A 288,358-nucleotide genomic window follows, 5' to 3' on the forward strand; every position below is an offset into this window, starting at 1 on the left:
TGCAACGCCGACAAAAGTGCAAAGCCCTCAATAAATCTTCCCCATTATGTCTTTTCCACAAGGAATAGACTCCCAGCTGTAGACCGACCTGTTTCAATGTTATATCTCATCAGTACGGTGTTGGGAACTGAATTTGATAAGTGAGCACCCATAGACTTGGGTCAGGAAATAAAATCCTTCTTATTATGAACATTGCCTTTGCAGGCAGCCACTTGTACAGGTGTATGAGCATTAAAGGAATCAGGGTAAGGAATATGCAAATAAATATCCCAGACTTACTACTTTGGTTGTTTTCCCAAGGTTTGTTGAAAGTCAGGCATTAATATAGAGGGAGCTGACTTATTCAGAGTAGCGCTGAAGTGCTGGTGGTAGTTCCTTTTCCCACCCTGCAAACGTATTTACATATTCCTCACTGCAGCTAATGACATATCCAAGACCAAAACCATTGTGTTTGGGGAGATTTCATCAAACATCTCTAGCCATAAGGTTATTTGGAGGAAACCATAGGAGCCTTTCACAGAAAACATTGGCTATGTCAGTGGTTAACCTTCAATCCGGTGATTACTTTTTAATGCCAAGGTAACCCTGATAACATGGCAGGTTGAAGTTCATCTTTTCTTATAGGTCCTCAATATAAGAATTCAGAAAAATCCCTTTTCCATCCTATCTACATTGGTCATCGTCATTAGATCTTTGGGGGTCGTACACTCCAACTCCTACCAATCTGCTGTTTTAAAACAGAATACTTCTTTATGGATTGCCTGATGGTGGACTAGTCCTACTTACATGATCCTTACGATTTCTTCTTCTAGGAACTTAATTTATTAGAATCCAGAACAGCATGAGTTTGCCATAAAGAAGTTTTAAAAATTATTCAAATTAGTTTGCTTATAGTTATTTCACCCCCCCCCCCCTCCCCTCGTCCAGTCCCGTCTGGTCCCTGACATCACTGGTTCTCTGTAATCTCAAAGGGCAGTTTGCATCATTTTTTAAGACTCTCTTGACAAAACTGCACCATTCTTAAAAGTCCCTAGAAGAAAAAGAAATCCTAAGGAACACGTAAGTAGTAATAGTCTACCATTGCTGTCAGATATATATGGCCTATTCTAACGATAGAGGTCATCAGAATAACTGGAAGCAAACAATATTCACAAAATAGCAATGGTCTGTCATATAAAACTTCCAGCATACCCCATCTACCACATGGCATACTGGGAGTTGTAGTCTTACACCAGGTGGAGACTGGAGAGGTAGTGTAGAATATTGATGTCAGTCTGCAGCCGCTATTCGCCATTCATGGTGGACATAATAGCAGCACCTGTCTTCTCAATAGTGAACTTCAGCAGTTGACGTGAGGGCTCTTGGCCGAGTGTCAGGCGGGCACAATGCAGATAAGCCCGAGTGTGAGGCGCTGCCAACTATTCTGGTTTTTTCTTCATATAAAAGAATTGTTACAATGGACCTACGATTCCCGGAAGCCCATCCTGTCCCGCTAATCACCAGCACAAATCACAATGCGCTGCCTCCTTTATCACACGTCTATGTCCAGCTTAGCCCCAAGTCACTGGCTGTCACTCAAGGGTTGACCTCAAATCTGTAAGTGACGTTGCCCTAGTAATCATCCTCCTGGGCTGGAACGTGGCGGACTCTTCATAGGAAATGGCTGGGGGTTCCCTTCATTGTCCTGTGGTTGTGGATAGATGGAGAACATTCCAGGTCATGCCTCTTGGACTTCCGATAGTAGAAGTTCTCTCTCCTTCTACTGTGTACAGTTCTGAAGCTGGCAGGCAGGATGTCATCATATCACCACTCCTGCCACCTTCCACCACCCACAGTGGCACCAGTGACACGGTGATAATGCAGAGGCATCATCACTTTATTCAACAGGGGACAAAATCCCAGAGTGACCTGACGGATATGGGACAGCACTATGCAGAAGGTTACCTTCGTTACTCTTCCATTACTTGTAGGGGAAACAATATGTTATTTCATAACCAAAAAGGGAGCAGAACCTTCTGGAACAATGGTGAAGTAAACCAGGCATCTACGTTATTAATATTGAAGTGAAAAGAGGATTAGTAACTTTAATAGTAATTCTTTATATAGCGCACACAGATTACGCAGCGATACACAGAGTTTGCCAAATCCGTCCCTGTCCCCATGGGGCTCACAATCTAATCAACCTACCAGTATGTTTTGGAGTGTGGGAGGAAACCAGAGGACCCAGAGGAAACCCATGCAAACATGGAGAGAACATTACGGATGTGACTTGAACCCAGGACCCCGGCGCTGCAAGGCTATAGTGCTAACCACTGAACCATCGTGCTGTCCCACATTGATCATTCCAAATCCTGCTCAATTTATAGGTTACTTGTTAGAAGGGAGGGGCTGAGTAACTTATTCTAAATTCAGGAGTCCAGTGGGCGGTCCTGCTCTATTTTCCCGTTGGCTATGTTCACTTTAATTTGCCAAAATACAAACAACGCAGGAGGCAGATTTCAGGGGATTGTGAATGAAGTTTGCTGTACTGATTGATTTGCCACCCAGCTTTCCAAGTAGCAGATATACTGCTTGACAGATGAGGACGACTCAAGGACTTTGATTTTAGAGGACTATTCTCTTTAAATTCTGATGATGTGGGGAATAAAGTGCGCTCGTCTTGACTGGCTTTATGATCACCCCAGTAGTTATCATCTTGGCAGACAAAATCCATGTTGTCAGCCTGTCTGTCTCCATGCTGAGGGTAAGGATTGAGCGCTCTGCCAGTGGGATGGGGTCCCGTATTCTCCTTGTGAAGTGCTGTACACATTGGATGCAAGGCAACTGGTTGACTAATCCGCTTGCTCCTGGCAGGTCAGGCCGCTCCGCTGCTTTTGTCAGCAGGCAAAGGGTTATCAGGAAGTTCTGGGAAAACAAGCCTGGTGGCGGCTTCACATTCAAAGGGGAGACCAAAAAATAAAACCTTTGATGTCACTACAAAGCACGACTTCACAGCAGAGGAGAGTAACCTGCACAGCGGCGCTCGCCACGCTTATTGAGCATGCAAAATGCCTCCAGGGCTTCATCCTGTAGGGATTGAGAGGCTTTGCGGATATACGCTTAACCATTTCTCTGCTTTGGTACCTTGTCTGCCAAAATAAGCCACTTCTTATAGCTCTCTGGTCTGGGGTTATGGAACCCTCCCGCCTTCCATTTCCATTTCATTTCAACTAAAATCGACATTTTTTAAAGACTTTTTGGCAACTTTTCGTAACAGGGCGTTCCCTTCACCAAAGACGTGTCAATGCAAGGAATTTCTGGTTCATGGAGAGATACGGTATATCAGACAGATTCACATCTGTTCCGTCTCTCTCTGAATACTCCGGGTTTTGGCTAAAAAACGGAAAAATTTATGGAATTAAGTGTGAACCTTATCCTTGTACTGAGCCAGATTCTGCATATTCCCACTTCATCAAATTAATGTTATTGTTTGTATGATGAAAAACAATACAATTTCTCACGGTTTTCTAGATCTCTGCTTGCTGTCATTCTTTAGAAATCTTCTAAGTTTACTTTCAGTGGACAGAAATCTGTCCATGGTGCCCGGCTCGTTAGTATCATAGAGAGTAATCAGAGATCTGTGATACTAATGAGCCGTGCACCTATGTGGTCATGGTCAGATTTCTGTCCACTGGAACTAAATAATGAAGCTTTCTATAGAATGACAGCAAGCAGAGATCCAGGAATTTGCAAGGAAATTTGTATAACTTTTCATTATCATTATTTCAATATCAGTTACTTGCTGAAATGGGAACATCCCTTTAATAAATATGGCTCATTTTTAGGCGATTCCCACCTGCGTTTGGACCTCCATTATTATTTTTTGTCGTTAGAAGTATAATAACCAAAGTCTAATGGATCTGTTAAAATGTTCTATCTGGGCTTCAGTTCCAGCTAGAACCATAATTCTGGCATCAGATTAAAGAAGAGAATCTTCTCTTTCAACCCCATTAGTCTTCTGGTTCTATCCGCTACAGAACAAGAGATACCGTATCTTACATAAGCACAAGCCTGATAAAGTGTGAAAGAAGAGATTTAACACGGGTTGATTTGAGTGCTGATAATCTCTGTACAGGACCGCAGAATATGTTAGAGCTATACACTCACCGGCCACTTTATTAGGTGCACCATGCTAGTAACGGATTGGACCCCCTTTTGCCTTCAGAACTGCCTCAATTCTTCGTGGCATAGATTCAAAAAGGTGCTGGAAGCTCCTCAGAGATTTTGGTCCATGTTGACATGATGGCATCACACAGTTGCCGCAGATTTGTCGGCTGCACATCCATGATGCGAATCTCCCGTTCCACCACATCCCAAAGATGCTCTATTGGATTGAGATCTGGTGACTGTGGAGGCCATTTGAGTACAGTGAACTCATTGTCATGTTCAAGAAACCAGTCAGAGATGATTCCAGCTTTATGACATGGCGCATTATCCTGCTGAAAGTAGCCATCAGATGTTGGGTACATTGTGGTCATAAAGGGATGGACATGGTCAGCAACAATACTCAGGTAGGCTGTGGCGTTGCAACGATGCTCAATTGGTACCAAGGGGCCCAAAGAGTGCCAAGAAAATATTCCCCACACCATGACACCACCACCACCAGCCTGAACCGTTGATTGATACAAGGCAGGATGGATCCATGCTTTCATGTTGTTGACGCCAAATTCTGACCCTACCATCCGAATGTCGCAGCAGAAATCGAGACTCATCAGACCAGGCAACATTTTTCCAATCTTCTACTGTCCAATTTCGATGAGCTTGTGCAAATTGTAGCCTCAGTTTCCTGTTCTTAGCTGAAAGGAGTGGCACTCAGTGTGGTCTTCTGCTGCTGTAGCCCATCTGCCTCAAAGTTGGACGTACTGTGCGTTCAGAGATGCTCTTCTGCCTACCTTGGTTGTAACGGGTGGCGATTTGAGTCACTGTCTGCCCATTCTCGAACCAGTCTGCCCATTCTCCTCTGACCTCTGGCATCAACAAGGCATTTCCGCCCACAGAACTGCCGCTCACTGGATGCTTTTTCTTTTTCGGACCATTCTCTGTAAACCCTAGAGATGGTTGTGCGTGAAAATCCTAGTAGATCAGCAGTTTCTGAAATACTCAGACCAGCCCTTCTGGCACCAACAACCATGCCACGTTCAAAGGCACTCAAATCACCTTTCTTCCCCATACTGATGCTCGGTTTGAACTGCAGGAGATTGTCTTGACCATGTCTACATGCCTAAATGCACTGAGTTGCCGCCATGTGATTGGCTGATTAGAAATTAAGTGTTAACGAGCAGTTGGACAGGTGTACCTAATAAAGTGGCTGGTGAGTGTATAATATAGCACTCCCTTAAGCTTGGGCATGCTGGGACTTGTAGTACTGCAACGATTTGGGCAAATGGCGTATCGTTGAGACCACTCGCATCCGGGCTACTTATTAATTTTGGCACGGGTTGGTGCCGGAACGTGCCATATTTTTCAGTGGGATGTAAGTTTGTGGCGCAAGGGATTAATAAATTGGCGCACGGACTGAAAGGTTTATAACGCTGTAGACCAGCTTTTAGCACCAAAAATTGTTGCGCCCAAAAATAGAAGAGTGTCGAGAGTGTCGGAAAACACAGTTATTGTGGACCCTTCATAAATGGTGATGGGAACTGGGCCTAAAGTTATGTGGAAAGTCAGGCTGCTCCCTTAAAAATCTATTACAATTTATGTGCCTAAAAGAAATTTACGAAGAGGCAACGGAATTTGATTGTGAGCTCTTGAAGCATGAACGTTTCATTGTTTCGAGCTGCGCAGGGTCCTTGGAATGTATAATATAGCTGGAAAGGTTGGTCGCCATGCCTGGAGCATTAGTGAATTATAAATTACCTGGTAATAGAAAGCAGCGTAGAGCATGTTAAAGTGCCCGGCCGTGTGGCGCGGTGTGCGGAATTCCTAATATGCAGTCAGATTAAAATCTGATTCATCCATTATCTCTGCTGCCGGAATTATTAACCCCCAGGTCACATGTCCATCTCCAGAGATGATTTAGAATTTTATTCCATCTGCAATTCATCTGTCATTCACCTGAGAAATTATAGGGAGATCTCTAGCCACAGATTTCCTCTGACCTGTTCACCTCAGGTAGTAGATCCGCGTTATCTCCGGTGCCTGCGACTTCTGGAAAGGGGGAAATGTCAATCCTAAATGTAATATTAATATATGGCACGAATGGATGAACTCTTCCAAAGGCGGACAAACCTGAGTTCCAAAGTTTTGAATGTTAGTTCTCTGTAGTTAGTAAAATGATGGTTCTTACAAGAACCTTGGATATTGCTGCATCTTTTATACATTATTATGACCTATTTTAGGGTATGGCCCTGTTGGGTTACGCTCTAATGTGTTTTAAAGGGAATCTGTCAACAGATCCCTTTAAAATTCTAGATCTGCATTTTTAATTAACATTACTGCTTCCACTCACTTTTAAAAAGTACAGTCTATAAAAGTATATCTGCTTCCCTACCAGAAAACTGCATCTGGTCATGGGGACATCTAAGTCCCTGTGTCGTCATCATTATCTCCTCACAACTCTCCCTCCTCCCCCATTCATCATGCTGACATGAGATGACCCAATGCAGCAAGGAAATCTGTCATCTCACCTCAGCAGTAGGAGGGAGATCTGTGAGCAGATAATGATGATGACACAGGGACGCAGACACCCCCATCACTCAATAAAGTTTTCTAGCAGGGAGGCAGATATACTTATTCATACTTTTAAAAGAAATTGGAAGCAGTAATGTTAATTATAATAGCAGATTGGGAATTAGTATTAAAAAGGCTATGGGAACCTTTAATTAGGTGAAAATGTGAATCCCTGATGACAGGTTCCCTTTTATCCAAACTGGGCCAAAACAGACAATTCATGGATACACAAGACAACTAATGTACCCCTATGACTTATGCTACAACTGGTTCCCCCATATGTCATCATTGGTACGGATTCGCAAAAAAAAAATGGTCCCAAAAATGAGCTTTTCCCAAGCTCTTGATGGGTCACATGACTGTGTTACCTGGCAACTGATATTCAAATATGAATGGCACATGGATGACACCCATGTGGTGTCTGTACTTTAAAGGAAACCTGCCATCTGTTTTCATGCATTGTGAATCAAACATACCTTGAGAATACTGTAGCTACTGTGCAGAAACATATCTTGTTTAATACCTGAACTGAGTGGTTTTGCTCAAAAAACAATTATACAATTCAGGGCTTTGGGAAAGCTGGGTTGCATGCTGGCTGTCGTACATAAACGCATTACACAGAGCTTCCTCAACTGTCTAATTAACTTGAACCGGATGACTCATACACAGCAACTGGGGAATGTTGCAGTGATTGATTACTTCTGCCTGCCAGGGACAACACAGTGAATACAGTGCAGTGTTCTCTGGAGCAGTGCAAGAGGAGAAGCGCTGGTGCCAGGAATAGGAGCGACAGAGCCTCATTATCATCATTTTATCATTACATCAAGATATATTTCTGCATCAGTGTAGCTTCAGCATTCTCAAGGTATGTTTGTTATTCATAATGCATAAAAACAAATGGTAGATTTCCTTTAAACATTCTCATAGACTTCTATGGGAAAGTCAGAGCCGCAAACATAAATATGACTGGCTCTGAGTTCTCTACAGCCTCCATGCGGATTTGTGGAAACTGGTACAAATGTACATGGGGCCATAAAAGTGTATCAATATCATGTAAATGTAGCCTTATCATGGGGTCCCATCATTTGAAAACTACACAAGTGAAATGGTTGTCTAGGATAAAGATTATAAAGTTTGTTTGTTCATCACAAATGGCGCCACTGTTTTCTACTGGTCGTGTACGGTACTGCAGCCTGGCTCGTTAAGATAAATGACTAAATGCTGGGACCATGATAATGATATCTCCGGATGAAAACAAGAAGAAGCTCTTGCAGTGTATTTGCTATATGGTCATCGTTACGTTTGGAGAGGTCATAGAGTTGATGATCATCTTCATTTTCTTTGCCTCTTCCCTTTATCTGTGCACTATTACGCTGGCATGATGACTAAACCTTGTCGCCAAAGCAACTAATAAGAATTCATCCCTGGTGAGCGGGTGTTTCCGCCAGCGCTAAAAGCATTCGTCAGCCGGTGGTTATACTGATTGCATCCGGCTCCACGTCTCCCAGCAGAGTCTGCCGGAGAAAAAGCAAAATCTGCAATCAAATAACAACAGCCATTGTGTTCCCAGCCCGCATCGATCTCCGTTAGCCGGACGGGAAGCTACAGGCGGCAGATCCTGATAGACTCCTGCGTGTGTCTATTTGACCGGCAGCAGCCAGAGCGCTGTCAAATCACTGTAATAGTAAATTATCAATCAATACTGCGTCACCACTATTACATGGACACTGCAGAGGCTGCTGCACAACAGGGGTCCGGTGCCCTATAGGCCCCAAATGGTCAACTGAATGTGCCTAGAGGAAGGTATACAGCAAACCGTTATAGATATATACAGTATTGGATATTCTTTTGTGAAAACACATAAAATAGTTTTTCTCGAATATATTTCTGTATGATACCGCATACATTTATAGGTTATATATAAAAACTTCCCAGAATATGGAACTTATACATAGCTGTAATGTGGCCCATTTATACGTTCTTTATGGAACCTTACAGGGCACAGAACCTTTGCACAAAAAACATGTGGCATTTAGTAAGCACAATGGTGGGGTGTATTTACTAAGGGTCCGCGGTCGCACATTTGTTGGATTTTCCGACGTTTTCGGAGATTGCACGGCTGTGACAGGTATTTAACAGGGGCATGTGGCACGGGATCGGATTTTGGCGCAGCAGCGTTGGCTTTCACGTGACAGAAATCGGGGCGGACCGTCGGATGATCTGACTGATTTGGACTGAACGTGGGTTTTAACTTTCCATTTGTGTTGCAAGATCAAGCACTTACATGCACCGGGAAGAAGGTGAACTCCAGCGGACCTGAGCGGGGAAGCGACATGTGCACGATATCGGACGCACGATCTTAGTGAATTGTGGCACAGTGCATTATCGTTGGACAATGCTCTTTTGGTGAACTCCGCAGACAAGGGTAAGTAAAACTGCCCCAATGTTTTCTCAAGATGCCTTTGAGTTGCATTTCAAAATGCAAACGCCACGTTTGAACTTGTCCTGAAACTGCAGATGTAGATGTAGGGTCGGTCTTCTGACGACTGCTGGATCTTAGTTGCGACAACTTGCAGACTGCAACGTGACCTCATTCACTAGGTGCAATCCTGTAGGGCAGTGATGGCGAACCTTTTAGCGACCGAGTGCCCAAACTGCAACCCAAAACCCCCCTTATTTATCGCGAGGTGCCATCCAAAGGTTAAAGCAGTAACTTGTTGCTCTCTGTTCAATAACTTTCAATCATATTGGCCTCCTGTGGACAGCAACATAGTAGAAAGATGGAAAATTTTCATCATTTTAGCTTCTTTCTAGTGTCCCTCTGTACAGAGAGAATTGTGGGACCAGCAGAAGGTCCTCCAAAGATAATTCAGCCCTGTCTACACATTCTCCCTTTTTCTATAGTCCCAAGTAGTGAAGCAAGTATCAAAATATGACGGAAAGCCGCATCTTTTAAGTTGCTTGGAACTGCAGCAAGATTCTTTGAGTACTTTTTGGTGTGCTGGGGGGATGGCCAGGGTGCCCACATAAAGGGCTCCGGGGCCGCCTCTGGCACCCGTGCCATAGGTTCGCCACCACTGCTGTAGGGGGAACGTTGTAATCACAGAGGTCACACTGTATCCCCAGTCTCATGAGTCGAGATTAAAGGAGTATTCTCATCTGGGCATTTACATTTAATTTGAAGGGGTGGCCACTTCAATCTAATCTTCTTGTGGGGTTTTGGGGCAGGCGAACAATGATTTTTGTCACTTACTTTCCCATGGAATCTTCCAGTGTTCTCCCAATCCTCCTGGGCGATCAGACGGCCTCTTTATCTTCTTTCCCTCGCTGGTGACGGTCCCCAGACAGGAGAAACATGCGTCGTTCCTTCTGTTATGGGCGCGCTCCAGCAATGCAGCCCTTCTTCTGCTGCAGGCATTCACAGCTGTACAGCTCTGAAACCCACAGCACGGGCGTGAAGAAGATGGCACCCGATAATCCCACCCAGTCAGAGGGGCCAGTTTATCACTCGCAACTGATATTGGGGCTTATAATTACTTTAATTAAATCCCATTTATAAACATTTAATGTAAAAGTGGCAACCCCTTTATTTCATCTGCCATATACAAACATTTCTGCAATTGGATGTTGTTAAAAAAATGTGCACCTGTAAGAAGATAATGTTCCATAAATATAGGCAAGTTGTTCTTAAAACAAGATAGCTGTCCTTGGATACTACCACCGCTGCTGGAGTGATTGTGCATGTACAACAGTTGGAAATGTCTTGTGGTAATGAATACTAAATCCATGTGGTCTAGCTCCTCAATAACACATGTGTGACCACCACTACCAGAGTGGCATGATGGTTGTATCCAAGGACAGCTGTCTTTCTAAGGGACAAGATAGTGACATTTATGGGAAAGCATTTACACACCGGTAATTTTTTTTACTAACATCTAATTGAAGAAACATGGCAGACTATTAATTTAAATCTAATTAAATTAATTATGGATATCCAGATGGGAAAGCCCCTTTAGGTCTTGACCTACATTAGATGGAAAGATAATGGAGGTACTGTAGTATTATCAAGCTATTTTTTTCTAGCTCAGTTGAATTAACGGAGTTTGACCAGTGGCACATTGACCATGAATTGGCCAGATTTTTGGACTGATCATAGTGCCCAGAATGTAACTCGGAGCATCATTGTGGTATATGATGCAAGGAGTCCCTTCTTCCCAGCTGTAATCATTACTGTTCGGCACTGCTTCCACTCTTTGTATCATATATCACTATGATGCTCAAAGTTTCATCCTCTGTACTGTGAAATCCACGCAGTGAAGGGTCAGATTCACAGACCGACCATGCAAGTTTTATTCAGAGAAATCGAGAACTTGTATGTCATCCCCAGAACCCCTGGAGCCAAAGTCAAGCAGCTACAAAGGAAACTCTGTTTGGGGTTCGGCCGCCCCCAACCAGGATGTATTGGCAACCGACCCCATTGTACACGACCCCCATCATGCCCACTTGACAAGGAGGTGGTTTAAAGTGGAAGATGATCACAATTCCTGTTGGTTCACAAGACATTCTGATTATTTTAGGGTTTGTAAGCCAGAAAACTGTAAAAATGTCCCCCGATATGGGACTTGTAATCTCATCTCTGCAGTCTGTAGTCCTCTCTGTGCCTCTGCACGAAGATCTAGCTGTTGTTACTCATTCCTCCTTCTCTGCATGTTGCTAGCAAGAGGGAATTTAGCAAAAGGGAGTGAAAGGCAGTTAAGGAAGAACCATCCCACTTTCCCACCCTCTTTCCAAAACCAGCAATAACATGCAACAGGTCACAGAACGTATGTCCTATTTTGTGACATACTCTCTATCACAGGACTGCAGGGGCGTAACTACAGTGGTAGCAGCCATCGCAACCACTATGGGGCCCACAGTGTCAGGGGGCCCTGTCATCCGACCTGACGCACTGAAGACTGGAGGATCTGCATCATTATATCCATATTATGGTGTATATCCATCATAATATGTATATAACATATGTTTGATGTATGTATGCTGCATCTGTGTATACGGTGCATGGAGGCTGCATATACTGTATGTGTGTATATATGCTGTTGGTTTGTATATTTTCACTGTATGTGTGTGTATATGCTCTGTATGAGTGTGCATAAGTATATAAATGTGTGATTGTAACTTTTTTCACTGAAACAAACACTTTCACCACACACGACTTGTATAATTTTTCATTTATTTGAATCTGCTGCTATGCAGCATACTCTGGTGATCTGTTAAGGTCGGAGTTTTAATAACCCTTCCCCTCCCCCCCCCCCCCCAAAAAAAAACAAGAAAAAAAATATTTGCTAACTGTACCGCTGATCTACAATTCGTTTGTTTTTCCAATAGAAATAAACATAATCTCTGGGATGATCATGGATAGAGGACGCCAAAAACATGTAAACAACTCAAACCTTTAGAAATAAAAACCTCACACACACGGGCGCGTACCGGATCAGCCTTATCACGGGGTTCCCATGACAGAACTGTAGGGTAACATGGCATTTCTGTCCATTTGCAGTAGTTAAGCAGTCCCACCCTAGAGTCCATGACAGTCGTCGCCGGCCAAGCTGTCCATTATGAGGCTATGCTGCCAAGGAGGATTGTCCGAAGCAGATGAAGAATACGTTGCTGCCCCTTAAGCACATAAAACATGGCAGACCCGCATGGGACGCTAATCTATTTCAGGATATCAAGGGTGGGTGATAAACTAAAAGGTGCAGTATAGACTAAAAGAGAACCCAGTTCCAGCAATGTACCGACGCCAGCCATGATCAAGGCAGCGCGGTTACTCTTTGGTACAATATTAAGTTGCTGGAGATGCATAGGAAAGCGGGCGAAGCGGGCGAAAGAGACAAACACCCACAAAATTAAAAGACGGGGGTCGTTGGCTTTGTCTTACAATACGTTTCGTGGCGGGTACCCCTTGTGGCTGCAGGACGAGGGCCGTGCCCGTCTCACTCGTTCCATCCCCCTTGTCCTTCTCCTTTAATCTTCTGCAAATTTCCAGTTATTGCTGGAATATGGTCGTCCACCAATCTCTCTTCTTTGATCGCTTTACAAAGGTGTCAATGGAAAATAAAAATATATACATATATTTATCTGTTTCACCGTTAGAGGTGCGGGGCTTTTCCATTATTTGCCTTTTTTTAAATCTTTACAATGTATGCAAACCCTCTCAGTTATTTAGTCTCTCAAGCAGCTGAAGGGATAGCAGCTACCCAGAAGAACAACATCCCTTCTGGTTCAAAGCTCCGGCTTCCGCAACGCAGGGGTTATAGTATCCAGCTATAGGACAGGGCACGGTTAGGAAAGAGACTTAGCAGGTTCATTCAGGTACGCTGCGTTGCCATTCTCATGTTTCGGAGAAATGCGGCTGGGGGGAAGGAGTGCACTGGGGAAGGGAGATCCGGCACTGCCAGTAGAGGGCGGTCTGATTTCGTTGCTTGTCAGGTCTCTGTCTGATGGTCGGAGGCTCGGGTGCTGTAGGGGGAACGCCACTGGGAAACTTGCCATGTAAAGGACTCGTCCAATTCTTTTGGCAACCTGTAAAAAGCAAATTATCCATTAAAAAACATTATCCAATCTTCAATCCTGATAATAGCAGAAGTACACGGTACATAAATGTGATGGATAAGTGGAGGAGTTTATGCTTGATAAGTGATTGTAGTGAGTACAATGGCATAAGTGATTGGGCCGCAACATGCAGGCACCAAGAGCTCCGGATCAAGGAGATTATCAGGAATCACAGGTAAGGACGGCACTCCGCGTAGTTGTGGTGCACAAGGACAGGCGAATACACTCCAGGTGATTATCAGTGTGGCCACATAGAGAACATGTGGATCCCACTATTGGAAACACCACTCTTGGAACGTGGGTCCACTGAGCCCTTCCCACAGCCAGGCTAGTCTCAGCTATTTTCGTATGGGGAGTGTCCACAAATGCGCGACGCTCTGTCCATCCGGCCAGGCATTGGGTGGGGGTGGGAATCAACAGACCTCTTTTCCCAGGATAGGTTTCCAGAGGTAGGACACACATCTACCATCTAATTATGACATATCGTGTGAATATTTCATAAGTCTGGCAATTCAGTAACACTCTCTAATCGTCACCACAAGTGTAAGAAGGTGCTCTGGACAATAGCATCAGCTCTTTGTATTATATAGACCTCCATACTGTGACGTGTTACTGTGGCAGTAACTACACTTACTTCCGGTGTATCTATAAATAAATGGACAGATGGGCGTGATCACTTAGGGCTCTGATCGATACTATCCAATCAGAGCAGGCTATGTGGGGACACACCTCTTTGGCATAGTAATGGTGACTAATAGCTGATGTTACTATTACATTTCCAGGGGGTATAACAGAGGGATATATGCAGTTGTAGGATTACTAGCCTACAATATATAAACATTTTTGCTACAAACTGCATCTGTTCCGCAATATACAGCGGTTACTCCCAACGTCCCCAAACCTAATGAGAGAAGCCTCCCATGCAGACCCTCCTGACCTGTTATACTGCAGCACATTTCTAACGAATTGATCCACGGGGAACAATTGGCCAAAGAACCTTTTTATTACACACGTCATAAACAGCCGGGGCTGAGGGGAAAGCTATAAACTGCAGTTACCTCTTTATTATAAGGCCGCAGGCTAGAGCGCCATCCTATTATATGTGTATGTGTGTCCTACTGTCCGCCCAAACGCTGCAGAGACCATGGCGGGAACACTGGATGTCAATACGATTGTAATAGAAGATGTATGAATGGAAAGCTGAATTTCTGTAATTGATCAGTATTGGGGTTTCTCCGGAGGTTGTAGAACTACAACTCCCATCCTGCCCCACCAGTCCTGGGAACTGTGGATAGTAGGACCACCCTTGTACATACCTGTGCTCTGATCTTTAGTGCTGGGCCTAGCTTTAGACCCATGTTATTCAGTAAGTGCTCTTCTGTCAATAATGGCAAAGTCTCCCCATCTATACAGTGCTCCCGGAAAACCTGCAGAGGGGAGAGGTCATTATTAATAAATGATCGATAACCGCTATCTGCAATGCATCACATTGGTTAGAATGCAGGGTGGCAAACCTGTTATACCATAGACTAGACCTACTACAGGAACCAGACCAAGGAAAAAGATTTGTTAGACATTCGGATTATACAGCTCTCTCTCAGTCAGGCAGGGCATGCATGTTCCTTGAATGAGGAGAGGGGAGTACTCTGCTGTGAGACACCTTTGGATCGGGCATGTCCAAAATCAAACAGCCCGATCCTTCTCTGAGATCCAGATACATATAGAGCGTCACTGGGGACCTTCATGGGGGACACAACTATATGGTAGTGATTCTACTTCCTACATAGCTCAGAAGAAGCAGAGGGATCCACAAGAATGGAAGAGGCAGAACACGTAGAAGCCTCGTATATGCCCAGGTGCCACCAGGCCAATGATTGTAGAACTGTAGAATATTTTCCTGTTTTTGCACTTTTATACAGTATATTATACGGCTGTTAATTCATAAGGGATTCACACAGGACGCTAGAAACCTGCTTGTGTCTCGGACATGACTGCCGGATGTGCCATCTCTTGGGGCTCTGGTGGAGATCTCGGTTTTGTCATGATGTATTACACACGGATGTTCCTACAACTGCTTCTAGTGCGATTGTTTTCCTAAGTGCTTTAGTTTTTACGGCCCGGATAGATCATAACTGCTGTGTACGGATCAGGGAGAGCGGGAGCTGCAGAAAGTGTACACTGTGTATATTATTCCTCCAGTGATATGTATTTTTCAGCTTTGTGCGTGAACCCCCGTGTATTGGGTCTTTCCCAGGCAGACTATTTGGCATGCACAGGCAGCGCGGCCTGACCCCCGCTCTCCGCTTCCTCCCCGACTCTGACTTGTAGCCTGTCTTACTCTTTGGCCCAGCTGCGGGAGAGGGGGGGTATGACGGTGCAGGTGGTTTTAATGAAGCATGTCATGAGGGGATTAGCACAGGGGAAAAGGAAAAAGAGGAAAAAAAGCTACAGCCCTCAACCTCCCGTCTCAGACTGTGGTGGAAAGCAGAATGAAGAAAGAAGGGGGTAGTAAAAGGGACGGTTAGAGGGCATCCTCTACCCTCTAATGAGCAATAAAGCTTCAAGTTCCAGCTCCGTCCTCTAATGAGGAATAAGTGGCATACCAGCAAGAAGCCAGTCACAAGGGCATGAATAGAGCTTTATAGAATGAGACAGTGAACGGAAGAGTGGAGCCATATACAAAAGAGGAGTCATATGGATTACCTGTGTGTATTCAGCACAGCCAGACAGACTGCCTACAAAGCTGCAGACGTCCTCCACTGTCCACTTGCTGAGGTCCTCCAGCACCACACTCTCCTCTCCATCCAGGAAGAGCCCCCCCATGGCACCTGACAAGGGGGAAGGGGGTGTAGATGAGCAGACAAAAAGGGTGATGGATGGAGGGTGGGAGGGGGGTGGTAGAAGGACAAGGTGAAGAAGGATGAGGTTGTATGAGGAAAAGCAGAGGTGGGGGAAGAAGGGTAGAGAGGAAGAGAGGCATTAATCATTAAAATCCCATGAAGAAAACAAGGAGGCAGCAAGATGAACATATTCTGTAGCCTAACATCCATCTTTAATGACCTGTCAACACCATGCCGGGTACAGACTCTGCGCTCCCACAATGCTTTGTTGGTAGATCTCTCCGAGTGAGAAGAGAGTGAAAATTGTAGCAAGAGACCTAAAGGCCCCTGGTAGATAAAGACTGTATGTGTTTGTGTGTGATGGGGAAGGTGCCACACAGGGAGGTCACCGCCGCTTTCAATGGTCTGGAGTGGAACAAAAATAAATTCAGCTCAATTATTCGGCGCACAGCCTGAGGTCAGACCCTGCCGCTGGCTTTCCAAGCGCCGCAGCTCTTAAGGAGGTGGATGGCTGGAGCTGGGAACAACTTCCCAATTAGCCACTTCCTTAGGCTCTTGGCGGCCAGAAGTTGCCACTGTGTCTGGCAGCGAGGAGACGGCGGAGCTGTCAGCTACTCTGAGACCTGGGCCCGAGATGCGATTAACAATCCTATCTGTAATTGCCTGACCTTCCTCCGACATGTGCAATTACTGTCTAGAAACTCCATCAAGCAGTAAAGGGTTACCCTATATGTATCTTTCTTTGTGTGTGTGTGTGTGTGTGTGTATGTATATGTATGTACGTGTGAATAGCGGAGGCGAATTTTATATGTTACAGCTTTATCTGCATACTACTTTATTAATGATGATGCAATCCGGCTCTGCTTTCCTCTGTGTAGGTATATTGTAAGGCACTGCAGAATATAATGACAACCCCAAACAAACTGTGCACCCACATTATGAACATAACACCCATTATCTTTGCCAGGGCGGAAATAGAGCAGCTCAGGCCACGTTGTGTTAATTATACTGGGATAATGCAATCCGGCTCTGCTTTTCCTGTGTGCTATTGTTTTATATACCATAAAGAACAGCAGAGTATAAAGAGAATCCCAACCATAATGTGCGCCCAGGCGGTGTACATAGCCCCCTCGATCTCTGCCAGGGGAGGGAGGATAGAAGCTCATGCCAGGTTGTGTTAATTGTACTCAGGGCCAGGGATCGATAGAAAGGATTTTAGCTTCCTGAGCTGTCCCCAGGGTGTGTGGGCAGTAATGAGGGGAGGCCGCTGGCGGTCCCATATCTCATACACTAGAGGGAAGACAAGGTCGGTCACAGAGAAGCAGCGGCAGACAGGATGGGGGCCAGGACTGGCACTGGTAAACAACCCCCTCCCCTCTTCTCACATCTCACAGACACATGGAGCTCAGAGGTCAGGGGACTATTACAGCACAGTGACAGGATGCACAGCTGCACACGCTGCCCCGACCCCAACTTTATAGGGCTCATAGGGTCTCTAAAACCATGACTGAGCTGGCAGCTTCCATCATCCAGCAACTGGCCTTTAACCCTTTCAAGATGATCAGAATATGCATGCGAAGGAAATCATAAAGAGCATCGCTTGGAGGTTCTTGGAGCAATGTCATCCCTCAAAGGGAAGATATATAATCCATGCAACATGATTTATAGCATATTCACATGACCTGCATGAATGTGATACACACAGACGTAATCCATATGGCTCCCCAGCTGGTTAAACACTAGTACTTCCCACCTATGAACAATTTACAATTTTTTAATAATTTTTTTTATTTTTTGCTGCTGATTGGATTCTACCTTATATATTGGCACCTTTTTTTTATGATGCAGATGAAAATTTGCAGGTTATCTGCTATATGTATACATGTCCTCAAATGTTGAAAATTCAATCAAAATCCATTACATACTAAATGTATCTGGTGGCAGCAGCTTCAGAAGCACCTCTACATAGCCATACAGTTTAATGGGAAAATTCTGTCTCTCTGCTGTCACCACTAGAGGGAGCTTACTTTATACTGCTTTATGCTGTAATCTCATATGCTCCCTCTAGTGGCAGAAGAAGAAATTTCTAAGCAGGGGATTTGTATCTTTGCATCGGAATATGGTCGACATTTAATACATTTTAGAATAAAGTCACAAATCATTCATTTTGTTGCTATATGCAAAAAGGAAAATCTGAATACTACTCAAGCTCTTCCGTGTCTCACGATTTGGGGGTGGGGGGTGGGAGGGGCAATCTGTCTTTTCAAGTCAGACCTGTATGAGGACAACTAGAAATAAGAGGGGCTTCAAAGTTTTCCAAAACCATTTATCACAAGTTGGACTTATATTGGTCACAATGGCAGATGTCCTTGGGGGGAGTAACTAAAATTCCATTTACTTGGAATTGACAGAGATGCTAAAAATTGCTCTCCTTAAAGGGCTTCTCCAGTGACATATCCACAGCATAGGGGATACCTTGCTGCTCTCTTCATCTCAGTGTAGCACGGGGATACATCAGACCCACATTCTCATGATCCGTGGCGGTTCCATTACCGGGGCCCCCCACGGGTCATGAGAACAGGGGTTTGATGTACCCCCGTGGTATGCTGAAATAAAGAGAGCAGCCAGTCATGCATCTGCCAGCTGCATCATTCATCTGTATGGCGCTGACGGAGAACCCCCATTCTAGTAATCCGTGGGGATCCCATCACTGTGGATAGGGGCTAACTTGTATGCTGTATCACTGGAGAACCCCTTTAAGTCTCAGACATAAATGGAATGCTGGTCACAAATTCACATAAGAAACTGAGGAATGCGAATTTTGATGATCTATAGATCCCAGCAGATATTCCCCCCCCCCCATCGATCAGACATTAATCACCTACCCTGTGGATAAGTATTTAATGTTCGTTATGAGAAAACCTATTTAAATTGCAGACAAAAAAGTCCCAGAATTATTAGAATCGCTTCTACTATTTTACTGTAGCTGCAGGGAGATCTATACATTATTCCCTCCTTAGCATGATACTATGAGATAATGAGCAAAATTAGATTTCAATGAAATATATACTTAATTTGCTGGCTGCAATATGTTCTAATGACCACTAGGGGTGTGCTTGTTCATGTTATAGCACCCCTAGTGGCCAGTAAAAGATTAAGTATTCTGGAAAAAAACTTCCCTACGGGTCATCATGGGAATTGCAGGTAATGAAAGGAGAATGATTGATGTGATCACTATGATTCTTATGTATAATATATGAAGCGACAAGAATAAGCAGAAATCTTGATCCGCATTTGTTTTCTGCATGAAACGCTTCCCCGGTAATGAGAGACGCAGGAGCCGGGATGCTGGGGCTGCTGAGGACTGGCGAGGGGGAGGTGTTGCCTTAACAGGAAGCCTTTGGAACAGTGATAGGAATTCCATTCTCCTAATGTATTGCAAAATCAATATTGCTAAATCCAGTCCCGGCACAGCTGTCTCACTCAATTACAGCCGCCGTGCGCCTGGACAGACTAAGACGGCAAGAAAGGTGGAGGGAATATGGGGTCCCCGTACACCTGTCAATCCCCTTACTCCATACAGAATTTAACTCATTCACTGCTGCTCTACATGTCCATCTTAAAGGGGCTGACCCTAATGAGTCGAAAAGTGGGCTCTGGGGCAGATGATTTTGCTGGAGAAAGCCACAGCCAGTCCTGCATTTGGAATGAAGTATTACATGGCGGCCATAGAGTGCCTAGAGGACCCATTATGATTGCAATGGGCACCTTGTAATACTTTATTCCTCCAGTGGAGGCGTTGTATGGGAAATGAAGTTCTGTTTCCAAGGTCTCATCAGCAGAACAGCTTATTTTTGGCGTTTTATTCTTATGGAATCATAAAGAATTCTAAAAAAAACGTTACTTTACTTCTACTGAAGCATCATTGAGCAATTGCAGTGTGAAACAGTGAATAAGATACGATGGGAGATTACCTACCTGTGTGGAAATAAGGGTTGACGGCATAGGGGAAACCAAAGGGAAGCGGAGGAGGAGGCACTGAACTGGAGGGCAAATATTTTGCATCTCCTTTGTTGATTCCTGGTCCCAAAAGATGTGTGGGTGACTCTGATGGAGCACATGACAGGCTTTGGTGGGTGTGCGGGTCATTGGACTCTTTTAGAGCCTCTCCTCCTTTGAGAGGGTCTTTACCCTCTTGCAGTTCATGGGATGAGGAGGAGGCACCACGTTCAGCTCTTAGACTGTCTGTCTTCTCCTCAGCCTCACTCTCTGAATCTTTCATCTCCTCATCATTTCCGTCAGATGCCCCCTCCCTTATACGCTGATCCAAAAGTTCCTTTGCTTCGCTATGGTTTCCTTGCGGCTCCATCCGATGATGAGCAGTCTTTCGACTTGTCCTCCGTGCACTTTGGGATTCCTTGGGAGGAGGCACACTGGGCACCCCCTGGTGATTTAGAGATAGCAGTGGGGTGTTACTGTGTCTTAAGACCAGCATGGCATTCCTTCTGGAAAGTTCCTCTCTTAACGGGTGACCCTCGGGAAGCTCATGCATGTTGCGCAGTGCAGGGTGGTCCGGGGGTAAACCTGGGTGAAGGGTCAAAGGATCCCCAGCTAGAAGCCGTTGTCTGTGTAGGTTCTCCAGCTCCTTCTGCCGTATAATCTCTGCTGACATTTCGAGTCTATGGAAAAATAATAATAAGGAAATATGTAAAATTAAAAAGAGCCAAGTCATCATTATAAGTGAAAGTTTATCTGTTTGTGTGTTATCAGATGAGGATCTCATCAATGCCTCGCATGATGCACTTGTTCCTAAGAGTATGTGAGAGATTATAACCAAAAATGAGGCCAATTATATGAAAAGCATTTGTCTGCTGTAAGGGCGGCGTCGGATCCTGAGAATAGATGGAAATAATGTACTCACCTGGCCAAGTTCTGCTTCCGTAGAATTTCCTGCTGTCGGGCAAACATTTCAGCTTGGGCTGGTTGCAAGAAACCATAACCTGCACAAATAAAGACATATATAATAAACTATCTGGTCATCACTCAAGACTTGCAGACATAAAAGGGAATGTGCTGTGTTAAAAACAAAGTAGAATTTGCAGGCAGTGTGTACTAGAGCGGGACAGCATGTTATAGAGCAGGAGGGGCATAGTAGATTGTACATAGTATCCTATCAGCAGACAGCATGTTGTAGAGCAGGAGGAGCTGAGCTGATTGTATATAGTATCGTATCAGCACGCAGCATGTTACTGAGCAATAACATGAGCAGTGACTTATACTCACCAATCTACTCAGATCCTCCTGCTTTATAACATACCTACAGATACTGAACTGCATTTACAGCAAGTTTGCTTTTTTTCCTATGAATCACAGAGTAAACCCGGCAGCACTATTAATGTTTACATACCTGGAGTTTGACACAAGGCAGATGGCACCCCAAGAAAAGGTGGTCTCAAATGTGGCCCCAAGGCAATGTGAGGGGCATTTTGTGGTGACAGCAAGGGAGGCGGGTGAGACATCTCCCTAGAAAGTAATGAAAGGTACACTCATTAAATGCATACTTCAAATAGTGATAGTGATATATTCATCTATAATGAATAAAGCCGTGACTAGAAAAAGGATATTTTCACACCATTATAAGCCATTAGAATTTTAATAAACCGATAGCGGCGGAACAGACTGCCATTATAACACTAAATGGAATCAAGTATTTGTCTTTCCATAATCAAGCTTGACGGTAACATCAATATCAATTATAACTGGAAAGTAATAAATGTGATAATTGTGTCAGTAAATCGCTAAAAGAATTTAATGGGAGCCATTTTCCTGCGGTAGTCCGGAGTTTATACCCCGTATACAGGAATCGGTTATTCTGGGCCATTTTGTTAGAATTTTCCACGCATAAAGTTTGAGTGCAAAGTTCACTAAAAGTTATAAGGCCCACCCTTAATAGGGGCATAATGTATTAACGTTGAGATGGCAAAGACTGATGGCGCCAGGAGTGCTCAAACATTAGCGATACTTCAATAGCCAAACATTTCGTACAGCTGAGCGGCTTATTCCAACATCTGGGTTCTACTCCCATAACTCACACAGAGACAGGAGTGCGGCGGCATGGCATGGCGACACAGTCACATTGGCAATGTAATAAGGCAATAAAACATTAATGACTCTGAGCTGCCAGAGATAGATGGGTCTCTCACCACCCACCATCATTAAGATTAACCTCTCTAATCTTGGAGGGGACCCAATTCAAAGAGCATTTCTGTCCTCTCTTCTCATCTTCTCTCCTTGAAATACCACACACCGCAATTAAAAAACGGCGCACAATAACCAGTCCCTTTAGACTGGGGTATCGGGTAACGTCTCTATCCTCTCATCACTAATGTCCCTGCTTCCCTTTCTCGCTTTCCCTCACAGCTCATATCGGTGATGCTAGCCATGTGCCAAAATGATCAAAAAGACCAATTACAGACGTTTAGTTCTAATCATGGCGGCACGCATGAATGTCTCCATATGAAATCGGAGGCATGCAGAGATTATTGGAGGGCTCCCTAGACTTTTAGGAGTTCTATTTTATGCTCCAAAGGTTGTATGAGGCCAAAATATGCAGCTGTACCACAAGGAAATTGAAGTTTCCACGGATCCATAGAAAGGAAACCAGGGGAAAAACCTGACAGGAAAAAGTTAGATGTTGATTCCATCATTTCGATCACTGTTTGAGGTACAGCTGACCCCGCGCCTATTTTCTCCGACAAGCCCCCACATATTATTACCTCCCCCCCCCCCCCCAGCGCTCCCCTCACTCAGCACTAAACTAATTGCACCGCTCGTGTTGTCTGGGAAGAGCGGCCATCGATTCCTCGCTGCTGAAACGTCCTGCTAATCGTATCAGCGCTCCGCCAGCTCCTCGCACTCTACTGGCAGCTCCAATTAATCTCAGGTAACGCAGAAAGTGACCTTCGGCTCCGAGCCGGGGCAGCAGCCAAGCGATGCTTATGTAATTACACCGTGAAGTGTGTAATCACCTGGCCTAATCCCCCAGGCCCGACAATTAGCCGAGGCCTCTGTCGCTGGGCTGCCAAGTGCTCTGCCACCCGGACAGCCTGCAGATGAATAACGGTCAATTAAAGCTGCATGGCGGGGGCGAGGAGGTGTCCGGTCGATGTAATTAGCTGTAATCATGGGGAGACGAGGCTGCCAGACGTGAGGCGGCTTTTATATAGGATGCAATGTGGGAAATCAGGCGGGGTTTAACCATTTCATTGCTTGCTCGTCTCTGCATACTACATGGCATTCATTAGTAATAATATTCCAGCTCAAGCTACTATCAGTACGCCAGAAAATCTCTAGCATGGGCTGTACAGTCACCAAAGCATAGCAAAATCCCCTGGATGCTCTGTACCGGCCATGCGTTCTCTAGAAAACTATAGCAACGAAACATAAGGGAGAAAAAAAAATCAATCCCCATTCATATAGATTGTATAGTTTGATATCCCTGGGGCTTAAAGGATTTGTACAGTGCTCCCCCAGACTTCAGGCAGAAGATGGTATTGCATTCACTTTAGAAAGGAGCAGTGATACTAGATAAATCCCATGGACGGAAAAGAATGCATATTCAGAAGAAATTAGTCATGTTTTCCCTAATACAGCTGCTCAGTCCCTAGACAAGTTTGGGGTTCACCACTATTCTCCAACCCGAGGATTCAGGAGAAGGTTGTCCAACAAAACCATACTCTAGAAATGAGAATAATTTTGCCAAATTCTTTTTAAGCAACTAGTCAATGCAAAGTGTAACCCTTACAGGCAATGTAAACTTGGGCATCGATGAGCTTGGAAACTATCCACACGTATCCATGACCGGCCTGATCACCCTAAACTTCATTACTGCAATCGGATGGAACAGCCGGTATCGATTGATCACATTTGCGCCATGGCGGAGGAGACAGAACCACTTATGTTGTAAATCTCTCACGTTCTAAGCAGGGCCACGGCGTATTAGCAATATACAGAAGTGAATGGATGACCCTGCTGCTCTGAGCGCAGATACACGGCTCCCACTTGCACACTCAGACACCTCATCCTCACAGGCTCACAGCCAAAAGGCATTAATGGGTATTATACCGCTACCTTAACCCTGTCCTGGTCCATGTGCACTGTTGCCATAGAAACAGTCCCTGATGGACCCCCTGGGGAGGCAGCAAATTCCGAGTGCTGCGGTCACTGCACAGCGGTGTTTACATACTTCCCACTATTTCCGTAATTGTGGAGGGCACACAGCCCCCTCTGTCAGTCAATGACTCATAATATCCTCTTTACAACCAAGGACTGTACAAAACAGGAGTGTAATTATTGCATAAATTACCATAAACCTATCCACATTACATTATAATCCATTATTAATGAGTATTTCTCCTACATCACCTGTCAATACATCTCCCTTAGTTGTCCTTTCTTGTCAAATTGCAAAAAAATGAATAAAAACGATATTCAGCCATATTACCGGGTCACAAATATGATCACCCTTCCCCAAAAACTTCCACTTGGCAGCTGGGGTAAGACTTGTTGAAATCCAATGTCGGTTTTCCCTTATTCCTCATTGAAAAAAATACATATTCTGCTGATCCGAGCATGCATGTGTACATGGGAGATTGCAAGGAATGGGGGGCAAGCCTTTCATAATGTATGGGCAGCTTTAACACGTGGATGGTTATGGCAGGTCCTAAAACTGGAGGCAGACAGTGGTCCTGGGCTTCCATAAATTGATAAATAGCCTGACATGGCTGATAAATGGGAGCCATTCTGTATATTACAACAAGGAATAAGGGGGCCTTTGTATTGGGTGTCCTTTTAAGCCCTTACAACGTTGTGACTTCTAGTATTCCCTAGTACCGTATTTTTCAGACTATAAGGCGCACCAGATTATAAGGCGCACCATCAATAAATGCCTGCTAAAACGTCTAGGTTCATTTATAAGGCGCACCGGATTATAAGGCGCACCTGATTATAAGGATGAATGACCAGCAGGCGGCAGACCTGTGTACAGTTCAAGGCAGCTGTTGTCTGTAAGTACGGTTCATATATAAGCGCACTGGACTATAAGGCGCACCTTTGATTTCTGAGAAAGTCAAAGGTTTTTTTGTGAGCCTTATAGTCCGAAAAATACGGTAATCTGTGGAGGACACAAGTCTTTTCTGGGTAATGCTATAGTGTGAAATAGGTTTCCGCATAGATGGCGGATCAGCCTTGGGAAGCTGGGGAATAGATGCAGGATTTGGTTGTGGCACTGGAATAGCTGATATTCCTTCGCCCTGGGATCCTGTGTCTGTTTCATCCGCTTTCTGCTCCATGCACGGCATTAAGGGATTTGCACTGCACGCTGCTAAATTTGATATGTCCTTTAACAGGAGACAAATGGTTCGCAAGGCTTTAAAAGTATTGACTTTTCTTTAACAATAAGCGCTAATGGCCTTCAAATAATCAATACTTAAAGTCATTACAGGGTTACACAGTATAAGGTTAAAATGAGCCACTGCCCTTTTTAACCCTGTCCTGTCCCTAGAATTTGTTCTTTTTTTAAAAAAAAAACCCTTATTTTAATAACAATATACTGTACATTAATACATGTTCAGGGTTATATCCATATATATATATTTTCTCAGTGACTTTTAGCAGACAGTGTCCTGGCCCTTCTTCATAGTGAGGCAGAGAGGTAGTTTATTATAGCTATGTAGTGATATCTTCCTGACCCAACTTCTGAAAAAAATGTAAATTTTAAAGTTATAAGTAGAGTAAATCCTGACAGGACTCCTAGTAGAGATGGTAGGAGTCCTGATTACTCCGCCCACACACAGTGATCGACAGCCTTCTGTGATACAGGGAGAGCTGTCAATCCTTTTGTGTGGGTGGAGTAACAAGGACTCCTAGGAGAGACAGTAAGAGTCCCCATTATCCCGCCCACACACAGTTATTGACAGCCTTCTGTGTCTATACACTAATACAGGGAGACATTTCAATCACTTTGTGTGGGTGGAGTAATCAGGACTCCTAGGAGAGACAGTAAGAGTTCTGTTTACCCCACCCAAAAACACACAGTGATTGATAGGCTTTTGTATTGCCACACTGATACAGGGAGAGCTGTCAATCACTTTATGTGGGTGGAGTAATCAGAACTCCTAGGAGAGACCGTAAAAGTCTTGACTACCCCACTCACACACAGTGATTGACAGCCTTCTGTGTCCATACACTGATACGGGAAGAGCTGTCAATCACTGTGTGGGCAGACTAATCAGGACTCCTGGAAGAGACAGTAAGAGTCCAGATTACCTGCCCCAAACACACAAAGAGATTGATAGGTTTATGTGTTGCCACACTGATACAGGGAGAGCTGTCAATCACTTTGTGTGGGTGGAGTAATTAGGACTCTTACTGTCAATTATTGTGTGTGGGCAGGATTATCCGGACTCTCATTGTCTCTATATGGTATGTGTATTCATATCACTTTTCTCCCTCTATCGTCTACTTATGGGCTTAGCTTACATTTTTTGGTGTTGGTGTTACTAACCAACAAAAAATTTGATCATGTAAAAATGACAATGACCACATGATTTTCCAATCTACTGTGGTCTGGTGCTATAGCGGCCCTAGAATATTAAGCACAAGACTGGATATATGAGCTGTGGAACTAGGAGAAGTGATAAGAGCTCCCTGGATACACTGTGGCCTCATACTATGGCTGCGCCTCATCATTTTTCCTCTCCTGGAGTTCCCACACAGGAAGATGGGATGGAATCTTAACCCCATGCCAAGCCTGTTCCAACCCTTTGCAATTCCCTCTATCTCCGGCTGCCATAAATCTACCTTCCACTCACGCACCCTGCCTGAGGGAGGGAACTGGGAATGGAGGAAGAGGGGGGTGAGATTCTGTCAGCTCCAGCTATGCGCTCCAGGCTAGCGAGCTTCATCTTGATTTTAACCCCTTCCAACCACCAAGATAAAAGTGTGGATTTTCAACGAGAACTGATTAAAAGGTTGATTAAGTGGCAATAATAATAATATAAACTGCCTCATTGACTGACTACCTCACAAACAGCATACATTATAAATATTCATTGTCTTCTGCATATAACATTCAGGGCCCTCTGAGGGCTAGTAGAACACTGCCACCTAGTGTCCAATTTCACATGCAATTCTAAAGATGAATGGTATTATAAAGCATTCACCATTAACCACTCACATCAAGCAGTGGAAAGTCATATAGATAAAAAAAAAACACCATTGCCAAAGTAAGTGAGGTTTATTCTTTTTGACTGTCTTTGAGAATGATTGTTTAATCTATTGCACATCACTAATAAAAATAGATGCATTCAAGACTTAGAGGACCATCAACGTTGTTGTCCTCGGTATACAGCAGGATTTTAGTGGGGGATTGGGTGGCTATCTAGATGATAGTTTTTAGAAATGTCTGAATAATTCGAGTCCCACCTCTGGAACCCATATCCATCTTAAAATAGGGTCCGGCTTCCTTAGCCATATTTCTCCGATAAGAATGGACGGCCTGCCTAAACTCTGCCAACTGCCAGCGTTATGGAGATAGGTGAAGGTCTCACAGGCTGGACCTAGGTCTATGGGATATTTGTGCTATTGGCATTTCCTTTCTCTGTGGCAACAAGAACTAAATACAGGGCAAAATGTGCCAAATAGGTATATATAGTGACAAATACTAATATATTTAATATAATGACTTATTTAACCATTTATTATTCTTGATTGAGGGAAAAAAAATACATTCTGAGCACCAATCCTTCAGCCATTTTGAAAAACATGGCACATTGGTAGACTTTTATTGTCACCATGCATAGATAGATGAAATTTATATAGCGATAATCTCCCCTAGTCACCAGGATTATTGTCACAAGACGTTCAGGCTCGCCCCTGCCATTTAGTAAGGGGAAAAAAATTTGTCTGGCGACAGGCCCCCCGGGAGTGGCATAATCCCACCCTGTCAAGTCTACACCAGACAGAAGAAAAACAACCACAGTTTTTGTTTGCCAAAGATTGATCCTATAGAAAGCCCCAGGACTCTCCCGCCTCCTTACTGGAATCAGAAGTTATTTACTAGTCTTCTGCCAGCATCAACGGCAGAAGATCCAGCCTGGCCCAGACAATGATCCTTTATCTGGTGATAAACAACCATTGCTTTCCCCTCCTCGAGTCTGGAGCACAGAGAAGGCCTCACTCCCTTCCAGATGGAAAGTACAGGTCAGAGCCAGATCTTACTCCTCAGACACACTTGCTCCCTTCTTTCCCCCACCCAAACATGCTTTCTTCATCTATTCCTCTGACTTCCCTGGAAGACTTCCAGGCCACACAGAGGTTGGGAGGTTTTCCTGAAGTTATGCTGGACAGGAACCATGCAATCCCCACAACTGGCGTGTCTGTGTCTGCAGCTTTCCCCATGATGGGAAGGGTTAGCCAAAGGGCAAGCCCCTCCGCTCACTTGTGTTCCCACAACACTGTCATACTTTATGCAATCCCACTGCCGGGGCTGATCCTACACGTCCTTCCACAGCTATAAGCCTAGTCATTTTTCCAAGGAGTGAGATTAACATCCAATCTTGCTTAGAAACCAACAATCCCTGACCATGGAGACTACATGGGAAAAATGGGAAGGAAAAGTGATCAAGAACCAGGAGAATAAAAGGATTCTATAATTTTGACCGTTTCCAGTTCTATGGAGAGAAAAACCCAACATCTCCTACTCAACACTTGAAATTTTGTAAGCCATTTCCAGAGGTTCACAAAATAAGGGAAGACATGTTTTGTGTCTCTTCTGACACACTCTGTACATCCAAAACAAGTCTTTTGATTGCATACATCTCTACAAGACACCCCTTGTGGCTTTCAACACATCAATGTTGTAGGAGATTCTGTAGGAGTTCCCCCATACAAATAAGAAGGTCAATCAGTTCCCCTATTATTGTTGTCTTTAGATGACTTTTGAAGGGAAGGGGGGGGGGGGGGGTTCAGTGCACCTTGGGCAGGTCAAGGATACAACAAATACATCTTCATTATGTCATGATGACCCCACAATTGTGGTAAGATGTAGGATGGTTGGAATCTCACTATTCTCTAGTAAGACACAGTAATAACCCTGTCTTTAGGTGGAAATTGGTTTGACCTGTAGAGACCATAGAGGTGCAAGGTAATAAGGGTTAGCAATTCTGTGTGTATGGACCTGCTGGTAGAATTTGGAGAAGCCAGAGTTGTGGGTGCTCAATGTCAATGTTACTTTTAGAAGGAGAAAACACCCCCTTATAGATTCCGTTCAATAAAGAATACTGCTAATTTCCAAAGCTTTCATCTCTAGCCGGGACGTATTGTGATGACCTCAATCAGGTCACATGCGGGTTGTACTGGGGAGGTGCTGTGTGAGACATCTACATGTGAAACTTTGCACAATCCCACTCTCGGTGTGCCGTGCGTCAAGGCTCTTGCACTTGCCCACACACCATTTCTTACTCATTTTCACACAGAACTAACCTTGCAATCAAGCGCAAGGTCCCACACTGCTTCTATAGGGTGTCACCTAAAATGAGATGAGTCTGAACTTGTGCTTGCCTACTATTTAACAACCTTTATTTTAGATATTAAGTGAGACAAAAGCCATGGGCACAAAATCTGTTCACAAAGTAGATTAGAAAAAAAAAAAATATCACTCAATCATGATTCATGTAGGTCTAAGGATTGGAAAGGTACATGAACCCCCTGAAATCCAATCTGGGGGGATTGTGGATATGCGGTGAGTGCCAGGGGGCATTAGCAGGGTGCTTTGTCCTTGCCAGGATTGTTTTATAATTATATTTTGCACATATATAACTTGTCACCATAGCCCTTAAATATTAAAAAAATAACAAAAAGTAACATAATAATATGGGTGTAATTCAATTCAGGTCTACAGATATCATACAGATCTCCTACATAGTCCCATTGGGTCATACGCTACCTGTCAGTGAAGTGGGAGGTATCTCGATGCTGCGGCAGGCCTTGCTTCCTCCTCTGGCTCGAGGAGTTACTGGAGGTGGGTATGTGAGCTTCCATTGCTCCTGGGTTTCGCACCACAGCAGCTGCCACTTCTTGTCGTGCCCGGAGCAGATCTGCCAAAAAAAGAGCGGAAACTGTGTCAAGCTGAAACACCCTGGAGTGCTGCAAACTATTCTCAAGTCGTCTCCTGAGCCAGGCATCCTCCTTCCTTCCCTAACTAGCCTTCTTCACATTCCGACTTGTCCCAATATCTGGGAAAATTACCTGGCTGCTTGTGGAGATCATCCTGCTCCTTATCACTCTCTCTCTCCATCGCTTGACCTATTTTATCCGCTTCTATATCGCCCCTTCCTTGGAGGTTTCTTTCTCCCCTTTTCTTCCCTTCTCTTAGAACTGAACAATCAAAACCACATGTTTTTCTACCATTGGAACTAGTCATGCTTTTGACTTGAACACATACGGAGCTGAGTCACCCCTAGGGTGGGGGGCTGAGAGCAAGGCGGAGGGACGGACCAAGCTCCTCTTTCCAAGTGAAAAAGTTGTCTTCGCTAGAAAATTACAATGTCTTCCCAATATCATTGGCTGGAAACATCTCTATACAAGAAGACGTTTAATACAAAGCATAGATAGCCCTTGTCTAGGATAATGAGGTCAGGATTACTTCCCTTCTTCAGGATAACTGAATAGGATAAGTGGAATGGCCTCAATAGGAAGAAATGTGAATAAATGACCTGTTCTGCGCAGAATCGGACCAGATATCTATTAGTGGGATGACTATGACTTTTGTCCATGTGATTCTGTCACATGAGCATAAAAATTACGCTCCATCAATCAGGCTGCTGAGGGGCGCCAGTGTTAGGCCGGGGAAACATGATATGTGGCTACACAACAAAGACAGTTGGCCCATAGCAACTTGTGGGTCACAATAAAACCTAATTTACTAAAAAAATTGTAGTGTGGTGCCGCAATACTGCGATCTAACAAGTTGTTGGGCTAAAGTGAGAGTGGTCTCACAGAAATCGGCCAGGATTGGATTTCTGCTGACTGTCACGTCATGGCGACGCAACCGCATTCCAATAGCGCAACGTTCCGACCACAAATCATATATCTTAATTCCGACCAACCAAACAGTAATAAAGACATAAATTTCTGGTAGATACATCATTAAACTGATAATAAGTACATTCATTCATCTGCTATGGCACAATGCTGTGTAATAATGACTACGAGGAGGCAGCGCAATCAATGATCATTAGAGGTATAGATGGCCCAGACACGATTAACACGGCTTGGCTAATTGCCTTCATAGGCATTGCTGATCATCTTGCCTGGAGGTAATGCTTTGAATTGGGCTACGTCTGCCTGCCACAGATCCTGGAGTCTGAGGCTCGGGGTTACCAACTGTGTCGCTGGATCCTGAGCGATCTGTGAGATGCGCTGTGCAGATGAGATATGGCAGTTCAGCCTGGGGGGGCTTCCCAGCTGCGGTGCTTGGCAGTCACGGGGGTGTCATAGCCTGTCAGAGCTGGCGGCTTTAGGAACGCAAGCCACAAGAGATAGGAGGGGGGAAGGGGGCATCAGCGAATGTAAAAGACGCCGGAATTGTCTGCGAGCTAAAATTGTCTGACCACCAAGAGATAATAATCAAATTTACATTTGGAACGTCGCAGGATCTTAAAGTACCACATCCCTTTCTTGGCAACGGCCACAAGATATCTATTGAAAATGTACTCAGAGGACTTGTCTATGGTTCATGGAACCATTATCAGTCTACAAAACAGCCCACATAAGACTGAGGACCCTAAACCTGTTAGGGACACTAAACCTATATTAGAAAGCCTATAAGACTGAGACCAGAGGTAATAGTTGGATGTGGTCAACTCATCCCAAGATGGCCACGCTCCTTACCGGCACCAGGGGCTGGGGCTGTATGAGAATTGTAAGTTTGACATTTACTGCCTAAATATAGTACCAGAACCAAGCTTCTAGGAATAAGAGGGGGTCATTCTTTTGGCTTTTGGTTCTGCAGTTTAAGGTCCTTCTTGATCCTGTATACACATCAGAATCTCATGGCTGGAAAAACTTTAAATCTCTACTGGGCAGTATCAAACACAGTGAGAGGTTTGGTTGACCAAGGACCCCTTAAAGAGTCTTAAGCCCTGATCTGCTAACCCAAACCTCCCTTATTATAATCTACCATATATGGCTGTGGTATGGGTTTCCCTTACTGGGGACTATCCAAATTATTGAAAAGTGACCACAAATTAAGCATGGCATAGGATTTTATGCTACATAGTATAAGAGAACAACGCTGCCCTAGGTGAAAATACTATAACATGATGGACACCGACGATTTTCTAAATTTTTGCATAACTTATAGTGGTTGTCATTCAGCTTTACCAGAAATGTATAGCATGTACAGGATCTAATGGCATAGTGATAGCCTGGTAATAGTTTTAGGTGAATTTAATCTAGAATAGCACAAGTGTGATTCTTTTCTCTACACTAAATCAATGGGCCGGGGTTGGTATCTTACAGGACCGCTGTGAGGATTTCATTGTAACTTCTGTTGACATGTCGCTTAACTCGCTTGCTATCAGTGACAAGCCCGGATGTGGTGCCCTGACTCGGGCCCCCACTGTCTGTGAATGAATGTGCAGAAGGCAGGCCGCCTCTCTGACAGCTGGACACATCACATGGAGTGACACTTTAAGCCCAGGAGGCTGCGGGTAAAGCCAGGATCAGAAGGCAGGATTAATATTAGACAGGAGAAAGCAGAGATAAAAATCTTCATGGATCTGCATTTGTATCACAATTGCTACAGAGACAGACTACAGGGTATGCATCAAAATATTGCCTCCCCTTATAAAGTGATTTGTAATGTACTCCCCCCACCCCATCCTACGTAGGCCTCAGAAGGAACCTTAAATTATTGATGTCTCCTGGTAGTCACTATATGAATGTATGTATCCAATGCTCTCAGCGACCTACACAGTGTGGCGCCAGCCGTCCTGCCATCAAACCCAATATAGAATGCAATTTATCAAACCCGAATTTGCATCCTAATCATCTGCTTTCTCATCACAGCTGATATGTAAGAAACAGTTTTAGGCTGTATTCACACGAACATAAGGGGGAGGTATACACGGCTGATGTACGCCCCCCATACATCGCTATGGACTCACAGCGCTCAACGGGAGCAGTACCCCGTAGAATGTCCTATCTTTCTACGGAATACGTTGCCGTGCGCCATATATTCCTATGGAAAGGGGCGGGGGTGAGCCGCGCTCTCCGCCTCCTCCTCTCCCCCAGCACTGCCGTGTGCCCGCCATTCTACGGTACGATGGGCAACGGCAGAGTGAATGTAGCCTTAGGTTGTATTAGGCTGTGTGTGTGTATATATATATATAATGTGTGTGTGTGATGTATGTATGTATGTATGTATGTATGTATGTATGTATGTATGTATGTATATGTACAATATAGTCTTTAGGGAATATATATATATATTAAAGGGGAAAGAGAAATCCACGATTTCAGCATCCCCCTGCTGTGTTGCTGAGCCATTTTCCATCTCTCATCAGGGAATCAGTCACTATCTGAGGATGCAGATCCCCTTCCCCCACCCTAAGGCTGGTACATTTTAATAAATCAAGGCCACCCCTTGACTCTCCGTCAGGATGGAGAGTAATGATTTTAATAAATCAAAGCCCTAACGGGTTAGTCGAGCTGTGGCCTTGATTTATTAAAATCTGTGCTCCGGTTCTCAGCCTCGCTCCTGTAAAAACAGCTGGTGTTCCTTGTGACAACGTTTTCACCGATATCGGACTCCGGCAGGCGCTATGGATCTGCTCTTCTGGATCTATATTGTCACATTTTCGAGTTTTACCTACATTATTTCCTACTACAGTGTTACTATACTAAATTCTAAAAAAATTCTTTTAATAAAACATGGATTGAACATTTTAGCTTGTATTAAAACTAGAAGTCTAATTACTTTGTAACCTACAGGGGTCTGAGCTATCGAGCCCCCACGGATCACCAGCATAACGCACTGGGATAGCACCCAGCACAGCAGGTGGCATGTTGCATTTTACAGGAAACACATGTGAAGGCAATAGAGCACTTCATTCCCAGGACCATAGGTAGTCCCGAAGGTTGGACCCTTACTGATCAAAATGTGATATCCTTATCATAAGCCATGAATTTAGAAGATGAAAATAACCCTTTATTTGTCTTAGTATTGGTTCGCTGTATAAGGCTTGGATAAGTGTAGCCCATACTTACCACTGTGGGTAGGTACTGCCATGGTGTTGGCCAGTTGGTACAGCCGTTGCTGCTGCTCCTCGAAACTCCCATGCTCATTGAGTGCCGACATCATACGCCTGTAGTGCTCCTCGGGGGTCATTTGAGCCAATGGTTCCTCCAGCAAAGGAGTCTGGGAATTTTCTGGAAGGAAACAAAAAAAATTGCTAACTTTTTTGTCGCTAAGAGATGAAACAATTAACAAGGACTAAATAATACAGAGTTTGAAGGAACATTAAAAATCTGCACTTTCCATACTGGGAACACACGGGCCATAGTGACCGGAGACCGCGAAAAGTTTACATTATTGGGGACGGGATTTATTGAAATTCCTAAAATTATGCTAATTAGACAGAAGTGCTGTGATTAATGTTATCAGAGCTCCTCTGTGCTCTTGCTTCACAGGCTGTCACACTCCCCTCCTCCTTGCATTCAACACTTCCCCCTCCCTCTGTAATCTAACATCAGCAGAGGAAGTTTCAGTACATGGTGGGAGGGAGGAAGTGCCCTTCAAAAAGTGTAACAGCAGCACGGAGGGGCTCTGGTAATGTCCCTCAGAGCCCTTCTGGCTCCTTAGCAAAATGATAAAAGTTGATTTTAGAAGGAAGGAAACCATAGATAACAAATATAAGAAGATTACCATGGTCACAGTGTCTGGATCTATGAGTAAGTGTCCCTGGTTTATACAGGATGGATTTTGATGGTAGATTTCCTTTAATCCTGAACAACCCCTTAATTCCTATGTTTAATGTCTGATTAAAACCCCTTAGATTTTCAGAAATGTGCTACTTATGCACAGAAAAAAGTCCCATAAAAAGCAATCTCTTAACACTATCCTGTATATGCCTGTGTATTTATTTGCTTGGATACAAATGTTGTACTCGGCTAAAAATAAGCCTCAAAAATGCTAAGAGTAGTAATTTTTACTCTGCCTTAGTGCGACCTCTGCCAATTCCTAAAATCTAATTATTAATAATTTGTCCAGGCCTGATTTAGGGCATAACACAATATTCTCCATCTTCACACCTGCACTACAGTCCTCATTTTGTAAAGGCACACACCTGGGTACATAGACGCCTCTCCAGACGCCCCTGTGTGTATATTTATAGTGCGCCGTCACCTGCAAGCACGCTACTCGCTGACCTTTCTGGAAATAGGCAAAGCCAGCCTTGGGGGAAGAAAGCGCAATTACATTAATAAAGGCAGGAGGGCGACTCTTCCAGGGCGCCAAACATTAGTTCTCTCCAAAAAAGCGTGAAATGATTCTGGCCTGCGCAGCAAATAGAAACTATGGAGTCTAGAGGCTGCAATGTTCATTGCAAGTGATCAGAAGCTTAGAAAGGAAATGGGCCAGAACTTTTTTTTTTTACTAGCTCAGACAGGACTAAGACAGATCATATACATTATATAACAATATTTGTTGGCTCATCCAAACATGCACGTGTTGACGCTTGTGAGTGCGCCAAAACATTAGACTAACAAAATGATCAGGGAAGGTTCGTTCCAAAAGTCTGATCCGAACTCCATTCAACATTTACATTAATCCAATGTGCATGGTCATTGAGATGCCCCAACAATACTAATGTGTGCCAAGACGACTAGCGGTGTACACTGAAGTGGGTGTGGGGCTGCTATTGGCCATCCCTAATTAACAACTTTAAGAACTTCTCGTTGTCCCTGGTATGAAGCCGGATTATTAGCAATATCTTGTTCTGGTGTTGGGTAGGAAGTTAAAGGGATTTTAGCGTTACAGACTAAGTGTCAAACACCATTTATCTGATAAAGATATCAGACTAATTCAATAAGGTCCCATAATCCTTCCAAAGGTCTTGCTGTAAGTGGCCATTAAGTAAGACAAATCCTTTCTGTGTTGTGTTTACTGAGCATGCTGGGAGTTGTAGTATTCCAAAAAAAAGCAGGTTTGAGACCTATATCTATTTACACACATACAAAGATTGAAGTGATCACTAGGTGGCAATGCATACTATACACAGCATCCCAAGCCACGTGTTATTAGTGATTATATATTATTTAGGGAGATTACATGATTGCTGATATAGAGACCGGGGATGTGCCTGGAAGTATAGAGGTTAACACCATAATCCGTTCCTACTTGTGGATTAGAAGAAAAAAGAGAAAACGCCAAGACATGGGTCTCTAATTACCAAGTATCCAGACAAAACCTGATCCGGAGCTTTACATGCACTCAGCCCTCCCTAATACCATGCTCGCTGCAGCTTTTCTGTGTCTGCCCTGATCATTACCGGCTAATATGGCCAAAGACTGGACATTGATCCAGCCAAATCTCCAAGAGGCACCAGAAAGGCGATGGATGGAGCAGACAGCAGCATCTGTCTGTCTGTCTTTCTTCCCCTCTGACTTGCAAGGAGAACAATTATCCGGTGACGAAAGTAGAGGCGTCATCCAATTACTGGCTGTGCTCCGCTCTTCCCGGCAGAAAGGTGGGATGGCTCATGGAGTGGACAGATAGCCAAGAGACTTATCTTACTGCATATATAGTCTTTGTGCCATCCCCTTTATTTGTGCCGCTTGACATCGGCTTTAATTCTTGTGCTCAAATGAAGTGTCAGTCTTGACTGTATTCCTAGAATTCTATTTACAGGCTTGGAATACTTATGAAAATAAATGGCGGGGGGCACAAAAGTACATTGAATGTGACATACGGAATTCCTGGTATCCAAAGAAATGACCTAGTGTGAACTGATGGATAATCTTGCGATAGAATATGATAGGAGCCAGGTCACCAGGAATTCTGATTGGATGCAAAAAATTCTGCTATAGCCCCAATCATCTGTGTTCACGTACGGAATTGAGTTGGAAATGTAATTCAAAGTCTATGGGGAGAAACTTGGCCTAATTGTATGGCGCTAACATAGTTTGTAAACATAATGTTAACTCAATGCAATTGTAAACCCAAAACAAACGCCATGTGTGAATGCGGCCTGATGGTTCTGTGAAATACCGCCATCAGTCCCATAGTGGATGAATGGCGCTCCAATAGCACCCCCAGAAATCAGTCAGTTATGACCACAATGTAGCAGTGTTGAATCTGTCATTACACTAACTGCTGTTCTTTAATTTCCACACAGATGGCCGAGATCCTGTAGGTTTTACCTACAAACCAAAGCCATCCCATAATGCTCTGGCAGGAAAGGGGTTAACGTCAAAGATTTTCAAGGCCACCGAATGGGTCCATTGTGCCAGGTCCCTCTTATAATGAGAAAGATTCAAGGAGACCTCAAAACAAAGGAAGGAATCTACAGAGACTCCAAAAATAAAAACACTAATTATTTCTGATTAATTTTGTTTGGTAGCGTGAACAGAAGCTCGGAGAATTAATTGCTAGGTTTTTTTCATCTACATTTTTTTTCTTATCCCGACTCTGAGAGTGGTGTAATTATCCGCTGTGCTGTCCTGAGCATGCGCGCTCCAGAGAGGAAAATATTTAGTATCAAGAAATACATGAGTTTAATAGATGGGAACTGGGGGCTGATTTTAGCAGAATAGAGATGTCATGGTACATGTAGTTCTAATGCCTCTCATACTAAAGTCCTACCTGTGTAGCCCTCTATTCTTAAAGGTGCCATGACACTTCTAAGGAAATCCATTTTTCAAACTGATCCTGACAGATTCCCTTGACCTTAGAGAGGACCTTTCATCATATAGGTGCTGCTTTAGAGGCTCAGTGTAAGAGAAGGTTATACACATCCCCTCCTCTGCTCCAGCACCTCCTCTCTGACAGTAGTGGGGATTACAACGGTCAGATACCAGGACTGATATCTCAGCAACGGTAGGGACTAGAAAGAAAATTTAAACTGCCCCTGAATCTGTGAAGCAGCTCATATATTATGGTTTGTTCATCGTAACATGTGTGAGGTTGAGAAAGGTCATCTTTAAATGTTCTATCAGTTATGTATCATATTTGGCACTGTAGACAGCTACTAGCTAATATAACATTATTTGTAGCATACAGAAGAAAACTGCTTTTATGTGGACAAAGACAAAGCTGCATCTATATACAAGTATAAAATAATACAAAAATGTCTATTTATTTTAAACATACATGAGAAAAATGTCCATAAATACAGCACATACTATCAGATATCAGCTACTTATCCTTGGGAGTCCAGGGTATGCTTAATCATTCCCAGAAAACTATGTATCAAGCAACTCAGCTGCTCCTGCTATATAACATGCTACCTGCAGATAGGACACTATATACAATCTGTTCAGCTCTTTCTGCTCTGTGACCTGCTGCCTGCAAATAGGACACTATGTACAAACTGCTCAGCTCCTCCTGCTCTATAACACGCTACCTAAAGATAAAATATTCTGCAGATAGGAAACAGTGTGCAATCTGCTCAGCTCCTTCTGCTCTATAACATACTGCCTGCCGAAAAGACATTAAGTAGAATGTGCTCAGCTCCTTCGGTTTTATAACATGCCATATACATTTCTCAGATAACAAGAACAAGCACATATGCAAAGCGCACGTATGTATACATATAACATTTGGGGACATATGCTTTATTTTGGTTCATTCCCAAGTTTTTTTGTTCAAAATAATAAGAAACTCACAATAGAGTAATTAGGTAAAAGGTTTTATACTGTATTTGTTTAAATTTTCCACATTTCTACAAAGTAAATAACTAGAATATGAAATATTAACTTCAATAAGTCCCCAAAAAATAAATCTCAAACTTCACTAAGGAAAGTTACCAGATAAATTATCACTAAGGTCTTACGGACAAAAATAAATAAAATGTGAAAAATGTAAATTAAAATTGTGCCAGAAGACGCTCCGGACAATTCCCCCATAGACCCATACATTTTGAGGGCAGCAGCTGCCAAGAACCCTTTCAATCTGACGGTGCCCTTCCTCATCCCGTCTCCTGTTGGCAGCTCGGAATGGATTGGATCACGGCTTAATGTCTGGGGCTGACATCATGTAAAGTTTTAGCCGCCTCATTAACACCCATCTGCATGCAGAGCAAATCATTAGGGCACAGAGGAGTGATGTCCCTGATAGCAGTGAAAGGGTGGGCTAATGAGGCATTTTTATCCACTCCGTAGCCCTTCGCCTCCTCCCTCCGGTTACACTTTGACACTCCACAAACACATCACCTTGACAACTCACCCTCCCTCCATCCCCGCCCCTCCACAAGTCATACAACCCCCCCCCCCAATCAACCCCCACCCCACTTGCAATCAGCTTAAGGACGGGGTGCCACTTACCCTTCGGAGACTCGCTTCGGGCTTTCTTGCTTTCCAGTGGGCACTCGCTGTTACTGTTGGGAGAGCATTCCCTCTTCTTGCCTAAAAAGTCATCTACAAGAAAACAGGAGAATGTAACGTAAAGTGCAATAAACATAAAACAACACAAGTATTATATTTTCTTGACACCAAGGGGTTAAGGGAACAGCGGAAGAAAAAAAAAATTATAATAAATTACACAAATACGCCTAAGTACGGAAACAGACGATCAACCGGCTGCCGGGGAACCCACTAAGACGAGAGCGATTTCCGATACCCCCCGCGTGGTGCATGAGCCAGGGAGAGAGGAGGGGGGGAGGGGATCAATGAAATGATTTGGAGCCATAAAAATATTAAATGCAGGTTATTCTTACTGAGATTCATCATCTGTCCCCTGTGTGTTTCCACAGCTTTGGTGCTGAACAACTACAAAGAAGCGTGAGATTCTCCTCAGCCTCTACTCCAAATGCTTCTACAAGAGCCCTCAGCCGCCTTCTCTGAGTATTCCCTGCGCTCCCTGCCTTTCTCCACGTCTCCTTGGCTGTCTCTCTGCCTTCGTAACAGTCTCGCCTCCTCTGCCTGCCTGTCTCTCCCACTTCTCTGCCCTTCTGCTCGCCCAAGCTACGGAAACGTCAGACTCTTTTGCATTAGTGAAGCTCTGCGAGCCAACGCAAATATCTAATATACAATTACAGCGTCCCCCTGCACAGATTTCCAATCAATACCCTCCTATTATGTGGCTGGGGGAGGCTGGGAGCCTGATACTGCTGCACACGGCAGGAAGGAAGAGGCAGGCTGTCATTGGAAGCCTCAAATTCTCATCTATCAAGAGCTTGTTATAGAATAGATGCAGCATCGTACAGGAGCACGCTACCTCCACAGAAAGGGCTAGCTGTGCATGAGCGCTGGACGCCGCACGCCAATTACAAGCCGTCCCTGTGTCTGCATAAATGAAGACGTGTTTTGTACAATTACCCGAGAGATGCTTATTGTTTGGGCTCGTATGGAAGATTAACCCTATGTGTACGCTGCTCCTTAAAGGGACAACGTCACCAGCATTTACCCCATTAAAACTAACAGCCCCCTCAGGTCGGGTATAAAAATCCTTTTTAGATTTCTCTCTTTTATGTGAAATCTCACCCTATTAACCTATATATATATATTTTAAAAAATCATCCAAAGTCATGTGAAAATCAGCAGAGAAGAGTCATATTTTGCTTGAGGCTGTAGGGGGGGGGGGGGGGTGCCACTTCACACACCCCTATTTTGGATGTATAGTATTTAGAAACATGCTGCTCGTGTCATATTAAACATAAGAATCTCATATTTCATATCGTATCAGGAGGTCCTATAAACTACAGAACCAGATAGACAGTTAAAGAAGAAGTCAGACACTGAAAGAAGAGATTTGTATCTTTAAAACGACACTATGGAAGCGAAGAGACACTCTCCCTGCAGCCGTTAAACTTGACCCATCTCAGGGAAAAATATACTCTTCTAGGCTCATTTGCATTTTTTTTTTAATAGGGAAATGGGTGATATTTCACATAAAAGAGGGAATTCTAAAAAGGATATGTTATGCCCTACATGAGGGGGCTGCTAGTTTAATAGGATATATAAGATATAATGTCTTCAGACTACAGCGACCATCACCAGCGAACGCAGGTTACATATAGGTTACATAGACAAATAGGCAAGCTATATTTGGCCATGTCTACAGCGTGCGCTACTTAAAAGTTCTGTTGCAGCATAAAGGGCAGACAAACAAGCACAGGCAAAGTTTGTACAAAGTCACAGACAGTGTGCTCGGTCACGAATTCTGCAAACACAAACACTGGCAATTCGCCATTCAACCTTCAGCGTATGCTCCTGCCAGGAACGTTACAGACAAGGAAGGGCAGGAACCTACAGGCTTGACGAGTGCGCCAGAAGCTACCCACACACAGACACAGTCACCCTCTCCTGACAAACACAAACAGAGACGCTTCCCCCTCTCGCCATCGTCAGTGACATAGGGGGCAGCTTCTGCCGCTATAGAAGAATGTCATCAATCTCAGCAATGTCTGCGACTTATCCTTGCACGGCTCATGATGAATGCCTCTAATACTGAAGACGGTGCTAAAATAGGCACAAGCTCTGCGCTGGGTCTGACCTGTCATCTACGCGGCACGATTATGAAGAACGGCAATCATTTCCAGGCCACACGCATAATAATGGGAACATTTCCCAGATATGTGGATAGAGGAGGTCACATGATGTAGACCCGTCACCGGCGAGCATCCACAAAAAACATGAAGCTCCTTGGCCCCAGTACAAAATATATATCCATAGATTAGGGCTGAATGAGTTTCATATGTGGAGATGAATGATGCACAACCCGTTTCAAAAACGATTGGCTAAAAAGGCGGAGCCTGTATAACGTTTCTCCAATGTAAACAGTGTTCGACTATGGGGTTCCTGCAAAATTCCAACATTCTGAAACGGAAATGGTTTGTTTCTACTTCTAATTGGACAGGTGACGGTTAGGTTACTGGATAATTTTTTATAGCACATGTGGTCAAAATATGAAAAAGGTGAAGCCTAGCATGACCTTCTTGTCTATAGTTTAGAAATACAAGATCTCCATAATGTATTTTACCATGTATCTGGTTGGATATCCTGGCTGAATGCTTCTATACGTTGCTATCCGGTATATACTGGCTGTTGGGTGAATTTTTGCTCCGTTTTGAGCCGCGCGGCACACCTTGATGTGTGCGCGCTCCCATCCTGTGGTCTCCTAACAGCTTGTGTTTATTGGCTTGCAGTGGAGCAGATGTGTGTGTGGGATAGGGGGTAGGCTCTGGCTCAGCTATGAGAAGCACTGTCCCAGATCTCTACAATGATTTACTAAATTGGCCATCGCAATGCCACATGAGTATGTCTGGGAGGCCAGCGATGTAGGATTGGAGGGCAGTTGATATCTTGCATTTACTCACAACATTACCCAATGTCACAGATGAACAGAAATGTCACAGATGGGAGATTTTGGTAAATGGATATTGAAGAATTCAAATCTGATGTCAACATCTCGGATTTTGTGACACGTTGCTAATATGATACTTTATATTGAACATTGGGTCAATGGGCAGAATTTATTTTCCATGTCCGCAGCTATACCTTCATAAAGATAAAGATTATAGCGGTCTTACTATAGATACATGTATTGTATTGTCATGTTATTGTAAATCATACTCACTGCTGAATGTCCTCTCCCTTTTGATTCCCTTTCTACAACCACTTCCTGTACCTGTTTAAACAATGCAATGTGACTGCTCAGCCAATCATACAGGGTGGGTGAGAACTGTGGCCAGTAATTGGCCGAGCAGTCACATTGCAGTGTTAAAAAGGAACAGGAAGTAGAGACTGGTGGTTGCGGTATAGGAATCGGAAAGGAGAGATTAAGCCGTTTTTTCCAACTGCTTCCAATATTCAAAATATTGGTGTGGTTCCCATCAGGAATGAGTATAATTTAAATGAACTAAATAAGGACTATACAGGTATATATAATAAGATCACTAAAAACATTATCTTTACGCACAAATGGTCTCGGACTTGGAAAACTAATTCTGCCCACTGACCCAAAGTTTGTACCAAGTCGGAGTAGTCATTGCAGTCATATTGCAAGGTCTCCAAATTCAGTACAAGAGATTTCAACTACTTTTACTTTTGTACTGGTTCCCTACTCTGTATAGCCATCCGTGCCATCCTCTGATAAATAATGCTCTCCCTGAACCCTATGAGCGGCTGTTGTACCGCTATGCTCTGTGTTTGTTACTGTGTAAGCCTTATGGCTGCCTGCGAGATAAGCCAAAGGTTGGTGCACAGATTGCAGATATGGGAACGCGTTCAATTAGGGATAAACCTATCCAAGGGCTGTGCCTACTCCACACTCAAAAAATGGCCAAACCTGGTTATACAATTAAAAGAGCCATTTTTGTAGCATTTGAGATTTTTGTTTGCATCATGTTATTCTAACCTGAAATATTAATAGCAATATACGGTAAATATTCAAAGCTGCTGGAATGAAAATCTAGAACCAAACAAGAATCACCTATGTGCTCAGGTCCCTTATGTAAAGAATAAAGTAAAGACTAGCGAGTGCATCGTTATAAAAAGTTTAGGAGTGAATCAGGATAATGCAGCATGTTATAAAGCAGGCGGAGCAGAGTAGATACATATGTAGTCTTCTAAGGAGGGTCCTTATAAACGACTGCATAAGAGCCGTTGTCATTCCCTGATTTAGACCGCCCATTGGACTCCTAAGCATAGAAAGAGTTGTTTTTGATCAATAAGTAACACGTTATACAGATTTTTTTCTACAAAGCTCTATATTAACCTGTTCAGCTCCTCCTGCTCTATAATACGCTTTCTGCTATACCGCCAAAATGGCCTACAAAGCCCCGGAGAAGGGATTGCTATGCTTTTCCTATGCTACAACTGGAATGAGAACAGAAATCTTTTTATGCTTTATTCAGATGATCCCCATGGCAAAGAATTACGGAGACGGCGTTGTGATTGGGGGCAGGGTCATTACATGACTTCATCAGACGATTCCGAATTTGGTACGGATGTAATAATTACCCAGTCGGCAGCGACTATTAGCTACGTTCATTATTCCATTCACATACAATCTCTGTTTGGAGTTTTATTTTTCTCGTCTCCTTCAATCCCCGTATCCTTTTTAATTTTTTTTTCTTCCCCTTGATCTATACTCCGCCGCCTCTCCCCTTCCTCTCGATGCCTGTTTCTTTTTACAAGCGTGTTTCCTTTCCTTGCGCTCTCTATGGAGCTCTCTGTGCTATTAAGGAGCAACCTGCAGGGCAAACACAGCTGCGGGAGCAAGCATTAGAAGGCGGCAGCAGCACATCGTGCCTGTGCCCAGCTAATGAGGCAGTACTTAACCACACTGACTCTACAGAGCTATGCCACTGAGCCCATCACTGGGTTAAGCGCCCCAAAGTGCGCACACCAGAGCTTGGCATGAGCCACAGATCAGTGGGGCCACCGCGTCTCCTGTCCGTGACACATCTGACGGCGCAGACTTCTTAATTCCTTTCTCCTGTTCCCTTAATCTGTCATCTCCATCAGGCTGGGGAAGTGGCAGCCAGCAAACCAGGGCTCCCGCACAATCAATCTCCACATTACAGCTGACAGAATGGTGCTAATAACTTATTGATCTAATGTTTGCCGAGCCCCACCGGGGCTGAAGAGCTGCCACTGATTGGCTCCGGGAGCCGAGACTCTGCCCAGAGCGAAGCGGAAAAGCTTTCAAACTGTCTTCTTCACGAGGACCGGGAAAGAGGAGGGGGTGGAAAGACACGCATCGGAGATGGCAGGAAAGCGGCATGAGGGGAGGAGAGGAGGAAAAAATAATAATAATAATAATTGAAGAGATCGGGCATAGGGGATCTACCCAGGGCAGATGCCAAAAAAGATACCATAACCCGTAGGGAAGAGGTCACCAGAAAATGACCTATTATTTTAACTACATAAACAAATTTTTTAGGGATTTTTGAAGATTTGTTTTGATATTAAAATATAGATAAAGAAGAATCATATCCTGCAATCTTCACTCTGACCACTAGGTTGAATATTAGATTGACAATTCTTGCTAATTCTGTAGGGGTTTTCTACTCAACACTCACCTCAGTTACATCACAGACAAGAAAGATTACAGATTATAATAAAAGCTAACACCACCTATAGAAAACACCACTATTACATCACTACTGACCGATGTCATAGATTATCTACAGATCCTGTACATTCCCTCCAAAGGACCTATATATAATCAATATACTGTATAGCACACATACATTGGAAGTAACAGTATAGAAAATATACACCTGTAATAACTACAGCCAAACCATGATCAGATCTGTTCGGTATGGTACAGATAGGAGTATAGCATTTTTGGGTACAGTGAGACTTCTACTTAGTTTTGACTGAAGAATTGGTGCAACTACACAAGTTGGATCCGAATAGATGGTTTAATCCAATACATTGCGCTTTTATAAGGGTGTGAATGTAATAGCTATAATCACAACATTTCGATATGTTGGGGACAACTGAATTTTACCTCCAAACAAACAACACAAAGAGTATGGTGTATAATTTGGCAACTTATTATAAAGGGGCAAAAAAAAAAAAAAAAATGTCCAGGAACCAAAATAGGAGACAGTATAAAGAGATCTACAGACAAGGCATCATTCAGCTACCAACCTGAAGAGGGCTTCAGAGAGACAAGCAAGTCCTGCTGTATGTGTAGGGAGTACAGAAGCTACACAGGAGCCTCAGATGTAACTACAGAACAAGTCCCCACACACTGACAGCAACAATCCCAAACAATTATGGAGGCCCAGGCCATCACCGTCATCTGACGTTCTTCATGGCACCTGTTATGACTGCCGCCTGACTCGCCACCTACAAATGTCTCCTGAATTGTCCAATTACTTTGTCCTACAAAAACTTTCTTGGTGCGTGTACCCCAGACATTCCTTCTATAATTCTGTTTTTTCGCTCTCTCCCTGCTGAGACTGTTTCCTTTTACCACGCACTCCGTCTCAATTTTTCACAGCCAACTTCACCCCTGTCAGCGTGTCTCCGCTCCAGTTTCTTGTGTGTGCAGCGAGCTGAGGTTTTCATGGCCTGTCGTGCAGCTGCATATACAGGAGCCAGGTGAATCCTGAATTCCTGTCACGCCGATTGCACACAGATAGGAGCTGCCCATCCATACAAGTCCTCATCAAGCTGAAGAGCTGACAATCAAATGCTAAGACGAAAATGCAAGCCTGTCTATGTATACCAAATAATTTGCACCTAGGGCATCCTATATGTCACTATCATCTCATATTGTAGCCCAGGGATAATGAAAGACTGGACCACTAACTGCAACTTGATTATGAAATTGTATGAAATTATTCTACAAAGAATATTTTCGCACTTATTTTTATAAGCAGAAACAAACTCGTAACAGAATTTTCCATAAATCTTCCGAGCGTGAAAAAAAAAAAATCCCGGAAAACTGTATTATTGATCTGTTGATTACACACAGGGGTGGCGATGGGGCGGCTCACAGGATGTTCCTCCCTCCCCACCTCCAATGACACAGTGTACCATGTCCTTGGGCTCCAGGTTATCACGTGCTGCTGCCTAACTCAATATTAAGCAAACATTATGTGCCACTATGTTTAACAGGTGATACCAGGATATCCTGCCTCTACATAAACCAGGGAAATCCATATCATCATTATATTAACCCATTAAATGAGAGAGGTTTGTTTCAGAATATTGTGTAGAATCACAGTATAGCTACATTTATCATAAAAAGTAACAAATTATACAAAGTATAATGGATACATGCATAAAAATTGTAATAAAAAAACAAAAACAAAAAATAAATAATAACCTAGATACTTTCACATGTCAAAAGTCCTAAACATTAATAATATAATAAAATAGGAGCATAATCTATAAACTTCCAACATTAAATTAAATGTGAACGAGTAAGAGAGGCTAATATTCTATAAAGTAATCTCAGAGTTATCTCACGGAGACGGACAAGACAAGACAAGACATTACCAGAATCGCACAAGATCCGCCGTGTGGATTGCAGAGGAGCCGGGGTCAAAGAGACAGGTGTCTGCAAACACAGGGCCATAAGAGAAAGGGCATGTGTGGCAGGGAGGAGGGCAGGTGCAGGGCTTCTCTCCCCCTCTGGGCAGGGCGAATTAGCTAAAGTGGATGGGCCAGGATTGTGCTTGTTTACAGAGACACCTCGAGCCGCTTAAAGAGGCTTCTAAATCTGTGTTTAATGTGCAAACCTGCAGCTTTCTGGCCTGCCTTTGTCAGGAAGCCTGGGCTGCCTCATCCCTTTGTATGTCTTCTCCAATTAAGATTAAAGGGAGCCTTGTGCTCAGCTCATCCCTCTCTCTCCAGATAAAACCCCTGAGCTCCAGCCAGCACTGCACCTTGAGTCTTATCACCTGCTAATCTCATCCTTCCTACAGATAACAGGCACTTTCTGCTCACACAACATTTCCCGGTGTTACAGGGAGATGTGGTGGGAAATATATTCAGGATGGTTCATGTAGTAACTAAATCATTGGCTTCTTGTGTACCAAGTGCATGCACATATCGAATGCCAAAGTACAGTCAATATCTGCCTGCTGGTAAAGTAAGAGCAGTGTTGGACTGGCCCACCAGAGAATCAGATCCTCCGGTGGGCCCAGGCTGTAAGCCATTAATCGAAGCCAAGATGGAAACCCAATTTGTAAATAGTAGAATCTATTTCCTATGGGGTGATACGGAGTTGGCCCCAGAATAATTCTATCTGGTGGGCACAAGGAATCCAAATCCGATGCCAAACACTTCTGTAGCCCTTATGTACTGGTCAGTTCCCAACATTATCACTGGATAGAGAGAGGGGGAAAATATAATAGTATAATATATAGTATAATAGCATAGGTCTAACAGAATCTGGCTATAGGCCCACAAATATCCTACTTTACACTACCATTAACCCACGCTCAGACTGAAAATCTGTCATGTGATTGCAAAACTATTGTGTCTCACGAGTTAAAATCTTCTGCTTTCTTTGGGATTTATTACATACAATAACGAGCCAGAAGCTCGATCAGCGACGAGACGCTATAATTTGCAAATGGAAGTTTCTTGGAGCATTAAGACCTTATCTATTGTTCCAGGTAGTTATTATAATCCAGTATCTAAGCAGATAACAGAGGACGCAGCAAGCAAATCCCGAATTAAAGCCACCCGGATATTATCTGCATTTCACAAGAGCCTAATGTCTCAAGGTGCCCATACACCTTCAGTAGTTATTGTCTGATACCTGTACATATACTCATGTACATGCACACTTGGCTCAGCTAAGCATGCATGTATTGTCAATACCCATAGGGGAGTAAATAGCTTATATTACCTAAGAACAAATTGATTTAGCCTTTATCTACACATACAAGAACCAAGATAAAAGTAAAGGCATATATTCTACACTTTCTCCTATGTGAAAAGGTAGGTACACTTCAACTTTTATGGGGGAGTTGTTTCTATAAAACTCTTTGCCATATTCTTCATATAGTTGACTTAGAAGTGGTGACAACTAGCTGCAACAATACTCCTTGTAAGTAGGACACTATGTACAATCTGGTCAGTTCCTCCTGCTCTATAATGCTACCTGCAGATAGGAAACCATGTACAGTCTGCTCAGTTCTTCCTGCTATATAATACAATGCCTGAAGATAGGACACTATGTACAATCTGCTCAGCTTCCCCTGCTCTATAGCATGCTGCCTGCAGATAGAACACTATACAATCTACTCAGCCCCTTTTGTTCTATAACATGCTGCCTGCTGCCAGGACACTATGTACAATCTGCTCAGCTCCCCCTGATCTATAGCATGCTGCCTGCAGATAGAACACTATACAATCTACTCAGCCCCTTTTGTTCTATAACATGCTGCCTGCTGCCAGGACACTATGTACAATCTGCTCAGCTACTCCTGCTCTATACCACTACCTGCAGATAGGACACTATGTACAATCTGCTCAGCTACTCCTGCTCTATACCACTACCTGCAGATAGGACACTATATACAATCTGCTCAGCTACTCCTGCTCTGTACCGCTACCTGCAGATAAGACACTATGTACAATCTGCTCAGCTACTCCTGCTCTATACCGCTACCTGCAGATAGGACACTGTGTGCAATCCACTCAGTTCCTCTTGCTTTAAAACATGCTGCCTGCAGATAGGACAGTATACATTCTGCTCAGCTCTCCCAGCTCTATAACATACTGTAATATATGTTTTCTACAAATCGCATGTACATGACATGTTCACTTTATATATTATCGCTTACCTAAACTCCCTGTATAAGTAGAATTTTTATCCATAACATTCTTTTTTGCTTAATTGTAACCATCTGCATATTACATGAGCCATCAATCAACCGCAATGAAGTGTAAGCTCTGCAGAACAGAACACTGGCGGTTTACTTCTTTGTTCTCATATTTTTACAGCAGAGTCAGAGGTAAATGAATAATATCAGGCAGTCTACGGCATCAGAATAGGAAGGGGATACACATCTCAATCACCCTCCGGCTCTCACACTGGCTCCAAGACAGATCAATATAGCAATTAGATGTTATCAGTGTGCGCCGCTTCCCCTGCCTCCCTCTGGCCTTCCACCCTCCCCCATCCAAACCGCGCAGCTTTCATGCCCACATCTCATAGCCCTGATGTCACACGGATATCTGGGTTTAAGACCTCTGTGCGACTTTGTGCAGCCGTCCGGGGAAAACCGATATATAGAGAGGAAAAAAAAGAATAAAATGTCGCCGCATGCAAGAACACAGATACAATGTTACTGTCAGCAGTGGAATACGAATTCCTGTTAACCCATCCGTGGCCACAATGAGATCAGCTTTACCTTACGTAATTGGGATGATATAAATAATCTATAGTAGGCCCCCTTACCTTGAAGATACAAAAAGTAGTGAAAAATTACAAAATTGATGCAGAATTTCTGAGCCTGGTAGAGACTGAAAAGCAGAAGACTAAGGCCCCTTCCACACTCGCGTTGCATTTCACGTCAGAGTTTGATCAGGGTGCGATCAGGGTTTGGTCAGTGAAAAACGCACATTTTGCATCAGAGTGCAATCAGTTTTCAGTCACAGTTTGTTCAGTGTCTCAGTTTTTCACGCGCGTTTTTTATGCAATTTCAATGCGTTTTTCACACGCAGAAAATGCGCGTGAAATGGACTCAGGGCTGAGCTCTATCTTTTCTATGGCAATTGATGCGTAAAAAACGCATTGCACTTGCATTGCACATGTCTCAGAGTGCGATGCATTTTTGATGTATCTCCATAAACTTGTATGGTGCGTTTTTCACGCGCGTGACTTGCAAAAGTAGAGCATGTCGAGATTTAAACGCGCATTAAAAACGCAAGTGTGAAAGGGGCCTAAGGGACCAAGATATCCCATAAGTTTAGATATTCATTATGACAAATACTTTCAGATTCAGAATTATAAAGATGACACCCACTTTATGCAGAGTCAACATATACCGATTCCAGAGAATTGCAAAGTTTACTTTATCAGATTGAGGTGCACTTAAAGGAGGCCATAAACATTCCACTGATAAATGCCCCGTCCGCCAACAGCTATTCCCCCTGACTAACCGCAGGGATATGCACTCTTGGTTTGGACTTGTGCTCTCAATAGGGAGCCAATGGCAGCCAGACATCTTTGGCGGGAACTTATCTCCATTGTAAACAAAAGAAGCGGCTGAACAAATGTTGGCTAAACATCAGATACATATTAGGTGATCGGCCAGTCCCGCTAAAATCAACAGCTTCAGACAATGCTAATGTCAGGCTGCGTTGACACGTGGTGTTTACATTGCTGTTTGAAACAACAGCTAAGGAGAGGAGATTTCCCTCAGGACATTGCTGTTAACATTTGTGTTTACACACAAAATGTTAACACAATGTAAACACATGGTTTACAATTAAGTTAGCATGTGCAACTTGTAAACACAATGTTAACTTGATTTAAATGCAATGTAAACGTACGTGTTAATATCATGTTTACATTGCATTTGTAAATGCCAAAAGTTAACAGCAATGTTATTGGGAGAATCTCCTCTCCTCAGCTGTATTGTGTTTCAAAACACAATGTAAATGCCCTGTGTGAACACAACCCAACGTGTATGGTCAAAAATGTAAATTGACAGCTGTGTGACATGTCCATGAGGTTATACCACTAACATGTAGAATGGTTTTGCTCAGTGGCGTAAATAGAAGCTGATGGGCCCCAATGCAAAGTCTGTGCCAGGCCCCCGGCTATAATGTATGGTTTATAGTAAAGGGCCCCCTAAACCTCTTGGGCCCGGGCGCAATCGCAACCTCTGCACCCCTTCAAGTTACGCCTCTAGTTTTGCTAGGTAGAGACCCAGTTTAATACTAAAATTGCTCCAGTACAAGGCTTTACCCATAATAAGAAAAAAATATATACAACCACAGAAGCCGAAAATCCTTTAAAATGTAAAAAATGTTAGGATTAGGATTCACTTTGTCAATAAGTCACACACACATGGCCCAGGTTATAGTTCAAGAACAGATCAACAAGAGCAAACAATGATAATCAAGTCAACTCTCCGTCCTGCAAGGGACAAAAGGGGCGAACAACCCAGGACGCTAGTTATAGGGGAGGGAGGTGTTATAATTTTTTACTTTATCTGAGCTCCTATTCATCCCATATAAAAGATCTGATAATTAATAAAAAAGACAAACCAGATCTATCATTTTAAGCTATATCACTCCCATCTGGCGCAGCATTGAGCGATATTGACAAATGAATATATTTCAGGGTACAAGTGCACACAGAATAGATTTTATCCAGGCCCGGGAGAAATGTATGGGTAATATTGAGTCAGTCTGCATGTTAATTATATCAATCTATCACACCATAGCTGCAGCCTCAGCAACTTAAATGAGGTCGAGCTGTCTTGACACTGGCTAAGGACATGTGATGTTATGTAGCGAGGATCACCATGTACGGACCCCAATCTCACTAAGGAAATATGACCTTCCATTTAGGAGTGAATGAAGCAAAGTATGCACCAATTTATATATATTTTTTGTTCTAATTAAGCTATTAATATCTCCAGCTTCCATCCATTACAATACATTGTCTTGCTGATGCATCACACCTTCAGAAGGTCAGACTCTCCCTCCACCTGCTTATACAATGGTCTTCCCATATTAAACCATCATTAAAATTCCTTCTTATAGTTTGGTTTTCAATATTAAGCATCAACGTTCACCATGGAAAGCACATTTACAACCCATGGTTACAAGTACACAAGGTAGCAACTTGGAGAACAGTGGCTATGTGACGACTGTGGATAGTTTTTGACATGAAGATCATGTCAAAAACATGGAAGAGGCAAGCCAAATTTTTTGGATTCTGTAGGTTTTATAAAGAATCTTGAATTAAACCGGGACAGGTTCTTTTTAGAAAAATGTATCTATTTTATGTGTTCTATTAAAGGGGTTGTCCAGTATTTGAAAGACCTGGCAAATGCAGTCCAAAATCATCGCCACTCCTGTCTACATTTTATGGGTGGTATTTCGGCTGATCTCCATTTACACCAATGGAGCTTAGATGCAATAGCACACACAACACGGTGTTGCACATTTATAAATCCTGTACAAACCCTTTAAGGCTTGAAGCTGCTATACATAAGTCAGAGAATGATCATTTTTTTTATTATATAGATTATAAAACATATTTATTTTCCATAGGGATTGGATCATTGGATGTTACAATGCCAACAGGTCGTCTGAGAAACACCTACTGTCTCATCATTGGTTCAGGCGGCTGCTTGCTCCCTCCCCCAGCAGCTCTGTCCCTTCAGATTGGCTACTATGTGTTACTAAAGTAACTAATGTTCATGCAACTTACTTTCCTAAAGTGCAAATTTAAAGGACATCTACCACCAGGATGTAGGATTGTAAACCAAGCACACAAGCATGCTGGTGCGTGTCCCCTCTGGCAGGATCTGCTCTTTTTTTTAGCTGCTTATGACCATGTTTTTGTGAAAAAAAGGTTTAAAAATTATGCAAATGAACCTGAGGGGCTCTGACTCCATAGATGTCAAAGGAGCCCAGAGCCCCTCAGGCTCAATTGCATAATTTTTAAAACCTTTATTTAAAAAAAAACAGGGGCATAGGGAGCTTAAAGAAGAGCAGATCATGCCAGAGGGGGCACACACCAGTATGTCACTGAGCTTGGTTTACAATCCTTCATCCTGGTGGTAGATGTCCTTTAAGGCAACGACCAACATATAGGAAGAGAGTAGTATCACATCCTCTTAGGTATGTGTGCTATACAATTTTCCTGCCCCAACAATGTAAGTAAGTATCCTCAAAAAAAATTTTTTGAATACATTCACAAAAACCCAACTAACCTGTAGATGTAAAACTGAGCTGATGACTGTTTCTCTTGCTCTGATTCTCGGGCATAACGATTTGGTGGCTCTGGTGAAGGTTGGAGATGATGCTGGTAAGGTCGTTCTCACGGCTAGAAGTGAAAAGAACAAAAATTTAGAAAGACATATAATAGTATTTGCAGGGCAGAACAAGTATAACAACCTATAATATTAAAAGCCAGGTCTCTACTTATACATAGTGATTAATATGGCCAGCTATTGTGAACAGTTTGGTGACATAGTCATATAGTAAAATTAAGTCAAATCTACACAATTTTACATGGAGATCACGCCAAAAACAAATAACATATACAAATGGTGTAGGGGGCTATTCACACAGGACAGACTGAGAAATTACAAGGCGCACAGTGCTGCATAATGTGTAGTAGTTATACAAAAAACATACATTACAACAAAAACAAAGTTAAATGCCATAAAAAAAAAAATATACACATTTGTACACTTTGTATGAGTAACAATCACACACAGTATATACACCACATATATGCATACATCATATACACACATGCATACAGTACCATATACACAGACATACAGCACACCTATATAAAGCATATACACATCACATATACAGTAAATTACATGCATACATATACAGACACACAGTATATACACAGCACAAACACACACATTTAGTGCATATACACTCCTAAATACACACCCATTACTCCAGATATGGGGGCCCCCTGACACAGTGGGCCCCATGGCAGTTGCTATGGCTAGTACCCCTGTAGTTACGCCCCTGCCTTAAACTCCAAATCCTCAGTTTGCCGCCCTGTCATCCACCGGCTTGGTAGAAGTCGTCAAGTACTATACATCTAATGAGCACCAATTAAACCTGGCAAAGAACAACTCCCACCAATCGCTTTGAGATCACTGAATGGAGACCGCTAAATCATTATTATTTCTGTGGGTTATCAAGCATGACAAGGAGAATCATTCCCCTTCCTGTAATTACAGATCTAATATTTCATGATAAGGGACGCGGGGAACGGCATCTTATCCCCTCCGTAGTTTAAAGTCCTGAAATGACTTTGTCGCTGCCAAGTGTTTATGGTAAAAGACGCTCCAATCTCCTTGTGCGCTGGCAGGGCGGGCACAGGATGCATAAAGTCAGCTCAGAACTTTTCTTCAGGGTTGTGCGAGTCAAATCATCTCTAATAATCTATTTACTATACTAATTCTAGGATCACAGAGTTACTCACATGATTTGAGGACGCCATCTTTGTCCCTGCAACACACAGCACATTGTCTGCATGGGGTGGTGGAAGGCAGACGAGGAGGACTTCAAGTTGTACTCAGGCTCCCCTTCAGTGTGAGCTATTCATCGGTGCCCTTTACAGAATATATATCCCTACTAAGCCCCCACCTATTGGCACATGGAAGCCCTCCAGCACCATGGCCAGCAGCCCCCGGCACTGAGACAGCCGCACAGCTAATCTGTTTGTAAGACCCCCTAATTGGATCAGGCTGTCTTCAAATTACCAGCATTTTGGCTAGACTGGCTACAGATTTTTTTGTAGACATCCGGCCCCCCATTTACAGAGGCACCCATGACGGACTCTTATTAAAAACCCCCTTCACCAACTGTACCTGAGTTATTGTCAGGGGAGGGGGACTACCGCCTGCAGACGGTGTCCATGCACATGGTAATCCCCCTTGGGTGTGATCCTCTCCCGGTGCAGCGCATTATGTAAATATTGCTGGTTTGTAAGCAGTTTATGAGGTGATTACCAGTTCTCTGCGTGTTTAATCTCACAGATCGCAGAGAGAGACGGGTGGGGGGAGACTGGTCCAGAGGACAAATGGAGATTAATGTTACCTTCAGCACGTAGATGGGAAGAATGGGGGATGCAATGTATCCTTATGGGTTGTCTCGGCACAAATAGAGTTATTTCTTGCTACCAGACACATTGGTCTGCACCTCACAGATGGCCGTCATGGCGAGAGATGATCGCCTCATTCATATTTCAATGGTGCCTGTGGGCCTGTCTCTCTTCCACACACAGAGAAGCCCATCATGCATACAATCCTAGCACATAGATGCCTTGTATAGGGTGAGCACTGCAATGTTATATGAGAATATATTTACATCCCTCATTTATTCGATAGATACGGAACTTTTTATACGCGTTCTGCCAGCGAAATCACTTCAGTAATAGGAAGCCAAAGACTGATGTGAATGGGTCGGAAAAGGTCAGGCCTTTAGTCTCCAAAACAGCATTACTCTTGGGTTATTTTTTTAGCCTAAGATCATTCACCTGAATGTTGACAACTATTACTAGCTCTTTGTATATAACAAGGACTTTTTGCCTCTTATTGATGCTACCAATGTGAGTCTAAACATTACTCATTGATAAGTAACTCTTCCGTGACATGACGATACAAGGCTCCTATCCCTAAAATAACCATAATGGGGCACATTTACTTACCCGGTCCTGTCGCGATCCCCGATCAGGACTGTCCGACGAAGATGAAGTCCGGCGCGATTCACCAAGATTGTGCGCCCGCATGTGTCGCTTCTCCGCTCAGGTCTGCCGGAGTTCACCTTCTTCACAGTGTAAGTGATTGCATTGTCTTGCGACACAATTTTCATTTTTTATTGCCCGCTTAGTCTGAATCAGTTGGGTTGTCCGACGGCCATGCCACCGATTTGTGTCGCATGAAAGTCGCCGCCAAAATTCTATTGCGTGCGCCAAAAACCACTGTTAATTGCGGTGCAAATCGGAAATAGTTGGGAAACCCGGCAGAAATGCGGTGTGTGGACCCTTACTAAATGTGCCCCAATGTGTCATCAAGCACTGATCATAAACCCAGAAAGAGGTCTCCATCTTATCTTGAGGTTGACGAGAGAAAAAAAAATTACAAAATTTGTCCATTTATTATTAACCTCCCATTAAGTGGCTAGTTTTTAAGGCTGCCCATAGACATTAGAGCTGTCAAGCTGCTGCCATCGTTGTCCAAAATAGCTATGGGCGCCTTCCATAATTTTTTACTTTAGAAATATACCCTAGGCTTCGAAGGCATTTGTTCATTAATACTTTACATTATCTATGGGAAACTCAATGAACAAGTCTCAAAAAGAACAAGTTCTCCGGTGCTGGAGATCAGCACAGTTGAGCGTCTTGGTCTTGGCAGCAGGTGGGTTAAGAAGGGATTGTTCGGCATGGCTTTCCTAGCTACCAGCACCTTCCACAATCTTGTCAGCTACATAATCCCGCTTCCCGCCTGATGCACTCCTTCCTAGACCCTGCCGTAGGCTGCTAGAAGAGGCTGATACCTCCTAATGAGCTCCCGTCACCTCTCCGCTGTCCCCCTCTACCGCTCCCCTCTTCATTTCCTTCTTATCCCTCTGCCCCCCCCCCTTCCCGCTCACAAATTCACGTCCCACGGGAATCCGCTAATTAGCTCATTAGAATTCAGTGAGTGGGGGGGGGGGGGGGGTAATAAATAAATAAGAGGAGGCACAGCTGTAAATCCTATCTTTAATGCTCTTCACTTAACGATAAAATCTCCGGATCTCCTCTTCCTTTCTCATAGTCCACCTTATATTTTCCACGCAGGATTGAAAGGTCTACAGAGGGTTGTTTAAATTTAACCTCTAATTCACAAGAGAATATTGGATTTAAAAAAAAAAACAAAACGAGAAGAGCTTTGGCAACACAAGGTCAAACTAATTAGCCTCCCAATCCGAAATGGTGAAGATACCAATTCTCTCAGAGACTGGAGTCGCTCTTAGAGTAGCGAGTTTGAGAGGTTCACGGAAACTTACACAACTAAATTTTAATTATACGAATATATAAAAATATGTGTGACAATCTAAAGCCCTCATCAAAACCTTGTTAAGAAAAAATTAAAAACATAACTTGACATATTAAAGGGAAGGTCCACAGCCACCATTTCATCTTTTTTGAAAACATCTTAAAATGTTCAACTTTCTGAATGGTCTTTATAAAAACCTTCCTAGAGTTTTGGGTCTACAGCTCCAATGTAGAGCTATCAGTTTCCATGGCGACAGACTACAAACAAACCCAGTGTAATCAGATCCTGTAGTTAGAAACAAAGACAAAAAGAGAGGAGAGTTTTACAGATTTTAGTTGCTGTATTTGAAGATACACTGGAAACAGTGATTTCCCTATAACGCATCCCATTCAACTGCATGGCACCTTGTAGACTGGGGGTCGTAGCAGTGGGGGAGGGATACAAGTTCACCGAACTGGGTGCTCAAGTAACAAGAAACCAGGCTGAAGTGGTATGACTTCCTGCGTCCTCCCTGTTCACTGCTTGGACAATGCCTTTTAGAATTAGAGGGGCCCCACAGTTACATCTTGGGGTCCCCCAAATGCCAAATCTGTCCCTGACTGGAACAATGGGGGAGATAAGTTTCTGAGGTAAAACTGTACTAGTTGCCCATGGAAACCAATAAGAGCTTAGCTTTGGTTTATAAACAGCTGTGGGGGAATGGAAGCTGAGCTCTGATTGGTTAGAGCAGAACTAGAACAGTTCTGCTCTAAAAGACTTCTGATAAATCTCCCCCCTAAAGTATTTAAAAATGGACATTTCTGGAAACTATCCTTTTAGATAACAAAGTCACGTATTTGGCCACTTCTGTTAAAAACTAGAGAATATCATCTTCTCATACGTCATAGTGACAAGTAAGAAAACCACATGACATGGTACCTTGAATCACCACGGATTTCCAGAATACATAGAAAACCCAAGACTCCTTGGAACGGTCTTAAGATTTTGGATACTGGAAATCTAACATTGCAAGCAAAGGGCCATTCCAATGAATAAGTAGCGCCAAATGTTTGAAGACTACAGAGTCTTGTTCTGAAAAATCAATGGTGGTCAGAGATCACCGATTTTGTTATCACATGTATATAGTGTAAACCCGAAGACGATATCGCGTTGATTTCCCAATAATAATTATGACTTGTGTCCCCAATAACTGAACCCCATAGTGGAGCCATTTCTACAGCTGACCTTCAAGGAGTGGCTTCATCTCAAAATTACAGTGAAAGGGGAGAAGGTCTATGGACACTCAACTCCACATTTCTCTGAATCTCAAGGTTTTTTTTTCCCCCTCGCATAGTCTGCTTCAAACAATGGAAAGACGTTTATTGAAACTCTACTAAATTACCGGCGGCTGGAGGCGACGACAAGGTGGCGGGAATGAGGCTTTAATAATGCTCGGAAAAGCATTAGCACGGGAGCAGCTGGGAAAATAGAGGGTTGTATGAAGGTTATAGAAAATCATGAAGGAGTAGACAAATCTCACCTGGATAAAACATTTCTTAAGGTTAATACGATTAACTGCAAACTGATAGCCAATCACCTTACGTTGTTAATGTCAGTGCATGTCATCTGCCACTAGAAAATATTGTCATATCTTCTTTAAAGGGTTTGATCTTACCACTTTACCTATAAAAAAACCCATCTCCTCCAAAGTTAGGCAAAAAGTGACTTTTCTCAGCTCACTTTCACATGAGTTGAGTCACTTTTAGAGGCTGAAGGGGAAGCATCACTTCAGATGCTCCTATCCTCCGATCTATCGTTCCTATGGTGTTGGTGTAGAACACTAAGTACAGTATCTCATTTTTCAGTTCGCTTCAGGCTTAGTGGTTCTGTGTGCTAAATAACAGCCTATTTCTATTGCTCTATATATCACACGAGGCTGGTCTGAAAGATGAGATTCTTATCTTTAATACAACACCAAATGCATATGTTTAGGTGCTATAGAGCTCAAAATATGGGCATCTGAAGTGGTGCTCCCCTCTAGCCTCTTAATGTGACTCATCTCGGGCAGTAAATGACTCATGTGCACAAGCATATGACTTTTAAGGGTTTTTTTTATAGGTAAATGCACAATATTTCACACAAAAGAGGGGATTCTAAAAAGGACATTTTATACCCTTCCAGAGGGGGCTAGTGGTTTATTGGGGTAAAATTTGGTGACAGTGTCCCTTTAAGACCAAACAAGTCAGCTATTGTACTGTACCAAGGCTCCAGCTTGACTGCTTAGTACAAGACATGGCTGGAAAGAATTTGAGAAAAACTGTAGATTGCTGGGTCTTATCAGCGCATCAGTAGGGCTCTTGTTCAGATCAGTATGCACACATCCGCTGAGATCCAAATGTTCAGCACATAAATTGATTATGGGGGTCAAACGTTCTTCTGTTCAGCCGTCCTACGACTCGAATGAAACGCGTTGGATGAGCTGCCTAAAGAATACCCAAGCGTGGCTAATTCTAACCATAGATAATGGTGAAAAGAAGTCAAGAAAAAAAAAAAGAAGGCGTTTTTTCCGGGAAAAACAGCACCACACGTACCCTTGGGCTGAGTCCGGTATTGCAGTCGGGTCCCATTCATGAAAAGCTTACAAGTTGCAATGTCAGACTCACATAATGGACAGAAGTTGAGGGATTATTATTTTTATTGCTCGCCCTACTATAGTAGACGGTGACCTCAGGAAACAAGGTCTGACTCAACTTTTACAGTACGACAGCGGTCAGGCACCACTCCAACAGCGGTCACACACTCATCATCCTTCCCTGACATTTTGGATAGACGAAACCAGCAGTGAAATGGTCAACTGGCATTACTTTCTGTCACCCTCAGCATATTCTGGTCTGAATTATTCATGGATATTTCTGAGAGCAAGACGTGGAGGGAATAGACTTTTAAAAGGGATCCGGACAGGAGGGTACCCTCTCGCTGACCCAGAGAGGGAGGGGGTGGAGGAGAGCGCCAGAGGTGGGGAGGAGGTCATAGCAGGGGGCAGAAAAAAAGCAATTAGCATATTTGTAATCAAGGTGATTTGGAATCAATTAACCAAATGCCTTAAGCGGCCTTAAACTGTTCAAGAAACACTGACCCTGCCAATCCCATTAGAGGAGCTGTAGCCTGGGGAAAGATGCCAGCTCCGCAATCCTGAGGGTGATTAACCGCATCACTGGGGTGGGGGCGACTAGTGGCCATGTGGAACATGTACATGACTACATGCGGCAATCCGATCATATATGTCACCGGGGTAGCCCATCCAATGGCTATGCTCTGCCCTGCAAGGCTCAGAGCCAGAGTTCATTAGGCACTACAGGGGGGTCTTCCTTGTTTTCATGAGTTTATTTATTTGTATATATTTTTTCCCAATTGTTATTTCCATATTTAGGCACAATCACTATAGAATTTTTATAAATAAACGCTGTAGAAGATGTATTAGAGGTGTTGCAATGGTGTAATTTATATCAAATTCATCAAAGGGTTCTAAAGGATTAGAAAAAAATGGCTACTTTCCTGGAAATAGTGCCCCTTCGTTCCATGAGCATTGTTTGGTTCCAATGATAGACATAGCTGCTATTCCAGATTCGACCTGTGAACAGTGGTGGCGCTGTTACTGGAAAATGCAGTCTTGGTTTTTTTTAAAATAATCCTGTAAAAGCTAGAACCCCTTTGTATGTTTATGGGCTCTATGTGTTACACTGTCCCATGAGCGAGCTAAATGCATGAGCTGTAGAGCTCAGAGCAGATCCTATTCTTTCCCATATTTGTGGCTTGGGTAGTCTCCCTTGCAGTCAGGTAAATATGACTTTTCTCATCCTATTTTAACATAAAATGAGTCAAGTTTAGTGGCTGCACAGGAAGTGTCACTTCAATAGTTCCCATCTTCTTTTCTGTAGTACCTAGAAACATGCTTTTTGTGTCATATTAAAGATAAGAATCTTATCTTTCCTGCCCCTCCGTCTTATGGTTCTGTGAGGTACAGAACTGGAGATACACAGGCAGTTAACAAATAGGAGCAAATGGATCAGTATATGCAGCTTGCATTTCCAAATATGTCTTTAGCTGTCTGTATCTCTGGTTCTGTAGATCACAAATCCATAAGGATGTGATCAGAAAGATAAGATCCTGATCTTTATTCTGACACAAAAAGCATGTTTACAGGTCTTACAGAACAGATGACAGAGGCTTGCGAAGTGGCACTACTCCTGCAAACAATAAACTTGACTCATCTCATGTGAGAATGAGGTGGAAGAGTCATACTTGCCTGAGTTTGGTGAAGATTTTTATTTTTTTTGGGAAACTGATAAGATTTACCATAATAAGGGGAATTCCACATAGAGTGAATTCATAGCATACTTGAGGAGGCTGGTAGTTTAGTGGGGTAAAACCTGGTGACAGGTCCCCTTTAAGCCATGCGCCTGTGGAGGGTGGATCTGGCGGAGTATTATTGCTGTTTTTTTTTTTTTTTTAAAGCGCGGGTACGTTGTGTTAAACAGATAAAATATTTGATGAGAATTGAATGTGATGAGTTGTACTGGGCACACAGAGGCGCCAATTTCTTCCCATCGCGTCTCTGCTTCTAATTTCCCTTTTGAACATTCTGTTACAGAACTCGCAGTGAATCCTCCGCACATGTCCATTACAGACACAGTCATGAGACCATCACAGACGCAAGAGCTGAAACTTGTGTCAAGACATCTGATGCTTCTTCCATGTTATTAGAGTCATTCTGGCTAAAACCTACTTCATTAGGGCAACAGGGCAAAAAAAAAAAAATCTTAATATACGTCGGCCTCATATGTCTCATTTGTATTGCATTATTAATGGACGTTTCAGACTCGTTCTCAATATTGCTTTATCTACTAAGTGTCTTTCCAAGCCAGCGAGATGTACAGGACTGGAAGAGTTAAAGGAGCCGCAGTCGTGGCAGGTAACCCTACCACCAAAAGTGTTTTCCCTCCTCAATATTTCACATCCAGATCACAGCAGTCACCACAATTCAGCTGGAAGCCGCATTGGTTTCTTAAAGGGTAATTGCTATCCTCAGATGAATTAATTAAAGGAATGTTGAAAGAATCCTTGTACAATCCACTTCAGTATGATAAAGATGTGTCAGTGTTCCTCCATCAGCCTGTGCATCCCTTCTATATCTGAATAGCCCATATACAGAATATATCAGCATCTGACATGACAATATCCTGTGACATTATCATCATCTTATAATGGAAAGGCCCTAAGAGGTTTGCATAGGTTTCTAGATACCCAGTCCAGGTTCTGACAGGTCCATTTCTGTTTTGATGACCATAAGAGAACATCTTATAGCATCTCCTATATCTATGTATAGGAGAGTCCAGTACCAAGCATCCCTACCGATTTGACACTTTAAGCAGCTTTGGTGCTCCGTACAACCATCACATGGTGTGTTGCAAAAAATACAGGTCTGTTGCCAAAATTTCAGTAATACAGTAGACAGGGAGGAGGGGGATGCAGGTGCAGATTCTTCCTTTTGCTGTGATTTAGTGACACTAAATGTTGTGGAAGGGAGAGAGAGCTGCACTCAGCAAAACTGATTGTGTGTAATGATTGTAGTGTGAATATCACACAAGTTTGTAACACATTCAATGAGATTGCAATCATTTTTGAATCATTTAGGTCATCAATATCAGATAAGCGGGGGTTTGCCACCTTGCGCCCCCAGAGATCATCTGTGTTAAGCAGTAGCTGTGTCCTAGTGAATGCGTTTTTTTAGATCATGTACAATTGGCACATGACCTGTTTGGAGCTGAGCTGCCGTACCAAGCACAGCCACTATACAATCCATGGTGCTGTGCTCAGTAGACTCTGAAGAAGCCACTGTGCTCATCCCAGTATTGTGGCCTCTTCTAAAAGCTGACACCTGCTGATCTGATATTAATCAACCTTCCAATTTTTTAGCAGATTTGCACAATTGGTGCAAAAGAACACTATTGTAACCCATTAAAAGTCCATTGACTTCCATTAAAAGTCCATTGAAATCAATGAACATTTGAACAGATCTGTTAGTTTTCCATTCTCATTGTAAGATAATATCAGAGATCCAAACACAGGTGTGAATAGTGCTTCAGATTCATCAGAAGGTCTTATGTTAAATGATCAATCTGCTTAGATTTAGACTGTCTAGTTTTACTGTGCACCTCCCATTAGTCGGAGATTTTGGCACAACTTAGACCAGGCCCCCTTTCACCAAAACCTTACCCTTTTTAGTCATGCCCATTGCTAAAAGTGTCTGAAAACCCTTGATAAATGTTGCAAGTGGTGGTTTAGACAATTTTTTGCATGCGAATGACAAAATAGATGAATAAATATGCCCATGGTGTTTTTGTTTAGACTAAGTAAACGTGTCCAACATGTTTTTCATGGATCTATTTTTTACGATCCTATTACTACCTGCATTTGTAGCTTGAGTCTTCCCATAGAAAGGGTAAAAAATATCGATGACACAGAGGTGTCATCCGCCCGCAGACCGCATTTGTGGATCGCTTGCTAGGTAATACAATCATGTAACCCACTTCACGAGGTTGGGGCAAGGTAGTGGCATCATTTGCCAGCTCTCTGCAAAAACAGATGCCTGCGCGGTTCGGCATCAAAGGTCATAAGGATCACAAAAAACGGACCAGGGATCCACCATTTGCAGCTTATTCTTCCTAAGTTTACCCAACCAACACAAGATCAGGGTGATAAACAATTGCCCTGTGTAGTTTCCTTGGTAAAGAAGGGGTTACTGCGGCTTCTATAAAAGTCCCAAGTTTAAAAAGCCGCTTCCCCTCCATAAAATATGAGCAGAGGAGACATATAAATAAAGAGTAAAAGCCCTCTCAGCCTCTCTCCATCCTTTAACGAGCTCCCAGCAGCTGCGGGGATTATACTGAGCCGCGCAGATCAATAAGGAAACCAATCACCCTGACCCTGCCGCCTCCCACCTCCGAAAATAAAATCCGATAAATGCTACCAGGGGGCGGGAGCTCCGACAGCTCCAGGAGGAAGGCAAGTCTGATTATCCCCAAGAGCGTCCGCAAGAAGCCGATGATCCCCGCCAGCATGTGTTGCGTGATCGTTATCTCCGGGAGCATTCTGCGCGGATATTTATAGGGCATTAGTATCTGCTGAAAAATTAAAGAACGGATGCATTTTCTTTCCTGGGGAATTGTGACGCTAATAGCATTCGCTTGTATAAAAGGGTTAAAATGTTCCGAGATGTCATCAGATATCATCAGTTCACTGGTCCTTATAGCATCTGGCTGCCATATTTTACATGAGCTTTGTTTTTGCGCCATGATTATCTTTCCATTGTGTACCATAGTTATGTGATTTAAAGGAAATCTACCATTAGAATCCATCATGATAAACTTCCTCATAGATCCAGGTACCATGACTCTGGTAATCATGTTATATTTGTTATCCATGGCCTCCTTCCTTCTAAAATCAAATTTTACATTTATTCTAATGAGCCAGAAGGGCACTGAAGGGTGCAGGGGGTGTTACCAGAGCCCCTCTACGCTGCAGCTTAACAGGCTGTTACAGTGTGCAAGGAGTACTACCTCCCTCCCACTGTGTGCTGATACTTCCTCTGCTGTGAGATTACATCAGGCAGTGGGAGGGTGGGGGGAAGTGCTGAGGGAGAATAGGGATAGGAGGAGACCGTGTAATGGCCATGGATAACAAATATAAGAAGATTAAAACAGTCACGGTGCCTGGATGTATAAGTAAGTGTCCCTGGTTTATCATCCTAGATTTTGATGATAGATTTCCTTTAAACTTACAGGAGGCACAACAGAGGAGCAGCACAAAAAAAAACGCTGCAAAATTGTTATATCATGGGTAGGTATTTAGTAAACCACACAAGTTAGAGAAGGGGCACCCTTTAATCTTTAAGCCCTCCAGGACCTTGAGCTAGAACAAGGGCCTGAATGAAGCAGATGCAGCTTCCATGGACCACCCAAATCTCTGACACTTCACGCTAAGCAATGCTCCGTTCATCTGAATGGCTCTTTGTTTTAAGCTTTCTAAGCAGAGATGGAGATTTAGGTACTTTATAGATTGTGCTCTCCTCTTGTATCATCTTCTGGCTCTGATAATTTTTGGGTGGCTTTATGCACAACTGTCTGTTCCATTATTTAAATCTAAGGTGATTTAGATGATAATTGTGCCTCCGCTAAGACTTCTCGAGGACATTCACGTCTACTTGCAGTGACTTTGCCTGTTCCGTGTATGGTTGAGCAGTACACATGCAGGTAGGGGGCACCCGCTGAGCAAGTCCAGCATACAGGGTGTTCTGCCCCTCACCTCTGTGCTGGCTCATAAGAGAAGGTGACACCCCCGTAAAAAGACCTGGTAAGACCCAGCAATCTGAGTCAGCACAGGCTGAAGGGATATGACAGCTGTGGGAGGGACGCACATAGCTGACACTAGTCCTATACAGCAAGGGAAAGCTGCGTAAGCCCCTTTCGTCAGTGCACAGCTTGTTAGGGCAAGATGACCCCCGTGAGGATAAAAGGGGAGGATTAGGGTCAGGATTTACTGTAAAGCACCTAAAGGAATAAGTATCTTTTTTTTTAACCCTTTAGAGAAGCAATACATAATTTGCAGAGTAAAGATTACTCGCATCTTGTTATATCGCATAGTCCACAGTTGGTCCTCAATACTTAAAGGGGTAGGGATTAGAAAAACAAAAATCTGCTTTCATGGGCGTGCATGGGAGCTTAGTTCCACTGAGGTGAAATGGGGTCAGTTGCAATACCTCACATAACCTGTGGACAAGTGGAGCGCTGCTCCGTTTTTCCATTGCTCCTGTATTATTCCTTTAATTGTTGTGACGTTATATTTTAAAACAGGAGTAAACCAGGGAGAACTTAACCCCTGGCCCAGGTGCAACTGCAGTTCAAGGGGTTGTCCAGGGGTCGAACCTCTCTCTGGTGCTCTGGGTTATTGTGGCAGTGCCTGACACTGCCAGCCTCCCTTGTAATCAGAGGCTGAGCGGTGATGTGACACTTACAGCCACGTGTCCACGTGGCTTGTGTTATTCTTTGGCATTTGTGTGCACAATCCACTCTGCATCACCATTGTACCTCTAGCCAGTGGTGACCGAAGGTGCCGCGGGGAATCGGAAAATGAGTGTACACCCCCTGGGGCCTATTTTAAAAAATTATCCCAACAACCCCAATATAGCACTCCATGCTCTAATTACTGACGATGTATGGACCCTTTAATGGGAATGTGGTCTTTTATACCCCAATGCAAATCAGATTCTGTGTGGATTCCCCCCATCACCATCAGTGATACAAGAACAAAAAAAAATCTCCATCTTTTGGCATTTCTGCCATAATGGGGCTCATTTACTAAGGGTCCACTATCGTCGGAATACCTGACACATTTAGAAATGTTTTTTACCGCACACGATCGGATTTTGGTGCATCGGCGCCGGCTTTCACACGACACAAATCGGGGGCGGGCGCGGGATTTAAAAGAGCAATTTGTGTGGCAAGACGATGCACTTACATGCATCGGGAAGAAGATGGTGAACTCCGGCGGACCTCAGCGGGGAAGTGACAGATGCAGGAACTCGGGCGCACAGTCTTCATGAATCGCGGCAGATGTGGATTCCGGCGAACAACGAACCTCGGTAATCTCGCAGGGACCAGGTAAGTAAATGTGCCCCAATGTGTTGTAATCCCCTCACTCCACACACAAACTTAATGCTTCCATAGGTATATTCGTTAAAATGTGTTTTTTATTGCATATTATAGAGGTCAACAGATACTTTTTTTCCTCATGTTTTAACAAGCTTATAAAAAAAAAAGAAAAAGAAAACGCCTAGGACGTTACCCAACCTGCCCCCCCCCCCCCACCTTCGCTTTTGGGAGATTGTTCTTTTTCATTGAAAAAGAGCTAATTTTTGATTAATGAGTTCCTTGAAGGACCTGACTGAAATATTAGAAGCCAAAGTAGCTGAGATACTGGAGCTCTCAGCTCTCAGAATGTAATTCACGAGACGCCCTCTTAAACATAAAAAGGCCGCTGTGCCCCTGCTGATTCACACAAGAGGTGGACAGATTAGAATGGTGTGAAATTGGCCTCGGCGTCAGGCGCCTCTCGTATAATGCAGACTTCTGGAGCTGCGGTGATAAGTAACCCTGTGAATCCATCAGTTCTGCATAGCACAGCAAAGACTGCCGGGCCTGTAACAACAGGCAAGGCTCAGGAGCGCTTTTTATCTAGATTATTAGTAGGGGTTAAAGAGCTGCTTCAGGGAGCCCCCTACAGTCACACTATGACTAATTACTTACAGCACAATATTAATATTCAGATCATCAGTGATTCTACAATACTTGTCATACTTGATGCACTGACAAAGATACCAGTAAGTGACCCATTCAGAAAGTTGTAGACCGGTGAGAGAACAAAATTTGAGGAGTAGGGTTTTTTTTTTAAGATTGTACAGGATATTTATATACAGATATTCCAAAATGAAAATCCTTTAAAACATGTTAAGTTTACACTATATTAACAATAGCAATGCATGTAACAATGACTGCCCTCAACACAATGTTACAGTTATAAAACCTAAAGACAAAAAAAATAAGTTTATTACCTGCAGGTGGTGTCTTGGAAGGAGATATTTAAGTCCCAATGGGCCCGTATCCTGTTGAAAAAGAAATGTAGTGATTAATACACAGACAACTATCACGTAAAACCCATAGTTGGGGATTAATAGAGATAAAAAAAGCCATACAAAATCTGTTAAACATGTCTTTAGCCTTAGAAGAAGAGTTACACATTTATTGGTGATATTCATCAGTACAGACATTAATCAGTCATCGTCAGTGCAACGTGGTTGGGAGAGAGCCGTACGCCAGTGCAACATGGTTGGGAGAGAGCCGTACGCCAGTGCAACATGGTTGGGAGAGAGCCATACGCCAGTGCAACGTGGTTGGGAGAGAGCCATACGCCAGTGCAACGTGGTTGGGAGAGAGCCATACGCCAGTGCAACGTGGTTGGGAGAGATTCATTCGTCAGTGACGCCATTGGGAGAGCCATTCGTCAGTGACGTCATTGGGAGAGCCATTCGTCAGTGACGCCATTGGGAGAGCCATTCGTCAGTGACGTCATTGGGAGAGCCATTCGTCAGTGACGCCATTGGGAGAGCCATTCGTCAGTGACGTCATTGGGAGAGCCATTCGTCAGTGACGTCATTGGGAGAGCCAATCTACAGTGACATCATTGGGAGAGCCATTCGTCAGTGACATCATTGGGACAGCCATTCGTCAGTTAGGTAATTGGGAGAGCCATTCGTCAGTGACGTCATTCAAGGGCCAAGCATTAGTGATTTCATTAGTAGAGTCATTCATGAACTCCAGTACAATACAGAAGTAGAATTCAGTAGAATCCAGTAAAATTCACTAATAGAAGTCCTTTGTTTCTTCTTCAAATCCATAACAGAATATACCATCTCTGGGCTTTACAACAGAAATGAGCACACAAAATTGTTTAAAAATCCATTGATAGATCTCAGAAATGTCTCCCACTACAGTTTTGTAATTGATCTCTGTCTGACTATCTCAGCCCTGAACCCACCGCCAAGGTCAGGCAATAGGTTAAACTAGAGATCAACTTGCGGCTAGGGTCTGAACATCTTGGGAATGTCTTCACGTGACTGGAACGTATTTCCAATACAAACATAGCGACACACACTTCAAAGGACATATAAGACTTAATAAAAACACACGACATATAAAAACCTGTTTCACTACAAAAGATGCCATGATTTTAAAGCCTATGATATGTCTTCCTCAAAGACAAACTAAGATGCAATTTACAATTATAATTTCTACACCTTTTTGTGTGTAATTATCCAGGGTTATATTACGGTATATCTTTTTTTATAAAGAAGCCTAAACTGGTTCACTACGGAGTAGGCATATCATATGAACACTTAAAAGGGGATTTTCTACAATAATTCTAAATATATGATTTATCCATAGGACAGGCAGACCCTTCGTGGCAGATTAGAGGGGGTACCTGGCACCCCCAATTAAATATCTGTATACTTTTCTAGATGACTGGGTTTTATGTTTTATGTACAAAATCTGTTCATGAAGACAGATGTATACTTTAAGGTGTCAGATAAAGCTACACACCTTTTCAAATTCCTTTTTCACATGACAAGTGGCTTTTGAGAAACACTTCCTTCTCATCAGGTAAGTGGCACCTGTCTTGCTATTTCAACACAGGAGCGAGTCATCCGCCAGCGGCAAAACTACAAAGCAGCATGAAAGGCGCTGCCGCTCAGTGTAATGCCCTCTTGGTTCTCGTGTCAGTGTGTCTGGCTTACAGGCCTTTCTTTCAGGAGGCAGCCAAGCGTGGCCAGAGACGGGAATGGAAAATCCAGACCTCTGTGATACTTTAATGAGGGACGGTAAGAAGGAATAAGTAGGGAACAAAAGGGCTCGGAGGCAGGTGGGATTAAGAAGAAGGGTTTCAGGTGTACTTCCAGTACGTAAGGAGCCTCAAGCCCTGGACTATTTTCAATCTACAGAATACACTAGTTCTTATAAACCACTTATAAGGCTAGTTGCCACAAAATAAACTTTTCTTACAGTTGTTATTAGGTGGTCTGCAGAACCATAGATATCTATCCAGGTGTCCCTTAAACCAGAATATACCAAATTGCTTGTTCTCGAACAATCCTCCAGTCCATCTTAAACTCTACTGCCTGGGTAAACCATTGCTCTCCACACTACTAACCCGTCTCTCCTCTCTACACAACAAAGTCTAATACACCAACCATGACTTACATGACATCCACAGCCCGTCCCCTCCGTATATCTCAGACCTAATCAGTCAATACCGTCCACACTTAATCTCCTATACTCACAAAACCTTCTCACAAACATCTCCAGGACTTCTCCCCAAAATTCACCATACCTTGGAACAACCTACCAAAACGTTCAGACTGTCCCCCACCTACCAAAACTGCAGATTGAGGGTCATGTGATCTCATGTATTCATGAATATAAGATTAACAGCCTGGCAGGGCAATTGTTCAAGGACAGATCACATGGAGATCACATGACCCTCCTGCAGCCATTTTATGGACATTAATGTCTCGCAGATGAGACAGGAGGCTTCACTTTACATAGCACAAAAGCAGATCCAAACTTTTAATAGATGTATACTGATATATTACCTAATATCCTGCCCCCTACACACTTACACACACATTACAAAAAACATGAGGTAAAGTAGCCAACCCCTTAAATATTAATGATGAGCGATTTCTAGGATAGGACGTCAGGATTAAGTAAGTCTAAATCTGACTCCCCAATCACCAGAAAAGGCCGTGTCTCTACAGAAGAAGCATAGTGCCATACATTAGTTAGTGGTCATCAAACATACTGCAGCCTTCTCTTTCCTATCCTTTCAAATGGGAGAAATCTACAGAAATATTTATAGTGGACGCAATCTTGGGAGTCCGTTCATGTAATATTCAAGCCCTATTGGAAGGATTTGTCATCAATATTAAAACCTTTTGTATATGCTGTATATAAAACCAAAAATTCCATATAGGAATATGAAACAGATATGATAATAGGGTATCCTAAAATATGACCATGACCAGCCTAGCCACTTGATACCAGGTTCCATGAGCTATATATATGTGGGGGGGGGGGGGGGCGGGGGTGATTGATGGTGATATAACACCAGGTGGGCATGAAGAAAAATATACCCCCAGGGAATGCTGGAGGTGGATGTGATGAGAATAAAATTGCATTGCAGCAGGCACCGTCACTTTCCATCTATCAATTTCCTCACATTGGGAAGCTGCGTGGAGCTGTGGGTCTGCGCGCTATATATAGAGATGTTCACTGGTACATTCTGTACTTGTCCCATTTGGTAGGAGACAGGAAAGCGTCGCTTTTGTGCACAATGAGATACAACCTTGTAAACAGCGGCCTGATCGAGCTAATGGGCTGTTTTTGGATGATTGATTCTTAATACTAAAAATCTTCCGATCCGTACATTAATGCCATGTAATATGCTGAAACAGTTACCAAAAATCTACCCATTTGGTATTACCGTAGTCTAACAGCAGTTTTGACCATACAAAGCTCCAGACAGTGGTAGGTTTTAGCACTGGATATCTGTAACCATATGTGTGTGTGTGTTGTTTGTAGCAGCAGGACTGTGAACACAGTTTTTTTTTCTGTGATTTGTAGCACTGGGGGGAGTCTCCTTGCACCCCGTCTGCATTACACAGGCCTAGATCCTTTCCTCTGCTGTAATATCTAACACAAAGCTTGATACAGCTCTTACTCAGAGCAGAAGGAAGGGGCTTTGCTGTGAGATTTCTAAGTTCAAGTCCAGCTACAATCCTGCTGACAAGAACACAATACAGGTATGGTTACAAAGATCTCCATGATCTCCAGCTTTTATGGTCAGAGATACTGATACAGTTTACATTTAAAGGAAGTCATTTTAAAAAAAAAAAACCTCTTGGTTTTATTCCAAAGCATTCTCCCGAAAGTCATTCAGTAAGCCGAGATCCATGTTGCCGTTTTTATAAAGGGCCTAAACTGTAGCTATGCAACTATCTGAAACACGGCGGAATTACAAGTACCGTAGGTGAAATACAAGTACTACTACTACACAGCCACCATCGCAGTTAGAAAATTAGGTTTCCCAAGAGAGAAATTCTTATATAAAAGTTGGTAAAAAAATCAACAATAACTTCAAACACAACAAAATATTACTTATTGTTCCATATTTACACCTTTAGAGAGTCAATGCAAGCTCAGTTGCCATCTAGAAACATTAGCGTTTAGAACAACTGCTGTACACAAAAACTCACCTTCCAGGATGTCTCCACTAGAATTCACTTGGGGTTTCCAAATGTATAGGGTGTCTGAGGATTCTAGTTTATGTGGTCATGAAGGTTGTGCTTTCTCCACTCGGTAAGCACTGAATTTCCAAGTCCTAATAATTATGATCCTAATTAGTTCATGAGAATGGGATGCCTCCATCTTTGCTGCCCGCCCTGTTAAGCTTAGGGTGCATCTGTTTTTGTGCTTTAAGCTTTGCACGGTCAAAGCTATTTATGTCAGGTGACCGCTGGAAACGTCCATGGTAAAGACATTACTTTTGGAGACGCTTCAAGTGTTTAAAAAAAAAGCAGATGTAAAATGTCACCTGGGATCATAGACTTTAAGCTTTTAAGGGTCTACAAAAGTACAGGCAGTCCCCGGGTTACATACAAGATAGGGTCCGGAGGTTTGTTCTTAAGTTGAATTTGTATGCAAGTAAAAACTGTATATTTTATAAATTGAAGTTCTAGACAAATTTTTTTCTTTTGTCCCAGTGACAATTGGAGTTTCAAAATTTTTGCTGTAATTGGACCACGGATTATCAATAAAGCTTCATTACAGACACCTTATAGCTGATCATTGCAGTCTGGGACTATAGTAAAGCATCCAGAGAGCTTCACCAGAGGTCACAGTGGGCAGAGGGGTCTGTCTGTAACTATGTAACTATCGTACATTTGATTTCAGAGTAAAAAGCAAAGTACATCATGACTGACACCTGGGAGAGACAGTGAAAGTCCTAATTGCCCTTCCCACACAGTGATTGACAGCGAGTCGTGATTGCTCCGCCCACACACAGTGATTGACAGTGAAAGTCCTAATTGCCCTACCCACACACAGTGATTGACAGTGAGTCCTGATTGCTCCACCCACACACAGTGATTGACAGTGAGAGTCCTAATTGCCCTACCCACACACAGTGATTGACAGTGAGAGTCCTGATTGCTCCGCCCACACACAGCGATTGACAGTGAGAGTCCTGATTGCTCTGCCCACACACAGTGATTGACAGTGATTCCTATTTGCTCCACCCACACACAGTGATTGACAGAGAGTCCTGATTGCTCCACCCACACACAGCGATTGACAGTGAGAGTCCTGATTGCTCTGCCCACACACAGTGATTGACAGTGATTCCTATTTGCTCCACCCACTCACAGTGATTGACAGAGAGTCCTGATTGCTCCGTCCACACACAGCGATTGACTATAATTTTTAGTAGGCTTTCAATCACTGATTAATTTTTGTTTCCCCATGTTAGAAGTGAGGAAAAGAAGCTGGACTCTGTTCTCACTTTGGGGGAATATAAATTACCGGTCAAGTTTCTATGAACCTACAAAAACTGAATAGTTGTAACCCCTCTAGAATACAGGTTATTGTCAATTCTCTACAGCTGACACCTCTTACCCGTTTCTTCTGCAGGCAGTTGCATTGGCGAACGGCTCGCTTCCTTCTTATTTTAATACTCAGGAAGGAGGGCATCTGTTCTCACTCGGCAGATAGTAACCATTTCCTGTCCAGGGAAACCCCTAGATCTGGCAGAGCTTCCGGAGTGATGGCAGCTATCCAGCAACTTTTTGCTCCAAAGACTAAAGCGGACTCTTCCCCATGACACATTATGAAACTTCATAGTGCGCTGCGCTTCCCACCAGCCCATAGCCATTTTTATATTCCGGTATTTCCAAGTGTAGCATTAGACATTTGGTAAGAAGATCCTGGTTCAAAAGTGTTAAAAATAAATAGCAGTTGATCCGTGCAGGGAACAATAAAGCGTTCTTAAATGGGGGGTTAAGCTCTTGCCGTTTCGATCCACAAGGCGTTGACGGGGATTTGTGTCAGATCCTTGGTGTGTAATAACCTTTTCACCTCATCTGTACCTGGCATTCATGTCGTCCTGCGCTGCAGAATGTCAATAATGTAGACATTCAGTCATTTCTATTTTAGTGAGGCGACAAGCTTCACTCCGGAAAGGGGTCATGGGGGGCTCCGTGGGGGTATGTTGCTTTCTATGAAACAAGTCAGAAGTGTTCCAGGAAGAGCACAGAAATAAAGGATGGAAGTGAGTACTTAGAGAGTCGGAAATAGCCACACAGTGGGGGATACCACCGAGGGGCTAAGATGTGTGGGACCATACTTGGTTACTAGAGAGGCAAAACAATGCCCCAGTCCCTGCTATGTGACTATTGTCATATGAAAAACTTTTTGGAACAAGAAGTGCACCCAAAATAGTACCAATTGCCAGATATCCTACAAAATCCTTCAAAAACCAATAATCATAAGGAAAGGTAGAAGCAAGGAAAATACAGTATGCAAGGTTTATAAGGATGGGATAAATTCTATATAATAGACAGGTTCAGTTACTTTGCCCATTTAGAAATCTGGAACCTTTTAATTGTGAATGGTCCATGTTCATTGAGTGAATGCAGAGGCTTAAAGAGTATCTCTAATGGCCCGGGCTTTGTATGATTTCTTATTATTATTATAATATCTAAGGCGGCAGTAAGTCTTGGCCTCTGCAGAACAGTTCTATGTGACTTGTTTGAAGGAATTGTAAATCTATTGCCCCATCCTAAAAGAATATACATTGTAATAAAAGGGGTTGTCAACCTAATTTCATAAACTGTTTAGAATGCTATAAAATCGAAAATAAAATTCACCTTACAAATCCCTCGGCGATCCCAAATCAACATGTTCATTACCAGCCTGGTTCATCCAGCTACAGCACCGTTCTGTTAATTGACACGTGACGACTGCAGCCAATCACTGACATGAGTGGTGTCGACATATCACCACGATAGCCAGTGATTGGCTGCAACAGTCATGATGTTTGAACAGAACACTGCTGTAGCTGGTCCACACATCACTGCTAGAGCAGAAGAAATCTGACTCAGCTAAACCAGTTACCTACACTGTACTGAAGAGATTCAATCACATTGAAACAGTGCTGTCTACAGTTGGAATCTGGAATAGATATACTGGTATAGCTTTAATCCCACATCATGTCATTAGGCCTCCTGAAAGTCATGTTGTAAGGGAGCTGCCTAACAAGGTAGCATAAGAGTTGTGGGTTTCCCTGTCCCATCCTGGAAAACTTATGTGAATATTTCCCAGGAACACAGACTAACCAGGGATGGAAGATTCAACAGCAAGAGAGTTGCAGCGGATTGATACGGCAAGCATTATTTTTTTGTGATTTTATAGCACATTTTTTAGGTGATAGAACATCCCCTTTAAAAAATAAAATAACAAGCATAAAAAAAATGGTGACCTTGTTAAGCACCACGGGCACTGCCGCCAAACTGACAGGGGATTGACAGCCTGATAATAGGTAAATAAATCCCTTCATTATCGGCTGCTTCCGAGATCTCCAAGTCATTAATCAGCATTATTCTATGCACTCTCTCAGCAGCCAAGACAAAATGAAGGCTTTCTGCACTTAGGTAAGGAAGCACAAATTTTACACTCCACACCCTTGAGTAAGCTTATCATCAGATGACAAGTAACACGCCAACCAAATTACAGGAAGGCGAAAGCCAAGAATTGCATTTGATTAAAAACTATCATACGTGGAATTATAGGAATACAGATAAAAATTTTAAGGGAACCGGTCACATTATGTATGCTGTAATGTCCTATATGGAGGCAGTATAATATAGAGCAGGAGGAGCTGAGCAGATGTCTAGGAGGCGAAACATGCTACATCTATAGAGGGTCCTAAACAAATTAATTTGTTGGGTAGTCCTCTCTGTAAACTACATTACTTTAGTCCATCCATTTTGGATCTTTTTGACTTCTTTTCAGCATAAAGTTACAAATTTCGGCCCCACTACAGACGTTGACCCTCCAAAACTCCTACTTCTCTTAATTGGTTTAGATATTCCCCTGTCTCCTTTACGTTTCAAGAGGCAGCAAAGTGGCGGCTCAGACACTTAAAGCTCCAGTCGGAGGGGGGGATCATATTAATGCAGGGTGGGGACAGAAATGAAGGCTAGCAAAAGGTTAAAGAGAAGGGGCAGATGTGACTGTAGCTCTAGTAAAGGCCATCTGTTCCGTCTGGCAATGAGGATGGAGATCGAATGACACGCTGGCATTAGCCCAGACCAAAAGGCTAGCCAGACGGTGTCCATGTTACTGTGATACTCAGCAGCGGACATACCAGTACTCCTGCAACTACTATACTAGTCAGGAATACAGTCCATAAAAGAGTAGGCCAAACTTTTATCTGAACAAAATTGGCCTTCAAAATTCCGTCCCCACGTCTAATATATTGTGTATCCCAAAAGTTTTAGTTAATTCAATTTTTGATCACGGTCACATCCCTCACACTCCAGCGGAGATATGTGACCTACACAACAACCCGTATAATGAAAGAACAGCCTGTAGAGCCTGCAACACTGCCGGGGACATCCGTCATGTGTCAAACCGTGTCCCAAGTCGTGTATTATGCACTAGGTGCTATCTGGTATCTAGCGACCTCATTACTCTTATGGTTATGACATCAGAACTTTCTCCAAGGAGAATTGTACTGTTGTCATGGAGACATAAGGAGCAGGCGTCCCAACGGTGGAAGCATGAACTATGCCAGTATAAGTACCCGAAATTTAATAGACAAAGAAATATAGGCTTTCCACGGAAAGACCTTAAGGAAATGTCTTGCATATTGGATGCGGTTCCCTCAGCCTAACTCTAGTTACTGAGGCAACAAGCAAAGAATTTCCTCAAAATACGTTCGGTTTGCGCACTTCCAAAATGTGTGGTTTATAAAATAAACCTGAGGTTTGGGGTGAAGACATTCCGGTATATTCCAGTATATTACGCTGGAGGTTACAGTGGTGAGTGAATACAGGGACCCAGAGCAGTAGGGAAGGAACTTTAATACCTGGGTTGTTAGCATATCATAATTTAATTTACAGCATCCACCCAACAAGTACAATTTACTTTATAATCATCTCTATGTGTGGTCTTGCCTCACGCTTTGCTCGCTGCCAAGCTTCAGCCCCAAAGGCAGCTACTACATTGCTTCACAAGCAGTTAAAATGTCCAAAACATAATGTATAGTCGATGCGACTTTGATGTTTTATATGAGAGCATAGCTCCTGAAGCACACCTGCCACCAAACTTGTGTCATTATGAAGGGAATTAATCAAGTCAGGCGGTGGTAATTGATATAATGAGGCCTTTTTTTTTTGTAGTTTTATATTGGGTAACTGCCTTACTATGGCTTATAAATTATCTACATGCCCTAGGAGTCACCAGCTGACATTTAGGAGGCCACACACAGATAGATCCTTTTGATGGTTGGCATGGCTGACCATTCGTTACGTCTGGTGGTGTCCTGTCTCTTAGGGTGATGCCAAACATGTCGTTTTGAACCTGTTTTGGTCCGTTATACGCATTCGTTTTTTGAAAACGCATCAGTTTTTGACAGTTTTTACCAATTATCTTAATTAAAACTGGTCAAAAACGGATGCGTTTTCAAAAAAAGGAGGGACTGCTTAGAAACGGACCAAAAACAGGTTCAAAACACCACGTGTGGCATCACCCTCAGCCCACACAAGGACAATAAGAATATTTTATAGATTCAACAAATCACACACACACACAAGGAAAAATTCATTTCTATGGGTGAAAAGACTGCCCGATCCCCAAAACTTAGAGCAGGCCCTATCCCAGCCCAGTCTTTTCTACGGTCATTGGTGTAAGCCGACCTCATATAACAAATATAATGGATGGTGGAGCCATTGATTGCGGCCTGAGAACGCAAGTCGTGTTGAAAGTCGAGGGAAAGAAAGATCGAGCAGTTGGATCTCAACCTAGCAAATAAATTGATCTTCTGGTAAATTGCCGTCTCTAGTGCCAATGGCTCCTCTCACTAATGAGGGTGCATGTTTTGGAGGGTTTGGTAGGAATAATTTACCTATCTAAAATTATTATGGACTCTTCTATCCATGGTTAAAAATCTGATAAGCAGAAGACCACCCACAGCTCTTGTATAGCTGAACATCAACTCATCTATATCATATATATCACTATATCATCAAAAAAACCTTATGGTTCAGTCAAACCTGGATGTTTTAAGGCTGAAGTAGGCTTCCAATAACAGTAAATTATGGCACGTCACTAGGATGAGATTATTTTCTGACCATTGGGGACCTGGCCGATGGACCCTCACCAATGAGTTATGGCCTACCCCTACAATAAAGAAGGCTTAGCTCTTTTCAGATTTCTCCTGCACACAGAAAAGCTCCGGACCACCCACTGTTGAGGGAAGTACAACACCGCTCTATTCACTTCAGTAGGACTGTGTTGTACTTCTTTGCACAGTAAAAGCAGCATAGTAGCAGGTGCCCTATACAAAAGATGATGGAGGCGGAAGAGTTACACAAGAATATATACACAAATCTATAAGTAGATTTTGGCTTTTACGCAACACAATTTCAGCTCCCTTCAACTTTTCTGCCTCCCTTTTTACAGGGGGGAGGCCACTGCAAGATAACCAGCGCCTATACTAATAGCAAGATTTAATAAAAGGAGATTTGGCTGCGATGCAATTAAATTACATCCAAGTCTCTCGAGGTGAAATCTCATGCAAATTTGAAATCATAACATTGAACTCAATTAAATTCTTTTCTATTTAGTTTCGAGTGACTTTGATGTGATTTAATTACAAGGTTTTTCACAACTGGGCCAAGTCACCGTTTAGCAAATCTAACTGGAGACGGAGTATGGACTGATGTCTCAACTTGGTTAAAAATTTGCCTATAATATTTTAATGAAGATCAATTAACGTGAATAGATATATATATGAATACAGATCACTTAATATGTCCATACGTTATAGCCTATCCACAAGGATCCCAGTTTTCAGGATCATAAGTGGTCCCAACATTTGGACCCCTATGGATTAGCATTTTATGCACAATCCTGTGTATAGATGACAACAACTTGTAATTACTGGAATAGTCCTTTTATTGTAAAATCTAGGGGAAAAATTGCATTTATTCCACATAATGTTTACTATGGGAAGAAAATACTAATGTGTGAATTCGTGTGCAGTTTTCAAGCAGAATGGCAGAAAAAATTGCAAAACCGAAATGGACAATGAAATGGTCTCTAACCTTTTATCAAATCAATAGTGCAAATGAATATAAGGCACCATATCATATGTAAACTAGCAAACCAGAGTAAAGTGCTTTTTTTCACACTAACTTTGGCTTTCATCACCTCTTTTTTATTACCATAATCTGCATTTAAGGGCTCTTTCACATTGGGTTGTTTTTCACATCCGTGGTTCAGAGATTTCCACCAATGCTTCGCAATGCCATTGATTTCAATTGGCGTTTTCACATTGGCTTGTATTTTCACTGATCCGTTGTCCTTAGAAACAATTATGAAACATGTCCAATATTTTTTTTAATGATGCGGTCACGAAAGGCAATAAAAGTCTATAGGTCCTCAAATAAAAAAAACTGATGAAATCATCATTTTTTTTCAGTAAGGTGGATGAAAAAACAGGTGTGATGTTTTCAAAGTAATGAAAGCCTTCAGTTTTTTGTTTTTTTTTGCAGACACAGAGACAAAATGAAAGAAAAACGGAGGCACAACGGATATAAAATAAGCCACTGTGAAAGAGCCCTAATTCTGCTGAATTCTTTCTTCCTAGCAAGAAGACAGAGCCTCGCTGAGGTGTCAGATTACAGAGAAGGTCTAGGACAGTGATGGCGAACCTTTTAGAGACAGAGTGCCCGAACTACAACCAAAATCTTCTTATTTACCGTTAAGTGCCAAGGTGGAATTTTAAGCAGTAATTTAATGCTACCTGTTCTTCCACTTCTTTCAATTTTATTGGCCGCCTAAGGCCCCCAATACAGTTGAAAGAAGGAGGGCAAATTGAGACTTTCATTATAGCTTTTCTCCAAGTTGCCTGGGACTGCAGGAAGATTTGATGGATTTGGTCCTGTTTGGTGAACTCTGTCCTGTGGTGATGGCCTGAGTGCCCACAGTGCCACCTCTGGCATCCGTGCCATAGGTTCGCCACCACTGGTCCAGGAGAATGGAGGGGGAGAAGTGATTCACGGGAGCTAAAGACAAAGAAAACTGTATGCTATAGGAAATGGAGGACTATATTTTACCTCAATATAGTCCTCATAGACTTATGTAGAGGGAGGACATCTCCGAGGGAAAATTCCCAAGTCTGAGACTGAATAATACATGAAAATGTGAGTGGCAGATAATACCTTGTAACAAATTATTATTATTATTATGCAGAGGTGATATGTGAGTTACTTTGGCACCAAAAGCTTCCATCTGACCACATGCATGGACATTAGGAACATGGATGCAAAGTATCTATAAACTAAAAGAGAAAAGGAGTTTTCCTGTACAATTCCAGATTTAAATTATCCTTTATTTTTTTATGAGCCAAAGTTTTATTACACCCAGCGTCACGTCATACATCCTCTGACTCTCAGGTGTGTGTCAGTACCCATTGACATCTCACTGTGTTAAGTGTGAATCATCCGACTGGCGCCAGGAAGGATTGTTCTACTATCATCATTCAATAAATCTCAAGGGTCATCTCCACCGCACAGAAGGCAACCAGACAGTCCAGGATGACGTCATCCGATACGTGGCCTATCTCAATGATAGGCAATAATACCATTAAGTCCTTGGCAGACATGAGGCTTGTGACACGATGGTTGTCTCTATGGACATAGGAACACTTGTATTCTACTCTTGGTATAATATTCATGTGTAATGTATAGGGCCGGTTTAGGATTATGAATGATACCCTTTTGCGCTAGAGACCCCCAATACAGTTATTCCAATTTGGGAAAGAGCACAGGTAAGGGGTAGATGTAGACTGCCATGAAAATTGTTGGCCTCCACCAGTCAAATTTTTTTTTAATGGTGTGACATCTACCTACATACGGTACCAGAAACAAGATTTGGGGGACAGTAGAGTGGTTCCTTTCAGCTCTGCAGTCTAAAGAAGACCTTTCACCACCTCACACATGTAGCCCCCTTGGTTGCTGAGATATCAGTAAAGATATCTGACCATTATCATCCTCTTCACTGTCAGAGAGGAGGAGCTTCAGCAGAAGTAAGGGAGTATGCTATGATTATGTACTTGTCAGAGAAGATTGGCATAACACAGGCCCCTCTCAGCTGCTCCTCTCTGACATTAAAGAGGTACTGCAACTGATATCTCAGGAACCGTGGGGGCTAGAATTAAAATTCAAAGTGCCCCTGAATCTCTGTAGTAGTCCCTACAGAATGGAATGTCCATCTCCACATGATTGAGGTGGTGAAATATCTACTTTAAGGACCTTTAAAAGGTCCTGAAAGAGTTTTTGTTTACATATGCGTTTAGTTGATTTCAGAGCTGGAGGTCCTTCGCTTTATTATCTCTACAGGGCAGCATCACACTTATTGGCTGACTTGGGTGGTCCTGGGCTGCTCCCTAAACCACCCGTAGGCAGGCAAGCTTTGGACTATACACTACATAGAGACAGATGTAAATGATGACAATCACTGTAGCATATACTGGCGTTATATGAACAACAGTAACTTTCAGACATAAATAACACAATTCATCAAAGTTTTTACCATATCATAGCAAACCCTGTAACCGGAGTAAGATTAAATAGCAAAGAACTTAATCGGCTGTAGAAGAGTCATAATATGGGAATAGGAGAGAGACTTGTATCTCTAGAGCAGACATTCTCCCACCCTCAGATTTGACAAGATTAGCAGAGCCCTGCTGCCCTGTATCATGCTGGGACGGGATCAGTGAATGCAGCAGGTGCTGTCCGAAAGGCACAAACTGATCCTGTTTCCGTGAAAATGTTGCCAGCATGAGGGAAGAATCAGCCAAAATGAGCCCACACATGACGGCTGTTCAAAGCCTCTACCCCAGGGGCACAGGGAGCTTGTTAAATGCCGCGTCTCGTTAGGACATGTACCTTCTTTTCATGATACTAATGTGCAGATCCTCTTCCAGCTTTACAGACTGGATTTCTCCATTGCCTTTGGGACTCTCCTCCCCTGGGGAGAACACAGAGCAGGGTTCCTTTTTCGGTATCCGGCTAGGTGGAAGTGGGATAGTCCTTTTCTCAGCTAGACGTCCCCGATTCTGTGCAAAAAAAGGAGAAAATAAGCGTTCTTAAGTATTCTGGAGAGTATTGTTCAGAAGTCTGCATTATCTAAAGTGTACAATTATATATACCAAGAAAGATTAAGTTCACAAACAACATAAACACATAAGGTCTAATGTATAGAACTCTGCACAGATCCTCTGTTATTCCTACTAGAAATTGGAATACACTGGGCGTTACCACTTGGCGGTATGCCGTTATCATATACCACAAACAGTGCCAGACGGTAGTGACACTCCTCTTTGACAAGGTAGAATGGTCATCCCCAGTTGTCAATTTATTTATAAATTTTTAGGAGAAATAACAAAACACAGTTTTAAGAAAAGAATATCATGTATCATTAGCTTTGGCTGCATCATTATATATTTGCACCAGAAGGCAATGTATACAAAGGACAGACATGTAGCTGAGCAAGTGATCACCCCTGAGGCTAAGGCCGCGTTCACACACAGCTCACACACACTCAATTTGTGTTGAGTTTTGAAACGCAAGTGCTGCAAAGGAGGGACTAGTCCAATTGCAGATTATCTATATGCAAAACATGTGGAACTTGTTCCCCATCGCAAGCGTTTCAATGGAAACTCATCTGTCATCTGTCTGGCCCCTCCCTCACATAATTTGTTTTACGCTTCAAAAACAGAACAAAAACAGTACGTGTGTACACGGTAAAATAGAAGTCTGGCATGGGGAGAATAAAGCAGATTTCAATCTATAGTCTGTTTATGATGGGAAAAAGGCTTAGAAATACAAAACAAACAAAATTAAAACAAAAAAAAAAAAACATACCGATTTTTACAGCTCTCCTGCTCTATAAGAACCTGCCTGCAGATATGACGCTTTGTACAATCTGCTTAGCTCCTCCTGGTCTTTAACATTCTGCCTGCAGATACGACACCATGTAGAATCCGCTCAAATCCCTCTGCTCTATAACATGCTACCTGCCGATAGGACACTATGTACAATCTGCTCAGCTCCTACTGCTCTATAACATATTACCTGCAGATAGGACACTATGTACAATCTGCTCAGCTCCTACTGCTCTACAACATATTACCTGCAGATAGGACACTATGTACAATCTGCTCAGCTCCTACTGCTCTATAACATGCTGCCTGCAGATAGGACACTATGTACAATCTGCTCAGCTCCTACTGCTCTATAACATATTACCTGCAGATAGGACACTATGTACAATCTGCTAAGCTCCTCCTGGTCTTTAACATTCTGTCTGCAGATACGACACCATGTAGAATCCGCTCAAATCCCTCTGCTCTATAACATGCTACCTGCCGATAGGACACTATGTACAATCTGCTCAGCTCCTACTGCTCTATAACATATTACCTGCAGATAGGACACTATGTACAATCTGCTCAGCTCCTACTGCTCTACAACATATTACCTGCAGATAGGACACTATGTACAATCTGCTCAGCTCCTACTGCTCTATAACATGCTACCTGCAGATAGGACACTATGTACAATCTGCTCAGCTCCTACTGCTCTATAACATATTACCTGCAGATAGGACACTATGTACAATCTGCTCAGCTCCTACTGCTCTATAACATGCTGCCTGCAGAAAGGACACTATGTACAATCTGCTCTCCTCCTGCTCTATAACATGCTGCCTGCAGTTAGGACACTATGTACAGTCTGCTCAGCTCCTCCTGCTCTATAACATAACTTTAAGGTCTCAGCACAAGCTTAGGTAGACCAACATATCATTTTTACAGAAAGTTTGTGCGATCCAAGCTAATGTGATAGTGTTAGGGAATTGTCATTTAAGACAATATGCAAAATACGACCTATATTTGCTGCAGGTGATCAAAAAGAACAAGCAAAAAGTTGGAGACATTGTATAATTTTTTGGGAGAAAGAAAAAATTCTCAGTAGCACTTACAAAAATCCAGACAAATAGTCTTTACACCCACTGACCTTCACTGAAAAATGCAAATGGACAAGTAATAAAAGGTAGCCAGAAAATAAAAAAAGCTGCATCCTGCCAGACAGAGGGAAAGGATTCTACCCAGAGAGAGGACACAGGAAAGGATTCATTGTGATTGAACGTGCGTCAGAGAGAAAAGATAGCGGCTGGATCATAAAAACTCTTTACGGCCATTAAGGTGCTGAGGGGCAGTTAGCAGTAGTCAGGGAACATCTAGGGAGTCGTGATTAATAACAAGGAAGGATATGCAGGCATTTAACTGCGACACAGGGAGGGAAGGTGACTATCTGCACCAGAGGAGACACTGCTTCCCAGCTGTCACCCCTCTCATCTGACCTTTCACCCCCCAAAGACATCTGTAGTATCATAGTCTTCCTCCAAGTCTTTTATGAGCATTTACATATGATAAAAACCTAGGACATCCAGATAAGACAAGGCCAACAAAAAGCTTCCTCTTATCGGTTATCCACTTACACATTTTTGCAGCCCTGAACCTCTACAAAGAAAACCTCTGTATATTCTGTGTTGTTTCTAGTGTCCTAACAGGGGCGTGACAAGAGACAAGGATTCCGTCTATGGTGGTCTCTATGCCATGAAGCCCCTTGTTTGGACCTGCACTAGGCAGAATACATTGGGGCACATTTACTCAGGGTCCGCACAACGCATTTCCATCGGGTTTCCCGACTATTTCCGATTAGCGTCGCATTTAACAGGGGTTTTTCCCGCACACAAGTGGATTTTGCTGCAATCGCGCCGACTTGTGTCGCATGAAAGTCGGCGCGATTGCAGCAAAATCGCGCCAAAATCGCAACACGGGGGCTGGGGGCGGTGTCCGTCGGACATGACGACTGATTCAGACCAAGCGTGGAATTTAAAATTCAATGCATGCACTCACATACACAAGGAAGAAGAAGGTAAACTCTGGCGGACCTGAGTGTGGTCCACATGCTGGATATTGGGCGCCCGATCTTAGTGAATGGCGCCGGACTTCATCCTCGTTGGACAACGCACCTCGGAGATCGCGACAGGTACGGGTAAGTAAATGTCCCCCATTGTAGAAGTTTGCCCAGAGTATAAACAGAGTTATTAGTGTTATATAGGCAGTTTAAGCGGCAGTCCATGGACCAAGCCTTCTAGGGGGCCATGGTCACCCAAACCACCCACCATATTTTACCATGAAATTCTCATACACCATGGTATGGTTGTTTGCGGTTCGTACAGAGAGTCACTGACTTAAGGACACCCGACCCCTAGTTGCAGACTGACCCCTTTGGTGAAGCTCTCTGGATGCTTTACTTTAGTCCCAGGCTGCAATGATCAGCTGTAAGGTGTCTAATGAAGTTTTATTGATAATCCTCGTTCCCATGACGGCACATAATTGTGAAAATCCAATTGTCACAGGGACTAAAAATAAAATTGTCTGCAGTTACAATTATACTATATACCGTACCTGTTCGAACTTTCATACAAATTTAACGTTAAAACAAACCAAAAGAACCTATCTTGTATGTAACCTGGGGACTGCCTGTAGCGCTGGCATTTCTAATCCATGGATCACTCCGGCTGCATACACAGGTTGTCCCACACAAGATCTCATCGTGGAGAGTCTGGATGTACCCAAACTCTTTTATCGAATGAAGAAAGGTTGGCTTTTACTGTTTGATCCTCGGTTTCCCCAGAAGATAAAGGGTCTCCAGCCTACTCATGCCCGATGGAAATAACAGTGACCCTGAGCCTTTCCCCAAGCTAAGTCTCAGCAGCGATATCCGATGTGTGTGGCTAGTTATCTCTTCCTCCCAGTGTCAGACTCTGCAAATAACTTCTAGATAAAATACAGAGTGATAGGACATTGTTACATAGGGATTTCGGCCTGTGCACTCTTCTCATCAGCAGGAGGATGCCACTCTCTCAATCCTCTGGCACACACGTATCATTATCACATCTGATCAGCACTTATTTTTAGTGATGGTGAATCGATCCTCCCAATTTGCTGATTTAGCAGTCAATAGAATACAATGGCTGAATGGATTTCTTAAATGTTTGCATCAATTTGGCAAGAGCGAATCACAGAGTTGGTAAAAGTAGAAGATGCAGTGCGCTTCGCATAATCTGAGATTTGATAATTCCACATATACAAGACAAAATTCCCACTGGTTTTCTGGCATGGATAATCCTGGACGAACTAACGCCTACATGAACATAATCAATGAAATGATTGTATTTAGAGGAAAGAACTAACAAAGTTGAGTTTTTGGAGAGATTACAGATTATCCATTACATGTAATTCAAGAAATTGAATATTTAAGGAATTTCTGGATTTCACGTTTTGAAAATCTGGGATTTTGCTACGGGCCGTATACTCCATAGAAAGTCCAATTTTGTTGTTGGTTTTCTTGGTAGATGCGGCAGTGATCTGTGGTTGACCTCACGTGCGTTGCTACGTGTGCACTGTCATCCAGCGCCGTGGGAGAATGGGAGCACATTGAGAGGCAAGTATAAGACGTTTACTGTTTTAATACACCTCCAGCCATATACAAACTTTTTTCTAATCTCTAACAACCCCTTTATACCACAAAATACCACCAATCCAATTTGGCTATTGGATAATCACAGACTATGCATTGGCTGGTCGCACCACAGTGCTGAGGACGGGGCATTATAGTGATACAAGGAGTCCCTGCTTCCCTGTGGAACAGCAGGGCAGAACTGTAGTCATGAGGAAGCAGGGACTCACAACAAGTAGAAGCTATGGAGGAGATTTATCAGTGCTAATACGTCACAAAAAATTGTGATTATTCTTGCGACCAAGTCATTTTGGCCGGCATGTAGCATGTTGGTTTTTACGCAAAACTACTCCAGCTCTGGCCTAGCGTAGTTTGCCCGGCTGCTCAACTGCCTGAGTGATACATCAGGAGGTCCAGGCTTCTTGATGTATCTGCCACAATAGGGCCCTTAACATACGCAGCACACACACAGTGATGGCTATGATAAAAGTTCCCCCATATAAGTTCATCAACTCCGCTTCAGAAAAATTATTCTCCTGTACACAAAATCATTAGAACAAATTCATACACTGGGGCACATTTACTAAGGGTCCGAACGACGCACTTTCGTTGGGTTTCGCGATTATTCCCGTTTTGCGCCAAATTGCTCTGGGTTTTTGGCACAAGCAATCGGATTGCATGCATCAGAAATGGGGTGGGGGCATGGCCATCGGACAACCCGATGGATTTGGACAAACCGCGAAATTTAAAGGAATAGTGTCGCAAGATCAAGCACTCACATGCACCGGGAAGAAGAAGGTGAACTCCGTTGGACCTCACCGCAGATGTGACACATGAAGAACTCGATCTTAGTGAATCACGGCAGACTTCATCCTCATTGGATGACGCACCTCGAGATCGCGACGGGAGCGGGTAAGTAAATCTGCCCACTGTGTTTAAAAACACAATTCAAGCGCCTCTGGGAGGAATTTCTCCCAATGTGTTTACACCTAAGCGTTTGTGATCGGGAACCTGCAATGCGCGCTTTGCCGGTCAGCAATACAAAACACGTTTACAAATGCAACTGAAACGCAGTGTGTGAATGTGGTTCTCGAGAGTTTTTTTTTTTTTTTTAAATTTTGGAAAATGTAAACCAAGGTGTGTTTAGCTGCATTGGGGAATATGAGTAATATTCTGGTCAGGTTCATGCATAGGCACCATGTATAGAGGTTATATGCTGTGCTCTGTATGATGTATATTACATACGCACTAGGCGCGCACACATGCTTATTATGAAGGCCCTCAGCTTCTACCTCCCTGTGTTGCAGGAGGAGGTCAGAACAGCTGCATCCCCAGCTGTGACATCTGGAGATGGGCTGAAATGGAAAGGTTCCCCAGTCAGGGCTCGTCAGGCTTTAATTGATCCCAGCGCTGCGCGTCCCTCATCGGCAGCAAGCTGTGAAGAGCGTGCGGAAGCGGAGAAAGGAAAAATAACAAGCAAAGCACTGCTCCCATGTTAACTCCTGCTATCCCGGAGATGCCTGCAGAGAGACTGCAAGACTTATTCTACCACTGCATTTCATGTGAGAGAGGTTTATTCCATAATTTTTAGTATTGGCCCACTTTTTTTCCCCGATGTAACATTGCGTCCAAAAAACGGTGTGGCGCACCTATCCTGTGCCAAGGATGTGTGGCTCTGGGAAAATAAAGCAGTCACCCCACCATTGGTGTCTGGGAGCCGTCTCGCCAAGGGAAATAATTTATTAAACAATAAAATATCTGTGTGGAAACGGGAGTCGCAGCGGAGCCACTATTGTTCCATTTTGAAAGCTCCGTCTTTTCCGTCTATCCTCAGTCTACCCGTGCCGCTGCTTTATATTTTGATCAGTCATTCATGAGATCCATCATGATTACACACTAATTGCGATGTCTCATTAAGCCCGCCATCCACTCTTATTTTTTTCCACGTTATAAGATGGAGAGAGTCATTATAGCGGCACGTCGTTTACTGGCATCATTTAATGGTAATATGCTGACCTGGAAGAATATATGCATAATTAAAGGACAACTTCATCCAAGAAGCTTCTTTAGCCCAACCAGTCTTCTTCAACAAAAGATTCAGAAGCTTAGGAGTTTTTTTAGGATTTATTATCTAGTTAAGGTGGGGGGGGGGTGCTTTATTTTATACAAAGCCCATCAAGTTAATAATGAAGTCCAAGTAGAGTCAATCTAGTAATTAATATAATCTCCTATCTGTATAGTGGGCTCAGTGGCCCATTCTGTATGCACACCCTTAAGGTAGTGGTACACGTGGCGTTTTGAACCTGTTTTTAAGCAAAACGCATCAGTTTTTGACCGTTAATTAAGATAATTGGCAAACTGACAATAACTGTCAAAAAACTGATGTGTTTTCAAAAACTGACAGCTTAAAAACCGTGTAAAAACGGGCTCAATACGCTAACCTGTGCCAACACACTTAGGGTGAAGACGCACGTGGCGTTTTTAGGCCGTTTTTAGTAGAGCGTTTTTAGATCGGAAAAAATGCATGCATTAAAAAACGCATGAGTTTTTACGATCTGAAAACGCACTAACTAAAAACGGCCCAAAAACGCCACGTGTGTCTTCGCCCATAGTGTGCGTTCACACGTGGAGTTTACATTGCCTTTTGTAATGTAACACAACGGCTGAGGAGAGAAGAGTTGCCCAATTACAGTGAGGTTAACATTTGCGTTTACAAAATATTATGATAATCTATTAACATTGCATTTAGATGTTGTATTGTGTTTCAAAATGCAATGTAAACGCCACATATAATGGATCGTCGAGTCATTACTCAGTGACGTTGACTCATACGCCAAAGTTGCAGCTCGGGCAATTGGCAGTATGAGCTGTGTGTTATGAGCCTATTGAAATACATTGGCTGAAAAATAACATTGATGTGTGATAAATAGACATATAAATCTGCCAAGCTCCTCCCCCTTGTATAGCAAATAAGAGAGAAAAAAAACGTAACTCTAAAGTCAGGCAATGGTGGAAAAAATACACCACAGACTGTGCAACACCACATTTATCAACTGAGAATTTTCAAAAGAACGCAAATTTAATCGCAAAACTATACCACATAGAAGGACCATTGCTACTACAGTGGGGAGATTTATCTCAAACTTTTTGCTCAATTTTGAAGAATTATCAGAGAATTTCCTGTGCAAAAACATTGCAAAAGGCAGAAATTGAGCAGATGTTAAATATACGTGCGACTGGTGCAGTCTATTCGCATAGAGCACACACAGCAGATAGTCACATAGGAAGGCAGGTAACACTGCACATACACCGGACTATAAATCCGACTGGTGGAAACCTGCCAGTCTAACACATAGACAACTGCTCAAAATCCTGCCTAATGATAAATCTCCCCCTATGTGACAGTTTCTCTTTTGGGTATCTCAACCAATATCAGAGCTGAATGGTAAGAGTTAGATGTGCTGCCCCCTAGTCTCATAGACAAAAAAGTTCTCAACTTTGTTTCAAGTCTGCTATTACTGGTGTGGAGCTGTGAAAATCACGAGAGGTCCCCTACATTTACTTAGGAAATGCTGCCCTGGGGTGAGATTAAAAGAAAAACCCTGTGCGACCCACTACTGGGAGACCAGAGCCCGTAACCTTTTCCATATGTGACGGAAATCCTGCCATCTAGACTGTGATCCCTGCGCCACCCCTTGTACCATAAACCACCCCGTGCTTACTCTCACAGATAATAAATAATGGTTTCCTCCTTGTAAAAGCCGCTGCTAAGAATTTTCAAGGGAGGACAAAAAACAAGGAGACATTAGTTTTCCCTGTGTCGTGTTCTGACATAAGATGGGTGTCCTCATGCCAGAAAGAAAAGAACTTCCATATATGATACATTTCGTGCTTGTAGGCATTTACCTACTTTCTCTGCTGGTTAGTGTTTATTAGAAGACGAAGAACCTCTAATAATGGACTAGGAGGTCTCTGACGCATGACATCTGTAAAATATTGCCAAAAACATGTGCAAAGCATGTGTAAAACCAGCAGAGTAACAAATAATTAGACCCTCTACCTATAGTCCAGACTTCCCAAAGTGTCCCAAGATCTCAACCTGTGACCAGTCAATATATAGGTGTATATTAGTGATGGGTTGTTCACGAATGAGCCGGCACAAAGAGCGGTCTCTTGTTTGTGAACGACATAAGCCGACTCCAGTCAGTGAGCCGATGGCTCACTAAACCCCGCCCCTAATGGACTCACCACGCCCCCTTTAACCCGATAAAATCAGGTTTAAAGTGGTGTGGTATCCGGTGACTGACTGGCCTGCAGCTCCCTATTATATTTTTAATAGGGAGCCATTCAGGAGCCAGAAAAGCCGGCTTTTCTTAGGGAGCCGAGCCTAATGAACCAACTCACCAAGAAGAGCAGGAATTCTCATCACTAGTGTATATAGTTTTGAGAAATTATTAACCTATCCTATTAACGGCAGTAAGAGTCCTGATTGACCCGCCCACACCTAAGTGATTGACAGCTCTCCTGGTATCAGTACACAGTGGATTGTTAAACACAATGGGGCAAATTTACTTACCCGGCCCATTCGCGATCCAGCGGCGCGTTCTCTGCTCTGGATTCGGGTCCGGCCGGGATTCATGAAGGCAGTTCCTCCGCCGTCCACCAGGTGGCGCTGCTGCGCTGAAAATCATCTCCACGCGCCGGAATGCACCACCTCGGACCAGGTGAAGGTAAGCGGTCACCAAGCGACACTTTTTCGGGTTTTAAATGCGGCGGTTTTTCCGAATACGTCGGGTTTTCGTTCGGCCACGCCCCCCGATTTCCGTCGCGCGCATGCCGGCGCCGATGCGCCACAATCCGATCGCGTGCGACACAATCCCGGGGCAATTCAGGTACAATCGGCGCAAATCGGAAATATTCGGGTAACACGTCGGGAAAACGCGATTCGGGCCCTTAGTAAATGACCCCCAATAGGTGTGACTTATAATGTCTTGTGTACCAGTTTGTTGGCGCATAATGCCTGAAACAGTCACAATTCCTGGTGCATGCCCCAGAATATACAACTTTTTGCCTCCCTTTAGCACCTCCACACTCCACTTTTAAAAAATTGGGGGCGTGGCGGGACCTCTTAGTAATTGCAGCATGTCATACACTGGTGTACAATGATTAACACTGGCACACGACTCCATTGGCGCCTATGTGTGGGTGGAGTAAACATGATTAAATCGACTAAATACATGTATCGGATATGTCCTTATAAATTGAGACTGCTGCTGGAAAAATTTACTTGTATTCATGGTGCTTCCTGTCATGGGGGTGGGGTTCTGGGCACAGCGGTCAAGGAGGTGGTGGCCCTTACGTTCCCATCTTTACAGAACCGCGCCTCCTTATCTCTTTGTAGCCACAACAGGCCCTGCCTCCTGGCTTCTTGTCCTCTCCTTGGCCAGGAGTGCATGTGCAGTGCGCCTTTCTCCCTACGCGTACACACACGGTAGGAGAACAGATGACCAGCGCATGCGCGAGAATTGAGATGAGATGGGGATTACAGAGAGATAAGGAGACACTGTTCTGTAAAGATGCAGCCATGAGGCCGGGCGCCTCCTTGACTGCTGTGCCCGGAACCCCACCCCCCTGACTGGAGCGGACCATAGATAGAAGTTAATTTTTCTGGGTGCAGGCAGCCGTCTCAATTTATACAGACATGTCCGGCACACAGGCAACCAGCCCTACAAGGTACTTATTGTGGTTTTATATCGATTCACCTGGGTACACGTTCCCTTTAATAAATTCCCATCAAAACATGAAACCAGTACCCTATTCCTTTTTATAACCAAATATCCTTATTTCAATACTTCTTTTAGCCACTTTTATATCTTTTCCTACTATCCATGGACAAAGTGCCATCCACATAAGGCACACATCCCCATCGAACAGTACGGAAATACAATGTCAAACAAAAACAACCTCGCAAGCCATAGAAATAGTGCAACACTATCACCCAAAGCAGGATCCATGCAGTGTAAGTAATATGCCATAAATCTTTGTGGCAGGAATATCTCCGCTATAAATTTGAGAGCATTAAACAGCTTATCCGAATCACTGTACATCATGCGAGTGACGGTAATGACTGCAGAACATGCTGATTTAACACTATTTATTTACAGGGCAAGTAGCAAGGATTCAGAATGGTTCTTCTGCACAATCCTCACACTTGCGGGATTTTCAGGAAAGCGACAACTTTTGGAACCAAATGACCCCTTTCAGATGGACAGGCACTTTTGTATCTAGGGTTATGAAGCTGTTGATGAATCCCACACTGTCTAATGCAGGGCTTATGGTCACTAATACAGTCCCAGCCAAAACTGCCACTCAACTTTCCCAGATTCCTGAAAAGCAAATGTACCTAGTTACACAACAGTCCATTTTCTTGCTTCTGAACCCTGCATCCCTGAATAACCCTAACATATAAGAGCCTCAACTGCCCACATACTTCCAGCTACCCAAGATCAAAGTAGGACATATGCCAAACTAAACCATATTACCGGTACATAACACAATAAAAACAAGAGGTTGGCTATGCCATTTATAGCCGTAATTTAGTTTCCATTGCCACTGCCGCCCTTCCACGCTCTTGCGCTCTTCCCCATCTCCTGTGAAATGCTAGAAGCTGTGCCTTACATACCTGGGGGATTTTCCAGCAAATGACATTATTTTATTTGGTCAGTGGGAAGACAAATTGATTTTCTTGGGCAAATAATGAACATTTATGGTTATTTTCCCAGCGGGCGGCTTTGTTTTTTTTTTATACAACAGAAGGGAGAGATGTCCTGACCTTTTTATTTGTCTGCTTTTCCAGGGGATTGGTGATGGGTGGATGTAATCTCAAGGCACAAAACCACTAAAAAATTAAAAGGTATTTCTATCCAAACATAAAAAAATGCCTTTTCTTAATCTTGAGAGAAAGATAGGGAATAATCAGGCTATGCTAACAATTTCTATTACATATAACATAACTGTGCAGGAATATACTTGGATGATTTTCCTGGTCGGAAATAGCTCCACACCCTATGGGTTAGGTCTGGAATTGCAGCTCAGCCCCATCCCAGTGAGGTACAATACCACACCGGTTCCAAGGATAAACTGGTGCCTTTTCTGGAGCCTTATCTTATACATATCTTATAATTTTATGTATGCATTTTCATCCACAACAGGTTACATCAACGAGTTAAGCCATTGTGACATGAGTGACTATCTGCAGGTAAACCTTAAAGGGGTTGCCCAACTCATATGTAGTGCTGTTTTTATACAGCATATTGTTAAATAACCATAAGCGTAGCTGCCCCCTATGTTCCAGCACAGCAGTACAGTGCCGAATCCCTGCACCTCCCGGCTCAGCCAATCATTTTCCCCCTCAGTGACCACTACACACACAGCACTTCATTAAGTACCATCAGCAGTGACGTGTCAGCAAGCCTTTATACATCATGGCATGCTGGATATCATAGTTTAGCTGTCTGCAGGGTCCATAATCGTGTCAGATTGGGCATAGATTTCAATTAAATCTTTGTCAAATCTCACAATATCCACATCCAATTCAGGTGAATGTTGTTTCTGAGCTTCCATTTACTCGTAAAAGGAACATTTTTTCTGGGACGATTTCTGACATCGACATGGAAAGAAAACTTGACAGTGACATAGAAACCTCCAAGTAAAAAAGTTAGTAAAAAGTAAGCCAAAAAGTTCCAGTAGCAACTGACTAGGGGCACTGGCTTCTTTGACTAGAATATTTTAAAAAACTGAATAATGAATTGTCGGGGGTAATATCTGTCCCATACATGACTTCATCTCCTGGATCACCAAAGACAAAGTTGATGATCTAATCAGTGGTCTCATGTGGCATCCTCCTGGACATCAAGGGTGGGTGGGCCACCCTCCAAAAATTCTAGTACAATAAGTAGCTTTAGGTGTAGCCGTAAAAATCACTGACACATTAGCTTTTAGTCATTTCTCAGAGAGGGTCTACAGTCTTTAATCATGTGCAGATGCCATACGCTGACCCTTGTTGCCTCACCCCGGCAACCTTTGACCTGTTGTAAACACTAATGACGATACCACTACAGTGATGACAAATTCACCTCTGGACTGTTGCTGGGGGATATTCGGAGTACAGTGCCTACATTATGTGCGTGGACGGCTTTCATCAGACACGGTGTTAAAAAAAGGTGAAGGAAAACACGGTGTCATCTTACATGCATTTTTCTTGCTGAGGGAAAGGGGCTCCTGCCATCCTATGTGCATTTCTATGGCGTCCTAAAAAAAACACGTTTTTTTAATACTAAATACATCATATCTTTGTATTGAGTTATGGTTACACACAGGGATAGAAATTCCACCACGAGCAATGTGCGTAGTCTTCATGTATCAAAGATACCAACACTTGTAGATATAAATTGTGAACCTTACGTGTCGTGGCCTAACGTCAAGCGAGGAGTCCAAGCAGTTTGTTTTCTGCTAATGATAAATGACTTTTTAGAAAAACCTGGAGCAACTTGTGAAGGTCACCACTGCAGGGACAGTAATAAATTGGGCCAACTTGAGCCTACATCATATTTCACCTTTTTTTTTTGTTCCCCCTCTCACCATATGATGTCTCACAGAATCACACACACACACTACAACATAGTCAATCACATCCCTGGTGGAGATGGAGTTAAAGCAACAAACATGAAATACCTTCGATGTGGAGGGAAAAAAAAAAAGTTGATGTTTGTAAGAGAAGAGCGTGGTTAGTAGCTCCTCTGTGTCTGGGGTATCCCCTGCTCCTACTCATGTGGTCTGGTGTATAAGAGCATATGACAAAGTGTAAGATGAGGGCTGTTTACTGTCCGTCTTTTCAAGTCAAGGAGGTTCACACACATAAAAGACAAAAAGAATGTAGATCTTTGGGCTCCAGAGATTCTCTTCCTGGCGACAGTATCGTAACCACAAAGAGCTCGAGAGTGCAGAATAACATACCGAGGTTACTGGCAGATCGGAAAGAGAGGCCGTGAGCTACGTCTAGGTCAGGCGCGCTGTTGGCTGAGATATTTCTCCTAATAGCATGTAGAAATATTTTCCATAAAAAGGAAAAAAAAAAAATACAGGTCAGCAAAGTCAACTGTCTTAGAGGCTTGTAAAAGAGGCTTAGGAGTCCAGTGTGTGGTCCTATTATATAAGTGAGTGTACAGAGATAGCAGATTGGGACCGCCCCCCTTGTAATGGCCAAACAAAGAAATATCAAGCCATAATGAATCATTTTCTATATATCTAGAATTGTATTTGCAGATTGTATTGTGCTTTCAATGTACCGTAGCTCAATTTAGCAAGATTTTGCCTTCATAGGACAAACTACAAGAACCCTCAGATTTACCTATTCAAAAAAAATCTCATCCAAAGGCATATGCAAATGAGCAGAGAAAAGTAATTGTTGCCCTAGATTGCCTCTAAAAGCGACTCAAGCTAGGGCAAAAATGACTTTTCTCTAAGCTTTTGCCCTAGATCCAAAATCATATGCAAATGAGCAGACAACCATTGAGCTTTATAGTACCTACAATACTTTTGGTAACATTAAATCTCATGTTTCTATATACCGAACCAGAGATACAGGTGGTCCCCTACTTAAGAACACCAGACTTACAGGCAATCCCTAGTTACAAACGGACCTCTGGATATTGGTGATTTACTATACTTTATCCTTAGGCTATAATAATCAGCTATAACAGTTATCACAGGTGTCTATAATGAAGCTTTATTGTTAATCCTGGTTCTGATGACAACCCAACATTTTTAAAATCCAATTGTCACAGAGGCCAAAAACATTTTGCTGGGGTTACAATTAAGAACAAACCTACAGAACCTATCTTGTACATATCCTGGGGACTCCCTTTAGTTTAAGAAAAAGACGGAACTGGATCTTCATCTGAAGCTCATATTTCCAACTAGGTCTTACTGCCGGTATCTCCGGTTCTATACCTCAAAGAACCACAAACCTAATGTAATCTATAAGATGTGATTCTTTTCTTTAATATGAAACTAAAATAATGTTTCTAGGTACCATAGAACGCCCTGCTTCTAAAAGTGACCCATTTCTGGCAAATAATTAGCTCATTTTCACATGACTTTGGAGCTGATTTTTTGAAGGTACCGTAAGCAGGTAGTTTAACGGGGTAAAATCTGGTAACAATCCCTTTAAGTAAACAAGAATATGGTATGGATAGTGACATCAATAAAGTAGTAACCAAAGTACAGTACTGCATCACATCTGAAAAATTAAAAAGGGGTACAATCACCCAGCGTGTCACAAAATTAGGGAAGGACAAAAAAAAAATATATATATTAAGGTGTCTGGTTTACCGACAGCAGGGCATGTATACATCAGGGGTGGCACAGAGCTGCGTACGTGGGGAAGGGTTAAGCTCCGAGGAACAGACAAGGATCCGATTTAGATTTAGTACCCATGAATGTATTATTTTCACAGAATACACAAGTGAGACAATGTGACATTTAGACATTAGCAGGGAGGAGCATGATGCCCAGGGATGATAATGGCACATTACTCGCGCTGAAAGGTTTTCCTGGCCCATGGGGAAGCAGAGGAGTGAAAATATACTGATGGATTTCCAAGCTGCGGCCATGAAAGTTCAGGAAATGATCAAATTCTCAGAAGACATAGAGGAAATATCCCAGATGTCCTTCTGAATTAGGTATTCACCACTTCACTGTTGGATATGCCGTAACTACAGCAGAAGTCCTGACGCTTCAGTGTTATGAGATTAGGAAAGCTTCCAGGAGGTGAATACATATGGACCTTGGTATAAAGGAGAGACGCTTTTCATAAAATGTGACTGCTTATCTCTTTCTATAGTCATTTTTAATTTAATAAAGTCAATTGACACATTAAAAAAAAACTGGCCTAAGCAGCTGTTGATCCACTAAAATTGTCATATTTTGTGTTGTGTAATTCTGTATCAGACTCCAGAACCAGAAGCTGGTGTGTACAATGATCTGTAGCACATCAAACATCACTTATCATGGCAATGAACCTGATAAGAGAGCGCCTGTATCAGGCTGGTCCGATCCAATTGACTGAATACATTACACAGGAGGCTAGTCCTAGCATCACAGGACTGCCATCCAAAACTGCAGCATCGGTTGTGTACAAAGTATTCGGTACTTGGAATCGGACCAGCATACGGGTACATTTCCACGGGTTAACAGGTTTGCCTACAGCCAGCTAGAACCTATGAAGATTGAAAAACCAAGCACTTTCCAAATGGCTATTGTGGACCCAGACCTTCTCCATCCAGATACCTTCACTGGATGGTAAAATGTTTTGGTGTGAACCAACAACAGGACTAATCCCCTTCTCTCCTGTATTTTTCTGCCTTGAGCTTCCATTGACCCCTTTTACCAATCAAGTCAATTTAGGAAATTAGACTTAAAGGTAAATTAAATATAATCAGAATTTTGAAAGAATAATAAAATTCCATCTTTAAATTCCGAAAGAAAAAGCAGCATCAAAGTTCTATTCTCTGCCAAGTGACGCCATCGCAGTTTCCGGTTATTTAGTCTTTATAATGAACCATCAACACAGCCGACTGTTATCGATGGTATATTTATATAATTTTGTGTATTTCTTTTAATCACAGCTTTAATTAATATCTGTCATTTTGGTTGGTTTATTTTTCCTAGGATCCTGATAACTGAACAGCTCTGCTGAAGCTAGGTCTGGCATTCGTCTCCCTCCTTTGGATCATTACTGCATTCCTCATTTTTTCCTTCATTTTGGACGTACCAGGAACAAGGTGATATGTTTTTTTTTTCTGGAAGCGAAATTTCACTTATTTTTATCCATGTTTGTATTACATTCACATCAGAAACCATGGATACGATTCCCACATTATTACATTGATCTCAGTCAATATTATCTCTCACAGTTTAGGAACCCATTGGTATTTTTTCTCATTCATTGATCATTGCCGATTTCCAGATTACAATTTGGAAGTTTTGGGATGTGAGAAGTAAAATGTGTGTATGCATTCTACAAAACTGACTTGGGTCCATCATAAAACTGGTGACATTTTCAGAAGTTTGAAATAGTTTGACACAGGAGATCTGCTACTTAGATCCAGACGGTAGATTCCCTAATATGTCTAATCCCTATACAGTTTTTACGATTTCTCTAAACCTAGCCTTCACATCCGAGTAGCCTCTGTAAACGGTGGCCATCGGGGCTCTGTCAAGTCTGCAGGGGAACTTGTGCTTCTGCACATGCCCAAAGCTCCCCCGAAGGTTGTGCTGCAGCATTCACAGGTGGCATGGACACGCAGGGCACCAAAACTTTTATCGATGTGTGTCTTTTTGGCTGCAAAAACACACCTCAAAGTTGTGATAAATCCCCCCTTTGATTCACTCTGATATGCTTACTGCATGAGCGGTTTGACCTCCTTAGCCAACCACCAAGTTTGATATCACCCCAATAGAGAGAGTGACCTCTATTCATGGCTGGCACTAGATACACACGTATACAGGAGAACCTCCAGGACCTTTGAAGATCCTATAAAAGGTACTTGAACTGCTGTACTGAAGGAACCTCTCTCCTTACCAAAGAAGCTTGGCTTTGACTTGTGGGGACCCCACAAATGTTTATTGACCCATTAGTATATGAACACATTAAACAAAAATATCCCAAAACTTTAAAATGAAACTGGACTTTATGTATGGATTCAGGTCTAAAAAAAGCCTATAAGCTGGGAAGTGTTATAGTAAGGGGTCAGCCAACAGTTATGGGCAAAGGATCCAGGGATTACAGACTGAAGCCAAAGTACACATATAATATTGTGATAAATCTGTACTGTACCCATGTGATAGTGTTGACTTGTGGATAATGACAAAAAACAAAAATTAAGTGCTTTTGCGAATTTGCATTTATTTTTGCTACAGATAGAGAGACAGGGGCAGCCACATGGACACTCCAAGACAAGGGAGAGCCCAGTAGTACTGGTAGCAGCAAACACATCTACAATTAGAGTCACGAGGTAAGAATCAAAGCCAGGAAAGGAACTGGAGGTGTGCACAAGACACAAAGAAGAATATTTGCTTTAAAAAAAAAAATCATCAAAGCAACATGAAATCTTAAGAACAAATAGAAAACTGGGTAAACAAATGGTGAAAAAAAGCTACTGTTTGCCAAGTTTTTGTAGTCTCTTCTATCTCAGCTATTTATAAGGTAACGGGAAGGAACGCATTATAAACACCAAAAATAGAATCATTCAAAGTTTTTCTACTTTGTAATACAATCCCATTAAAAAAATCCATACGTTGAACTTGTCTGTCTACTTTAGTTTCCCGGGTCATGTACAAGATGGGATCTTTAGGGTTGTTCTTAATTTGAATTTGTATGTAAGTCGGAACAGGTATGTTCTATATTTGTAACTCCGGAATTATTTTTTTTGTACCTGTCACAATTGGATTTTCACAATTATGTGCTGTCATGGGAACAAGGATTATTAACAAAACTTCATTACAGACACCGTACAGCTGATCATTGCAGCCTGGGACTAAAGTAAAGCATCCAGAGACTTCATCAGAGGGGTCAGTCTGTAACTAGGGGTTGTCTGTAAGTCTGGATGGCCTAAATATCAAGGTCTACCATGGCTCGTCTCCAATGTGCCATCTGGTGAAAATTATATACCAGATATACGGTATTTATGACAAAGTAGATGATCAATTCTAAAACCAGAAAGACTGGGAAGGTACGTACAAACTAGTAAGAGCAGTGCAATGGGTTATGTGAATTGCTCACTCTTGGTAGAACTTAGATCTCAGAAATCAGATGGTAACACAAAACCTAGGTTGGGTCAGGTATTGAAAGTTCAGGAGGAAAAGTTGAGGATTTTGTAAGGTCAAAGAAGCATTAGTTTGATCTGATATCTTACGACTAAGCCCTCAAGCTTTAAAGGGTTTGTCCACTTTATGCAAATAATTGATATGGGTTGTGTAATGAAAAGTTATACAATTTTCCAATATACGGTACTTTCTTTATCAATTCCTCATGGTTTTCTAGATCTCTGCTTGCTGTCCTTGTATAGGAAGCTTTTAGGTTTACTTGCAGCGGATAAAAATCTGTCCATGGTGACACAGGTGCACGGCTCGTTATATCACACAGCTCTGATAACTCTCTATGATACTAATAAGCTGTGCACCTGTGTGACATCACATGACCATGGACAGATTTCTATCCACCGGAGGTAAACATAGAAGCTTTCTATAGAATGACAGCAAGCAGAGATGTAGAAAACTGTGAGGAATAGATACAGAAAGGATGCTGGAAAAATTGTATAACTTTTCCTTACACAAACCATAGCAATTATTTGCTGAAAGTGGACAACCCCTTTAATGTTGTTACTGTTACTATTGGCATTGTTCAAATGCTAAATTAAACCCATTAGGGTTCCACTGTTTAAAGCAGGTCCCCATTTCTAACCATTTGTCCCATGAAGATAAAATAGAGACAACTGCTCTCAGTGGACATTTACGTTACTCTGTACAGTTGTCATTTGCATCACACAGCATCTACAAGCTAAAAAAGCGACATTGTCCTAAATTTTACCGATTGCATTCATAGATTTGATCGATATAAGTGCTATATAACATCATCTTATAGCAGCTAATAGAGAGTGGTATAACATTACATTCCCGGATAATGAATGACTCCACACATCTATGAAAGGCTTTCTGTATTGTGCCCATGTGACAGTGTTGACAACTACACCTCCAGTGGATAACGCCAAAAAAGAAATCTTACAGGGTTGGGTTGCGACTGACATTACATGGCACGGGTCAGTAAAAGGAGCATAGTACTTCATTGTTCAGCGGCCAACACAGGAATATTCTGAGAAGGGGTTAAAATGTCACAAGAAATAGCCTTGTTTCTGAACTGTCTTCCCTTTCCCCATTGTCCAGGGTGCTTGCTCTTCAGGTTTCCCCTTACATATACATTGCACGTATGCTGAATGAACTAGATTTACAGAGCTATAACAGGAGAGGCATGACCTACATAATAACACCGCCGGTGAAATACAAGCAGCGCTGCTCAGCGGGAATCCGCCAGGCACCTTATCTAAGCTTGGATGGAGGAAGCAGCAAAGGGTAAACATAAGGACCATGTTTACAGGATGTAGATCACTGCAACGAGACCTCAGAAACCAAGAATCTAGCGTCCATTTTGAAAGTCCCCCTCCTAAACTTCATCCATTAGAAGTTTAGTATCAAGTTACTTTTGACCCATTTAGATCCATCTCCACTATTGACATGTTAGCTTTACAAAGTACTTATATTCCCCAAGAAATTAAAAAACTGTGGAGAATCTTTTTCTAGAACTTTTTTTTTTTCGGCTGTGCATTTGTAATTCATCCTAAAAGAATGTCTAAATAAAATGACAACTGAGAGTTACCAATCACCCGGTTAATGGAGCATGTCCTTAAAAGTCCAATTCGTATTGCCTGTATCAAATTTTCCAGGGACAAACCCCCACCACCTGTTAACACAGACTGTCACGAATATCCAGTTGAAATAAGGCTACTTATTCTACTTTCAGTTATTAATTGTGGAAAAAAATAGCATTAGAAGCTTACAAAGGATGAGTAACAAACGTTAACGGAAGATAAGTCTATGGAAGATGCGTCTTTTAGTGCCCAAACTATAACCAAAAGCCACTTTTTTTATCGCAAGGCGCCAACATGGCAATTTAAAGGGGTTATCCGGGTTTAAAAAATGTCTTATGGCCGGGCTGGGGAGGGCTATTTAAACACAATAAACATGTACTTGCCTCCTCCGGTGCTGCCGATGTCCCGCGCCGCAGCCGGTCTTCTCTGTGCGCCAGTTTCATTACACCGGCGCACAGGGAGCTTCCGGCCGGCCGGAAGCTCCTATGCGCACCATCTCCCAGCGCTTACAACGCTGAGAGATAGGGACGGATGGGAGGAGCCGTCCACATCGCGGACCGGAAGCTCCCTGTGCGCGGCTTCTGTGCCCCTGTAAACAAACAGGGGCACGGATCGAAGAGACCGCGGCGAGGGATATCGGCGGCACCGGAGGAGGTAAGTACATGTTTATTATGTTTAACTAGCCCTCCCCAGCCCGGCCATAAAAAAAATTTTAAACGTGGATAACCCCTTTAAGCAGTAACTTATTGCTCCCGATTCTTCAAAAAGTTTCAATTGAATCGTCTACCTCGGGCCACCAATACAGTTGAAAGAAGGAGGGCAAATTTAGGCCATCAATGTAGCTTCTCTCCAGGGTCCCACTGTACAGGAGAAATCGTGGAGCCAGCAGGATGACATCCAAAGATAATCCAGCTCTGCCCACACCTTCTCACTCTTCCTGCAGTTCCCAAACAACCAAGGTGTTGCTTTAAAATAGAGCAGAGACTGTAGGAAGATACTTTAAGTCCTGTCCAGTGCTGGGGCGATGGCATGGGTGCCCATGATGAGGGCTCCAAGTGCCACCTCTAGCACTCATGCCATAGCTTGCGCATCACTAGTCTTTGGGGAACAGAAGACCTTCCGTTCTAAGTTTCCATTACGCTTTTCTTAAAGGGAAAGTAATCTGAAGCCCAAAGGCAAATGTAAAAAGGGTCTAACAGAAGCTAGATTGGTTACTTCATGGTGAATACAAAGATTTTATACAACAGACAAGTCTAGAATAGTTACAGGTTCACTTTAATTGCCTCTAAACACTGTGGACTATTGGACCAGGAATAAGGCCATTCCTATCCCTCGCACCAACATAAAATTGATGTCCAGTAGACTAATGGTTCACACATAAGGAATTTCCCGGTCTGGCTGACATCCACTATCATTAGAGCTGCACTGTGGGAGGTGTGTGTACAGAGAGCAAGCCTTGACAAAACAACCTTTTAATTGGCCATTTAGAAAGGGACCTGCACCTCCCTGCTCCCTCACCTGAAGTGAACAAGAGATATAAGACAGGGAGTGGAGGGAACACAGCATCCAGGTGCACAGAATCTTGGCTGCTTTCCCCACCACGGAAGTCAACAAGGATTCTGGGACCCAACGCCTTCACATTAATTCCCCAGAGGCTGTAAACATATGCAGCGTGACAGACTGCAGGTGGAGAACAGCAGGAACGCCCGCAACTACTCCAGGGCTAAAGCATCTGTACATGGAGGCATCTCAACCTCAATGGAAACTTGACTAGATGACCTTCATGACTGCAAAAGTAGTCTGGTCTTTTTCTGTGATAAAGAGGACAAAACAATGGGAACAAATAAGTACCAGGAGAATATCCATGGGTTCGTGCTGAGCAGAGGAAACTAGAAAGCCCCTGTAGTCAGAGAATACCCAATTCAACAAGTATTGTAGTTATACGGAAGAAGACAACAATGGGGAAGAAGAGAAGAAGGATAAGGAGGGGGCGAGACGAAGAAAAGTAACAAGGTCTAGAGGGAAAAGTATGGGGGAGGAGTGAGCATAGTCCCACAGAGGTGACCAAATTGCCAAAAATGTAGCTTCAGAACAAAATTTCATTGACCATATACCAATTTTACCTCAGTTTAGTAGTCGGTTGTAATGCAAGTTATGGCAAGAGTAGCTAGTCATGTCAACATGACCACTATAGCAATAAAACAACTGCCCAACCACATCCCAAAAAGAAACCCTAAAATTAAAGGGAATGTCCAGGTCTGAAAATTGTTTTTTTTGCTTGTTTTTTTTTTTAATATAAACACTGCACAATGGATAGTGGAGTCTAAGCTATACTGTAGTAAATGGGGATGAGCTTTAATACCACGTACAACCTGAAAATAGGTGTGGCACCCCTTTTGGGGGGGAAAAAAAAACAAATAGTCCTTTTTTTTAATGTTACACAACTCAGAGCTAGGACATGGTACCAATGTTGTATGTGCCCAAAAGGTACCATGCCAGCCATCCCATGTGTCCGCCTCAAGTACAGACAAGGGTCCCATATAGCAAGAAAACAATCAAGAGGAAAAACAAGTCAAATACATAGAGCGTCCACGAGACAATCATCTTTAGTGCATTTTTAGGGAATAAAATTTAACTTTTCAAACATCTATTGGCAGAACAGTTTTGATACATGAGGTCTGATGTCCTCCCCTGATATATAACTATTAGAGACTTCAGATACAGAACTGACTGATTGCCAGATAAGTATCTGGAGGTGCCCTAAAACCAATTTCATTCCATGTGTATTCTATTTTCATCAGCACAGATTGTAATGGGAGCTTATGCTTTAACCACCCTAAAGACAGGCTGTCAGGCAGAGCTCAATGACCCTCAATTATCTACGTCCATCGACTATCGTTCCATCAATGGAGCTCCAGACAGTGGGAAGAAGAGACGCCTGCCCTTTCCCGTCTTCAAATGCTGGCTGCGGTTACCCTGGCAACAGAGCATTGGCGGCGTCCTGGGTACCACCTATTGGGTTCGTTTTCAAAACCGCGAGCTACGGGTCTATTGAATGCTGCGCTGACGCCCGAACTTGTGTCTCCGAGTGATAACATAATAACTGGAGACAGACGTGCAGGGTGAGCGAGCGCTGATAGCAGCGTAATTAGCCAAGCTCATTTAGAGAGATGAGGTTCATGTATACAAGGCTAACAAGTAGAAAGACATATTGTACACAGATTCCAGATTTAGAAGAGTAGCACCAACTCCAAAAATAAACAAACTACATGACCATAAAGGAGGCAAACGTATCATTTGTACAGCCTTTGCAGAGGCCCTATGGCCACCCTATAGATAGTATGTAGATGTATGTGGATGTCTGAGCTAGGTAATGAGTACTAATAGATTGTTAGAGACACATAACATGTCTTTGTCTACAACCCCTACCAAATACCTAGGAAAATAAGTACATTCAGGGAAGTTGGTTGACAAGTCTATCGGATGCCATAGATTTTCCGTAGAAAGAGATAGAAGTTAGAAAGAGCTGTGAAGATCTACTATCGTCTGACCCTGGCAGTAAACAACCCAAGGACTCCAGCTAACTCTGTGCCGATCCCAGCGTACAAGCACCTGGGGTCACAAAACAAGCTAAAGTGCTGTGACAAAGACGACATTCTTGTTGTGAGAAGGTGTTGGTGAGCCTAATGTTATTGAAAATGTTATGCAACATGCTAGAATTCAGAATCAAGGAGAAGGTCTCATTGGTGGCCCCAGGGCATCCCATACCTAGACCTAAAGAGGAATAAGACCTTGATACAAGAGTCTTCCACAACAGGTGGGGTGCTGCAGGTCACTCAAGCCCTCAACTACACGCTGCGTTTATGTCACTCATGATCAGGCACCCAAGCCACTGCCAACTCAATGGTACAACCACCCTCACCCTCCCTATAACCCTCATTTATCCTTTTCACACGTAGATCCTTATTTCCATCGCCAAAAGCAGTACTCCTCCTCCCCCTTCCCCTCTTATCCCCTTCAATTATCTCTCCGCTCCTCCGACACTATCATCCACCCTCCTTCCTCCCCACCTTCGCCCTCGCCAAGTAATTTCCTCTTCAAATCAATTCTCCTAATCACAGAAAACCCAAAAGGCCCACATGAACGCAGCCTCAAACCAGAGCGCAGACATTAATTAAACCCCCTCTAGCCTCCCTGACACTACAAATTGGATGCGACAGGGGTGGGCTACCTCCTCGCAAACGTTAACCCTTCCCGTGGAAGGTGAGAGTCGGAAGGAGTGAAAATACGGGGACAAGTACAAACGTCGTGATTGGATCCATGCCAGCCGGAGCCGAGGACTTACACGTTCCTCTAATAGCAATTATTAATAAGAAAGCTCCCTATTCATCTCAGGGATTTGGCAGGGAAGCAATTTCCACACTCCAGCACATAAAGCTGACAGTTTCTTGGTCGTGCTTAGAGGGAGAGGGTGGGAGGTCCCTGGCAGGGGAACAAGGTGCTTATGAAAGGAGCTTGGGCTTCCCTCCTGTGTCCCCTCACCCGCTGGGCACCATGTCAGCCGCCAATAGCGAAGTGGGCCCGATGTGCCCCTGACACCGAAACCGCAGTCAACAGACACAAGGAGACGAGTCCTGCCCATTTCCTGAGAGCTTTCAAAGGGGAATTGTTAGTTGAATATCTGTGTGCAACTCTGACAGCCCCTCTGGAGATCCCTTCCCCCGACAGCACAGAGAGACGGTTTATCTGACAGCTGTGAGGTCTGACCGCATGGGGAGGGGGGAAAGGACGTGTTACGGGCGCAGCTGGAGAATCAAGCCTTCAGTTATAGGCAGGGGGTCGCCTAGATAAGAACGCACTGAGCAACCACACAGTGGCCAACTGAGGAGAAAGGGAAGGGAGGAGGGCATCGCAGATAAAAACTCAAGAGGAAGACTGTGTCAAAATATTGATGCGGTTTCCTCCGACCAGAAATGAAAAAAAAAAAGGAAGAAAAAAAATTTGTATAAAAATCGAACTTTAGACTTTTGGAATTTTGTAAATGTTTGCTGAATTTGTAATACATTGTGATGTGCTGTAAATATACACTTTGGGCACTGCGTCTTCTTCTGCTGGTGTGTAATGTGGCAGGGCCACTCGAGACCAAGAGCCATAAGGGGTCTAATTTTTTCCTAGAATACAAAGTGGCCAGTACTAAAAGTGATACATTGTAGTCATGGGGACCTGGTTCAGGAGTTGGAGCTGGGACCCAGCAGCTTCTAGTTGGTCCTCTATGTAAACTTATATCTGTTACTTTCCTACCTACTAAAAAATAAGAAAGATTAGCAAGGTCATTGTCAATTCAAAATATACTGTCTAATTATGAAATAAGTAAAATATTCACTAACTTTTCAAATAACTTTGTATAAAGCAACTTATCAGAGAAAAAAGTTTTTTTGTCCAAGTGCGTTGATTCTCATCTTCCTTCCAAATCTACATTTTTAATGAATTTGTGCTGCATTCTGTCATGCTAGCAAGATTGACAGAAACTCCCAGTGTTGTTAGATAAGCTCTTAGTATAGGGAAGGAGTGGGGGGAGTCACGGCAGCTAGATTACCACTGAAAAGCTCTGAAAGGATTGCAGATTTAAGACATACTGCAGCGGTCAAATGAAAATTACATCATAATGCTTGATATTTTGCCCTCTCTAAAGCTGCTCCTATGATGCTTCTGAAACCAAACTACAGCTATGGACTATGATATAGCCCCTATAGATAACAGAACCACCACACATGGGCTATATTTGTCTTTTTGCCAAATAACCTCCTTCCTGAGCTGCAGTTTGTTGACTGTCGCAGTCACTCCCATAGGAGTTGCATGTAAGAGCACTATTCCATATGGACGGGATAAGTACATAGATCCCCATGGACAGTATGGAAGTAAATAAACACTGCCCCCCCCCCCATACACACACATACACACACACTGTTCACACTAGGCGACTGCTGTGTAAGCCAAAACAAGATCAATGAATAGTTGGACATATAAATAGATTAAACTCGTATTGCAGCTTATATCCATAAGTTTCATAGGAATCAGGAGAGAACATTAGTACAAAATGCATTTACATAGCTAATAAATGCATTGTGCAAGAAGAAACTGCAACATATCTAGCCGCAAACAAGTTTTGAGCTTGGACTGGTACCAGGTATCACGGATGTTGGAGCAGCTGACGTTGGGATGAATTCTGATGTAGTGAACAAAGTTTTAAGTTGTGTAAAAGGACCAAAAAAAGAAAATGTAGATGCCTAAAGTGACGGTGATGACCGCAGAAGAGGGTGTTATATTAAATTTGGCAGGTGTCTTACAGGTTGTCTGGTGGAAGTAAAGAATCACATTTCAATGTTGTTGTGATACATTCTACTACTGGGATCAGGGGTGTAACTAGGAGAGACAGGGCCCCCTAGCAGGTTACTGCATGGGGCCCCCTTACCACTTAAAAAATATCCATAATAGTATACTCACACATGCGAGTTACAATCACATATAAATACACTCATGTGCATATACACACACATACAGTGCCACATACTCACATACAGTGTATACAGACACCATATACACTTCACAGATACTGCATATATACATCACAGTATATGTTATATACTTATTATGCTGGACAATGGGGAGTACAATATAGATATAATGGTGCACATCCTCCATTATTTATTGTGTCAGGTCAGATGAGGGGGCCCCTTGATACTGCGGGCCCCATAGCGGCTGCTATGGCTGCTACCACTGTAGTTACGCCCCTGACTGGGATTATTGGGAAAAGGGCACACATGGACAATTATCAGAGGCAATTCTGAGCAATCAGTTCTGTTAACTCTGGTCTCAGATATGCTAATTAGGCACTTCACTGTCAGGTGGGTGGTCCCAGGCTGAAGATGACATCCTAGTCCCACCTACTTGTCAAACATCATAGCAGTGATGATTGCTTGGGATTAGCAGGGACTAGAGCAAAAGGTTTAGCTGCTTTAAAACCAGTGGAGGAATAGATTTTATTTATCATTGCCATGTTAAAGGGAATGTTTAGGATTGAAAAACAAAAGTTCATTTTTATATACAAAGATATACAGATTGTGACCCAGCTACCTGGCTATAGACAGGTTCTGCTGATCTTGGAAAGAACAGAGATCTTTATCTCAAACATCAAAGTAATTTCTGGCACTTCCTACAGAAGAAAGCTACTCAATATTTCAAAATCCTGTTATTAAAAGTCAAAGGATGAAGCGTTCATTCTCAATTCCGTTTTAACTTTTAGTACAACAAAGATTATCAGTTCCTGAAACAAAGCTGGGAGTAGGAAATGCTTAGACCAGAGAACCTGCTGTGCCCATTTGTCATGAAGGTAGGTGAGATGTACCACCATAAATCCTTCATATTCCTTGCAATGTGGTGCCCTAAAAGTCCCTATCCACGCATTTGCAGTAGATTCTTCTAGATAAGCAAACGTTCTCCATGCAAGATCTAGCCCCCTATGATATTATTTGTAGTAGTAGCTGTCCCAATCACCACTGATCAAGGTCCAGTTAGACCTTTGAACCCTACTATACCAGGGAGTTTCGGTGTCTCGCTCGTGTGTTTATGAACCCAACCTCAAATCGTGAACGTTCAGTTTAGTGATCCAAGGTTCAGTCTGGGATATCCCGCAAATGCACACAGCAAGTTTCTCAGCCCAAACTTATCTGTGGCCAATGGGTTTGACAGGGTCTTCTGAGATCATCACATCCATCAGAATGTTGTGTATTTATTGCAATTTGTCCCATTCACTTAAAAGGGCTTGCATTTGTCAGGATCCATTGCACATAAAAACTACAATGTCAACAAAGATAAAATTACGGCTATACTCGAAACAAGAACAGTCGGACTGGACCACTTGAGTAACAGGCGTTCTACTTTTGGGAAACAGCTCTGACACAATAAAGGCCAAAAGGTCCCGTAGAAAACAAGCCACCGGAGCCACCTTAAAAGCTGATATGAATATGCTCTATATTAAGAGAGGGGTACACTAGTGGTCCAAGGAACCCGAGATCTAAACTACATACAGGTTTTCAATATATGTCTAATGATTATCCAGAAATGCGCCAAAATTCACAGTATGCAAAAAGATCCCCATTCCTTACAATATCTGGCCACTGCCTCTATATAGATTTTTTTATACTCCATAACTGAATAATTTAGATCTTTAAAAACTTGTTCATCCTGAGGCACAAGGCACATTATGGCTCATTGCCTGGATGCCTGTGAATACAGGTCAAGCATCAGCAGTGTATACAGAGTAGAAATACTACTGAGGGTCTTTCTGATCCAAAATGTTGCAGTTTCTTCACAAAATCCTTGCAGAGATCTCATCATGCTAAACTATATACTCTCCTGGAAAGAAAAATGAATCTGGAACAAAGCATTGATAAAGCATCACAAAACGTCCACCTCAGCTCACATAAAGGAGCCCTTTCGAATCTCGAATTATATGATGGCATAAAATTCATTCAGGATAGCCAATAAAATAATGATATCAATGAAACTGCCATTTCATCCCACAAAATTGTCTTTTTGACTAATTTCTTCCGTCTGCCTATAGGATTTCATTGATTTTACTGTTCCTCACCATTAATTCCCTTTCGTTACGTTTTTTATCACCTCTAGCTCTGGCTGTCGGCTGCTACGGTTAGTTCATACCTCAAGATAAAAGCCACAGATAAATTCACAGGACCAGCGGGCTCCACATTAATAGAAACGGGAACAGCTTTAACAGAGTTCTCCTCTTCCTTAAGACAAAGTAATACAACTATGTGTAAAATGTTATTAAATGTATAAATATGATGTATTCACAGGTGCTGGTTGACATTGAGACCACATATTTTTTCAGTATATCCTATGAGCCCTAGTAATGACACCTTTGAAGTTTCTGTGATCCTAGCAATTACTTGCTCTTTGACCATACACATTAGATACAAGCTGAATTTACTGATTGCAGCACTAAAGGTCAATCATCCAATGGGTATGGGGGTCCCCATTCAGGTACGCTAGATTAATCATGCCACAGCGTTTGCTCTTTAAGGGCAGCTTCTTATTCCCATATTCCCATTGAAAACACAGATAACAGCGGCGAGTTGAAAGAGGGATGTTATAAGTTGTATGGCCATTGTAAAATTACAGTGTTTGGAGTGGATCCAGACAGCAAAGGAGGATTAAAGGGTTTAGCCAGGAATTACTATTAAAGATAGACCATCGCTAGATAGTGTGGGGATGGACACACCCGACCACAGCCCTGATCCCGTGTAAACATAGGAACATGCCAGAAGTAGTTTGCATTATGACGCAGTTCGTCCCTCACTGATCAACTATGAGGATACCCTGTCATCAGTAATACCTAACAAGGGTTCTTCCGGGTTTTAAAGAAAGATAATTGGGCAAAAAAGTTAACAATATAGGTGGTGGGCGATTCCCACCAATTATTTTTTTTCTTGTCCTGCAATAATTATGTCATGCACATTAACGTGCCATAGATGGGGCCAGCCACCAGCGGCAGAAGCCTTGAGCCCAGGACAGTGGTGGCAGCCTCGCACCACAGAGGTGGCCAATGATCAGTAGTGGCAGTCTGGTGTCCAAGATGAGGACATTGACCAGCAGCGGCAGTCTGGCAACCAAGACGGGGCAGGCGGTGGCAGCCTGGCGCAACTGTTGAGGTCAGTGATTAGTGGGGGCAGTCCAGGTTTCAAGATGAAGTCCAGTGGCGGAAGTCTGGCGCCCAAGAAGGGGACAGCTACCGGCGGAAGCAGTCTAACGTCCAAGATGCTACCAGCAGCAGCCAGCGGCAGCCTGGCACCACAGTTGAGTAGCAGTCTACAGTGAGCAGTGGCGGAAGTCTGGCATCCAAGATGAGCCAGCGGCGGCAGTCTGACACCTAAGACGGGGCCACTAACCAGCAGTCTAGTGCCCAAGAGGGGCCAGTCACCAGGTGCGGCAGTCTGGCGCCACAGTTGAGGCAGAGGTCAGTGGCGGCAGTCTAGCATACAAGACGAGGCCTGGCGCCAAGTTGAGGCCAGCGACCAATCATAATTAGAAAGATTTGCCATTTGCTTATACTTCTACAAAGAACAGAATAACAAGGCCAAAGTCAGTGCTAATGGACTATAGCAAAGGCTCCAACCATTGCATCCAAGGCTACTACAAACCTACAGCTCCCAACATTATTTTATGGGGAAGTTTGGTAACAATGTTAGGTTGAAGTTTTACTGAGCTGAGGATATACAGGTAGGAGACCAATGGAATATCCAAAGAGAAATATAGCCAAATGTAAAAATTAGACTGCAACACTTACATGACCATAAAGTGTGAAAGAAACATTTTTACCAATGGTCAATGGCTACATATATAAAAAAAAAAGTCTTACACAATCACAAATTCCCAACATTTCTGCGTACCTAATCTTTAACAGTTTTGTATGTATACATCTATCAATAACCTGCATATCTTAATCAGCTTTTGGAAAAAATAATAAAATAGCAACAAAAACAGATCAAGCCAATACAGCATCACCTACATACCTTATATACATCTATGCAAGACACACATTAACCCCCCTCAGGCATATGTAAATGAAGAATTGTAGTGTGAATGGTGTTATCCAGCAGATATTAAAGGAGACACATGACAACAATATAAATAATAAATGCACCGTGGTTCATTTTCTTATCATCAAAACTAAAAAAAAAAGAATATTCTATATCAAAGATTTCACCGCCAGTCTAATTGCCATTATCCTGTATTAACTGGCAGTTCTATTCTTTATATTATATTCAAGACTCACACAGCGGAGAGCACGTGGCGTGTGACAACATGGGGGATGGGCGCTGTGTATGTCTGTATATGCTCATAGATAACTATGGAAAAGAGACATTGAAACCATCCATAGAGGGCTGTGCTCATATTCTGTACATAGATGTATAATACTTGGAGTGAAATAATTTGCCCCCTTTACCATGGTCTCAAATACTAGTTTTCTGTAACCAATATTTTCTTTACCCTTTCATGCCCACATAGGTACCGGGGGGATGCTGTGTTTACATTATTATTTCACGCTTGCATCACAAAAATAAATATTTCTACTCAAAAAGTCAAAACTTTGTAATATAAAAAGTCATCATCTTAGAAGACCCCCTACTGCCACGGCTGTCATCAGCGCAGCCAGCGAATACAGCATCAGAACCTCTGATCAAACACGATGCAGGAAAAAGGAGCTTAAACAGAGTCTGAGCAATGATCTTACCACTGGAGACGAAATTCGACACCCAGGGCAATCACAGATTGGAGGATGTACCTGTAAGATTCCTTTTGACATAAGAGTCTTCAGACTTTTCCCTGGAAGCAGCACATGAAAGAGAGAAGAGACAAGGTGATGAGCTGAGGGTCAGCAGAAGATAAGGTGACAGTACTGTCCCATCACAGGCTCAGGCGGATTTTAACCCCAGTCAGACAAGTGACAAAATCGTGTCTGAACACAGCCCCGTTATTCTCAGTTATGAATAATCACCATTTAATTATTACAGTAATGATACAAATGCAGTAGAACTCAATGGATACGATCATTTGGCACATTTGATGGATCAATAAGTGGAAACCTAGGTGCACACTCATATACTGTACATTGTTATGAATCCATACATAGTTGCACAAAGTAACAAACACATTGAGGCGTTACATAAACACAGCAACAATCCTCAAACTACGCTTTAAAGTGGCTAACATGTACTAAAATAGATCACGTAGACTGTGACTCCTTATAAAAAGTCTATATGGAAGAGTAGAAGGCATACTCTGCTCTCCTAAGCGCTTCAATGTCAGGGACTGGCAGTGCCCACTGGGTGCACCCGCAGCCAAGTAAACAGACCTCTCCTGGCCCCGCCACCGCCGCCTCCTCAAAAGGGTTAATGACCTCTCATTAGCACTGCCCTGTCTATCCTCACCCCCTCCCCAGAGTAAGCACATGGCTGGAGCTACCCCCACCCCTGGCAGACCTTTATCCTGCTCTAGAGTTTCTGCAGGATCCTGCTCAGCATCTATGGACAGACTTGTGACCATCTCTGGGCAGTGACATTGTAACTGGAGCATCCTAAAGGGAATCGGTCCAATCTAAATCCCCAGGGAGGTGGAATATTGTGTCATTCCCTCCATGATCCCAACTTGTTCCAGTAGAAAAAAAGGTCTACGGAATCTTTAAAACTATGAACTCCCCCCCCCCCCCCCCCCCCACCTCTGCCCTGGCTGCGACTTTGTATCCCTGGGTGGGAGAGGGTGGGTGTGCGGATGTGTCTGTCCTGTGGGTATCAATCCCTCCCCATTTACCTCCACAACCCCAGCAGCCTGCGTCTCAGTGCCAAATCCCCATCCGGAGAGCCGGGGTCACCGGAGAGGGAAGGAAGGAAGGAGGAGGGAGAAGGGGAGGGCAGTGTGGGTTGGTGTCACTGAGCAGCACCAGCCCTTGAAGCTTCCTATAACCACGTTTGGATGTTACCCCCCTCCCCTGCCAGGAAGAATCATGAGGGGATGTCTCCGCTGGGAGCAAAGTCTTATAAATTAATGATCCCACATCATCCGTGACAAGTGGTGCGTGTAAGGGGTTAATCCCCATCATCATCCTCCTCCTCCTCATCACATGTATTCTTATCACCTTCTTCTCTCCCATCACTTGTTATATCAACACAGACTGTCCAATCCTTGGTGACTGCTCTCTGGACCGGAGACAGTACTCTTTAGGTCCAAAAGCTGAATCATAATAAATTAACCCTGTCATTCTGATAGATAATCACAAATCACAAATGCTTCTGTTATCTTTTTGGTCTATCAAGTTATTTTTATTTAACCTTATCTACTATGATTGTATGAAACCATAGACCTCCCTTTACCATAATAAATGAAAAATCATACTAGGTTACTATGAGACCATAAATCCCATACCATAATAAGCTACAATCATACTAGGATACTATAAGACGGTAACCCTTACACCAAAATAAGCTAAAAGCATCCTAGGATACTGTGAGACCTTAAATCCCATACTAAAATAAGTTAAAAATCATCCTAGGATACTATGAGACCAGAACCCTTATACCAAAATAAACTACGAATCATCCTAGGATACTATGTGACATATATAGAGCAGTATATGGGGGTCATCAGTGCAGAGCAGGGTCCACATTGGGCTGGGGGGTAGCAGAGATGTCACAGCCAGGGTTGGTCCAGCGCTTTCCCAGAAGTTTGGGCAGAGTTGCCCCTTACCTTTGTGCCTGATGCTCCGCTTCCAGTCCTTGGCCGTCTCCCGTCCACTGACAAACTGGAACTCGTTGGGGGTGAGCCACTCTCCCCGGTAGCGGATGGAGGGTCCCTTGCTGCCCTGGCACAACTTCTGGATGTAGAGCAGCGCCTTGTTGTCCCCGCACTCCACCTCGATGCAGGGCTCCCCCTGGTCATAGAGGGGCTGGAAGTCCGGGACGGAGGAGAACCTCTCCAGCATGAGGTCATCAGGCAGAGGCGGGTGCGGCGGCTCGTGTAAGCCCAGGTAGGCGCGCTGGGCATGGGTGGCGAAGAGGTGCTCGTAGGCTGGAGGGTGCGGGGTGACCACGGGGATGGCGGCGCTCAGGTATCCGGGGATAGTGTCCATGGGCTGGTTGTAGGCGGCCAGGGCCAGCTCCTCGCGGTCCGGTCTCTCCTTCTTGATGGCCGGCATGGCTTGTGGCAGGTTCCCAGCTGCTCGCAGCGCGCCTCCTCTGCTCATGTGCCAGGCAGCCCGACTGAGACATGACATGCTGGGGAGGAGGAGGGCTGAGCCGCCGGAGACATCATGCTGCCTCGCTAAATGCGCCTTATTGATCCCTTATTGACCTCCCCCCGTGGTGAGAACTCAGCGCCCCCCTCCTGTGCTCTAGTTGCCCCTGCCTCCGTGCTGCCCCCTAGGTGCACTCCTGGAAAGTTTTGCAGGCTGCTCTCCGCGGCGCTCCACCTGTGCACTGAGCGGCAGCGGGATCACACTCATCACTTATACAGCAGGACAATGAGTGTGGCGCCTGCCTGTCCCCGGACTCTGCCGCCGCCGCCGCCGCTGCTGGGGGATCCCGCTACGTCCTATGTGTCACACACAGCGGAGTTCACACAGTCTCCTGACCAAACAAGACTCCGCTCCTCCGCCGCTTCTCCAACTTGGCCCATTTAAACAGCAGCACAGGCGGCAGCGGAGGGGGGGAAGCCGGCGAGCAGGGGGGTGTGCGAGGGACGACGGGCAGCGGCGCCGGGACCCACGTGGGTGATTGTGATGGAGAGTCCTGATGCTACACAGCGGGGTCTGTGCACTTCCCTGCTGCCACCCCCATAATCTAGTATAGATCATCTATATTATTATCTATATGATTATCTATTTTATTATCCATTATAGATTATCTATACTATTATCTATATTATCTTTTATATATTATCTATATGATTATCTATATTATTATATATTATCTATATTATTATCTATTATCTATTTGATTATCTATATTATTATCTATTGTAGATTATCTATATTATTATCTATTATAGATTATCTACAGCAGAGATATATAGTTGCTGAAACTTTTTACCTGTCATAGACTACAAAGCTTGCGACCCCCTCATTCTACAGATAGAGGGGCACCTATTGCTTCTGATCTGTGTAATCTTCACACTTGCTGCCCTTTGGCTGTATGCCCACTTTAAATGTGACTGGTACCCAATAATCTACAAATGATTATGATCGGCTGATCCAATAAAAACATGATATAAAAAATGTCATACTGAAGCTTTTGACACGAACATTGGAGGATACCTTCACAAATAAAGGAAATCTAAATGAAGCAAGATCAACCAGGGACACTTACTTATAGATCATGGCACTGTGACTGTGGTAATCTACTTCTTCCTTTTAAAATCAACTTTTCAAATTATGCTAATCAGAAGGGCTCTGGGGGAGTTAGGAGAGTTCCTCCATACTGCAGCTACACATGTTGTTACACTAAGCAGGAGCACTTCCCCCTCCCTCCCCCTGCTGTAATCTCACTGTAGCACAGAAAGTTTCAGCACATAGTGGGAGGGGGAGTGCTCCTCAACAAGGTAACCCCTCCCACAGCCCCAGCGGTAGCATAATTTTAAAAGATATTAGAAGTAGGGATGTCATGGATAACAAATGTAAGAAGATAACCACAGTCACGATGCCTGGATCTATGAGTAAGTGCCCCTGGTTTATCATGATGGATTTTGATGGTAGATTTCCTTTAAACTTGTTGCCCACGTAGGAGTATGGATGGAAAAACTCACAACGTGCACTTGCAGGAATTCCCGGAGCAAACTGGGAATCACTGAACTGAGTCGACTTACTAGTAGGAATTTGTTAAGAGAGGGTGCAGCAGTTCCACCCAGGATAAATGCCCCCCACCGAGTTCAGTGGTTCTAAATTTTGTCTGGGAAATCCCATAAGACCCGCAGAGCATCAAACTCACTAAGGGACAATCAATTTTATGCGCATTTCAACATGGAAAATGTATCATAATTAGTGAGAAAACAGTCCTTAAACGGGTTGTCTGGGTCTTAGTTCTTACCTTTTAGGATAGGTAATGAATTTCAAATTAGTGTGGGGAAGGGAGTTCTGACACCCAAAAACCCCTTAAAGCTAATGTGCTGATCCAGTGATCGCTACTTTACAGTCATGTGATGCCACGTCCATTCATCACCCAAAACACACAAATTGTGGGCACTGATAATGTAGGGTATAAATTCCCATATCCAAAGCCAACACAATTATAATGGAAAAACAAAAAGGTGAAAAAAGACGTGTGAAAAGCCATCTAAATGAAAGCAACTTATCTTTATTAGTTACAAACAACCCAAACCCATAATATAAACACTTAGAAGTACAATAATTGCACACAAACAATTGTAGGTAGGGGTAAGGGTGAAGACACACGTGGCGTTTTTAGGCCATTTTTGGGCCGTTTTTAGTTAGGGCGTTTTCACATCGTTAAAAACGCATGCATTAAAAAACGCATGCGTTTTTGACAGGTTTGACCAATTATCTTAATTCAAACTGGTCAAAAACGCATGTGATCTGAAAACGCACTAACTAAAAACGGCCCAAAAACAGACTAAAAACGCCACGTGTCTCTTCACCCTAAGGCGGCCCCACCAACTAGCTCCTAGGTGTAAGACTGCCCTAGGGAACAATTCACATCACATGGTAACACATTATACGGGGTGTATAAGAATGATAAAGCAGCAACAGAAAATGAAAAAAGTCACCTCAGTAACCCAGTCGCTGTTTTGGTTTTGGAGTATCACGTGGCTTATTTGCAGCTCAGTCCCAATGAAGTTTATGGGGCCGAGCTGCAATACCAAGCAATGCCATTAGGAAACTGCAATATTCATATGACTGCTGTGGTTTCTTGATTTTCCAGACAATCCCTTTAAATCTGCTTCTCATTGACTTCAATAGAAACTACTTATGGATTTTTTTTTTAGCAAGATGGAAACAGAAATGGATCACGATGATCGAAGGAGTAACCACAGGCAAAAAAATCTCCCTCAATGACCCGCGCAGGGACGCAGGAAAACAAAAGCTTTAGATTCTTCTGTGTATTTCTTGCCATGTGAACATCGTGTTATACTGCAGTCCTATAAAGACTATATGGGACTTTATAAATTGAGCTCATAGAACCCCAGTGATTTTCCCCCTGATAAAACACAAGTGTGTTTGGTCCATGAATTCTGGACGTGTTGGTGTCCGGACATCACAGATTTCACAAACATTGTGCCGAGAACAGAACTGCAACAATCAAAGTTATACGTGATGAAATGAGCTTCCACAAGATCTCTGGACAACTGTCATCATGTTTGTTGTTCCCTATGGAAGCAAGGACATCTTGGGGGGATTTATCACGTGCAGCAGCATCCTCCCCCTCCCCCCTGGCACCTTGCTAGCGCTGGATTTATCAAGAGGCTACTAACTAGTCTACAATGGCGCTATAACATGTGCATGAAACCAGGGGTGTACCACCTATGAGGAAATTTAAGAAAATTGGAGTCCAAAGGGCCAGTTTAATAGCGTTTTGCTAAGATTAGTGCAATAGATACACTGCATTTCTCTGCAGGACCTGTAATGATGTCATGAAAAGTATCCTGCAGAAGATAAGAGGGCTGCTGACTGCGAGATTAGTGGGAAGAGGGAGACATAGTGAGGGGGGAACTGAATTGAAATATATGGCCTGCCACCCCACCCATTAGTTATAATGGGACCCCCGTTCTCCAGATTGCCAGGTGTCCTGTTCTTACGATTGGTGGGGGACCCAGCAGTTAATGACATGGAATTTGACACCCAGCAAAGCTAGTTGGAAGTGGAATAGGTTGAGGAAATCTGGGTGTCTCCCTGTGTTCCTCAGACAAGCTGTCCGGTTAATGAGGAGTAATTAGCAGTAATTAGTGGCTCCACCCTGCAGTAGAAGTAGGCTGAACTGTTGCAATAGCTGAATTGCTGAAATGTTTGTGATGTCAAGTACTTGACCAGCACCAGAGGAGATAGGACTTCTGGGTGATTAGGAAGAACTTGATAGGCTTATTTTTATTTTTTATTTTCTATTATTCTTGCACGCTGGGAATAAAACTGGTTAGCTGTTCCCCGAATTTTGTATGGACTGTCATTCTTCTCATGTGCCCAAGATTTCTGAAATCTACCATTAGTCACTACATACGGTAATAACGTTAAAATACTTTAGGGTAGTCATCTTATTTTTTCAGATAGTTTTTCATTTTTTAATAAAAAAAATAGCAATTTTGGTGAAAATTTAGAAAAATCAGCAATTTCCTTATTTTCTATTGTTTTGGTTGTTATACAGTTAGTCTAACAAGCCACTTTAGTTACTTATTTACCATATGACTACTGTACTTTATGTCAGCATAGTTTTTTAAAATTTTATTAGGACATTTGGAGGCATTGATGTACCGTAATTTGAAGCTGATGGTCCCAGTGCAAAGTCTATGCCACTCTCCTATGGGAAAGTGACACCTTATTGGCCCCCTTAGCATCTTGGGCCCAGTTGCGACCACACCTTCTGCATCCCCTCAAGTTACCCCTATCTTTGGAGGATTAAAAACAGCATTTTTCCAAATTTTCAAGGAAATTTCAGATTCCATTATTCATATTTATGAGAGAATTATTAGAAACTCCCCACGAATCATCCCACAACCTATTCAAAACAGCCTTTAGTAAGTTACACTTTTGTTTTGTACCATATTGCATAGATAACATCTTACCTTTACTTTGCAGATCACCATGATTACGGCGATATCCCATTTATATAGGTTTTTATGTTTGACTAGTTTTACAGAATAGAAAACTAGAGAGAAAAGTTGCTTGTTTTTGCAATGGCATATTCATGAGTGTCGACATATGATAAATTCCCCCCCCCCCCCCCATAGTGTCTAAGGGAGAGGTTTATTATTACACTAGTGCTTTGAGCGCTAGCATATGATGAAAACCCACCCCTCCGGCCACAAAACTGGCATACAAGTCCTGATAACTCTCCCTCTAGTAGTAAATATCTCCTAATGTGCTTGGCCAAAAATCAAAAGTCAACATCTGCAAAGAGTTTGTATGTTCTCTTTGTGTTTGCGTGGGTTTCCTCCGGGTCCTCCGGTTTCCTCCCACAATCCAAAACATACTGGTAGGTTGATTAGATTGTGAGCCCCATTGGGGACAGGGACTGCTCTGTGCAACGCTGCGTAATCTGTGTTTGCTATATAAATAAAGGAATTATTATTATTAAAAGGTGCAGGATAGTTTATGGCAAATCAATGAGATTTCATCAAACCTGCATTTTACATTTTGCAACACTCCAGTAGAATTACCTCCTCAGTACCCTTATCTTAGTGTCCGGACTCAGGAGTGGTTCCCTTTATTTCCTTATTCATATCCTATACACATGATATTCAGTGAGTAAACGTAACTTATTCTTTGTTAGAGGAGGAGGAAGAGTCTGACACAACACAAAGAAGTTGAGAGTAGAAAGTACTTATACAGTTTTGTAGTGGAGGCTGGTTGGAAACATTTCTTAGATGCATTTATACTTTGATTTTGTAAGTTTCACTTAGTATGGGAAAAATCTTGAAGGCTATGATATAAGGAAAGGCCAAGAAGACATTGCAGTAGACAGTCCTACGAAGTCCTTAGATTACATGTTGTGGTTGCAAGAGACAGTGGCACAGAGTTTTGGGTAGTCACTAAGGGGGTAGTTGAAAAAGAGGGGATGTAAACAAAAGGGGAGAGGTATATTTAACCAGATAGGGGAGTTCAGAAGGGATTAAAAACGTAAGAAGAGGATATACAGGCAGTATATGATGAAGGTACAAACAATCATTTTGATACACTCAGATAACACAAAGTGGGTAAACCTTTAAAGCAATTTTTTTTATTTTAGAAATAAATAAAGCGGACAATAAGCATAAACAATGTAAAATACTTCATTAATGAAAACAGCTTCCCTGTTTCTTTTCTCTGATCATTCTTTCTCCTGTAGTGAGCAGTACCTTACACACCACAGAGATAATGAAAGGAGGCTACAGATGTGGCCTGTGGGCCATACAATGCTCAGGTCTGATCCAACATATGGTGGTGTCCTTACTCTCCTCTGTGAAATTCCTTGCTTTGAAGTATAACTAAAACTTTAAATCAATTTTTATTTCAGAAATGAAAATAGCAGATGATAATAAAAAAACTTTGTAATATACATAATTACATAAAGCAGGGTTTAAGAGATAGCACCCCCATAAATTATCTGTCCTCAGAATAGAACAGAAAGTTCCATGTTGTGCTGCAGCTAGTTACTGCAGCTATCTCCCATTCAGATAAATGGAAGTTAATTTACAGTACCCTTGTCTGACCACTACAAATTGAATGGAGCTGTTTTCTTCCTGTCCCATTCTCTGCTCTCAGCTGCTGAGAATAACTGATCTGGGGTGCTGGCTGTTGGCTCCTCACTTATCATTATGGACCAACTGCATGGTTATAAATTTTTTATCCCGGGAAAACCTCTTTAATGTTTAAGCCTAGAACATAAGACAAGTCAAGGTAAAGTAGATTCTAGGCTGTAATAAAGGGAGTCTACCAGCAGTTTTGACTATATAAAGCAGACTGTGTTAGTTATAAGTCCTGGAGATCTGAGTAACCAAGCCTTAGTGTATGTTTGTTAGTTGCAGCAGGGCTGTGAAATATGCATTAATATTCCAGGACTTTAGCTGGACTTGGAGCACTAGAAGAGTCTCTCACACTGCTGTACTTTTTGATATTTCCCTTCGAACTTCTCCCCAGAGCCCCTCCACTCTGCTGTAATATCAAACCAGAAGCATGATACTCCTTTTCCTCAGAAGGGAGGGTCTATACCCGGAGAACAACACACACAATTATATGGTTACACAGATCTCCAAGCCCAATATCTAACACTGTTTGCAGCTTTGGTCAAAACTGCTGACTCTCTTTTATTAAAAAAAAAAAACCATCATGGTGGAAATAATTAATGATGGGAGTTTTTAACGTAGGTTTTGTTAAGGCTCTGATTGCCATTATTTGTATTAAATATTGCAGAAAGTTTGATAAATTTAGCCCATCTTTAAACCATACCCTTCTTTCGGGGGTGTTAACCACCTTTTAAAGGAAATCTTACATTTTTAAAGAATCAAATTCCATCGTGATAAACCAGGGATACTTTTTCGAAGGTCCAGGCATTGTGATAGTGGTAATCTTCTTATATTTGTTTACTATGTCCCCCTTCCTTTTAAAATCAACTTTTAAAATTATGCTAATGAAGCCAAAAAACTCTAGGGGCATTACCAGAACCCCTTGCAGCTGCACAGGTTGTTACATTGTCTCCACCTTCCCTCAGCTCCCAAGGCACTTCACCCTGCCTGAAGTACTCTCACACAGTGGAAGGAGGGAGGTGCTCTGGCACAGTGTAACAACTTGTGAAGCAGCAGCATGGAGGGGCTCTGGTAACGCCCCCTCCCAAGAGCTCTCCTGACTCATTAGTATAATTTTAAAAGTTGATTTTAGAAAAAAAAAGGAAATATAAGAAGATTACCACAGTCATGGTGCCTGAATCAGTAAGTGTCCCTGATTTATCATGATGGATTTTAATGATAGATTTTCTGTAATGTCTAATTCCCCACCTACATTTCAAAAGTGGAAAAAGATCATGTAAAAATGCTACAAGAGTTTTTAGTAGAACAAGCTAACAGACACAAAAATCTCATATTGCTCTGTAGTAACAATTGTATCCCCCTGGAAATGCCAAAGAAGTAGAGATATCCAAAAATTCTGCTGCGCACATGCCATAGCATAGCAAATGATAAGCAAACAGATAGGACATGCAGGCAGAGAGATGTTCTCACTGAGCTGACTACAAAAATGACTAGACTTATTTGTCCACCAGTAGGCAGCATCCAATCATGCTAATAATTGCATCATTTGTAGATGAATCTCTGGCTTGAAGCTGCATTAACTATTACTTTTTTATGGAATTGCATTATGAGCAAAGCCCTTATATAATATTGTTATGGAAATCTATTCCTTTATGTGAGGGAGCAATTCTCATAAATGAAGAAAGCAGTGTCAGGTTACGTGCCCTGGTTTATCTCAATTTCCCCCTAAGGCAAAAATGAAATAATATAAAATACATAAAACTTGCAAAGGGATGACATATCACAAAAAATAGACCTAATATACCCCGAACCAAGCTGATGGATAGCAAAATATGTTCTGTCAAGACCATTATATTTGAAATATAGTAAATTAGCAGCTGTACAGTGCAGTCTAACTCAGAATGATAGCCAGGGAGGTGATCGGGCACTGTATCCATGCATCCACAGAATAAGCTGGGAGCACACTGGCGGAGATTCAGGAGACACGTGCCTTGTCCCTGCCTTCTTTATACAGCCCCATGTAAATTAACTTCAGGTCAGAGCTTCTAGAGCTCTAGGCAGGATACAGGGTTCCAGAGCTACCGGTAGGATACAGGGCTCTAAAGCTGCTGGCAGGATACAGGGTTCCAGAGCTGCTGGCAAGATACGGGGTTCCAGAGCTGCTGGCAAGATACAGGGTTCCAGAGCTGCTGACAAGATACAGGGTTCCAGAGCTCTAGGCAGGATACAGGGTTCCAGAGCTACCGGTAGGATACAGGGCTCCAAAGCTGCTGGCAGGATACAGGGTTCCAGAGCTGCTGGCAAGATACTGGGTCCCAGAGCTGCTGGCAGGATACAGGGTTCCAGAGCTGCTGGCAGGATACGGGGTTCCAGGGCTGCTGGCAGGGTACAGGGCTCCAGAGCTGCTGGCAGGATACAGGACTCCAGAGCTGCTGGCAGGATGCAGGGTTCCAGAGTTGCTGACAAGATACAGGGTTCCAGAGCTCTAGGCAGGATACAGGGTTCCAGAGCTACCGGTAGGATACAGGGCTCCAAAGCTGCTGGCAGGATACAGGGTTCCAGAGCTGCTGGCAAGATACGGGGTTCCAGAGCTGCTGGCAAGATACAGGGTTCCAGAGCTGCTGACAAGATACAGGGTTCCAGAGCTCTAGGCAGGATACAGGGTTCCAGAGCTACCGGTAGGATACAGGGCTCCAAAGCTGCTGGCAGGATACAGGGTTCCAGAGCTGCTGGCAAGATACTGGGTCCCAGAGCTGCTGGCAGGATACAGGGTTCCAGAGCTGCTGGCAGGATACGGGGTTCCAGGGCTGCTGGCAGGGTACAGGGCTCCAGAGCTGCTGGCAGGATACAGGACTCCAGAGCTGCTGGCAGGATGCAGGGTTCCAGAGTTGCTGACAAGATACAGGGTTCCAGAGCTCTAGGCAGGATACAGGGTTCCAGAGCTACCGGTAGGATACAGGGCTCCAAAACTGCTGGCAGGATACAGGGTTCCAGAGCTGCTGGCAAGATACGGGGTTCCAGAGCTGCTGGCAAGATACAGGGTTCCAGAGCTGCTGACAAGATACAGGGTTCCAGAGCTCTAGGCAGGATACAGGGTTCCAGAGCTACCGGTAGGATACAGGGCTCCAAAGCTGCTGGCAGGATACAGGGTTCCAGAGCTGCTGGCAAGATACTGGGTCCCAGAGCTGCTGGCAGGATACAGGGCTCCAGAGCTGCTGGCAGGATACGGGGTTCCAGGGCTGCTGGCAGGGTACAGCGTTCCAGGGCTGCTGGCAGAATACAGGGCTCCAGAGCTGCTGAAAGGATACAGGGTTCCAGAGCTGCTGGAAGGATACAGGGTTCCAGAGCTGCTGGAAGGATACAGGGTTCCAGAGCTGCTGGCAGGATACAGTGTTCCAGAGCTGCTGGCAAGATACAGCGTTCCAGAGCTCTAGGCAGGATACAGGGCTCCAGAGCTGCTGGAAGGATACAGGGTTCCAGAGCTGCTGGAAGGATACAGGGTTCCAGAGCTGATGGCAGGATACAGTGTTCCAGAGCTGCTGGCAAGATACAGCGTTCCAGAGCTCTAGGCAGGATACAGGGCTCCAGAGCTGCTTGCAGGATACAGGGTTCCAGAGGTGTTGGCAGGATACAGTGTTCCGGAGCTGCTGGCAAGATACAGCGTTCCAGAGCTACCAGCAGGATACAGGTTTCCAGAGCTGCTGGCAGGGTACAGGGTTCCAGAGCTGCTGGCAGGGTACAGGATTCCAGAGCTGTAGGCAGGATACAGGGTTCCAGAGCTACCGGTAGAATACAGGGCTCCAAAGCTGCTTGCAGGATACAGGGTTCCAGAGCTGCTGGCAAGATACGGGGTTCCAGAGCTGCTGGCAAGATACAGGGTTCCAGAGCTGCTGGCAGGATACAGGGATCTGTGTGGGGCACATTACAGGGGGATCAGTGTGGACCACATTACAGGGGGATCAGTGTGGGCCACATTGCAGGGGGATCTGTGTGGGGCACATTAAAGGGGGATCTGTTTGGGGCACATTACAGGGGGATCTGTGTGGGGCACATTACAGGAAGATCTGTGTGGGGCACATTACAGTGGGCTCTGTATGGGGCACATTACAGGGGGGCTGTGTGGGGCACATTACAGGGGGATCTGTATGAGGCACATTACAGGGGGATCTGTATGAGGCACATTACAGGGGGATCTGTATGAGGCACATTACAGGGGGATCTGTGGGAGGCACATTACAGGGGGGCTGTGTGGGGGGCACATTACTGGGGGGGATGTGTGGGGCACATTACTGAGGGAGATTACAAGGGCGCTGTGTGTGATATTACTTGATGGATGTGTGGGGACATTACGGGGGGCAGTGTGGGGGACATTACAGAGTGACTGTGTTGGAGACGTTACTGGGGCTGTGGGGACATTCCTTAGGCTCTCCCAGCCCCTCCCCCATCTGTCCGGCCTGCTTGGTAATTATGATGGCTATACATACCTCATTATCATTTGCTGCAGGGCTGTATGATTGATGTTATTTCTTTCAGTTACATTTTTTTCACCTTTTCCTGGACAGGTTTAGGGTGCGGGGCTGGGTAGGGAGGTTTTTTGTTTCAGAGGCCTTATCATGGGCCCAAACCTCCCTTGGGTTTCAGATATAGGATGTTTTTTCCTTTTTAGATGCTTTTATTGGTCTTTTGTCTGGTGTATATATATTAATTGTTGTTCATAGTTAATAAAGATTGTTGTTTTGGCATAGCACATGGCCATCTTGTGTTTTTTCGGTTTTGCCTTTTTCATGTGCCCAATCTTTCACTACAGGTGTAGTTCTTCCTTTTGATGTTGATTCCTTAGGACAGTGATGGCAAACCTTTTAGAGACCGGGTGCCCAAATTTCAACCAAAACCTACTTATTCACCATCGAGTGCCAACTTGACAATTTAAACAGTAACTTATTGCTCTCTTTTGTTCCACAACAGTCAATCGTATCAGCCCCCTGAGGACACCAATACAGTTGAAAGCAGGAAGGCAAATTCATACATCATTGTAGCTTCTCTCCAGGGTCTCTCTGTACAGGAAGAATCGTGGGGCCAGTAGTAGGACCTCCAAAAATATTGTGTCCCTGTTCACACCTTCTTACTCTTCTTGCAGTTCCAATCAGTCAAGGATATGACACTTTAAAAGAGTGCCAAGGGCTGCATCTCAGTTGTCTAGGACTACAGGAAGATTTAAGTCCTGTCTGGTGAACTCTGTCCTGGGGCAACAGCCTGGGTGCCCACAGAAAGGGCTCCGAGTGCCACCTCTGGCACCCGTGCCATAGGTTCGCCATCACTGCCTTAGGATGTGTTCACACGTGGCAGTAGGAAGAGCCTAGGTTTGATCTCACATGAGTCTCCAGTGAAATGCGTCGGATGGATAACGAGCACCTGGTGTCTTGTATTTGTTTAAATGCAATCGTGTGAGCGCAACCTTAGGGTGATGTCACACGTGACTTTTAAACACGTTTTTGGCCCGTTTTTAAGCAGTCCGTTCTTGAAAACGCATCCGTTTTTGACAGGTTTGACCAATAATCTAAATTCAAACTGGTCAAAATGCATTTTTTGACGGACTGCTTAAAAACGGGCGTTCAAAACGCCACGTGTGACATCACCCTTACAGTATTTTGGGAGAGTGCTAGGGGCAGCAGCAGGACAACACTGAGGGTGCGGTCACACGTTGCAGTTACAACTGCATCACAATCAGTTTTGATGTGGTTTTAGGTGCAGTTTTGTTAATTTAATAAGTGAAAGACATTAACGGGTAAATTTGAGTTTAAAGGGGAAACCTGTGCCACAAATGTCATTCACCTGTTAAAATAACAAAACTGCACCTAAAACCTTCTCAAAACTGTGAACGCAACTTCGGAGAACCAAGATTTCGGGACAATGAAGGACATAAGATGTCTGTGTGGTAAACTCCACAGAAAGGAGACGTGGTGATGCCGAGTCCAAGGGTGGTTGCACATGTGGCGTTTTCGAACCCGTTTTTAGAAAACACATCCTTTTTTGCTAGTTTTTAATTAAGATAATTGGGAAAACCGGACAAAAACGCATGACTAACAGCGGGTTCAAAACGTCACGTGTGCCACCACCCTAATAGTGAAGTGGACATGTCACCAGCAGTCACTGGATGTAAGTCGGGCTTTCTCTGGTGTTTCTGTTGCTGTATAGCCCATCAGTAAAGTTGTTATTGGCACAACCAAATGTGAGGGTGTTATGTACAGGTGGGGGCATTGCTGAAAGTGCGATACACATGCATTGGGGCCCGTGCCCCGGATCTTTTTCCACCCTAGCAACGCCCCTGGGTAGGGGGTTTGAGTTTTAGGCTCACTGTCCTGTTTGTGTTTCTGAACCTGTTACCCTCATTACAGTATGTCAGGCCTCCGCCAAGAGTCTGCAATAAGAGCACAAATCTAATGAATTCCACCCAGCAATTGGACATCAGGCTCTGGATTTAGATAGATTCCTGACACCACAACTTCAAGATTACAAATTTTGCAAGAGTAGTACCGGGCAACCAGAATATTCCCAGCATATGTAATATAGTGTACTCTGGGCATCGATTCCACCAAGCGACAATTTAGGCCAGTCTATATGGTAACATAAACCACCTAAGTAACACTTTGCAACCAGCTTAAATAAGGAAAGTGTTTGCTAAAAAATTTGGTTAGCAGGGGCCCTTCACTCTAATCACAGAGCTCCATTTGTTTACCCAGGTTTTCCTCCCATGCTATTTAGTTTACCAGAGGAGTTAACTAGGCAACTATAGGTACTAAATATTTTACCCATAGACCCTGCATTCAAACACAAATGTTCTAATAGTAGATGTGGGTTTTTCCCAACATTTTAAATAAAAATGTTGTACAGTGTCCAAAATGGTGCAAATAAAGGCTAAAGTATTACATTTTTTTGTAGATTTAATATTTTTAAATCAATTAAAACATAAAAAGCAAATATATGTGTTATTTTTGTGATTGTACTGACCCAATGAATAAATGGGATGTGGCATTTGGACTGCAAATTACACGCCTTAATAACCATATTTAAATTATTTTTTTAAAGCTTTCCAGTACATTGCATGAAAATCTAAAAACAATCTACCACCAGGATGAAGGATTGTATGCCAAGCACACTGACATACTGCTGTGTGCCCCCTCTAGGAGGATCCACTCTTGAAACTACCTATATGGCCTTGTTTTTAAATTAAAAAAGGCTTTAAAATTATTAACAGGTATGGAGCCCCTAGCCCCTTAGACTCATTTGAAAAATTCTAAAATTATTTAAAAAAACAAAACAAAAAAAAACATGGCATAAGAAGCTAAGAGCGGATCCTTCCATAGGGGCCAGACACCAGTATGTTAGTGTGCTTGGTGTACAATCCATGATCCTGGTGGTAGATGTCCTTTAAATGAAAAAATTCATTTGTCCTACAGAAAACAAGCCATTAAGCCAAAATATAAATACAAAAAACACAAAAAATAAACCTTTATATGTCAGATGAAAGGTAACAGTACATTTTTTTTATATACATTTTTACAAATTACTCAAGCTCAGTTAAAAAATATAATAATAATAACAAACAAAACATGAACAGTCAATTTAATGATATTCTGCTCATTCCTTACCAATGCTTCCCAGGTTACATCTGGACTTTTCTTTCTGGTCAATCTTAGCTTACAGTACATGGCACTCAGCCAGTTACCAGTTGAGGTGTTTCACTTAGAGGCATGTGAATAGCTGAGCAGCATTTTATTATTATCAATAGCGCTATGATTAAACATCCCCAGAGCAGGACAAATAGTAAATGAAACGTTGAATAGCCTGTTGACCTCCTTTAGTATAGATATATGCCTTGCCTGTAGAGCTGTCCTTCGGTCAAGGACAGAATATTCATATGACACAACTTCTATTTCAAAAACTCTTTAGTAGAACCTGATGGTAGGTTTCTCCTAAGGTCCCAAGCCCTAAACTTTCGTTCTCTAATCCTTTAATACTTTCTAAAATTATCTAAACTTTATCTAACCAATATGCACATTTTTCGGCAGAAGGTACTGTAGCCTCTCCAGGATGTGGGAGCAAAGACTACTCCATGCCCCACTAGCCTATACTAGCCTATGCTGTCCCACCCCTTCCATATCCTCGATGTGCTCCTGATACAGCTGGTGTTTCCACAGCCCGGAGAGACTTCAGGAGCCTCTGACGAAAAATTGTATTTAAGTTAGCGTTTAGATTAGGTTAGGAAGTATTAGAGAAAGTTAGTTTAGGGCTTAGAACACTAGGAGGAACCTACCATCGGGTAGGTTTACTTTAAAAAGTTGCATATCCACTGCAGATATTAACACCTCATGTGTAACATTTATCAAGATGTCTAAGCCACTATGATCTGATGGCAAAAGACATGTAACGTGTTTATAAGAAAACTAGAGTAGGATCCCGCCTAATGATAAAACTGCCCCATTGTCTTCTTAGATGCCCATTGTCCCTTTAGCATCAGGCAATGGACTGCTGCTCTTGTATCGTAACATAAAGGGGTACAATTACTAAAGGTCCGTTGGTCGCATTTCCGTCGGGTTTCGCAATTTTTTTCCGTTTTGCGCTGAATTGCCTCAGGATTTTGGCGCACGCGATCGGAGTTTGGCGCATCGGCACCGGCTTTCATGCGACACAAATCGGGGGCGTGGACGATGGACAACCCAACTGATTTGGACAAACCGCAGAATTTAAAAATCAAATTGTGTCGCAAGATCAGCACTTACATGCACCAGGAAGAAGAAGGTGAACTCCGGCGGACCTCAGCGGGGGAAGTGACACATGTAGGATGTTGGACGCACGATCTTAGTGAATCGCGTAGGCTCCGAATCCTCGTCGGACATTCCAGATCGGCAGCGCCAGCAGGACGGGTAAGTAAATGTGCACCAAAATCCTTAAATGTGCCTTAACATTCATGATTTTAGAGTGTCTAGGTCCTGAGGCAGCAAACAGTCCTGCACCATGATGCTCCCTCAATTATGTTTTACATATGGGACGAAGGTTTATACAGCCATGGAGGTTGTCTATAGATTTTTGTGTTTTACTGTTTTGTAAGAAAACCTTTTCCAAGTGTGTAATTATAAAGAATAAAAAATGACTGGTAAGAGCTTAAAGTTAAACCAAGTAGCAAATACTACTGACCATCCGTGAAAATTTGTCCTGACCTTTGGCAAATAATGCTTCCCCGTGTCAATCAGATAAAGAATGCTTTGACCCTTGTGCATCCTGCCAATAACTTTTCCCTCTCCCATTTATCAGTTCTGGATCATTGCATTGACTCTGAAATGTCATTTTAAATCTCCAAAATCCAGCTTCAACTTGCTTCAATTTAAAGACTTTTTGTGCAAGCAGAAGAAACTCTACAGCTACATAACTTTTTATAAATTGTATCAATTTCCCTTTAGTATTTTTCAAATGCAAAAAAATATGTGTTTTAATAGCAGTCACTAACTGGTCACCCATGCCAGATGCAGCAGGTGCTTGGTTGCATCTAAAAAAAAATAAAGAAATAAAAAAAAAAACACGGACCAGCACTGCCCATGGGAGAGGAGGCAGCTAGAATGACAGTGAGGGGCAGCTAGAAATTTTAAATATTTGTCCTTTTCAAGGCATTGTGAAGAACTGTGCATGTATTCCCAGAATGGAGAGGCCAGACAAAGTTGAGGCATTGGTGAATTACATTGCATAGAGCACCTCAAGTTCCATTGGATTGTCTTCAACCCACTCCACCTCTTTTGTGCAAAGGCCCCACCTCACCCACGTTTGAACAGCAAGGACATGTCAGCCAGAGGTCATGGAGCATGACCTATGATAACTCTCCTAGCTAGGATTTCATAAGACATCCACTGGCCCAAGTTGCAGACGCTGGGGTACATTTACTTACAGGGTCACCGGAGTTCACTGAAAGTGCATTGTCCTTCTATAATGCAGCGTGCGGCGATTCACTAAGATCCTGCGCCTGAAATCATCAATGTGTCACTTCCCAGCTCAGGTCCGACAGAGTTCACCATCTTTTTTGTGGTGCATCTTTAACACAGGGCGTGTGACACAATTTAAAAGTTAAAAACGGCGCTTGCCCCCTAATTTGTGTTGCATGGTAAAGGGTCGCGAGCGACACAATCCCTGCACAGACACTTCTTAAATACCTGTGCAAGCCGTTAAAGCCCCGAAAAAGGTGCACAGTCCAACAAAAGTGCAGTGCAACCCCATATGAGTCCCATAGAGTTTCCAAATGCCCGCTGTGAAAATCTTATAGCGGTAGCTGTTCTACAATATGTCATTCCTAGCTGCCACTACCTTTGTGGACAGGCTATCCCCATCCTGTACCAACAGGTTGTGGAGAAAATAAGGTGTGCACTATGCAATACCGTTAGTCACAAGGTGCAAATCACAACTTATACACTCACCGGCCACTTTATTAGGTACACCTGTCCAACTGCTCGTTAACACTTAATTTCTAATCAGCCAATCACATGGCGGCAACTCAGTGCATTTAGGCATGTAGACATGGTCAAGACAATCTCCTGCAGTTCAAACCGAGCATCAGTATGGGGTAGAAAGGTGATTTGAGTGCCTTTGAACGTGGCATGGTTGTTGGTGCCAGAAGGGCTGGTCTGAGTATTTCAGAAACTGCTGATCTACTGGAATTTTCACGCACAACCATCTCTAGGGTTTACAGAGAATGGTCTGAAAAAGAAAAAACATCCAGTGAGCGGTAGTTCTGTGGGCGGAAATGCCTTGTTGATGCCAGAGGTCAGAGGAGAATGGGCAGACTGGTTCGAGCTGATAGAAAGGCAACAGTGACTCAAATCGCCACCCGTTACAACCAAGGTAGGCAGAAGAGCATCTCTGAACGCACAGTACGTCGAACTTTGAGGCAGATGGGCTACAGCAGCAGAAGACCACACCGGGTGCCACTCCTTTCAGCTAAGAACAGGCAACTGAGGCTACAATTTGCACAAGCTCATCGAAATTGGACAGTAGAAGATTGGAAAAACGTTGCCTGGTCTGATGAGTCTCGATTTCTGCTGCGACATTCGGATGGTAGGGTCAGAATTTGGCGTCAACAACACGAAAGCATGGATCCATCCTGCCTTGTATCAACGGTTCAGGCTGGTGGTGGTGGTGTCATGGTGTGGGGAATATTTTCTTGGCACTCTTTGGGCCGCTTGGTACCAATTGAGCATCGTTGCAACGCCACAGCATACCTGAGTATTGTTGCTGACCATGTCCATCCCTTTATGACCACAATGTACCCAACATCTGATAGCAGGATAATGCGCCATGTCATAAAGCTGCAATAATCTCAGACTGGTTTCTTGAACATGACATGACATGAGTTCACTGTACTCAAATGGCCTCCACAGTCACCAGATCTCAATCCAATAGAGCATCTTTGGGATGTGGTGGAACGGGAGATTCGCATCATGGATGTGCAGCCGACAAATCTGCGGCAACTGTGTGATGCCATCATGTCAATATGGTCCAAAATCTCTGAGGAATGCTTCCAGCACCTTGTTGTATCTATGCCACGAAGAATTGAGGCAGTTCTGAAGGCAAAAGGGGGTCCAACCCATTACTAGCATGGTGTACCTAATAAAGTGGCCGGTGAGTGTATGTGGAAAAGTAAACATGGGTAGGGACATTACCTGCTTAAATTGTCGCATTGGCACTTTGCGAAAAATATGTGGGTTTTGGTTAAAGTTTGGGCACTCGGTGTCTAAAAGGTTTGCCGTCACTGCCCTAGAGTAACACCCTGGATCAACTGAAACTATCTACAAAAAGAACTTATTAAAAAACAGAAACTTTTTAGAAAAATTAAAACTTTCCAAGCAAGGTTGACAAACACCCAGACCCATGTGCTCATTGGTGGTGCAAAGCTTCCTGGCCCATTATGCAGACATGGGCCTCCATGAGGGCCATTTGTGCAATGCTGCAGTGCTTCCAATACCTAACCAATATTGTCAGCACTGATGAATCTACTATTCCCATTCTTTTTCCTGATAGAAAAATGACTTTGGCCATAATGTAAGGGTATCACAGTAGGAAGCAGAAGTGGGAGTGCAAAAAAAGTAAAAATCTCTACTGTATTGAGCAATTTCAAGGAACAAAGTCTGACATGAAGGAGTGCACACCGGCGTCCATCCAAGACGAATCCACAAAAGCAAAATAACTCATCATGGCACCTCCGTGGTAAAATAAGGAATCTTCTTTATTAATAATTCATTAAAAACATGCAAAAAACACGTTGGTGTAGAAATAAGCTACGCGTTTCGGCTTATTGGGAAGCCTAACTCATGGTAGGTAATTAGATTCCCTATTTTACCACAAAGATGTCATGGCGAGTTATTTTGCTTTTGCAGAAGAGGAAGAGGTGTGAAGCAGGTCCCCAATCGGCTCGCAGGGCGGGCTGCTGGTCCAACAGTGTCCAGGTACTCAACTGTCCAACCTCAAAGCGGGGTGAAACCCAGTGCAGCTCATGAGCGCAACTGGAGCATAGCTGTGGGGATATGAAGAGGGAGGAGGCACCTCCTAACCAGGACAGCTTGTCCTCGCATCTTGGCAGTGAGAGGAAAAGGCAGGTATTACCCATTGCGTCTTTTAAAGAGAATCAGAATCAGAAACCCCAAGCAGTACCTTATAGACTAGTATCCAAGTATGCCTTGGGTGTTTTCATTTCTTGAATACTAGTCTATAAGGTACTGCTTGGGGTTTGTGGGGGTTTTCTGATGTGACAGGTTCTCTTTAAGGAAGTGAGAGTAAGGGTTGGGTTTTTCCCATAGCCACCAGTGTCGATTACTAGGTGGCCAACTTGCTAGATCCGTGCTATAAATATATCCTTGATTGCTGCAGCATCTTTCACTGCACTATTGGACAGTATGAGTATAGAAAAACAGGTACTGTCACTGTACCATAGTACCATATGAGGAAATAGATGAAATTATTACTGTCACCCTGACCCTGTATCATAGCTGCATATCAGTATACCTGTGCAGTTCTTCAGACTGCCCAGAAAAGGGCAATTATTCATTATACCTGACTGACTCTATCTCCAGTAGCATCCTCTCACTAGCTCTGCCCTGGTCATATTAGGATATAGAGGTTATTAATACTGTCACTGCACTTTAGGAATAAACAGATCCAATGAACACATACACTGCTATGCATGGATGCAGTTCAAAGTTTTCTGTAAATAGTACTAAGACTGCTACTGTAAGGAAAGGGTAGTCATTTGTTTTTACTAATCCCTATCCGTCTTGGCAAACTATCAAGAGAAGCAACCTCTCCTTAGCTGTGTCTTCTGTCTGTAGTGATGCCTGGACAGGTGACCCTGCCTCTTATACAGCAGACTCACTTGTCCAACTGAGACAATCACAACCATGCTAAATGTTTGGGACTGTCATGTAGGGTGATCCTCAAGTAGACAGGGATAATTTAGGGGGGATAAGTGTCAGGTCACGCCAGTTGTGAAGTGGGAGGTAGCTAACCTCTTCCTGTTTCTGCCCTGAAGCCAATTTCCTCTGCCCATAGTTCCCATGATACCTTTCATTACATGGAGGAGCATGGAAGACGTAATAAGTTGTAGAAATCAGAAGTAAACTAAAGTGCTGTGCTGTGTGAGCACTAAGGGTTAATAACTTCTCTGCACTTTACACAAAGTGCCGTAAACAAGGTAGAGGAGGGGGTGCAGCATGAGGTAAAGAGAGACAGAGAAAGTTCTGTAGAATCACAGACTTGGATGTAGGAATTAATAGGGAACAGGGAAGCTCTTGTACTTCACTATTCTGTGTACGAGACACAAAACTGAACACACTCAGCTCTGCTACACACACAGAGAGCACTGTCACATGACCTCCCCCTCCTTCCTCCCCTGTAAGCAGGGAGCTGCAGCAGCCGCCCTCTTTTACTCTGTATCTTGTTTCCGGAAATGTACGGTTCATAGGAGTTACCAGAAATGTCAGGAGACCAAGCTAATATAGATCCAGGCTATACTGAGGAGGATAGCAAAGAAGCTGCTGGATGTAGGTAACAAAGATAATAGCCAAAGTTCTCCTACATCCCAAGAGCTATTGATTTATGAAAAAATAAAAATGTTTTGCGTTTTAAGGGGTAGCATGTGGACAAAAACAATGTTTCAATGCAGGGAGCCTAACAGGCTGATCCAAATCATAAACTGTGCAAAAACATAGACAATATCATATTTTAACCCTTTAATTCATTTGGAGGTTCTCAGGCAAACCATTCCCAACACTCAAATATTCCATTGTTTTGTTTTCTTACAATAGTATGGGAGAGATTTACTTACCTGATCCAGCGAGTTCCCGAAAGTGCATTCACTAAGATTGTGCACCCGATATCTTGCATGTGTCGCTTTCCCGCTCAAGTCCGCCAGAGTTCACCATCTTCTTCCCAGTGCATGTAAGTGCTTGATCTTGCGACACAATTTGAAAGTAAAATCCCGCGCTCAGTCCGAATCAGTCGGATCATCCGATGCCCCCCCCCCCCCGATTTCAAGCGCTGCTGTGCCAAAATTTTATCCCGTGCCACACAATCCACAGTTAAAAACCTGACGTAAAATCCAACAAAAGTGCGTCCAGTGACCCTTAGTTAATAAGCCCCTATATGTTTAAAAAATTTAATATATCTAGAAGAGACAAACAACTAATTTCATTAAATCACAGCGCAGTTTTCCAATTGCATGCATGTCCAATAATCTTTACTGAGGCCACAGGAAAGTGAACAGAAGAATTATATAATTCAATCAATCCCTTCTCCATGTGTCTGACAGGAAAAAGGTGGAGAGCAGAAAGCTCACACACAGATCACTGATCTCTATGGAAAACTACCTGTGCTGTACACACGAGCTTCAGCAAGAGTGACAGATCAGGGACAGGAATAATGTAGCACTTTCCTCTCCCGTTCAATCATCTGGCTTATAAAGATGCACCGCACTGCACAGCAATTCTCCGCAGAGATTAATGATCTATCTGGTAGCTCCATTCTCCCTACCTTTCAACTTTATAAAGGAAACGGATGGGGCGCAAATGTACTACAATATCTTTTTTTTCCATCACCGGAATTCAAACTGAACCCTAAAAACTCCATATTATGTTATTCAGGCACACGATGGGAGGTACTTTTACGGGCTTCAGAAGCCATGTAATAATTGCAGATACTAGCTTATTGCGATTATTTGTCCCTTTCCGCCACCTCCATGCCAGGGGGTGGGCACAGCTAGCTGAGGGCGTTCGTGTCCCAGAACCTGCACACTCGCTGCTTACGTAATTACGTGAAATTTCTACATCAGGTAGCCTCTAGATGCTCGAACGCTGGCGTATGATAAATAATCCCCAATATCTTAATTTCTATGTCACATATTTGTTGTATTGTACGAGCTAGACAGTCCTCAGGTAGAAACCTGGTCATGATATGATTTTGATGAATGCAGTTGTATTACTAGTTGATATGATGGCAGTGCGTGTCTGCCACCATGTTACCTGCCAAAACTGCCATCCTGTCGCTGTTCCTGCTGTTTGCCATGCTCTTCAGCGTGCTGTGGCCTGTGCACACCAACCTGCTCCTGGCCGTCAACTCCTGGGTCCAGCCAAGTCACAGCCGAACTGCTATTCCTAATATTTAACTGTTTAACGATGCAGGACGAGTATACTCGACCTAAATAGCCGTTACTTCTCACATTAGTACGAGCATGTATGATGAGCAGCAGCAGAACAACTGTTATACACAGCATGGTCCCTGCTGCATCTGCCCTGCACAAAGATCGTTCAGTGCAGGGCAGTTTAACCCCTTAACTGCAGCGATTAAGCAAAAATGTGTGACAGACAGAGGACACAGGGTTGACCAAATGATTTTCAGTGACCTGAATCATAGGATTTGTCAAAAATCATTTGATTTTAACTGGTCTTACACATGTAGAATGTGCCATAGATTTATAGCATAAAGTAGAAAATCCACACCTCAAAAGTGTCAACATGCCCTATACCATGATAAGAGATCTTTTAGAATGACACATATGTGATCTGTACTACACAGAACTGCATTTTATGTATGTATCATAGTATATAAGGCCGCAAAAAAGACACAAGTCCATCAAGTCCAACTTTAAGAATTAAATAAATGTTTTATCCCCATAACCCGTGATATTTTTTCTCTCCAGAAAGTCATCCAGGCCTCTCTTGAACATGTACATAGAGTCGGCCATAACAACCTCCTGCGGCAGAGCGTTCCATAGTCTCACTGCTCTTACAGTAAAGAACCTTTGTCTATGGTGATGGTAGAATCGCCTCTCCTCTAGGCGTAGAGGATGCCCCCTTGTCCTGGTCACAGGCCTAGGTATAAAAAGATCTTTGGAGAGATCCTTGTACTGTCCGTTCAGGTATTTGTACATTGTAATGAGGTCTCCCCTCAGTCATCTTTTTTCTAAACTGAATAATCCCAAATTTTGTAATCTGTCATTTTATTCTAATCCCCCCATTCCCTTAATAATCTTGGTTGCTCTCCTCTACACCCGTTCCAGCTCTACTATGTCCTTTTTATACACTGGTGCCCAAAACTGTACACAATATTCCATGTGTGGTCTGACCAGGGATTTATATAATGGCAAAATGATGTCCCTTTCATGAGAATCAATTCCTCTCTTGATACATCCCATGATTTTATTTGCTTTAGAAGCAGCCGCTTGTGTTGGTCAGGTTTTAGTGGATACCAAGACTGCAGTGCTCGGATCCACTGCAGACGAGGCTTCATTAGTTCTTGTGCCTACCAAGCAGAACTGCTTACTATAAGGTCAATACTTATAAAGACAATCTGTTAAAATCTCATGTGAGGTGAAGAAGGATGAACAACAGTCCGAATCACCGATCTGTGAACTCTTATGCTTTGGTCCTGAAGGAATAGATGCTATTCATGACCAAGGGCAGTTTTATTAAACTACAGACGTAGCAGTGCTGAGCTGCTCAACTTATACTGCTCATTCCATTCAATTTTTATTAATTTCCAAATGGAGGTAAACATTCTCACCACTTTCCAAGTTTAGGCGCAATCTTGTGTGGCTGAGTTACTTGCCTCAAGTTCGGTCATTGGTGGTAAACCATCTGTCCTCCAATATCTAAATGGAGCAAACCAAAACTTATTGGGGCGGATTTACTTACCCGGTCCATTCGCGATCCAGCGGCATTGTCTGTGTGGAGGATTCAGGTCTTCCGGCGATTCACTAAGGCAGTTCCTCCGACGTCCACCAGGTGGATTTTTAAATGCCGCCGTTTCTCCAAATCCGTCGGGTTTTTGTTCGGCCACGCCCCTCGATTTCTGTTGCTTGCACGCCGGCGCCAATCCGCCACAATCCGATCACGTGCTCCAAAACCCCGGGGCAATTAAGGGAAAATCGGCGCAAAGTGGAAAAATTCGGGTAAATCCCCATAAAAACGCGATTCGGGCCTTTAGTAAATGACCCCTATTATCTTTCAAAGTGCTTAGCCTTTTGGATAAAGTCAGTTTCTTATGACGCTTTGCTAATGGACCGGTTGCCCACTGGGGACATTCAGCAACTAATGCCTAGAGCCACGTCCAAGTATATGGTGCTGACTGAAATCAAAGGATGAGATAGATGTTCATTGATTTGAAAAGAGTTTCCTGTAGCTATGCTGCAGGGAAAATGGGCAATTACAGTGCAGTGTCCCCATTGTATACAGCTGATTTTCAAGACTCTCAGCAGAAAACCATCAGAGATCCGCAAGTCTGAATTAGCAATTAAAATGACAAAACTGGACAACCCCAGCCCTACTGCACTTCCCTTTAGGTTGTTTTTGGATAAATTTATGTTTAGAATGTGAATGGGCTGGATTGAAGCCACATTAAGGAAAACGGATTGAGCTTTCTCTAAGCCTTTCAAGGTTGCCATAAAACTATATGCAGTGGAGGAAAAAAGTCACCAATTGTGCAAGTTTTCCCAACTGACATCACAGGTAGCCCTCTATGAGAGACAAAATGAGAAAACAAATCCAGAAAATCCCATTGTCTGATTTTTAAAGAATTTATTAGCAAATTATGGTGGAATATATGTATTTGGTCAATAACAAAAGTTCATCTCAATACTTTGTGATATATCTTTTGTTGGCAATGACAAACATTAGGTCAAACATTTTCTGTGAGTCTGTACAAGGTTGACACACTGTTGCGGGTATGTTGGTCCATTACTCCATGCAGATCTCCTCAAGAGCAGGGATGTTTTGGGGCTGTTGCTGTGCAACACAGACTTAAAACTCCCTCCAAAGATTTTCTATGGAGTTAACATTGGATACTGGCTGGGCCACTCCAGGACCTTGAAATGTTTCTTACGAAGCCGCTCCTTTGTTGTCCTAATGGTGTGCTTGGGATCATTGTCATGCTGAAAGACCCAGCCATGTTTCATCTTCAATGCTCTTGCTGATGGAAGGAGGTGTGCACTCAAAATCTCACTATACATGTCCCCATTCATTCATTCTTTCATGTACATGGATCATCCTGGTCCCTTTGCAGAGTAACAGTGCCTCAGCATTAACTCTCCTACAAACACGACGAGTTGTTTTTCTACCACACAGTTCTACTTTGGTTTCATCTGTCAACATGTGAAATTTTCCCAATACTGATCTGGAACATCCAATCTAGCAAACTTCAGAAGGGCCTGGATATATAGTGGCTTAAGCAGGGGCATAGTGTGTTATTTACGGTAGCCTTTGTTAAGTTGGTCCCAGATTTCTTCAGGTCATGTTTGGTCTTGTGATCATTTCTGATCATCACGGGGTGAGATGTTGTGTGGAGATTATCAGTGGTCTTGTATGTTTTCCATTTTCTTATGATTGCTCCCACAGTTGATTTCTTCACACCAAAATGCTTGCCAGATTCAGTCTTCCTAGCCTAGTGCAGGTCTACGATTTTGTTTGTGGTGTCCTTCCACAGCTCTTTAGTCTTCACTGTGGCTACATGTGCAAATATTTTATGGCTTACTAAAAACGGCTACATCCTGTAGGGGAAAACTTTCACCTACCTGACCCTCTTTCTTTCTGCTGTCCTAAAGTTTTGAGAAAGGGGTTTCCCTGAAATGCGTCAACAAGGACTATACCTTATAACCAGATTAATGGCTTTATATTTGTTTTTGTCTGTAATTGTTATTTTAAGACAATAAATCTGTAGATTTTGATCCATATGGAGTTGAGTCTCCCTGGATATAAGACACTCAGTCCCAGTTTTCAGCACCAAACTATCTTTGCCTTCCATTTTTCTTACACATATGCTCAGTCATCCCAAGTTCTAATTTTTGCTAGCTAGTTGCTATTTGAAAACATAAAAAAAAAGAACTGAACATTTCCACGGTAAGGATTTCCGGACATCACAGTAGGCCTAATTGGGGCATTTGACAAGTTTCCCCTATTTAGTTTTTTTTAAATTTCCCTATTTGGAGGGTGCCGCCTCTGTTTTCTGTTTCTTTTAAATATACATTTGGGACACTGCGAAAGCCATAAAAACCAAGCCCACAAGAAAATGTTGTAAATACGGTGTTGTCATGGGTGCTCTCGCCACTAGGGGGTGGACGCGCGGACTTCTCAAGCCTTAAAGGGCCAGCGTTCTCCTGATTGGCTCCTGCTAATCCGGCTCGCCTTATAATCCGTCACCTCCCTTCACTCCCTGCCGGATCTTCAGCATTCGAATGGAACTTCCAAGGTTTCCACACCTCGCTTCCCACAGCGTTTCCTGCTGAAGTGATTGCCCATTAGCGTTTCCAGACGCTTTCCTGTGTTCCTGTGTGTCACCAGCGTTCCCATACGCTCAGAGCCGGATCTACATTGGCGCTCCTGGAGCACTTGCGCCGGGCCCCGGGATCAGCCCTCTCTCTATGGGGCCCCGGCGTCTGGCGCTGTAGATCCGGCCCTGCACACAATGACAGGCTACAGGGGCCCCCGCAGGCATCAGCTACTAAGTATCGGGCTGCTAAACGCTATTAGCAGCCCGATACTGACACGCACACTAAATGGTGCCTGTGCCTTTAAGGCACTGGCACCATAGAGTGACAGAAGTGCAGGTAGAGTGACCTCTGCCTGCACCTTCTGTCTTCCACAGACGGCCGATCTATGACTCATAGATCGCGCCGTCTGTGTCTCCACACTGCAGCAGGAGAGGAGCCACAGATCATCCAGGTGTCAGCGCTGCCTACAGGGGAAAGGTGAGTGAACTTTTATTATTTTATTGTTATAAAGAGGCCCAGCAAATTTATATATATTAATGAGCAAATGTATAGTGGAGGGAGAGGGGGGTATTTATATATAGTAAAGCCACTGTATAGTGGAGGGGGGGGTTATGTATATATAGTAAAGCCACTGTATAGTGGAGGGGGGGGTTATTTATATATAGTAAAGCCACTGTATAGTGGAGGGGGGGGGTTATTTATATATAGTAAAGCCACTGTATAGTGGAGGGGGGGGTTATTTATATATAGGAAAGCCACTGTATAGTGGAGGGGGGTTATTTATATATAGGAAAGCCACTGTATAGTGGAGGGGGGTTATTTATATATAGGAAAGCCACTGTATAGTGGAGGGGGGGTTATTTATATATAGGAAAGCCACTGTATAGTGGAGGGGGGGGGGGTTATTTATATATAGGAAAGCCACTGTATAGTGGAGGGAGAGGGGGGTATTTATATATAGGAAAGCCACTGTATAGTGGAGGGGGGGGTTATTTATATATAGTAAAGCCACTGTATAGTGGAGGGGGGGGGGTTATTTATATATAGTAAAGCCACTGTATAGTGGAGGGGGGGGGGTTATTTATATATAGGAAAGCCACTGTATAGTGGAGGGGGGTTATTTATATATAGGAAAGCCACTGTATAGTGGAGGGGGGTTATTTATATATAGGAAAGCCACTGTATAGTGGAGGGGGGGGGGGTTATTTATATATAGGAAAGCCACTGTATAGTGGAGGGAGAGGGGGGTATTTATATATAGGAAAGCCACTGTATAGTGGAGGGGGGGGTTATTTATATATAGTAAAGCCACTGTATAGTGGAGGGGGGGGTTATTTATATATAGGAAAGCCACTGTATAGTGGAGGGAGAGGGGGGTATTTATATATAGGAAAGCCACTGTATAGTGGAGGGGGGGGGTTATTTATATATAGGAAAGCCACTGTATAGTGGAGGGAGAGGGGGGTATTTATATATAGGAAAGCCACTGTATAGTGGAGGGGGGGTTATTTATATATAGGAAAGCCACTGTATAGTGGAGGGGGGGGGGTTATTTATATATAGGAAAGCCACTGTATAGTGGAGGGAGAGGGGGGTATTTATATATAGGAAAGCCACTGTATAGTGGAGGGGGGGGTTATTTATATATAGTAAAGCCACTGTATAGTGGAGGGGGGGGTTATTTATATATAGGAAAGCCACTGTATAGTGGAGGGGGGTTATTTATATATAGGAAAGCCACTGTATAGTGGAGGGGGGGTTATTTATATATAGGAAAGCCACTGTATAGTGGAGGGGGGGGGGGTTATTTATATATAGGAAAGCCACTGTATAGTGGAGGGAGAGGGGGGTATTTATATATAGGAAAGCCACTGTATAGTGGAGGGGGGGGGGGTTTATATATAGTAAAGCCACTGTATAGTGGAGGGGGGGGTTATTTATATATAGTAAAGCCACTGTATAGTGGAGGGGGGGGGTTATTTATATATAGGAAAGCCACTGTATAGTGGAGGGGGGTTATTTATATATAGGAAAGCCACTGTATAGTGGAGGGGGGTTATTTATATATAGGAAAGCCACTGTATAGTGGAGGGGGGGTTATTTATATATAGGAAAGCCACTGTATAGTGGAGGGGGGGGGTTATTTATATATAGTAAAGCCACTGTATAGTGGGGGGGGGGGTTATTTATATATAGGAAAGCCACTGTATAGTGGAGGGGGGTTATTTATATATAGGAAAGCCACTGTATAGTGGAGGGGGGTTATTTATATATAGGAAAGCCACTGTATAGTGGAGGGGGGGTTATTTATATATAGGAAAGCCACTGTATAGTGGAGGGAGAGGGGGGTATTTATATATAGTAAAGCCACTGTATAGTGGAGGGGGGGGGTTATTTATATATAGTAAAGCCACTGTATAGTGGAGGGCGGGGGGGTTATTTATATATAGTAAAGCCACTGTATAGTGGAGGGGGGGGTTATTTATATATAGGAAAGCCACTGTATAGTGGAGGGGGGGTTATTTATATATAGGAAAGCCACTGTATAGTGGAGGGAGAGGGGGGTATTTATATATAGTAAAGCCACTGTATAGTGGAGGGGGGGGGTTATTTATATATAGGAAAGCCACTGTATAGTGGAGGGGGGGGGGGGGTTATTTATATATAGGAAAGCCACTGTATAGTGGAGGGAGAGGGGGGTATTTATATATAGTAAAGCCACTGTATAGTGGAGGGGGGGGTTATTTATATATAGGAAAGCCACTGTATAGTGGAGGGGGGTTATTTATATATAGGAAAGCCACTGTATAGTGGAGGGGGGGGTTATTTATATATAGGAAAGCCACTGTATAGTGGAGGGGGGGGTTATTTATATATAGGAAAGCCACTGTATAGTGGAGGGGGGGGGGTTATTTATATATAGGAAAGCCACTGTATAGTGGAGGGAGAGGGGGGTATTTATATATAGTAAAGCCACTGTATAGTGGAGGGGGGGGGGTTATTTATATATAGGAAAGCCACTGTATAGTGGAGGGGGGGGTTATTTATATATAGGAAAGCCACTGTATAGTGGAGGGGGGGGGGTTATTTATATATAGGAAAGCCACTGTATAGTGGAGGGGGGGGGTTATTTATATATAGTAAAGCCACTGTATAGTGGAGGGAGAGGGGGGTATTTATATATAGTAAAGCCACTGTATAGTGGAGGGGGGGGTTATTTATATATAGTAAAGCCACTGTATAGTGGAGGGGGGGGGTTATTTATATATAGTAAAGCCACTGTATAGTGGAGGGGGGGGGGTTATTTATATATAGGAAAGCCACTGTATAGTGGAGGGGGGGGGGTTATTTATATATAGGAAAGCCACTGTATAGTGGAGGGAGAGGGGGGTATTTATATATAGGAAAGCCACTGTATAGTGGAGGGAGAGGGGGGTATTTATATATAGTAAAGCCACTGTATAGTGGAGGGGGGGGTTATTTATATATAGGAAAGCCACTGTATAGTGGAGGGGGGGGGTTATTTATATATAGGAAAGCCACTGTATAGTGGAGGGGGGGGTTATTTATATATAGGAAAGCCACTGTATAGTGGAGGGGGGGGGGTTATTTATATATAGGAAAGCCACTGTATAGTGGAGGGGGGGGGTTATTTATATATAGGAAAGCCACTGTATAGTGGAGGGGGGGGGGTTATTTATATATAGGAAAGCCACTGTATAGTGGAGGGGGGGGGTTATTTATATATAGGAAAGCCACTTTATAGTGGAGGGGGGGGGTTATTTATATATAGGAAAGCCACTTTATAGTGGAGGGGGGGTTATTTATATATAGGAAAGCCACTGTATAGTGGAGGGGGGGGGGTTATTTATATATAGGAAAGCCACTGTATAGTGGAGGGGGGGGGGGGGTTATTTATATATAGGAAAGCCACTGTATAGTGGAGGGGGGGTTATTTATATATAGGAAAGCCACTTTATAGTGGAGGGGGGGTTATTTATATATAGGAAAGCCACTGTATAGTGGAGGGGGGGGGTTATTTATATATAGGAAAGCCACTGTATAGTTGAGGGGGGGGGGTTATTTATATATAGTAAAGCCACTGTATAGTGGAGGGGGGGGGTTATTTATATATAGGAAAGCCACTGTATAGTGGAGGGGGGGTTATTTATATATAGGAAAGCCACTGTATAGTGGAGGAGGGGGTTATTTATATATAGGAAAGCCACTGTATAGTGGAGGGGGGGTTATTTATATATAGGAAAGCCACTGTATAGTGGAGGGGGGGTTATTTATATATAGTAAAGCCACTGTATAGTGGAGGGGGGGTTATTTATATATAGGAAAGCCACTGTATAGTGGAGGGGGGGGTTATTTATATATAGGAAAGCCACTGTATAGTGGAGGGGGGGGGTTATTTATATATAGGAAAGCCACTGTATAGTGGAGGGGGGGGTTATTTATATATAGGAAAGCCACTGTATAGTGGAGGGGGGGGGGTTATTTATATATAGGAAAGCCACTGTATAGTGGAGGGGGGGGGTTATTTATATATAGGAAAGCCACTGTATAGTGGAGGAGGGGGTTATTTATATATAGGAAAACCACTGTATAGTGGAGGGGGGGTTATTTATATATAGGAAAGCCACTGTATAGTGGAGGGGGGGGTTATTTATATATAGGAAAACCACTGTATAGTGGAGGGGGGGGTTATTTATATATAGGAAAGCCACTGTATAGTGGAGGGGGGTTATTTATATATAGGAAAGCCACTGTATAGTGGAGGGGGGTTATTTATATATAGGAAAGCCACTGTATAGTGGAGGGGGGGTTATTTATATATAGGAAAGCCACTGTATAGTGGAGGGGGGTTATTTATATATAGGAAAGCCACTGTATAGTGGAGGGGGGTTATTTATATATAGTAAAGCCACTGTATAGTGGAGGGGGGTTATTTATATATAGGAAAGCCACTGTATAGTGGAGGGGGGATGGTGTAATTTATATAAAGAGGAGGCACTGTATACAGGATAGAGGGGGTGTAATATATATGTGTGTGTATATATATATATGGCACAGGGTGTAATTTATATATAGAGGAGCCATTGTATAAGGGACGAGCGTGTCATATATAGAGGAAGTGTAGAGGGAACAGGTGGTGTAATTTATGTATAGGTGCACTGCATAGAGGATGGGGGGTATAATTCATATATAGAGGCACTGTATAGAGGACAGGGGGGTTTAATTCATGTAGAGAGGACGGGGAGTGTAATTCTTGTATAGAGGATGGGGCGTGTAGTTCATGTATACAGACAGTGTATAGAGGACAGGGGAGTGTAATTTACGTATGGAAAATGGCATTGTATAGCGAGTGGCCTATACAGCAGGGGTACTGTTCATAAATGGGGGTGCCATATATAGCTTTAGTAAGTAGGTGCTGTGTATATATATCCAGGTGCCGTTATACTATAAGTTATGGGGTATCTTTAAGGGCACAGATGTGCTGCCAAGAGCTGAAGACATCTAGGGGCAAATTCATCACAGCTGGAGGAATTACAAAGTTCTCTGCCGGATGGAGAAGAGATCCCAGATGACAGGGGGCGCTGTAGAGACTGTAAGGAAGTTGTAATGAAGAAGACAGTAAACGGTGAGTAATCAGATATAATTATATTATAATATCATAGTTTATCTGCAGAGCATTTCATTTTTAATATATATACATCTGACATATATATGGCATATATGTACGTCCCCCATACTCCCCCCATGGCTGTATATTCCTATGGAGAGGGGCGGGGGTGAGCTGCACTCATCCTCTGCTCCTCTCCGCAGCGCTGATGTATGCCCACCGTACTACGGTATGGCGGTCATACATTGTGTGAATGTAGCTTCATTTTGGATTATTTTTCAGTGGTAATGGTAGCCATGTGGTGGTATTATTCAGGCATGATGCAGGGGTAGCGGTAGCTGTGGGGTGGTATTATTCAGGCATGATGCAGGGGTAGCGGTAGCTGTGGGGTGGTATTATTCAGGCATGATGCAGGGGTAGTGGTAGCTGTGGGGTGGTATTATTCAGGCATGATGCAGGGGTAGCGGTAGCTGTGGGGTGGTATTATTCAGGCATGATGCAGGGGTAGCGGTAGCTGTGGGGTGGTATTATTCAGGCATGATGCAGGGGTAGCGGTAGCTGTGGGGTGGCATTATTCAGGCATGATGCAGGGGTAGTGGTAGCTGTGGGGTGGTATTATTCAGGCATGATGCAGGGGTAGCGGTAGCAGTGTTGTGGCATTATTCAGGCATGATGCAGGGATAGCTGTAGCTGTGGGGTGGTATTATTCAGGCATGATGCAGGGATAGCTGTAGCTGTGGGGTGGTATTATTCAGGCATGATGCAGGGGTAGCGGCAGCAGTGTTGTGGCATTATTCAGGCATGATGCAGGGGTAGCGGTAGCTGTGGGGTGGTATTATTCAGGCATGATGCAGGGGTAGCGGTAGCTGTGGGGTGGTATTATTCAGGCATGATGCAGGGGTAGTGGTAGCTGTGGGGTGGTATTATTCAGGCATGATGCAGGGGTAGTGGTAGCTGTGGGGTGGTATTATTCAGGCATGATGCAGGGGTAGTGGTAGCTGTGGGGTGGCATTATTCAGGCATGATGCAGGGGTAGTGGTAGCTGTGGGGTGGTATTAGTCAGTCATGGTGCAGTGGTAGCGGTAGCTGTGAGGTGTGCATTATTCAGGCATGATGCAGGGGTAGCGGTAGCAGTGTTGTGGCATTATTCAGGCATGATGCAGGGATAGCTGTAGCTGTGGGGTGGTATTATTCAGGCATGATGCAGGGATAGCTGTAGCTGTGGGGTGGTATTATTCAGGCATGATGCAGGGGTAGCGGCAGCAGTGTTGTGGCATTATTCAGGCATGATGCAGGGGTAGCGGTAGCTGTGGGGTGGTATTATTCAGGCATGATGCAGGGGTAGTGGTAGCTGTGGGGTGGTATTATTCAGGCATGATGCAGGGGTAGCGGTAGCTGTGGGGTGGTATTATTCAGGCATGATGCAGGGGTAGTGGTAGCTGTGGGGTGGTATTATTCAGGCATGATGCAGGGGTAGTGGTAGCTGTGGGGTGGTATTATTCAGGCATGATGCAGGGGTAGCGGTAGCTGTGGGGTGGTATTATTCAGGCATGATGCAGGGGTAGCGGTAGCTGTGGGGTGGTATTATTCAGGCATGATGCAGGGGTAGCGGTAGCTGTGGGGTGGTATTATTCAGGCATGATGCAGGGGTAGCGGTAGCTGTGAGGTGTGCATTATTCAGGCATGATGCAGGGATAGCTGTAGCTGTGGGGTGGTATTATTCAGGCATGATGCAGGGGTAGCGGTAGCTGTGGGGTGGTATTATTCAGGCATGATGCAGGGGTAGCTGTAGCTGTGGGGTGGTATTATTCAGGCATGATGCAGGGGTAGCGGTAGCTGTGGGGTGGTATTATTCAGGCATGATGCAGGGGTAGTGGTAGCTGTGGGGTGGTATTAGTCAGTCATGGTGCAGTGGTAGCGGTAGCTGTGGGGTGGTATTATTCAGGCATGATGCAGGGGTAGCGGTAGCTGTGGGGTGGTATTATTCAGGCATGATGCAGGGGTAGCGGTAGCTGTGGGGTGGTATTATTCAGGCATGATGCAGGGGTAGTGGTAGCTGTGGGGTGGTATTAGTCAGTCATGGTGCAGTGGTAGCGGTAGCTGTGGGGTGGTATTATTCAGGCATGATGCAGGGGTAGCGGTAGCTGTGGGGTGGTATTATTCAGGCATGATGCAGGGGTAGCGGTAGCAGTGTTGTGGCATTATTCAGGCATGATGCAGGGGTAGCGGTAGCTGTGAGGTGTGCATTATTCAGGCATGATGCAGGGGTAGTGGTAGCTGTGGGTTGGTATTATTCAGGCATGATGCAGTGGTAGTGGTGTGCTGGTATTATTCAGGCATGATGCAGGGGTAGCGGTAGCTGTGGGGTGGTATTATTCAGGCATGATGCAGGGGTAGCGGTAGCTGTGAGGTGGTATTATTCAGGCATGATGCAGGGGTAGCGGTAGCTGTGGGGTGGTATTATTCAGGCATGATGCAGGGGTAGTGGTAGCTGTGGGGTGGTATTATTCAGGCATGATGCAGGGGTAGCGGTAGCAGTGTTGTGGCATTATTCAGGCATGATGCAGGGGTAGCGGTAGCTGTGAGGTGGCATTATTCAGGCATGATGCAGGGATAGCTGTAGCTGTGGGGTGGTATTATTAAGGCATGATGCAGGGGTAGCGGTAGCTGTGGGGTGGTATTATTCAGGCATGTTGCAGGGGTAGCGGTAGCTGTGGGGTGGTATTATTCAGGCATGATGCAGGGGTAGTGGTAGCTGTGGGGTGGTATTAGTCAGTCATGGTGCAGTGGTAGCGGTAGCTGTGGGGTGGTATTATTCAGGCATGATGCAGGGGTAGTGGTAGCTGTGGGGTGGTATTATTCAGGCATGATGCAGGGGTAGCGGTAGCTGTGGGGTGGTATTATTCAGGCATGATGCAGGGGTAGTGGTAGCTGTGGGGTGGTATTATTCAGGCATGATGCAGGGGTAGCGGTAGCTGTGGGGTGGTATTATTCAGGCATGATGCAGGGGTAGCGGTAGCTGTGGGGTGGTATTATTCAGGCATGATGCAGGGATAGCTGTAGCTGTGGGGTGGTATTATTCAGGCATGATGCAGGGGTAGCGGTAGCTGTGGGGTGGCATTATTCAGGCATGATGCAGGGGTAGCGGTAGCTGTGGGGTGGTATTATTCAGGCATGATGCAGGGGTAGCTGTAGCTGTGGGGTGGTATTATTCAGGCATGATGCAGGGGTAGCGGTAGCTGTGGGGTGGTATTATTCAGGCATGATGCAGGGGTAGTGGTAGCTGTGGGGTGGTATTATTCAGGCATGATGCAGGGGTAGCTGTAGCTGTGGGGTGGTATTATTCAGGCATGATGCAGGGGTAGCGGTAGCTGTGGGGTGGTATTATTCAGGCATGATGCAGGGGTAGTGGTAGCTGTGGGGTGGTATTATTCAGGCATGATGCAGGGGTAGCGGTAGCTGTGGGGTGGTATTATTCAGGCATGATGCAGGGGTAGTGGTAGCTGTGGGGTGGTATTATTCAGGCATGATGCAGGGGTAGCGGTAGCAGTGTTGTGGCATTATTCAGGCATGATGCAGGGATAGCTGTAGCTGTGGGGTGGTATTATTCAGGCATGATGCAGGGATAGCTGTAGCTGTGGGGTGGTATTATTCAGGCATGATGCAGGGGTAGCGGTAGCAGTGTTGTGGCATTATTCAGGCATGATGCAGGGGTAGCGGTAGCTGTGGGGTGGTATTATTCAGGCATGATGCAGGGGTAGCGGTAGCTGTGGGGTGGTATTATTCAGGCATGATGCAGGGGTAGTGGTAGCTGTGGGGTGGTATTATTCAGGCATGATGCAGGGGTAGTGGTAGCTGTGGGGTGGTATTATTCAGGCATGATGCAGGGGTAGCGGTAGCTGTGGGGTGGTATTATTCAGGCATGATGCAGGGGTAGCGGTAGCTGTGGGGTGGTATTATTCAGGCATGATGCAGGGGTAGCGGTAGCTGTGGGGTGGTATTATTCAGGCATGATGCAGGGGTAGCGGTAGCTGTGGGGTGGTATTATTAAGGCATGATGCAGGGGTAGCGGTAGCTGTGAGGTGGCATTATTCAGGCATGATGCAGGGATAGCTGTAGCTGTGGGGTGGTATTATTCAGGCATGATGCAGGGGTAGCGGTAGCTGTGGGGTGGCATTATTCAGGCATGATGCAGGGGTAGCGGTAGCTGTGGGGTGGTATTATTCAGGCATGATGCAGGGGTAGTGGTAGCTGTGGGGTGGTATTAGTCAGTCATGGTGCAGTGGTAGCGGTAGCTGTGGGGTGGTATTATTCAGGCATGATGCAGGGGTAGCGGTAGCTGTGGGGTGGTATTATTCAGGCATGATGCAGGGGTAGCGGTAGCTGTGGGGTGGTATTATTCAGGCATGATGCAGGGGTAGCGGTAGCTGTGGGGTGGTATTATTCAGGCATGATGCAGTGGTAGCGGTAGCTGTGGGGTGGTATTATTCAGGCATGATGCAGGGGTAGTGGTAGCTGTGGGGTGGTATTATTCAGGCATGATGCAGGGGTAGTGGTAGCTGTGGGGTGGTATTAGTCAGTCATGGTGCAGTGGTAGCGGTAGCTGTGGGGTGGTATTATTCAGGCATGATGCAGGGGTAGCGGTAGCTGTGGGGTGGTATTATTCAGGCATGATGCAGGGGTAGCGGTAGCAGTGTTGTGGCATTATTCAGGCATGATGCAGGGGTAGCGGTAGCTGTGAGGTGTGCATTATTCAGGCATGATGCAGGGGTAGTGGTAGCTGTGGGGTGGTATTATTCAGGCATGATGCAGTGGTAGCGGTAGCTGTGAGGTGGTATTATTCAGGCATGATGCAGGGGTAGCGGTAGCTGTGGGGTGGTATTATTCAGGCATGATGCAGGGGTAGCGGTAGCTGTGAGGTGGTATTATTCAGGCATGATGCAGGGGTAGCGGTAGCTGTGGGGTGGTATTATTCAGGCATGATGTAGGGGTAGTGGTAGCTGTGGGGTGGTATTATTCAGGCATGATGCAGGGATAGCTGTAGCTGTGGGGTGGTATTATTAAGGCATGATGCAGGGGTAGCTGTAGCTGTGGGGTGGTATTATTCAGGCATGTTGCAGGGGTAGCGGTAGCTGTGGGGTGGTATTATTCAGGCATGATGCAGGGGTAGTGGTAGCTGTGGGGTGGTATTAGTCAGTCATGGTGCAGTGGTAGCGGTAGCTGTGAGGTGTGCATTATTCAGGCATGATGCAGGGGTAGCGGTAGCTGTGAGGTGGTATTATTCAGGCATGATGCAGGGGTAGTGGTAGCTGTGGGGTGGTATTAGTCAGTCATGGTGCAGTGGTAGCGGTAGCTGTGGGGTGGTATTATTCAGGCATGATGCAGGGGTAGTGGTAGCTGTGGGGTGGTATTATTCAGGCATGATGCAGGGGTAGCGGTAGCTGTGGGGTGGTATTATTCAGGCATGATGCAGGGGTAGTGGTAGCTGTGGGGTGGCATTATTCAGGCATGATGCAGGGGTAGTGGTAGCTGTGGGGTGGTATTATTCAGGCATGATGCAGGGGTAGCGGTAGCTGTGGGGTGGTATTATTCAGGCATGATGCAGGGGTAGCGGTAGCTGTGGGGTGGTATTATTCAGGCATGATGCAGGGATAGCTGTAGCTGTGGGGTGGTATTATTCAGGCATGATGCAGGGGTAGCGGTAGCTGTGGGGTGGCATTATTCAGGCATGATGCAGGGGTAGCGGTAGCTGTGGGGTGGTATTATTCAGGCATGATGCAGGGGTAGCTGTAGCTGTGGGGTGGTATTATTCAGGCATGATGCAGGGGTAGCGGTAGCTGTGGGGTGGTATTATTCAGGCATGATGCAGGGGTAGTGGTAGGGGTATATATGATATATGTGGGGGCACAGTGTGGTGAGTTGTGGTGTAAGGGGTATATATGATATATGTGGGGGCACATAGTGGTCAGTTGTGGTGTGAGGGTATATATGATATATGTGGGGGTACAGTGTGGTCAGTTGTAGTGTGAGGGGTATATAGGTGGGGGCACAGTGTGGTCAGTTGTGGTGTGAGGGGTATTTATGATATATGTGGGGGCACATAGTGGTCAGTTGTGGTGTGTGGGGTATATATGATATATGTGGGGCACAGTGTGGTCAGTTGTAGTGTGAGGGGTATATATGATATATGTGGGAGCACAGTGTGGCCAGTTGTGGTGTGAGGGGTATATATGATATATGTGGGGGCACAGTGTGGTCAGTTGTGGTGTGAGGGGTGTTTATGATATATGTGGGGACACAGTGTGGTCAGTTGTGGTGTGAGGGGTATATATGATATATGTGGGCTACAGTGTGGTCAGTTGTGGTGTGAGGGGTATATAGGTGGGGGCACAGTGTGGTCAGTTGTGGTGTGAGGGGTATATATGATATATGTGGGGGCACAGTGTGGTCAGTTGTGGTGTGAGGGGTATATATGATATATGTGGGGCACAGTGTGGTCAGTTGTGGTGTGAGGGGTATATAGGTGGGGGCACAGTGTGGTCAGTTGTGGTGTGAGGGGTATATATGATATATGTGGGGCACAGTGTGGTCAGTTGTGGTGTGAGGGGTATATAGGTGGGGGCACAGTGTGGTCAGTTGTGGTGTGAGGGGTATATATGATATATGTGGGGCACAGTGTGGTCAGTTGTGGTGTGAGGGGTATATATGATATATGTGGGGGCACATAGTGGTCAGTTGTGGTGTGAGGGTATATATGATATATGTGGGGGCACAGTTTGGTGAGTTGTGGTGTAAGGGGTATATATGATATATGTGGGGGCACATAGTGGTCAGTTGTGGTGTGAGGGTATATATGATATATGTGGGGGTACAGTGTGGTCAGTTGTGGTGTGAGAGTATATATGATATATGTGAGGGTACAGTGTGGTCAGTTGTAGTGTGAGGGGTATATAGGTGGGGGCACAGTCTGGTCAGTTGTGGTGTGAGGGGTATTTATGATATATGTGGGGGCACATAGTGGTCAGTTGTGGTGTGTGGGGTATATATGATATATGCGGGGCACAGTGTGGTCAGTTGTAGTGTGAGGGGTATATATGATATATGTGGGAGCACAGTGTGGCCAGTTGTGGTGTGAGGGGTATATATGATATATGTGGGGGCACAATGTGGTCAGTTGTGGTGTGAGGGGTATTTATGATATATGTGGGGGCACATCGTGGTCAGTTGTGGTGTGAGGGGTATATATGATATATGTGGGGACACAGTGTGGTCAGTTGTGGTGTGAGGGGTAAATATGATATATGTGGGCTACAGTGTGGTCAGTTGTGGTGTGAGGGGTATATATGATATATGTGGGGGCACAGTGTGGTCAGTTGTGGTGTGAGGGGTATTTATGATATATGTGGGGGCACATCGTGGTCAGTTGTGGTGTGAGGGGTATATATGATATATGTGGGGACACAGTGTGGTCAGTTGTGGTGTGAGGGGTATATATGATATATGTGGGCTACAGTGTGGTCAGTTGTGGTGTGAGGGGTATATAGGTGGGGGCACAGTGTGGTCAGTTGTGGTGTGAGGGGTATATATGATATATGTGGGGGCACAGTGTGGTCAGTTGTGGTGTGAGGGGTATATATGATATATGTGGGGCACAGTGTGGTCAGTTGTGGTGTGAGGGGTATATAGGTGGGGGCACAGTGTGGTCAGTTGTGGTGTGAGGGGTATATAGGTGGGGGCACAGTGTGGTCAGTTGTGGTGTGAGGGGTATATATGATATATGTGGGGCACAGTGTGGTCAGTTGTGGTGTGAGGGGTATATATGATATATGTGGGGACACAGTGTGGTCAGTTGTGGTGTGAGGGGTAAATATGATATATGTGGGCTACAGTGTGGTCAGTTGTGGTGTGAGGGGTATATATGATATATGTGGGGGCACAGTGTGGTCAGTTGTGGTGTGAGGGGTATTTATGATATATGTGGGGGCACATCGTGGTCAGTTGTGGTGTGAGGGGTATATATGATATATGTGGGGACACAGTGTGGTCAGTTGTGGTGTGAGGGGTATATATGATATATGTGGGCTACAGTGTGGTCAGTTGTGGTGTGAGGGGTATATAGGTGGGGGCACAGTGTGGTCAGTTGTGGTGTGAGGGGTATATATGATATATGTGGGGCACAGTGTGGTCAGTTGTGGTGTGAGGGGTATATAGGTGGGGGCACAGTGTGGTCAGTTGTGGTGTGAGGGGTATATATGATATATGTGGGGCATAGTGTGGTCAGTTGTGGTGTGAGGGGTATATATGATATATGTGGGGCACAGTGTGGTCAGTTGTGGTGTGAGGGGTATATAGGTGGGGGCACAGTGTGGTCAGTTGTGGTGTGAGGGGTATATATGATATATGTGGGGGCACATAGTGGTCAGTTGTGGTGTGAGGGGTATATATGATATATGTGGGGCACAGTGTGGTCAGTTGTGGTGTGAGGGGTATATATGATATATGTGGGGACACAGTGTGGTCAGTTGTGGTGTGAGGGGTAAATATGATATATGTGGGCTACAGTGTGGTCAGTTGTGGTGTGAGGGGTATATATGATATATGTGGGGGCACAGTGTGGTCAGTTGTGGTGTGAGGGGTATTTATGATATATGTGGGGGCACATCGTGGTCAGTTGTGGTGTGAGGGGTATATATGATATATGTGGGGACACAGTGTGGTCAGTTGTGGTGTGAGGGGTATATATGATATATGTGGGCTACAGTGTGGTCAGTTGTGGTGTGAGGGGTATATAGGTGGGGGCACAGTGTGGTCAGTTGTGGTGTGAGGGGTATATATGATATATGTGGGGCACAGTGTGGTCAATTGTGGTGTGAGGGGTATATAGGTGGGGGCACAGTGTGGTCAGTTGTGGTGTGAGGGGTATATATGATTTATGTGGGGCATAGTGTGGTCAGTTGTGGTGTGAGGGGTATATATGATATATGTGGGGCACAGTGTGGTCAGTTGTGGTGTGAGGGGTATATAGGTGGGGGCACAGTGTGGTCAGTTGTGGTGTGAGGGGTATATATGATATATGTGGGGGCACATAGTGGTCAGTTGTGGTGTGTGGGGTATATATGATATATGTGGGGCACAGTGTGGTCAGTTGTAGTGTGAGGGGTATATATGATATATGTGGGAGCACAGTGTGGCCAGTTGTGGTGTGAGGGGTATATATGATATATGTGGGGGCACAGTGTGGTCAGTTGTGGTGTGAGGGGTGTTTATGATATATGTGGGGACACAGTGTGGTCAGTTGTGGTGTGAGGGGTATATATGATATATGTGGGCTACAGTGTGGTCAGTTGTGGTGTGAGGGGTATATAGGTGGGGGCACAGTGTGGTCAGTTGTGGTGTGAGGGGTATATATGATATATGTGGGGGCACAGTGTGGTCAGTTGTGGTGTGAGGGGTATATATGATATATGTGGGGCACAGTGTGGTCAGTTGTGGTGTGAGGGGTATATAGGTGGGGGCACAGTGTGGTCAGTTGTGGTGTGAGGGGTATATATGATATATGTGGGGCACAGTGTGGTCAGTTGTGGTGTGAGGGGTATATAGGTGGGGGCACAGTGTGGTCAGTTGTGGTGTGAGGGGTATATATGATATATGTGGGGCACAGTGTGGTCAGTTGTGGTGTGAGGGGTATATATGATATATGTGGGGGCACATAGTGGTCAGTTGTGGTGTGAGGGTATATATGATATATGTGGGGGCACAGTTTGGTGAGTTGTGGTGTAAGGGGTATATATGATATATGTGGGGGCACATAGTGGTCAGTTGTGGTGTGAGGGTATATATGATATATGTGGGGGTACAGTGTGGTCAGTTGTGGTGTGAGAGTATATATGATATATGTGAGGGTACAGTGTGGTCAGTTGTAGTGTGAGGGGTATATAGGTGGGGGCACAGTCTGGTCAGTTGTGGTGTGAGGGGTATTTATGATATATGTGGGGGCACATAGTGGTCAGTTGTGGTGTGTGGGGTATATATGATATATGCGGGGCACAGTGTGGTCAGTTGTAGTGTGAGGGGTATATATGATATATGTGGGAGCACAGTGTGGCCAGTTGTGGTGTGAGGGGTATATATGATATATGTGGGGGCACAATGTGGTCAGTTGTGGTGTGAGGGGTATTTATGATATATGTGGGGGCACATCGTGGTCAGTTGTGGTGTGAGGGGTATATATGATATATGTGGGGACACAGTGTGGTCAGTTGTGGTGTGAGGGGTAAATATGATATATGTGGGCTACAGTGTGGTCAGTTGTGGTGTGAGGGGTATATATGATATATGTGGGGGCACAGTGTGGTCAGTTGTGGTGTGAGGGGTATTTATGATATATGTGGGGGCACATCGTGGTCAGTTGTGGTGTGAGGGGTATATATGATATATGTGGGGACACAGTGTGGTCAGTTGTGGTGTGAGGGGTATATATGATATATGTGGGCTACAGTGTGGTCAGTTGTGGTGTGAGGGGTATATAGGTGGGGGCACAGTGTGGTCAGTTGTGGTGTGAGGGGTATATATGATATATGTGGGGGCACAGTGTGGTCAGTTGTGGTGTGAGGGGTATATATGATATATGTGGGGCACAGTGTGGTCAGTTGTGGTGTGAGGGGTATATAGGTGGGGGCACAGTGTGGTCAGTTGTGGTGTGAGGGGTATATAGGTGGGGGCACAGTGTGGTCAGTTGTGGTGTGAGGGGTATATATGATATATGTGGGGCACAGTGTGGTCAGTTGTGGTGTGAGGGGTATATATGATATATGTGGGGACACAGTGTGGTCAGTTGTGGTGTGAGGGGTAAATATGATATATGTGGGCTACAGTGTGGTCAGTTGTGGTGTGAGGGGTATATATGATATATGTGGGGGCACAGTGTGGTCAGTTGTGGTGTGAGGGGTATTTATGATATATGTGGGGGCACATCGTGGTCAGTTGTGGTGTGAGGGGTATATATGATATATGTGGGGACACAGTGTGGTCAGTTGTGGTGTGAGGGGTATATATGATATATGTGGGCTACAGTGTGGTCAGTTGTGGTGTGAGGGGTATATAGGTGGGGGCACAGTGTGGTCAGTTGTGGTCTGAGGGGTATATATGATATATGTGGGGCACAGTGTGGTCAGTTGTGGTGTGAGGGGTATATAGGTGGGGGCACAGTGTGGTCAGTTGTGGTGTGAGGGGTATATATGATATATGTGGGGCATAGTGTGGTCAGTTGTGGTGTGAGGGGTATATATGATATATGTGGGGCACAGTGTGGTCAGTTGTGGTGTGAGGGGTATATAGGTGGGGGCACAGTGTGGTCAGTTGTGGTGTGAGGGGTATATATGATATATGTGGGGGCACATAGTGGTCAGTTGTGGTGTGAGGGGTATATATGATATATGTGGGGCACAGTGTGGTCAGTTGTGGTGTGAGGGGTATATATGATATATGTGGGGACACAGTGTGGTCAGTTGTGGTGTGAGGGGTAAATATGATATATGTGGGCTACAGTGTGGTCAGTTGTGGTGTGAGGGGTATATATGATATATGTGGGGGCACAGTGTGGTCAGTTGTGGTGTGAGGGGTATTTATGATATATGTGGGGGCACATCGTGGTCAGTTGTGGTGTGAGGGGTATATATGATATATGTGGGGACACAGTGTGGTCAGTTGTGGTGTGAGGGGTATATATGATATATGTGGGCTACAGTGTGGTCAGTTGTGGTGTGAGGGGTATATAGGTGGGGGCACAGTGTGGTCAGTTGTGGTGTGAGGGGTATATATGATATATGTGGGGCACAGTGTGGTCAATTGTGGTGTGAGGGGTATATAGGTGGGGGCACAGTGTGGTCAGTTGTGGTGTGAGGGGTATATATGATTTATGTGGGGCATAGTGTGGTCAGTTGTGGTGTGAGGGGTATATATGATATATGTGGGGCACAGTGTGGTCAGTTGTGGTGTGAGGGGTATATAGGTGGGGGCACAGTGTGGTCAGTTGTGGTGTGAGGGGTATATATGATATATGTGGGGGCACATAGTGGTCAGTTGTGGTGTGAGGGGTATATATGATATATGTGGGGTACAATGTGGTCAGTTGTGGTGTGAGGGGTATATATGATATTTGTGGGGGCACAGTGTGGTGTGACCAGGAGGGCCTTCGGCCTCTGTGCAGGGCTGGTATCTACTACTACATAGTCACTATATGCTGGTACATACTGGTCTGTGTGTAGGTTATTATATAGCACTGCAGTATTATTCAGTTATTATGTAGTGGTGATAATCCTGATGTAATGTTAGTATTTGGGCCTGGGCCTGAGGTGTCATTAGTGATATTGCCCGCTGCTTGGTGGTGTGTGTATAATAATAATATGGCGGTAAAGATCATCAGTAATTGGAGTTTATATGTGGTAAATTATTGGTAATACTGGTCTGTGTATAGAGTTTGTGCTCATTGTCAGGATGTTGGTATTATCTTTATGTTGTGGTGAAGCTGTGTGTCGCAGTTTGGAGGTCATTTGGATATTGTAGCGCTATTGTTTGGAATACTGGTCTTGTGGTACTTTTAATTTGTAATGGTATTGTGGTATCATTACTTGGTAATATGGCGGGAGTATTTTTTTTAGAGCTTGGGCTGATATTTGAAACCGGATAATTATGTGGTATCTTTTTTTCACATATAATGTTGTGGAAGGGGGCCCCACGCTGGTTGCCGAGCTGGGGGGCCCCATCCTAAATGAGGTGCTCCATACCGCTGGGACCCTTAATCTGGCCCTGCATACGCTCCTGGTGTGTCCTGTCTTCCAGCATTACCAGGGTACCTCCGTGTGCTCCTGCCATCCTGTGTCTTCAGTTTACCTCCGTGCTTCCTGCTGTGCCTTCCAGGGCTCCAGTCCAGTGGTGTCTCCAATCCATGCCAGTGTCACCAGTGTTCCTCTGTGTTGCTGCTGTCAAGCTTGGACTGTTTCCTGCACATCCTTGTACCTTGGCTGCCACCGCGGGCCTCATACCATCTCCTACGGTGGTCCAGAGGGTCCACAGACTCTTCCAAGAGACTTTTACACATTTACCCTCCACAACTGTTACAGGTGTTTAACCAGTGTAACTGAATTTGAAATTTTTTGCCTGTTTGCCAGTGCACGGCATGGAATATTAAATACTGTCACTATGAAGTGCAATTTGTTATGCAGAAAACAAGCCCTCGTACAGCTCTTTACATGGAAAAATAAAAAGTTATAGATTTTTGAAGGTGGGGAGTGATAAATGGGAATGCAAAAACAAAAAAAGGCTGGATTTCAGGGGCTAAAGGAAATCTACCACCAGGATGAAGAATTGTTAACCATGTACACTGAGTGTGTGCCTCCCCCCCCCCCCCCCCCCGGCAGGATCCACTCTTCTTTTAGCTTCTTATACCCTTATTTTTTTTAAAAAAAAAAAGCCCTTAAAAATCATCCAAATGACACTGAAGGGCTCTGAAGGGCACCATAGGTGTTAAAGGAGCCCAGAGCCATTCTGGTTAATTTGCATAATTTAGAGGCTTAAAAAAAAAAAAGAGCATAAGGAGCTAAAATAAGAGCGGATCCTGTGTGAGGGGGCACATACCAGTATGTAAGTACTTGGTTTACAATCCTTTATCCTGGTGCTAGATTTACTTTAAGAATGGATATTTCCAGTTCTGTTTCACCTAGGAGCACCATAATAGGAGCAACCAGTTAAGAAACTAAAAACGCTGAAAATTCTCACAAAAAATATCTCCATTTTAGCTTCGTTTGGCCTTTGTTGTCTCATAATACAAAGAGAAACTTATAACAAAGATTTCTTTATATTTTTCTTACCCATATCCCTCCTCCTCACTGTCCTTTGTCTAGCTGTAAGACAACTGGCTGCAAGACCCTTTTCCAGTCTGCAGTAGGGTAAAAAATTGATAAGTTCCACCTTTTTGTTAAAGGGGTTGTCCACTTTCAGCAAATAATTGATATGGTTTATGTAAGGAAAAAAGTTATACAATTTTCCCCTATACTTTCTAGATCTCTGCTTGCTGTCCTGTAATAGAAAGCTTCTAAGTTTACTTACACTGGATGGAAATCTGTCCATGGTGATGTGATGGACATGTGATTACTCTCCGTGATGATAACGGCTCGTTCACCTGTATTTCCTGAAAGTGGACAACCCATTTAACAAAAAGCTCTACTCCCTCCCGCCAGCCACCAAGTGCACATCAACAGGTTATAAACCCCAGTTTTTGTCTGCAGGGATATTAATAAACACCTTTGTAACACATGCTGATTGACTTGCCTGTCCAAATTATGCAGTTGAGTCGAGTGACCATGAAATGTATAAGGTGGCCTCCTGCATGTAAGCCTCCCAATGTTTTCAAATTTTGTGTTAGGGAAGATATGCTTTCTCCTTTGTTCCTGTACAGAACATATCCATGCGCCGCTAAGCTGAGCATCCTATATATAAAGCTGAGTGTATGCATGTATGTATGTCCACTAAAGGAATCTGCACGTCCCGTTTACAATCACCAAATTTTGTATAGCCGCTCTCTGTGACATAGGGAACATCATAGACCAGGTTATGAGCTGAAATGTCTCTCCCCCCCCCCCCCCCCCCCCCCCGCTTTCCAAAATCCACTTATTAACCACCATATACAGAAGCCATTGTCTTCTGCTGCTGTGGCAGTTGGAAGCTGAGCCGTAATTGGTTGCTGTTCTGCCACAGGTCATTAATATGAGCTCTGGGCAACTAGAACAGTTCTGCTCTCAGACACTTCTGATAAACATCCCCATAGACACAAAGACTGCCAGAGAGAGAGAGACACACAGAGACTGCCAGAGAGAGAAACACAAAGACTGTAGAGAGAGAGACACACACAGAGACAGTCACAGAGACTGTCAGAGAGACACACCCAGAGACTGTCAGAGAGAGAGAGAGACACACACGGAGACTGTCAGAGAGAGACATACACAGAGACAGTCGGAGAGACACACAGAGAGTTGGAGAGAGAGACCCAGAGACCGTCAGAGAGAGAGGCACACACGGAGACAGTCAGTGAGAGACACAGAGACTGTCAGAAAGTGACACACAGAGAATGTCAGAGAGACACACAGAGACAGTTGGAGAGAGACGCACAGAGAGTTGGAGAGAGACACAGAGACTGTCAGAGAGAGACACAGAGACTGCCAGAGAGAGACACACAGAGACAGAGAGAGACACAGACACAGAGACACACAGAGACAGTAAGAGAGAAAGACATAGACAGTCCGAGAGAGACACACACACACAGTCAGAGAGAAAGAGACACAAAGACAGTCTAAAAAAAGAGTCACTGAAAGAGACTGTCAGAGACAATCAATATATTAGATACATATTAAATGATTTTTGTTAACCCACTCTATTTGTTATAGCCAAGAGCAGTTATTTACTATCCCGGGCAGCACCGAGATCTACAGCTAGTATATGTATAAAAGGGAATCAGGTGAGATCGCTGTTGGTTGAAAGAAACCTCAAGAAAGGGCCCGGATTTTTCAGTTCCAGATAAAATAAATAAAAATTCATTACGTCAAGGAAAATATTGAGCCACGTTAGCTTTTAACACAATTAACGGTAGTCTATCTTTACACAAAATACTGTATTTATTGCACATTTGTGATATCTGTGTTTCACTTCAAACACAAAATATGAACAATTATCTGTGACCAATTTGTCCCTTTTACTCATTTTTGAATTACTACAAATTACACGTGAAAAAAAAAATGATAACTGCCAACACATTACATGACAGGGCAGAAAGCTAAGGGGCCGTGTTTGCTGATTTATAATAACAATTTAACGTGCTCCGCTGTATATAATTGTTACATCCTTTAAATGTTTCCTGCTTTCTCAATATTTAGACAGATGTACTTAATTAAAGGCCATTTATCTCTGGATATTTTTTTTATGTATGTTTATGTTGTATCGTGAGGTTAAAAGCACATCAACCTCATTCATTTTTATATGCATCTTAGAACTTAGCACATCATATTTGTAATGATGGTTCAGCAATTTAATAACACGTAAAACATATTTAAGATTTTCAAGGAAGACATAATGGTCATAAATAATGGCTATTAGTTTAGGGTGGATACACTTACAACTTGCCCTTACCCTAGCATGGACAAATATTTGACATACTCTCTTCCATACTGTTCTTAGCAGTGACCCTCAATGGAACTTTACAAAAAGAAGATGTCCATAATTTTATTTTAACAATGTATATATGCTTGTAATCCATAGAAAAAATAAATTATTTGTACCATGTGGGGAACAGTTTATGGAGGACCTTTCACCACCTCCCACATGTTGTTATTTACATACCATTATATATGGACTGCTACACATATACTGGGGCACTTTTCTGCTAGGTCCCAAGGTTGCTGAGATGTAAGTCCCAGTATCTGACCATTGTTATCCTCTTCACTGTCAAGGAGGTGCTGGAGTGGAAGAGGCGTTCTCTGACAATGTCCAATCAGCGGGAGACAGTGTCAGAGATGCTGCTGTGTGATCTCCCTATGCTCATCTACCACACTGCTGTTTCTGTGCTCCCAGCTCCTGTCAGTTTCACAGAACACAGGAGTCGTGAGCAGGAGAGGGACAATGAAGGATTAAGGAGCTGCAGGTATGATATAATATACAAATCCCTATTCAACATGCAACTTGCAACAGCTATCATTGTGGAACACATTTATTAACCCCAGGGAATTAGCGTGTTATAAAGCAGCAACCCTTAGGTAATGAGTATGTTATAAAACAGTAGCCCCTAGATAACGAGCATCTTATATAGCAGTAGCCACCGGGGCAAGAAGCATGTTCTATAGCAGTAGCCACTTTGGCAATGAGAATGTTCTATTGGCCACCAAAGCAACTTACATGTCCTACAGCAGTAGACACCAAGGCAACAAGAATGTTATTGGAAGCACAGCAGCAGTAGCAGAAAATGTTGTGCACACTGTGCAGGAACACAGCAGCTTCTCTTCCACTGTCTGCCACTGATTGGATGGTATCAGAGAAGATTCACATAACACACGCCCACTCCTCCACTCCAGCACCTCTTCTCTGAGAGTGAAGAGGCTTATAATGGTCAGATACCATGACTGATATCTCAGGGGATATCCGTTTGTACGGATTAGAAAGAAAATTCCCCTGAATCTGGGAAACAGGGCCTATGTAATATGTGTGAGGTGGCAAAAGGTCCTCTCTAAGCCATATACAATAATAGCATAATTGTTATTATTTCATATTCCATAAACATAAGTCAATAAAATGTTATTAAGGGGATTATCTGGGCTATTCATTTTGTACATGTTCCTCAAATACAGACAACAGCAACATAATAAACTGGATTTAGCTCAATTTTTTCCCTGGAGACCTAAAGTTTCACTCCACCACAGCTCAAAGTCTCTGCTCTGCCATGGAAGGTGCGTGACTGCAGCTGAGTCCTTTGTGATATACAGATCATGTGACTGCCAGGTGACAAACAATATACGTCCAGTTTATGATGTGGCTTGCCTACATTATGGCATGTAACGAAAATAAATGACTTGAACAACCCAAAAAATTCAACTACTCCCACAAAAAACAAAACCCCATACAGCAATATTGCTGAAAAAAATAAAATGCCTTAGACCGCCACCTCAAGCTTCAACCGCTGGTAAAATGCTACCTTTGTACCCCTATAGCTACAACCCTGATATAGATGAAAGCATTATTTGACTATTAACTTAGTTTTTTTGCTTTTCTCTTCCCTGGACCTGGTGCCAATGGAGCTCTGAGCTGGGTAAACTAAGACAGACTCATTGCTAGGGACTTAATGCCTGACAACCTCATATAAAAGGCTGTAACGGGAAGGCAATGTAACCACAGCAACAAGTCTGTCTCAAATGAATCTGTGTAGTCAAAAAAGGAGTAAAGAGGAAGAGTGAAGCAATGTAAAATAACGTTAATGGCATTGAAAGTGTTTACCCATTAAAGATCTTAGATCCTAAAATATATGAGCAAAGGAAGGTGGGGGTATAAAATAACTGAAGGACCAATTCTTACTTGTTAACGACCGCCCACTGTATGTTTACAATTGTGTTTCCTTACTCCCAGGTCATAGTATATTTATGGCAGAGGATTTAGTAGGCTGGGAAGAATGTAGTTTGCTCATTCACAGCAGTGTACAGAGAATTAGAGGCAGAGTCAATGGGGCACATTTAGTTACCCGGTCCCTCGGAGTTCCCGAAAGTGTATTGTACGTCCGGAATGCACTGTGCCACGATTCACTTAGATTGTGCGCCCAATTTCCTGCATCTGTCGCTTCCCCGCTCAGGTCCGCTGGAGTTCACCATCTTCCTCCCGATGCTTGGCTTGCGACACAATTTTGAAGTTAAATTCTCCGAATCCGTCGGATCGATTTCTGTCACATGTGCCAAAATCCGATCACGTGCTTCCAAAACCCCTTTTAAATCCCCGTCCAAGCGGTGCAAAATGGAAATCGTCGGGATGTCTGACAAAAGTGCAGTCCACGGGGCCCTTAGTAAATGAGCCCCATTGTGTCCTGCCTTTCCATTCAATAGTATGGAAGTGGTGTATGGCTCTCTCCGACAGCTCTGTGCTCTGCAATTTTCGTCAATCCCATGATATCGAATGATCAAATGGATAGGCAGTATGCATGCTCAACCTGCCTCTCTAACCTGTAGTGCAAATCGGAACCACCATTACCTGGGTCCTATTCTTAGGATCTGTGGTGGTTCCAGCATTCGGACCCTCATCACTCAGTTTGCTATCCCCTATCCAAAACATACATGAGATTTAAAGCAACCCTCTGCCCAGAAAACAAACTTTTTCTACACATTAGACAAGAATAGTCACTACACCAGGTGCCTTACATTCTGCCTCAATTTGCTCCATTGCTTTATTCATCTCCCTAATCACAGGGTATCTCAAATGTAGACCCGGACCTAAGCAGCTGACATATATACGAACCTCCCATGGAGTTACTCACTGAAAATAAGGCTATTAATAGTTAAAACGATAAAATAGTAATAGTAACGATAAAATCGACTGACATTTACCACTCGTAACAAATATAAATTATTAAGTTAAAAGTTCATCTTCATATTGGATTATAAAGATAGACTAAAGAGGTTTGTTAGGTGCTATCAGTGGGGGATCCACTGCAACTACTGTAGAATTAAAGAGATATAGACAGCAAGTTAATACAAGTAAGCCCAGAGACATAAATGAAGAAGGTCATAAAATAATGACTGTAATAGTTGCCAGGCAACTTCATGTATTATCTTTTCATTCTCCGTGTGTTAGCACTTTTGTCCATGGCTTTTTCCAAACTTCTGACTGCTTTTGAGATCTATTGTTTCATTATTTACTATAGAAAACAATCTGAGAAAATATATAAAAGAGATCCATGGTAAGGCCAGGTAAAAGGATTGCCGGCAGTGGGTATAGACGGACAAACGCTCTGGGAATAAGAGGTAGATTTTTTATTTCTATAAAATTCTTCACTTAAAGGTGGTAAACCTCAAGGGGCCGACGGAGGGTAACATAAAGACGGACACAGACTTTGAGCCCTGAAACTGAACCCACCAGACTTTCCCTACCTACTTACTCAAAACCACCCTAGACAGTGGCTAGGAACTGTCATTCATCCCTGCTTAATACTAATTGAGATGAGGACAAAACGAACAAACAAATAAGAAAAGTTACTAGAACTGAGTAAAAAACCTTTAGAACAATGAAGTACCAAATTAATAGACAAAGGTATAACCATAAATACAAGCTAAAGGGTCAGAAAACAGATATAAGTAGACGGAATAAACTCAAGTTTGGCAAACTGTGAACTAAAAAAGGCGCTAAGAATAGGTTCCAGGACCTTTTATGTGATGTCCAATGGCATAAAAAGACCTCAGTGGTCATCAGAAATTTTGTAGTTTTTGATGACTTTTTGAAAAAAAAAACAAAAAACTACAGACTCACATTCCAGATTTAACACCCTCTAGGATAAAACTAACAAACCGCAACCCCCCTCTCACTAATCTCCTCCCACAAGGGTTCCAGAACAGACTGAGACCCAAGTGGTCCTTTATCCCACTCATGTACCCAATATCTGGTCAGGACACATCATAACTTTAAAACTCCTTCATAAATTATGCCACTTTGAAGCTTTGGTCGTGTGTCTGGTTTGTTGCTAAGCAGTATGGCTAATGTGTGAAAATCAGCTTCTCAAGATGTGGCTAAGCAGAATGCAAGTAAGATAATACTGGGGGGTGTCCTATGTATGATGTGCATGAAAACCTAACATGTTACTCCCCTTCAAATTTGTGCAAAATCACTAAAATCAGCTAAAATTTTAAAAAATCACTAAAATCAAAATCAGCAGCTTTGATCCCTAATGGACTCGAAAAAAATGTGAACAAATATATGGGTGGTAGTTTCATTATGTTTTAGGTGTGTCTAAGAGGAATCAAAAATACCTATTGATAATATCCCACATTTTAAAGCCGTCTGTCCCTTTAAATAATATTTAAATTTTTATTACGGCTGGTTGCTTATGTTACATTAATGAATCATTAATTCAGGTGTAAACGTTGACTCCAAGATTTATTTCCCTAATTTGCGCACTCTTCTGTATGGCACCAAATCAAAGGTCTTAGCAAGACATAAATAGATTATATCTAGTAGACTGTCCTGATCTATATTCTTACTTACTTCCTCAATTAAACTAATAAGATTTCTTTGGCATGACATATCACATAGCGACTATGAAAAATAACACAGCACAGTAAATATTTTCTTGCATAATTTCACCTCTGCACAGCTAAAGTAGCGAAAATGAAAGATTCATTATATAAAATTAAATATTACTAATAAACTGGGAATAGTGGCTCGGCCCAAAGGGTATGCGTACACTGACAATACAGAGGACCAATTTAGTGTTTGAAATACGTTGAGAAACATTTATTATTGGGCATGGAGCAGTTGTATATATCGGAATTAGAAGATATCACTAAATGTAATTATGTATTCGACTTTGCTCTGCAGAACACCATGTATAATATTATGATTACTTTTTTTTAATACTATCATTATCTACTCTTTTAGTTGTCTGTAAGGTTGGGAATGAATTTCATGGAAGCCATTCATTTACAAGCAGCAGGTTGTGACCCCACTTTGTCACCTAACCAGTTTGACTATTGACATAATTCTATTGGGTGTTGTCTTGAAAGGGGGGGTCTCACTGCAGAGAAGTCCCTAGATCTCTAACTTTGGAAGTGGTGGTAGTGGTCAGTCTAGAGACGGGACAGACACCATTGTAAAGCAACAGTGGAAGGGGTGAATCTAAACTCTCTGTTGCCTGGGGCGAGCTATAGAATGGTGCCCCACTACACCCCCGCAGTAGAAATATAACAGTTTTTGTGTTTTAGTGGGGTGGGTGGGGTCTTACATTGGGTGTGAAGAGACATTAGTTTTAAGTGTCAGGACCTGCTAAGTAGCACATGACTGCATCCTTGATGCTTCCCCCTACCTTAATGTAGGTGGTGCTGCCTGAGGCAAGAGCCTCAACAGGGTAATAGCTGACTTCTTGGCAATACCAAGAAACAGTCAATAGTAAGAAATACAATATCCATTCCAGGAACAAGCAAGCAAGGTTCTTTTATTGCTCTCCCCCACAGTAAGGTTCATCTAGGAGTCACTGGAGATTTTCTAGCATTTTAAAATGAAGCCAGAGCCAGATTGGGCACCTCTTAGGCCAAAGAAGTAATGGTTTGGGTCGTGAGCCCTAGTTGGACAGAAAGGAGAAGAAGTCTTGGGAGTTTCTGCCCACCAGGGAAGGTGACTGATGAATGGTTAAAGGGAACCTAATACCACGAATCTACCTATAAAGATAGAACGAGTGGTAGGTGCATGTATTGGACATGAGGATAGCCCTTTTTAGAGCTAATCCTCACGTGCCCGCTATTTTTTAAAATCTTTATTACCCTAATATGTAAATTTTCTATAGAGGCTACTGGGGCATAGAGTAGCCGGACATGAGGCTACACGTCATGGCTACTCCACGCCCAGTAGCCTCTTTGTTCCTCCTACACTGACATCTTCAGCCCTCGTCTGAGAAGCCTGCGTTCTGCGCATGCGCAGTAGCTCCGGCTTTGGAGCAGTGGCTGCGCAGCCGCGGGCCTGCGCTCTATGCATGCGCAGAACGCAGGCTTCTCAGACTAAGGCGTAAAGCTACAAGGAGCTGCGCGTCAAAGATGTCAGGGTAGGAGGAACAAAGAGGCTACTGGGGCGTGGAGTAGTCGCGACGTGTAGCCTCATGTCCGGCTCCTCCACGCCCCAGTAGCCTCTTTAGAAAATTTACATATTAGGGCGATAAAAAGATAGCAGGTAACGTGAGGATTAGCTCTAAAAAAGGCTATCCTCACAACCAATACATACACCTACCACCCGTTCTACCTTTATAGGTAGATTCGTAGTGTAGGTTCCCTTTAGGGACTGCTAGCGTTACACTTTAATTTATTCATTATTATTTGATATTAATACAATGTAATCAAACACAGAAGTTGGTAATTATTATTCCATGATTATAAAATTCCTTTTTTTTAAATAATAATTGAAATGCATTTGAAATATTTTGACATTTTCCCAAAAGATTTTCACCTGTCCTAAATTCACTAACCCAAGTTTTCTACTTCAGTGTTAGCCTAGAATGCAGACTGTATGGTTTTCCCGCTATAAATCAGAGGCTTCACCAGGTGTCTTAGAAACAGTGTCACAGGTCACAATACTTTATATTTCTAGGGAGTTCTGCAAATCCCTTGACACTTGGCTCTGACATGTTTAGGTAAAGGTAGAGTGTGATGAAGAGTGTTATAAGCAGTGTTCCCTCTAAGGTGTGCGCTTTAGGAAGGAAAGAAATAAAGCTTGATTCCAGTGGGGGTAACAAACCCTATAACAGCTCTACTTGTTTAGAATTTGTGTTATTGTTTAGGTATTTTCTGGAGAACCTGACAATATTTTGCTCACATTGTTTCAATGGCCAGCACAAATTCTCATTTATTTCCATGGGCTCATAAATATGGCCGTGGTTTCCAAGCCCCTTGTGTGAGTCAACTGCCGGAGCAGCAAGACCTATTCCTGTCCATGTTTGCGACTCAGCGTTGTCATTTTATACAAACATCAGTGCGTGAATAGTTCTCACACACCAAACGGACGATGGGCCCGTTGTTTGTGGTACAATATTACACACATTTGCCAGATAGCCTAAAAGCTATGAAAAATCTGTTCTTAAACAAATGCCCAAAGATTCTCATTCCATTAACTTATAATGTGGTCACCATCATTCAGTTTGAGTTACAGTATTATTGGCAGCAAAAATAAGACTTTAGAGAGGCTCCCCTTTAATATGCCATGTTCCTGCAATTCTGGAGCCTACATGCATAATATAGACAGCATGTTTTTCTCTATTTCCCCCAAAGCGGTCACCATAGAAGAAAAGTGTAGTTGGCCTCAGGTTCCCTGGTTATAAGTTGGGAAAGTTGGATCCATGGTAGATTGTTTTTCATACAAGTCTTGATGAAAATTCTTTCAAGGGGATATTACCACGAAGGCAATGGGGCAGATTTACTTACCCAGTCCAATCGCGATCCAGCAGCGCGTTCTCTGCGGTGGATTTGGGTCCGGCCGGGATTCACTAAGGCAGTTCCACCAGGTGTCGCTGCTGCGCTGAAGACCATCGGATTGCACTGAAGTTCACCGAGCCATCGTGGGTGAAGGTAAGTGCCTGTTGGACGACACTTTTTTTTTTTTAAATGCGGTGGTTTTTCCGAATTCGACGGGGTTTTTTTTACGGCCACACCCCACAATTTCCGTCACGTATGCCGATGCCGATGCGCCACAATCCGATCGGGTGCGCCAAAATCCCGGGGCAATACAGGGAAAATCGACGCAAAACGAAAAAATTCAGTTAACCCGTTGCAAAAACGCAAATCAGGCCCTTAGTAAATGACCCCCAATATTTTAAAATGTTCTGAGGATAACAAAATAACACATTCTCTAATTCACGGTTATTAACAAAAAATACAGCATTTCAAAGACATAATTCCAACATGTCTATAAGTCCTTGGTTGTCTCTTGATACAACCGTAAATCTTCTTGTTATGGTCGGATTCTTCTCATGAATAGCTTCTCATGTCTGCACACAGCAGTGCTCTCTGCCTCCAGCCTCTCCCCCCTGTAATACAAGACTAGCTTAGACACAGGCACTTCCTGACAGCAAGTAACATCAAGCAGAGTTTACTCAACTAGCTACAGACAAGATAAGGTTTTTATCCTAGGGGTGGGAGGCATAACTTTGCTGACTATGTGTGTTATAGGTGAGATAGCAGAGCTAAGTGTTTCATTCTGACTTATATCCGACTCATGACTCTGATCTCTCTTTTTTCTATGTGTCAGATATTAGTATAATGTTCAGAAGCTAATTAAAGTGTAGATAAACCTGTACCCAGATAATTTAAGCACACTGTCAGCACAAAGCATATCATAACACAGAGGAATCATGAAGTTTCTGCTTAGAGGTCCCTCCCACACTCTGGAATTTTTCACTGACCATCACTGAGTGATAGGAGCTAAAACAGAAATAAAACTGAGTAAAATTGTAAATTATGGCGGTTAAAATGATCTTTATTGTGTAAACATCACTAAGGGAATAAAATTGGTAACAAACATCAGATACTGAGGGTTCAAAATCTGCACCTCAGCTCTGGTCAGCACTACTTCAGACATCACTCTCATTGTCACAATGAATGTTTCCAGCTGAAATAAATGGGTCTGAGTTGCAATACCATGCTCAGCCACTATACTATGTATGACATTATACTTGGTTGACTGTGAAGAAGCTGCAGTCTCTTTAAAAAGATGAGCAGCAGGAGTGCTAAACTACCTCCACTCTGATATTAATCGTCTATCCTTAGGAAACATTAAAAAAAAATCTGGGAATACCCCTTTACATCCTGTACACGACAGATATCAAGTAATGGATCAATGCATTTTTATAGGCAAGGGTATGCCATATGTATGGTATGTAAGCAGATGTGTGCATTAGTTTTTACTGTATCATTTTTGGTGGTTGAACGAAACAACCGCCATGGGAGAAACGTAACAAGAAAATTCTAAAAAAATACTAGGGTGTATTCCACCTTGTGCTTTTGGCCCTCAAGCAGTTTTCATCCTCTGGCATTTTTTTAACAGATAAACAGGTGGCCGAAGAGAGGCCAGAAGGTAAAAGAAATGATTTATTACTTTGTGTTTTTTCACACAATTTTATTGACTCACAAGAAGGACAAGGACAGAAAACTGTGAAGGGAACTAGTTGCCGTTGTCACCGATCAGCTCTTTGTAAGCAAGTAGTCACATAATAATAATAATCTTTATTTATATAGCGCCATCATATTCCGGAGCGTTTTATATAGGTAGCCACAGGCAATTATGCCACATTTCCAATACAACTATGGATTTAAAAGGAATTTTAGAATATTTAGAGAATGGAATGGCCACATGGCAAATGAATTAATTAGGGACCTTTCAGGTTTGAATAAAAAAAATCAGCTTCAGGTACCAAGATAAAGGCCATTACTAAATCATCTTCTCACAATATAATTCCCTGCAGTCATTTGTAATGAAAACCATCTTTTAAAGGGAAAATGTCGTCAGGGGAGTCATTTTTACCTAAAGAAAGGTTCCAATAGCCTAGGACATATTCAATTCATAAATGCCTTTGTTAGCAATATAAATAAATCCAGTGCAGTGAAGGGGGTAGGGGGTTAATCACCTTCAGTTCATCTGAAGTCATCTTCTCCTCAATTCCTCCTCCTCACTCATGGCCCACCTTCCCCCATCCCTCAGCCTCTCTCTCCCCTATCCCTCATACTCTTCTTCTCTCATCCCTCAGCCTATCCACTTCTCCCTGAGTGAAGAGGAGGGATTGACATTTAAACTGCTTCCATGCTCTCTTCTCCCAGGACTCACCACATGCTGCTGGTAGGGAGCCAGGTAAAATAAAATAATCAATTAGAAAAGAGACAGAAAAACAAAAAAATGAAAAGCACTCATATCCTACTTCAGTAAAAGATTCTGTTATATGATCTTCCAAAAACCTGGCTTGTCTACAGAGCTTTACTGAACGCCCTACTGAACTTTTTCCCTGCATTGCATTATCTTAAGGGAAATAGGAATATCTTTAATTTAAAGGGAACCTACCACCACAAATCTACCTATAAAGGTAGATCAGGTGGTAGGTGGATCAATAGGACGTGAGGATAGCCCTTTTAAGGGCTAATGCTCACGTTCCCACACTTTTTTGGTAACTTTTTATTATCCCTATATGTAAATTTTGTTATGCGGCTACTGGGGCCTGGAGTAGCCGCAGCTGAGGCTACACGGCGTGGCTACTCCAGCCCTAGTAGACTCTTTACTCCTCCTACCCACAATCTGCACTCTCCCTTTTCCGACGAACCTGCCGTCTGCGCAAGCCGGAGATGCACAGGGGCGGGCCTGCTGTTCTGCGCATATGCACGCCGAAGATTGTGGGTAGGAGCAGTAAAGAGGCTACTCCAGGCCCCAGTAGCCGCATAACAAAATTTACATATAGGGATAATAAAAGTTACCAAAAAAGTGTGGGGACGTGAGGATTAGCACTTAAAAGGGCTATCCTCACATCCTATTGATCCACCTACCACCCGATCTACCTTTATAGGTAGATTCGTGGTGGTAGGTTCCCTTTAAATTAAAGATATTCCTATTTCCCTTAAGATAATGCAATGCAGGGAAAAAGTTCAGTAGGGCGTTCAGTAAAGCTCTGTAGACAAGCCAGGTTTTTGGAAGATCATATAACAGAATCTTTTACTGAAGTAGGATATCCCCCAGGAGATGAATAGATAACTCTGCACCCTGCTCTGAAGTTCCCTTGGGCTCACACTTCCCTTGAAGGCAACACAGTTTGAGAAGGGGAATTGTTCCATGCCAAGTAATCAGCAAGAAGGACGTAGACTAGTCAGTGTAATGTAAGACCGACCACAAAGATCTCTGGATCCTTGTGGGCCCTAAGGCAAGCTGGATATATCAGTGTCTAAAAGAACTTTAGCCTAGAATCTTTAGCCTTTATAATTATTTTTAAACTTTCATTGCTATTGCAAGCTCAACGCTATATTATTACCTAGTGCCTGTAAGATCAGTACTGGCAGAATCTGTGAGAGCTGGAGGTCAGCCCTAAATGCTGAAATCTATAATGCAGGAATGACTTTATCATGTGCTGCTATCGCTGCTTCTATGAGCACAAAGTGAAAAAGACTGATGATAGCAGTAGCAGATTATAATATAGGTGGTTTGGCGGGACTTCTAGGGGGCCCATGGCCACCCAAACCATTGTCCAAATTATATATTAAGAAAGACCTTCACCCATGAAATCCTCAGACATCTGTTACTGCTCTCAATACACACGTACACAAGATCCATTTCACGATGTTTTAAGGTCCTCCAAAGGTCCTGAAACTGCAGATTGAAAACAGGCAGAAGGGACACATACAACATTCCCCAATTCTACTACCATATGTAGGATGTGATTACAGACTTGTAGGGGCTATAATATTCATATTCAGCCCACGGCAGTCCTAATCTGCGCCTGAATGATAGTTCAACTTTTACAACTTTTACAAACTTTTACAAACCAGACACAAAGTATAAAATTCCTGAGAAAGTAATTTCTCAAATAAGAAGTCTGTACTTCAAACCTAGCGTACTGTTCACATGGATGTTACATTTTTTGCTGGATATATTGGCCCATATTGGACTATTATTCTGGTTGCACCGTTTTCTGTCTATCATTCACTGAAAAGTATGTCTTTGGAGCTTGCACATGTATTTAAGAAGTGTAACCGCCAGTTTTGTGTTGTGGCTGCACTGTGCCGAAAAATGTGCACCTAAAATGGCGTGTTGGTGCTTGGTCCGAGTTCGCAACACATTGGGGCACATTTACTTACCTGGTCCTGTCGCAATCCCCAAACCGGACGGTCCGACGAAGATGAAGTCCGGCGCGATTCACCAAGATCGTGCACCCGATATCCTGCATGTGTCGCTTCCCCGTTCAGGTCCGCAGGAGTTCACCATATTCTTCCCGGTGCATGTAAGTGCATTGTCTTGCAACACAATTTAAAAGTTAAATCCCACGCTCAGTCCGAATCCATCGTATCTTCCGACGGCCCGTACCCCGATTTGTGTCGCGTGAAAGCTCCAAAATCCAAAGCTCCAATGCGCCAAAATCTCATCGCGTGCATCACAATCCCCTTTTAAATGCAGCGCAAAATGGTAATCATCGGAATATCCAACGTATGTGCGGTCCGCGCACCCTTAGTAAATGAGCCCCATTAAGTACAGCAACTCGACAGAATTGTGTCACAAAAGATGGTGGACACATCCAGAGCAGGGCAGGGTGCGCCAGATAATTTAAGACGACTGTGCATCAAGTATTCAATTACCGTATATACTTGTGTATAAGCCGAGTTTTTCAGCACAAAAAATGTGCTGAAAAACGTCCCCTCGGCTTATACATGAGTCAATGCACAAGTAAAAAAATACTTTAAAAATAATAAACTTTTATACCCACCCTCCGGTGGCCCCGATGTGCAGCGCTACTCCCCCAATGTCCGCGCGGCTCGTCTTCTTGCTTCCGCGCCGTCTTCTTTCTTCTGCTGGGCTCAATTAGAGTCAGTTGGGCACCCATGTTATTAGTCATGCCAGGGATCCGGCACTGCAGGGTTTTTTTTGGTGTTCTGATCTAAATACATAAATCACACAAAAGTAGAAATAAATAAAGAAAATATGAACATAAATTTAGAATGCTAATTCAGAAAGAGACAATGATTATCCAGAGTCAAAGATATAAAATTAGTGCTCTACTCCTTATACTGTTTGTCAAATGGCGAGAGCCTCTCACCAACTCTTCATGGACTGGAAATAAAAGATATCCCCGACTCCTTGCATCGCCGATCGTCCTCCTTTAGTGGGTTGAAACACAATCCTCGTCTCGTTACCGTGTCCATGGTGTGTTCCCGATCCTACATCAGGAGGTATGCGAAAGGATAGTGCAGATTGCCAGGTTCAAAAGGGAAATAGTATTTATTGTATATACTCACACATTCCAATTTAAAAGCGCGCATATAGTAAAAACATAAGACACCTCGCCCGACCCAGGTTTCACCTATTCAGGCTTCTTCCGGGGCATGGTGTTTGGCATCATCTCCTGTGTTTTTATACAAAAATCACATACACCGACACAAAACCACTTCCCCCCTAACTCAGGGAGACAAAGACCTTCCATCCGCATAAACATGATGTTATGTATTGCCATACAAACCGATGTTAATTTGCATATGAAAATACAAAAATACACAAAAGCTTACTTACATGTAAACAAATTTAAAAAAAACGAATTTAAAAAACCTTAAATGTTTGTTCAATATTCATGCTTTACATATTAAGATCGCCTCCTTCATTCCTATATCAGCATTGAATCATTATACAGTCTCGCTGGTTGATAGTAGTAACTATTACCAAGCCGGGACTGCATGGTCCAATCAGCTTTTGAGCTCGATACACATGATTATCCAGCCTCATAGAGTAACTCCTATATACTGTATATATAGTTACAAAAAAAAAACAGCACTCCGAGATTCCAATGTGAATATGAACTTACTCGTTTATTCCAAATTGTGAGTAGCGTACTTGACACATGTTTGAATAAACGAGTACGTTCATATTCACATTGGAATCTCGGAGTGCTGGGGGTTTTTTTTGTAATTATATATATATATATATATATATATATATATATATATATATATATATATAAAACCAAAAAAGAATCAAGAGTATTCAGGTCCAATTAAATCAATACTTCATTAAGAAAAAAGACATAAAAATAGATTTGAATAACACACATATTAAAAAATATCAGTGATGGTACTCCAAAATAGACTATATTGCCATCTAGCCCAATTAAAACCCAGGGAATATATTGCAGAAAAAAGTGCAAGTGCAAAATATATAAATACTGATAGGTAAACATTAGAGATGAGCGAGCACTAAAATGCTCGGGTACTCGTTATTCGAGGCGAACTTTTCCCGATGCTCGAGTGCTCGTCTCGAATAACGAGCCCCATTGAAGTCAATGGGAGACTCGAGCATTTTTCAAGGGGACCAAGGATCTGCACAGGGAAGCTTGGCCAAGCACCTGGGAACCTCAGAAAAGGATGGAAACACGACGGAAATTGACAGGAAACAGCAGGGGCAGCATGCATGGATGCCTCTGAGGCTGCTTAATCGCACCATTATGCCAAAAGTATGGGCAACAGCATGGCAATGACAGAGTGACCGAATGAGGCTAGATAGCATCTAAAACATCCAATAATTGACCCTGACACTATAGGGGACTAGGCAGAGGCAGCGGCAGCAGCGGCAGGCTAGAGAGTGTCTTGGCAACATACCCCAAATGGACTCAGGCTTAAAACCAATGGGTGGCAGAGAGGAACCAAAGGAGGTGAGCAAGAAGCGCTCAAATAATATCGGTAAATGATAAAAGTTTGCCAGTATATTTTGTGGATTACACAGCAGGGTGGCGACAAAGTTAACAAGTTTGATGTGGAAGCCATGAAAACAACCCAAAATTCTGCCTGACACAGCTCGTTTGATAAGGGGACCATGTATGGAGGCAGTGAACTAGTAGTAGATTAAAGGTGCTGCAGTTAAAACTATGTTAGTTGGATCTTGAGATGGAGCTGGCGCTCCGCTGCCAGGCGAGCTTTCGCCAATCCAAGCCCCTGTCTCTAGGCTACTCCCCAAACAGCACTTCTAAGAACCTTTTGTATAAGATCAAGTGTAGTAGCGTTCTTATAAGTTTGGGTTCTGGCAGGTGAGGGGAATGTAAACAGATGCGCAAGAAGCGCTGAAATAATAAATTGGTAAATGATAAAAGTTTGCCAGTATATTTTGTGGATTACACAGCAGGGTGGCGACAAAGTTAACATGGAAGCCATGAAAACAATACAAAATTCTGCCTGACACAGCTCGTTTGATAAGGGGACCATGTATGGAGGCAGCTATATGGACCATTTTTGGAGGCAGCTATGGCGATGACGTGTGGAGGTAGCAATGGAGAAAACGTGTGAAGGCAGCTAAAAAGACGACGTGTGGAGGCTGCTATGGAGACAATTTAATTTGGATAGTGCCTATATGTGGCAGTCCAAAAAAGTTTTCAAAGCAGAGGAGCAGGTAGCTGGTCCTCCAAAAAGATTAAATAAATTGAGTGCCTGTATGTGGCACTCCCAAAAATTGTTTAAAACAGAGGACAGGGTAGTTGGCCCTCCAGAAAAATTAAATACATAGAGTACTATAGCCAGAGCCAGTTGGCCCTGGCAAAAAAATAGCCAGTTTCCTCTGCTTTAGTGTACAAAGAGGAGGAGAAGGAGGACAATGAGGAGGAGGAGTGCATACATTATTCAGGTTCAGCTTCTTTCACCTGGTGGAGAATGGAAATGCAGAGAAATCCAGGCTTTATTCATCTTGATAAGCGTCAGCCTGTCAGCGCTGTCAGTCGACAGGCGTGTACGCTTATCGGTGATGATGCCACCAGCTGCACTGAAAACCCGCTCGGACAACACGCTAGCGGCAGGGCAGGCAAGAACCTCCAAGGCGTACAGCGCCAGTTCGTGCCACATGTCCAGCTTTGAAACCCAGTAGTTGTAGGGAGCTGTGTGATCATTTAGGACGATGGTATGGTCAGCTACATACTCCCTCACCATCTTTCTGTAAAGATCAGCCCTACTCTGCCGAGACTGGGGACAGGTGACAGTGTCTTGCTGGGGTGACATAAAACTGGCAAAGGCCTTGTAAAGCGTACCCCTGCCAGTGCTGGACAAGCTGCCTGGTCGCCTACTCTCCCTCGCTACTTGTCCCGCAGAAGTACGCCCTCTGCCGCTAGCGCTGTCAGAAGGGAAATACTGTTTCAGCTTGTGCACCAGGGCCTGCTGGTATTCATGCATTCTCACACTCCTTTCCTCTCCAGGGATGAGAGTGGAAAGATTTTGCTTGTACCGTGGGTCCAGGAGAGTGAATACCCAGTAATCGGTGCTGGAATAAATTCTTTGAACGCGAGGGTCACGGGATAGGCAGCTTAGCATGAAATCTGCCATATGCGCCAGAGTCCCAACGCGCAAGAATTCACTCCCCTCACTGGCCTGACTGTCCATTTCCTCCTCCTCCAACTCCTCTTCTTCTGCCCATACACGCTGAACAGTGAAGGACTGAACAATGGTCCCCTCTTCTGTCTCGCCAACATTCTCCTCCTCTTCCTCCTCATCCTCCTCCACCTCCTCCGATATGCGCTGAGAAACAGACCTAAGGGTGCTTTGGCTATCAACAAGGGAATCTTCTTCCCCCGTCTCTTGTGACGAGCGCAAAGCTTCCGACTTCATGCTGACCAGAGAGTTTTTCAACTGGCCAAGCAGCGGGATGGTGAGGCTGATGATGGCGGCATCACCACTGACCATCTGTGTTGACTCCTCAAAGTTACTCAGCACCTGACAGATATCAGACATCCACGTCCACTCCTCATTGTAGACTTGAGGAAGCTGACTGACCTGACTACCAGTTCTGGTGGAAGTTGACATCTGGCAGTCTACAATCGCTCTGCGCTGCTGGTAAACTCTGGATAACATGGTTAGTGTTGAATTCCACCTCGTGGGCACGTCACACAACAGTCGGTGAGCGGGCAGTTGGAGGCGGCGCTGCGCTGCCCTGAGAGTGGCAGCATCTGTGCTGGACTTCCTGAAATGCGCACAGATGCGGCGCACCTTCGTGAGCAAATCAGACAGATTGGGGTATGTCTTGAGGAAACGCTGAACTATGAGATTTAACACATGGGCCAGGCATGGCACATGTGTCAGTCTGCCGAGTTGCAGAGCTGCCACCAGGTTACGGCCGTTGTCACACACAACCATGCCTGGCTTCAGGTTCAGCGGTGCCAGCCACAGATCAGTCTGCGCCGTGATGCCCTGTAATAACTCTTGGGCGGTGTGCCTTTTATCGCCTAGGCTCAGCAGTTTGAGCACCGCCTGCTGTCGCTTAGCGATGGCACTGCTGCTTTGCCTAGAGCTACCGACTGATGGCGCCATGCCCACGGATGGTAATTCAGAGGAGGAGGTGGAGGAGGGGTGGGAGGAGGAGGAGGCATAGTAGGTCTTTGAGACCTGGACCGAGGTAGGCCCCGCAATCCTCGGCGTCGGCAGTATATGACCAGCCCCAGGGTCAGACTCGGTCCCAGCCTCCACCAAGTTAACCCAATGTGCCGTCAGCGATATATAGTGGCCCTGCCCGGCAGCACTCGTCCACGTGTCCGTGGTCAGGTGGACCTTGTCAGAAACGGCGTTGGTCAGGGCATGGAGGATGTTCTCTGACACGTGTTTGTGCAGGGCTGGGACAGCACATCGGGAAAAGTAGTGGCGGCTGGGGACCGAATACCGAGGGGCGGCCGCCGCCATGAGGTTTCAAAAGGCCTCGGTCTCTACCAGCCTATAGGGCAGCATCTCCAGGCTAAGCAACTTGGAGATGTGGACATTGAGGGCTTGGGCGTGTGGGTGGGTTGCGCTATACCTCCTTTTGCGCTCCAGCGTCTGGGGTATGGAGAGCTGAACGCTGGTGGATGCTGTGGAGGATCGTGGAGGCGAAGATGGGGTTTTCGCACGGGAGGTGTTTGGGCCGGGGTCCTGGGCAGGGGGCTGAATAGCAGATGACACAGGGGAAGGAGCAGTGGTGTGCCCGGCCGGAGGTGAACGGGCTTGGTGCCATTGAGTGGGGTGTTTAGCATTCAGATGCCTGCGCATACTGGTGGTAGTTAAGCTAGTAGTGGTGGAACCCCTGCTGATCCTGCTTTGGCAAAGGTTGCACACCACAGTCCGTCGGTCATCCGGTGTTTCTTTAAAGAACCTCCAGACTTCTGAAAATCTAGCCCTCGCCACGGGAGCTTGACTACGGGCAACATTTGGCGCTGATGCACCAGCTCTGGCCCTGCCTCTCCGTCTGGCCCCACCACTGCCTCTTCCAACCTGTTCTGGTCGAGGACTCGCCTCCGTCTCAGAAGCACTGTGTTCACCCGGCCTCTCAACCCAGCTTGGGTCTGTCACCTCCTCATCCTCCGATCCCTCAGTCTGCTCCCCCCTCGGACTTCCTGCCCTGACAACAACTTCACCACTGTCTGACAACTGTGTCTCCTCATCGTCCGACACCTCTTTACACACTTCTTCCACTACGTGAATAATGTCATCATCACCCACAGACTGCGACTGGTGGAAAACCTGGGCATCGGAAAATAGCTCAGCAGCAGCAGGACAAGTGGTTTGTGACTGTGGGAAGGGTCCAGAAAACAGTTCCTCAGAGTATGCCGGTTCAAATGCCAAATTTTGGTGGGAGGGGGCAGACTGGGGGGAAGGAGGCTGAGGTGGAGGAGCTGGAGGAGTGCTGATTTCGGTGACATGGGTGGACTGCGTGGAAGACTGACTGGTTGACAAATGGCTAGAAGCATTGTCCGCAATCCACGACATCACCTCTTCGCACTGTTCTGGCCTCAACAGTGCTCTACCACGAGTCCCAGTAACTTGAGACATGATGAACCTAGGGAGTGTACCTCTGCGGCGTTCCCCTGCTCCCCCATCAGCAGGTGGTGTCTCAACCCGCCCAGGACCACGGCCTCTGACCCCTGCAGTAGTTGGACGCCCACGTCCACGCCCTCGTCCTCTACCCCTAGCCCTCGGGTTAAACATTTTCCAAATTAAAGTGTAAACTTGAAAAAAAAAATTTTTTGTGTTTATTTTTTTTTATTTATTTATTTTTTTTTTAACAAAACGATGCTATCCTATTGCTATGGCTAGTTTCTAACCTACACTGACAGCACACAACTGGATTTTGTGCTTTGCAAGATGAGTTTGAGTTTAAAATGAAATAAAGATAAAAAAAAAATATTAAATCAGCAGACTCTGCCTAATTCTACTCAAACCCCTAATAAATTGTCCCACTTTGGTGTTTGAGGTGGATATGCGTGTCACTAAGAGCTAAACACAACGGTAGCAAGTCCCCCTGCAAATTCCTCACAATATGGTACTAGCTGCACTACTAGTGCCAGCAAGCCCAGCCAAGAGCAAATAAAAAAAAAAAGTATAACGTTATTGTAGCCCTAAGAAGGGCTGTTGGGTTCTTGTAGAATCACTCCTGCCTAACACTATTCTAATAGAACAGCCTAACGCTTTCCCTGACCAGCAGCAGCTCTCTCCCTAGCGGCATCCAGACACAGAATGATCCGAGCAGCGCAGGCAGGGGCTAGTCTATTCCAGGGTCAGCTAGTCTATTGCTGGGTGGAGTGCAGAGTCTCTTGGCTTGTGATTGGCTCTGTTTCTGGCCGCCAAAAAGCAAAACGGCGGGAGATGCCATTTTCTCGAGCGGGCGAAGTATTCGTCCGAGCAACGAGCAGTTTCGAGTACGCTAATGCTCGAACGAGCATCAAGCTCGGACGAGTATGTTCGCTCATCTCTAGTAAACATTAATCTTTCAACATAAAAATCATTATGGCACCATGGCCATGTTGAAATCGTGCTCAGTATATATCAACATATAGAAATTAGCTACCCATTCAATAAAGACTCCTGGGTCCTGGGCTGTGGTCAATATCTCCCATACGCGCATTTCGCGTTGTTGTCACTTCCTCAGGGGGCATGTATACATACTCGTAAGAAAATTTACAGCAGCACTCGCAAATATAAATACCACTCAGGTGCACTTCCCAGAACCCGGACCAAAGTTCCTACAAAGTATAGGTAAAAAGAAAATGGCAGCACTCCGAGATTCAATGTGAAAAGAACGTACTGGTTTAGGCTACATTCACACACATGTATGGGGGACGTATATACGGCCAACGTATATACTGCCGATATACGTCCCCCATACACTCCTATGGGCTCACGGCCCTGTACACGTGCGGCACCGTACCGCTCCGTAGCACGGGAAAAGATAGGACATATCCTATCTTTTCCCGTGATACGGCGCCGTGCGCTGTATCTCCCTATGGAGAGGGGCGGGGGTGAGCAGCGCTCATCCCCTGCTCCTCTCTGCAGCGCCGGAGTATACATCGTGTGAATGTAGCCTTATTCCAACATGTGCTGAAACGTAGCTTAATTCCACATTGAAAGTCGGAGTGCTGCCATTTACTTTTTACATTATGAAAGTGAATGATTTACTGTTTGCTATAATCAGAGCAATTTTCTATAGTAATAGTTCAGATGGAAGTAAATAATGGTGCCACCATCACTTTAAGTTGTCGTACAGTGAAAGTTAGTGCTTTAGTGTTTGTATTTGCAAAACAAAGGTACAGATGACCTTGGCACCCGAACAAAAAGTCAGATTACAATGAGACAATCATTTTACTTTTATTTGTGCACTGCACCAATGATGTATGAATAGAAAAGTAGACATATTGGGGCACATTTACTAAGGGTCCGCACACCGCATTTCCGTCGGGTTTCCCAACTTGCAGTGCATTTAACAGGGGTTTTTGGCGCACGCGATCTGATTTTGGCGCAATTGCGACGACTTTCATGTGACATAAATCGGGGGGTGTGGCCATCGGACAACCCGACTTATTCAGACTAAGTGCGGAATTTAAAATTCAAATTGTGTCTCAAGACTTGCACTCACATACACCGGGAAGAAGAAGGTGACCTCCGGCGGACCTCAGCAGGGAAGCGACACATGCAGGATCTCGGGCGCACAATCTTAGTGAATCGCGCTGGACTCGTCGGACAACTCACCTCGGGGATCGCGACAGGACCGGGTAAATAAATGTGCCCCATTGTTTTACCATACATAAGGCTCACATAATAATGTTATGCTTCTAACTTTGTGAGAACAGTTTGGGGAAGTCTAGTGTGACTCCATAAAGCCATGCTGGAGGGAGTTTGGTGGCCTGCACAGAGCCCTGACCCTGTTGAGATTGAGGACCAGGCCTCCATGTCAAACATCAGTGTCCGATTGATACATTATCTGACAAAAATACCCACAGATGAACTGCAAAATCTCATAGAAAGCCGTTGCAGGACAGTAGAAACTGTTAAAGGGGTTGTCTTAAATTTTGAAGTTATAATAGGGTGGTTGTTGTGGGTCTGACTGCTGGGACCCAGATAGTCTGGCACGCACATAGTCAGTGAATGCTGTTCTGTCGGTCCATCAATAAGTAAGAATGGAATCCTGATCTCCAGATTGCTGGAGGTCCGGATCTCCTGTACTGAAGCTGTAATGTTCCCGTGGTCCAGGGCTCTGGGGGCTTAGTCTGCCAGTATGGGCACTGGGGGTTTGCTGGGTCTTGGTCCCTGCTGGTGTTATGTTGCATGATGGATGCCATGTGATGTCGCACACAATAGCGTAGGGACCCACTGAAGTGGTTAGTGGCCTCATGCAATTTGATAGAAATGTGACTAAGAACTTTCTAGTTTTGCCAATGTAGCGTAGCATCAATAGATCATTGTATGGATATGTGGATGTGATCCTTCTCTCCAGATCTTTCTTCTCCAAATGTTGGTTTATGTAATGTACTTGTTTGCCAATATTTTTGTAGTGTACATAGGCAGTAACCCATCTTTTCTGAAGAACTTCTTTTAGCAATCAGCAACACGATTTGCCTTTATTAACAGCGTTAAATGCAGATTATAAGCCTCACAACACAATAGGGCCGATGTATTAAGAGTACCGCTTTGTGCTCTGTTCTTAATTTTCAGCTCCACCGGCGCCACACGTGCCAGAATTACTAAGAAGTTCTGAACTTGTAATAAATGTGGTGCATCACTAGCACCAGAAATAAAAACTGCACCAGCCAAGGGGTCGGGCAGATCAAGGTGTCCACACCATGGCCTGACTTGTTCCCCGCCAACATTATTTTTAAAGTGGCAAGTGATGTCCTAGAGGTCAGAAATGTTACAAATTCAATTGCATGTAGATATGCAAGGCATGATACATCGAGTGAAATACAAATGACGCACAAAGCACGCTGCGGGTTAGACTATCTGCAGCATCTTCTGAGTGTGTTGCGTATAACCTCATTCACGTACTTTATGCTTTACTTTGCTGAATATTATTGATACCTAGGTGTGAACCCAGACGGAAAAAAAAAAGTTAATTTGTACTTAACACCCTGCTCACCTAGAAATAAAACTTTTACTGTATATAACACATATTCATTAATGTACACTATAAATGAAAAAAAATTATATCAGCGCAAGTCATGTTCTGACTCTAGTTATTTTGGCATGTAGCTAATACACATGACCCACTGCGTGAAAAATGGGTTAAGACTGAAATCTTCATTTTAAAATAGAGTAAGAGGGATGCAGTGACCCAATAACCCATCCTCGTGACTCCCCCCTCCTCCTCCTCCTGCCAGGTGTAGTTCTTCTGTGTGACAGCGTGAAGTGGCTGTAGCCTCGATGCTCAGTGGTGGGAGGGAAGGTAGCCCCAGGCCAGACTGCTTCATTACGGCAGATAGTTTGACAAGGCAGCCGTCAGCCACAGTGCTCTGCATTGTGCTAGCGCCTCTCTCCTCGCTGACACGCATTCGCTTCTCTTTAGGAGACCTGTCCTGCTGTAGGTTTTATGACTTGTCTTCTGGGCAAACAGATTCAGCCACCAGGCTCCAAATCGAATTACATCCCTTCCCTCCCTTATTCTTCCAACCTTGACGCTGATAAATCACCTATTCCACCTGCACAAGTATGAGGCTCTAAAGACCGGATAACGAGAGAGAGCCTACAGCATTCTGCAGGGCACTGCTGCGCTAGTGAGCACAATTGGGGTCAGTTATGGACAACCGGACACCAGGAGACTGAGCTATTTCTCTGAAAATCTCACCGGGCTTTGTCCAACGCATTCAATGACACAGTGGCCTTGGACGTGCTTGTTATATTAACATTTATTGCTAAATGCTACGTACTGCGCTAATAAAATCACATGCTAAAAATTTTTTTAAAAAATGAACAAATTGATGTAAACTAGTGATGCCCAGTGTACGTGAAAATGCGATGCAATAGGGGAATGATAATACCATTCTGTAGGGTAATTAAATTCTTCCAAAGTCATGTAAAGTTTTTACTATCCTGTTTCTAATAAAGAAAAAGCCCTAAAGACCCGCAATGCATTCATTCAAGAGCATTTGCATACCCATGAAAATTGGAACGTATCTTAGGACTTACCATTTGGAATATGCTCGGACCGTGTGGTGGCCGTATTGCACTGATCTGAACACCGCAAGAAAGAACAACAGTGCCAAGGAATAATCATGAACTATGATTCCGGACTCAGATCCGTCCATTTAATGCGTCCACCACACGCAGTCCATGTTTCAGGTGGGTAAGACCATATCTGATAAAAATAACAATATAAGTCACATAAACTAAATTAATGTAAAAAAATATGTTACAGACATGGATAATATGTGTACTGTATGACACTGTAATTGTTGTGCAGCGTTTGTACATGTATGTCCACCTTTATAGGGGTTGGCACAAGATTTAATAACCAATCCACGAAAAAAAGGGTGCATGCTTAGCAGCGTCCCTCATTATCTATGGCACTGTTGGAGATATTGCTAAAACATTTACTTCCACAGTGAGCTACAATGTCAATGCACCCCCCTCTTCTCTATCCAGACCCCATTCCTGTAATCAGTGAGATTGGATTCCAACCAATAATCATTTACCTGTAAAATTGACCAAATAAGTTAGGTTAACAAATTGCTTATGAACAAACCACAAGATTTAGAAAATAATGGGGAGGTTTCATTAAACTCTGGCTGGGTATTAACTTGTTAAATATCCTCTTCGTGGTGGTCATCATAGAAGCCCCCCTCTGTCCCCTGTGACGTCTATGGTGGCCAATGATCTGTGTCCATGACAGCGCGTTGTCTATGTGAGAATCCAGGGCTTGTCATTTCTGGAAATCTGTGCCAGTGGCAAAAATCACCATATACTACAATACAGCTGTATCACAGTATATGGCAGTGGTGGCGAACCTATGGCACTGGTGCCAGAGGCGGCACTCAGAGCCCTTTCTGTGGGCACCCGGGCCATCACCCCAGCATGAAGCTCACCAGACAAGACTCAAAGAATCTTCCTGCAGTTCCAAACAACTTAAAAGATGCTGCTTTCAGTCATATTTTGATACTTACTTTGCTACTTTGGACTGTAGGGAGAGGGAGAATGAATAGACAGGGCCGAATTATCTTTGGAGGACCTCCTGCTGGCCCCACGATTTTCTCTGTGTACAGAGGGAAACTGGAAAGAAGCTAAAATGATGAAAATCTTCCATCTTTCTACTGTGTTGCCGTCCTCAGGAGGCCAATATGATTGAAAGTTGTTGAACAGGGAGCAATAAGTTACTGCTTTAATTTTTAGTTGGCACCTCGCGATAAATAAGGGGGTTTTGGGTTTCAGTTTGGGCACTCGGCCGCTAAAAGGTTTGCCATCACTGGTATATGGTATGAAGGATCAGACCCCCTTAGGGTAAAAGTACCCTAGGGGGTCTGCATAAATGGTAACAAATATCATGTTTGATTTTGATTTTCTTTAAGTAAAAATAAATTTGGACTATATTTGGTATTTTACTTACTTTGTTCTGAGTTACAGCCAGTTAAAGTGTCACCTGTTCATCGGGCACTTTACATGCAATAAAATTAAAAGAAGTGCAAATTTATTGTTTATAATGACGAGGACTCTATAATAATATTTGTATTCAGTACAAAGAGAATTCTCAGCTGATATATAAAAATGTGATCTCAAGTACTGTTTATAAACTTCAACAAAGCAAAGTGAGGACATACAATATGTGAATATCTTGATCAGACAACGGCAGCAGCTGGCAGACTGGTAAAGTGTTGTACTAAGGGCAGTCAAGCACACTCTTCCTGTATGCTCTTCCACCAGTCTGCCACCTTGTTATTGAACTATTAGGCTGGCATGCCTCCCCTCCTTTGTCCTTTCATAACAGGCCAATGTCACTGATGAATATTGAAGATTTTCTTCTTTACAGGAAGGAACCTTGCAAAAAAAATAAAGGGCAAGGTAGACTTAACAGATTTTATGTAATAACTGACAATAAAATTAAGCAGCAATAACTTATTGACACAAATTTTTTTTCTTTTTGAAGAGACAAAAGAAATGTAACTGGTTCATTATGACAAAACTCAATTTAAAGGAAACCTACCACTTGAAGTGGTAGGTTTCTGATGGAAATACCGGGCACCAGCTCAGGATGAGCTGGTGCCGGAGCTTATTTTTGTTAGTGTTTTAAACCGCGGTATCGCGGTTTAAAACACTTTTCAAACTTTATAGCCGGCGCAGGGAGGTATATTATGTATTTTTGTCTCTTTCATCCGTTGTCTTGATGCAAAGGGGGCAGGGCTGAATAATCACTAGGGGCTCTTCAGGCTTAGGTTAGAAACACATGACGTCAGCGCCTGCTCAGTCCCTGAATCACAGACCCTGCAGTGGTCAGATATCACAGACCAAATACAGTTCTGACAAAGGGAGCATCAGACTGATATATGATAAAAAGAGTCCCTTCTTCCCTGCAAACAACAGCGCCAAACTGTTTTGCGGTGACTAATGGACTTCACATATAAATATGATGTACGCAGCCCCATTCTCCGCATTGTGTTTGGCCAGTTAAATCTGGCAAATGCAAGGTCCGTCATTCACTGACTGACTATATCTAGTTTTTATTTGCTCCAGATAAATTTTGCCACATTTCTCACTCAAAGACAGGCTCCTAGTGAAAACATGGTGGAAACTTAACACAAAATGGTGCACCAGATTGCTTTGCCTTGGGACTTGGATTCATAAATACCCCCAGGTCCATGTGGTTTTATTTCTAGTCCTGTTGTTTTACTCAAGTTCCTATTCTCTAAAGTTTGCGGCCAAGACCATAGAATCTATTGTATGCCCTAGTTCAGTGATGGCTAACCTATGGCACTGGTGCCAGAGGTGGCACTCAGAGCCCTTTCTGTGGGCACTCAGGCCATCACCAGAGATGACTCCAGGTATCTTCCTGCAGTCCCAGACAGCCCAGGACTTGCTGTGCACAGAGCTATTTTAAAGTGACAGCTCTACCTGGGACTATTTTCTGCTTTAATGGTGTCCTCAGGGTGCTGGTATCAATGAAAACTGTGACAGAGAAGGGAGTATAAATCATAAATTAAATTTCTGTGTTGGCAGTTTGCAATAAATAAGTGGTCTTGGTTGTAGTTTGGGCACTCGGTCTCTAAAAGGTTTGCCATCACTGCCCTAGTTCCTAGAATCCAATTCAAAATTAGCAATTAAGCAATTCCATGAGTCAAAGGAACTTTGGTTGGGAAACAAAGATTTAGATGGTTATTTATGAAATTTTCATATTAGAGCAAACATTGTGCACCTTCAATTTGTTATTTTGTGGCTTTCGATATTTCGCCGGGAGGATTTTCTAGTCATTTAGATAAACTGGTGCACTGCCACTATGTATATATTTCATCTGGAATATGCAGTATTTTGCCATTTTAATATTTAATATCCAATTTGATTGCCCTACTGTTTATAATATATATTACACAATGGGTATATTTTCTTTTAATACAAGCTCTGTAAGTTCAGCAATGATTCCTACTACAAGTGATTGTTTATCATGTGGATGAGGATGTTCAGAGAGCTGACATGATGCCACATGGACTGCTATGGAGTTCTATTGTCTGTGATACATGGTATTTGTTATTACATTTGCATAAAAAGAACACCTAAACAAACTAAACACATAACAATCACTTAAAGTACATATTTAAAGGGAACTTCTGATAAGCTGGAGTCCTACAAATGGAATAATGGATCCCAAGGAATGCAAAATATTCCTGGCTATGTATAGACACCTTAAATGGAAAAAAACGTTGCTTCTCTAAAAAGTAAACATTAAGGGAATGGATGAAAAAAACTAAAACACACTCACCTCAAACTGGTGCATCTCGTGTTCCTTACCCAAGCAATTAAATTTTGACGTATGTATAAACAGGAAGTAGAAATCACAAAATGTTATACAAAATAACCTTTTGTTGCAATGTTACCCCTTATTTAAGACATTGTTACCCATTTTAAGAAAAAAAGGACTAGCCATATGTTATTATTAATTGGATTAGCTGCTGGGCCAATCAGAAACTATAGTGCTGTGGTCACTGGGAATTAAGATTCTCTCAGTCGCTTCCTCCATCAACTGTTCTATCTATTAGAGGCTGACAGTAATATATTAGAAGTATTCTATTAAAGAGTTTATTATGAAGTTCCCATGCTGGAGATGATCTTTAAATTGCTATAACTTCTTGGCCGTCAAACAGTTATATATTCACTTGTCTTTTATACCAATTACTATTTAAAGAAAATCTACCTTTAAAATCAAGCATTATATACCGGCAACACTTTTGGGTTTTTCTTGGTTATAAGCTATAATCACCAACATTAACATAAATAAACACTTGAAATAATTTTACTCTGTAATGAATCTGTATAATATATAAGTTTTTCTTTTTGAGATTAATTAGTGAAAAAAATAATATCTTTTGACATTCTTATGTATTGAGATGCACCTGTGCTGTATAAGGCTTCATTGCATGTGGAAGTTCAGATCGCTTGTCCGCAAGGAAATCAGTTCATTTTTCTTAAAATAGATCATTATTGTGATATTTGTGTGTTACATTCCAGAGACAGACCCCAGGACAAGCACAATCAGTAAAAGTTAGATCCCATCACAAAAATCTGGAGTAGAATAGAACTATAATTATAGACTCATAGGCGTCAATTTTGCATTACCTCTGTAGAGGCACACAATGGGTTTTTTTCCCCCGATTCAGAATTTTTCCCTAGAAACATTACTGTATTTTTATCCAGAAGTGCTGCCCCTTAGGGAGAATATTTCCATAATACGGTGCCATATGGAAGCACCATACGACGACACATGGAGTGTCTACAGCTCCTTAGCAGGACTCCATGTGCCGCCGTACAGGCTCCACGCACACTCCGCTGTCTGCATGACGTCTTAATGTCACTACAATTGCATCAATAAATGTCAGCTACATCAATAAAATATATCATGTTACTGGGCATCTACATTCAGCTATTTTTCTTTTTTTATAAATCAGTGGTTGACTTCTATTAGGAGCTGGAGCACAGCTTGTTACCACTCATTTCCTGCATGTTCATGTGTCCCTTGTTTATAAAATTATTAGTAGCAATTAAGAACATTAAATATTCTCTACAGAACAGACATCAGGAGATAAAGAAAGCAGGACGATAGGCTGAAACCACTGACCGAAAGACAGTAAAATGAGCCAGGTCCCCTGAAACCAAAGTACACATATGTCAGTCCTAAAGAAATGCAGGAATTACTACAAAATGAACTTCAAAAATCCTAATATCTATTACATTCATTGTTTTAATCTACCGTATATATTCTCGTGTATAAGCCGAGTTTTTCAGCACAAAAAATGTGCTGAAAAACCTCACACGAGTCAATTAAAAAAAATAAACTTTAATACTCAACCTCCTTTGCCCGGATCCACCGGCATTGGCTCCCGATACCTCGCGGCGGCTCCCTAAGTTCAGCACATTAAATAAATAAACTTAGTTCTCACCTTCCGGCGATACTCACCCCCGATCCACGGCGCCGGCTTCTGATCCTCGTTGGTGGCTCTCGATCCCCGGCTGCGGCTGTCTTCTTTCTTCTTTTGCCGGCGGAGGCGCGTCCATGCGATCTCCCCGCCGGTGCTTACTATGATGCGGCACAGTGACCGCCGCATCATAGTGAGCGCCGCCGGGGAGATCGCATGGACGAGCCTCCGCCCGCAAGAGAAGACAGAAGACGCTGCCGGGGATCGAGAGCCACCGCAGAGGATCGGGGGTGAGTATCGCCGGAAGGTGAGAATTAAGTTTATTTTTTAAAATGTGCTCAACATACATGGGGGCAGGCAGCTGTATACGTGAGGGGCAGGCTGGCTGTATACGTGAGGGGCAGGCTGGCTGTATACATGAGGGGCAGGCTGACTGTATACATGAGGGGCAGGCTGGCTGTATACACGAGGGGGCAGACTGGCTGTATACATGAGGGGGCAGGCTGGCTGTATACATGAGGGGGCACGCTGGATGTATACATTAGGGGGGAAGGCTGTATACCACTTGGGGCTGGCTGTATACTACACCCTCGGCTTATACTCGAGTCAATAGGTTTTCCCAGTTTTTGGTGGTAAAATTAGGGGTCTTGGCTTATACTCAGGTCGCTTATATTTCTACCCTAAAATGTGTTGTCATTTTTTTTTTTTATCAGGACAAAAGAGGTTTTGCAGTTACAGGGAGGAATAGTAGTTAAAGGGGTATTGTCATGTATAGTATTTATGACATTTGTGCAGAACATGTCATTAATACATAACAGAAAGAGGACCAACCACTGTGACTCACAGAATGGACACACTGCCGCACATGCTGTTCTATGGGAGTGTTCCAGGTCTCAGTAGGCCCCTGAGCGATGAAACCCTGAGCGATGAAACTAAAACAGTCTCCTGTTCCCAAAAATATTTCTGAGTTTATCATCCCAAATAGCACCCAAATAGTTACTTTATATACAGCCACCTCATCTCCTATGAATTCATTAGATACAGCCCCCATCACCCCCTTGGATTTTTTATGTACAGCCTTAGCTCCCCCCCCAGCAGCTATGGGCCCCGATACTTGCCCAGGTAGCCCTGTGCTGGTGCCCGACTTGCCTGAAATAGGCACAATTCCTGGTGCACAGCCAGGAATTGAGCCTATTTCCCAATTATTCCACCTCCACGCCAATTGGGCATGGATGTGGAGGGGGTGCAGTCATTGTCTCAGTGAGACGGCATGGGGCGCTCCTGTATTGTGCCTCTGCACTGCATATACACTGTGCCCATTCAGGTAAAGGCTAGGGTGCAATTCTACACCGGGTCAAACCTGGCATAGAAGTGCCTCATCGTTGCCAGGACTTTTCAGGAGGAGGAGCCTCCTGATAGATCTAGCGGACAAAAAAACAAAACAAAAAGACAACAAAGGAGGATGGCGCCTCTTGTGATAACGTTTACGCAATGAGTAGCAGAAAATGCTCACCTGGTACACACTTGTGTAGTCGCAACAAACAATGGGTTAATGTTTCCTTGAAGGTCCAGTATATGTTGTTGTTAGAGAAAGCAGCTCCCAAGCACTCCAAGACTGGTATCCAATGGAACCATAAGAACCGTCTTCTACCTCATAGATCTAGTGTACGTCTTGGGGCACTATCATATGCCGAGCACTTAGCACCAGCGTATGATAAATGTGTCCCAATGGGTTAAGGAAAAAAACTGATGGATAAAAAAAATTAAGCTAAGTGGCTGTAAATCGGCCATGAAAAACTGACAATATTGTAATTTATTTTAGGCTGAGAATCATCATGTTCATGTGCAGTAAGCCTGTGTGATTGCTGATTGTCTGACCACTTTATTTGATGGATAGATGGAGCTCCTTACTCAATGTCATGCATACAATCCCTCCATTGACAGAGGGGACTTTTGGACTGCCGTTTTGATAAAAACTTAGCAGTGATAGCTTTAGCAACAAGAAAATGATCCCCTTTGATAATGCACCCCTGGCTACATCAGCTATACAACAGCAACATCCCGATGGCATGACCCAACCATCCTGTATAGAGTATTGCATCAATTTTATTTTTTAATTTAACTTATGATGAAATTTTAAGAAAACTATTGTTAGGGAATTAATAGCAAGTCAAAAGTATATGCAACTAAAAAGTGGGAAAGGCCAAAAAATAAAAACATAAATGAAATAAAAAGGACCTTGTGTCTCCAAGCCCAAGATATGATGTGGACAGTAGACAAACTGCACAAGTGAATTAAAGACAAATGATTCAGAGCAGGCCCTAGCCTGTCAGCATCTGCATGCTTGACTGAAGTTGATTAGGTGTGAGACAGTGCGCTGCCTACCTGTCTCACAATAAAGCATCGGGCAGAAGCTAAATTTAAACCTTCTAGGTTCACATATACTCCTTCACGCCTGATGTCGATGTATGGGTATTCATGTGGCTGCTTTATATTCAGGACACAGAAGAAAAGCAGGATACAGATATAAAGGGTCCCATAAATGGTAGCACACATATCTTGTGGTGAACGTAAACCTAAGTGTTAGGGTGTGGAAGGCAACATGCTCATGTCAATAAATGAATGTGAATTTCTCTAGGTCTTTGAAAATCCCCAGAATTTATTTATTTATTTTTTTTCTTAATTCTTTTTTATTGAGATTTTAATATTACATTTATATTTATAACAGTACATCATAGCAAATATAAGGTTCCATCAAAACGTGTTTCTATATCGTGACTCCATTTAGGTACTATTTAACGTAATGCAGCTACTTTACAGACATAAATATGTCTATTCCCTATTAAGGCATGAGATTTTAATATCTCAAACACTTGAGAAACAGCAAAAAAGAAGAAGAGGAGACAGAGGGAGAGGAGAGAAAAGAAAAAGAAAAAAAAAAAAAAAGATAATAGTAATAATAATAATACCTTATATACTCGAGTATAAGCCTAGTTTTTCAGCACAAAAAAATGTGCTGAAAACCCAAACTCGGCTTATACTCGAGTAAAAAATATATAGGTTTTTGTGGTAAAATTAGGGGCCTCGGCTTATACTTGGGTCGGCTTATACTCGAGTATATATGGTAATTAAACAAGAATAAGAATAGAGAAACAATTATATAGTAGGCTTTGAACTTTTATAAAAATATATCATTATTCGATGCATGTATTATCCATTTTTCCCATTTATTATCAAAGTTGATTGTTATTAAGATGGCTTTCTCGTTCAAAATTTTCTCATATTGATAGATTCGCCTAAGATTCCTCATAACTGACTTTAAATCTGGGCATTTTGGCTCTTTCCAATATAATGCTAGGGCTTTTCTTGCTTCTGCTAGCATTCTAGCTACAGCCCATCTGCATTCTGGCGGGATTATCTCCATATTTAAATTCAGAAGAGCAAGTTCGGGACTTAGCTCAATTAGTGGGCACCAGATCTGCTTGATCATATTATGGACTTCCCCCCAAAAAGTTTTAATACTGCTGCAGTTCCACCAAATATGTAATAGGTTTGCTCGCTTCTCTTTACAGCGCCAACAGCTGTCACTTTCTAATTCAGAAAATTTTGCTAGTCGCGATGGAGATACGTAGCATCTTGTCTGTAGCTTACGAAGCGTCTCAATGTGGTTTATGCAATAATATATTTTATATGGTCGTAAAACGGCTAGTTGCCACTGGCTAGGTGAGAATGAATTCCCCAAATCCTTCTCCCAATTTATCATATAGCCCAGTTTTTTTTGGCACTCAGTACTCTGCAGGTCTTTATAAACCATAGAGATTCCTCCCTTCAATGTATCCGTCCCATATAGGAATTTATTAAACTTGGAGCATTCCAATGGATTTTCCCTTATCCTCTTCAATAGATTGTTTTTAATAACCCAGCTCTTTACACCTAAATATTGCATAAACAGTTTATTAAATAACAGCTCATCTTTGCATAATGTGGAGAGAGGGATCAACGCCCCATTGGCAATTAAATTCTCTAAAGTCCTGATGCCTAATTTTTCCCACAGATGTAAATGAAGGTTTAGACCTATTTCCTTCAGAAATTCCAATTTGATATCTCCATAATTAATATTTATACGCAAATTCTCTTTATTTTTTTTATTCCAAGTATACAAGAGATCCTTTGTTGTTCGTAAGAAAGGTTCTAACCTAAATGAGGCCAAGTATTTTAATAAAATGGCCCCCTTTACTGTAATCGGGCCAATTTCTGCGTCTTCTATTTTGGTCCAAACGTTATTATATTTATTGTCCCAGAAACACTTAGTTTGCTCAATAATTGCTGCCTTATGATATAATACAATATCGGGGACTCCCAACCCACCTTTCTCTATTGATGTTATCATTGTTTTTCTATTTATCCGCGACGCCTTACCTGCCCATATAAATTTAAGAAACAATTTTTGTAGTTGTCTCCAATATTCCAGAGGAAACCTAACTGGTATACATCTCACCAGATATAGAAAGTACGGTATAAGATACATTTTTACTAAATTAATTCTTGCGACCCACGAGAAGGGTAATCTAGCAAATTTATCCAGTTCCCCTGTTAACTTTATCATAAGTTTTTTTGAATTTAGTTTAATAATTTTTTCAATCGATTTATCGATTAAAACTCCTAAATACTCTATTCCCTTCGTAGGCCAAACAAATTTAAAGGTAGTTTTTATTGCAAGGCTTTCGATCTTGGAAGTATGAATCAAGATAATCTGAGACTTTTTTTCATTCAATTTATAAAGGGAGACCTCTGCATATTCATCTAGAACCTCCCTCAATCTAGACATAGATCTCATTGGATCTTGGCAGGTAATAATCACGTCGTCTGCATATAATCCAATAGTATAGATACCTGATTTAGTAGTAATTCCCTTGATTTTGCTATCCAATCTGATAATTTGTGCAAGCGACTCAATATATAGATTGAAGATAAGAGGTGACAGGGGACACCCCTGTCGAGTACCGTTCGAAAGGTAAAACTTAGTAGAGTGAAACCCTGCATTTGTTACTACTGTTGCCGATGGCTTGCTGTATAACGACATTATTGCGTTCAGATAGCACCCACTAAATCCGAAGCTTTCCAATGATGCATAAAGGAACCCCCAGTGCACCCTGTCAAATGCTTTTTCAGCATCTAATGACAGGACTGCACTGGGGGCCCTCGAGGCATCGGCTATCTGGACCAGATCAAGCAGTCTTCTTGTTGCGTCTCTTGTCTGCTTCCCTCTAATAAAACCAACCTGATCAGGTGACAATAATCTATATAATACAGCCGACATTCTCCTAGCTAATATAGATGAGAAGATTTTAAGGTCCGAGTTTAAAAGTGAGATTGGCCTATAATTTGATGGAATACAAGGATTTTTCCCACTTTTATGGATCATAATAATTTTAGCTTCCCGCATTTCTTGAGGGATAACCTCACCCTCAAGAAATTTATTAAAAAGGACAGTCAGATACGGAATTAGTGTCTCACTAAATAATATGTAATATTCATTAATTATCCCGTCTGGACCAGGGGCTTTTGATTTTTTCAACCTTTTTATTACATCTATTACTTCCTCCCTACTAATAGGTCTATTTAGCTCTTGATTTAGCTGGTTACCAAGTCTAGGTAGACATGCAGACAAGAGGAATTTTTTTATTTTTTCCTCCGGTGGATCCTTATACTCTACTGCTTCCTTCAAGTTGTATAATGACGAATAATAATAATAATAATAATAATAATTCTTTATTTATATAGCGCACACAGATTACGCAGCGCTTCACAAGCATGTCAAATTGGTCCCTGTCCCCATGGGGCTCACAATCTAAACAGCCTAACAGTATGTTTTGGAGTGTGGGAGGAAACCGGAGTACCCGGAGGAAACCCACGCAAACACGGAGAGAACATACAAACTCTTTGCAGATGTTGACCTGAGTGGGATTCGAACCCAGGACCCCAGTGCTGCAAGGCAGATGTGCTACTCACTCAGCCACCGTGCCGCCCTAATAGTTTCTAAAGACCTCCAATATTGCCTGTGGATCAAACAGCAGTTCCCCTTTTTCATTCAATATTTTCTCTATAACATTGGCCACTTTCCGTTGGTTTATTGCATTACTGAGAAGCTTGGAAGCTTTGTTTCCCGTAGAGAAAAAAAATCCCCAGAATTTAAACACATGAATTGAAATATTTTTTGTAGATTTCTTAACTTGAAATTTGCACATGGATCTTCCATTATTTGTGAGATACCAGGTGACACAAGAAATGAAGAGTATAGGCGGTCCCTGAATTAAGGACACCCGACTTACAGATGACCTGTAAAAACAGACAGACCTCTCTGCCCCTGTGACCTCTGGTGAAGCTCACTGGATGCTATGGATGCAATGATCAGCTGTAAGGTGAAGCTTCATTGATAATGCTTGTTGCCATGACATCACTAAATTTTGAATATTAAATTGTCACTAGGACATTTTTTTTTCCTGGAGTTACAATTATAAGATATACCGATTCCGACTTATAGGACATCTATAGCCAGGATGAAGGATTGTAAACCAAGCACACTGACATACTGGTGTGTGCCCCCTTTGGCATGATATGTTGTTCTTTTATCTTCTTATGCCCTTATTGTTACAAAAAAGGCTTTTAAAATGCTGAAAATAAGTCTGAGGGGCTCCATTAAAACCTACGGAGCCTGGAACCCCTTGGGGTCATTTGCATAATTTTTTAAGCCTTTTTCTTAAAAACAAGGGGATTGAAAGCTTAAAGATGATCAGATCCTGCCAGAGGAGACACACATCAGTATGTCAGTGTGCTTGGTTTACAATCCTTCACACTGGTGGTAGATGTCCTTTAAGTACAAACCTAAACAACCTATCTTGTACGTAACCCGGGGACTGCCTGCCTTGCCTTTCAAGAAACTTTGCATAAATCTGTAGTTAGGTATGTATACATGAAGAGTAAACCAATTTCTGACCATTTTATGACATCCATTTTCCAGATTTTTTCCTTCTGTAGCTTTGTGTGTGATATTTAGTTATCCCTGAGTTGGGGGATTGGAACCTAGCTGCTATGACTAGCTGCCGATTTCTCTCCCCTCTCCTCTCTGTGGAGCTTCTTCTTAATGTGGCAACTCGGGAGAGAGAAAACATTAGAAGAACAAAGCAATTCTATATAGTAGCACTATTGTTTAATAATATGTATTTGAACATTTCTTATACTCAGCTGCAATATTGATTTATGCAAAGTTTATTAAATCTTAGTGTCTATTTAAAGTAAACCACAATTTGTTTCCTACCCATTTCTATTAAGTCTTTCATATTTTGGAGAATTCCAAAATTTACAAAGAGCCTAAAGGAATGGATAGGGTATTCATCAGTATCGGACTGGGCACAGGCTAACCTACAAGATAACCTACCGTAGTTTGGAGGCAGATAGGGTCTTTATTTCTGTGGGATGATGTAGGGTGCCCCCCAAAATAATTTTATCTAGTGGGACTAAGAAATTCAGTCTAACACTGGTACTCACTGAAGGGTAAAGAAGATGCCCGAAATGTAGTATTACTCATAAACTGTGTAAATCAATGCTTCCATCTTCATGGACACTGTAATTTTCTTTTTTTGTTATATCTTCCACAGGTTTTCTAGTCAATCATAGGGCTTAGGCCTATACTCATTTTATAACGTATTGTATAGGAGAGATATGAGTCCACTGATGCAAAGTGGTAAAAAAATAACTAATGTACTGTAGATAAGTGATCAACACAGAACCTATTTTATATTAAGTGTGTATAAAATACCAACTACCATGACCTTTGGCATGCTCCATATCCCACCAGTAATGGCTGCTGGGTCACTTACCTAATTGGAAGCATTGATCATTTCTTGGGAAATGCAAGTTCTCCTTACTCTCCGCCTTTCCTGATCCATTAGTCCTAAGTTTTCATAACTTAGTTTTCTGTACCCAGTCCCTAGAAATTTTACCACCTTAAATCAAATGAAGGTTCCTAATCAAAAATGGTAAGTACCATGCTACATCTAGTGCATGGTATACTGTATTCCTTTTACACATGCTTTGGACTTTGGCTCATTTATCAACTTGTCCTTGAACAGCCAATCTCCATTTTTGATGGCAACATCCCATTCTGTGCAAATCCCTACTGCCTTTCCTGACCTACAAACCAACACTCACTAGAACTCCTCCTGCTTTGACCTTGGCCTGTATTTTCCAACTCTTTACATATCATCTGGTCCTTTGCTCAGGAGTCTTTCTATCCTGGGTTGTCTAGCTTTTACTGTTGGACCAATTTAAAAGGATGCAACTTGGTTACCTGCTTCAGCAAACATCAGAGTTAATTCCTTTAATAATTACATAGATCAGGACTAGAGATGAGCGAGCACTAAAATGCTCGGGTGCTCGTTACTCGAGCCGAACATTTCCAGATGCTCGAGTGCTCGTTTCGAGTAACGAGCCCCATTGAAATCAATGGGAGACCATTCCCGAACATCTGCAATCTATTCTGCACTGTGCTCTTTCACTGTTTTCTTCAATTAAACGATTAAATTAAATGTTTTAATTGTATTTTTTTACTGTTCTTCACTTCTTTTTTTTTAATTAAATGCTCGTTATCGAGCAGGGCAAATACTCGTCCGAGCTGGTCCGAGTATGCTAATACTCGACCGAGCATCAAGCTCGGACGAGTATACTCGCTCATCACTAATCAGGACTTAAAAAACCCCATCAACCAAGAGGTCTTAAAATTCCTTATTGCTCCTCCTCTAAAGGACTTGTGATAATGTTGTTTTACAAGGAAATTCATAAAATTTAAATACTGTATATACTTGTGTATAAGCCAAGTTTTTCAGCACAAAAAAAATGTGCTGAAAAACCCACAACTTGGCTTATGCACGAGTGCATAAAAAATAAACTTACATACTCACCTTCTGGCACTGCCCGATGCTTCGTGCGGCTCCTCTTCCTTCTTCTCTTTGCATGTAACAGAGAGGAGAGAGATATGTTCATGCACTCTGCCGGGCCAGCTAATTGGGGAGTGCCGGAAGGTGAGTATGTAAGTTTATTGTTTTATATGCCTAGGTGCTGCAGGGGGCATTTCAAGAGCAGGAGGGGGCTGACTGCATGGAGAATTTCAATAGTAGGGGGGAAGACTGCATGGGGCATTTCATCAGTGGGGGCTGGCTGCATAGGGCATTTCATCAGTAGGAGGATGCTGGCTGCATGAGGTATTTCATAACTGGGGAAGCTGGCTGCATGGGGCATTTCATCAGTGAGGGGTGGGGCTGGCCACATGGGGCATTTCATAACTGGGGGGGAGGGTGCTGGCCGCATGGGGCATTTTATTACTGGGGGAGGCTGTGGCCAAGGCATTTTCCATCGTAGGCTTATACTCGAGTCAATAAGGTCCCAGTGTGTGTGCAAGCCTCCGCTGACCGGACTCAAGGTAAGCAAACAATTGCCAAAGGAAATAAAAGAGATGAAGCAGCACTCCCGGAAAAGGCTAGGTGTTTATTCACCCAATGTGGAGGGTGCAACGTTTCAGCCCCTCAATGGAGCTATTTTCCAGGAGTGCTGCCTCATCTCTTTTATTTCCTACGGTACATCATCAGATGTTCAACACATTGCCAAATTCTACCATGTAACTTTTAAATATAAAAACTAGGTCAAAATGCAGAATCGGTGTGTAACATCTATATCAACATCATCTTCTGTTCTTCGGTGTGTGGCTGGGGAGGCACTGACTGTTTCCTGGTGTTTATCTTGCACACTGCAGTGTGAACATCTACGCTGTCTGAATTGATTAGCACCATGACCATCTCTTTAGATTAGGTTCCTCAATAGTTAACCCGCTGTGATTGACATCTTCTCACGCTAATCACATTGCTTCCCTGCTCTCTGTGTTGTCCAGATCTCTGTGTTCTGGCCCAATCCCATCTGGGCCGGGTCTCTGAGATCACATAATAATCCTGCACACTCTTATTTTGGTGCTGGCTTTAGAGGTTTCTTCTTAGCTCGGTATCATTCCTTTGATTTAGATTTTTGGTTTTTATTGATCTTTGATTTTATACTGTATATGCCCTCGTTGTTGTGACCTGGCTCTGGCAACTATCCTTATCTGTTTCTACCATCTGTGCACTTTGGTGCAGGGAGGGATTGTCTTCTAGTTGTCTTTCCACAGCCTAGGGTGGGTCGGGCAATAGATAGGGACAGCTGGGAAAGGGATTAGTCTAAGGGCCCACAGTCTCTGAGGAAACCATATGCTGCTAATTAGAGGATTGATCTATGCCAATTGTGACCAACTTTATAAAAACAGAAGTTGCTCGTTTGGAAGATTTACATTCATGTTAACAAAATGAGTTAAGACAACAGCAAAGATATTAGAAAAAAATCTAAATTCTAAGTGAGAAATATTATTCACAAGTGAAAAACATTAAAGGAACTCTACCACCAGGATGAAGGATTGTAAACCAAGCACACTGATATACTTGTGTGTGCCCCCTCTGGCAGGATCTGTTGTTCTTTTAGCTTTTTATGCACTGTTTTTACAAAAAAAGGCTTTTAAACTAATGTAAATGAGCCTGAGGGACTCCAGACTCCATAGGAATTAATGGAGCCGGGAGCTCCTCAGGATCATTTGCATAATTTTTTAAGCTTTTTGTCGTAAAAACAAGATCATAGGAAGTTGAAAGAAGATCCTGAGGATGCACACACCAGTCTGTAAGTGTGCTTGGTTTATAATCCTTCATCCTGGTGGTAGATGTTCCTTAAAGCCATTAATCTGCCCTGGAAAGTGTATAGCTTGTCTTTTTTCTGTGAAACTACAAGAATACTAAATACGGCAATTATATAATATGTAATATAATATTTATAATAAATATGTAGTACACCACCTCTTAATATTAGTATGACTATGTTTATTAGTATGTATGTACAGTATATGTATGAGTTAGGTAAAGCATTTGTTATTCTATTTTTATATCATTGGGGCAAATCAAGGCTAATTCATGCATTCCGGCTCAAGCTAAAACTCCAACACCGTATATACCGGCGTATAAGAGGACTTTTGAAGACAGAAAAATCTTCTGTCTAGTCTGGGGTCGTCTTATACGCCGGTAATCCCGACCGCCCGCCGTGTATTCACGGCGGCGGTCGTGTCCCGGTGCATGGAGAGGGCTCACGGGCTGAGCCCTCTCCATAGCCGGTAAGTCTTTGCTGCAGCGATAGCGGCGCATACTCACCCTCGATTCTGGCCCCGATGTCTGCGCGGCTCGTCTTCAGTCTTCCGCGCCGTCCTCTTTCTTCTGCTGGGCGCCGCCATGTCTTTCCCCGGGGCGGCGCCTAGTATGACGTCAGTGGCGGCGCGTCATACTAGGCGCCTGCCGGGGAAGATCAATGGCGGCGCCCAGCAGAAGAAAGAAGACGGCGCGGACATCAGGGGAGCAGCGCAGCACATCGGGGCCACCGGAGGGTGAGTATATAAGTTTATTTTTTTTTTAATGCTGGGCTGGGCTGTGCTGTATACTACTGGGGGCTGTGCTGTATACTACTGGGGGCTGTGCTGTATACTACTGGGTGCTGTGCTGTATACTACTGGGGGCTGTGCTGTATACTACTGGGGGCTGTGCTGTATACTACTGGGTGCTGTGCTGTATACTACTGGGGGCTGTGCTGTATACTACTGGGGGCTGTGCTGTATACTACTGGGGGCAGTGCTGTATACTACTGGGGGCTGTGCTGTATACTACTGGGGACAGTGCTGTATACTAGTGGGGACAGTGCTGTATAATACTGGGGGCTGTGCTGTATACTACTGGGGGCTGTGCTGTATACTACTGGGGGCAGTGCTGTATACTACTGGGGGCAGTGCTGTATACTACTGGGGGCTGTGCTGTATACTACTGGGGGCTGTGCTGTAATGGTAATGTTGTTGTTGTATGCCTTATGTTTATGAGCGACAGTTTTCCTGCTATATACCTGCATGTCATAAGAATTTAAATTAAAAAAAGGACCATGTTAAATTCAAATCTGTTTTTTTAAAAATTTTTACCGGTGTTTTGTATGCATTGGAAAAGGGGTAGTCTTATACGGCGAATATATCTTAAACTCTATATTTTAAACAGGAAAGTAGGGGGGTCGTCTTATACGCCGGAATATACGGTAAATAATTTTCAGAGTATTTATTCTGAAATATCTGCCACTTTCTTTTTACAGAGACTACAGTGGCAAAGCAACAAATTATAAGTGAACATGAATGTCTATGGAGAGGGGAAGGGGGGAGGCGGAGCTGACTAAAATAAAAACCAAAACAGTGAGAGGTTGCTTCAGATAACAGTGTGTTTTTTATCTTATGGCTTGTTCTTTATACATCTCTATAATTTTTGGAATTTCCTATATGGTGTTTCTGACAGAAAGAGTTGAAGAGCAGCATGTTTTCTTCATGTGTGGTCCGTGGAAGACACCACAGCAGCTTGTCTCTGCCAATTAGCTAGGGGAAAACTGTGAACTAGATATACAGACTGCAGTGGGGAAAACTGGCAAAGGATGAAGAAAATACGTCATACTATGTCTAAAAGTTGTTTTTCCAAAAAAAATTTTCCTGAAAAATTCCACATATGGCAGAATTTCCTGAAAAGTTTTCTGAAAGACATGCTTTCAATTATTTTACATTTTAAGGTATCCAATCTTCGCTTAACTTTACATAGTGATTAAAGGACATCTACAATCAAAATAAAGCATGGCCACTTGGTAATCTTCTTATATTCGTTATCCATCGCATTTTTCCTTCTGAAATCAGCTTTTACAATGACTCCAGGCAGCAGACATGTTTCTCCATGGTCTTCTGGTGAGAGAAAGAGGAAGAGAGACCCAGGACAGGAAGTGATATCTACTGCTGGGCCCCACCCCTCTCATAGTACCACTCTATACACTACATACTCTGCCCTCTCACAGTACACCCTGCCCTCTTAAAGCAGAACCCACCTATATTAAATGAATACAACTACATGAAAACTTCAAGCGTTCTAGGTCCCCCCAAGCCAAAGTCATGTCCCCCTTTGCTTATGGCTCCGGGGGCTTCTGTTACTGTCTCCACTAGAGATGAGCGAGCACTAAAATGCTCGGGTACTCGTTATTCGAGACGAACTTTTCCCGATGCTCGAGTGCTCGTCTCGAATAACGAGCCCCATTGAAGTCAATGGGAGACTCGAGCATTTTTCAAGGGGACCAAGGCTCTGCACAGGGAAGCTTGGCCAAACACCTGGGAACCTCAGAAAAGGATGGAAACACCACGGAAATGGACAGGAAACAGCAGGGGCAGCATGCATGGATGCCTCTGAGGCTGCATAATCGCACCATTATGCCAAAATTATGGGCAACAGCATGGCCATGACAGAGTGACAGAATGAAGCTAGATAGCATCTAAAACATCCAATAATTGACCCTGACACTATAGGGGACGGCATGCAGAGGCAGCGGCAGCAGGCTAGAGAGTGGCATGGCGACATACCCTAAATGGACTCAGGCTTCAAACCAATGGGTGGCAGAGAGGAACCAAAGGAGGTGAGCAAGAAGCGCTCAAATAATATCGGTACATGATAAAAGTTTGCCAGTATATTTTGTGGATTACACAGCAGGGTGGCGACAAAGTTAACATGGAAGCCATGAAAACAACCCAAAATTCTGCCTGACACAGCTCGTTTGATAAGGGGACCATGTATGGAGGCAGTGAACTAGTAGTAGATTAAAGGTGCTGCAGTTAAAACTATGTTAGTTGGATCTTGGCATGGAGCTGGCGCTCCGCTGCCAGGCGAGCTTTCGCCAATCCAAGCCCCTGTCTCTAGGCTACTCCCCAAACAGCACTTCTAAGAACCTTTTGTATAAGATCAAGTGTAGTAGCGTTCTTATAAGTTTGGGATATGGCGGGTCAGGGGAATGTAAACAGATGCGCAAGAAGCGCTGAAATAATATCGGTAAATGATAAAAGTTTGCCAGTATATTTTGTGGATTACACAGCAGGGTGGCGACAAAGTTAACAAGTTTGATGTGGAATGCCCTGTAATAGCTCTTGGGCGGTGTGCCTTTAAAAGTTTTCAAACCAGAGGAGCAGGTAGGTGGCCCTCCAGAAAAATTGAATAGATTGAGTGCCTGTATGTGGCAGTCCAAAAAAGTTTTCAAACCAGAGGAGCAGGTAGGTGGCCCTCCAGAAAAATTGAATAGATTGAGTGCCTGTATGTGGCACTCCCAAAAATTGTTTAAAACAGAGGACCGGGTAGGTGGCCCTCCAGAAAAATTACATGCATAAAGTACTATAGCTAGAGCCAGTGGGCCCTGTCAAAAAATAGCCAGTTTCCTCTGCTTTAGTGTACAAAGAGGAGGAGAAGGAGGAAAATGAGGAGGAGGAGGAGGAGTGCATAAATTATTCAGGTTGAGCTTCCTTCACCTGGTGGAGATTGGAAATTATGAGAAATCCAGGCTTTATTCATCTTGATAAGCGTCAGCCTGTCAGCGCTGTCAGTCGACAGGCGTGTACGCTTATCGGTGATGATGCCACCAGCTGCACTGAAAACCCGCTCGGACAAGACGGGGCAGGCAAGAACCTCCAAGGCGTACAGCGCCAGTTCGTGCCACATGTCCAGCTTTGAAACCCAGTAGTTGTAGGGAGCTGTGTGATCATTTAGGACGATGGTATGGTCAGCTACGTACTCCCTCACCATCTTTCTGTAAAGATCAGCCCTACTCTGCCGAGACTGGGGACAGGTGACAGTGTCTTGCTGGGGTGACATAAAGCTGGCAAAAGCCTTGTAAAGCGTACCCTTGCCAGTGCTGGACAAGCTGCCTGCTCGCCTACTCTCCCTCGCTACTTGTCCCGCAGAACTACGCACTCTGCCGCTAGCGCTGTCAGAAGGGAAACACTGTTTCAGCTTGTGCACCAGGGCCTGCTGGTATTCATGCATTCTCACACTCCTTTCCTCTCCAGGGATGAGAGTGGAAAGATTTTGCTTGTACCGTGGGTCCAGGAGAGTGAATACCCAGTAATCGAAGCTGGAATAAATTCTTTGAACGCGAGGGTCACGGGATAGGCAGCCTAGCATGAAATCTGCCATATGCGCCAGAGTCCCAACGCGCAAGAATTCACTCCCCTCACTGGCCTGACTGCCCATTTCCTCCTCCTCCAACTCCTCCAACTCCTCTTCTTCTGCCCATACACGCTGAACAGTGAAGGTCTGAGCAATGCTCCCCTCTTGTGTCTCGCCAACATTCTCCTCCTCTTCCTCCTCATCCTCCTCCACCTCCTCCGATATGCGCTGAGAAACAGACCTGAGGGTGCTTTGGCTATCAACAAGGGAATCTTCTTCCCCCGTCTCTTGTGACGAGCGCAAAGCTTCCGACTTCATGCTGATCAGAGAGTTTTTCAACAGGCCAAGCAGCGGGATGGTGAGGCTGATGATGGCGGCATCGCCACTGACCATCTGTGTTGACTCCTCAAAGTTACTCAGCACCTGACAGATATCAGACATCCACGTCCACTCCTCATTGTAGACTTGAGGAAGCTGACTGACCTGACTACCAGTTCTGGTGGAAGTTGACATCTGGCAGTCTACAATCGCTCTGCGCTGCTGGTAAACTCTGGATAACATGGTTAATGTTGAATTCCACCTCGTGGGCACGTCGCACAACAGTCGGTGAGCGGGCAGTTGGAGGCGGCGCTGCGCTGCCCTGAGAGTGGCAGCATCTGTGCTGGACTTCCTGAAATGCGCACAGATGCGGCGCACCTTCGTGAGCAAATCAGACAGATTGGGGTATGTCTTGAGGAAACGCTGAACTATGAGATTTAACACATGGGCCAGGCATGGCACATGTGTCAGTCTGCCGAGTTGCAGAGCCGCCACCAGGTTACGGCCTTTGTCACACACAACCATGCCTGGCTTCAGGTTCAGCGGTGCCAGCCACAGATCAGTCTGCGCCGTGATGCCCTGTAATAGTTCTTGGGCGGTGTGCCTTTTATCGCCTAGGCTCAGCAGTTTGAGCACCGCCTGCTGTCGCTTAGCGACGGCACTGCTGCTGTGCCTAGAGCTACCGACTGATGGCGCCATGGCCACGGATGGTAATTCAGAGGAGGAGGAGGTGGAGGAGGGGTGGGAGGAGGAGGAGGTATAGTAGGCCTTTGAGACCTGGACCGAGGTAGGCCCCGCAATCCTCGGCGTCGGCAGTATATGACCAGCCCCAGGGTCAGACTCGGTCCCAGCCTCCACCAAGTTAACCCAATGTGCCGTCAGCGATATATAGTGGCCCTGCCCAGCAGCACTCGTCCACGTGTCCGTGGTCAGGTGGACCTTGTCAGAAACGGCGTTGGTCAGGGCACGGATGATGTTGTCTGACACGTGCTGGTGCAGGGCTGGGACGGCACATCAGGAAAAGTAGTGGCGGCTGGGGACCGAATACCGAGGGGCGGCCGCCGCCATGAGGTTGCGAAAGGCCTCGGTCTCTACTAGCCTATAGGGCAGCATCTCCAGGCTAAGCAATCTGGAGATGTGGACATTAAGGGCTTGGGCGTGCGGGTGGGTTGCACTATATTTTCTTTTCCGCTCCAGCGTCTGGGGTATGGAGAGCTGAACGCTGGTGGATGCTGTGGAGGATCATGGAGGCGACGATGGGGTTTTTGTGCCAGGGTCCTGGGCAGGGGGCTGACTATCAGCTGACACAGGGGAAGGAGCAGTGGTGTGCACGGCCGGAGGTGAACGGGCTTGGTGCCACTGATTCGGGTGTTTAGCATTCATATGCCTGCGCATACTGGTGGTAGTTAAGCTAGTAGTGGTGGAACCCCTGCTGATCCTGGTTTGGCAAACGTTGCACACCACAGTCCGTCGGTCATCCGGTGTTTCCTTAAAGAACCTCCAGACTTCTGAAAATCTAGCCCTCGCCGCGGGAGCCCTCGCCACGGGAGCTTCACTACGTGACACATTTACACTGATGCACCTGCTCTGGCCCTGCCTCTCCGTCTGGCCCCACCACTGCCTCTTCCAACCTGTTCTGCTATAGGACTCTCCTCCGTCTCAGAAGCACTGTGTTCACCCGGCCTCTCAACCCAGCTTGGGTCTGTCACCTCATCATCCTCCGATCCCTCAGTCTGCTCCCCCCTCGGACTTCCTGCCCTGACAACAACTTCACCACTGTCTGACAACCGTGTCTCCTCATCGTCGGACACCTCTTTACACACTTCTTCCACTACGTCAAGAAGGTCAGCATCACCCACAGACTGCGACTGGTGGAAAACCTGGGCATCGGAAAATTGCTCAGCAGCAACCGGACAAGTGGTTTGTGACTGTGGGAAGGGTCCAGAAAACAGTTCCTCAGAGTATGGCGGTTCAAATGCCAAATTTTCCTGGGAGGGGGCAGACTGGGGGGGAGGAGGCTGAGGTGCAGGAGCTGGAGGAGTGCCGATTTCGGTGACATGGGTGGACTGCGTGGAAGACTGACTGGTGGACAAATTGCTCGAAGCATTGTCGGCAATCCACGACATCACCTGTTCGCACTGTTCTGGCCTCAACAGTGCTCTACCACGAGTCCCAGTAACTTCAGACATAATGAACCTAGGGAGTGTAGCTCTGCGGCGTTCCCCTGCTCCCTCATCAGCAGGTGGTGTCTCACCCCACCCAGGACCACGGCCTCTGACCCCTGCAGTAGATGGACGCCCACGTCCCCGCCCTCGTCCTCGTCCTCTACCCCTAGCCCTCGGGTTAAACATTTTGAAAATGAAAGTTATATAACTTTAATTTTTTTTTTAACTGTTTTTTGTGTTTTTTAGTTTTTTTTTGTGTTTTTTAGTTTTTAAAACCAAACAATGCTATCCTATTGCTATGGCTATTTTCTAGCCAAGTATGAAAGCACACTGATGAGATGACGCTGAGTTATGAAAAAATAAAAGGAAAATAAAAAGGAAATGGCAGACTGTGCCTAATTGAAATCCAACCCCTAATAAATTTTCCCACTTCGGTCTTTGTGATGGATATGTGCGTCACTAAGCGCTAAACACAGCGGTCGCAAGTCTCACTCCAAATTCCTCACAATTGGCTAGTATATGCACTGCAGCAAGGACAGCCACCAGCAGATCAACCAGAAATAAAATATATATAACGCTATTGTAGGCGTAAGTAAGCCGTTTGGATTCTCCTTTGGCTATTTTCTAGCCAAGTATGAAAGCACACTGATGAGATGACGCTGAGTTATGAAAAAATAAAAGGAAAATAAAAAGGAAATGGCAGACTGTGCCTAATTGAAATCCAACCCCTAATAAATTTTCCCACTTCAGTCTTTGCGATGGATATGTGCGTCACTAAGCGCTAAACACAGCGGTCGCAAGTCTCACTCCAAATTCCTCACAATTGGCTAGTATATGCACTGCAGCAAGGACAGCCACCAGCAGATCAACCAGAAATAAAATATATATAACGCTATTGTAGGCGTAAGTAAGCCGTTTGGATTCTCCTTTGGCTATTTTCTAGCCAAGTATGAAAGCACACTGATGAGATGACGCTGAGTTATGAAAAAATAAAAGGAAAATAAAAAGGAAATGGCAGACTGTGCCTAATTGAAATCCAACCCCTAATAAATTTTCCCACTTCAGTCTTTGCGATGGATATGTGCGTCACTAAGCGCTAAACACAGCGGTCGCAAGTCTCACTCCAAATTCCTCACAATTGGCTAGTATATGCACTGCAGCAAGGACAGCCACCAGCAGATCAACCAGAAATAAAATATATATAACGCTATTGTAGGCGTAAGTAAGCCGTTTGGATTCTCCTTTGGCTATTTTCTAGCCAAGTATGAAAGCACACTGATGAGATGACGCTGAGTTATGAAAAAATAAAAGGAAAATAAAAAGGAAATGGCAGACTGTGCCTAATTGAAATCTAACCCCTAATAAATTTTCCCACTTCGGTCTTTGCGATGGATATGTGCCTCACTAAGCGCTAAACACAGCGGTCGCAAGTCTCACTCCAAATTCCTCACAATTGGCTAGTATATGCACTGCAGCAAGGACAGCCACCAGCAGATCAACCAGAAATAAAATATATATAACGCTATTGTAGGCGTAAGTAAGCCGTTTGGATTCTCCTTTGGGGTGGATATGTGTGTCACTAAGAGCTAAACACAACGGTAGCAAGTCCCCCTGCAAATTCCTCACAATATGGTACTAGCTGCACTACTAGTGCCAGCAAGCCCAGCCACAAGCAAACAAAAAAAAAAAAAGTATAACATTATTGTAGCCCTAAGAAGGGCTGTTGGGTTCTTGTTGAATCACTCCTGCCTAACAGTAATCTACTAGCACCCTAACGCTGTCCCTGACCAGCAGCAGCTCTCTCCCTAGCGGCATCCAGACACAGAATGATCCGAGCAGCACGGGCAGCGGCTAGTCTATCCCAGGGTCACCTGATCTGGCCAGCCAACCACTGCTATCGACGTGTAAGGGTACCACGTCATGCTGGGTGGAGTGCAGAGTCTCCTGGCTTGTGATTGGCTCTGTTTCTGGCCACCAAAAAGCAAAACGGCAGGAGCTGCCATTTTCTCGAGCGGGCGAAGTATTCGTCCGAGCAACGAGCAGTTTCGAGTACGCTAATGCTCGAACGAGCATCAAGCTCGGACGAGTATGTTCGCTCATCTCTAGTCTCCACCCACCTTACCCGTTCTGCTGAAGGCTTGTGGAGCGTTTGCATGGCAGAATTTGTATTGCTGAGGCCAATAAGACCTTCAGATCAATCTTCTACAGGGACTGTTTGGGGCACTCCATTTATAGTGCTCATTGCTTGTGATTGTTTGTACTGGCTTATAAGCTTACACTCTGATGTTACTCTTGGTTATTCTGATTCTCTGATATTTGACTGTTCTTTGACTATTCTCTTGCTTACTGATTTTGTACCTTACTGCCCTCTAGGTTTTGACCTGATTTGTACTTATCTTTATTCTTTGAAGTTTGTCTGTTTTACCACATATCTGTCAAAGGGACTGCCACCCGATTGTGGCTTGCGGCTTAACACAAGACCGGCAAACAGCCAGGGCAAGAGGCCTCCAAGTAGATTATGTGAAGCTCTATTTCATGAAGGTTTTATTTGGAATGAAATATTTTTTTTATAGCGGTTATGACACTAAAGAGCTAAAATTATAAGTAAAATATCCACAGAATAGGTCCTCAGTATCAGATTTGTGGGATACAACACACATTACAGATTAGAGGTACTCAGCAGCTGATACAGAGAGAGCTAATCCGCAACAACTCAGTTCATCCATAACACTAAGAACTGAGCTGTCTGTGTTAGGTGTTGGACCCTCACCAATCACAAAGTAATGACCCATCTCATAATGACCCATCCTTTAAAAAGTATTGAAAAGCCTAAATTTAAATTGACAGTGCTCTAATAATAGAGAATAAAATGTGGAGGGTGCTCGCAGCTTGTTAATCCTGGTTAAAGAGACCCAACATTTTACAATTGCCAAAAAAATTGCAGCACTTCACTAATTCAGTTACAATGAAAGATGTTTTACATCTTTCTCAATCATGGTCCCTTAGGTTTTTCTTCAGTTCTATACAATGGATTGTAATATTTTTAGCAAAGCACGGTTTGGCAGCACTTCATACACCTCCACGTAACTTCATTAAAAATGTTCTTTATTTAGGCAATCGCAATACAAAAAAATGGACAGTGCAAAGATCTACGCGTTTCGACGCAACAGCGTCTTAGTCATGATCATGTGGTTTTATCCTTTTTGAACCAGCTCTTCACCAAGGGGGCATGTAGGGGCATGAAGGGGGGCGCGGTCGGCAGCAGAGTGGGCCATTGCGGGGCATTCCTGCCCCGCACCGGCACACCACCAACACCATGCAAATGTTCACCTTGAACATTTACAAGGGTTTTGCTCAAAACTATGGTAGCTAGCAGCCAAAGCATCTATATGTATCTGGCAATTCCGAAGTGGCAGAGCCTCCATCATGCACCGGCGCACAAGTGCAGGCGTATAATAAATCTCTCCCAATGTCTGCATTGCTCTATTCCTACAGAGCCACCTCCCTTTTGTTGTACTACTCGTAAAAGTTTCTAAAAATGGTTTTAAACCCTTAATAAGTTGAGTGCAAGACAATTCTTATGCAAAATATGACAAAAAAATGTTTGATTGACAATTTAGCAATTTTCTTCTTTTTTTTTAAACACCCAATTTCACAAAATTGGTCTTAGCATACACAATAGTATTGGATCTGCAGAAGTAAACTACAACTATTCTCGAACTAAGATTTTTCAAAAACATTTCAGGTCTTGGTTACTGCCTGTTTGCTCCGTCTCCATCTGTTTCTCCACAACCCTCACCGCACAGTTGGACACAGAAGGTTTCGCTGCTCTGCCTTGAGAGCTTCCTGCCATGAAATGCATCTCCAGGGCTCTTGAGGCAGGACACGGTGTGCCCTTCGGACAGACATTCTCTCACTAGCGCACCGAGAAGCCTATTTATAGAAGCGAGAATCGTGAAGAGAAAATTCACACTATGAAACCCCTTCTAACTCTTGGTCTCTATCTAGTTCCCTTTCTTTTTCATTAAATTATGTTGTATTATATAATACATAAAAACCCACAGTAAAATATCCATAGATGGCTTATTCATTACTTCCAGCGCTAGACGGAAATCCAGGACACAAAGATTTAAGGGAAATATTTATGGTGTGGTTGGGAAGGATGTTAATCTAAAATAATACAAACAGCTCTACAGAAGATGAAGAGGCTTTAGCATTGGTAGACCTCTATAAAATGTATCACTTGAACAAAAATGAAGAATGATCGCTCACATTGTCACACAAATTTATGCTTTGAGGTTTTTATGTATTGTTTTTTTATTTCTTACCTGTTTGGTGTAATTAGGGGTTTTTCTAATGAGAATATTTTAGGTGGTTCAAAACTCAGGACAAAAGTTCAGGCTGTGCATTGTTTTTACATTAAATGGGAGCCATTGGAGCTTATTTACTAAGGGTCGCGGATCGCACTTTCGTCGGACTGTTCGCCATTTTCGGGGATTGCAACAGCTTTGACGGGTATTTAATAGGTGTCTGCGCTGGGATTGTGTCGCACGCTGCACTGGCTTCCATGTGACAGAAGTCAGGGGTCGGACGATCCGACTGATTCAGACTGAGCGCGGGATTTAACTTTCAAATTGTGTCGCAGGACAATGCACTTACATGCACCAGAAAGAAGAAGGTGAACTCCGATGGACCTGAGCAGGGAAGCGGCACCTGCACGATATCGGGCGCACGATCTTAGTGAATCACGGCAGATTGCATTATCAACAGGCAATGCACTTTCTGTGAACTCATCGGACCGGGTAAGTAAATGTGCCCCATTATCTTGTAACTGAGAATTAAAGTTAATTCTGACAATATTATAAAAAATGACTATTCGCTATAACTTTTTTTTAAACTGTATTTATTTTATAGGAAAACAAAACCCCAACACAGGGTCAACAATACAAACATTGGGTCTGGGGCCCACAGGAGAAAGGAGAAGGGAAAAGAAGGGGTATGGAAAAAAGAAAAAAAAAAAGAAGGGAAAAGTTCTATCAGGTCAATAATGTGCCATTGAATTCAGAATGGCAATTCCAGTTCTTTTTAGCCGTTACTGGGATCCTTTTCTAGCTGAAAGGTCGAAATCCATAAGGTATTGGCTCATAGAATGATGACTTTAAGGGATAGTTTCATCCAGTTCTGGAAGGACAGGAGGGGGAGGAGGGGGGCTAAACACACAGGGGCACAATTACTAAGGGTCAGAACACCGCATTTTCGCCGGGTTTTGCAAATTTTTTCCGTTTTGCACTGAACTGCCCCGGGTTTTTGGTGCACGCGATTGGATTGTGTCGCATTGGTGCCGGCTTGCACGCTACACAAATCGTGAGGGCGTGGACGTCGACAACCCGACTTATTCAGACAAACCGCGGAATTTAAAAAGCAAATTGTGACGCAAGATCAGCACTCACATGCACTGGGAAGAAGAAGGTGAACTCTGGCGGACTTCAGCGGGGGGAACCACAGATGCAGGAAATTGGACGCACAATCTTAGTGAATCGTGGCAGACCAGAATCCTCGTCGGACAACTCATGGCGGGGATTGTGACGGGACAGATAAGTAAATGTGCCCCATGATATAATTAAAGAATCATGGCACTTGCTCATCCCTGGATGTTACGCCACCCCTACCCCAGCTCAAGCATGATATATTATAAGATGTTACCACCACTATAACTTATTTTTAAAAGAAGAAGAAAGAACAATCTCCCTACCTAGAATAAGAGAGCACTTTATCCATCAGATGTCTGGGATGTCCAATTATAGAGGACCATGGGGACAATACACTTTTTTGTAAAAAATAAATGGTGTAAAACAATAATTAATCATACAGATCCCCTCTCTACTACTTATGATGCTTATTAGTCCCCTACTTTTGTTTCATCTCAACCCACTGGAATTTACAAGCTTAGGAGGGTAATAATAAGTGAAGAAGTGGCTAAAAGTGGTCAGACGTCTCCAGTTGCTCATATCTTCCGTTAATATTTGGCATACAGGTGAACCCAATGGGGGGAATTTATTAAGACTGATGTACAGAACAATAATCTTAAATTACACCCCTTGTCAACATACTGCAAATCATATACACTAAGAGGTTCCAGTCTCTCAGTATATCCGGAGGTGTGCTCCTCCGAGGGAATTATATCTCAGCCCAGCAAAATTTTTTCGACAGTTTTCCAGGAGATATTCTCGTAAATACAGCACATAAGGTCGTTCACACCCTGGGCTGCCCCCAAACATAAATGTCGAAAATGGGTACAAGCCATGTGAAACTCCGTCCAATATTTCAACAATTGTATGATAAATAACATTGGTATGGTATGATATATCTTCCCCTGTGTGTTTTGCATGTAAACCAATGGCAAGTCTTTCAGTGTAAATGCATCTGTAGTTTAGTTGTAGTAACCATGTTTTAATACCTTTAAAGAAAGTATGTAGAAAATTAAAAAAAAAAATCAGATCTCCATCCTGACTGTTTATTATTGAATAGTGTAGGGAACTGCTTACTGTGTAGAATCAGACTCATGTGCTAATCAGATCCCACAAACTGAGCACAGTGCACTAGGCAAGAGTCCTTGCATCGTAGATAAATATAATGCAAGAACTCCAAATTCAGACAGCAGACAGGGAGTCCTTGCATCATAGATAATTCATAGATAAACTCCAAATTCAGCCAGCAGACAGGAAGTCCTTGCATTTATTTCCTTATAATGCAAGGACTCCCTTCCAGTGTTCTGTGATCCATCGGTGGGATCTTACTAGGAGATGGGTCCGATTCCACAGACCAAGCACAATTAAGTGAAGACAGACTTGGGGCTCTTTCACAAAGGTGTTCTTTTTCACGTCTGTGGTTCATTGATTTTCACAGATACCTTACCGAGCAGGGTCGGACTGGGGTGCCAAGGGCCCACCAGTGAAATTAATTCTGGGGGCCCACCAGCTGCTTCATCGATATGTGCGAGCCACCCCCATGTATATTTTCATTGCGTTTCTGAACGTGCTGCAAATGCAAGGTGTGAATGCAGCCTGTGGCCATGTTCACACATTGCATTTTTTGTTGCTTTTTGAACGCTTTGGAAAGACGATCTGTTCCTCTTCCATTTGAATGTGTGAACGCAGCCCAGGCTTTCTGCACACTACACTTGCGCAGGCTCATTTGCATACAGGCTTTCATCCAGGTGGCAACATATTGCGATGCAGCTATATTGCTGTAATTGGTAGGACGAGAAGCCCGTATGGTCTGCAAATACAGTAAAAAAAGGTCAGTGGGACCCCTCGTTTTTACAATCTGCACTGAGACCCCGATGATCAGTAAGTTATGCCCTATCCCGTGGATAGGGCCTAACTTGTCTTCGTGTTACTCTTGTTATATATTGGTTGCTATTGGATGCATCTTTGGCTCTAATGCCCAGTTTCGTATTGCTGTGCCGGCCCTCAATTTATGGTTGTATGAGGAGTTACTACTGATTATAGATGAGTTTCCAATCACGATTCATAACAGTAGCAAGATTAGAGTTATGAAGTAGCAACAAAAAGAATTTTATGGTTGGCGGTCACCACAACATAAGGAACCGTATTATAGGAAGGTTTAGAACCACTAAAATCCTGGGTATGAATTGATAATAGTCCCACACATGGAATATTGTGTAAGACTATAGTCATCTGTGCATAATAGTCTGTCTACAGCTTTATAGGCCAGGACATATACAGTACACTAAAAATATCATCTGTCATAAATATTAAATGGGTAACATTAAATGGAATAGCACAGTCTACTATTTTAGGCACTGTAAAGCTGTATACTAACCAGACATAGGCCAAAAGGACCAGTTTCTGGCCTTCATCTGTCTGATTTAACCCCATTGATTCCAAAGTACATCAGGATTCAGGCGCTTTTCCCCATATGAGCATAACATACAAAAAGATAATTATGACCTACTAAGGCTCACAAGACTGTAATCAAGTAAGTAAATTAAGAAAGAAACAGTATAAACGCAAATCTGTAAATTTAGCAATATTCATAGTATCATAGCATTTAAGGTTGGAAAAAGACACAGGTCCATCAAGTCCAACCTTTAAGAATTAAACAAGTGGTTTTTTTCCCCATAACCCATGATATTTTTGCTCTACAGAAAGGCATCCAGGCCCTTCTTGATCATATACAAAGTATCCGCCATAACAACCTCTTACAGTAAAGAATCCCCGTCTATAGCGATGGTAGAACCTCCTCTCCTCTAGGTGTAGAGGATGCCCCCTGTCTATGATGATGGTAGAACCTCCTCTCCTCTAGGTGTAGAGGATGCCCCCTGTCTATGGTGATGGTAGAACCTCCTCTCCTCTAGGTGTAGAGGATGCCCCCTGTCTATGGTGATGGTAGAACCTCCTCTCCTCTAGGAGTAGAGGATGCCCCTTGTCTATGGTGATGGTAGAACCTCCTCTCCTCTAGGTGTAGAGGATGCCCCCTGTCTATGGTGATGGTAGAACCTCCTCTCCTCTAGGTGTAGAGGATGCCCCCTGTCTATGGTGATGGTAGAACCTCCTCTCCTCTAGGTGTAGAGGATGCCCCCCGTCTATGGTGATGGTAGAACCTCCTCTCCTCTAGGTGTAGAGGATGCCCGCCGTCTATGGTGATGGTAGAACCTCCTCTCCTCTAGGAGTAGAGGATGCCCCCTGTCTATGGTGATGGTAGAACCTCCTCTCCTCTAGGTGTAGAGGATGCCCCCTGTCTATGGTGATGGTAGAACTACATCTCCTCTAGGTGTAGAGAATGCCCCCTGTCTATGGTGATGGTACAATTGGCTCTCCTCTAGGTGTAGAGGAAGCCCCCTATGGCAATGGTAGAACCACCTCTCCTGTGGACGGGAGCACATGGTCAGAGTGAGAGACTCCATTTTGGAACATGTTAGTTCCAGCAAGCAAAACAGAGAGACAGACCTGCTGCAAGTCAGTGAGAAACAAGGTCCAGTCTGCAGCTCCTGTCAGGAAGTAGAAGTGTCAAGGCAAGCTGCCTGGCACCCAGGGCAAGTCAGAGAAGACCCAGAGCAGAGTCCACCATCTGGACTTGGCTCCATCTTTACCAGCCCAGCCCTGTGTAAATGTATTTATACTGAACAACACAATGTAAGATTTATGTTTTTTGCCTGAAGAAGTTTCTACTACAGAACCGAAACGTGTCGCAATTTTTATTCATGTTTTATTAATTTTTATGAAATAAAGCACAAGATTAATTTTAAGATCGGAACTCCGAGATATCCTTTTTTGGGCGCTATAGCCAACAAGCTTGGAATACCAGCAGTAATTTCCTTCATACCAGGCTGTGAGCAACCTTCCTGAGGACAAGCTATCTCCATCAGCCTTCAAGCTTGCTGAATCTGCTGCTACTGTTTGTCCGTTGCCTGCCATTTAAAGTCGAATAAAGAACTGTAAGTTGTTTTGCACAACGTGCCTCCATGTAATCTCTGGATCAGGCTGCCTCACCATCAAGGGCTCCCCATGCTCCATCTCAGGGGTTGCCCCAGGGAGAAAAACATTGCATCAGGCTCTCACTCCATATTTCTTGCACACACCACTTGCTGGAGACCTACCAGGCTGTAGGCCCGTCCTCCAGTCCCAATACCAAGCACCATGACCATAGCATGCCCAAGGCCGCATAAGCCAGCCACTATGGTATTCTGGGCCCCGGCTGTCTACAGCCACCGAAAAAGGTTAGGCCCTGGTGGGGGATGTTGTACATCTAGAAAAAAAATTATAGAATTGGTTCAATATGGATATTATGAATCTGCCCTAGGATGTCATGGTCGATTTGCTGAATTGACCAGTTGCTTCAAAGAAAGTAAACTGGGTATCTTATTATATTAAGAGAGACAGTTTGTTGATTTAATGATTTATTTATTTGTATAAATCTTTTTTATTGTATTATGAATAGAGGTAAAGTATAATTAACAGATGATATGTGATGTACATATTACAAATTAATTTTATTATTCAATATGATAACAAGATTAAAGATTAGAAATGAAGTTCACCTCTCTTATTCCTTTAAGGATATGGGTCATTAGTTTATTCCCTTTATCCATGTGGGCATACAATGTAAACCTTGAGTATTGGTATTGTTTGGCATGAATTACTGTATATTCGGGAGAATGGAGGTGAGGGAGAGACCCGCATTTGGGAGATACTCCAAAAATCTTGTTTTACTCAAAACAAGATGAAGCCTGTATGGAAGATTGAGTGAAAGTCCTCATTCAATTTATAAATTTCCAGCAGTTGTTATTTATTTTGTGGAATCTGGATTTCCCCAATATCATGGTAGGTGAAGTTGCTGCTCCATGATTGGAAGCTACAAGGTGGGGTCAAGTGGGGCTATGTCTAGTATTACCCATGCACATTATCTCATAGTCCCTTGAGGAAAACAAACACACACTCATGGGACCAATACCTGTCTTTAGAAGAAAGATTAGGGTGACCCCATCCCCCAACCTTTTTGAATGGAGTGGTTGCCAGTGTCAATTGGATATGCCATAAATATAAAAAATGTTTAAATGTCAGATTGTTTGCAGGTACTGATGGATCAGTATGATCTGCTATCACGTGTAATAGTGTAATATAGTTGGCTATATACTGGGGCAGGGGCTGCTGGCTATATACTGGGGGCAGGGGCTGGCTGGTGTGTGCGACAGTACTGACAGGCACATGGACCCAGAGCATCACAAGAAAGAAGAGGACCTATGAGGGGCATCAGAAAGTAAGTACAGAGTTGTTGTTTTTTTTATTATTGGTTGGATATACCTCGAGATGGGGGTATGGGCTGCAGGCTATATACTGGAGGGAGGGGCTGCTGGCTATATACTGGGGACAGGGGATGGCTGACTATATACTAGGGGCATCGTCTGACCTCTAAGAAAGTTAGGCATGCTGGCTGGGAAGAATTATAGATTACTGTAGCTAATCACTATCTTACCTGCATACGGCCCTCTAAACCTGCAGTCTCTATATGATTGGAAATTAAATAGCTTTTGCCTGCAGCAGCTCTATCTCAGTGTCTTTCACATGTGCCTCTCAGTGCCAGGGCAGTTCTGTGGATAAAACCCCTTGTCCTTTGGGAGATCCTGTTCTAAGAGAACAGAGAATTTTTAGTGTCCTCTGGCAAAGACTTGAGTAAAAGAAAGATTTAAAGTTCTAATAAATAAGTCAATACAGGGACAGCAGGAATCCTGACAAAAGGCATGGGGGATGACCGATCACATAAAGTTATACAGCTCCTTTATTCCCTATTGTTAGTCATATACATTCATCTCACCATGTACAACAGATACATAGGTATTGTTTCTCAATGTATAGAATAATAATATTTATTTATAAAGTGTCAAAGTATTGCCAATATGTTTTCTAAACTAAACACAGTTATAGTTGTGTCTTATTAAAGGGTTGTTCCATTTTTCATAAATGGCTGGCAAAGTAACATAATCTGTAATACTCTCCTTTCTAGTCCCCCGCTGACGCCTCCCTGGACCCCTGCCACAGGGTACCATTTCAACACATGACTGCTGCAGTCAGTCACTGGCCATGGCGGTGACGTGTCAACACCAATGAGGTCACTGCTGCAAACAGTGATTGACAACAAGGGTCAGATGTTGTGATCAACGACATCACTGGAGCCGATTGAACAAAGGCTGGCGGAGTACCAAGAAGGCGTCAGCAGGGGAGTAGCAAGGGATTAGTCATGTGAGTAGTACTCCTTTTGTTATTTTATATGAGCTGTACGTGGAAAAAAAAACGTATTGAGTTTGAAAAAACCCTTAAAGGTTTTTTCTGGTTTATTTCCAAGTACTTTATTAGGGTAAATATCCATTTCGGTCCCCCATTGTGCCAAAGCAGAGCAGCTACAGAGTGCTTCTCTCTCAATGTGGAGGTCTCATATCATAGAGGTAGTCCCTTTTGTGCTGGCGCTGCAGGGAAAAAACACTTGCTGGCGATCCAAGCAACATACTTTTGTCAGCTTATTGATGGTGAACTCCTACTCATTAAAAAATGAAAGTCGCTATAAAGTATATATATATATTGTGCAAAGTGTCAAAATCCAGAAAAACGACACAAATGTGGGATTGGTGTTATCAGGTCATTTAATGCAAAGCATATAAAATAATGCTCCATATAAATAATAATATATAATAAGTTTAAATCAAATTAAATAAATAGTTGTGGGAGATTTGGCCCAGTAGAGACCGTGGTAGCGGGGTGCTGTGATGCAGTTCAAGGGTACAGTCCAAAACAGGTCTAGCCTGCGTTTATTGCAGCAAGAACAAAATAAAACAGCCTTCACTTTCAGGCAACAAAACAAATAACATCCTACCCGTCAGGGTGCTAACTATACAGTGAATCTCTAACTCACCACTACAAAATACTTTGCTCTCAGCTCTGCACCACCACAAAACACTCTCAGCACTGCTCAGCGGCTTTATGCAGGTTGATTAGGCTGTTCCCACCACCTGTGTCCAAGGTGCTGGACACCACAACCTCAGCACTAAGGCCTTGCATAATAGGAAAACCTAGGGGAAACATACCGCCCATCCACAGCTAACCCCTTCAGTGTCTCACATACCCTCCCCCTCTGTTTGACCCTGTGGGGGCGAACAATTTTGGCCATCAGACAGTGGGTACGAGACAGGGCATCGGCATTCCCATGCAGCTTTCCTGCTCGATGTTCTACCGTGAACTTGAAATTCTGCAACATTAGGAACCACCTTGTGACCCTGGTGTTCCTCTCTTTGGCCTGACTCATCCAGGTGAGGGGCGAGTGATCGGTCACTAGTGTAAACTGTCGCCCTATCAAGTAATACCTCAGGGATTCCAGAGCCCATTTAATCGCCAAGCACTTCCTCTCAACTATGCTATAGTTCTTCTCAGGGGGTGTGAGCTTGCGGCTCAGGAATGTCACGGGATGTTCCTCACCCTCCACTACTTGGGACAGGACAGCCCCTAAGCCCACGTCAGAAGCATCAGTCTGCACAATAAAGGTCTTGGTGAAGTTAGGGGTGATCAGTACCGGTCCCTCGCACAAAACCGTCTTAAGTCGCTGAAACGCCCCCTCAGCCTCTTCACTCCACTTTACCATTACCGACCTGCTACCCTTGGTAAGGTCAGTCAGGGGTGCCGCTATTGTAGCAAAATCGGGAATAAATCGGCGATAATAGCCCACTATGCCTAGGAAAGCCCTCACTTGCTTCTTGCTCATAGGTCGTGGCCACTGCTGTATCGCCTCCACTTTATTTACTTGGGGTTTGATGACACCTCGCCCAATACCCCAGGTAACGGGCCTCTTCCAGACCAAGTGCACATTTTTCCGGGTTCGCTGTCAACCCTGCTGCCCTCAGAGAGTCTACCACTGCTTCTACCTTGGCTAGATGACTCTCCCAATCGTTACTATAGACTATGATGTCATCCAGGTAGGCCGAGGCATATCTCCGGTGAGGTTTTAGCACGAGATCCATTAACCTCTGGAATGTGGCGGGAGCCCCATGTAGCCCAAAGGGAAGTACCACATACTGAAAAAGCCCATCAGGAGTAACAAAAGCGGTCTTCTCTTTGGCCCTGTCAGTAAGGGGTACCTGCCAATACCCTTTCGTCAGGTCAAGGGTGGAGAAGAACCTAGCCTGTCCAAGTCGTTCTATCAACTCGTCAACTCTGGGCATAGGATAAGAATCAAATTTGGACACCTCGTTCAACTTCCTAAAGTCATTGCAGAACCGTAGGGAACCATCAGGTTTGGGAATCAACACAATAGGACTCGACCAGTCACTTTTAGACTCCTCGATAACCCCCAGGTCTAACATCTGCCTGACTTCTTCGGATATGGCAAGCCGGCGCACTTCAGGGACCCGGTAGGGTTTTTGGTGTACTCGGATGTGGGGTTCGGTTATGATGTCATGCTTGATGACTGAAGTACGACCCGGTAACTTAGAGAACACATCAACGTTTCGGAGCACAAACTCCTTCGCTTCCTGAATCTGGGCCCTGGAGAGGGACTCCGAGCAGGGCCGGCTCCAGGTTTTAGTGGGCCCCTGGGCAACAGGGCCTTAGTGGGCCCTTCCGTGGGCCGCCCTCCAGTGGCCACACTGCCTCCCTTCCACCTGCAGACACACTGACCACCCCAACATCCCCCTGCGGACACACTGACCCCCTCACCCCCCTGCGGACACACTGACCCCCTCACCCCCCTGCGGACACACTGACCCCCTCACCCCCCTGCGGACACACTGTCTTATAGCGACACTGGTACAATTGATCCGGGGGCCCAAGTGGGCCCCTCCAGTACCCCGGGGCCCCGGCACTTGCCCGGGTTGGCCGGGTGCTGGCACCAGGCCTGACTTCGAGATCCGTACTTCAGGCACCTTGGCATCGGGTACACCAACCTTCGGTGTCACCTTCTTGGGGACAGACGCTTTTTCTACTCCCACGGCCATCAGGGACTCTCTTTCCCTCCATGGCTTTAGGTTCACGTGGTATATCTGTTCGGGTTTCCTCCTCCCCGGCTGAGATACCTTGTAGTTAACCTCCCCCACTTTCTCCATGACCTCATATGGACCTTGCCATTTTGCCAAGAACTTACTCTCAACGGTGGGCACCAGAACTAGCACTCTGTCGCCTGGGTTAAAGGTCCTGAGTCTGGCTGATCTATTGTGGACCCTAGACTGGGCCTCTTGTGCCCTTGTCATGTGCTCCTTTACAAGGGGCATTACCGCCACTATGCGGTCCTGCATAAGGGAGACGTGTTCAATCACACTACGGTGGGGGGTCCTCTCCTGTTCCCAGGTCTCCTTAGCTACATCCAAAAGCCCACGTGGGGAACGGCCATATAACAGCTCAAAGGGTGAGAAACCCGTGGAGGACTGGGGAACTTCACGTATGGCAAACATCAAATAAGGCAACAAACAATCCCAGTCCTTCCCATCTTTGCTGACCACCCTCTTTAGCATCCCCTTCAAGGTCTTGTTAAACCTCTCGACCAGGCCATCTGTCTGAGGATGATATACAGAGGTGCGGAGCTGTTTAACCTGGAGTAATTTACACATCTCCTTCATTACTCTAGACATGAATGGGGTTCCTTGGTCAGTCAAGATTTCCTTGGGGAGGCCTATACGGGAGAATACCTGGAACAGCTCCCTAGCAATGTTTTTGGAGGAGGTGTTCCTTAACGGGACTGCCTCTGGATACCGCATAGCGTAGTCCAGGATAACCAGGATGTACTGGTGCCCCCTTGTGGACTTGACTATGGGGCCAACCAAATCCATTGCAATCCGTTCAAACAGCACCTCTATGATTGGTAACGGTACCAGAGGACTCCTGAAGTGGGACACCGGGGCAGTAAGTTGGCACTCAGGGCAGGAGCTACAATACCGGTTTACCTCCTCCCACACCCCGGGCCAGAAAAATCTCTGCAGGATCCTCTCTCGGGTCTTCTCACCACCTAAGTGCCCTTCCAGCACATGTTTATGTGCCAAATCTAGCACCAGCCTACGGTGAGATTGGGGTACTACAAGTTGCTCAACCTCCTCACCCCGTACCTGGTCAACCCTGTACAACCGTTCTCCAACAATCACCATTCGGGGGTATATTTTGTCAGCCCCTGGTATTTGGAGTACCCCATTTATCACTTTAACATTCTCCCGTGCTTTAAATAAGGTAGGGTCCTGTAGCTGTGCAGCCCCAAAATTTTCACGGGAAATCTCAAGGTCCGGCATGTCGGCCACCTCCTCGTGGCCTTCGACCTCACCAGCTAGGACCTCTAGGGGAGAGAATTCATCACATGGGGTCACCCCTACTGCTGGTGTGGGTACATTGGCCTCAAAGGGTTCAGGGGCCAAGGCCGGACACACCTGATGTCCATTATCTGCAACAGCACCTGAGGTGGGTCTTCGTCTCCAGAGGTCCCAAAATACCAGTAAGTCTCTGCCGATAATAGCCTCATGAAACAGGGTCCCCACCACCCCCACTTCATGGGTAATAGTACCACAAGGGGTATGTAGGTTGATGACATCAGTGGGATATTCGCGAGTGTCCCCATGTATACACAACACTCCCACTTTCCGCCCACTGTATAGTCCAGGATCAACCAAAGTTCCCCGCACCAGGGTGACCAGACTCCCTGAGTCTAGCAAGGCTTCCACCGTGTGACCCCCGATTGTGACCATACACACTTGGGGTTCCGCATCCGTGACCGACTCGGCTGCCAGAACCGGCCGGGCAAACAGTGACACTCGCCGGGTCTGGTTGCAGTCCATTGGCTCCACTGACAGTGGACAGTTGGCAGCAATATGGCCCATTTCATGGCATCGCCAGCACTGGATACGGCTATGACCTTTGTCACGAGCCTAACTGGGTTTCTGTATATCCACGCCCCCCAATGAACCCCCTCCCAACCTGACCTGTCTCCCCTTTTCTGCAGCAGCAGTCTTACCAGATGGTTTGGTGACCCTGTCACTGGCACTGCTTCGTGCGGGAGACATAAGTAGAAGATCCTCTGTAGCCCGATATCTCTCTACTAGGGACACGAGTTCCTCAGCATTGGTTGGACCGGCCTGTCCAACCCATCGCTGGAGCCGAGAGGGCAGAGAACGGATGAACTTGTCAAGAACAACTCTCTCGACCATTTGTGCCAGGGTGCAGTCCTCTGGTTGTAGCCACTTCCGGACAAGATGGATCAGGTCATGCATTTGGGAGCGCGGGGGTAGTTTTTCTGAGTACGCCCACTGGTGGACCCGGCTGGAACAAACTTGTATGGTGACCCCAAGACGAGCCAGAATCTCCGCCTTTAGCTGGGGGTACTCACGGGCCTCCGTTTCACTCAGGTCGTAGTAGGCCTTCTGCGATTCATCTGTCAGGAACGGTGCCAGGACGTCTGCCCACTGCTCAGCTGGTAACTCCTCTCGCTCAGCTACTCGCTCGAACACAGTGAGATACGCCTCCACGTCGTCGGTCGCCGTCATCTTTGGTAAAGCCTTCTGCACTGCAGCCCGTGCGGAATGCTGGACAAGCGGGTACCCTTGCAAACCAGTATGGGACCCCTCAGTAGTCGTCGCTTGCGGTGCTGCCATAATGCCAGAAAACTTTTCCATCATCAGCTGGAACATGGCTCGGGACTCTTCCTGCTGTTGCTGGAGCATGGCTTGCTGCTGTCGGGACCTCTCCTCCTGCTGCTGGAGCATGGCTTGCTGTAGCTGTCGATTAGCCTGGGACTCTTCCTGCTGCGGCTGCCGATTAGCTATGGCCTCCTCTTGCTGCTGCTGCCGATTAGCTCTGGCCTCCTCTTGCAGGCATTTAATAAAGTCCTCCATTTTGGCTTTATCCTGCAATTTGCCTGCTGCTTTCACCCAGGCCATGCAATGTTGCAGGATGCAGCGAGCCTTTCAGGTGTGTGTCTTTTGAACTGCCCGCAACCCGAAGCACCATATGTGGGAGATTTGGCCCAGTAGAGACCGTGGTAGCGGGGTGCTGTGATGCAGTTCAAGACAGTGACACCAGGGTACAGTCCAAAACAGGTCTAGCCTGCGTTTATTGCAGCAAGAACAAAATAAAACAGCCTTCACTTTCAGGCAACAAAACAAATAATATCCTACCCATCAGGGTGCTAACTATACAGTGAATCTCTAACTCACCACTACAAAATACTTTGCTACTCCAGGCACAGAGGTCAGGGCTGTGTGCTCTCCAGCCTCCAGTCAGAGACAACACTCTTAGCTCTGCTCAGCGGCTTTATGCAGGCTGATTAGGCTGTTCCCACCACCTGTGTCCAAGGTGCTGGACACCACAACCTCAGCACTAAGGCCTTGCATAATAGGAAAACCTAGGGGAAACATACCGCCCATCCACAGTTAACCCCTTCAGTGTCTCACATAGTGCAGGCAATAATAGTAAAGTTTATGGTATACTTTAATGAAGAAAAATGTTTCTTTATCTTGTGTTGTTCCTTCTTTCTGCTTTTAGCAGTTTAGTACTCACACTGCCAGCTGATAAATTTGGAGAAGCTGATAAAATTGCTAATGACTAAATTCATTATAGAGCTTCTATATAAAGTGGAATATTCTCTAGTTATGTAAGGAGGGAAGTTTTAGCCACCTCTCCTTATCTATCTGTTGTGTATGCACATCTACCACCAGGATGAAGGACTGTAGACTGTAAACCATGCAGTAGGGTATAAAAGGGTTTCTTTCTAGTGTTTATTAATTCATTTAAAATCTCATTCATGTACCTACAAAAAAATCACCTCTAAAGACACAGGAAAATGAGCAAAGGGGAGTCATCTTTCACCTGAGATGAGTCACTTCAGACGCTTCTGTCGCAGTTTCTATCTTCATATTGCATCAGGCTTGTGGTTCTGACATCTACAGAACTGCAAATACAGGCAAAGAAAAAGATGGGAACTCTATCTTTATCTGCAGCTCATATTTTCAACAATGTCTTGAATCTCTGGTTCTGTAGCTACTAGGACCACAAATCTCATTACATTTGAAAGATGGAATTCTTATCTAATATGACACAGAGTCAGGTAAAATATGAATTTGGAGATCATTTTATTATAGCTAAAAGGTGAGATTTTACATAAAAGATTTAATGCTAGAAAAGATATTTCATACCCTATCTGGTAGTTTAATGGGGTAAAAGCTGATGACTGTGTCCATTTAATCTCCAAAAAAACCTCCCCAGTCTTTTATTAAACAGCAGCTCCCAGTCATTCTAGTGCTGATGGAGCAGGTTGGTTCTGCTGATGGGGATTCTTGATTCTGAGGCTCTGGAGGTTCCAAAGTCACCAAGGTTCAAATTCAGTGCAGACAATAAACCAGTTTTTACACCTCTTAAAGATATTTTTTATAACACAGGAAAAATATGTCCATTAAAATGTCCCTTTAACGAGGCCTGGATTACAAAATACATTAAACCTGCAATGTTACACTCACATTCCTATATCCCATCCTTCCCTCTCATGGATTATTAATGCAAATTTGCATGATTTTCTAAAGATGGATAATCAAATAGTAACATTATATGGTTGAAGTGGATGTTTTGAAGTCCAGTGCAGATTTATTAACCATGAAGCCAATCGGTATAAGCTTAAGGCAGGTCAAGACTTAGATGAATGCCGAGTAATTCCTATGCTACGTAAGGAAACTGATAATGTGGAGGTGATGACAAGTGGTTAGGAAATTACATGCAATCACTGATCTACAAGAAAGACTTCCAACGCTGCAAAACCTCTGTTCAATCATGTTGACGGATATAGTGTCCAGGGGATAACCCCCTGTGGTGGTGACTTTTATGACACCAGAATCTGAAATCACAGATCACCAATGTGACATTGTCAGACTGTATGATACCTGACAGGACTTTACTGCGATAAATAATACCGCATGTTTGTCTACACCAACATACCGTACACATCAGTGTATGCATTAATCGCGCAAAGCACTTTCTCCATAGGCACTTCAGAATCTCTGATGAATTGAAAACAGCATTGAGTTCATGGCGCAGTCAGCTGTAATTAAGTAATATATAGAAAATAAATAGAAACACAAATTTTTTTCCCCTAAGGATAGTAGATTTATATAGAATTTGTATTAATGTGCAGTATAAACCTTTGACAGGATACATGACCCTTAGATGCTTCAGACAAACGATGTTTGCGCAGTTGCCCCGGCATCTGACCTGCCACGCTAAAATCAAGGATTTGCACCAATAGTTACATAATGGGGGTCATTTACTAAGGGCCCGATTCGCGTTTTCCCGACATGTTACCCGAATATTTCCGATTTGCGCCGATTTCCCCTGAATTGCCCCGGGATTTTGACGCACGTGATCGAATTGTGGCGCATCGGCGCTGGCATGCACGCGACGGAAATCAGGGGGGCGTGGCCGAACGGAAACCCGACGGATTCGGAAAAACTGCAGCATTTAAAACAAAAAATTTGTTGCGGAGCTTGCACTTACCTTAACTCAGCCCGGCTCGGTGAACTCCAGCGCGTTCCGATGCTTTTCAGCGCAGCAGCGCCACCTGGTGGACGTCGGAGGAACTACCTTAATAAATCCCAGCCGGACCCGAATCCAGCGCAGAGAACGCGCCGCTGGATCGCGAATGGACCGGGTAAGTAGATCTGCCCCATTGGGTCTTATTAACTAACTAATCCGCTGGGACAGGGATTTAGAAGAGGATTGTCTCACATGTGATTGGATTTTGCCGCATCGGTGCCGGTTTTCATGCAACAGAAATCGGGGGACGGTCTGTCGGATGATCCGACTGATTCGGACAGAGTGCGGGATTTAACAGTAAAATGTGCCGCCAGCCATGCACTTATATGCACCGAGAAGAAGAAGATGAACTCCGGCGGACCTGAGCAGGGAGCGACACATGCAGGATATCGGGCACACAGTCTACGTGAATTGCGGCAGAGTTCATTCTCGTTGGACACTCCGGATCAGGGAACACGCAGGGCTGGGTAAGTAAATGTGCCTCATTATGTTTCACATTGTACAGCATAATATGTGTATAACCGTCTACATCTTGTACAGTACACAGCTGAAATAAGAAGCGTAAAAGGAGGGGACAGCAGGGCGACAAGACTAGGGATCTCTCATCTCTACTTCCTTCCGTGTACTGTAGTACTGTACAAATGTGGTCAGCAGCTACTGGGACAGATGTGTGTAAGTCTATAAATGTATACATCAGTGCATAAATGTGTGTGCATGAGTGTATATATCATTGCATAAATGTGTGCGCATGAGTGTATAAATGTATATATCAGTGCATAAATGTTTGTGTGAGTATACATATATGTATATTTTCTAAGGCGGTAGGGGCACCCCATTCAGAAGTCTGTTATGGGGCCCTGCCTCACCTAGTTACGCCCCAGACTATAGCTGCCCAAACATTTATTATGACTGCAATGAAGCCCCATTTGCAAAAAAAATGGAAATACTAATAGATCTGTCAGTCTGCATAAGACAACACTCCTTCTCTGTACCCCCTGAGACTCATATGTCTTCTTTTCAGAAAAGTGGGCTGACATAATCTAAAACTTTTATCATGCATTGATGCTTGAAACTGTCAGAGAATACATGAGCGGTTCCCAACAAAGACCTTTCTAGGGACAAGACCAAAGATGTTTGACCCCAATATTTGGTGAACTATCAGAATCAGGACCTCATATCTACTGTCAAGCATAGTAATAGCGGAATGATTTCCCATCCACCACAATATATTAGGACTGGGGCTGGACATCTTGCATTTATTTGGGTTTTCATGGAATCTTTAAAACCCACTGGGTAGGAGCAATGAAGAGTAAAGAGAAGTACTTACCCTGTTCCCGATGCTCCAGCATTACACAGAAGATCAGGAAGTTCTGAGGGTCAGTGGCCTGCTCCAGCCAATCAGTGGCCTTAACAGTGCTAAGGTCATGACTTATTCTACATCACATGCGACTTCTACCGTCACTTATTGGCTGAAGCAGAATGGACTGGAAGAACAGGAGATTGCCACAATTCTAAAAATGGGAGCTGGATTAGCAGTGAGGAGGAAGAGGGCGCATGACTACATCGTTCAGTTCCCCGCCTCCTTGACTTTATCTTAGCAATGAGAGAATAAACATTTTTGATGAATGGTGCATCACAAAAGACTAAAAAAATCAGCAAGTGGACAATATTATAGTGCAGAATAAGGTCTATATCTGCTATAGTTGATGAATAAATGACATATAGAAATAACAACGTATAGCACATTCAAGTTCATTTGATGGCGGTTTTTATATATAGAATAAGGCACTTATTACTTAGTACTTTTAAACCAGATTATTTTTTATATTAAGTGCAGGTGCCAGTAGTGGGTATCCACCCATGGCCCACGGCTACCCAGCCATAGTTCCTGCATATGAATTTATATAATGTATTCCGTATAGCTGCTTTGGCCAAAGTATTGGGATAGCTTACTCATGTATATTGTTAATTACTGCTATTTATATTTTTATTCCTTGGGTGTTACAGAACATTAGTAATTGTCTGAACTGAACTTTCTGACGTCAAAGAGGTTGTCTGGTATCTCTGGTGGTCCTCCTCATAAAACTTATACTTACTTGTCCCTGGAGCTTCGCTTCAACAAGACACCTTCCGTCATTGTCGGTCTCTGTTTGTATACAAAGGCTCAGCAATGATGTCATTATGGGCATTCGTTACAGCCTTATGCTACATGCATACGAGCGCTTATTTTGTCTGCGAGCTGGCCGCCACCGAATTACATTATGCACTCTGCGCAGACATTTTCTCATCGCACCACGCCACAATTTATAGAGAAGTTCCTATTCCTGAAGAGATTTTTAGGTGGCGCTAAGTTTCTATAGATATGGGAAAGGTGAAGAGTGTTCACCCTTTCCAGCTCCAACAGGCCACGAACTTCCCCTCTTTTAAGCACCGGTTGTATGCTTTAAGCCTTACTGATGGCAAATCCTTTAACTCTGAGGCAACATGCCCGTTGTCTTGGGTTGTATTTGACTGTGACCTCTCCTTTGCACCGTACGTATAATTACTTGCATGCTGATGACACATGCACCTCATAAACATTTCCAGAAACCGCCCTTTCCTGACCATGGAAACCTTTAAAACCAGCATTGTAGTTCTGATTCATTCTCGTCTCGACTACTGTAACTCCCTACTATTCTGTTATCTATCGACTAAACGGTATCTATTCTTAAGGAGGCTCTGTCAGGTCAACAAAATAATCTAGCTGCACTTACAAAGGAAGAATCTCCCTTCCCCTCCCCCAATTATCACACCGTTAGATTTCTAGCTTTATCGGAACATTCCGAAAAGCTGTGAAATACTGAGATACATAGCGGCTAGATCGACGGACCTAGATTCTAGTATATTCATGAGGGGGCAGTCTTAGGCACTCCCCTCTCTCCGGCTTCTGCCACACCAGATTCCGGTGGTGACTGCCAGGGTTGATGCTGCAGTCACCGCCTTCTCATGAATACACCGGACCACTTGAAGCTAAGTCTGTCGATCAGACGTCTACATACCTCAGTCTTTCACAGCTATTCGGTATGTTCCAATAAAGCTAGAAATTTTAACCCCTTAAGGACGGAGGGTTTTTCGGCTCATTTCTCGCTCTCCAACTTCAAAAATCCATAACTTTTTCATTTTTCCGTGTACAGACCTGTGTGAGGGCTTATTTTGTGCGTAACAAATTTTACTTTCCCGTAAAGTTATTTATTTTAACATGCCGTGTACTGCGAAGCTGAAAAAAAATTCCAAATGTGGAAAAATTGAAAAAAAAAACGCACGTGCGTCACGTTCTTGTGGGCTCAGTTTTTACGACTTTCACTCTTCGCTCCAAATAACACGCCTACTTTATTCTTTGGTTCGGTGCGATCGCGGTGATACCAAATTTATATAGGTTTTATTGTGTTTTAATACATTTTCAAAAATTAAACGAATGTGTACAAAAAATTCTTCTGATGCTAATAACTTTTTCATACTTTTGCGCACGGAGATGTGTGAGGGGTCATTTTTTGCGAAATGAGGCGACGTTTTCATTGCTACCATTTTGAGGTCTGTGCGACATTTTGATCATTTTTTATGTTATGTAAAAAGGTGTAAAAGTCGCATTTCGGACATTTGGCCGCCATTTCCCGCCTCGGAGGTCACCGCCGCCTGTAACCGTTTTTATATTTTGATAGATCGGGCATTTTGGGACGCGGCGATACCTAATATGTTTGTGATTTTTACTGTTTATTATGTTTTATATCCGTTCTAGGGAAAGGGGGGTGATTTGAACTTTTAATATTTTATTAATTTTTTTTATTTTTTAAACTTTTTTTTTTCTTTTTTTTTTCACTATCTTTTAGACCATCTAGGGTACATTAACCCTAGATGGTCAGATCGCTGCTACCATATACTGCAATACTTCTGTATTGCAATATATGGCATTTTTGCAGCACATTCATTACAATGAGCCACTGGCTCATTGTAACGAATCTGCAGCTGCCAGATAGCCTCGTGTCAAAAGAAGACACGAGGCTACCATGGCAACCGATCGCCGCCGCCCGATGACGTTCGGGGGCGTGGCGATCGAAAAAAAGATGGCGGCGCCCGCGCGCCGCCGTCTTTTAAATGCCGCCGGCGACTTTGCCGGCGGCAATGGGGGGGTTAATAGCCGCGATCGGTGCTAGCACCGACCGCGGTTATTAGCGGTGGGGGTTTTATGCATTTTGCAAAAACCCCCACCTTTGTATGAAGAGGACTCAGCCTGTGAGCCCTCTTCATACATCCCTTATACCTCTGCGCCGTAGAGCTACGGCGCAGAGCGTTAAGGGGTTAAAGTACAATAACTGGGGGAGGGCTATGGAGATTCTTCCTTTAGTATGTGCAGCTAGAGTTGACAGGTCTTCTTTAATGCAGCAACAAGACTTGTCTTTCAGTCCAGATGCTACATTGATGCCTGTGCCAGTCACTGCACCGGTTGCCTATCTCCTCCTGAATACAATTTAAAGTAATCACCCTCATCCACAAAGCTCTGCACCACCCTACCTCCCCTTCCTCCTCTCCAGTCTACCGCCCTACTATGTTCTTTGGTCTGTCAGCAATTTAAGATTAACTCCTTCAAGGCCAGATTTTTTTTAGTTTTTTTTGCCTTTCCGTTTTTTACTCCTCTCCTTCCACCAGCCAAAACTTTTCGACTTATTTTGTTTACAAAGCCATATGTTAACTTGTTATTTGCAAGATAAATTATATTTTCTAGTTTCACCATTTAATATTCTGTGCCATGCACTGGGAAGCTAAAAATAATTCCAAAGGTGGTAGAATTGGCAAAAAAATACAGTTATTCTGATGGGCTTTATTGGCTTTCAATGTGTGGTCCAGATGACACCTCTCCGTTATTCTTTGTGTGAGTATGATCACATTGATACCAAATCTACACAGTTTAGTAATGTCTCAACACCTTTAAAAAAATTCAAAAACCTTGCACCTTAAACCTTAAAAAAAAATGCCTTGCATTGCCATATTCTGCCACACGTAACTTTTTCATACTTCAGTGTACAGCGCTGTATAAAGTCATTTTTTTTTCGGGATAGGATGATGTTTTCATTGATACCATTTTGAAAACTGTTCAACCTTTAGATAACTTTTTAACCCCTTAACGCTCTGCGCCGTAGCTCTACGGCGCAGAGGTATAAGGGATGTATGAAGAGGGCTCACGGGCTGAGTCCTCTTCATACAAAGGTGGGGGTTTTTGCATTTTGCAGAAAACCCCCACCGCTAATAACCGCGGTCGGTGCTTGGTACACCTTTTTACATAACATAAAAAATGAAATAAAAAATGATCAAAATGTCGCACAGACCTCAAAATGGTAGCAATGAAAACGTCGCCTCATTTTGCAAAAAATGACCCCTCACACATCTCCGTGCACCAAAGTATGAAAAAGTTATTAGCGTCAGAAGATGGCAAATTTTTTTTTTCTTTTTTGTACACATTCCTTTAATTTTTGAAAATGTATTAAAACACAATAAAACCTATATAAATTTGGTATCACCGCGATCGCACCGAACCAAAGAATAAAGTAGGCATGTTATTTGGAGCGAAGAGTGAAAGTCGTAAAAACTGAGCCCACAAGAACGTGCAGGTTTTTTTTCAATTTTTCCACATTTGGAATTTTTTTTCAGCTTCGCAGTACACGGCATGTTAAAATAAATAACATTACGGGAAAATAAAATTTGTTACGCACAAAATAAGCCCTCACACAGGTCTGTACACGTAAAAATGAAAAAGTTATGGATTTTTGAAGTTGGAGAGCGAGAAATGAGCCGAAAAACCCTGCGTCCTTAAGGGGTTAATCAAACTTTTATTTGAGGCAAAATGGTGAAAAAGTGGCGATTTGGACCCTAAGGTGCTATTTCCGGTTAAGGGCTTCAACACCAGGAATAATTGTTTTTATATTTTAATAGATGGAACATTTTGGAACACGGCAATATGATTTTACTTGTTTATTTCTTTTTATATGTCATCTGGGGAAAGGGGATTGATTTGAATGTTTAGGTTTTTTCAGTTTTATAGTATTTTTTAAAACTTATTAAAAAAAATTCTTACTATTATTTCAGCCCTCCTCAAAGGGTCTGATCACTTATACAATACAACTGTATTGCAGTATATTGTAGATAAATAGACTTTAATATAGAAGCAGTATAGGACAGGCTGTAATATAGTACAGCTAATGACAGCTATGGGAGCCTTTAATAGGCTCCCAGCTGTCACTGATGTCAACGATGTCACGGAGAGCACCGACCGCCATTTAAGGATGGCAGCGCCCTGCAGCATGCCTGTTAGGTGCCGTGGTTGGGTTTGACCGCAGCACCTAACAGGTTAACTGCCTTGATTGGTGCCAGCACTGGCCATAGCCGCTTCCTGCAGGTGTCAGCAGAGTAATACTCCCCTTCACGACCACCTGACTTATATTTACGATGGGCGATTGTGAAGGGGTACATCTCTTTGTTCCTTAATTCAAACCTCCCACTCAGGTTTCCAGAACTTCTCTGGAGCTTCACCGATTCTCTGGAACGCTCTACCCTGAACTCATGCACAGCTTCCAAAGTTTCAAACATGCCCTAAATATCTCTTTAACTCTTTCCTCATCTCACTTTCACTCTCTCCAATGTTACCTCTTTCTATTTTGTACATGTAGACAGCCGCTTGTGACGGCCCAGGATTATTTTGTAGCATTATTAAATTATTCTCATATTTTATAAAGAAGCTTTAAAGGACACCTACCATCCGTTTAGTGATAGTAGAGGTGTCCTAGTAAGAAGTTCCTGAGGAACATCATTCCCCAGGACTTCTTTTATTATAACTCTATATCCTGCTAGCGCTATGGGGGTTGTGCATACATTAAAATACTAGGCTCCCTGAGGAGCTCGGGTGATGTCTTCTGAGAGCCCCAGGCTAATTTGCATAACTTTTATAACTCTATATATCGTGGGATATAGTTGCAACATCCCCCACCGGGGCCTGGCCTTTCTTCGGTGGTTGTAGACAGCCAGGGTCCAGGATACTGGAGGGGCTGGCTTATGCAGCCTTGGGCCCGCTATGGTGCTTGATATTGGGACCGGAGGACAGGCCCACAGCCTGACAGATCTACAGCAGGTGGTGTGTGCAAGAAATATGGAGGGAGAGGCTGATGAAAGTGGTTTCTCCCTGGGGCAACCCCTGAGGTGTATGTAGGAATCCCTAGGTAATGAAGGATGGGAGCCTGTGATGGTGAACAGCCTGGTCCAGGAATCAAACGCAGGCACGCTGTGAAAATCAACTTGCAGTTCTTTGTTCAACTTCAAATGGCAAGCAACGGCCACACAGGATGGAAAGCTGGTAGGAGATATCTGGTCCGCAGGAAGGTTTGCTCGCAGCCTGGCAGTAATTTCAGACTGGACTGGTAAAGATGAAGCCAATTCCGGATGGTGGACCTCTGTTCTGGGGCTTAGCCTTCTCTGACTTGCCCTGAGTGTCAGGCAGCTTGCCTTGACGCTTCTGCTTCCTGTTCTGAATGGCAGCTCTACAGGAGCTGCACACTGTACCTGCTTTACACTCTGCTGACTAGAATCCAAGACCATGTGCTCTCGCCCACTAGGGGTTTTTATACTCCCTTGGTTAGGTGGTAGCACCCTCCATCCAGATTCCAGCTTGCTTCACAATGGTACAAGGAATAGCAACATAACAACATTTCACATGTTTAACTCTTACCTCACCAGGCAGTGGCTTCAAGCTGCAATTACTGAATATGTGGTCGCACCCCGAGTGCTTTTTTTGATGCATATTTGACGCATTCCAAAGGCTACAGCATAGATCACATGCTAAGGTAACATTGCATTTTAAGAAACCCAATGTTACTTCTGCATGTGATCAAGGTTGAAGCAACACATTCAAAAAAAACGTGATGCAAGGCATTGTGTGAACACAATGCATTGTGTCACATTTTTTGATGCGTTTTTTGACAAATTCCAAAAGCTTCAGCCGAGGTCTACACCGAGTTCCCACAATGCGTTTTTGACGCATTCTGAGGCCGGCGCCACACTTAGCACTTTGTCTGCGCTTGCAAAATAACGCAAAACACCGCCGGCTCGTTCCCGATCGCAGGCGTGTTCATAGAAACGCCAATGCGAACGGGCCGAGCCCCGCTCCGGCGGGCGCGACTTTGTCTGCGTTTGCAAGCGCAAACAAAGCGCTACGTGTGGCGCCAGCCTTAGGGTGAAGACACACGTGGCGTTTTTAGGCCGTTTTTAGTTAGTGCGTTTTCACATCATTTTTGAAAAGGCATGCGTTTTTGACCAATTATCTTAATTCAAACTGGTCAAAAACGCATGCGTTTTTAACGATCTGAAAACGCACTAATTAAAAACGCCCCAAAAACAGCCTAAAAACGCCACGTGTGTCTTCACCCTAAAGGCTTCAGTCTTGATCACATGCTACTGCATCTGCTAAAATGTAATGTAACCTCAACATGTGATCACGTGTCAGACGTGGCGCTTTGTCTGCGCTTGCAAATGCGCCCCGCCCCGGTGGGCGTTTGCAAGCGCAGACAGAGCGTCACGTCTGACATCACCCTTAGGGTGGTGGCACATGTGCCGTTTTGGCTGCATTTGCAAACGCAAACCAAGCTGCACCCACCGGGGCGGTCTGCGGCCTAATCGCATTGGCGTTTCTATGGAAACGCCTGCGATCGGGAACGGGCTGCCAGTGTTTTGCATTAAATTAACGCAAAACACCGGCGGCTCGTTCCGATCACAGGCGTTTCCATAGAAAGCTGATGCGATTGGGCCATGGGTCGCCCCGGTGGGTGCGGCTTGGTCTGCATTTGCGTATGCAGCCAAAACGGCACATGTGCCACCACCCTCAGAATGAGTCAAAAACGCATTAAAAAAACCCGGCACAACACATCGTGTGAATGCTCAAAGTGATCCTCAAATTGAGAGCTGAGCCTAATTATCTGCTCTTTGGACAGCCCATCATTACTTGGTGTAATTAAAAGGGGAGGGGCTTCCATTAACAGCCTAACAACTTTTGACTATAAAAATTTGAACTGAAACTTGATTGGTTCGTGAAACCAGATCCGAAATTTTATTGGTTACCAGGCTTTTTCGTCAGCACTAGATTTTGTATTTGCAGGCTTTACCTGAGGTAATTTGAGGCGGGAAAATGAATACAGTAAATGTACGGTAATCTTGATGACGCAGATCTCTATATGAAGCAGTAAGCGCTGAGGTGTAGCGGCCGTCGCTGCTCACAATCCCCCCTTCAGGGAGCCCCAGCCAGGGCCGGTTGTTGGCAGCAGACCCGGAGCCGCAGCTCTGCCGCCGGGGGAGAGAGGTAATAAATAACCCGGAGAGAGAGAGGAGCGTCTGACCTAACAAATACCCACTGGAAAATCAGCACATCCCACCCCCGAGCCTGGAGCCAGCTGCAGACAGACAGAAGGGACAGGCTGCCAATAACATAACCTCCCACATACCTGTCAGTGTAATGTCTCTGACTGGGAGTCATCAGAGTGGCCGGGCCCGGGCGGGGGCACAGAGATCAGGGCAGCGCCTGTCATCTCCTCACTCATAGGCGCAGTCATTATGGAAGATGTATAGTCACAGGCACGTCGTGTCACTTTCCTATGGACATTCAATTAATTTCCTATTGCCGGAAAAAAAAATTACTAGATAACTTCCACGTATGGAAATGTGCAACACAACCAACACCGCGTTGTACGTAGTTGTACTGCTATCTGGTTATCCAAAAACTACCGCTCCCAGGGTGTCAGGGCATGCTGGGGGTTGTAGTCTCACAAGGACCACAGGGTAATGACCCCTACTGTGAGGTTACTGCCTTGTGTGATATACAGGTATAGTAATTAGAGATAAGCAAACCCCATGGGCGCATTTACATGATGCGTTGCGTTGTGCGTTGCATTTTTGACGCATGCCACTGGCTTCAGCCTTGATTACAGGGGTGTAACTTGAGGGGGCGCAGAGGTTGCGGTCGCACCTGGGCCCAAGAGGTTTAGGGGGCCTTTATGGTGTCACTTTCCCATATGAGAAGACTATTACTATAAACCATACATTATAGTCGGGGGCCTGGCACAGACTTTGCACTGGGGCCCATCAGCTTCTAGTTATGCCACTGCTTGATTACATGCTGAGGTTACATTGCGCTTCCACTGCATCTGCTAAAACGCAATGTAACCTTAGCATGTGATCAAGGCTGAAGCCAGTGGAATGTTGACGCACAATGCAACGCAGCGCATCGTGTGAATGCGCCCTCATATATTGCCAGACTGGTTCTCAAACAGCCAATCCGGCAAATTGATGCCCCTAGCAAACTAGCCATGGCTACGATTGGCTAAAGGGTACCATTTACCCCATATCACCGTGTCCTCTCATCTCTACTAGTTATTGGTAATAAATAATTATATATAAATTGAACAAACTTAATATTAAAAGGGGTTTTTAGCCACAACGTAATATTGGCCTAATCCACATGATAGATCTTTGATATGAGATTGGTGGGGGTGCGTTAGGGTAGGATTTAAGATATCCTCTTTATAGTGCGTCAATTGTGTGTTTCAAATCAGTTTTAAATGCATTAGTGCACGGTCGCAAGAAAATGACTCGGACAACTGCTGATGCAAGACTTGCACATGCTATTGCCCTTGGCAAAAATCAGCACTGCGCAAGTTTATTTGGTTCTATCACACTATATAGTAAAGCAGAAAAAAATGTCGAAAAGGAGGAGCGTACAAAGCATAACAATATTAGACATCATCTTGATTGGAGAGTTTTCCTGCTGTCTTGTGTTCACGTCACCCTCACATTCCTTAGCCTCGAAGTTTTAGGTGTGGTCTAAGATCTTAAGTTCATTTTTTCTATTACAGTACTTTTCAGGAAAATAAGACAAGTAGAAATGACAGGATTTGATCTATCAGCTAGGTTTACCTTAACAGGGTGCGACACCTGACACCCCCGATAAAATGTTTATACCATAGGACGGAGCTGGAAGTGGCAGTACAGGGATACTGCCAGCACAACTTCCATTTTACTGCAGTTGTGAAGATCCAGGAGGTATATTCCCGTTCTGGTAGGCGCTACTGCACTCAGTGAATGGATCGGACTCCTTATATCTATAAAATATTTTTAATAGAAAGGTAAAACACAACGCGTTTAGGCTCCGGGCTGGAAAAATTACACACTCCAGTTTTACTGCAGTTACCCTGCACCGTCACTACACAATTGGCAGACCTGTCTGCTACGCCTGTGTTCACATGTTCTGCACGCGATTTAACTGCAACTGTGAGGGGCTTGACCCAGTCGCAAATGCGTTCAACTGAAACTCATACGATCGGTAACAAGCACCAAATGTTTTACATTGTTTCAGTTGAAACGCATATGTGATTGCGCCAACCCCCACCCCGTTCTGATTGAATTGTGTTTCTAGACGCAATACAACCGGAACGTGTGAATGCAACCTACTGGCTCTCTCCAGTAGCTTAGACCAGCTTGCTGTATATGAACTATATAAGCACTGAATGGTCAAAATATGGACGATGTCTCTGGTTCACAGCTTAAATTGTGGGCTCCCGTGTGTGAGCCGACTGCATGAGCTGCAAAACTCAGAGCAAAAATATACCAAATAGAAAAGATGTTCCAACATGTGTCACATGATATTTGACAAACTATAACCCAATACTCCCAATTAAACTAATATCCAAAAAAAAGATCAATTCATGGGGAAACACATTGATACACCAAAGTAAAGTAAAAATGAATCAATTTTATTGAAATACATTAAAAATAAAGTGTCACAATTATTTCAAAAGCGAATAAAAAAATCTCTATGGCAGTGATGGCAAACCTTTTAAAGCAGAGTGCCCAAACTACAACTAAAATCCACTTATTTATTGTGAAGTGCCAGCATGGAATTTTAAACAGTAACTTATTGCTACCTGTTTTTCCACATCTTTCAATTGTATCGGCCCCCTGAGGCCACCAATACAGTTGAAAGAAGGAGGGAATTTATGCAATTTTTTCCAGGATGGGATAAGGAAAACCACACCTCTTTTAGCTACCTTGTAAGGCAGCTCCCTTGACATCAAGCATGACCTACAAGAGGCCTTATGACATGATGCAAGATTAAAATCAAATCAATATATCTAATCCAGAAGGAATAGACTCCCAAATGTAGACAGTAATGTTTCGACCTGATTGGGTCTCCTCAGCTCAGCGAAGGGAACTGGTTTGGCTGGACGAGAGGCTTGTGACTATGGTCGGGAAGTGCCTTACGGAGGCTGCCAATTAAGGCCACCATTTAGGTGTGTGGAGTCTTATAGCCGTGGATGCTCCACTAGGGGGATTTTGGGAAAGAATAAGGGTAAATTCAAAAAGGCGTGATTAGTTGGGGTTCCCCTCAATAACATATAATATAAATAGATGGCAAGTAGAATATGGTAACATATAATCCGCGGGATAAAATATTTGCTAATAAACACGATCCCTCTATACATCACAATGGGACCACATTATTGTTTCCAGAACAGGGATAACAGCATATGCAATAACCATATAATAAACCAAAGTATAACTTTGGATAGAGGGGGACACCCAAACACAGCACGCCACCCAAGGCGAGTTTAGGAGGAAACTACTTAGGGGACTAGTACTGACCATCACAAGGTATGTGTATATGTATATATATATATATATATATATATATATATATATATATATATATATATATATATATATATATATGTGTATGTATGGGCCAATCACTACTTACATGGAGGAGGGTGCGATGTGCGTCAGCACGGCCCGCAACTGGAAACCAAGACGAATGAACTGGAAGTGAATCGTCGAGGTCGCCAAACGGGGGCCAAACCAAGACACATCACAGAGCATGCGTGATCGCGCTGTCATGGCGCTAATGGCTGATGGAAACGTTTTGTAAATGCTGCAAACGTTAAATATAAGTCCCTGTTACATATCGGAACATTATATAACGGGATGCGAGCAGGTATTGATCGTTATGCATATCAAGAACATATACAATTAAAAAGTACCTAAGTGTATTCTCTAACTTGTATAAAGGGACGATGTGACTAATAATATAGTGCTAAAAAGTGCAATATTATTAACAAACCAAATATACAGTCGCCATAGCGGCCGATATAAAAGAGCAATGCATATTCCTGCTACAAAGCTACATAGGTAAGTGAATAATGTGGAATAATAGAGTGGGTCCTATTCCTATCAGTTTTTTCCGCTTAGGTTTTGTACTGTCTTTGACACATGGGAACACAAATTGAAGTGTAGGTAGGCTAAATTCCACCTAACAAACCACGTACACCCCTTTCGGACCCTAATGACAACAGCCTTTCAGCATGATAATGCTACTTCCACATTGATAAAAGTGAGTTAATAACTGGACCATTGCAAATGTTACTAACTTTGATGAATATCTTATGTGAACATTATAATTTGTATTTAGATGCTTTTAAACTCCCAATAAAAGTGAGTTAAGAAAGAGTTAAGAAACCTTGAGAGTTGCAACAGGTGGAAAAGAGGAGTGACAAGAGGAGAGGTTTTTTTTCTGCTCTGGGGTCTCCATTATTATTAGTAGTCTGCTCTGGTGTCTCCATTATTACTGTCTGCTTTGGAGGTCTTCTGTTTTATTTGTTCAGTCTCCATTTCTTTAGTAGTCTGCTCTGGGGGAGTTCCATAATTACTCTTGTACAATTGTACTCTTGTTTGGGGGTCTCCATTAGTTTTAGTCTGCTCTGGGATCTTCATTATTATTAGTTGTCTGCTCTGCTGCCTTGAAATCTCCATTTTTATTATCCACTCTAGGGGTTTCCTTTATTAGGAGTCTGCTCTGGGGTCTCTAGTATTATTAGTAGCCTTCTCTGAGGGGCTACATTATTAGCTGTATTTACTGTGTGTCGTTTTTATCATTGTCTGCTCTACGGGTCTTCAATATTAATAGTCCGCTGAGGGGGTATTCATTATTGATATCTGCTCTTGGGGTCTCCATTACAACTTGTTTGCTCTGGACACTGTATTAATGGTCTTCTCTGGGATCTGTATTATTTGTTGCCTGTTCTGGGTTCTGTAACATTTTTTGTATGGTTTGGACACTAAAGTTATTGTCTGGTCTGTATTATTATTTATTTTCTTTCCTGGGGTCTGTGATGATTATTATCTGAATGCAGTATCTGGTTTCTGTGCTGGTGTTTAGTTCTGTACTGTGGTATTTATAATTTCTGGAGTGGTATTTTGTGCTGTCCCGTAGTATTAGGTGCTTCTAGGGTGCTGGTTCCTAGAATAGCCCCTTGAGGTTGTGCACCACTGATTTACATGTAGATACTATTTACTAATAAAGCGACATCTCAGTGTAACACGTAGTTATAGAAGTTGATTTATTTTTCATTATACCCACGGTTGCTACCAACAACGATATCATTAAGAAGTTTATAGTGAATGGTAGGAAGGCCAATTTTTCTTGTCTGCTTCTTTCTCGTGCAGTGAGCAGTGTAGCTGAAAGCCTTTTGAATCCATTTACTTCAGACAGATAAGGAGGCGAAAGTTTAACTCTTTCCATACCGAAAGCACATATCCATTAATGATTCAGCTCTATGAGGTGATTAAACCATCCAGGGATTATCTGTAAAGATTTTTATCAGGGTCCTTTATCTCTCAGCTGTCAGTGGATACAGGACAGAAAATTGATTTATACAAACTGCATAATAAGGAAGAAAGGCAGAGGAGAAAGAAGGATACAGAAACATATTTCTTTAATAAAGATTATTACATAATTTACCGTTATCATCTGCACTATTGATTTATGCAATTTTGTCAAAAGTTTAATTATGCTTTAAGGCTGTCTAGTCCAAATTTAAACCCCTGATTATTGGTTGGGGCTATGCCAGTAAATGCACCAATATGTTGTCTTTAAATGTGGGTTAAACCTATGTGTCTTTCCAAATTTACACTACTGGCAAACTTCAAGTAATTAATGAAAAGATACCAAGACATTCTTGATAAAAAAAACTTCTGGCATATATTAGGATGATGAAGATGAAATTGGGGTGGATGTTTCAGCAACAATGATTCCAAATACACAGGGGAAACTCATTTGGTTTCAGAGAAATAAAGAAATACATCTGCTAGAATGAAGCAGCAAATTACCTAAGGAAGGAACTAAAGCTCAGAGATCATATAAGAAACCTACAGAACCATTAGGCTGCTCTTACATAGGGTTTACATCATGTTAACAATGTATTTACATATATGCAGTTTAAATGCAATGTAAACGCAACATGTGAACGCAGACGTGGGATTTAAAGAGGTTTTGTGTGGTATAATGGGCAAAAATCACAACCTGTGCAATGCAGTGCTGATGGGCTTCAGTGCAAAGTCTTTGCCAGGCCCCTGAATACAGTATACTGTATGGTTTATATTACTAGTCTTCTTGTATTGGCCCTTTAAGCATCTTGGATCCAGTTGCTAACGCACCATTTGCATTCCCTCAAGTTACGCCCTTGGAGCAATGCATTTCACTAGTTTCTCTATACAGGAGATTTCTTGATGTACAAAAGTAGTAAAAACATTTCGGTAAACATTCTCAATACGTTTTCCCTGTCTCTTTCTATGGCTTGATTTCCTGGCTAGGATTGGATGAGTTGTGATACAGGTTGTGCAGACGTTTACTATAGGAAGGTTGTTCCCAATGGCTATGATTTATTAAAAGTAGACATAAAGATCTTTGTGTGTGGTGTATTGCCAAGTATTAATCCCAATAAGACTGCTGTACTATGCACTGCACAGTATTTCCTTCATAACAAGTACCTAAACTATCCATATAACAACTATAATGGGTGCAGTATAAAAGCACAAGTGGTTACCTTTTGTACCTTTATATGAATTAAGTCAACTTAAAATTATAGGTTTTCAACTTCAAAGTATACAATAACTTCCCCAAAGCTGTGTTCCCCAAAACATGTACTTTTATACCCCTTTTCTCCAATAGGAAAATATATATTACACATTGGGAAGTTACAAATAAGTTAAAATATGCACCTTGCACTAAAAATTGTTACACTATTAACATATGAACAATAGAAAATATTTGGGTTTTATTTGTTTGTTGCATGGATACATGCAGGAAAAATGGTAATAAAAACAACGGCACACATGAACCTATTATATATGATCACAATTAAATAACTCTTACGCTTGCTCGTTGTCAGTAAGGTGCAAGGCAAGTTGGCATCAATCAAGCTGTAGACTTTGGGACTTGATCCCAATCCTACTTTGGAAATCATTTGTGTTTGGCTTTATTTGTGGTGCACAATGTTCCATGCAGAATTTCTGTGAGAACCTGTTGACAGTCTTTCTTCATGAAATATAGTGAAAATTTCAGTAGAGCATGTACAATCCGGGCACATAAAATGCAACTCCACTTCTGTAATATTTTGCCAAATGCTTCAAGTGTGCCTAAACTTTCAGGTGTGTACTGGATGAATGATGCTTATTCTTGAGCCTTGTATCTTTTATATTTAGCTATTGTGTCTCCCACTTAAAGGTGTTTTCACAGGAAACAAATTAGTTCCTGTGGATAGGACCTAGCTGACTAATCAGTGGGGGTCTCACAGATCACGATATGAGGGGTCCGCAGTACCTCTCCCCCCCCATGGGCATTATTTAATTATTGAATCTGATTATTTTGAGAGTTGCCAGTCTCTCTTTGGAAACCAAGGAGATTTCAGAATGACGATAAATGAAGAAAGACACCTTTATCTTTATAGCAATTTGCAACCATTGGATTATGCTACTTATTACTCTCCAATTATGACCACATAGTCCAGCCCAACTGCACAGGCCAATGTCTATTTACATTTGAAGCAAGTGCCCCTGCCAGTGCTGGACAAGCTGCCTGCTCGCCTACTCTCCCTCGCTACTTGTCCCGCAGAAGTACACCCTCTGCCGCTAGCGCTTTCAGAAGGGAAATACTGTTTCAGCTTGTGCACCAGGGCCTGCTGGTATTCATGCATTCTCACACTCCTTTCCTCTCCACGGATGAGAGTGGAAAGATTTTACTTGTACCTTGGGTCCAGGAGAGTGAATACCCAGTAATCGGTGCTGGAATAAATTCTTTGAACGCGAGGGTCACGGGATAGGCAGCCTAGCATGAAATCTGCCATATGCGCAAGAATTCACTCCCCTCACTGGCCTGACTCTCCATTTCCTCCTCCTCCAACTCCTCTTCTTCTGCCCATACACGCTGAACAGTGAAGGACTGAATAATGGTCCCCTCTTCTGTCTCGCCACATTCTCCTCTTCATCCTCCTCTGATATGCGCTGAGAAACAGACCTAAGGGTGCTTTGGCTATCAACAAGGGAATCTTCTTCCCCCATCTCTTGTGACGAGCGCAAAGCTTCCGACTTCATGCTGACCAGAGAGTTTTTCAACAGGCCAAGCAGCGGTATGGTGAGGCTGATGATGGTGGCATCGCCACTGACCATCTGTGTTGACTCCTCAAAGTTACTCAGCACCTGACAGATATCAGACATCCACGTCCACTCCTCATTGTAGACTTGAAGAAGCTGACTGACCTGACTACCAGTTCTGGTGGAAGTTGACATCTGGCAGTCTACAATCGCTCTGCGCTGCTGGTAAACTCTGGATAACATGGTTAATGTTGAATTCCACCTCGTGGGCACGTCGCACAACAGTTGGTGAGCGGGCAGTTGGAGGCGGCGCTGCGCTGCCCTAAGAGTGACAGCATCTGTGCTGGACATCCTTAAATGCGCACAGATGCGGCGCACCTTCGTGAGCAAATCAGACAGATTGGGGTATGTCTTGAGGAAACGCTGAACTATGAGATTTAACACATGGACCAGGCATGGCACATGTGTCAGTCTGCCGAGTTGCAGAGCTGCCACCAGGTTACGGCCATTGTCACACACAATCATGCCTGGCTTCAGGTTCAGCGGTGCCAGCCACAGATCAGTCTGCGTCGTGATGCCCTGTAATAGCTCTTGGGCGGTGTGCCTTTTATCGCCTAGGCTCAGCAGTTTGAGCACCGCCTGCTGTCGCCATGCCCGCGGATGGTAATTCGGTGGAGGAGGGGTGGGAGGAGGAGGAGGCATAGTAGGCCTTTGAGACCTGGACCGAGGTAGGCCCCGTAATCCTCGGCGTCGGCAGTATATGACCAGCCCCAGGGTCAGACTCGGTCCCAGCCACATAGTGGCCCTGCCCGGCAGCAGTCGTCCACGTGTCCGTGGTCAGATGGACCTTGTCAGAAACGGCGTTGGTCAGGGCACATTGGGAAAAGTAGTGGCGGCTGGGGACCGAATACCGAGGTGCGGCCGCCGCCATGAGGTTTCGAAAAGGCCTCGGTCTCTGCCAGCCTATAGGGCAGCATCTCCAGGCTAAGCAATTTGTAGATGTGGACGTTGAGGGCTTGGGCGTGTGGGTGGGTTGCACTATACTTCCTTTTGCACTCCAGCGTCTGGGGTATGGAGAGCTGAACACTGGTGGATGCTGTGGAGGATCGTGGAGGTGAAGATGGGGTTTTCGCACGGGAGGTGTTTGGGCCGGGGTCCTGGGCAGGGGGCTGACTAGCAGATGACACAGGGGAAGGAGCAGTGGTGTGCCCGGCCGGAGGTGAACGGGCTTGGTGCCATTGAGTGGGGTGTTTAGCATTCATATGCCTGCGCATACTGGTGGTAGTTAAGCTAGTAGTGGTGGAATCCCTGCTGATCCTGGTTTGGCACAGGTTGCACACCACAGTCCGTCGGTAATCCGGTGTTTCTTTAAAGAACCTCCGGACTTCTGAAAATCTAGCCCTCGCCACGGGAGCTTGACTACGTGAAACATTTGGCGCTGATGCACCAGCTCTGGCCCTGCCTCTCCGTCTGGCTCCACCACTGCCTCTTCCAACCTGTTCTGGTATAGGACTCGCCTCCGTCTCAGAAGCACTGTGTTCACCCGGCCTATCAACCCAGCTTGGGTCCGTCACCTCATCATCCTCCGATCCCTCAGTCTGCTCCCCCCTCGGACTTCCTGCCCTGACAACAACTTCACCACTGTCTGACAACCGTGTCTCCTCATCATCCGACACCTCTTTACACACTTCTTCCACTACGTCAATAATGTCATCATCACCCACAGACTGCGACCGGTGGAAAACCTGGGCATCGGAAAAGTGGTTTGTGACTCTGGGAAGGGTCCAGAAAACAGTTCCTCAGAGTATGCCGGTTCAAATACCAAATTTTCCTGGGAGGGGGCAGACTGGGGGGAGGCTGAGGTGGAGGAGTACTGATTTCGGTGACATGGGTGGACTGCGTGGAAGACTGACTGGTGGACAATGGCTAGAAGCATTGTCCGCAATCCACAACATCACCTGTTCGCATTGTTCTGGCCTCAACAGTGCTCTACCACGAGTACCAGTAACTTGAGACATGAACCTAGGGAGTGTAGCTCTGTGGCGTTCCCCTGCTCCCTCATCAGCAGGTGGTGTCTCACCCCGCCCAGGACCACGGCCTCTGACCCCTGCAGTAGTTGGACGGCCACGTTCAAGCCCTCGTCCTATATCCCTAGCCCTCGGGTTCAACATTTTCAAAATTAAAGTGTAAACTGTAAATTTCTTTGGATTTTTTTTTTTATTTGTGTTTTTTTTTTTTTTTTTTACAAAACGATGATATCCTATTGCTATGGCTAGTTTCTAACCTACACTGACAGCACACAACTGGATTTTGTGCTGTGCCTGATGACTTTGAGTTATAAAAAAAAATAAAAGTAAAAAAAAAAACCAGCAGACTGTGCCTATTTCAATCAAACCCCTAATATATTGTCCCACTTAGGTGTTTGAGGTGGATATGTGTGTCACTAAGAGCTAAACACAACGGTCGCAAGTCTCCCAGCAAATTCCTCACAATATAGTACTAGCTGCACTACTAGTGCCAGCAAGCCCAGCCACAAGCAAATAAAAAAAAAAAAAAATAACGTTATTGTAGCCCTAAGAAGGGCTGTTGGGTTCTTGTAGAATCACTGCTGCCTAACACTATTCTAATAGAACAGCCTAACGCTTTCCCTGACCAGCAGCAGCTCTCTCCCTAGCGGCATCCAGACAGAGAATGACGCGAGCAGCGCGGGCAGCGGCTAGTCTATCCCAGGGTCACCTGATCTGGCCAGCCAACCACACTGCTATCGACGTGTAAGGGTACCACGTCATGCTGGGTGGAGTGCAGAGTCTCCTGGCTTGTGATTGGCTCTGTTTCTGGCTGCCAAAAAGTAAAACGGCGGGAGATGCCATTTTCTCGAGCTGGCGAAATACTCGTCTGAGCAACGAGCAGTTTCGAGTACGCTAATGCTCCATTTGAACAATTCAATGGTCAGCACTACCTGCAATACAATTGAGCTGGAGCATTAAATACCGTAAGCCATCCAACAAAAGAAACAGGATGCACCAATAACCGCTCAAATATAACAATCAAATAAATTTTTATTTCAATCCAAACAAGAGAGCAACAAGTAACACAAACATTTAAAAACAATTAAAACATATAATATACACAGAATGCGACCGGAGACCGCGGTGTAGGTCAACACAGTACTACCGCCTGCCAATCCAATCAGTGGTGAGATTTGATTCCTACCACACAAAACCTGCACTAAATTTGCAATTATACCAATAATAAAGTGCCAAACAGTAATTAGTTTCTAAAGTGCTAGTGCACAGTCAATAAGGTGTCCCACAGCACATATGGAAGGTATAGTACAGAAAGAAGTAAACCAAAAAGCACTAACTGCTAGTTACCAGGTAAAGTGCTACAGGGCAGGCATACAGGTGGAGGAAAGAGCAGGGGTATGTTGAGTACGCTAATGCTCGAACGAGCATCAAGCTCGGACGAGTGTGTTCGCTCATCTCTAGTAGTGACCTATTTGATCCATAGACCGTTTTGGCCTTCAGGATTCTATAATTATATTATAGTTTTATATTATAGTTATATTCAAATTAAGATTTTATACATTTTTTACTTAATATAATTGTTTATTATGGGATAAAGGGTCATACATATATATATATATATATATAAAGATACAAAGAGGTGAGGCAGCACTCGGGAAAAGTTATGAACTCGGGTGCAATTCCCAGGACCTGAACCAAGGTCCATCAAACCATAGAACAGCAAAAAAAAGGCAGCACTCCGAGATTTGTGGAAATCAGAAAAACATACTCATTTATTCACACATGTGTCAAGGCTACGTTTCGGCTCCTTGCATCTGGAGCCTTTCTCAAGCTTGAGAAAGGCTCCAGATGCAAGGAGCCGAAACGTAGCCTTGACACATGTGTGAATAAATGAGTATGTTTTTCTGATTTCCACAAATCTCGGAGTGCTGCCTTTTTTTGCTTTTTTTTGCTGTTCTATATATATATATATATATATATATATATATATATATATATATATATATACAGGCGGTCCCCTACTTAAGAACACCCGACTTACAGACGACCCCTAGTTACAAACGGACCACTGGATATTAGTAATTTACTGTACTTTAGCCCTAGGCTACAATAAACAGCTATAACAGTTATTAAATGTGTCTGCTATGAAGCTTTATTGTTAATCCTGGTTCTGGCTGGGGCTACAATTATAAAATATACAGTTCCGACTTACATACAGATTCAACTTAAGAACAAACCTACAGACCCTATCTTGTACGTAACCCGGGGACTGCCTATATATATTTTATTTTTTAAATTTTTTCCTCAGGAGGGGACTAGAAGGTGAGATGTCCGGATGGCACTTTCAATACATTGCGGTACTATGGTAGCAATGTATTATGACCAATTATAGAGCTTTCACTGGCAGGACCAAATTATTATAGAGCTATCACTAGTAGGACCTATTATAGAGCTATCACTGGTAGGCCTAGGTGGCCTTCACCAGGTACGCAATGGATCAGGAAGTGCTGATGCAGCAGTATTAGCACCCAGAATACCTAAGACACTGTGGTCAGCTTTGACCACAGCATCTAAAAGGTTAAATGCCGATTGTGGAAGGACCTTAGCTCTTAGTCTGTCCAAAGCTCCTGCTCCAATTAAAAAGACTTAGCTTCTGAGTGTGTGCAAACATACCCACATAACCATATGCTACGGTGCAGTAATATACTCTCACTATACACTGGTTTCCACATAATATCGAACACAGGTGGTATATTCTGCTTATTGATTTCATAGAAGCCACAGACTAATAAACGTAATGAATGACTTGCTGATTAGAATATTAGACTAAGGAATATTAGTTTAAGCAGGAATACCAAGGCTTGACCAATGGGACTTAACGAATTTGCTGAATGAAGAGACTGGAGTGCTTGCTTAAAGGAAATCTACCATTTGATTTGAGAATGCTGTAGCTACACTGATGCAGAAACATATCTTGTTTAGTCTCTGAGCTGAGTGGTTTTGTTTAAAAAACAATTATAAAAATTTCAGGACATTGGGTTGCATGCTGCTTGCCGTTCATAAACTCATTACATGCTTCCTGAACTGTCCAGACTGGATTAATCAACCTGACCTGGGTGACTTATACACAGCAGCTGGGGGATGGTGCAGCAATGGATTGCTTCTGCCTGTCAATGAATACAGCTTCTCTGAAGTTTTCAGCAAAACCACACAGCTCAGGGAATAAACAAGATATGTTTTAGTGTAGCTACAACATTCTCAAGGTATGTTAGTTCATAATGCATGAAATCAAATGGTAGATTTCCTTTAAAATTTCCAAACCTTTTTATAAACTTTGTACAACTCAGTAGTCCAGTGTGTATACATAAAGACTCTACTTCCAAAATCAAGCATGATAAACCACTTTACTCATAGATCCAAGCACCGTGACTGTGGTAATCTTCTTATATTTATTATCCATGACCTCACTTGTGCAGTGAGCAGGAAGTGAGCGAGCATATGTTTATTGTGAAAGTAGCTTAAAGGGAACCTGTCACCAGGGACCTCTTTTTCATTAAAGGCGGGTTGCAGGTGCCCATTACAGCTGCATTGCAAATATGCCTTTGTGTCTTTCCTGAGCATTGGCATTACAGTATAATTGTGTGTTATAATTTACCTTTCACCATGACAGAATCCTCTGTGTAGTCCAAGGGGTTGGGCTTTGGTTTGGCTGCATTTAAAAAAACAACACATGCCTTATCTGTGCTGCAGACTGATCAGCCCTCACCTTTGTTTTCCTGTATTGCTCCCTCCATCCCCGACTTATGTCAGCTCACCATGCTTCGGGCATGCGGGAGGAGTACACGGGTGGGGATTGAGAGCTGCAGCACAGACAAGTCAGATGTTGTTTTTTTAAATGCATCCAAACCAAAGCCCAACCCCTGGGACTAAACATAGTATTCTGTCAGGGTTCAAGGTAAGTTAAAACATGCAAATAATACTGTATTGCAAATGCTTAGAGAAAGCATAAAGACATATTTGCAATGCATTTGCAATAGGCATCTGCAACCTGTTTTTAGTGAAATTGAGTTAGCTGGTTACTGGTTTCCTTTAAGCTCCATCAACTACCACCATTTTTTTTCTATCAGGTCTATGATGTAAACTGTAGTCAATGTAAAAGTTAGTAAGTTATCTCCACCTTCTGGTCCTCAGCTTTGTTATGTGATCCACAATTAGACCTTCATACTGTGTCCTATATGTGGGAAGAAAGTCAGATTTTCAATTTTTTTCCTTTGGGAATTTAAATTTGATGTGAACAAGGGATCGGTAGGAATAATAGATCTACAAAAGTGTGAATGTTGCATTGTGGGCATTGCTTATTAATATAATTTAGTGCTACTATGGAAAGCCACCTGGGGAACTTAACGCTGCAGCCCTTTTCTGTTTTTACTACCCACCTTCGAAAAGCCATAACATTTTTTATTTTGCTATTTACAGAATCAAATGAGGCCTTGTTATCCACAGGACGAATTGTACTTCTTTTTGGCGGCATTTTATATTTCTTGCAATGTTCTGGAAAGCTGGAACATTCCAAAAGTGTTACAATTGACAAAAAACCGCATTTGCACCATTTTCTCACTGTCGTTTTTACAGTTTTCTCTGTGTGGTCCAATGGTAAGGAATAAAGGGTTTTGTTTTGTAAAATGGAAATTTTTCTGTGAAGTGGGGGAACACAAGTTCCTCTTGGTTGCTGTATATTGATGTCATCTCCTAAGCCGTGGCGGTTCTCTTCTGATTGATATGGGTCTTAAAATGCAAATTACAGAACAAGCCAAAACCAAACACTTACCTCGGATTGGAGCTCCTGGTGTCTGTGTGTTGTACACCCTGGCTTCACTGCGCAAGCGCCGTAGGTATGCGGAATGAAGCTGAGGTATTATGAGGAGCTGAGATCTTCATATGTGAGTCCGATGTGCCTCATGAGACTCGCACCTTGGTGAGTATAAATGTTTGGTTTTTTTACATTGCACCAATGGACAGCTGTAATACAGGTTGATTTGGGACCCCAAATAACAGGTCCATACGGACCTATAGTTGGTTTAGGGTCGCAAATTGACCTGACATGTTCTTTGGTTCAAGACCTTAGGATAAGATAATTGTTCAAAAATGACCATATTCCTTTTCCCCTTAGAGCTTTGGTGCAGTTGTCAGTGGACTGTTCCCTTCTCTCTGTGGCAGTAAAAATGCCTTTTGGACCGTCCTGCTGAGAGCCTACAAAGTACAGGAAAGGAGCAAAATCTTTCAAAAAGATTAATTGCAGTTCTGGTCGAAGAGTTGCATCAATGGTGAGGTTTTATATGGCAGTTTGAGCAGTAAAGTATCTTTGGTCGTGAATGACATGCTACTAGGCAGCAAAGAATATTTATCATGTAGTGGTGTATATTTGTAGTTAGTGATTCATTTGGCTTGGAAAGGTTTAACAGAGTATATCTGCCACTAACCTCCTTCGCCACCTGCTCACCCTGGCAGCAAGTGATGTGATAACACACACAGCACGGAGAGGAAAGCCTGTCTCCCATAGCTGTCAGTACGAAGAAGCGGAGGTGGAGAAGGAATGTGTAGCGTGGAGAGAAGGTCTGATGGTATCTGTAATCCTATTATATATTTCTAGGCTTTAAGATTCCACCAACCTATCCTTAGCTTCAACATAGCGTGAGAGCAAAACACACACAGGCATAACTTACACACGCGTCTTAATGCAACGTGGGATTTTAAGCCCAACTTATGCTAATACCGAGGTTAAAAAAAATGATGGAGGCTGCTGCAGCTTCTATCCTAAATGTCAAATGTAGGGACAGAAAACTGGAGGATTCACCATAGTAAAGACTCGTAATGAATCACAAGCTCATGCTATTCTACTGATGGTACCCGGCTGAATCAGTTCCGGTTGGATCGACTTGGAACAGGAAGCATGCTAAGTGGTAACCAATCAAAGCCGGGAGACCAAGTGGCCTGCAATAAAAAAAAGCAATATTCATATGTTTATACAACCTGTGGGTGATTTAAAAGTTTCTGCAGTTGCTACTTGTATAAGAAAAAGAATAAATTGGAAAGGATAAAGGGGAGATTATATAATAAAATGTTGGCCCTATGGCACCTCAAACCTTTTGCATCTCGGCCAGTCGTATCATGCACTGGAATCCGGGCTGGCATACCGCCGTGCGCTGTAGAGGAGGAGGAGGTGACCCCTCCCCCCTTCATAGAAAACCGCGGCACAAGGCTGCGCACTCGGGAAAGGATGCTCTATCTTTTCCCGGTGTACGGCACAGAACGGTGCCACACACGTGTGGCACCGTACCACTGCCGGGCCGCTATTGCCGTCTATGGGGACGTATCTGCATATACATCCCCACAGACAGGCGTGTGAATGAGCCCTTAGAAATCTACCTATTAAAGTAGAGGCAGTGGTAGGTTCCTATTAAACTACTTAAAAGGTACTAAAGTAAGCAGCTCCTGGTGCTACCCCAGATGTAGCAGTGTTACACTTCTAGCTTTATCGGAACCCTCTCACTCCATAGGCTGGTGGTGACTGCCAGGCTTCATGCGGCAGTCACCGTCTTCTAATCCCACCCTCTCATGAATACACTGGACCGCTTTGAGCGGTTACTTTAGTAAGCAGCTCCTGGTGCCTTTTTTATGGGTGACAGGTCCTCTTTAACTTTTCTATCTTAAGCTAACCCTATAATGCTATCTAAACTAATCTATATTTTATTTATGTAATGTCTACATTGAGAGGCTACTGGGGTGTAGAGTTGCTTCACCATGTAGCGGGAGCAAAGGCTTCTCCAAACCCCCGTAGCCTCTGCAATCCCTCCCTACCTGTGTGCTTGTAGCTCTGTGCAGCAGCTCTGACCGAGTAGTAGCAGGAAGGGAGGGATTTCAGAGGCTACAGGGCGCATGGAGTAGCCTTTGCTTCTGCTCTCACTAGTAGCCTCTCTGGAAAATTTACAAATTTACATATTAGCTAGATAAAGTTTATCTTAGTTTAGAAAGAATTATAGGGTTTGCTAAAATCCTACATCCTTAGATCAGGAATAGAACAGACATTTATTTAAATGACAAAAAATATTCTGCACATATTGCAGTGAACAAATTGTAATAATTTATTATATATATTTGAAGTCAGTCCATTTTATTCCGACTCCACCAAAATGGTCTCTGACTAAATAGCCCTGGATGCCTGTGGGAGTCTTCAGCTGCACTAAGTGTACACGTTAGGTAACGGACTGTGTGTGTTCTGTTAAAAAGCAAAGCCTGTCCAAGTCTGAACTACTTTTCACATATCACTCACGGGCAATGTGCACATGACCATATATAGCGCTGTGAGCTAACCACAAATTGTGGGTAGCTCATGACCCCCATAGAGGTTTATTTTGCACGGTCACAGTGTGGGTAGCACAATAAATCTTGTGTCTCACACTGTACTGCCCGTGACAGAGTTGGGTTGCTGTGCCACACATTATATAGGAGGTCCTATTAGTTCCCCGATTTGTGCTGTGGCCAATCACCCCTCCCATCTCCAACCAGCCGAATTGAGGAATAAACATTGCCCTGTTGAGGGCCCATTTTTGTACTCAGTCATATGTGATTCATTTTCCCTTGGGGTCACATGAGAAATTGCAATGGTTTTACAGGGCCAGACTAATATACTTAACTCAGTTCTACCCAATACATATACCAGTATACTGTATTCAGTATATAACCCATCCCTACATAAAATACTAATTAAAGAAAGCATCACAGTGATTCAATGAAAATATGGAGGACCTAATTACATGATTATTTCATGATGGGGAGGGTTCACGATGGGAGTACTGTGAGTAGGCATTAGATAGAACAGTATGCGGGAGCTAAAACACCTTTGGGTTACTTACCTCTTTAACAGAGTAACTTTTCCCAACCCTTCCTGTCAGAAGACAGGAAAAAAACAGCAATTCTGCAATTGTTTTAAAATTTTAGGACATTTGCCGTGATCCTAAATTACAATTTTTTACATCTAATTTTAAATGTTTATTTTTTTCCATAGTTTAGTTTTCAATATTTTAGTTTTGTTTTAATCATGCAGACATAATCGTACGTCCAGGTAGGGAAAATAATCAGTCTGGATAGCCAGCGATGTGAAGCCGTATATTATAGGTTTTACTTTATGGCTTTATGGGCATAACTACATTGGTATCAGCCATGGCAGCCACTATGGGGCCCGCAGTGTCCTGGGCCCCGTCATCTGACTTGACCCTAAAGAATGGAGGATGTGCACCATTATATACATATTGGGGCACATTTACTAAGGGCTTAGCGATAGTTTTGTGGCAGACTTTGCACATTCTTTTAGGCGCAAACTGCTTGCGTAGGTATTTAAGAAGTGTCCGTACCTGTGAGACCTATGTTCCCTGATAGTAATGTCGACTGCGCAGTTTATTCCTCCCGTTAAATGCCATGAGTGAGACAGGAATACAAGTTTTATGTTCAAGTTTTTATTTATTGATGTTACATACTATATATTCTGGTATCTGGAAATAAGCTGTCACATATTCTGTCTATATTAGTGGTCCTCTTGCTGTGACAAGAGTGAAGGCCATAACTTGTACTTCTTTTTCGCCCTTGTTAAGGGCTGATGCATATGTGATAATTTATTCTGAAAATCAAAATAAAGAGTTAATAAAAAAAAAAAGAAATGTCCGTACCACAATTGTGTTGCACGCAACCCTTTTGTGTTGCATCTGCACTGAGCATCATGTGACACAAATAAGGGGGCTTCCGGTGCTCCGTTGGACCGTGCACCAGATTTATCAAGCAAAGTCTGTTGACACCCTATGTTAAAAGTGCACTACAAAAAGTCGTTGAACTCTGTCTGGGTAGTGCAGGGAAGCGCCAGTTCTTCATGAATCTGGAGCACCCTGCACTATACACAGGCAAACATTTAGTGCCCCATGCTGAACATCAACAATAGTACTTACCCGGTCCTGTCCCAATCCCAGAGGTGTGCCCGATATCCTGCATGTGTCGCTTCTAGAGATGAGCGAGTATACTCGTCCGAGCTTGATGCTCGTTCGAGTATTAAGGTACTCGAAACGGCTCGTTGCTCGGACGAGTATGTCCCCTGCTCGAGATCGAGCATTTAATTAAAAAAAAACAGTGAAGAACAATGAAGAATAGATTACAGATGTTCGGCACATCTGCTTACTTGTCGGAAGATACGCGCGGAACGGTGCGAACAAAATAGTATGTGAAGAACAATATATATGTGTGAAGAACACATTGAAGAACACGGGGAGCAGCACAGAGACACCGGGGAAGCGGCAGCAGGGAGACATGGGGCAGCCAGCAGGGAGACATGGGGCAGCAGGGAGACATGGGGCAGCAGGGAGACATGGGGCAGCAGGGAGAGATCGGGCAGCAGGGAGACATGGGGCAGCAGGGAGACATGGGGCAGCAGGGAGACATGGGGCAGCAGGGAGACATGGGGCAGCACGGAGAGATCGGGGAGACTTCAGTGGAAGAAGAGCAGCGGATCCCGGCACAGCGTATCTCCCGACAAGTAAGCAGATGTGCCGAACATCTGCAATCTATTCTTCACTGTGTTTTTCACTTAAATGATCCTGTGGTCACTGTTTTTATTCTGTTCTTCACATCTGCTAACTTGTCGGGAGATAATATACGCGCGGAACAGTGAAGAATAGATTGCAGATATTTGCATACATCTGCTAACTTATCAGAAGACATTCTTTTTCAGTTAATTAACACATTTTATTCCTGAACCATGGTCCCTTTGAAAAATGCTCGAGTCTCCCATTGACTTCAATGGGGCTCGTTATTCGAGACGAGCATCTGGAAAAGTTTGTCTCGAATAACGAGCACTCGAGCATTTTAGTGCTCGCTCATCTCTAGTCACTACCCCTCTGAGGTCCGCCGGAGTTCACCTTCTTCTTCCCGGTGTATGTGAGTGCCAAAAACCCCTGTTAAATGTGGCGCTAATCGGAAATAGTCGGGAAACCTGACGGAAATGTGGTGTGCAGACCCTTAGTAAATGTGCCCCAGTATGTTTAGAACATACATGTGATGTATAAATGCTGTACATCTGTATATGGCACTGTATGTGTTTGTATATTAATGTGTATATTCTCTATGTGTGCGTTTGTATAGATATGTGTGTATCAGTGAAGAACTGTATGTTTATGTCTATAGCTATATAAATGTGTGTGTATATATGAGTGTAATATGTATATTTTTAAGTGGTAGGTAGCCCATTCAGAAGTATTAGCCAATTCACTAATACATGGGCCTTAGCCGTACATCAAAAAACTTTAGAATTTAGATAAAGAGCCGGGACATTCTGTCACCATAGCATTTATCCTGTCCAATACCAGATATTTGTTCATTAATAATAGGAAACTCTGTTAAAACAATCTTTCATATACTGCAAAAAATGCAGGGACACAGGAATCGCTGAGCCTTACGGTGCTTGAGATCGTTGAAAATCGTTGACTTAGTAAAATTTACTTTCCCCTTATCATATTGTCTATATTGCCATCCGGATATAATTAGTCTGACTCCACATTGTATTTTTTTTTTTTTCACTATAAGAAAAAGTTACTGCCTGTGAGTCGAAATGTTATTAGATTTAAAATTATTTCATAGGAAACAATGAACGTTAATATATCCGTTGTTTTCTTTCTCGCTGATGACTTAATGACCCGGTAGGTCACATCGCGGGGCTTTGGGCTCCTCCTCTTTGCTTATGTGACTGTTGAGTCACCGCTGAACTGCACTCAGGTTATGATAATATCAAATAATTATTAGTATTTTGTTGGGGTGGATAGAATTCAGTAGGTTTAACATGCAGGAAGCTAAACACTGATCATATTCAACAGGAAATAACGTGAGAAGCCATATGTGCACAGAGAGCAATAACGGCCTATGATTAAAGTGTAATTACGCTGTTCTTCAATTTTATTACAGATTTTTCATTATGCAGATTTAATGCTTTCTAATCGGTAGGAGTCCAACTACTGGGACCCCCACTGATCATGAGGATAGTAGTCTCATAGACATTGATTGTCACAAACAGGGGGATTATAGCGGCCCCATTCTTTTGATCAGTAGGACTCCCATCTGTCATACCTTTACTTTTCATATAAATATTACCTATCTTATGAATAGATACGTTTTGATTATATAAAAAAAAACAGCACAGTCCAAATACAGGAAAGCTAGAAGAAAAGAATCATTCCCTGGTATTTGCATGTAAGCAACACCATTGGGAAGCCAGGGACCTGTCCAATATCATTATCAAAAGCTTTATCCCTATAATACCATGATTGTGCCACAAGACATGCTACATTTGTACTATTATTTTGAGAAAAGATTTTTAAAAAATGAGGGTTTCACCAAATTAAATATTGACTTATTCGTTCAATATCCATGACTTGGTGCATAAGTATGTAGTGTCCTGTGAGGCACAATCTATGGGCCACTTTTATTAAGCAGACTGCACATAAATGCAGGTGCAAACTAATTGCACATGTATTTATAAAGTGTTTCCACGTTGCATGCCACTAAACAACCCCATACACAGAAAGGGGCGTTTGGCAAGTCCAACATAAATGTGTCGCACGTCCCTTGAACCAGTAGAAATCTGGGTGCACACCGATTCTGCACTTCGGGCATGTGTCATATTCAGTTTGCCTTACTATTAGTAAATGTGGGCCAATGTATTAGGTAGAGTTTCCTATTTTGATAAATTTGTTGCAAAGTTTAACAGATGGTATTTGTAACCTATTGTTTTATTGGGCCTCCATAATTCCAGTTTACAAATTCACTGCTTTGTCGTGGCCATCACAAAGCTCTGATCTCAATCGTATGGAAAAGGTACAAACAAGACGGCCTACAAAGATGGCTCAGTTACACCAGTTATGTCCTTTCAACTATTGTGAGAAGCTTGTGGAAGGATATCCAAAATATTTCACCCATGTCGTAGAGAAAGTCATAAAAATGCCTTATTGTTGTCAATGACAACATTGACACAGACTTAATGGTGACTTTCTGATGTTGTCTTGTTAATTATATCACAAGGATCTGCCAGGCACAGGCTTTCCATCTATGGTCCAGATGTTTGGTTTTTTTTAATTACCAATGAAACAAGAAAAAAGAGTTCATGTCAAAGCAAGCAATGGTAATAAGCAATGAGGGATCTTACTTACTATTCACTACTAAAACCATTTCTTTTGTCTGGTCTTGTGCTGCTAACTACCAACTTATCTGTAATCACCAAACTCCTGAAACACTTGGTCTCCCCTAATCAATCAATGTACATGTCTGTTTAATTTATTTCTTACTTATGGATTCTGAACTACATAGAAACTAAATTCTCAAATGATCTCCTTAAACTTAATCTAATTAACGGCAATTTTGTCACACAAGTAGACTCATGGAAAGTCGCTGCACATACTCAGCAGACTTGCAGAGGGGGTCAATGGAAGACTGTTGTCGATATAGGTTCAGGGTGTTCAAAGGTGAGACCTGCATGTATCATATATTTATGACCTATATGTGGATAGGTCATAAATAGAGATGAGCGAGCACTAAAATGCTCGGGTACTCGTTATTCGAGACGAACTTTTCCCGATGCTCGAGTGCTCGTCTCGAATAACGAGCCCCATTGAAGTCAATGGGAGACTCGAGCATTTTTCAAGGGGACCAAGGCTCTGCACAGGGAAGCTTGGCCAAACACCTGGGAACCTCAGAAAAGGATGGAAACACCACGGAAATGGACAGGAAACAGCAGGGGCAGCATGCATGGATGCCTCTGAGGCTGCTTAACCCCTTAACGCTCTGCGCCGTAGCTCTACAGCGCAGAGGTATAAGGGATGTATGAAGAGGGCTCACGGGCTGAGTCCTCTTCATACAAAGGTGGGGGTTTTTGCATTTTGCACAAAACCCCCAACCGCTAATAACCGCGGTCGGTGCGGTCGGGCGCCGCCATCTTTTTTTCGATCGCCATGCCCCTGAACGTCATCGGGGGGGCGGCGATCGGTTGCCATGGTAGCCTCGTGTCTTCTCTTGACACGAGGCTACATGGCAGCTGCAGATTCGTTACAATGAGCCAGTGGCTCATTGTAATGAATGTGCTGCAAAAATGCCATATATTGCAATACAGAAGTATTGCAGTATATGGTAGCAGCGATCTGACCATCTAGGGTTAATGTACCCTAGATGGTCTAAAAGATAGTGAAAAAAAAAGAAAAAAAAAAGCTTAATAAATAAAAAAAATTAATAAAATATTAAAAATTCAAATCACCCCCCTTTCCCTAGAACTGATATAAAACATAATAAACAGTAAAAATCACAAACATATTAGGTATCGCCGCGTCCCAAAATGTCCGATCTATCAAAATATAAAAACGGTTATGGGCGGCGGTGACCTCCGAGGCGGGAAATGGCGCCCAAATGTCCAAAATGCGACTTTTACACCTTTTTACATAACATAAAAAATGAAATAAAAAATGATCAAAATGTCGCACAGACCTCAAAAAGGTAGCAATGAAAATGTCGCTTCATTTCGCAAAAAATGACCCCTCAAACATATCCGTGCGCCAAAGTATGAAAAAGTTATTAGCGTCAGAAGATGGCAAAAAAAATTTTTTCTTTTTTGTACACATTCGTTTTATTTTTGAAAATGTATTAAAACACAATAAAACCTGTATAAATTTGGTATCACCGCGATCGCACCGAACCAAAGAATAAAGTAGAGGTGTTATTTGAAGCGAAGAGTGAAAGTCGTAAAAACTGAGCCCACAAGAACATGACGCACGTGCGTTTTTTTTTCAATTTTTCCACGTTTGGAATTTTTTTCAGCTTCGCAGTACACGGCATGTTAAAATAAATAACATTACGGGAAAGTAAAATTTGTTACGCACAAAATAAGCCCTCACACAGGTCTGTACACGGAAAAATGAAAAAGTTATGGATTTTTGAAGTTGGAGAGCGAGAAATGAGGCGAAAAACCCTCCGTCCTTAAGGGGTTAATCGCACCATTATGCCAAAATTATGGGCAACAGCATGGCCATGACAGAGTGACAGAATGAAGCTAGATAGCATCTAAAACATCCAATAATTGACCCTGACACTATAGGGGACGGCATGCAGAGGCAGCGGCAGCAGGCTAGAGAGTGTCATGGCGACATACCCTAAATGGACTCAGGCTTCAAACCAATGGGTGGCAGAGAGGAACCAAAGGAGGTGAGCAAGAAGCGCTCAAATAATATCGGTACATGATAAAAGTTTGCCAGTATCTTTTGTGGATTACACAGCAGGGTGGCGACAAAGTTAACATGGAAGCCATGAAAACAACCCAAAATTCTGCCTGACACAGCTCGTTTGATAAGGGGACCATGTATGGAGGCAGTGAACTAGTAGTAGATTAAAGGTGCTGCAGTTAAAACTATGTTAGTTGGATCTTGGCATGGAGCTGGCGCTCCGCTGCCAGGCGAGCTTTCGCCAATCCAAGCCCCTGTCTCTAGGCTACTCCCCAAACAGCACTTCTAAGAACCTTTTGTATAAGATCAAGTGTAGTAGCGTTCTTATAAGTTTGGGATATGGCGGGTGAGGGGAATGTAAACAGATGCGCAAGAAGCGCTGAAATAATATCGGTAAATGATAAAAGTTTGCCAGTATATTTTGGGGATTACACAGCAGGGTGGCGACAAAGTTAACAAGTTTGATGTGGAAGCCATGAAAACAACCCAAAATTCTGCCTGACACCGCTCGTTTGATAAGGGGACCATGTATGGAGGCAGTAAAGTAGTAGTAGATTAAAGGTGCTGCAGTTAAAACTATGTTAGTTGGATCTTGGCATGGAGCTGGCGCTCCGCTGCCAGGCGAGCTTTCGCCAATCCAAGCCCCTGTCTCTAGGCTACTCCCCAAACAGCACTTCTAAGAACCTTTTGTATAAGATCAAGTGTAGTAGCGTTCTTATAAGTTTGGGATATGGCGGGTGAGGGGAATGTAAACAGATGCGCAAGAAGCGCTGAAATAATATCGGTAAATGATAAAAGTTTGCCAGTATATTTTGGGGATTACACAGCAGGGTGGCGACAAAGTTAACAAGTTTGATGTGGAAGCCATGAAAACAACCCAAAATTCTGCCTGACACAGCTCGTTTGATAAGGGGACCATGTATGGAGGCAGTGAACTAGTAGTAGATTAAAGGTGCTGCAGTTAAAACTATGTTAGTTGGATCTTGGCATGGAGCTGGCGCTCCGCTGCCAGGCGAGCTTTCGCCAATCCAAGCCCCTGTCTCTAGGCTACTCCCCAAACAGCACTTCTAAGAACCTTTTGTATAAGATCAAGTGTAGTAGCGTTCTTATAAGTTTGGGATATGGCGGGTGAGGGGAATGTAAACAGATGCGCAAGAAGCGCTGAAATAATATCGGTAAATGATAAAAGTTTGCCAGTATATTTTGGGGATTACACAGCAGAGTGGCGACAAAGTTAACAAGTTTGATGTGGAATGCCCTGTAATAGCTCTTGGGCGGTGTGCCTTTTATCGCCTAGGCTCAGCAGTTTGAGCACCGCCTGCTGTCGCTTAGCGACGGCACTGCTGCTGTGCCTAGAGCTACCGACTGATGGCGCCATGGCCACGGATGGTAATTCGGAGGAGGAGGAGGTGGAGGAGGGGTGGGAGGAGGAGGAGGTATAGTAGGCCTTTGAGACCTGGACCGAGGTAGGCCCCGCAATCCTCGGCGTCGGCAGTATATGACCAGCCCCAGGGTCAGACTCGGTCCCAGCCTGCACCAAGTTAAGTGTAGTAGCGTTCTTATAAGTTTGGGATATGGCAGATGAGGGGAATGTAAACAGATGCGCAAGAAGCGCTGAAATAATATCCCTAAATGGTAAAAGTTTGCCAGTATATTTTGTGGATAACACAGCAGGGTGGCGACAAAGTTAACAACTTTGATGTGGAATCCATGAAAACAACCCAAATTTGTGCCTGACACACCTCGTTTGATAAGGGGACGATGTATGGAGGCAGCTATATGGACGACTTTTGGAGGTAGCAATGGAGACAACGTGTGGAGGCTGCTATGGAGACAATTTAATTTGGATAGTGCCTGTATGTGGCAGTCCAAAAAAGTTTTCAAACCAGAGGAGCAGGTAGGTGGCCCTCCAGAAAAATTGAATAGATTGAGTGCCTGTATGTGGCACTCCCAAAAATTGTTTAAAAAAGAGGACCGGGTAGGTGGCCCTCCAGAAAAATTAAATGCATACAGTACTATAGCTAGAGCCAGTGGGCCCTGTCAAAAAATAGCCAGTTTCCTCTGCTTTAGTGTACAAAGAGGAGGAGAAGGAGGAGGAGGAGTGCATAAATTATTCAGGTTGAGCTTCCTTCACCTGGTGGAGATTGGAAATTATGAGAAATCCAGGCTTTATTCATCTTAATAAGCGTCAGCCTGTCAGCGCTGTCAGTCGACAGGCGTGTACGCTTATCGGTGATGATGCCACCAGCTGCACTGTAAACCCGCTCGGACAAGACGCTAGCGGCAGGGCAGGCAAGAACCTCCAAGGCGTACAGCGCCAGTTCGTGCCACATGTCCAGCTTTGAAACCCAGTAGTTGTAGGGAGCTGTGTGATCATTTAGGACGATGGTATGGTCAGCTACGTACTCCCTCACCATCTTTCTGTAAAGATCAGCCCTACTCTGCCGAGACTGGGGACAGGTGACAGTGTCTTGCTGGGGTGACATAAAGCTGGCAAAAGCCTTGTAAAGCGTACCCTTGCCAGTGCTGGACAAGCTGCCTGCTCGCCTACTCTCCCTCGCTACTTGACCCGCAGAACTACGCACTCTGCCGCTAGCGCTGTCAGAAGGGAAATACTGTTTCAGCTTGTGCACCAGGGCCTGCTGGTATTCATGCATTCTCACACTCCTTTCCTCTCCAGGGATGAGAGTGGAAAGATTTTGCTTGTACCGTGGGTCCAGGAGAGTGAATACCCAGTAATCGGTGCTGGAATAAATTCTTTGAACGCGAGGGTCACGGGATAGGCAGCCTAGCATGAAATCTGCCATATGCGCCAGAGTCCCAACGCGCAAGAATTCACTCCCCTCACTGGCCTGACTGTCCATTTCCTCCTCCTCCAACTCCTCTTCTTCTGCCCATACACGCTGAACAGTGAAGGTCTGAGCAATGCTCCCCTCTTGTGTCTCGCCAACATTCTCCTCCTCTTCCTCCTCATCCTCCTCCACCTCCTCCGATATGCGCTGAGAAACAGACCTGGGGGTGCTTTGGCTATCAACAAGGGAATCTTCTTCCCCCGTCTCTTGTGACGAGCGCAAAGCTTCCGACTTCATGCTGATCAGAGAGTTTTTCAACAGGCCAAGCAGCGGGATGGTGAGGCTGATGATGGCGGCATCGCCACTGACCATCTGTGTTGACTCCTCAAAGTTACTCAGCACCTGACAGATATCAGACATCCACGTCCACTCCTCATTGTAGACTTGAGGAAGCTGACTGACCTGACTACCAGTTCTGGTGGAAGTTGACATCTGGCAGTCTACAATCGCTCTGCGCTGCTGGTAAACTCTGGATAACATGGTTAATGTTGAATTCCACCTCGTGGGCACGTCGCACAACAGTCGGTGAGCGGGCAGTTGGAGGCGGCGCTGCGCTGCCCTGAGAGTGGCAGCATCTGTGCTGGACTTCCTGAAATGCGCACAGATGCGGCGCACCTTCGTGAGCAAATCTGACAGATTGGGGTATGTCTTGAGGAAACGCTGAACTATCAGATTTAACACATGGGCCAGGCATGGCACATGTGTCAGTCTGCCGAGTTGCAGAGCCGCCACCAGGTTACGGCCGTTGTCACACACAACCATGCCTGGCTTCAGGTTCAGCGGTGCCAGCCACAGATCAGTCTGCGCCGTGATGCCCTGTAATAGTTCTTGCGCGGTGTGCCTTTTATCGCCTAGGCTCAGCAGTTTGAGCACCGCCTGCTGTCGCTTAGCGACGGCACTGCTGCTGTGCCTAGAGCTAGCGACTGATGGCGCCATGCCCACGGATGGTAGTTCGGAGGAGGAGGTGGAGGAGGGGTGGGAGGAGGAGGAGGCATAGTAGGCCTTTGAGACCTGGACCGAGGTAGGCCCCGCAATCCTCGGCGTCGGCAGTATATGACCAGCCCCAGGGTCAGACTCGGTCCCAGCCTCCACCAAGTTAACCCAATGTGCCGTCAGCGATTTATAGTGGCCCTGCCCGGCAGCACTCGTCCACGTGTCCGTGGTCAGGTGGACCTTGTCAGAAACGGCGTTGGTCAGGGCACGGATGACGTTGTCTGACACGTGCTGGTGCAGGGCTGGGACGGCACATCGGGAAAAGTAGTGGCGACTGGGGACCGAATACCGAGGGGCGGCCGCCGCCATGAGGTTGCGAAAGGCCTCTGTCTCTACTAGCCTATAGGGCAGCATCTCCAGGCTAAGCAATCTGGAGATGTGGACATTAAGGGCTTGGGCGTGCGGGTGGGTTGCACTATATTTTCTTTTCCGCTCCAGCGTCTGGGGTATGGAGAGCTGAACGCTGGTGGATGCTGTGGAGGATCGTGGAGGCGACGATGGGGTTTTTGTGCCAGGGTCCTGGGCAGGGGGCTGACTAGCAGCTGACACAGGGGAAGGAGCAGTGGTGTGCACGGCCGGAGGTGAACGGGCTTGGTGCCACTGATTCGGGTGTTTAGCATTCATATGCCTGCGCATACTGGTGGTAGTTAAGCTAGTAGTGGTGGAACCCCTGCTGATCCTGGTTTGGCAAAGGTTGCACACCACAGTCCGTCGGTCATCCGGTGTTTCCTTAAAGAACCTCCAGACTTCTGAAAATCTAGCCCTCGCCGCGGGAGCCCTCGCCACGAGAGCTTCACTACGTGACACATTTGACGCTGATGCACCTGCACTGGCCCTGCCTCTCCGTCTGGCCCCACCACTGCCTCTTCCAACCTGTTCTGCCATAGGACTCTCCTCCGTCTCAGAAGCACTGTGTTCACCCGGTCTCTCAACCCAGCTTGGGTCTGTCACCTCATCATCCTCCGATCCCTCAGTCTGCTCCCCCCTCGGACTTCCTGCCCTGACAACAACTTCACCACTGTCTGACAACCGTGTCTCCTCATCGTCGGACACCTCTTTACACACTTATTCCACTACGTCAAGAAGGTCATCATCACCCACAGACTGCGACTGGTGGAAAACCTGGGCATCGGAAAATTGCTCAGCAGCAACCGGACAAGTGGTTTGTGACTGTGGGAAGGTTCCAGAAAACAGTTCCTCAGAGTATGCCGGTTCAAATGCCAAATTTTCCTGGGAGGGGGCAGACTGGGGGGGAGGAGGCTGAGATGCAGGAGCTGGAGGAGTGCCGATTTCGGTGACATGGGTGGACTGCGTGGAAGACTGACTGGTGGACAAATTGCTCGAAGCATTGTCGGCAATCCACGACATCACCTGTTCGCACTGTTCTGGCCTCAACAGTGCTCTACCACGAGTCCCAGTAACTTGAAACATGATGAACCTAGGGAGTGTAGCTCTGCGGCGTTCCCCTGCTCCCTCATCAGCAGGTGGTGTCTCACCCCACCCAGGACCACGGCCTCTGACCCCTGCAGTAGATGGACGCCCACGTCCCCGCCCTCGTCCTCGTCCTCTACCCCTAGCCCTCGGGTTAAACATTTTGAAAATGAAAGTTATATAACTTTAATTTTTTTTTTTTACTTTTTTTTGTGTTTTTTTTGTTTTTTAGTTTTTTTTTGTGTTTTTTAGTTTTTAAAACCAAACAATGCTATCCTATTGCTATGGCTATTTTCTAGCCAAGTATGAAAGCACACTGCTATGCCAGATGAGATGACGCTGAGTTATGAAAAAATAAACGTAAAATAAAAAGGAAATGGCAGACTGTGCCTAATTGAAATCCAACCCCTAATAAATTATCCCACTTCGGTCTTTGCGATGGATATGTGCGTCACTAAGCGCTAAACACAGCGGTCGCAAGTCTCACTCCAAATTCCTCACAATTGGCTAGTATATGCACTGCAGCAAGGACAGCCACCAGCAGATCAACCAGAAATAAAATATATATAACGCTATTGTAGGCGTAAGTAAGCCGTTTGGATTCTCCTTTGGCTATTTTCTAGCCAAGTATGAAAGCACACTGATGAGATGACGCTGAGTTATGAAAAAATAAACGTAAAATAAAAAGGAAATGGCAGACTGTGCCTAATTGAAATCCAACCCCTAATAAATTATCCCACTTCGGTCTTTGCGATGGATATGTGCGTCACTAAGCGCTAAACACAGCGGTCGCAAGTCTCACTCCAAATTCCTCACAATTGGCTAGTATATGCACTGCAGCAAGGACAGCCACCAGCAGATCAACCAGAAATAAAATATATATAACGCTATTGTAGGCGTAAGTAAGCCGTTTGGATTCTCCTTTGGCTATTTTCTAACCAAGTATGAAAGCACACTGATGAGATGACGCTGAGTTATGAAAAAATAAACGTAAAATAAAAAGAAACTGCCAGACTGTGCCTAATTGAAATCCAACCCCTAATAAATTATCCCACTTCGGTCTTTGCGATGGATATGTGCGTCACTAAGCGCTAAACACAGCGGTCGCAAGTCTCACTCCAAATTCCTCACAATTGGCTAGTATATGCACTGCAGCAAGGACAGCCACCAGCAGATCAACCAGAAATAAAATATATATAACGCTATTGTAGGCGTAAGTAAGCCGTTTGGATTCTCCTTTGGCTATTTTCTAGCCAAGTATGAAAGCACACTGATGAGATGACGCTGAGTTATGAAAAAATAAACGTAAAATAAAAAGGAAATGGCAGACTGTGCCTAATTGAAATCCAACCCCTAATAAATTATCCCACTTCGGTCTTTGCGATGGATATGTGCGTCACTAAGCGCTAAACACAGCGGTCGCAAGTCTCACTCCAAATTCCTCACAATTGGCTAGTATATGCACTGCAGCAAGGACAGCCACCAGCAGATCAACCAGAAATAAAATATATATAACGCTATTGTAGGCGTAAGTAAGCCGTTTGGATTCTCCTTTGGCTATTTTCTAACCAAGTATGAAAGCACACTGATGAGATGACGCTGAGTTATGAAAAAATAAACGTAAAATAAAAAGAAACTGCCAGACTGTGCCTAATTGAAATCCAACCCCTAATAAATTATCGCACTTCGGTCTTTGCGATGGATATGTGCGTCACTAAGCGCTAAACACAGCGGTCGCAAGTCTCACTCCAAATTCCTCACAATTGGCTAGTATATGCACTGCAGCAAGGACAGCCACCAGCAGATCAACCAGAAATAAAATATATATAACGCTATTGTAGGCGTAAGTAAGCCGTTTGGATTCTCCTTTGGCTATTTTCTAGCCAAGTATGAAAGCACACTGATGAGATGACGCTGAGTTATGAAAAAATAAACGTAAAATAAAAAGGAAATGGCAGACTGTGCCTAATTGAAATCCAACCCCTAATAAATTTTCCCACTTCGGTCTTTGCGATGGATATGTGCGTCACTAAGCGCTAAACACAGCGGTCGCAAGTCTCACTCCAAATTCCTCACAATTGGCTAGTATATGCACTGCAGCAAGGACAGCCACCAGCAGATCAACCAGAAATAAAATATATATAACGCTATTGTAGGCGTAAGTAAGCCGTTTGGATTCTCCTTTGGTTATTTTCTAGCCAAGTATGAAAGCACACTGATGAGATGACGCTGAGTTATGAAAAAATAAACGTAAAATAAAAAGAAACTGGCAGACTGTGCCTAATTGAAATCAAACCCCTAATAAATTTTCCCACTTTGGTGTTTGAGGTGGATATGTGTGTCACTAAGAGCTAAACACAACGGTAGCAAGTCCCCCTGCAAATTCCTCACAATATGGTACTAGCTGCACTACTAGTGCCAGCAAGCCCAGCCACAAGCAATTGTAGCCCTAAGAAGGGCTGTTGGGTTCTTGTTGAATCACTCCTGCCTAACACTATTCTAATAGAACACCCTAACGCTTTCCCTGACCAGCAGCAGCTCTCTCCCTAGCGACATCCAGACACAGAATGATCCGAGCAGCGCGGGTAGCGGCTAGTCTATCCCAGGGTCACCTGATCTGGCCAGCCAACCACTGCTATCGACGTGTAAGGGTACCACGTCATGCTGTGTGGAGTGCAGAGTCTCCTGGCTTGTGATTGGCTCTGTTTCTGGCCGCCAAAAAGCAAAACGGCGGGAGCTGCCATTTTCTCGAGCGGGCGAAGTATTCGTCCGAGCAACGAGCAGTTTCGAGTACGCTAATGCTCGAACGAGCATCAAGCTCGGACGAGTATGTTCGCTCATCTCTAGTCATAAATATTAAACTTGAGAATGCCCCTTTAAGGAGACATGTTCCTCCTAGCCTCTTTGTAGTTCTAATCTCACTTTCCGTGTTTTATTTGCTTCTCAACTTCCCCACGTCTCTGATTTCTTTGGGCTCAGTCTAGGGCCTTCTTCCCCTCTACACATCTACTCCCTCTCTACACATTGGGAAGAATTCATTTAGACTGGCGATTAGAATGTGTTTAGAGGCAGTTTAGACTAGATTGGATTGGATTAGATTCTTCTATAGTTTCTAAAGTCTCATTTGCTATAGTAAATGTCACTGGCTGGGTGTTGATACCCCGGCCTGCCCTCTGACCCATCCCGTTCCCCTCCTGGTCTCCGGCCCGACATGCCCAGAGTGGTATGCGGGTCATAGAAACTCTGAAACTGACAGAGAAACCATAATGAATCTTCCCCATTGTCTGTTGTCGCTAACATCATGGGGCTTATTTACTAAGGATCGGGCTGCTCACTTTCTTGGACTGTGCACCGTTTTTGACATTTGCATTTGTTTTGGCAGCTTTGACAGGTATTTAACAGGGGTCTGTGCTGGGATTGTGTCGCACGCGATCAGATCGTGGCGCAGCTGTGCTGGCTTTCCTGTGACAGAAATCAGAGGGCAGGCCGTCAAACCATCCGACTGATTTCGGACTGAGTTTTGTAGATTCAAATTGTGTTGCACTTACATACCCACATACCCAAAGAAGAAGAAGGTGAACTTTGGCAGACCTGAGCAGGAAAGTGACACATGCATGATATTCGGTGCACGCTCTTAGTGAATTGCGGCACAGTGCATTAGACACAGAGAATGCACTGTGAACTCCTCAGACCGGGTAAGTAAATGTGCCCCCATGTCTTTTCTCTACCTGAAACCTAATCTTTCAAAAACTGATATCATTTTCTTTCTGCCATCTACTAAACAACATAACCCACGTTCTGTAGTGTTATCACTCAGAGGCAGGAGACCCAATCGTTTTAGTTATGTAGGAGGCAAACACTTTCTTTACTCCCTAAATTCAATCACTAGCAAGCTCATGTCACCTTCACCTAAGAAAAATAAGCAGATTCTGCTCTTTTCTTTAAAACTTTCATTATTGTTCCGATTCACTAACACTTTGATCACTGTAACTCCCAACTTATTGCTCTTTCAATTACTAAATGCACATGGATACCCTAGAGCAGTGGTGGCGAACCAATGGCCAGGACCCAGGACTTGCTGTGCACAGAGCTATTTTAAAGTGACAGCGCTACCTGGGACTATTTTCTGCTTTATTGGTGTCCTCAGGTGCTGATATGAATGAAAGTTGTGACAGAGCAGGGAGTATAAATTTCTGGGGTGGCACTTTGCGATAATTAAGTGGGTTTTGGTTGTAGTTTGGGCACTCGGTCTCTAAAAGGTTCGCCATCACTGCCCTAGAGCAATACCTCAAGTCTGTCTGTTATTTAAAGGGATATTCCCACGAATAAAAGTTTCTTAATTGTACTCAGGATAACAAAATAACACATTCTCCAATTCACTGTTATTAACAAAAAAAAAGCATTTCACAGCTATAATTCCAACCTGTCTCTATAAGTGCTGATATACACAATCTTGGTTGCACCTAGACCCGATCCTGGATCTCAGTTGAGGGTCGGCAGCCATATTGTTCTCCTGTTTGACGCTGCATTGAGCTGTTCCCTACCTCCAGCCCCCACCCTTGCATTCCAGGACAACCTCACACAGACACTGGCTTCCTGCCGGCAAACAACAATAGCATCATTAGGAGAGTAAAGCTACAAGCAGGTAAAATCTTTATCCAGGGGAGGGAGGTATATAGCTAAGCTGTGTATGCTGTGGCTGTAATAATAGAGCTGAGATTGTCATGTGTAATATGCATCTCATGGATCTAATCATCTCTCATCTCTGATATGTCTCATGTATCTTTCTATGTGTGAGATACTAGTACTAAATAACTAGAATCTAAATGAAAGTGTACTGTATATAAACCTGGACTCTGATAATGTAACCACATTGTCAGCTCACAGAACTAGATGGATCATAATGTATCTGCTTGGAGAGTCCCCATCCACACTCTGAAATTTTACACTGACTATTACTGAGTAATAGGAGCTAAAACAGCAATAAAACTAAGTAAAATTGTAAAGTAAGGTGATATGAATAATCTTCATTGTCTAAACATCACTAGGCGATTGAAATTTGAGAATTTTCTTTCATGGGCAAACCCCTTTAAGAAGGCTGGTAAGTTTTACTAACACTTTTACCTCTTCTTTATTACCTATTTACCTTTATTCTCCATCAAGAATGGAAAGTTACTGAAAACAAAGTCCTCACCCTTAAGTTTCCTGCACACGGCATCATCTGTCATTGGCGGATGAGCTTCACTCTTGGACCTGTTCTATCTATTGTGACTTGGGTTGTTTGCTCATGCACTGGAGGAATGGAATCGGGAAGAGAGGAGACTATGGCCCACACTTATTAAATGAAATGCATGTGAATTATCAAAGGCTTCCTTTTATGATAGGAAACTATTAAAGGACATCTACCATCAAAAATCAAGCCTGATAAACCAGGGGCACTTGTAGATCCAGGCATGGTGACTGTGGTAATCTTCTTATATTTGTTGTTAACGGATCCCCCCCATACTGCAGCTTTACAGGCCTGCTTTACAGGCCTACACGTCTGCCTACACGTTTGCTTTACAGGCCTACACGTCTGCTCCTTCAGCACTTCCCCCTCTCTTTGCCTGTTGTAATCTCACTGTAGCAGATGAGGTTACAGCAAATAGTGGGGGGAGAAAGGGGGTAAGCGTTCCAGCCCAGTGTAACAGCCTGTGAATCTGCAGCTTGGAGGGGCTCTAACTAATTTTAAAAATATATTCTAGAACAAAGGGGGCCATGGATAACAAATATAAGAAGATTATCACAGTTACGGTGCCTGGAGCCATGAGTAAGTGTTTCTCATGCTTGGTTTTGATGGTAGATTTCTGTTTAACTACTCCAATACCTGCTCACTACTATGTTAAAAAAAACTCTTGGGGTATACCAATATAAACTAAAAATAAAGATAACTTTACTTCTTTTCCTGTAGCAATTCTGAAAAAAATTTAGGTCCACATGTTTCCAAAAATAAGACCTGTCATGACAATGTAAATATGGTATATAAAGACTACAGAAATACATGTTATAGGGGAAATATTTCTAACTTCCCAATACCAAAATAAACCCATAAAAGCAAAGATGTCTTCCTACAACATACATATTTACCAAACCGCTACAACATCCTCTATACAGCTGTAAGCATCAATTTATTCTCCACCTTGTAACAAGGAATGCTATAGAGCTCCTCTGCATGTGGTAAAGGGTTAACGGATGATATACTTTCAAAACCACACTAGAAATAAATTGTGGGCTACAAAATTGGGACACAAGTACATTGTGGTGTAGGTAGAGGCACTGAGCAGTGAAGTTTTAACACACCACAAAAAGACACATTTAATGTACCCACAGCCCATGATACGGACTCTGACAATAGTAACCCATTAAAAGCCCTTTCCATCACATATTCTCGTTACGGTAAATATGAAGAAATGATATCTAAATATTTTTACGGATGCATATCATAGTTTATCTGTGTCAGTGGAGAAAAGTAGTGTTTAGTGTTTTGGAGACTCAAACTGCTATTGTATGAAATAAATATTGTCGGGATTGTGTAACTTTGTAAAATAGTTCTAGAAATTATTTCGAAAACTGATACTATAGATAACTGCACTAAAAATGAGCTTGTCATGTGATGTCTTATGTCCTATATGATGGCAGGGTTGATGGAGGGAGATGGGCTGAGCTCTGTGATACTGAGTCCTGATCTCTCACCCACATATTCTCGTCCACAACTCTCCCTTTATCATTGTGTGTGCATAGACCGCTCTGTGTGTGAGCGGGGTAAGGCTGGCCGCACACGTGGCGTTTTGAACCCGTTTTCGGTCCGTTTTTAAGCAGTCTGTTAAACGCATGCGTTAAAATGCATCCATTTTTGACTGGTTTTACCAATTATCTTAAAACGGGTCAAAAACTGATGCGTTTTAAATAAAAAAGCATGCCTTTTTTAACGGACTGCTTAAAAACTGCTAGTTAACACGACCGAGCCATGAAATACTTATCTTACTTATCTAAAATAGGCCGTTCTAAGGTATAGCAAAAGTAGATGGCTGAAAGAGGACACAGGACAGGGAGGTGAGTGGTACACATCAACCATCACATAATCTCATGGTAGTTGTCATTTAACTAATCTTAGTCCTGTGTGTTTGCCCCCAAGAACACTGTTCTAGGAAAGTGTTCAAAACACCACCATGTTTTTGACTAGATCCTATCTTCAGGCATCTCAAAGAACATCATATAGAAAGTCACTGAACCATTTAGAAATCTTGGTGATATTGTAAAGGAATAAGCAGGTCTAGACCACCTCAGAGACTACAGATTACAGATATTATTATTTTGTGTTGAGGATTCCTCTCATTCCATGTCAAAATGAAACAGTTTTATAGCAATGAAATGGAATCCTAGGTATAACCACATATCTCAAGTATAAGAGATGTAAAATACTTTTATTAATGCTTAGCCATATGTATCATTAGTTATTGCAGACCTTTACTGACACTAGATGATGGAATATAGTATTCTTTTTCATCATAAGAGTAAGGCTACATTCTCAATCTAGTTTTCTTCATTTCAGCATACACCGCTGAGCGCATCCATAGACATATATTGGTAGGCGGAGCCATCCTTTTTTCCTCCGTCTGCACACTATACATGCCATACTGTGAGAAACGTGATGCAAAGTTACATCTATCCATCCTGCTTCCTCCTGTTGAGTGATGGAGGCCATTGGATCGTATGGGGCACGGTTGCAAAGTATTGCATCCAAAGTAGATGCTCAGGGAATTTCCCAGTGATGTCACTGTCCAAGGTGTTTTTCCCAAGTGACATCCTTGTGGAAAACACCTTGAACATCAAGAGAAACCAAATCACTATCTGCTGCCAATGTTCACTCTTTCTCACGCTTTCAGGGGTGTGAGGAAGAACATGACAGCATATAATAATAATATTTCTTTATTTATATAGCGTCAACAGATTCCGCAGCGCTGCACAGAGTATGTCAAATCAGTCAACATATCCCACTGTATAAGCATACATAAGGATATTCTGAGCCAAATTAATCCTAAAAGTAAGTAAATTGGAGTAATACCTATTCACTCAGTAGTAATTTTGGGGCCTATGACTAACACATTTTGGGCCTCCATTCCCCAGACTTATTAGTTCCTCATCTTGTTTTTGCGATGTTGTGTAGTAGACATATATGTTTATCACAGACCCTAGGCCAGTGATGGCGAACCTTTTAGAGGCCGAGTGCCCAAACTGCAACCCAAAACGCTGCTTATTTATCGCGAGGTGCCAACCAAAAATTATAGCAGTAACTTATTGCTCTCTGTTCAAAAAACTTTCAATCATATTTGCCTCCTGAGGACAGCAACACAGTAGAAAGATGGAAGTCTAATCTGTAGTCTAATCCTACAGCCCCAAGTAGCGAACTAAGTATCAAAAGCCGACTGAAAGCAGCATCTTTTGAGTTGCTTGGAACAGCAGTAAAATTATTTGAGTCCTGTCTGGTGTGCCCGGGTGGTGGTCTGGTGTGCCCGGGTGACCACAGAAAGGGCTCTGAGTGCCGCCTCTGGCACCCATGCCATAGGTTCGCCACCACTGCCTTAGGCTGTAAAGAGATTCTTGCCTTCCCAATTATTCTTAAAGGATCTAACATTTAGTGCAGAAAAACAGTGACATTATAAAACTATAACATAGCTAAACATATTACATGGGAACAGTACCAAAAACAATCTTTCTACATAGATACAGTAATGGAACCAAACTTACCACTTAGATACAGGACCAGAACCAAAATTGCTGATACAGGACCAGAATAAAGCAGAGTGAGACAACCTTATACCGCACCAGATAAATCAATGGTGTCTGATTTTGGCTGATAAATCAGAAGTAGTATAACGTTGTCTTCCTCTTAGGAGTCTCAGAATAGATGAGAAAGTGCAGATTGGTGAGGTCATTAGAATACCAGCATGTAATGGTTATTGACAGATGACTTTGAATTGGATTCTCTTTCGTTTTCTTCTTCCATATGGCTGCAATGTTAGCTTCTTCCAGTCATGACTTCTCTCTGCAGATTTACATAAAAATGTAAGCAATTTTTTAACAAAAACTTAATACTGTTGTTCTCCTCCCATGGATATCACTGTGATGCTACCATAGTAGCATTGTCACAGTGCCCCCATGATAGCCAGTACAGTAACAGTGCCCCCCAGTAGTCAAAATAGTCAAATCACCCTCACAATAACCAAATATTATAGTAACAATGCTCAAGCAGCAGCCCATATTGTAACAATTGCCCGTCACTAGCTATAGTAAAAATGCCTCCACAGGAGCCAATATAGTAAAGGTGCTCCACAGTAGCCAATATAGCCACAGGACCCCCACAGCTGCAAATATAGTAACAATACCCTGCACAGTAGCAAATATAGTAACTGTACCCCGACAGTAGTCATTATTGTAACAGTGCCCCTACAGTAACTTATATAGTATGAGGTTTTAACCCTCATCTACCTCTAAATCCAGCACTGCAAAGAGGAGACATGTCACTTCTGCTACATAGTACTCACAGAGCATTTAATCTAAAAACCTACTTTTTCTGGGATTATTTGAATCCATATAAATAAACTATTACAAGATGAATCTTACAGAAGATGCATAATTCTGTTGTCTTTTGTAAACTCCTAAGGATCCCCCTAGTGGTGGCTGCAGGAAACAGAAATTTTATCATTTTACTTTATGTTATAATGGCATATGGCAACATAAGGAATTACAAGCTGGTCCTGATTATGTGTCTTTTATGTGAAGGTGAAAAATGTGAATCTAAGTGCCATAATGTGCTATTTTTATGAGGGAAGTCCAATATATTCTTGATCATTTATGTCCCTTTTTGATAACTGCTAATATTTCCACTTCTCCCTTATTTAGTTCTCTGTAGATCTCTCTTTCAGCTGTATTATCTTCAGAAAAGACTCTAATTGAGACTACCAATGTCATCTGAGTCGGAATTGCGCAGTAATACGACTCGTCACTTGTGTTCCAAACAATAACTGGCAGCGTGTAGGGCGACGAAGGACGTGGCACAGCCAGGCTATGATTTGTGAATCAGGATCCATAATCTTTCTGCCAAATAAGGAAGGAAGGAGGAGGGTGAGGTAAAATGCTGTATCTCAAGTAGGGAGAAGTAAAACCACGGGGAAGATTCAAGAGATATATACTTACAAAGGGAAAATAAGGCAGCCTGATCTGATCTCATAGTCATTTATTTCCTGGTCGTTAATAATTTGTGTAATAAAAGATTACGTGTTAGCAGGCTTCCTTGGCACACAGTACTCTCCTCCTTGCTGGGATGAATGTGTTCTTGGAACATAAATTATTCCATTCTTATCGCTTGGCTACGCATTTTTCATGCTGCCTCGGCTTCATTGCAGACGTTGGAGGCCCAGCTGGCTGTGGCTTTCCCTACTTGCGGAGCCTATTCCATTGATGGGCGCGCACAACCAGTAACCTAAGGACAAAGCACACCTCACCAATTTTCTTAGTCATACTGAGAACAAAGTTAATTGGGTGTTAATTAGAGAAATAATAGCTTCTGCCCCATCCCTTGCTGTCACTAATTGATATGATCGCGTTTAGCAATTTCCCCACTTAGTTATGCAACACAATGGTCTCTCGCCAGCCACATACATATTACTTTCTAAGCTTCAGTTACCTACAAAGAACCTTATTAAGTAAATCAGGGAACCGTCCAAACTTCCAATAAAGTAATACTCTGCAAAGCTACTAAATTGTGTTATACCTAATACAAGGACTGAAAATGTATATGGCTCTCCTGCCCCGCTGGGGAAAAAAATTGTGGTGCTAGAGTTTTTTAGCTGATTCTGAGCTGAAAATCCCTTCTAATTCTCTTTAGCATCTCCAGTTTATGAGATGTTGAGTGTTTCCATCAAGAAATAAGTACAATGGAAAAACAGTACCATGGACGATGGGATGCACATATGATGGCTGATTACTGTTGGAGCATCTAGCGTGAATGTCCTTCCAACCCGACATGACATTAATTTTAAACATTTTTAAAAAGAGTGAAAAGCCTCTAGACGGAGACTTAGCTGATCATATCGGTTTTCAATGGGATTGGGGTCAAGCAACACCATTTTGGGCACCCCAGTCTTCAGCAGCTGTTCCCTAATAAAGCAACCTCAATGAGCAGCCACATTTTCATCCACGTTGATTAGGACTGTGTTGTTCATGAAGAGGCACAATGGGGGTCATTTACTAAGGGTCCGTTTTGCGCATTTTCGGGTTTTCCGTCTTTTTCCAATTTGCGCCGTTTTTCCCTGAATTGCCCTGGGATTTTGGAGCATGCGATCGGATTGTGGCGCATCGGCGCCGGCTTTCACGCAACGGAAATCGGGGGCAATGGCCGTCAGAAAACCCCACGGATTCGGCAAAGCCGCGGAATTTAAAAACAAAACACGCACTTACCTGCACCCAGCAACGGGTCGTGAACTCCGACAGAGAACGCGCCACTGGATTCCGACAAGACCGGGTAAGTAAATCTGCCCCAATGAGTGGATGAATTAAGCTATTTAGGCTTGTGACTGTACCATACACAAAGTGTCAGGCAGCTCTGTATTGACCAGACACACCTGCCTACCTTGTAACAACACCAAATACTTGGGTGCCTTTTACCTCCATTAAAGGAATTGTGTGGCATTCATCATCTGATTCCATATGGCACTGTTCATAGTGAAGCGGGCAACAGTGTCTATGCCTTCCACTTCTTTGACCATCTGTGACTTTTTCAATCTCTCTATGTCTTCTGACACTTTGCAAAACTCTAAGATCAGTGGCAACTTTGATTCAAGAACATTTAAAATCTCTCAATGGTGATGTACTGCTGATCAATTGTTAGGTTTTTTCTTGGTCTCATGATGTAAAAATTTGAACAGTATGATGAGGAGGACTGTTTAAATACCAATTCTAAAGGAACCAGGAAATTTATTGGGCAATTCATGGATCAAACACCTATTGTGTGAAACTTTAAAACAAGACAGGTATCTGCAACTTCTGTAGAATGGGTTGCCATGTGCCAGTGTATGCCACACCATGTCATCAGGTGACATATATATTTCATCCCTAAAATCAATGTGAGGCATTTATCATGATGAATGCCCCACACAGCCAGGAATTGCAACAGCCATGAATTGCAACTTTTCTCCTACTATTACCTCCTCGAGGAGGGACGGGGGAACAGGGAAAGCTTAGGAGGGGACACTTTGGCCCACCAATTGTAATATACACTGACACAGGTTATAACTAGAGATGAGCGAGCACTAAAATGCTCGGGTACTCGTTATTCGAGACGAACTTTTCCAGATGCTCGAGTGCTCGTCTCGAATAACGAGCCCCATTGAAGTCAATGGGAGACTCGAGCATTTTTCAAAGGGACTATGGTTCGGGAATAAAATGTGTTAATTAATTGAAAAAGAAGGTCTTCTGATAAGTTAGCAGATGTATGCAAACATCTGCAATCTATTCTTCACTGTTCCGCGCGTATATTATCTCCCGACAAGTTAGCAGATGTGAAGAACAGTGAAGAATAGAATAAAAACAGTGAACACAGGATCATTTAAGTGAAAAACGCAGTGAAGAACACAGTGAAGAATAGATTGCAGATGTTCTGCACATCTGCTTACTTGTCGGGAGATACGCTGTCCCGGGATCCGCTGCTCTTCTTCCACTGAAGTCTCCCCGATGTCTCCGTGCCCCGATGTCTCCGTGCCGCTCCCCGATGTCTCCGTGCCGCTCCGTGCCCCGATGTCTCTGTGCCGCTCCCCGATGTCTCCGTGCCCCGATGTCTCCGTGCCCCGATGTCTCCGTGCCGCTCCCCGATGTCTCCGTGCCGCTCCGTGCCGCTGCCCCATGTCTCCATGCTGCCGCTGCCCCATGTCTCCGTGCTGCCTCTGCCCCATGTCTCCGTGCTGCCTCTGCCCCATGTCTCCGTGCTGCCGCTGCCCCATGTCTCCGTGCTGCCGCTGCCCCATGTCTCCGTGCTGCTCCCCGGTGTCTCTGTGCTGCTCCCCGGTATCTCTGTGCTGCTCCCCGGTGTCTCTGTCCTGCTCACCGTGTTCTTCAATGTGTTCTTCACAAATATATATTGTTCTTCACATACTATTTTGTTCGCACCGTTCCGCGCGTATCTTCCGACAAGTAAGCAGATGTGCCGAACATCTGTAATCTATTCTGCACTGTGTTTTTCACTGTGTTTTTCACTTAAATGATCGTGTGTTCACTGTTTTTATTCTATTCTTCATTGTTCTTCACTGTGTTTTTTTAATTAAATGCTCGATCTCGAGCAGGGGAAATACTCGTCCGAGCAACGAGCCGTTTCGAGTACCTTAATACTCGAACGAGCATCAAGCTCGGACGAGTATACTCGCTCATCTCTAGTTATAACTGATTTCCTTGCCAGTCATGACCTGGCATGGAACTCATCCATGCATGTGCCGCATATACTAAGAGGTTGGCAACCCTCATATACTGCAATAATTTTAGGCAGAATTACCATTCTTTCTGTAAATTTTCTGCATAATTTAATCCTGCATTGCGCTATAGAACACTGCTTGTATAAAGTAAAACCCCACACATCTTGAGCTGCATATAATAGAGAACTGAAACAAAGTGGTGTGAACGAAGCCTAATTGAATTATTGGAGATGATTTCCATTTGGTGAGGTAGAATCAGGTGTTGGGTAATATGACCGATCCTCCACAAAATGTAAGTTAATGATTTTTATGTGGATTTACCATAAAAGTGCTACAGATTTCAGCCAGCACAAAAGGTGGAATTTTTGGAAATTCTGCCGGAATTTTTTTTTTTTTGCAACATATTTGTCTGTGAAGTAAAATGATATTTAACGTGACTCTATGCCTATGAAGAGCCCTGTGAATAGTGTCTCCCAATAAGCTAGCAGCCCCCAAAAAGGACTGCCATTTTTTTTAGAGTTAATTGTGTGTTTGGAAATGATATCTTAGGTTGATCCAGAGGTTAATGATTGGATGCTCAGAGCTAGGACAAATTAACGATCCTTGGTAAGGAAGGGTTAAAGCTCTCTGCATTTACAATTGATTTTTTTCCCTCTATGCCATGTGAAACCAGCAATCAGCTCTGCGGTTTGAAATTGCCCTGAAACAGGAGCTGAGACGTGAAACAGCCACCAACACATTTCAATTAGCAGCCGTTCTACCCAGGATCCCACCTCAGGGGGAAGAGCTCGTACAGATTGACACCCTCACAATGAATTGCCTATCTTTTATACCCTTTCTCATTATACCCAATGTTTTTTAAAAGGAAGCATAAAAGATGTGTTAAAATACAAAAAAAAATATTCTTATAAGTAACCAAGATGGTAAGTTGCAATTTAAAGGAAATCAACCATTCAAAAAACACAAAAAAACCTAGAAATACTCTCACCTCCGCTCTTCTTCATCTTAATCCTGGTGCTGTTCGTCCCTGGTCTTGATGCGCCAGGATCACCTAGAAACGAAACTTAGTAGCACCGACAAGATGTCCGACGTTCCAGGCTGCTAACAATGAACGCCCTCGCCACCTCCCTATTCCATGCTGGGAGAGGGCGGTGACATCATGCGAGAGGCATGAATTTAACACGGGAGAGGGAGGTGCGGGGACGTGCATAATTAGCAGACCGGAGCACCGGACATCTTGTCCCAACACTCTTCTCATTATAAGTTTCTTTTCCAGGTGATTCCGGTGTGTCAAGACTAGCTATGGACAACGCCGGGATCAAAATGAATTGGAGCTGAAGTAAGTATTTGTAGGTTTAATATGTATTTTTTATTCTTCATATTAGTTGAGGTGTACGGACAATCTCCCAGTCATTTATGCGCAATAAATAATACAAACAATCAATAGTAAAATTGGCTTCTAGGACTTTGCTGCAAGAAACCACCAAGGCACTAGCTATAGAGTTGTTCCCAATTAGTACCGGTTGACCTGGAAATATCAAGAGGCTCAGTGCTTAGCAGTGACTTGTCCATTGACATGGTCAATCTATCCAATGATGGCAAAGTTGCCTCTGCATTTAAATCCCCCAAAGGAGAGGCCAGGGGAATGTATTTTTGTACATTCTGTAAAGAAGTTTTCTTTGGGGGCTGGTTTAATGCAAGTTCCCACCTCTTACACATCCGAGAGCTTAATTTGGGACCGTAAAACAACTACAGGTCCTATGGAACAGTGGCTTTGGGTCCCAAATTAACCATTTCTAAATGGAAAAAATAAACTTAAAGGAAACCTACCACTTGTAGTGGCAGGTTTCCGATGGCAATACCGGGCACCAGCTCAGGGTGAGCTGGTGCCGGAGCTTATTTTAGTTAGTGTTTTAAACCGCGGTATCGCGGTTTAAAACACTTTTTAAACTTTATAGCCGGCGCAGGCAGGTACGCGCTCGGCGCTTACCGTGCACGCGGCTACATAGGAAGTGAATGAGAGCCGCGCGCATGGTAAGCGCCGAGCGCGTATCTGCCTGCGCCGGCTATAACGTTTAAAAAGTGTTTTATACCGCGGTTTAAAACACTAACTAAAATAAGCTCCGGCACCAGCTCACCCTGAGCTGGTGCCCGGTATTTCCATCGGAAACCTGCCACTACAAGTGGTAGGTTTCCTTTAACTACTTCACTGGGCATGCGTTGTAACTAAGGCCCTTACACGGTAAAGCTGGAACACAGAGGCATCGAGGGACTGACATAAGTATAAAGTTTATTTTTTCTTTTAACTCTAATCATACAGGGTGTTGTGGGACACTAATCCACTGGTCCAAAAGGTAGGTTTTGTGTCCCAAATCGCCCTGACAGGTTGCATTTAAGTCACCTCCCCTATGAAGATGGGGATTTTTCTTGTTGCCTCCAAAGTTCTCGAATGCTCTACATTAAGTGCTAAAATTTGGTATTATTGGATAGCTTCTAGAAAAAAATTGCATATGTCTATTTTCAAATTGGATCTGATGTGTTTTTATCGAAATATTCCCTTTTTAAACATTTTTGCACATCTCAATTATTGGCGATTACAGCGGTAACATCTGTTACTAAAATTATAAAAGACCTTATTTATCTGTTATAAAAATTATTAAAATCCAAATCTGCAATAAAAATGGGGGTTCCCATTTAAGATATGAAAGTTGCCCCCCACAGCAAAGAGGTGGGGGTAGGGGACCGAGTTTGGTATCATTAGATAGATTTTTGCATTGTAGACTGTCACCAAATGCATGCTCGTTACCTTAAGGCGACATTCACATGATGTGTGCCTGCCGTACTGTAGCATGGCGGGCACACGTTGGCGCCGGGGGAGAGGAGCAGGAGTGCCGCTCACATCCACCCCTCTCCATAGCGATGTATGGTGCACGGCCATGTCCTATCTTTCTCCCAGCTATGGGACACTACCGTATGGCACTACCATTGCCATCTATACATCCCCCCCTACGGTCAGCCTTACTGAAAAAAAAGATTTTATAACCTTGTGCAAATGAGCCGGAGGCGCTCACCTCTCTGCTAGCTGAGCGCCTCCTGGCTCCGTCCACAGATAAAATATGCACACCCTCTCATTGATATTCCCTCACATCGCAGACAGCCAGAGATGTCACCCGGCTGTCTCCTCCTCTTGGCTGGACGAAGTTGCGACTGTGTCTACTTGCGCTGCCACACTTCAAGGCTGTGCAAGGTAGTTAGCTCATGCGCATGCAGGACATTAGCAGACACCTGGGTGACACCAGCTGTCTGCAGCACTTGCGGGGTGGGGTGTACATTCCGGATAATACAGGAGAAATGCTTTATACAGACGGTCCCCTACTTAAGAACACTCGACTTACATACGACCCCTAGTTACAAACGGACCTCTGGATATTAGTAATTTACTGTACTTTAGCCCCAGGCTACAATAAACAACTGTAACAGTTATCAAATGTGTCTGTAATGAAGCTTTAGTGTTAATCCTGATTCTTATGACAACCCAGATCCCCAAATCCAATTGTCACAGAGACCAAAAAAGTTCTGGCTGGGATTACAATGATAAAATATACAGTTCCGACTTACATACAAATTCAACTTAAGAACAAACCTACAGACCCTATCTTGTATGTAACCCGGGGACTGCCTGTTTTGTTAACATCTCACTTATGGTACAGTACAGTGGGCAATACAGCTATTTAGATGGATGACTGAATCGCCAATTGAAATGAATGTGGCCATGTGGTACCCATATGGAAACGTTACGGAACTGGTAGCACACGGACGTTTCAATACATTTGTGTAAAATGGACCTAACAAAAGAGCCACTTTATATGACATGCACCTTAAATGACAGTAGAATTTCACTTTTTTTCTATAATTGTTGTGTAATTTTTTAATAATGTGTAATTTTAAGATTACAATTACATAGACTAATTGTGTTAAAGGACACCTGTCATCAGGTCTCTGTCACTTGTCCTGTCACTACTACCTGTTGGAGCAGCTCACAAGGATCCCATCACAGCCTTTATCTAGTTATTTCATACATTAATCATTGTAAAATCATCTATTCTTTATCATGTAAATGAGGCTGGTCACATGGTCAGAGGCAGTGATGTCACCCCTGTTCCCCCTCCCCTCTCCTCCCCCTGCTCATGTCTGTGTGTAATGTATAGTAAAGCATGGCTAGTGTGTGTGCTGCATCCTCCTAATACACAGAGACACAGACATCAGCTACACATGAATCTGACATGTTCTGCAGTAACATGGCTGCCTGGAGCTGCTGTATCTCTCCTATACACACACACATGCACACACAGGCTGCAGGGGGCGTGGCCACCAGCACCAGGAAGCACATCATTATACAGCCTCACATCATTATACAGGCTGTCAGTCATGCACTGGGGGTGTGGCTGTGCCTCCCACTCATGAATAAGGTGGACAGCTTGAATATGCTAATGCTTCATTGGACATTTCACAGGTCATTTGCATACAGCTTTAGGACCTCATTGCTTAGGTTTACAGGCATGTAGAGGGACAATGAAGAGATAGAGGCAATGCTCTCTAATGGCAGTTTATGAAAATATATTTAGTTTAGGGAGGTTATTTTGCATGACGGGTTCTCTTTAAATCCTAATGTGTATATACTATATAGTGGGTGGACTTTGGGTGGTCTGTTTACCCACCACAAGGTCGATCCCCTGTTTTCATGAGTAGCTGCTGGGTAGTGGTGAGGGGGTTGTTGCTTGTTAAACTCTTTAAATTCACATCAAAATCTCCCAACTGCATAGTTAAATAATCTTCAGCCCTGTCTCAGCAAGCCTGGAACCACAAGGATGGAGATGAAGGAAAACTCAACCATCTCTGCAACAGAGTGAGGTCACATGGAGGACATGAATTATATTCTGTGCCAGATTAACATTAATTCTAAATTACAAAATATGAATGACTCACCTGTACAGAATATGCTTGACAGAGTTTATCCAACCTCAAGACTTTGCACACAAACTTTACAAGCAGGTTGTCTGGCACCCGGGGTAGTGGACCCACTGGACTACCACGGACGATGACGTAAGCTGACACCTGGGACCGGAGTCTAAGTGGTACACGGTTTTCACCAGAGCCTGCCCAAAAGCAGGTTGGACTTGTGGCGGCGTGGTACCACCAGGTCGTTCCATAGGCACGACTTTGTCTG

The 288,358-nt window shown here is 43.7% G+C and overlaps 1 protein-coding gene and 2 long non-coding RNA genes across 8 annotated transcripts; all 3 read right to left on the minus strand.

The window, feature by feature from the left end:
- Nucleotides 1-12,020: 12,020 nt before the first annotated feature.
- Nucleotides 12,021-116,865, minus strand: SAMD11 (sterile alpha motif domain containing 11). 4 transcript variants are annotated; one of them, XM_072155921.1, is made up of 14 exons: nucleotides 115,952-116,862; nucleotides 113,994-114,034; nucleotides 82,500-82,669; nucleotides 68,268-68,318; nucleotides 53,816-53,928; nucleotides 39,765-39,857; nucleotides 34,491-34,652; nucleotides 30,166-30,316; nucleotides 21,568-21,683; nucleotides 21,082-21,160; nucleotides 20,139-20,839; nucleotides 16,024-16,148; nucleotides 14,637-14,747; nucleotides 12,021-13,290 (listed from the first exon to the last, which is right to left on the minus strand). In XM_072155921.1, exons 1-14 carry the CDS (start codon nucleotides 116,475-116,477, stop codon nucleotides 13,051-13,053), a joined length of 2,679 nt encoding a protein of 892 aa, XP_072012022.1. In that variant the 5' UTR covers nucleotides 116,478-116,862; the 3' UTR covers nucleotides 12,021-13,050. The 4 variants fall into 4 exon arrangements, with proteins under 4 accessions (XP_072012022.1, XP_072012021.1, XP_072012024.1 ...); XM_072155920.1 differs by having other exon boundaries at nucleotides 113,943-114,034; XM_072155923.1 differs by lacking the exon at nucleotides 115,952-116,862 and adding an exon at nucleotides 115,019-115,124 and having other exon boundaries at nucleotides 113,943-114,034.
- A 72,164-nt stretch (nucleotides 116,866-189,029) lies between these two features.
- LOC140065673 (uncharacterized) lies at nucleotides 189,030-240,200 on the minus strand. 3 transcript variants are annotated; one of them, XR_011848014.1, is made up of 4 exons: nucleotides 240,058-240,200; nucleotides 228,830-228,911; nucleotides 221,484-221,631; nucleotides 189,030-189,308 (listed from the first exon to the last, which is right to left on the minus strand). It is a non-coding gene; the product is annotated as an uncharacterized lncRNA (long non-coding RNA). The 3 variants fall into 3 exon arrangements; XR_011848013.1 differs by lacking the exon at nucleotides 240,058-240,200 and adding an exon at nucleotides 239,722-240,046; XR_011848015.1 differs by lacking the exon at nucleotides 221,484-221,631.
- An 18,393-nt stretch (nucleotides 240,201-258,593) lies between these two features.
- LOC140065675 (uncharacterized) lies at nucleotides 258,594-280,119 on the minus strand. Its single transcript, XR_011848016.1, has 3 exons — nucleotides 279,866-280,119; nucleotides 278,417-278,714; nucleotides 258,594-258,733 (listed from the first exon to the last, which is right to left on the minus strand). It is a non-coding gene; the product is annotated as an uncharacterized lncRNA (long non-coding RNA).
- Between the last annotated feature and the right edge of the window lie 8,239 nt (nucleotides 280,120-288,358).

The sequence above is a fragment of the Engystomops pustulosus genome, chromosome 6, assembly GCF_040894005.1.
Source record: "Engystomops pustulosus chromosome 6, aEngPut4.maternal, whole genome shotgun sequence".
NCBI lineage: Eukaryota > Metazoa > Chordata > Amphibia > Anura > Leptodactylidae > Engystomops > Engystomops pustulosus.

What these genes read in the sequence shown, in the direction of transcription:
- SAMD11 (XM_072155920.1), bottom strand. Translation starts at nt 116,477, where the DNA reads ATGTCATGTCTCAGTCGGGCTGCCTGGCACATGAGCAGAGGAGGCGCG. An exon ending in CCGAAGCGAGTCTCCGAAGG is followed by an intron (nt 34,653 to 39,764) that starts GTAAGTGGCACC and finishes GTTTCCTTCCAG; the next exon opens with AAAATTCCCAGACTCCTTTG. An exon ending in CAACCCTTATTTCCACACAG is followed by an intron (nt 16,149 to 20,138) that starts GTAGGTAATCTC and finishes CCCCCTTGTCAG; the next exon opens with GTGCCATGGGGGGGCTCTTC.